The sequence below is a fragment of the Cyanistes caeruleus genome, chromosome 5 (assembly GCF_971803275.1).
Source record: "Cyanistes caeruleus chromosome 5, bCyaCae1.hap1.1, whole genome shotgun sequence".
NCBI lineage: Eukaryota > Metazoa > Chordata > Aves > Passeriformes > Paridae > Cyanistes > Cyanistes caeruleus.
In genome coordinates, this window is record NC_141705.1 from 23,389,636 (window position 1) to 23,637,990 (window position 248,355).

The 248,355-nt window shown below is 40.0% G+C and overlaps 3 protein-coding genes and 1 long non-coding RNA gene across 54 annotated transcripts; 3 read left to right on the forward strand and 1 right to left on the reverse strand.

Annotated features, from left to right (window-relative positions):
* Positions 1-22,021: 22,021 nt before the first annotated feature.
* NSUN7 (NOP2/Sun RNA methyltransferase family member 7) lies at positions 22,022-41,664 on the forward strand. 2 transcript variants are annotated; one of them, XM_086891303.1, is made up of 12 exons: positions 22,022-22,231; positions 25,352-25,711; positions 26,260-26,318; positions 27,624-27,754; positions 28,905-29,057; positions 30,455-30,638; positions 33,646-33,856; positions 34,442-34,585; positions 35,136-35,237; positions 35,750-35,864; positions 36,971-37,088; positions 39,173-41,664. In XM_086891303.1, exons 2-12 carry the CDS (start codon positions 25,399-25,401, stop codon positions 39,749-39,751), a joined length of 2,109 nt encoding a protein of 702 aa, XP_086747429.1. In that variant the 5' UTR covers positions 22,022-22,231; positions 25,352-25,398; the 3' UTR covers positions 39,752-41,664. The 2 variants fall into 2 exon arrangements, with proteins under 2 accessions (XP_086747429.1, XP_086747430.1); XM_086891304.1 differs by having other exon boundaries at positions 30,587-30,638.
* Positions 41,665-42,096: 432 nt separating this feature from the next.
* On the reverse strand, positions 42,097-200,604 carry APBB2 (amyloid beta precursor protein binding family B member 2). Of its 50 annotated transcripts, none has more exons than XM_086891272.1 (17): positions 200,525-200,586; positions 150,640-150,732; positions 143,175-143,284; positions 133,350-133,418; positions 128,544-129,344; positions 104,588-104,793; positions 99,606-99,668; positions 99,075-99,160; positions 98,887-98,947; positions 86,004-86,150; positions 81,646-81,773; positions 52,059-52,173; positions 49,589-49,676; positions 48,642-48,725; positions 48,033-48,148; positions 47,036-47,215; positions 42,097-46,426 (listed from the first exon to the last, which is right to left on the reverse strand). In XM_086891272.1, exons 4-17 carry the CDS (start codon positions 133,366-133,368, stop codon positions 46,259-46,261), a joined length of 2,262 nt encoding a protein of 753 aa, XP_086747398.1. In that variant the 5' UTR covers positions 133,369-133,418; positions 143,175-143,284; positions 150,640-150,732; positions 200,525-200,586; the 3' UTR covers positions 42,097-46,258. The 50 variants fall into 50 exon arrangements, with proteins under 50 accessions (XP_086747398.1, XP_086747393.1, XP_086747404.1 ...); XM_086891267.1 differs by having other exon boundaries at positions 104,588-104,796; XM_086891278.1 differs by having other exon boundaries at positions 48,642-48,722; positions 200,425-200,564.
* On the forward strand, positions 62,337-69,950 carry LOC147652979 (uncharacterized). Its single transcript, XR_015287496.1, has 2 exons — positions 62,337-62,523; positions 68,146-69,950. It is a non-coding gene; the product is annotated as an uncharacterized LOC147652979 (long non-coding RNA).
* Positions 200,605-215,154: 14,550 nt separating the features above from the next.
* UCHL1 (ubiquitin C-terminal hydrolase L1) lies at positions 215,155-219,936 on the forward strand. Its single transcript, XM_086889171.1, has 9 exons — positions 215,155-215,278; positions 215,375-215,386; positions 215,874-216,002; positions 216,866-217,016; positions 218,250-218,335; positions 218,414-218,461; positions 218,775-218,844; positions 219,148-219,206; positions 219,510-219,936. Exons 1-9 carry the CDS (start codon positions 215,246-215,248, stop codon positions 219,594-219,596), a joined length of 675 nt encoding a protein of 224 aa, XP_086745297.1. The 5' UTR covers positions 215,155-215,245; the 3' UTR covers positions 219,597-219,936.
* Positions 219,937-248,355: the final 28,419 nt, after the last annotated feature.

Below are 248,355 nucleotides of genomic sequence, written 5' to 3' on the forward strand. Positions count from 1 at the left end.
ACAATGTATTGCTGAGGCCGGAGAACACCCTTCAAATCTGAGCCCTTTGAATTCAACAGAAAACTGTTCAAAATCCCTCTTTGCTATTTAAGGCAAGTCTATCAAGCTGGAATTAATAGTGCTGTGCAGAAACAATACAACTTACAGCCATCAGGTTACAGGGGAATAACCTTATCTTCCTCATAATGAGTTGTATCATATAATAGTGACATAACTCACCTGGGTGACATGGCAATCGAAACCAAGAGGGCCATGCTCCTTTGCCATAACAGGGGTTGTGCTGTACATGCATATTGTGCTTATAGGGTTTGGCTTCTCTGCAAGACCGCTGTGGTTAGTTACTGCTGCTAAGTGCTAATCCCTGGGAGCAAGGGTGGGACAGAGGGAACCCCAGCCTTTGTGCCTTCCCAAGCACCACAGGAACAGCACAGCACACACTGAGCCTCAAGCCCCAAATGCAAAGGATCGCAGTCAACTTGGGCTAAATCTCAAAGGAGCTCCTTTACAAAAGGCTTTAAAATGATCACCTGTTTTTTTATCCGCAGGCATTTCGCAAACCCAGTACAACCAGCTATCGATTCCCGAAAAACATGAACAACAGAATTCAGAAATACGACTCGCATGAAAGGCTTTAGACAAATCAAACAGGTGAACAAAAGCCCAGTGAGACCCTCTTTGGCCTGATAGCTCTCTTCATAGATAGACAGACTTTTGTTTAGGTTCTTGGCATCTTGCAAGGGAATAAAAGGGATCTAATATATAGAAAATCTAGAAGATTTTTATTTTTTTTTTTTATTTTGAACACACTTTTTAAACACTCCAAAGCACTGACACAGATTACCTCACATCAGGGAATGGAAACAGAGCTATGTAAAAGAATCCTTTTCACTGCAGAGAAACATTCTCTTCCACTGTTTGTAAACACATACTGAATAATAGTCTTAAATTCATCAGCTAAAGCAAGCTAAAAGCTTGTGGGGAAATTTAAGTGGAAGAAAAACACAAGGTGTACAAGACCTAGTGCAACTTTCTTAAATTCTTTCTGACATCTGTAAAAACTATATTTACACGGTTTTTAAAAACCATTTTCTAAAAATTCTTTCTTTTTAACCAGGGTTTTGCAGCCTCTATCCACTCTCCTTAAAACTTTCAGCTGGCTTTAAGCTAACGATGTACTTATTTTTGATGAACAACAGGAGAAACTTCTAACTAGCAGCATTACATGCATTTTTTCTTTTGTGCTGCTTATTGAAAGATAGATTGTGAATGCAGACAAGCGAGCTATTCAAAGTCAGCTGTAGTATGGATTCACAGATCCAGCGCTTTTAACAAATCCTGCAACATCCTATACAAAAGCTGGGAAGATAAATAAAGCTAACAATTGTAATTTAATGGAAAAAGAAAAGAAAAATTCAAATCTACCACCATCAGGAAACACAGGTTCATAAACTCTGTGCCTTCCCTTACCATATGTGGTAAATTAGGTTATCCATAAGACGGAAGGCTTCCAAAGCCTTGAATGGCAGAAAACCATGTTCATTACCCAAAAATTGGCATATGCCTTATTGTGAAGGTGTCACAGATAGTTCTTCCTGAAATATGAAATCTGATTGCTCAGAACAGGATGCTTTTCCTGCAAATCGTTGGTTTGATTCTAGTTTGGGTAGCAGCTGTCATTCAGCTTTGGCAGTTCAGCCAGTGCTGCCTTCCAGGGGAGATGTCTTGGCAGAGAAGGGGACACCATCCGGAAGATAAATGGAGCTGAATTCTGGGGGAGCCCCCACCACAACCCAGAACCTCAGCATTGCCCCTGTTGTATATTACAGCACATCACAAAGGCTCCCTCTAAGCTACATGAGGTGCTCACAAGAAGGTGAGGCCATTTTAGAAAACAGAACATGTAGAAGACATGCCAAATGCACACAGAGACATGAGAATCCTTCCTTGCCTCAAGATAACTCTCCCGGTCACCGCAGTTAGTGGGAGCTTTGCTAAATGAGTGCTGTGTGGAACCACTTTTGGTTTCCTCATCTGGCATAACAGTACATAAAATAGCACCATAACAGCCTTTCCTTGATTACAGAGCTGATATGTGATCCAGTGTGGTGACATTTTGCCAGAGTATAAATCTGACTGAATATTTCTGAATTTTGACTTAGATTGGTTTAATTATTTTCAAGGATTGGCCAGATTCTGATGAGCTGTAAAAGTACCAAGCAATCGAGGATTTCTAGGTGCTGTTTTGGCTTCAAATTTCTGTATTTGTGCTCCTGAGATGATATAAAAGTATCATTTTAATTAAAGTATTCAGTCAAAAACTCCTACAGAAGAGGTAGCCAAACATTTGCCTTCTAAGAGAGAAACCCTCACTGTCTGTCCACCTTCCACAGAGCAAGAGGTTTGCAACAAAAAACACACCAGGGTCTCACAGCTGCCTAGGTACCATTGTAAACTTGCGGTTCCATGGGTCTTTTTTTTCAGTAGCACTGCAAACATCAGCATTTTATCCCACTTTTTAAATTTCTGGTGCTCATTTCCAGCCCTCATAGAAAATTTCAGGTTTGTAGGCAAAACTGATGGGACTGTATGGTTGTGAGAATGAGTACCTAAGCATATCTATGAAGAAAGAAGAGGTGAAATTAAAAATAGGTAAAAATCAAAATTTCTGTTGCACTACAGCTGCACAAGGTTGAGTTAGCATGTAGGAAAATGTATGGTTCAACTTTCTCTGTTTAAGTTAATTCTCCCTTGCAAGTGAATTTCAAAACTTTACTGGAAATAAAATTCTTACCCAGGCATATACGAGATTGGTGGAATAATACTAATCCCCATCTCATTCTCTGACATTATTGAACAATGGCTCTTTTGTCTGATATTAGGATATTTAAGGAAGCTCATATATTAAGAAAAATCTGTTGAAAACTGTGATGAGAGCTACACAGTGCAGGTCCTCAGCTTCACAAGCACCAGAACCTGCAGATTCCTAAGAGCAAAGTGAAGTGCAGACATTTGGTCTCTGACTTGTATAAGCTCATGGAAAAGGTTTGCCTTGTTTTTTTCAAATTAAAAGCTTCTCCTGCTTCCTAAGGAAACATCTGAATGATGCATTTGAATGGAAACCTGGAAACCTGTTCCAGCCCAGCTCTTCTACATTGTGAAATCCAGCATTTACTAGTGATATTTGGCATCATTAGCAGCCCTTTTATGTACACAAAGGCTTTGGAAATCAGTGCAGTACAAGTTTTAGTCCAAGACTTCAAAGCAAGACCATAGTGACATGTAGAGGAAGCATACCCAAACATAAACAGCCATGGGTAAACACAGGAAAACACTTCAGGTTTCTAATATTCCACTGCATGTGCAGGAGCCAGCAGATATATTTATTATATCATTTGGATGAGGTACATGGATGTTCCTGGGTTTTCTGTAGTGGTAATTTCAAATTCACCATGCATAGAGGCAGAAGAAGGTCACAAACTGCAACTTTCATTTATTTGTCATGGAATAAAGTTCTGTATAACAGAACTGCAAGATCTGGAATACTTGAAGATTACAAGGAGTGAAGAATGGATTCACTGAAGCAGGCGAAGGAAGCAAAAACATTCCACCTTCTACCAGCAATGCCTCTGCTTGCCCAAGAGGCTTTCAACTCTGAAACTGCTGAGCTTGCTCCTGCCATCCTGATTGTGTATGACCCCTAAAGAGGATATAGAGCTTCTTGGTCAGTTCTGGAGGAGATAAATAGGGATCATTCTCTTTTCCCTTTTTTTTTTCTTGCAAACCTTTTCCCACTGAGTGGCTCTGGCCACTGACACCAGTTTCCTGAATCCTCTGCTCTTCAGCAGATGGGGGTCATAATTAGTTTACAGTTTCACAAATTCTGAGTAATTTCTAACCACCTTCTCTTGAGCTGGAAAGGAAGATATTTAGGAGCTGGGCACTCTCTGCCTCTGAGGAATTTGGGGTAGGATTTACATCTGTAGAAATCTTTCCCAGTAATGCTACCACTAGTGGGAACCTCCAAAATTGATGCATGGTTAAAAACCCAGGCTACATGAATTTTGGTGAAATTAGCAGTGCTACCGGTATCATCAGTGCACAAAATTATACACACAGTATATTTTTGCCATGACAGGCACAGAGAGAAATGGGTCCTTTACTCATTGACCTGGTGCAGCTGGTCAGACTAGTAATGATTACTTTGGTAAACAGCTCTCATTCCTGTTTCTGCTCTCCTATGTTAAAAGCCACCACAAAGAACTCTCCAAAGCAGAGGCAACCAATATTGTGCCTCTTACACAACCTAGGTAGTTTAAGTATGAAAAATAAGGAGCTGCTGGCACACTGCTGTGCTATCAGAGGAGAAAATGGAGTTAAAGGTTTTTTGAAGGGCAAGGAGTTGTGCAACATGCAGCAGGTGTGACCTGCCAACTGAAGCAGTCAGCGGCACAGACATGGCACAGACACGCACTAGGCATGGGGACAAAAATGGAGAACAGGGACAATAGCAGGAAGCCAGAGCAGTCCTTGCAACAGAAAAAGGGGGGAAAAAATACGTTCATCAAGTACCTCTATAGATATGCTTTGTAAGAATGTGAAACAAAAGGAAATGCTTTGATGCTCAGCTTTCAGGATCACTAAATGCATCCTGGGAATCATTGTAATTGTTATCCCCATGTTCCACTCAAACAATTAATGCTCTGCTTTCTCTTCACATTAGAAAGGAGTGGCTAGTCTGTGGCAAAAAAAAAGAGGAGGCATGTCAATACAAACGATGGACAAAACAATGTAGCTGAAAGTCCAATAGTGATTATTACTGGTATTTTAAGGTTTTAGTTAATAACAAGCAATCACTTGCAGTGACTCCTACCAAACTGGCAAAGTCCTTACCCTCATGGATGTGTGCATATGTGCATGCACATACCTCTGTCATGATTTAAGGAATGCATAAGTGATTTTAATAGCTTTCAAGGACACAACTATACTTCTGATTATGCCAGCATTGTACTGCTCATGACATCAGAGCAAAAGAGCAAGTGCAAAAATAAGCTGAGGCCACAGAATGGAATGACCTTTCTTGGTTAGCTAGTAGGGCCTCTACCAAAACAAAATTTAAAGAAAGAAAAAGGCTACCAGGGACTTTTTGTGGTTGTTACTTTGAGAACATTAATGCGTGACTCAGCTTTAGACATCTGAAGATTAATAACTTTGCTCTTAAGAAAAAGTTGAAAAATGAGGTCAGATACAGTTCGAACTGGTTAAGATTCCCCAAGAGTAAAGTTACAAATATAAATAACCCCAAGACCAAATTTATTATTAATTACCTATCAGGGAGCTAAAGGGCACTTAGTAAATGAAGATAAAGAAAAACTGTAGTAAATATACAGCAGTAATTTAACCTTTTCATGGACGGGGGAGTGGGGAAGAAGGACTAGGGACTCTGCCCTTGTACAGACTATTATATAGAGCTACTCCCTTAAAATATACAAATATTTCTTATTCTAACAAGAAATGCCAGAATAAGACTCCACTCTGATGGTGATACCCATTTGCTACAAGAATCTGTATCAAAGAAGAATATTTTCAATATTCTTTTGCTCTATATTAAAACCAAACAATCTAATTGTTTATCTCTGCTGAGTTTGTTACAAGCTTGGGGAATTTAAAAACAGATACACATTTGATGCAACATTTCTTCAGAAATTTGACACAGTTAACTGTATCTAACATAAAAGATAGGGGGATTATTTCCTTAAAACTGTTATTCATCAATGACGATTATTTAAAATTATAGTCCATGAACTTACGTTTTACTGCCTTTAATTTGTGAAATTGAGCTAGAATCAAGCCAAACTCTGAGTTTATCTGACATTTGAGGATTAATCTATTATCTTTCAAAATAAAACACCATATTATACTTACATCCAATTGCTTTTTTTTTTTAAGTAATGAGAAAATATACTTTTTGTTTACACTCACATTTATTTTATATAATTAGAATGCTGGTGATGTAAAAATTTGTGTAAGCCCTAGACACACTTAGAGAGAAAATTAAGCATCCTTATTTTTTGGTAAAAATCTAATAAGTAATTATTTTACAGAGGTGAAAGATTACTGATCCTGGACTTTTTATATCTACATATTTTAAATGACCACTGGGACAGGATCACTGCTCTTAACAGACTCAAAGGTATCGTGTCTGTGAAGTTTTAAGTGGAAGCCTGGGGCTATACTCAAATGAAGACACAACTTCAACAAGACGCAAATGAAGATGCCACCATTCAGGCTGGAGGTGAGGTGATAGTTGAAAAAATACAAGCGATGAAAGGGGAACAAAAACCACTTTCTTTGTAGTCTGAACCGGGTGGCAGGAAAATTTTGTTTCAGGAGACAGTGAACAAAGGAAGGGCCTCCAGAAAGATGAGTATGAGGAAGATAATGGTGGCATCCATCCCTGAGTCTCAACTAGACTTAGAATAGGACCAACAGAGTCCCTGAATTTCCCTAGGCACATTAACTCAGGTATAGAAACTGGAAAAAATTATAGTTGCCCTGACTTTAAAGAAAGTGCAGACATAAAGCAATCTTCAGAAGCAGTGCAATTTCTTCACAATAGTATCAAATGTAGCTCCACTTTTTTTCTCCCTTTCAAGCACCAGCATTTCAATGCCGAGATTGTATGCATGTGCATGCAGTTATCAGGATGCAACACCAGATTTACACCCTCAAGATCCACCTGTTTCCAGCTTAAGATTCTTGCATGAAAGGTATTAGAAGTCAGGAAGAGATGCCAAACACACTGGATTTTCAGTTTCCTACTTAAAGACAAACATCCACAACAGTATCACAATATTTTGATCTCATCAGGATCTTGGGCAGACAGACATGGGGAAATTCCTAGAACCACTCCAGAGTGGCATATGTGCAGCTGCAGCCTCCTTTCATTATCTCCTCCCTCAAAACAATGGTGATCCTGCCTTTTGAGGCAGAGGCAGCCCAGCCTCATATTGTCTTCATTTTTAGTTCAAGAGTTGCACAGCTCTGTGAGGACCACTCCCAGCCTGGCTACTCTGTGGTTATCCCTTGTGACCATGTCCTATTTCCACCTCATCAAGTAACTAAACAGATAAATATGTTCACAGTGACACGTACTGAAAGTTCACTCTTTTGATTAAAGGAAGGAGAGGATCTGACATTTTTGCCTAGTCTGGCATGGAAAGCTTCCAGAACTAGCTCTGGCTTTGCCTCACTCATTCTTTGGAAAGGGGATTTGTCTGTCTCAATCTGACTGAAGCAATTCTTGACTGTGACAACTCTGTGTGTGGCAGGACCAACATAAATTTATTCCCAGTGAAGCAGCTGCTAATGCATCCTTTGACTATGTGATGAAACAGGCAAAGAAGACAAATTTCACCTCAGTAGGACTCTGCTACTATTCTATCTGGATTTAGGAGCTTGTCAGGCTGATATAACCAGCAGGCAGAAGAACATATGAATATGACTGGAAAGTTAGATATTCTGCAAACCGTCATGCCAACACTCATGACCATGGCTCTGGAACTCTGGGGAAGCATTGAGAAAACCACCCAAAAAATACTGCTTCAGAGGCAGTGAAGTTCTGGATTCATATCTAAGCCCAAACTTCGGTAAAGTATAATTTGGATATTTTCTATCTGGCCTGGAGGCTGCTTCTGTCTCACAGTTTAAATGCGCACCAAATTAAGGAAGATGTAGTGTGACACCCTCTGCCAGAATGCAAAACTCTACCAGAGCTGCACATTGAGCATTTATAAAAGAGAGCATGGCAAAAAGCAGGTATACAGTATAAGTATACAGGTTGTTGGGGTGCCAAATATCTTTATATTAATTCCTTTTGCATGAATATCAAGTGCTTTTAGGACTTTGTCAGTTATTTTCCAGTTTATTACAGGGCCCAACTTGGTAAACAAAAGATAATATGTCTTGGTCTAACAAACACCTAATGAGGGAGGGAAAAAGATCACTGTAACACTGAACAGTTTGAGAAAGAGACATGAGGAGCAAAGATAATGACCAAACCAGCCAGCAAAACCTAACCAGATGGAAGTTACTGGATAAACTTGGTATGAATAAGGCCAAAATCCTACAGAGAGTTTTGCACTTTCTTAACTTAGAGCATGTAAGTGGTCTATTTGCTGCCACTGTATAATTTTGCCAAGTACAGAAGTGTTTGTTGGCACAAGTATGGGAATGAAATCAAACCCGAGCAAAGAACATGTCACAGGATCTGGTCATGACAGAGTCTTAAGGTAAGACAAATGAACAGTAAGAAAAAAACTTCCATGGAAAAGAGCAAGAATATAGATGAAGATACAGCAGCAGGATGCATGCATTTTAGTAATGAAACAGACCAATATACAAGAAAGGTACAGGAAAAATTACATATTGAGTAGATAGCCAAACTTCCTTTTATCCGTAGTTAAATATCTATTATCCATGCACAGTCAATTTATTTAGGCTGCCATTTCAGTTTCCTTTGCTTAGTTGCACTACTCTATTTGTTTAAAAATACTGCACTAAGTAATAAAAAGCTAAACCTATACTATCCTTTTCAACCATATTTATGTCTCTTCCACCTGGATTTGCACAGATGTTATGTACTCAGTTGCTAATGACTGACAGCTGAAACTTGAAAGATTTGCTATAAATGAGGACTCAACACCAGGGCTTGGAAACAGTCTTGATTACTAGATAGACCTTTTACTCCTTGCAAAACGAAGAATGAGGTTTATAATAAATCGGCTTATAATAAATGAGTCCCTCAAGAAAATATCTTGTATTTGACCTGTTGTCCAGTGGCTCAGACAAAGGGGAACTCTCCTGACAAACGCTCCCAGGTATTTTCCCTCAGTGCGAGAGGAACCGACTCCTTGTTCCTGCAGCTCCCCCTGCTGGGCAAGCAGCAGAGTTGCAGGCAAAAAAGGAGAGAGCGGCTCCTCGCTCTCTGCGCTGGGAGTAGTTGCCAAGACCAGTCATTTTCCCCAGCTGAATGAAGAGTTTCGTCGTTTAATAAAGGGAAAAGCCTGAAAATACCTGCAGACATAAAATAGTGCAGTTATATACCACTAGCCCTTATGGAAGAAAAAATGTTGCCTTCTGGCTTGCATGCGTGTCTCTGTGATGATTCTATAGCAATAAAAAATATGGCAAGATGCACTGATAATTACAGTGATACACACATTAGTCAGTACCAGTCCAGACACTTAGTTTCACAGCACTTTGGTGACTAATTGAAAAAACAGCTCAAAAGTCAGCGTCCATATTACAGCTATTGACCTTGCAGTAAATGTTATGATCTGTGAGACCCCAAGTGTTGATGCTTTTACTCAGTCAGCACTTTGAGTCTGGCTAAGTTTCAGTTCATGACCTGCATCTAGGAAAAAACAGGATCTGAGAAGTTTGCCTATCAATTAGCACCATGAAGTCTGCTCTATTTGAGAAATAGCAGACCCATAAATTTATTTTAATATTTAAATTCATTTTAATGGAAAGGTGGTGAAAGTGCTGAGCTGCCAGTCCCAACGTCTGGCATGAACTATTTGCCCAGAGGAAAAAAGAATCCAAAACCTAGCCTTAGCTTTGACACAGGATATTACAAAATTTCATCACATTAGTTTTTCATTTGGAAAACAACATATAAAGCTACTGATGCAAGAAATCTAAAACACTGCTGATAGCTCACGTTTTCCTGTCTTACGTGTTTTCCTGAGAGGTTCAAAGGTAGAAACCCTTTTCATGCCTGCTGGTCTGAAGTCCTCCCAAAAGCATTATTTCTTGATAGAGCTTGCAACACTTTTGTTCTCCAGTACCATCACGCTAGAGAACTTTACCGTCTTTACCAGAACACTGCTGGTGCATGATGAGTTTCTCTGCAGTTGGTAGTATTTCTTGTCTTGTTTTTGCCTCCTTCTTCTTCACAGGTCTACAAAATCTAATTTAAATTCTAATTAAAATGGCTCCTTGACTGCTGTATAGCTGGGCACATTCATCCCACCAGAGTCACAGAATAAAAGACATATAATGCTAACTATATAATTTTTTTCTGCTGGTTTTGTTACATTTATTAACCACTCAGCACTTTAATGTTTTTATGTATTAATGAAATTTAAATAGAAAATGCACCTGTGAAACTATAAGGGGAGGGTGCATTTTCTAAATTTGATGTTAAAATGTTTCATATACAGCAAGCTGAGAAACATTCAAATGGAATGACTCTAAAGAAGACCAAGCTCTAAGTACACTTTCTTTAAAAACTCCCAGCCAAAGGCATGATAGAAGTCATACACAAAGTATTCACTGAAAAACCAACAGAGACTGACAATGCATATGGCCCCCAACTGTATGCTCCCTTCTGAATGTGTGTCCCCCTCAGTTCTGCTGGTGGGAGAAATACGTGGGCATTTTCTATCATCTATGCAATACCCCCCAGCTTCACTAGAGCTACCTTGCACAACGGCTTAAGCTAAGCCATCAGACTTTGCACCGATACGGCCACTGAGTGTTCAGGTGCCATTACACCAGTGATAGCTGACACTGAGGTGATAAGAAATCCTAGGACAAGGGGTGTGGTGAAAACTAGGTCTAACCCATTTGTCAAATGAACAGATGTTTTAGGCTTAGGTTTACTTTCGTGATGGACAAATGCTGTACGTCTCTACCAACTACTGTTTATAGGGAAGGGTGAGATAAGTGGAGGAGCACAGGCAAGGAGAATGAGGCTGCTGCTCATTTGTTCTGGGTGCTAGTTAAGAAATACTGAACTTTGCCCAGAAGACAGCCAGCAACAAGTACAGCCAACAAAGCGGATAGGTGAAGATGTCCCTGGTGCAACAATGGATTCTCAGCCTAGCTTAGCATTTGAAAATACAGTGAGGACCTGCAGCGTCCTACGTGAATCCACAAACATCGCATACACGATAGCTCCTTTATACCGTCACACGGGGTTTACACAGGGATTCCCAGTGCCATTGTGCCCCACCTTTCCCTGCTCACCAGGCTTTCCTGGCACTGTGGGCCAGGGTGCGGCAGAGCCCGGCCAGCAGCACAGCTCGGAGCGGGAGGAACCCGGCAGAACGGCGGGCCGGAGTGCCGGGGCTGGGCCGGGAGGTGGCAATGCCGAGCCGGCCACCGGCGGCTCCCCAGGGCACGGCAGGCATCTCTTATGTATTATCTTATGTAATTCCTTATTGCAGGGCTACAGCTCCCAGTCCGCACCCAAGCTCCGGACAGCCCCAGCGTGCCCGAGCCTATGAGGGCCGATTCACTGCATGCATTTTGGGATGCGCTAGGCTGCAGGCGGTCACTTTTCCCCAGGCAGTCTGAGTGAATCAATTAACAGAGAGCACTCGACCCCACAACATCTCCTTAACGCCTGAGGAGTTTGCTGAACCAGCTAATGATGCCGTTTTATTTGATTGAAGGTGGTATTTTTTCATAGCAGTTGAAATTATGTCAATGCATCAGGAACGTAGCAGAAACTCCCAGATTGTTATGGGGGGGCTCAGAAAGGCTCTGATTAAATTAAGTTTAGCTAGAGAAAAGCTTAATGACTTTAATGATATTTAAATATTATGTTCCAAACACAGAAGAGTTGGATCTGCAGTTTTCAGTGTGGGACTGAATGAGCATTAGCTCCAGAAATCACATTAATTCAGTCACAGATGAAGTTTGAGCTCTGGACTTTGTGGGCTGGCCATAATTCTTTTAACCATGTGCTGTGACTCCAGTCATAGTTTCTTAACAGTGAGCAAGATCTTACCAAAGTGTGTGCTTTTCTGTTCTCTGAGATCAGAGATGTCATTCATTCCTTTGATCCAACAAGTTCAAAGAGTGGGGGATATTTTCTTATTTGACTCCAGGGCTTGGATTCCAATGGGGAGAGATATAATTCCAGAACAAGGAGAATTTGGATGTGTGGCATTAATGCAATCAGATAACTAAGATGTCTGATGAAACACTGCCAAATTGACAATGTTTTCTATTCAATCTATATACATGTTTTGTATGTTAAATTCGGTGTAATGTTACAGAATTTTATTGTAATGTTCAATTTAAAAAATATTCTGCAAAGTTCAGTTTGGGAATATTGCTTTTCCTCTGGAACTCTTCTCATGCAAAGAAATAGATGGTGGTATGTTTCAATTTCCTCCTATGTCAGTATCAAGATACAACTGTGGCCTGAGTTCTGCAAGATAAACTGAAAGGGTCTGAACAGTGCTAGGAAGTAGCAGAACCATAGGAAATTCATCACCAGGATCAGATCAGGCTTAAACTACTATTAACTGTTCTCTTGGCTGAAATTATAACACAAATCACTACTAGAAATCTTTCGGATGAAGAGACCAGCCCCCTACCCCACAGATATCTTTTCCATATGTTCTGTGAGCTTTCATATCATTGAGAGTTACTGAGGAGCCAAAACAGCCAAGTTCCAGAACTGGAATCTGTAAAAAGAGTATGAGAATTTTGCTGTAAGTTCTGAATGGATCATTTGACTTCATTAATTGTTTATCCATCTCACTGGTACATCTCAAGTGAACAATTGCACTAATTAAGTGGTATGAATCTGCTGGGTGAATATCCTCAGGCAAAAGTAAAATACTCTTCATTTGTTCTAGAAACCATTGTCAGTTTTTCTAACTGCCAATCACCTGAACACATAAATTAAGAAAATATGCAATTCCATGTAACAAAGATGTTTTTAATTCAAACTGGGTGAGCTAATGTAGTATTTTGACTTCCAAGGGCTTCCTATGGCCAATAATACACTGCTAAATCCAAGTGGAGTTGATTTGGATGAAGAAGGCAGGGATTTAATAAATTAAATAACTGAGAAAAGAAAGTTTAAATAATTGAGGACTCTTTCTGTAACTTAAATATAAACCTACTGGACCTCTTGTTTCAGAAAGGAAGAAAATGGCTTAGACTTGCATCCCTGTATTTTTCTCTCAGTGATACTTCTGTAGATCAAGGCAAGTTCAGAAGCCCTGTCAGGAAGAATAAAATCTTCAAATTGCCAATAAATACACTGATATCAAACAATCTGTGTTTCACTCACCTGTATAAAAAGATAAAAACTCAAGGCCCTGCAGTGCTTCTCTGATGATTAGCAACGTCACTGAAGGTTTTAACAAGTGAAAGAACAGAGGAGCAGCAACCTTTCATGTAATTTTGCAAGTTAATGTCATGATATCCTTTTCTAGCATATTTGAATGAGTGCTTCACAAAAAATTAAATACATGTAAATATTTGGAAGAAAGATGTTATGATAAATGGGGATATATTCTCAATATTTTATATTCTCATCTCTTTTTAAAGTATTTTCCTGTTAGTTTCCTTGCAGTTTTTTGAATAGACCTGGTTTTTCTCCTATGAAAAGCAATAGATCTAATTCCAACAGTCTCTACGGAAACTCATAATGTTCGAGAACAATTACTAACTTGTGCAATGCTAATGTACACAGTGTTCTTTGCCTTGAACCAGACTAGAATACAGATGCAGAATCAGTGAATTTTTAAATGGAAGCCTGATGGCTGTTTTGATCTAGGACAGATCAGCACACTGCTATTTCTGTTCAGGGAAGTTTTGCTTGGAAAGCTAATATGATCACAGCAGTGCACAACAGCTTTTAGTATCATTAGCTATTAATATTAACAAATTTGACCACTCAGAAAGTGCAACCTTATTGCCAACATCCACTGAGTAATGCAAAAAAGCAAACAAGCCATAAAAGCATATGCAAGACAGACTCAGGCCAGTCCTCAATAAGAACAGTAAGTGCTGCATAAATCCTTTCATGGCAAAACCATGGGGAAGAAAACTGTCTTCTTATCTCCATGTTGGCCATTCCAATATTGAATTGATGTCTTTGTCCTATGGAAAGAACAGAAACCTATCAGCAGCCTGTAAAACTGTTTTTCTTAGCTTGTAGCTTGTATGTCTCTGTCTGCTTTGACTCTGTGATCGCTTGCAGGAGGCACATGCACAGTTCCTTGCCTGAGAGGCTATTATTAGATGCATGAAATCAGTTGGGAGGCTGTGTTTTCTAAAGCCTGCCCCATTTCTTAGAGTACTTAAACACTGCAGGATACAGGCTAGGGAAGTGCCAGACTTCACAACAGGTCACATCTGTTCTTCACTCCCTGAAAGAAACCAGGCTTAAAGTGAGGAACACAAAGAGAGGAAAGGATGGGCACTGTGAGGACAGGCTCCAAGCCATAGCAGCGTTCTATTACACAACACAAAGACAGCTTTAAACATCATTGGGGTATGCAGGTTGCCTGTTTTACAGACAAAAGGTCTAAAAAAAGTTACTAATCTAAGATGTATCAGAAGGCAAACAGTGACAACCTGCTTCTAGCTTCAGATTATGTCCTGAGAAACACTGAACTTCAGCATAATACCACTACAGAAATGTGATTCAAAACCACTGTTTCTCTTCTTTATCCTCATGGCTTTGATGAATACTCTTATGTTGCCTCTGCTTGCTCAGTGAATTTAATTATTTTAATCTTTGTTTAGAAGGATTGTCTCATTTCTGTTTGTTCAAGAACATAAAAATGCAGCTGTGACTTGGCAGGACTAAGAATGTTCCTTTTCATTATCAGTTCTGCTAGGTATTGGTGAGAACACAATGGTCATATTAAAAAACTTGTCAATTCATGTTATTAACAAACTATTTTGTCATTATTGCTGGAAGATTGAGACAAAGTACTCAAAAGGAAAAAATGGACAACTTTCATGCAAACAAACTTATCAAATGAGTTGCAAATGGTAAAAAGCAATAAATAGGATCACAATGTGTTTCTTATGGCTGTGGCTGCATAAGGGATCAAACAACCTCATTCCCAGGCAATGATCTGATGATGCATATGCACTGCCACTATAGCTGCACTGAAATTGCACCGCTTAAGAATGCTTTTCACAAATCTGCTTCATATAAAATACATTTGAGAGAGAATTGATTGATCTTGTGAATAGGGTTGAGTTAATTTTGAGACTTGGCAAAATGGTTGGCAGCATTCCAAGGAGAGTTAGACTCACAGATTTCTCTGCAATATTCTTATCCGTGGAGCAGTGCTGAAGATTTCTGAAAAAGAAATCAGCTTCATTAGCAGAGAAAATTGCATACAAGCACTGTGATGAATGCTCTTAATCAGAAAGGTGTCTGTAAGCCACACACGTGTGTATCTTAAGTCAACTTGCAAAGTCAGCATGTTGACATTCAATTGAGATTTAGCTCTTGGTTACTATGTTACTTCATTTCCAGCACGGAGAGAAAGTAGGAAAACCCTCACAAAGATGGGAGTTTTCTGCCTGATCCTGTAAAACCTACTGGACTGCAATAATAACAGTAAACAACAACAATAATAATTGTTTAACAACATGTGCCTAGAGTATTGATCTCTGTATTTTTAAGCTTTGCAGTTTTATTTGTAACACTGCCTAACACATATTACAAACTTTTAAGAGACTCACAAAAAAAGTCTGGGCTGAAAAGTGTGCTATCAGATGATAGTGAGTCATGGGGAAGACTACTGGAATGCAAGGCTCTTCTGCTAAATCACCCCTGTTCTTACAAGGTACCCAGTACAAACAGACAGAGCTGTAAGAGCTGTTTGATCTGGCAGAGAGATACTCTCAGTTCTGTAAGAAAGGGGCTGGAAACTCATTTGCAGATGGAAGGAATTTGAAAACTGGAATTCCCCTTCAGAAAAAGGAGAAAAAATAACCCAAGCTCAAGAAGACTCTTGGGTATATCACTGATTATGCTAACAACACAATTAAACATAGTGAAGTGGGTGCTTGTGGGCATTAGCAGCATGTGTCTTCACTTGGTTTAGACCACAGAAACTTTAATACTTTGTTTAGAGTTTGACATGTGATTTACAAAGCAGAGACAAGATCAGGGGAGAGACATGGGCAGCAGTGAAATTGGATTTAGAGAGAATTAGCAGGCACAGATTTGTGGTCTCTGTAAACTGCCAGATACAAACATAGCAAGAGGGGTATCAACAACAGTGTGTAATGTCAGAGTGGGAAAGGGAACATGTACAACCCTACACCAGTCCTCACACAGAACTGGATTACTTACTATTTCCTTGTGAAGGTAATGAAATTAACTTGCTACAATGAACTAAGAATCTCAAAACTGACAGGTGGATATTACCTGGGCAGAGGCAAAACCTGATCCTGTATCACTAAACTCAGTAGGAGTCTTTAAATTTAGCTCAGTAGATGCAAGCTGTGAGAGCAAAGTCTGAATGGACTGAAGGAGCCTAAATCTGACATGGTGCCTAGTGTTGCCTGTGCAGGGGTGATGGAAAAGAGCAGAGGGTCTCATTTCTTCACATCTGCTCAAGTTGTCCTAGACATTCAGATTGTCTCTGAACCTAAGTTATAGAAGAAAAGAAGAAAACAGATAGCAGAAGTGTTGAGCACCACTTTAGACATGTACCACAAAATATGTGCTAATGAGGCAGGTTATAATTTAATTTTGCAACTGTAGGGATATGAACAAATCTTTTGAGGATTGATTCATTATGCATGTACAGCTTCAGGGCTCTCCATTCTGTATAGGTGTGCTTTCCTATTTAAAATATGAAAATTAAAGGAGCTGTTTATGTCACTAAAACCACAATGTGTTGTTCCTGAAAGGTGAAAGAACATCTTCTATCTTGCCAAACCACATAGCTGCTGCTTTTGGTGTCAAATTATCTGACTGTGCTTTACTTCTCTCTGCTGGGTCTTCTTTATATTCCTGGAAGACATCTTTGCAATTTTATTAGTATTTGCGTAAGTGAACATTGCCTTGCACAAATGGATTCTATGGAATGTATGCAGTAATTTTATTTTTCTTGGTAAAGTACAAGCATTAGCAGCTGAGGTGACTTATATGTGAAGTCCTTACATTTGAGCTGTAATTAGATTATACAGGGAAATATTTGTACTGGTAATCACTCTCCTGTTCTTAACTTCCAGGAATAATATTTAAAAAATACATCTATATCTATATCTATATCTATATCTAAACTATAAATATATATTTAATACATACATAGAGTATTAATATGGATTTATAATACATATATAGATATAAATTACAAATCTATCTATATATATAGATGTATATACACATATTTATATTAAGAGTATCTGAAGGGGGTGTTTTTTTTGTATGAATATGTGAAAGTCTAGCTTTGCTAAACAATATTATTTTGATAATTGTCCATGTATGCCAACAGGAATTTATGCCTGTCTGTCTATGAAAAGTATTTGTGAACAGAAAACCACTCTTGAATCTTAATTTTAGCAGTAATGATTACTATATTAGCTAGAGGTCATAATCATGAGAAATAAGGAATTCGGTTTTGCATGTTCTTGGTAAATGAATGATAGAAATATTTTTACATAACCTACACTGTAATGAAATAGTATATCTGAAGAGAAATGTTTTATTAATACCTTGTCTGCTGTGTTTTTACAAAATGTCAATAATAATAATATTTGAAGACTTGGAAAGGTAAGGTCATGAGTGACAAAAATGTTAATTACGGCTGCAGTGATTTTTGTACCCTTTACTTCTGTAACTGAAAACTCCACTGTTTTGCTCTGCTCCTTCTCTGATAGCCTCTGGCTAGAAATTTTGGCTGTTTCCTCTGTCTCTTACTCCTATTATCCCTGAAGCAGCTCATATTCTTCCAGTCCTTTTTCAAGCTCCTACATATAGTATTAACAGTGACTACTCCGGTGCCTGATCTTCAGATTTCTTCCTGAGGTTTCCTTGTCATCAACTTTCCCTTGTCCTCCACACCTGCAGTTGCTAAAATAATGCTTTAATTATCCTACTGTTTTCTACCAGAGTGAATGAGTTAAATTTATAACATTCCATATCAAAAGAGACTTTTTTATCCTTATTATAAAGTCTAATACAAGATTTCTTGCAAGTGTAATGAGATAAAAATATAGTATCAGTTGTTTAGCACAAAACATATCTGGGCAAGCTTTCCAGTGAAGAGTTGATGATTCAGTAGGCATTAGCAACTTTTGGACTCATTTGGCCATTACCTTTAAAAATAAAATTAAATAATCTAGAAAAACTAAATGTGAACAGTGGGTTTTGAATGAACCTCTTACATTTTTGACTCCATTTGAAAATTGACTAGAAAAGCAAAGGAAGAAGATGTCTTTATCATCTGTACGTCTTCTGTCTGTGCTATGCTCTCTTACATTAGAGTCCAGGCAGTTGTTTGTGTATACTTGAATAGTTGAAGATTTAAGGTTGAAGGTATTATAGGTATTATACTGAATTCAGATTAGTTTCTAAATCTAATGAAAGATACTCTGCTCTAGAACTTAAATCTTCCAGTTCTGAGGTAGGAAAGCTGACCACAACCAGGATACTGATGAGTATTTCAGAAATCTATGCTAAATGTAACACCTCAACTAGAAGGAAAGACATAAAAGAAAAAAGGAATTTAAGATAACATCTCAAATGTTTTTCTCCACTATAGCTCCCTAGACGTTTTAAGTTTAACACATAGTACTTGTTAAATTAAAACTGAACCAAAGACACCCTTGAGTGAAACAAAGTTTTCAACAATATAATTTCTTAACATTTCTGCAACAAAATTATTTTCAGCTTCACTGAAACCGCAGTTACTTACAGAGTGATTAAAAGGGACAAAAGGTTTTGTTCACTTATCAACCCCGAGTTACTATAAAATAGGTCTGTTTACACATTAATTTGGCAACCTGTGTTGGGTCAAATAGAAATGGCAACCTTTCTCATGGATTTAATCTATTCTGAAAGAGCTATTGAGAGAGAGCAACACAGGGTCAGGTTCCATGGCCACCAATAACAGTGGTGCTACATACAGATGTGCCTGTTACACATGGCATCCTGGTATGGAATGTTAATGACATCTTACTTGCTTTATGTAAATTATTTACTAGTCTTTAATTATGAAAACTTCACAAGCCAGTAAACTCAAGTTCCTGTGGATTCAATGAGTAATCAAAACTTCTTCAGTGTAAAAGGCTTAGATGAATTGCAACTTTTGTGATCTCCTAGGTTTTGCTATACTGTGTCAGCACTTCACTAGAAAAATAAAATATTTGATGTTTCTTGATTTTTTGGAGAAATTGAGAGTTTCAGAAATCAACATGGACGATATCAGCAGGTGGATGTTTGTGGGCATGACCAGTTTGGCAAACTTTGATCTTTCTGCCTCTGCATAATTTATTATATTTGGATTGTAATTTCAAAATAAGAAGGGTATGAAAGAAAGTCCTAGTATGGATGAATAATTGGTGTAAAGATTGTAAGAGAAGCTGTGAAAGGAAGTCATCATTGGGGTTCTCTAGTAATTTATATACTGACTTTTTTTTGTTCAGCAACAGTCTGGAAAGGAAGAGAAAAAATAAGATGTGATAATTTGCCAATACATAAAAATATTCAGAGTAGTGAGGATGAAGGAAAGCACAAGAAATCAGGTCAGAAAGACTTTATGACACAGTGAGTGGTCAGATAAAAATCAGATAAATTATGTACACAGGAAAAAAAGACCCATGGCTTCAAATATAGGTGGGTGAACTCTGAGATGAAAGTTGTGACTCAGGAGCAATATCTCGCTCCCATAGAAGTATCAGCTCAATGCACTGTGTCATCTTCAAGTCATCAAGTTCAGGTTTTACCATATCCAGTCCTTGAGTAGTCCTAGATAGAGTTTAAACCACCATCTTACATAAAACAGCCTAATGGTTTTCCATTGCTCACTTTCAATGAACCTATTTACCAAATTCAACATTATTTAGCTTAACAAACACACTCAAGTATTACAAGTTGTGCTGGAAGTGAGATTCAGTTTTTTATTCTCATTCTTAATGTTCTACTCTAACTTTGTCAGCAAATCATTCATGCACTACCCAGGGTACTGAGCCTGCAAGAAAATGAGCCACTTCAGTTTGCATCAAATTAACCCTAATGAGATTGCTCAGCTCCAGAGCATGCTAAGCTCTCGGAAGAAAGGTCCCAGATGGAAAAGAACACTGTTTCCTTTTTCCTCCATCCATGAATAAGTTAAAAGCATACAGACTTAAGAAGGCTAACTTAAAATATGAAGGAGTTTTACAGGGGCTTCCTATGAGGGGACAGGAGATCAAAATGTCATAGACAAAATGGAAATGAGATAGTGGTGCTAATATATATTTATTTCTTTCAAAAGACAAATAGCTCCAGGTACTGAAAATTCTCAGCAGAACTTTTAGCAAAATAAACTACTTTAAAGTGAAGGTGAAATATTAGTACACATAAATGAAATTGACTTTGGGCAGCAATTTCCAGTTGTGTCTTTTAAAAAGAGCTGCCATATCTATTTGGACAAAATGGAAAAACAAGCACAACAAATTTATTTCCATCTACACTGTAGCTAGCATAGTGCCCTATTGATCCACACAACCAATTAAACACGCACTTTACCCCTTTATCAGGAAGGATTCAAGATCTGTTTGAAGTGCTACATGCAAAGTTTAGCCAGCCTTTTTGGCTTGCTTTGTAACTAATTGCTGCTGTCAAAGTTGCACCAGCCACGCTGGAGCACGTAGCAGATCCAGACCAGAGGGGTGTCTTTGTACCATCAACAAATTAAACACTGTTTTTAATTCCCCAAATTTTCTAGTCCTGATGCATGTGGTCGCATAGAGTCACATCTTGGTTTGCTTAGATATCTGATAAGACTGACATCAGAAAGGGATCTGGCTAACACCCAAGTTTTTGGCAGGAATAACGTGCACTGGCTCGTGTGCTTAGATGCAGCTTGTTCCCAAAAACTCTGTAACCTCACAATCTCTAAAAACACAGCTATACTAAGGTTTGTACTGAGGTTTACTAAATGTGCAGCAAACCTATACCAAGCCTTGGTTACCTAGCTTTTGTGCAGTCCTGCTGCAGAAGAGTCTGTACTTCCATCTTCCCTGTGTAAGGGCACTTGTACCTGTGACAGACGCTTTTGTGAGGTGCCAGGCAGGATCTTCTTGGAGAAATGACACTGCAAAAGTCATCACAGGTTTTAACAGAATCACAGAGGATTTTCCTTTATTCAGGAGAAATGCTGCTGTCCTGGGGTGACATGAAAGCATTTATGTAACAGGAACAAGCTTTACTGGGAAAAAGCAGATTTCTGGGTTTCAGGAAAGGTTATTGCTGATTTATTGATTATTGGAGTGTCTACAATATTTTTTCCCCTTTCCCCTCTTTTTTTAAAAAAATAAAACTTCTGGAAACAATTTTAAAGCACGTTTCAATCATGTTTTCAAACTCTGAATAAAAGCAGAGGCTGAGACACATAAAACATTACAAGATCACGCTGCAAATTTCAAGTGCAAGTGAAAACCCAGCACCTTATCTGGGGCTATTCCTGTATTTGGGGGATTTCCAGTTGTCACTGCTGGCGTTTCGATGTGAGCGTTGGTAACACTTCGCTGTAAACACGCTCGTGGAGTTTGCGACAACTAATACTGTTTGGACTTGGGATGTTTTTAAACAAAGGGGGTTTAAAAAAAACCAAACCAAACCAAACCCAAGTTACAACAGGAGCGTGGGAGCAGCTGTCGCTCCCGCGAAGGGATTTTCTCAGAGGTCGGTTCAGGGAAACCTCTGGAATCACCTCGCCGCCGCCGCCCCGTGCGCGCAGTTGCCCGGGCGTTCTGTGCCTCCCGCGGGATGCCCCGGGGGCTCGGCCTGCCTCGGCGGCTCGGCTTGGCCCCGGGGGCTCGGCCTGGCCCCGGGGGTTCGGCCTGCCTCGGGGGCTCGGCCTGCCCCGGCGGCTCGGCTTGGCCCCGGGGGCTCGGCTTGGCCCCGGGGGCTCGGCCTGGCCCCGGGGGCTCGGCCTGGCCCCGGGAATGGAGCGCAGCTGCTAGGCCCCGCTCGGCGCGGCTGCCGAGGCCTGTGCGGGGCCTATGCGGGCGGAGCCGCCGCCCGAGCACAGCGGGTGGCGGCGCCCCGGACCCCGCAGCGGTGCCGCAGGTGCGTGTGGGCCGCGGCGGAGCCGGGCGGGTGCGGCTGTCGGGCCGTGCCGTGCCGGGGCTCCGCTGCTCTGCCCGGCATGGGGCGACCCTTGCCCGGCACGGGCCCGGGGGTGGTGCCCGCAGCCCCGCCCGCAGCGCCCCGAAGGAGCCGCAGGAGCCCGGTCAGGTACGAGCCCCGCGGCCCCTGCCCGGGCCAAGGGAAGTGGCGCCGCCCGCGACCGCACGGCTTTGGGGAGCTGGTTGTGTTTCAGGGCCTTCCACGGCAGTGTTACAATGAAAGAACGTTTGCCTGTTTTTACACTGTTTTTACAAAGAAGTAGCTGCCTTTTTTTTTTTTTTTTTTTTTCCCCACCCCTGTTTCTCATAAATAAAGCGCAGTAGGGGAATGGTCTCGTGGCTGACTTGTTTTCCTGACTCCCACCAGTCTTCGCTGCCCTCCAGCTTGGCCGGAGCTGGGGACAGCAGAGGCTTTGAAGCTCAGTGTCAGTCGCAGTGATGCTAGGAAGCAGATGCTGTCATGTGGATCCCACAGAGTTAATGTATCTATGGCTGTCAAGGATTTCCTGTTTGTTGGTGTGTGAGCAGCCACGTCCGTGCCCACATACCCACTTCTCCCGGAGTTCCTGTCCATGTGAATCAGAACTGTGTGGTCAGGCTGCCTGCTGTTCCTGATACAACACTTTTCTGTTCATCTCTTTTCCTTATTTGTTGAGGCTACTGAAAAAGGTGATAACCGAAAGAATGGGGAAAATACACTTACAGGTATAAACAAAGGAATTAGTGATTTTTATGGGGGGGGATGGGTATGAATCCCTATGCTGTGCAGTGAATAAATGTCATAATTCTGTTTGCTTGAGTTTATTAAGTCAAAGCTGGAGGTATTCTTCACGCCATTCTGTTTCAGGAGACCTTGGGACCTTGAGTGGTTTTTTTCCCTGTCAACTGAGCAATCTGCTTGACAACCACAAACAAAGACAGGATCTTTTTCTCTCTTGTCTGGGAAGCTCTTCTTCGAAGCTGAGCTTTGTATTACTCAAGCTTGGTGTCCTCTGCTTGGCACATCGTCGAGTAATTCAGACTGATTTACAGTGTTGCAAACACGCAGTGTGTCTGTGCAAGGCAGAGCACTGGCATGTCATCTTTATTAGGATGACATTTGTCTTTTGGAAAAGTGTACTCACTCATCAAATCATCCTCATAGCAGTGTGTGTTGTGGCTCAGCAAGAATGGCTTTGGCAAAGAAGTCAGAAAGAGTAATTGGGAACTCTACAAAACTTCAAAGTCCTTACACCACAGACATTGTTCACTTGCTGCATATTCTGAAATGGAATACTTGCATTCACCTGGCAAAGACATTTGAGTTTCAGGTCTCTGAAATGGTGCCCCCGTTTCTGTGAGATAGAAATTTGCTGGCCAAAATAGTGTAAACAATCATGAAAGCGTATGTGCTTTTTTTTCTTTCTAAGCACAAGCGTTTTAGTTTAGGTGATCTGTTGCTTTGTTCTAGTGAAGAATAGGGCTTTCTTTTGATTTGCTTGCTCTGTTTCAATATGACTTCATAAAATAAATTTATGTTTGCTTCATAGATCCATCACTTCTTCATCTAATAGGTATGTTGGAGCAAAACTGCTAGAAAAAACTGTTTGTCTGATGCCTGAGGCCTCTATAAAGTAACAGTAAATGTTGCTTCTACAGGGTTAGCCGCTCTCAGTTTTGGAGAGCAAATCCTGGGGAAGGAGAATGAGATGTGGCTTCCTCCAGAATTCAGGAAGCCACACTGGTCTGTTGTGTGGAGCATGCTGGGCTGGTCAGACACTGACTTGTGCTGGTCTTGGAGAGGGGAGGGATGGGCTGAGTGTCACCTGTGGTTGGGAAGGGGAGTTTGGATGGGGCAGTGCTCAGCATGGAGCATTTCATGCCTACCTGCTGGGGAAGCAACAGTTTGTGTCCCCCCTTGCCCCTCCAACTCTGTGTGCTGCCATCCTCCATTGCCACTATGGTTTTTTATGATAGGGGGCGGGAAAGGAGAGAGGAAAAAAAGGATGTTGAGCAAGTATGTCAGAACTGGGGAGAAGTAGTATGTATTTTATCCTTAGTGATGCTGAGGAGTGCAGGGAAAAAGCTTGAGAATTCTTGTAATGAACAAATTATGTAGCAGAAAAGAAGACCCCTTCCATTTGGTCAGAATACCACCTTATTTTCTTGATTTTAAACTGGCATCCCCCTCACCCTCCTCCAGCAAATTCTGCTGTTTTTTGCTATTAATCCTAAAATATCCAGAACTCTTTTGCAGCAATGGATCCATGCCTAGCTTTTTGTGCTATAGCTGCTAAATCCCTCATAGTTCTTTTGTATTGTTCTTCCCTAGGCAGGAAGACTAATTTGATATTTTTTTTTTAATCTTTATTCTGTGTTTAAATTTGTTCTGGCATAACCCACCTCTGAACATTTAATATAACTTCTGCATCTCCAGGCATTATCATAAATGCATGTTTTAACAACCAGAGCAAGTAGGGTAAATCCAATACTTTAGGTATGCTTTATGCGGAACTTTAGCACATTTTTGCATTCAACTAACTCTGGGACTTTTTCATTTTCTTAAAGTCCTATTCCACCTCTGGGGAAGGTAATTTTTGTTTTACTGTTAATATGTGTAGAAAATTTAAGAAATGTACATGGGCTTACAGAGAGTTGGATTATACCTCAAGAGACTCTCAAAATGGATTTCCTGCATTTAAAATTGTGCTGTTTAGGTAATATATTAAATACATTAACATTTAGGTGATCTCTGTTTTCCACTTTTAAGAAAAAATATGCAGTTTAGTGGACAAACATTTGGAATTTGCTGCAGCTCTTTTCAAGATGGTTCTTTGGAAGACATGATATCTGCTTTAAAATTTTTGTGTCTTTTTTATTAAAGGAAAATTCCTAGTAAGAGATACTATTCTGCCTGCAATAATAATGATTCTTATTAGACACAGAGAATCAGATCTGTGTGTACAGTCTGTAAAGGACTGTAAAGCACTGGCCTTTTTGAAACAATTAACCAGTCTACATGTTCATTTGTGAAAACAAATAATGTAAGAAAACTCTTATAAATACTTCTCTATGACGTGTAAGAGAATAGATAGATGTATAGAAATATAGATGATACACATATATAAGTATTTGCAAGATTAGAGCCTGAAAAATAAAATGAATTCTATTGAAAACACTAAAAGGAAGGGAAAAGTATATTCTAGTGAAAGAAAATTTTGTGATTCAATACAAACTTTGTTTTTTGCAGAGGCAGCAGGATTGTGACTTACACTTACACAGTCAGCAACTGGAAAAATGCCAGATTCTGAAAGTAATTTGCAGTCTTCACATGAAGATGCTGTAAATGGTACTTCAGTCTTGAATGAAATGAAAATTTCTGATGAAAAAGGATGTGCTGGAAAAAAACCAGTGACTCAGATTGAGAAGAATGGCTATCCCGACTCCATATACATAAATGCAGCTAAGATTTTTCAAGGCATTCGTACTGAAAAGAGTAAGGATAGACTCCTGGTGCGGTATGGCGAGAACTCAGAACCTCCCATGATGGATTTTAAAGATGAGCATTCCAAGCGTGTATCTTATGAACTGGCTTTCAATGCTCTAAAATGTAAGTATGAAACTTACCCAAGAATTGCCAACAGAAATGATGCAGCAGAGAAAACATGGAAAAACAAATGTCTAGTGTCTGCCTGACAGCAGAGACCTGAGGAAATTTTTGTTAAGCTTCAGGTTATTACAGAGTCACAGATTCACAGAATATTCTGTATTGGACAGCACCTACAAGGATCATCAAGAATGGCCTATACGGGGATTGATCCCACAACCTTGGTGTTACTAGCACCCTGCTCTGACCAGCTGAGCTCATCTCAGTGGTTCTTTTCAGATCCTAATTATGGATGAATATATAAATTTACTAGACTACTCATATCCCTCAAATGTTTAAATATAGCTAAGTGTTATTAGCATGTGTGAAATCAAAACATTTAAAGCTTATTCTTTTTCATGTAAATAGATTACATAGGATTGCTACTGTTGGTGATTGAATTTGCCCTCAATTTTCATGTTTAAAATTATAATTTAGTGATTTACAAAGTTTACATCCATAGAATTTTGTAGACAGTACCATAACTTATCAACATTTTCTCCTTTTTACAGATCAAGATCTTCTTGAAGAAATGTTGTTAAATAGTAAAACTTACCCATGCTACTCAATAGTAAGTGAACATTTTTGTGAGGCATTTTTATTTTCTGTGTTCATATAATTAGCATGTTTTCTGAGGATTCTACAACATTCTTCAAAACAACCTTTGTTGTTTCGAACTACATGATAGCCTTTGACTGAAATATTGCTGATCTATTTACATAGTTGTCTAAAGCATCCATCTCCAAACTCTGTTGTGAGATTCTGTTGCAATTAATTGCTGGGAGTCAAAACCTTCAAAGAAAGAAGTGTGAGAGTGAGCCATGAACTTTATTGCAACATAGTACTTTTTCAGTGATATTGTCCATGTCCATGTGCTTTCCTTCCCAGCTGTGTCCCCTTGTGAGCAGGGAAAAAAAAGTTTCCTACCTATCCTTGGGAGTTGGAAAACATGGAGTGAATCCCATCAGACAAAAAAGTGCATTGACCCCATGGTTCATTTCCTGGGCAAACAGTACTGTATATAAATATTGTACTGGCAAAAACTGGTCCAGTTTACTCTCTTGACATGCTTTCCTTCTTTGACATGGAAAGAAATTCTGGAGCTGGCAGAATATTCTGCTGTTCCTTCCAGCTTTGTCTTCGGTGCCTTTGAAAATCGCAAGATAAACTTGAGCTGATATTGTTTGTGGAGGTTGATGTGAGCAGGCAAATGATCTAACATATTTATCTTTGCCTTGTTTTTGGCAAGGAAGTAAGACTTCATTGTTAACATTTTGTGTTTGGTGGTATTTCCCTAATTACTTCAGTTTTCTAACTAATTCTGGCCATATTTGTAAGAAGGTGAGACTTTCAGAAGGTGTGTAATAACTGTAAGAATTTAATGTAAAGAGGTAGACAGTAGTAAGTGAAGTGCAGTAGTTATTGTCCTTAAGCAGGAGATACTTCCTGGTTTAAACATTCACACAGATAAAGGAGGTTTTCTAACTGAGCATTTTGGATGCCACACATGGAAGAATCCCACAATAGAGGAATAGATAGACAAGAAGTTTTTGTTAGCTTAGCTATTTAACAAACTACTTTATGAAGAGAATAATTTCAAAGTTTCAATTCTGATAACATTAGAAGTTAAGATACAATATTTTATCTGTGTGCATGGAGAATGTTTCTAATTTTGATAATCTAAATCACACAAGTTTTGAGTTTTAAAAAAATCTTTTTTAAAGAAGTGTTTTATAAACTCTCCACAAGTAATTACTTTCATATTCTTTCAAGCAAGCGTTTAAGGGTTTTTAATGCCTTTTACATGGGAGACTGCTGTTTGATATGGATCTTTTTGCAGAAATAAGGCATGCTTTGGGTGCCTTTTCTCTTGCAGCCAGATGAGTTAACCAGCTTGCTTGTTGTGATGCTTTATGACCTACAAGACCGAAAGTTTAAAAAACGGAAGATTTTTGCTGAAGAGGAACTTGTAGAAGAAGTTCAGGAAATAGGGGATTATTTATACAGGTATAAGTGCAAAGAGCTATTTTTTGTTGATATAGATAAGCAAAAATGAAGATTTGTATAATCAGTGCCTTTTAAAGGTAATTATTAAAATGTCTTTCACCTTAAAATTTTGTGGGATTTTTTTTTATGAGAGCCTAGTTTGAAGGCAAATGTTCATATTTGTATAGATATGAAAAATATAGGTAACAAACTATATTGTGGATTATTTTGTAGGCATCATATCTTATTTTGGCATTTTTGAAACTTTTATACAATTCTAGGAAGGAAATTAAATATTCAGTAAATATTCATAAATGCAAATGTAATAGAGTCAAGAGGTCATGGAATGGAATAACATTTGTCTATTTAGCAGTACTTCTACTATGAAACGTTGAGAAATATTTATTATTTTAAATATTTAGAACAAAAACCAGATTACAAAAACATTTTGATATTTATTATCTCTTTCATCAGTCAGTTGATTAATTCAAAAGGCATTTATTGGACAAAATTGTGTTGCTGCTGGATTTAGAATGGCCAAAAAAGTTAATGAATCTCTTAAGTGCAAGGTATTTCTATAGGGCAGTAACTAAGATATCTGAAGTAGTTCACCAGCAATTTTTATTTATTTTGAATTATCATGTATCAAGAATATGCATGAAGCCTGTGGGAAGGAAAGACTGGAAATATTTTCTCAGACATTTTAATGTAATAATAATAATAAAAGTGACTCCTGGTTGCCATCATACTTGTGTTGTTTCTGTACATGTTTAGGGGCCAGCTGCCATCAAATGCTCATTCTGCACATATATGTATTTACATTTTCAATCATGCAAATGAATCTGATGGTTGTATTCCACACATTGTACTTCCAAAACATGCTGAGATTTTCTTTGAGCTGCCTGAGAAAATGGATGTGTTTAAGAGTCACCTGTTATAATTCCAGTCCTGCCTGATTTAATTAAAATAATCTTAGCTATTGACTACCACCTTGCATCTTCTGTTGGCTAGGGTAGAAATTGTTCTGTAACTCTACTTTCCGTTGCAGCTTGCAGAAGGTGTCCCTTTTGGATTTGGTTTCTGGGCAAGATGGTATTGTAACAGAAATGTTGCATGCTAATAGCTGGTGAAAACATTTAAAAACTTATGAAGCTTGTGACTGTTTTTATAGTTATAGGACCAAACTGGCAGCTGCACTAGCACGATGTCGCATCAAATATGATGCTCTTTCAATTGAATACTTTGTACCAGAAACCATATCGAAGCAGGAAAAAAAGGCTTCTGCTTTACCTGTCTGTTTTTGGATAAACACATTGAAAATCAGGTAAGGTCTTTATCATCTGATATTAATGTTTTTGCATATGAAGTGATATAGTTTGCTACATACTCGTTTTAGAATTTCCAGGTTATATTTTTACTAGTAATTAAAAATTCTTACAGGAAGCTCTGCTTAGTCCAGTACTATTGTGTTTTATATTTTTTTAGCTTTTATATATTGCAGTAATGGTATTTCACAGTTTTGAAACAGTTCTAACTATTCTGTCTCTTGTGTGGGTCTTTCATGAAATAAATGAAGAAATAAAGTTAGAAAAAAAAGTATAGACAAGTTAACTTGATGAAAAAAAAAAAAGACAAAATGTCTTGAAAAGTAGGTGTAGTAGTGTAAACCATAATCTTGGCAAAGGGTGTTAAGACCCTGTTAATAAATAATAATTTATTTATAATAATGAACCTGCTGTTTATTCTGTAAGGATAGTGTAAGATTAAAAGACACTTTAACCTGAGATTAAGACCTGAGATTAAAATACACTTTAAAAAAATCCTTATATTCTGTAGGCTACTAGATAATGTAACACTGATGTTCCCAGTTCTGTACTTACTGATACATGTACCATACCAGATTATCCTGTTATCTGTTTTGTTAGACAGATTTTATTAGACAGTGTAATCCATTTTATAACATTTTCAAGAATTTTGTTTTACTACTGTTGTCTTTCACAAATGTTCAGTGCTTAGGTTGTAGGCTTTTCAAGATATTGTATCTTACTTCAGGTGTGACTTTAGAACCCTTAAACAGGAAATAAATAAAAGCTGCTCCATTCATTCCAGGTTTAATTAAATTTATGGCACTGTCTGAAACAGCATTTCGACAAACATCTCTTGCTATATATACCTGTAATACTTCATGATATTTGAATTGCTAACCTCAGCAGTTATGCCTTCATTTCATTTACACAAGGATTCTTTCAGTACCAGCCATTAAAATTATTGGTGAGCTGGGCTAGATTGAAAGCAATTGAAAGAACTGAAGCATTTCATCCGTAAATTTATAACAAAATATATATATATATAATTATATTAATAATTAATAATTATTATATTTATATATTATATGAAAGATAAATTAATAATATTTTTTTTAGTATTTACTACTGGGTCTTCTGAACACATTGTTGTTTTAATACTTTGAATCATCCTCAGACACATACCTGTTTTTTAATTAATTGTATCAGATTTATTAACTTAATTATTTCAAATCAGAACTTACATGTCTAAAGTAGAGTAAGTTTCCCTCCTGCATTAGACAGTATGCATTTTATACCTATATACTTATGCATACGTATACACACAAAATAACAGAAGAAAAAAATCTTATAATCAATGTAAACTATGTTGCTTAAGTAACTCATATATTTAATGGTCAGAGTTGTATGTTAACAGCCTTGAAGATGTTATCAGAGATTTGGAGATGAAGGGGCTCAAAAAGGTTGAATCTGTGTCAGACTTTGACCATTATACGTATGCTGTGGACCAACACTGCCATGATGTATTGGTTTTTCCTTCCTCCCTTAGAGAAGAACTGCTTAATTTAGATCTTTTTGCAGATTGCAAACTCTTACTGCAGGTGAGTTGATGTTCAGCCTTGAGTCAGATGATCTGCAAAATGAAATAATTGCTTTGTGTTAGAAAGACGTTGTGTATTGTGTGATTATTCTATTAAATCTGTCAGGCAGCAACAAACTCTCATAAGGTTTTGGACATGTGTAATAATTAGGTTACAAACTGATCCACTTGCTAAATTTAGCATATGTCATGGTTTTAAAGCAGCAACTAAAAAATCACTAGAAAACTTACTTATTTTCTTGCTGTGAGATATGGATTAGAACAAGAGCAAAACAGGCTTAAAACTTAAAAGGAATAAAGAAAGTTTATTAACAAACTACAAGAATAACAGAACCAGAATAAAACTTCCAGAAAACCTCTTTTTCTCTCACTACCCAACCATTTCCTTGTTTACATGACAACATAGAGACAAAAAACTTTGGAACTCTGGTGTTTAAAACAGTCCCAATTCCTGCTAGAATATTTTCATCAGTCTTTGTAGAGAAACAGAAGTCTTCTTCTGCTAATCTATGGAGTTTCTCACAAGAAAACTATTTCTGTTATAGTTTCCTATTTCTCTGATGTCAGCTGCCTGGAAATCTGCCATCAGATTTTCTCCTCCCATTTCACATCTCTCTGAGGTGTGTTATGGGCCATGAGTCTAGAGATGTCATTTTTAAGGATGAGTTATTCAAAGGCAAAAGTTCTTTTCATCTGTCTCTGTGAGCTTCCCTGGAAAAAGAAGTTTTCTCTTTGCCTCAAGCAGCCCCAAATCTTCAACTCTTACTTCTCCCCTTCTGTTCCAGCACCTCACTGTATCACAATTACTCCACCTTTTGCTCAAAATCCACACTTTGAACACTCTATTCCTCCCAATATACTCTGTCATGAATTAAAGGAGTTTTTTCAGGACACTATTGTCTATCTCCATAACTTTAACAGAAAAATATTTCAGCTTAATTAAAGCATCTCCTTATTCTCTACCTCTTCTGAAGCTTAATTCTTTTCTTTACTGTCTCTAATAGTTTATAAAGTCTCTTTACATGTTGATTACTCTCTTTTTCTTTCTCTGGAAAAAAAAGATTAATCTGCAAGTCTCATCTGGGTAATGATAAGGTTAAAATCTTGCCCAGGCTTTGTAGATGGTTCTGTGATCTCTGCTGGAGCAGCGGCTGGAGCCGTCTGCGATGGAAGATTCTTCATGGCTGCTCTGCAGAGTGTGGTCACTGTCTCAGCCTGCTGCAGGTCAAGAGCGCTTTTCTTTCTTTACTCAGCAGTCTCTGGTGAATTCAGTCACAGCAAAAACTGCAGCCGAGCCAGGGACCGGCCTGGCCCGGCCAGAGCCCGGGGCAAGCCCCGCAGGCCCCATCTCCCGGCCGGGAGCCGCTGGGCCCAGCCCAGCCCCTGCCCCACAGGGCCGCATGGCCTGGACTGGGGACAGGAACCCAGCTAAAGCTCTGTTACCTTTCACAAACAGGAAACAAAGAGACAAATTCCCAGGCTTAGGTCTTAAGGTGGTGTTCACAGGTTGATCTCACTTTTCAATGGTTAAAACTGGTGTCAATTCTTAGAAATGGCCAGATGTTGGCCGGGAGAAAAATTCCCATCAGCCTCCAGCAGTTTTAACTTCCTTAGAGAAACAAAGTTTCTCTTTGTTTTCTTAAATGCAAATCTATCACAGCATACTAATGTCAATGCTTATAATCAATAGCTACAATTAAGTTAGTAGAATGTTTTAAATTTAATCTTAGAGCTGTTGAACTAAATATAAAAAGTGATCAAAAGAGGCAGTCTCACTCCTGAAAATGTGAAGAAAGTTTCAACAGCTCCATAGGCTTTCCCCCAGTTAGTAGATAGTGGTATGCTATTGTAATATTTCTTCCTCTTCAAATGCATGTTTGTGATGGAATGATCACACTTCTTTGTATTTTGTGCAAAATACAAAGTTCCTTGATCTTCATAACTCCCACTGGTCTTTTTCCTGAATTGCCATTGTTGGACTCCCCAGTGAAGTTTGGTGGGAGGTTTCTGTTCTAGAGTAATGGTTTGCAGTAACCATGCAACAACACAACTATGAATTATCTGAATGGTCTGATGATTTTTGAGTGCCTAGCAGAAACATTTCAACCAGCATTTTCACTAGATGTGTGAAAACTTTAGCCTCAAAATTTATTGCTCAACTTAAAGTGACTCAGTATTCAATACTCTATTTAGGTCTGTTTAAATATAATACTTACAGAAAAAAACTATAGGTGACAGCCCTAGAGATAATGGAAACAAATTCTGAGTGTTTCTACTTAAAAGTATTCAAAATGAGTACATGAAACCATCAAAACCTCTATCTCTGTGGTGGGTGGGTGGTGCTTGAATGCTGTATGTACATAGACAATGATGTGAACTCAAAGGCTTAGCACTTTCCTTAATCATCAGTTTGTCAGATTTGGTGCAAGACCTGGCATCTGTGGTCATTATCTTCACTCCTTGCCTTTTTAAGTAATTTGTTAAAGTTTTCTTTTAATCACCAGTGCCAGTACTCTTGTGGAGCTGTCCCTGTGTTTTCTGCATTCCAATATGCCTCTCTGTTGTTTGAATTTCAGCAAAATCTTGATCTTTGATCTACAAGGGCAACATTTCTCCTGTAATTATCATCAAGAATAGTTTTGCATTTCTCTGTTAAGGTGTCTCAGAGGATTAATTCTGCCTGAGTTGTATCCTCTGCTTGTCTTTTCTGGAACCAGCTGTTGCTAGGAGTGCCTCCTTATGGGGATATGTACTTTATTTTCACCTATAGATATTATGCTTTTTTATGTATTTTTAGAATTAAGTTATTTAAATTTATTGAGTGACTGCTTGGTTTTGTAATTTATTTAATTCTGTATTAGCAGATATCCCTGATTAATTTTTGTCCCCCCTTCTCGCCTATTTGTTATGAGAACTATGAAATACTTTCCTAATTTGGAAAAGAAGGTTAGCATCCATAGAAACCAAAATAGTTGATCATACTTAATTTTTGTGTCATTGTTTTGTAGGATAAGTCTCGGAGCCTTGCTGTACACGCTGCACAGGCGCTGTTGAGTGGAGGTGGTGATGTTATAGTGGCTCATGTAGGTTCCCATCTCACTGTTGCCCATATGTCAGTGCTGACAAACCACAGCACGTCCAAAATTTTTGTTTGTGGTGTGAAATCTTCAGCAAAAGAAGAAGAACTGAAGAACAGTTTCAGTCATATGGGATGTGAAAGTAGGTGCTAAAGGAGTTGGTATTCAAAAAGTATTGTAATACAGATGTGTGTAATATCTGTAATTATGGACTTATTCTATCAGAACCTCCTATTTGGAGGCTTGGGCAGTAACAACTTTTTTGTCACAAGGTCAGCTGATAGCTCTTCAGCTACAGACAATTGCAGTCTAACAATATCATAAATGCAAGCTCCTGAAACATTGGTGATTTTTTCCATAGAAGTAGCTACTACGTACCAGTTGGTGTAGCTGGTAGCTGGGAACTTTCTGGTGTTTTGCCTGCTGCTTTCAGTCTGATTTCCAGATGTTTGAGTGCGTTAACCCAAAACCAATGTACTTGTTCAGTTTACCTGGAGGACACAATCAGGACAGAATGCAACAAGATTGCAACCCCATTAACTGTCTTTTCAGTGGAAAATGCAGCCCTTCAATCTGTTTGAAATCCATAGCCCATATTTTGGAGGATCTGAATCAAGCATGTTCTAGCTCTGTTGAATTCTGTGTAATACCACAGTCTCTTCACCTGTATCACCTGTAGGCAGGCCTGCTTGCAGTCTGTAAGTGTTGAGTTTTCACTATTTTTCAGATATTTGGTTGTTACAGGAAGACTTTACTGAGCTTAAACCAACAGACCCAAGATTTGAAAAGGCAAAAGTTATTTTGCTGCTACCACAATGCTCTGAACTGGGTGCTGGCAATCCAATGGAGCTTATTTTAAGTGAACATAGAGGTAACTTAATTAAAATAATATCTAGCTCACGCTTTCTGGTAGAAATAGAACCAAGTATTGTGGTCTAGACAGTGTGGGTGCTTCAGTAAATTGTATAATTCCATTAAAGAAACCTTCCTTATTTTAATTACTATAAAACATATAAAGTAACTTGCATAATTCTGTGACTGCTTCAGGTTGATAGTATGAAAGTTTGAGGGTAATTCTGGGGAGCAGAGTGTGTATAGCTTTTTTTAAGTAAAAAGACTATTGGCAGAAAATTTATTTCAAGATACCAACATGTATATAATTTTCTGTTGGATTACATTCCTTTATGGCCTATTTGTGTAAGTTGTGTCACTACAATTTTCATTAACTACAAGCAAGTAAGAGGTACCAGTAATTACAGGTAAAGAAGTAAAGCAAATAAATCAGGCATTCCTTGGTATTCTAATTTGTAAAACCTATCTTCCCACTGCGCCAGTAACAACCAGGTCTGCTTCTGCAAACAACTGAATTTTCAGACACTAATACAAATTGCAAGACTAAATTTACTACTCTCTGCTTTTAGATGCAGGATTGCTTCAAGACCTTTTCCAGGGATTTGTGTCTGAGGATAAACTCAGAATTCTTGCTGAGACGCAGCTTAATGAGTTGGTTCATGCACTGAAATGTAAGTGTGCTAGTTTCCCAATTTCTGGGAAGACTCTGCACTATCAATTCCATTGTATTATCACCAGTTTTAATATAGTTAAAAATACACCAATTACTCTATTAATTGACAATAAGCATGTAACCAAACCCCCTGAATAATGATTTCCTCCAGTCTGAAGATGTTTCTGTGTCCTAGTGTCCTCCACACATTAATACAAGACTCTTCTATATTGTGTAGAGAACTAGATTATGGCTTAGTTATACTCTGCTTTGGAAATTATGCAAATGTAGTCTCCCTCTGTCTGCATGCTGCCACTTTCTTCCTCTCTCCTTTGGTAGCTGTGTGAAAAAACTGGAGACAGCTTTGACTTTGCTGAAATCTGCAAATATTTGAAAATACTTCAATTATTTTGAAACACTAGTGATCAGGAGGTGAAAGTGACATAATTTTAATGATGCTTTTAATCCTTACCAAACCACTGTCTATATGAAGAATCTGAAGAGTAAAAAAAGTTGTGCTTTGTTTTGTAGTTAACAAAGTACAAGCTATTGTTTACTGCACTTGTTCAATTTACCCAGAAGAAAATGAACTTGTAGTGAGAAAAGCACTGGAATCTGGAGTGGAGGGAGATAAAGTACGACACAGGTACAGAATTTCGCTTTGGCCTATCAAATTTGAATTAATTTCTGCATCATTTGTCAGGGTCATTGAAGGGATTCCTGGTGAACAGTGACTTATATACATCAATAAAATATTACCACTGTGTTTTTTTTTCCATTGAATAAGCAGATATAAAATCAAAAATCTGTATCATAAGACATAAGAGTTTTATTTAGTAATGCGAGGAGGATGTGAGCCTTGTAGCCTGTTTTATCAAGTTCCAAGGAACACAGAAAAAAATCCAGATCATGGTGAGAACTTGGAAACAAAGTTTTGCAGACTTTCCATTAAAAGTGAACTAACCAGCCAAATTAGGATATTACTTTCAAATATTGAATACATTTCTCTGTAACCATCTTTGAATAAAGCTCTGTTGCCAGAGGGTTAGTGGAGCATTAAGGAGTAGGACTCTTATCTTACAGTCCCCAGTGAAGAGGAGGGGGTTATAATTACAAAAGGACATTTTGATAGTATTTTTCTGTACTGAGACAGCTTAATACTAGTTTGCCAGGCTTATGAGCCATGTCCTTGAGACTGCTTTATAACAGCCAGGCATTTCTGGAATACAAGGAGAACAGGAGAAGAGGCTAGTTCTTCCCTCCCCACTGATGCACTGCAAAACTGTAAAACTGGAGAAAGATACCTCAATTAGAACAAATAGAAAATTTTCCTAACCTATGATTTTTAGCTTAGATATTTATTATGAGCACATATAACTCAAAGCCAACACCTCTACAATTTCTGCAAGCTGCTTAGTGTTTTCAGACCACTCCCCAACTTCAGGGACAACTTGATAACTCAATAATTACACACCTGATAAAGAACATAGTTTTTCTGATTATGTATTTATTAACTGGTGATTAATATACTTAATAATTGGGAAAAAAGGGGGAATTACTGAAAAATGGAAAAAACCCACTTAATTCTAAAAAGATGAATTCTCATGCCTTTCTTGAATTGCAGTTTTTTAGAATTATAATAAAGCTATGTTATTGAAAGACATAATTTGAAAATTACTTTTAATGTATCCTTGTTTATTTCCTTTTATATTCTTAAATATTATTTTCTGGTCTTCCATTTCTTTTTTACAGGCTTATTCCTTCTGTTTTTTCTACAAGTTCCAATTCAGAGTCTTCCACTGAAATGTTTTTCAAAATGGAGCCATCAGAAATTTCCAGTGGTTGCTTCCTGGCTGTTATAGAGAGAGAGGTAAGCTATGAAAATAACCATTTAAAATCACAGGAGATGAGTACTGCAATTTTCTACAGAAGAATAAACAAAATGAAACATTTTAAATAAAATTTCTGTCTGCTCTTCAGCTGTCTTAAGACCAAAAGACAGGTGAGCAGTTGAAATGTGCTACTTCTGGAGTTTTATGCTGAGCACAGTTTTAAAAGATGTGCCTGTTCTTCTGGAGCTGTTCCTGATCAGAGCAGGCCTTTGATCCAAGTCAGTGCCAGCAACATCCAGAGGAACTATTATCACACTGTATCACAGTTATCACACTTTGGAATGACATACACAGCTTGATTAGATACATGATAAATGGTGTCTAGTATTGTATTTGTATCTATTTGTATTTGTTATATGTGTCACCAAGATTTTCCAGTATCCACGCAGTTGAAATCTTAATCCCTATGGGTGACACTATTATTATTTGAATAAAATAAGTATGAACATGTTTCCTTCCCAAACTAAGGCGTATGCAAATCTGGCTTGAAAGGCAGGGGGCTTTTGCTGAGTAAACAGAAAAGTCTTGGCATGATTCCTGAGGAAAGGCCTTAAAGGGCTAGTTTGCATCTCTGAGCATCAACATGTTCCTCTTGTCTCTAAGAAAAACACACATTTTTTTTCCCACCAAAAGTAGAAGGGCTGTGAGGAAGAACTAATCAGAATTTCATTGCAGATTAAAGATAGGAGATCTTACTTGGTTATTTGTAGCATTTTGCGTCATACTGCAATTACAGTGCTTGAAAGAAGCTTGCCTCTTGGGAGAACTTAGATTCTATTAAGAGTAAGAGAATTACATATGAAAAACCTTTCAAGTTACCTATTACTGACCTCTTTCTTTACAATATTAAATATTTTTAACTTGGTCTGAGTTTTATTAATCATGGTATGTGCATCTCTCTACCATATTGTCTCTCTCCAGAGAAACAAACACTTTTGTTGTTTCTAATACAAAGAAGCAATTGCTCCAATGGCCAATTTTAAGGTGATTCAGGATATGAACATTTTCCACAATGTAGAAAACATGTACTTATAATTTAAACTGAAATTCCTCCTTTACAGAAACCTTCTTCTTAGCTAGCTATAAATTGTTTCTCTTCCATCACTACATATTTGGATGTTGACCTGGTTCTTAGTTTAAGAGCTCCTTACTTATTATCAATTACTTAGTATTATGAGCAAGAACTTTCATTACAGTGAAAATTATTAATGTTTAATATTACTGATACTTGTGTATTTTAGTAACTATTTCTGATACACACACACAGAAGGAATGGATATGTATGTTCTTACAGACACATTACAGAGCAGGTCAGTGTGGGAGTGTGTTGGTTTTGGCTCGGGGAGTTAATTTTCCTCCCAGTGACTGGAGTGGGGCTGTGTTTTGGATTGGTGCTGAACACAGGGTTGACAACATGGAGATGGTTTTGTTATTGCTGGGCAGGGCTTACACAGAGCCAAGGCCTTTTCTGTTTTTCATATGGCCAGGCTGGTGAGGGGACTGGGGGTGCCTGGGAGGAGACACAGCCAGGACAGGTCACCCAAACTGACCAGAGGGATGTTCCAGACCATGTGACATCATGCTCAGTGTATAAAGCAGGGGAAAGGAAGAGGAAGGGAGGACATTAGCAATTATGGCACTTGTCTTCCCAGGGAACCACAGTCTTTATCTTGACCCAGTTCCCTAGCTTTACTCTTCCAGTTCCTTCCCAGATCCTGCTGGTGCGGGAGTGAGCGAGTGGCTGTGTGGGGTTTGGTGACCAGCTGAGGTTAAACACAAGTCAGACACACATATTATAGAGCCCAGAATTGATTTTCCCCTCTGGTCAGTAGAGAGGAAGGCCTCTGAAGAACAAATGCTCCAGTACCTCTTTACACAAGCCAAGTTCTTAATTCTGTGAATAAATAGTTTGGTTAGCATTTATCACATGTGACTTAAGTCCTTCTGCTAGATTCTGCTGTCTTTTTCTCATGGAGTAAATACTGAGAAGCTCTGTATTGTTGCTTAGATTCATTTCTGTATTGTGGCTTAGATTCATTATTGTTTCCTGTAAAATTTTCAGAAAGATATTTCCAAAAAAGTGCCTGCTAAAGACCTTTTGGCTTCTGCTACAGCAAAAGAACTACTAGATGGCATTGTTGAAGAAAAACCAAAAGAAGAGGTGAAAAAGCAGAAAGTAAAACGTAAACGTAAGGCTGCTGCTAGTGATAATAAGCCAAAAGCTGCAAAACTCCTTCACCGCCAAACTGGAGCTAATGTTAAGGCTGAAGTTCCCGTGTCTAAAGCAGCCAGTAAGATAAAAGAAAAGCATGAACGCCCGAAAAAAGCGGCCAGTGGCGTACAAGAAAAGCATATGCACCAAAATAAAGCAGCCAGTAACACACCAGAAAAGAAAATGCACAAAAAAAAAGCATCCAGTAACACACCAGAAAAGAAAGTGCACAAAAAAAAAGCAGTCACTAACACACTGCAGAAGAATGTGCAGCAAACAAAAGCAGCCAGTAACATACCACAAAAGAAAGTGCACCAGAAAAAAGCAGTCAGTAACATACAAGAAAAGAATGCGCGCCAAACAAAAGCAGCCAGTAACGTATCCACGTCTAAAGCAGCCAGTAACACACCGCAAAAGAAGGTGCCCTGAACAGACAGCTGTGTTGGGCTGAAGAAATCTGTGAACCCTGATTCACTCACAGCCCCACTGGAAGTGCCGAAGGCCACATCTCACCTGTCATCTCTGCGCAGGGCGCATGAGACAGACACCTGCTCAAAAGGCACGTGCAGAACAGAACAGGGTTGTACTGAAGGCCCCAACAGTCACTTGGCCTCCACTGACAACACCATATGAAAGGTTGTAATGAAACAAAGCCAGGGTATTAACTTAACCTTGCTTTCATGGCCAGACTGGAGCACAGGGTCCAAGTGGTTGGATATTTCCACCACCCTGCTCAAAAACGGTCAAGCCAACTTGGCTACATGAACCTTTCAGACTCAGCCCTCCCTTTGTAAAGAAGGTAAAAATTCCTGTATATTAATCAATACTCTTACATTACAGTATATCTTTATGCAGAGATAATTTGGCCTTGGGAAAGATATATTATAGGCTATTTATGTAGAAATATCCATGTTAGATAGTAACTTTTAATCCAGTAATCACACTAAAGTGAATGGAGCTCAGCTGCCTAAGATAACTGATAGACTGTTGGGGGAAGTGAAGTGAAAAAACTATAGCCTCTTGCTATACACTTTAAAGTGACAAGTTAAATCATACATACAACCCCCCAAATGATTTAAACCTGTACTAGTAATCAGTTTCAAACTGATGTTTTTAAAGTGAGACTGAATTTTTTAAAGTGGATTTTCTTTACAAGCCCTAGATCCCATTTTTGTGAATTTCCACTTAAAACTGATGCATAGAAAATAAGCCTTGCACAGTAAGCCTGTTAGCTCATTTTTTATTTCTAAAACTAGATGTGAACTTTTGTACACGAAACTGGCTGAGTACATTAAAGGCCCTGCATAGGCTCTCTAGTACGTGTTCTCTTAGTTTCCACTTAAGTGTGAATTGAAATACTAACAGTGAAAAATAGATCAAATATTCTCATGCTAAAAACACTGAACTGTCATCATAATGTTATATCAAACTATGTCATGGTTCATAACTGCTTTTTTTATCAATTTCTTAACATAAACAGTTCTTAATTGAAAAGAGCTGCTACGGTCAAAGTAACATTTTTATAAATGTTACCACTAGTCAGCTGAATAAGGACTGGACGAAGAGTAGCTGCTTGTCTTTGGAAACAGCCATGGGCTTCTAAGCTGCTCCCTTTTGCTAGCAAAGTTAAGATAACTGTAAAATATCTACAATTGTCTTGTAATCTGAGTAGAGGATAAAGGGAGGCACAGAGATACTTTTAACAATAAATATGATTTGTATTTAGAACTTGTAAAAATGAAATAGACACAGCACAGCAATACAGAAAGGCAAAGGTAGCTGTGGCCCAGAAATTTTCCTCTAGGCAACCATTTCAGGTACTTGGCAAGAGTGTTGCCAGGAGCATCACCAATATAGTGTGGAACTTAACCATTTGCCAAATGGGTCTGGATTTAGACCCATTCAGAGAAAATGTTGTAACATCTCTATTTTGTCTTCAAAATAGTCAGTGTCACTGGGTCAGCAGTACCTTTTTAAGAAAAGATGTGAATGATATTACACCAGCAGTGTAGACAGCTGACTCTTGTTCATCTGATAAATATCCTTGCTTCACTGAATCAGTGAAAATTTCTTTTAGCATTTTAATCTGAGCCAGTTGTCCTACTCAAAGACATCCCTCACCTTCTGCATATCCCTGTGAGCAATCCATGCTCCTAAACCGTCCCAGTAACATGGTGAACTCTACTCTTATTTCTGAACAAACTTGTAAGGATATATTCTAGGAGGAGGAGAGATTCTACATGTTGGATACAAGGAAATGACACTATGGAGACTTTTTTTTTTTTTTCAATATATGGTTGTTAAATGCTTGTTAAATAAACTTAAGAGATTCTGCAGTTAAAGAATTTTTTTTTTTTTTTAAATAAAGATCTGTATCATTCCTTATTAAAGTTAAAATTACTTGTAAAACAACATGTGTCTAATAATAATAGAATTTCTGGGCTACTTACGTAATATGTGCCTTGATGTTCCACACTTGGCCTCATCTTGCTCTCAAGAATTTGCCTTTTTAACACAGTACGGAGGTTAAACCAGTTAGAATCTTGGTGTCTTACCAAGAATATCAGAGAGTGAATATTTCAACTGCAGGTCAGTAGCTTACTTTGTAAGCATGGAACATCAGATGGCGGCAATATCTGGGACTGACTTCAGATGGCTTGTAGGTAGATGTCTGTAACACTCAATGACTTTTTACAGTAAAACTGTATCTTATGTAACTATTTTTTCTGTAATCCAGTTGTCTGTAATTTTCAACTAGAAACTCTCGATTCAGCTTTCCAGATACAAAACTCTTTATTGTACTGCTATTGCCTCTAAACCACCAGTATGTTTTTCCCTTTCTTCAGCCACCATTTTGAACAAAATAATTTCGCAGTTTCATGGAGCAGTAACAGTTGAGACAATCACTTTATGCAGCTAAATTTATTCTCAGAACAGATTACATTTAAATGTGGAGAAGTGGTCAACAGCAGGGAAAATTGTCCTTTTTGTTGCCAGTTAGGTAATTTTATGTAAAACTGGGCTCTGCTAATTAACAGTGTTTCCTTCTTTCTTAATGCTGTTAAATCAAACCTACACTGGCTGATGGGACAGCACATGTTGTGGCAATGTGTTGATTAATGTGCCCAAGAAAGGAGTAATGCATTTGGGGGTAATGCTGAAATGCTGAGCCCATACTTGCTCTTGAAATGAGAATGTTCTCTTTTCCATGGGTGATGTACTAACAATTTTAGCTTCCATGGTAAGTGATCCATGAAATGCTTGATAAAATTAAGAAATGTAGAACTGTTAGTGACAGAGAACTGGTGATATTCCACAATTTTTGTTCTTCTGCCACTAAAGGGCATAATATTTCTGTTAGGTACCCGTGAGTCTGCACAGGAAGTATATCACTAAACCTCGTTTTTCTGTGAATGGATTCTCTGCCATTCCTATGCTATTTTTATTATTCCCAGTTAACCACCCTGTAGGTGGCCTCCATAGCTTTGCACCTCCCACACTTCCTTGCTCCCCTGTAAATGAAAGTAAATGGCTTAAATAAAACCTACAGCCAGCACTACAGGTTTCAAAAGAAAGGCTTTTATCTATTAGTCATTGACTGAATATAAATCTCCTTGCTTCTGCAAGGGAGCATGTTAATGACATGACTGACTGACATGTGATACCTCTAACTTACTACTTGCATTGAAAAAAATTAAGAAATTAGCTTTGCTTTACATAATTCTTCTACAGACTTCAATAAAAATGTGACTACAAATAATTACAAAGCCTGCCTTTTTTAAGGCAACCTATAGTATACAGAGTGGAGAATATTACAAGAGCACATCCAGTAAAGACAATACATCAACATAATAATGGAGGATATTTCAGTAAAAATAGAATAAATAAAATAAAAATATTTTAAGCTGTATTTACCAGGTTAAGTTAGAATATGGCATCAGACATACAAGGCATAGTGAACATGGCTGCCGGCCTGCAGAATCACTAGGTATTATAAAAAATGCATAGATAACTGAAGGGTTGCTATAACATCAACTAGAACAGTTGCAGTTGCTCAAACACACACACACACATCCCATACATACTTTTTTTGGCCGTGGTAACAAGAGTGTCTGAATATATTGTGAAACAAAAGATTTGCAATAATAGGCTCTGATTCTGCAAACACCTGGGTGTATATTAAATCTCTTGGAGAATACGGAGCTCTACTGAAGCAAAAAGGCCACATATAGTCAGATCATTAAGCACACTACTTCAATATTTGCAAAATCAACAACATTTTGTTAACAGACATAAACCTTTTAAAACACACACTGGTGAGTGATGTACAGCTTTTCAAATACCTTTCTGTCTTCTCCTCAGCCCTGGCTGCAGTTGCACACATTGCTAATGAAAGCTAACTAGATGTTTCAAGCCTTGACAACACGGATGTAGAACCTTTACACTGCTGTTTGCTAAGCGTTGCTTTAGTTAAAGAGAGTCTGGAACTCTCATGGGGAGAATCAGCACTCTGCAGATGCCATGACAAAATTTAATTATACTGTTTAAAATTAATTTATTGCTGTACAACAGTTGCCAATCCCAAATCACAACGTTGTCAGCAGGAACTTTAAAAAGACACTGTCAAAGTATTTAATTAAAAATAAAATAAAATGTGAATCACTAGCACAACGACAAACAAGAAAACTTTCATCTCTTAACTTCACAATCCTACCTAAGGGTATGGTGTTAGCCACCAAAGTTTGAGAGCAGTCATCCTTGGAAATGTTCAAGACCAGGTTGGATGGGCAACTTTGGTATAAAGTGCCCCCCTGACAGGGGTTTGGAACTAGATGACCTTTGAGGTCTCTTCCAAACCAAACTGTTCTGTGATTCTCTGATAGGAAGTGAGTTTTACACTGCTCCTAACAGAGGTGACTGGGATCAGTATTGGAAACTACAGAAGCTATATGCAAGCTGCCATCCCTATGCTTTGTGATCTGGCTCCATGGTCAGTTAAACCACAGGTACTGCTAAAGGGGGTGAGTTTGTTTGTACTCCCTCCCCTCCAGCTCTACCTGTGTCCCCAGTATAAGCAGCTTCTCCAGCTGTACAGGCAATGGAGGTGGTGCAAAAGAGGTGGCAAGAGTATGAGCCTTGAGAGGGGGAACAGTTACTTCAGTGCCTGAGGTGCAGAATTGTGGTCATGAAAAGATCTGAGATCTGTAGAGGATCAGTGCTTCAGAGGGCACTGTAGAAAGCTAAATTTAATTAAATAGTTGCATAGTCAGCCTTCACCTGACGCTTGCTCATACATCATGCCGAGTTTAGTAATGATTTTCCTGCATTTTTCAATGCAGAAATTTCTTGAATCATCACTCTTTTCCTGTTGTGCTCTTAAGTTACTTTGCCAGGTGTGGTCATTAATTTCTTCAAACAAGGAAATAAAAAAGAAAATAGTTTGTTTATAACAGTCTCTTGCATACTAAAATAAAAAAAAAGAGTTATTGTAACAAGAACCTAGCCAGTGATCCTTTATCATTGGAGTATGACAAGATTTGCAGACTTGGGAGACAGGCACAATTTGGAACCTAGCTATAAATGGAGGCAAAACATTTTTAACACTACTTAAACATACTTAATGTTCCATTTCCAAAATCTGTACCAATCTGCAGGTATAGACAGAAGATGACAAAGGGAAAGACTGAAGATGCATGACTGCATTTCAAAATTAGTCTGAGGTACAATTTTGAGGGCAATGCTGGGCTGATTTGTGAGGATCTGCAGGTGTGTAAAGCAAATCTGTAATATGAAGTCTTTGGAAGAAAAGCATTGAAACCTAACTGTAGTACCAGAAACACTATCCTGTTAAAAAAAACAACTCTTATTTTGTTTCAAGAGCATTAAAAGTAAGATAAATTCCATGAAATTTTGTAAATAACAAGAAATGTAATTGTTCTTCTGGCATGCTAAGTATTCATTAACAAACTCTGAGGGGAAGGGGAAATTATGCAACCAGACACTGAACTGAACATTTCATCAAACACTTGTATAGAAAAGGTATGGAATAGTTTAGTCTTTGTAACAGTTGTAAGACAATAAAATCACTAACTACTTCTTTCTTATTTCTGATTGGTTTGAGCCCTCCATGAAACAAACAGCATTTTTGATAAATTAATGATAGATTTAGGAGAATAAATTTAACAGCCAGCAGTTGAGTTTGTATGTTTAAAGCTGAAAAGCTTCAGTGGATCACCCTGCAACTCAATTACTGAAAACACTTCTGGATTTTTCATCATTGGTTTGATTTTAAACACAATTCTTCTGTAAAAGTATAATGTGTAACCAGAAGATGACATAATGACAGTATGATTCAGAAACATGTCAGGGAGATGTTAAAGTAGTTGCTAGACCAATGCTGCCAAACAACTTAAAAGTAACTGGTGTAGTTCTGTAAAAAAAACACCTTGGTATTTAATCTACAGTAATTCAGTTGTAGCTAATACTTGATACCTATTCCAGTGTTGAAAACAGAGCAAAGTGCTGTAGGATTTAAGATTGGTTTGTGACAAATCCAGCTCAAGAAGGTGAAACTTTTAACTCAGGCATCATTCACTCCAAGGACTTTAGCATGAGTTCACTAGGAGGGACGTGGCCATATTCTCTTTTTTATGTGAGTTTAAGTAATGTTCATGTATTTACAATCAAACAGACCTTCCATTGCCCATGATGTAACTCATTGACAGCAAAAAAATTATTCATGCTTCTTTTCATATCACACGATGGTGGCAAGAACGAGAGAACATGCTTGTCTAACATTGTTTCAATAGGGGTAAATTCTCTGAAGAGAAAGCATCAGCAACTGAAATGGAAGGTCAGACATTGTCCATTCATTTTCCTTAGTGTAGCTACTGTAATCTTCCGTCAAATGGTAGGAGAATCTTCTCTCTTATGCAGCTATGGCATCTCAGTGACGGGACGTTTCTGTTTCAAAGTGTCAATGAGAGACAAGACTCCTCTTTTTACATTAGTTGTAACTCTTCTGGTCACCGAGTCTGCAGGAGGTGGGGGCGGCCGAACTTTCTGTGAAGGAGGTCTGGCTACTAAGCACTTCTGATACCGTAACTGCAACAAAGCAAAGCCATTCTGCAATCATTACTGCATCAATAACTTCACAGACCATTTCAAATACACTTTTAGTATTTTCTCATTAAATACAGTCAAACCTCTGTTTTGGCTGCGACAAGAAGCCCAGCTGAAGTTAATGGGAAATTGGTCTGTCAATGCTTGGGCAGAAATTGTCCATTAGCACACAACGGATACTAAATCACATAAATACTCATTTGAAAACTGAGAAATAATCTTTCTGGGTTCAGCTACTCTTGGAAAAGGATTATTTTCACTATATTACTACAGGATTTCATAACACGACTCCAAGTAAAACATTTTTCCAGCATTAGGTGACTTGTGCAGTGAAAGAAAAGATTTCTAATTTACATAGATGTTGCAGAGGTTAGGAGAGAAAATAAAGGGACATTGTTCACTAAGCTGGCACTTCCAACATGAAAACATTTGGATTTTAATTGATTAAATATATAATAATATTAATTCCTATTTTTATCTTTCTTTTCTCTATCATGAAATTAATATAACTGTGAATTTGAAAAAATGATAATTTATGGAGGCAGTGAAAATCTAAAGTGCTATTAGAGGCCTTTGAAGAAGGTCACGTACCATACAAGCAGCCTGAACAGCTTCTGATACATTGCCTGCATTTGGTTCACACCAAAAAACATGGCACTCAAAATGCTGGTTTCCTGTGTCCATAATGAAGGCGAACGTGTGGATGTCTTTGCCTACTCCCATGAAGGACAGGAACCGCACACGACACTCCACCATGACCTCCTCTTCATTCTGGTCATGAATCAAAGGATTGATCATTACTACTGGATACTCTGTGGAACTTTCAGTTTTGATTAAATGAGAAAATACACTGATACAATATAGTAATTCCTTCTTATCTATCTGCATAAACCAAGCATGCTCAGGCCTGGGTTGGATCTCCCCTTCTAGGCTGTCACCAGAAAACTGAGGCTTTGGGCATTACCACAACATTTTAAAATGTTGTGCATTTTAGAAGCTGCTTGTTTTGTGAAGAAACAAAACAATATGGCTAAACATGACTACAAAACATTCTCCCCTACCACTGGTATGTTACAGAGATGCAACATACATCTCTGTATGTTTATTTACATCTCTGTATGTATATTTAGTACCTCATCAAAAGACATATATAAAATACTGCATTAGTAAGTCTCACTGTATTAAACTCCATGGAAAATGCTCTAAATTTTCTTCTGTAACACAGATTTTTATATTACTCTTGGCTTCCATACCAAGAGTAAGTCAAATGCAGTTTGGTGTTTAGGATTGCTACCACTTTGGGATTAACCTACAGAATTTTAGGCTCAAAATTCCTAGAAAGGAAAACACTGAATTTAAGTATATAATGAATACTTATAATAATTTATTTCTGAGAATTTGCTTGGAATGATAAAGAAAACTGAAGCTGATACAAGCAGTAAGAGCCTCTGCAGATTCTGGAAATAAATAAAATGTAAAATAAGCAAATGAAATTTATTTTAAACCAACCCTACTAGCATTTCTGTGTTCTGGGTTTTCAACACTCATACTATTTTAAGTGTGTTTTAAACAACACAGTCTGCCTTACTCTTTCATTGATGACTGTGACAGTAGCATCAGCAACATTCATGGTAACTGGCAACCAGTCGTCTTTGCTAGAGGAAGCCATTAGACTTTCAATGGCGCTGTTCAGAGTATCCATTCCTAGACCAGAGTAAAATGCAATAGTGAAAAATAATATATATAAAAATATAACAGATTTTTTTAATCTTCACACAATAGTATAGAAAACAGATTGTTTTGGATTCCTTATTAAAATTAATTTGATCATGGAAGAAAGTACTGTGAAGTTGTATTTCTCCATCTGGAAAGCCAAAACAGGTGCCTCTGGCTTAAAAAAAACAGGATAGTATCACGTTTAGTTTTTGTACCATTTCAGTTCATTAGGGCCCTTCTCATTAGTAGCAAAGCTCATATTCAGAGAAAGCTGTAGAAAAAACCCCACCTTCTTGGCAGCTTCCAGAACCCTGTTTGCAAAACACATGTTCATATGATGCCCTGAATATTAGATGTCTTCTTGCCTGATTCATGTGACTGAAACAGAAGAATTGCTACCCTTCAAAAATCATGCACTGGCAGTTGATGAGCCATTAGAGTTCAAGCAAGGTACTCTGGAATTCACTGAAGTGTTACATACCCACAGGTTTAGCTACAGGTAGCATGCCCAGGTACTGGACGTGAAACTTCTGTACCAGTTCTGTCTTTGGTGTTGGGAAATCTACTGCATGGGAACAAAAGTCAATTTCTATTAATCAGCATTCACAGCAGGAAAAAGCACTTTCATTTCATCAATAACGTAAAACTGTTTACCCATTAATTGTATTCTGAAGGCATTGCATCAATTTAAAGGAATTTTTATTCCTTCTAACAAGAATAAGCCTCAATAATTTCTAAAGGAATCTTTGGTCTATACTAAGAATAAAATCACATTGTATCACTAGCACATTAAAACACAGAAAATGAAGATGAATGGGTCTCTGAGATGTATAGACCTAAGTTTCACTGCAATAACTATGTAAAATCTATAATGTGTTTTTAATACTATCCTTGCTAGTACGTTAAACACAGTCACACAAAGGCAACTTCCTCCTACCATGCAGTAACATGTGTAAAAGCTGGATGACAGCCCACTTGCAGCCTTGCCTCAGAAGCTGCTAAAATAGATGCTGAAGCCTAGGAGGAATACTCCTATGGCTCTTCTGAATGAGTAACTGGAGTATATTCTGGTTTTAAGGAAGATTTGGATTTGTGCAGTCTCAAGTCAGGAAGTATTTTGATTTGAAAAAGAATATCCTGAGTAGCCACAGATAAGTTAGACTGTGTTTGCAACACTTGCATTTCAAAATAAAAGATGAAATGCACAAGTTGACATAACTGAGCAGGACTCCATTACTGTAAACATAGCCAGGAAAAATACTTAAAAGTAACACGGGAACAGATGACAGTCAGATACATTAATTAAAAAGCTGGAATACACTCCTGACTTCTTCACCCAGCATGCTCATTTTGGTCAAAATCTGCATCAGAAAAAAAACTTATCTAAAACAGGACCATCCTGAGGATACTAGCTGTAACACACAGTACCTTGCAGAGGAACATCAAGGGTGACATTTGTCCTGTCTTGCAATGAGCTGCAAGCCATAGCTTTAGCATTCTTCCGTTCAGCCATAATCTTAAGAAGACAGTGATAATACAGCATTTTAAAAAAATTAAATATGTAGTACAGCAACAACTACAAATCTACTTCTATTACAACCCTATTTTTGAAATCTGAAATAAGTCAGAAGATACACGGCTAAGCAGGTTATTCTTTTTAAATAACAACTTTAATTTTACTCCACTTTATTCACCATTCCTTGGCTAGGTAAAGAACTTAAGTGGTGTCCAAGGCTAGATGAAAGAGAGGTTGAGGATGAAAAAAATCTAGTCATGTTTATCAACAGCAAAATTATAGTGAGGAGTAACAGAGCAAGAAACATAAATATGTAACACACATAGCAGAGTGTTCCTTATGCATGTTCCTCTCTGAACTGTCTTCTGCTGGGTAAATATTTTCCTCCATTTTTATGTTTATTCTAGAATTAAAAATCCCATACAAAATATAACATGTGGCTCCTACAAAATGTGTAGTACTAGCAAAAGAGGAGTAAAGACCCACTTCTAAATAAATATTTTGGATGGTTATTCCCTACAGATATGACTGAGAAAGGATCCAGGGAAGGTAAAAGAAGTTTTCCAAAGCTCATATATGAACCACAGCTATCTGCTTCTTTATGTTACATCTGTTCATTGTAATTAAGCTAAAAAGATACTTGGTCTTAACAGCAGATGACACTTGGTCTGAAAATGCTTCTAGCAAACTTTTCTGCCCCCTCCTTATTTTTTTTTAGCTTTATATTCTGAAAGTATTTTCAGTTGCAGGGTCACATGAGAATATTCCTGCCCCTCTGATGAAAAATTATACACACTAGCTTAGGAAGAAACCCTGACTTAGTAAGGAGATACAGCATGTCAGCACAAGCCAAGTGCTTCCCTGAATCAGGATTACATCTATTGCTGAATTAACTGTGTTGCTGTTAGCTATGGTTTTAAATGCCTAGGTGTTCTCTTATCCAAAATTAATGTCAGAAGTTTCATGTCAGTTACTTATGTGACAGCTCTGCTCCCTTTCTGATATTCCTGTATAAAACCACCATGGCATTTACTCAATGTAGCAGCAGTGGTAGGGCCTGTCTAGCATATTTTCCCCTGCTACACTTGCTGGAAATACCTGTGTGAACTGGAGAGCTGGAGGAGAAGTAGGACAAACATAACAGGTCTCCAGTCAGCCACTGCTGCAGTGCTGGTGTTAAAATTCACCAAGAGAGCCTGCTGCTTCTTGGCCAACCTGAGCAGCTCCCCAAGTACTGCTGCTGGCACTCGCTCTGGAGCCCAAACCCACGCAAACCTGCCAGGCTTTGCACAGTTGCTGGGCGACCTTCTGCCTCAGGCATAACCCTGCTGCCCAGAGGGCTGCAGTAATGCACACTGTGCAAAGGCTTACGTTGCTTGCGTGAAACACCACAAACAAGTTCAATAACACTTCTTCAGTGTTGCAAAAATGAAAAATTTTTAGACTATACAACTGACTACAGAGGAGGGTTTGGCATCACTGATTCCATTCACTAACATGAAGATAAAATGTAAAAAGCAAATGACAATGATACAGCAGAATTTTAAAATCTGAAGGTTTCCTAACTAGCATTTCTAGAAGAGCTGTGACTTATGAGGACAGACAAGTGACACAGAGATAACTGATAACATTATTCACTCCCACAGCCCACTTTTTATGTGATGCAAACTAGAAAAGGGTTTCAAGTAGATTAGTTTAACTTCCTCTTCATAAAACGTTTCAGATTGCCCACTGTAAAGGAAGTGCTGCGTTGTTACCGCTGCATGAAATGACTGTACAGAGGACACTCATGAACTGATCATCCAAGAAAATCAAAATTAATAACCAGGGAATGGTGTCAAATCTGTAAGGCAGAATGACTGGAAAGAAAAGTCCTCCCCACTATTATGGACAACACTATCAGAGCAGGAACTAAGATCCTTTAGTTTACATAACTAGAGTTCACTACCTTAAACCCTTTCTCCATGACTTTTTAAAATACAGTTAGCAACTATTTTCCTCTGTGTCCTTGAGGATAATACCATTGAATAACCATTCAAACAAGGTCTGATTTATTTATGGAGTTTAACATCATTATTTATTATGAATTGAACCTCTGTATTCTTTTTCCATTTTGAACCTGCAGCTTCTTTATTATTAAGGAAAGCCTTTGGCCTCTATACCCACTTGTCAAATCAAAAGCACCTATCATCCTCCTCAGATCCAAATGCCCACTCTCCCATAATTCCCATCCATTTGCATCCTTTCCCTTACAAATTCTCTACACTGTTTCTCCTTGCCAGTTATATAAACTAAACTAACACTGCGTACAACTGCTGATTACACGTATAAGGCTGAAGGACCTTTGAACAGACAAATGCAGCTGATTTTAAATCCACTTGCCTTCGAGCAGATTTCGTGTAAACTTGTAGCAATGGCTTTTGCAGGTGTGTCACATCGAAACACATGACATTTCAGGATTCTTGTGTCTTTGTCTCTTGCCACATAAGCAAAGTCTCTGTGTAAACGAGATAGAAGGACACATTAGAAACATGCAAAACAAATTTGATGACATTAGAATCATCAGTATTTCCAAAACTGCAAATCTACTTTAGTTTAACAGGTATATGCCTGAGCTCTCAAGGCATAATATACAAGCCTTCAACAAAGCAGGTCTACAAATGTAATAAACTGCTTACCCATGAAACAGATATCTAAAGTTTGGTGCTTATTCCATATAATTCAAAAGCTCATTACAGTTTCCTAACCATGCAACTTGCTCAAGTTACAACCCTTAATTCCAAATCCAATTGTAAACAAACACCAAAATTTACTCAAATACGTTATTGAAGATGAAGTAGAGACAGAATTGCATATTAAGACAGAAAACATATGCAGCTCTTAACTGCTAAAAAAACCCAAGAAACAGCATACAACACTGTAGTCAGAGAAAAATTGTATTTCAAAGGACTGCATAAAGTGTTTAAAATATGCAGATAGTAATTAGAGATCTGGTTGCATAAGGGAGATGTGAACCTGCTGAGCTTTGCTCACACTAATTGCCCTAAATTTCTGACCTTATTTTTTCAGAAGTTAAATAAAGCTGCCCTATAAAAGAGATTTCTGCACTGCACTGGCTAGTTACCACAGCACAGTATAGCTTTCTAGCATGGATGAAGGAAGTGCCATTACTAGGTTTGTTTGTTCTCAGGCTGCTTAAGGGCTGGAGCTCTACCAAAACAGCCAGCAATACATACTGAGCCAGGAAGAAGCCTGACTTTGTCCAGCTGCCATCCTTGCTATTCCCTCTGTTCACTGGCCTTGCACCTCTGCTTTCTCATGTCCTCCATACAGCCACAGCTCATTCCTACTTTGTGACCCTCTTGATACCTTCAAATTTCTCTGGCACTTTGCTCCAGCCTCTTATGTCTGAAGTGTCTTTTCAGTGCCTTTCTGCTTTACACATAAATAATTACCAGCAAAGCTCTCAGTGGTGAAGAGATAGGAGGGATATTCCTAAGCCACAGGCCTAGTATAAACTAAATGATTTCTGCATATAAAAGTCAGTAAATATTCTGAGCAGGGTTTAATGTAGCATGGATGGCCAATTTTAAAACTCATTTTAAATGCCCATTGAATTGAAGAATTTTACACTGAAGCTATCCAGGGAGAATCAGAGACTGTGGCAAATGGATTGCTGGCCTTCCTGCTCTGTGCGAGATGCAGACACCGTCCTGCAGTTAAGTACCATACCTGTATCTAATTGAACAGCAGATTTTGCTCTTCACAAGCCCTTGCAATGTAAGGGCTGCTCAGTAAAACGTACAGGTGGTTGCTCCATTTAAGTGCTTTGTAACCTGAAGCCTGATGAATAATATTTTTAAAAACCCAAGCCACACAAAACTATCAGAGCACGAAATCTGAAAGCAATTCCACATGACAGAACCATGCAGAAACACGGTGAAGCTGGAGGCCCCTCTCCATCTCGCTGCATCCCAGCCTGCAATGGCACACAGTAGGGCACAGGAGGGACAGGAGGCAGTGGGGCAGCACGTGGAATGTGCTGCCACCTGAACCCTTCCTGCCAGGACCACCTGGCCCACGCCTCAATTCCACAAGTGCTGCCTCAATACTGCAGTGCTGCATGCAAGGCTTGTGTCCAGCCTCTCCAGCACACAGTCCTGCAGCTTCTGTAAATATTTCTGCTTGTAACGGCATGCAATCACAAACAAGGCTGTGTTACACAATTACAGAAGAAAATGACACACCAGCCAGTACATCAGTTTCAAGTACTGAGAGCTAATAAAACACTCATGGTGGTGTTGCAGACTCACACACTAGTGTTTCACTTTAAGTACCTGAACAGCTTGAACAAAGTAAATCAGCTAATTACATTCACGGATTGTGAATATACATAAAGTTTCAGATGATCAGGGCCTACATCTACAACAAAGCATGAAATATGAATTCTTCTAAACCTGTGGTACCATATCATACTCAACCCTGCCAGCACCATCTGTTTTCAAATCATCAATCAAAATTAGCACACAAACCATCCTTGCCCCTTCTGGCAGTGCACAGACAGCACCACTGCAGTTATTAATTCATGGAAGCCACCTAGATGCCTGTGTGCTTGCAGCCCAGCAGCCAAGAGCTGGAGCTGGGGAACGGGCTGGTGGCTCCTCCTCTGCCTGCAGGAGCCTTGCAGCCTCGCTTCAGGCATTTCTAGGCATTCGGAAAACAGAGCGAGAAGAAAGGTATGGCATTCTGAGGATTTCAGAGTGTCTGCTTCCTACAGCAACAGTAAAACTAAGGAAAAGTCTTGTGTTTCCCTACACAGGACCACAATGCAACAGCTGCTTTTTTGTCCAAAGCCCTGAATCCCAAGTAAGCCAGAAGACCAGTCTCTGATCCTTTTTCCACTTCAGGTCCCTTCTGGGTTGCTTCATCTATAAACCTGCATTTGACTGCAGCTCACTTGAAGCTGATTAACATTTAAGTGAGATTTATGTGCAATAGGCCCCTGGGATAATGAAGAAGTGCTGAGCAACGTGTTTGTAATAGAAATTTATGGAAAAGGGCAAATGCCTCCTCTTACCACTCCCCTATTTTTACATTCTGCTGGGAAAACAAGTGAAAAAAGACAATGAAAATCTGTTTCAAAGCCCATGGCTTGATAGAGGGCTAGCACAGGGTTAACATCACATCTCATCCAGCTGGATGAGTCTCTGCCTCCATGGGGTGTATGTGCACATGAAATTGGTGGGATCTGGATGACAGCTCCTAGTAAAATTTCATTCCATGTCAGTGGGGAGAACAGCAAGGTGTTTAGTGAGAGAATAATGCTGCAAAAAAAGCTGTATACTCTTGAAATTTTATAACACAGGTGCAACACTTCAACTGATACAGGATTATAGAGAAGAAGTACTGCACAGAAAGTAATTTTAAATTTTTTTAAAGTAATTTTTACACGTACTACACCATCCATTAATAACTTTCCAGTTACAGGAACTGGATATAAATTAGTATTCTAGACAAAGCTAGAAAAACAGAAAAATAGATAAGAATAATTTTGTGCAAGAGTGGGTAAGACTGGTTCTGCTGAACAGTTAAGAATTAAGTAGTAATTTAGTTTGAAAGAATACAGAACCAGAGAAAGCCATTTTAAAAAGTAATTTTGAGAGTTGAAAAGAAAATGTAAGGTGCTAAATAAAAGGGAATTTAATTTTTATTTGCTCTTTTACTCTCTCTAATTGGCAAATTTCTACAGTCATTGACTAAACCTTAGATTATCATACCTATTTAACACCTGGCTAAGCATCACTTAGCTGCTCAACCTTGGATGAATATAATCACATTAAAAGCAATTTATGCTAATGCTGTCCTGTTTGAGTAGCAGTTATAACCATTTGCCACTATTAGGCTAAAGTCCTAGGAGGCATCCCAATTAAGTACAGCCTAAAAGAGTAGTACATCCTTCATTACCTTCTCACATTAAACTTATTTCTTCAAAAGACTGTAGAAGAACATAGAATTGAATGAATCCTTTTTTTGCTTTTGGTTAAAAACCCCTAACATCCTAGCCTTAAAGTATGAAATAAAATTTTTTACTCTTCTCAATAAAATTAAATTGCTGCTATTTAAAATACCTACATTAAAATGATACACATGCAGGACAATGTACATTTCTTTCCAGATATATGTATTACAAATAGTAACAAGAATCCTTGAACCAAAAGGGTTTATCTTAAAATTGATCGAAATTCATCCAGAATAGCCTACAGAAGATGATTTCTCTGTCCTGGTGTATAGACTTCTGCAACTGCAGGGTCACAGAACAGATGCCAGGCTGTGGGGAAATACAAAATCTCCCGAGTTTGTAACTTTCAGGCTTCACTTTTCCTGCAAACAGCTCGCCAGAGACTTATGGAAGCAGGAAACAAAAAGGGGAGGGCAGCCACCACTACAGCAGAGCAGGGTCAGAGGCACCTGGCAGGAGGTTGCCATTCACTGTCCAGACTTGAACATCCATGGGAGCAGAGGAGGAGAAAAGCAAGAGAAGGGAGATGAGGCACATGATAAAAGCAGGCAGATATAATGTCATCAAGACCACCATCAGGTGGGGCTTTTCCATGACACACAAATATTCTAGTATCATGAATGGCAGAAAAGATGAGGGGCAAGAAACTCTGCAGTAATATGTATGTTAGAAATTACAAATCCTCTGGATTAACATTTCAGGCTTTCTATCCAGACTTCTTATTCACATAGGAGAAAGGAGAATAGCTTATAGCTGAAATAATGTTTCTGGCTGTTCAGTTCCCTTGTGTTTTTACTATGGTCACACTGAGGAACCTGCAAAGTTACAGAGAAAAATGCAAAGGTAAGAAAAAAATAAATAGATGAAACAAGCAGTATTCACAAATGCTGCAAAATCTGTTTGTAAAAGATTTACTGAGGACATTTCAACTACCAGATACCAGACAGATACTGAGTGAAACCACTGCTTCCTTTCCACCTGTTCCAAATGAAACTCATAGCCCCTTCTCCGGGTGAATATACACCCAACACTTTTGGAATCAAATCCTGGAGGAGGAAGAAAAAGAACTATTCCTAAGAGTCTTCTCCTTCTCATTTCTCTTATACAATAACCACATTTACCCTTCTCAGTGATAAGAGCTGGAAGTGATGTGGGGGAGGAAGAATTTTCCCTGTGTTTCTGTTCAGTGTTCAACTGTTTCTGACAGTTTCTGGAAATCCTAAACACACATAAAGACTTCCATTTTTCTTCACTCCAAGTGCTTCACCTCACAGAGCTCCTCCACCTCTTTAGGTGCTCTCCAGCTACAACCCAGAATGGCACACTTGGCCACCATGACATTATAGTATAACTACTATATTATAGTAGTTAAAATGCCCTCCCCAAAAAGAGATTTTTGGGAGAATTTTCTTATTTCAGTTTTTACACAATTTGAAAATGGATTTCCTTGCAGCAAAACATCAGTTACGCATTTTAATTTAATTTTCTTCTGATGATCTGGCATTGACAGAGTGTAGCTTGTTTCTCTAATTCAAGCATAAAGTTTGTAGGGCAAATTATCCCCTGCTGAAAGGCTGTTTGCTTCATTCCTTGATAATGTCACGTGCTCACTCTGAAGGAGGAGCTATGGCTACTTTGTGTGATACTCAGAGGCTTTAATCTGGCAGCCCTAAAACTCACAGCTGCTGGTTTTTCTTTGATGTCTTATCATTGCCACAGTTCTGTGTGCTTCCAAAATTTGTTAAAACCCTCTCAGAGCTGATATGTCTGATACCCAGCTCAGCCCTTCAGAGCCCAGCACTTCCAAGCCTGAAAGCATTTGTGTGACTGTCACTCCAATTTCCTTCCTGCAGCCTGATGCTTAGGCAGCTGCAAAAGCTGGTCCCCCAGAAGGGCTTTCAGTGCTGCCCACCACCTTCTCCTGCGTGGAGGGGACAGGAGTCCTGTCAGCCTCGCCAGCACCTCCTCACTAGCAAGAAAGGTGGCTCTGGGATGTCACAACTCATTTACCTCTCTGCTACCAAGGGCTTTCATTCTACTCCTGCAAAGGGCCACACATCTGCATCAAGTGGAGTTATGTCAAAGCACAGTTCTCCAGATGCATGAGCTCTGTTAGCACAGTGACACTACAGATTGTACAGCTTAGATGTATGTCCCAAGCTGGTCCTCATTCCCAGCCTCACCTCACAATCACATGGACAAAGCACCACTACCATGGCCAGGAGGTCAGTCTGTCACACGTGCCATGGTCACCACCAGGGGTGCCCTGGAGAATGTCACATCCAGCGGGTGCTCGGGGCTCAGATGGGGCTTACTGCTCTCATCAACTGCTAGACAGGCATGGCAAACTGAAAAGTCAATCAGTAGCCAGACCTCTCCTTGTTTTATAGACAGATTTAAAAAAAGACAGAACTTCTGGGACAGATCACATGAAAAATCACTGGCCACTGACTTGGTCAATACAAATTTTTCAGGGTGTTTTGTTGTTTTTTTCCTTAATTACTTCACAATACTTTTGAAATGTGCATGGGCAGGGGGCTGCCTTCCTACCCTGTGCAGCAGTTTCTGAAGAAAAGGTACACAAATTAGGTAGTTTGTCAAGGCCATTATAGTTGTTGCTTCTCCCTTGAAGCATTGTAAAGTGGTGGCTTAACTCCTTAGGATGGCCAGTGTGATGAATCCTGAATTTCCCTTAAGTAAATTGATGTGTTACTATGCCTGTGAACCTCTGAACACCCTCTTTGCAGCAGATCCTGTAAATTTGACTTTGACAAATTAGTATTTAGATATTTTTGACAATGCTTCTGTCTTCCAGATCTAATTGGAAGACATGGGCTTTTGTTTAAAATGAATATTTAAAGATTTAATAAAGAAATACATCAAGCTGAGATGCTCAAAGCACTACCATAGATTTAACTGAAGACAGCAGACTACACCAGAATAGTTAATCTCTCCAGTGTGTTTTGTTTTATAAGCAAGGCTTCCTAGTTCTCCTTTGTTCTTTATCATTCAGACAGAGAACACAGCAGTTGTGCACAGACACTACCCACGAATCTGCCCGAAGCACACTTTTGCCAGTGCTAGGCTGGAAGGATCATCGCTCTCCACAGGCATGAAACCTACATTATACTGCAAAACCATAATCAAGAAAGTTCAAATATTTCCCTAAGCCAACACTACCTGAAAAACTGATTAAAAAAAAAGTCAGGCCTGGAAACCATTCTCATTATATTCCACAAAGCAAACATGAGGAATAGTCTGCATCTCTTAACCACATTCCTTTCACCCAGTCCCACTTTGAAGTTTTTGCAATTTAGAAGAGCAAACAAACCCCAAATCTCATCTGAGGGATGCAATTCTATTGCTAAGAGCCTTTGGAGTGGCTGCAGCCCTTGTGCTGCAAAGCACCTGACTACAATGCCTTACTGTCTGTGCTCCCATGAAACAGGAAGCATTGTAGAGAATTCCAAACGATCCCTTTGTACATCCAAACAAATCAAACATACTAGGGACAACTTTTCTTCAAACTTAAAAGACATGCAAGCAACTCAGACAGACCCAGAACAAATACCAAAAATAGAAAATAAACGTTAACTTTTTAAAATATCGCTAAACTTAGCTCTGAAATCCTTTGTTCTCAGTATTATGTTTTTTCAATTTTTAAAATTAAAGCTGGGATTTTAACACTAGTGTCTTGCATTTCAGATTCCAGAGAACATCATCTGAATTGAATTTAAATCCCAAGACCAGAAGCAAATACTAAAACCCACTACATCAAATGATTTTAAGCTGTTCTATTTATTATTAGAGGGTTTTGGACTTGAGAAAAAAAAAAACAAAACAGACAACAGCCAGTATCAATTGGACAATTCTGTTAACAGAAAATTGAAAAGGTGACAGATATTAATTTATTCGCTGAAGTTGAGCTTCTGTTCACTGATACATGCAAACCAATACAACATTTTTCAGTGCATGCCGGAAGGATAAACACAAAAATGGAAAAATGAAAATAATTTACCTCTCTCTGAATCCAGGGAAGCATGAAGAAACAGAAAGAGCAAGTTAGAAAGCACTCAAGCAGACAGAGCTCCAGCATATGATAAGGCAGGGTAGCTGAAAAGTGCTGTACATTTAACACACACTGTTTGTTTGTAGCACAGCATATCTAAGTGTATGGCCACTATGTCCCCTTGACACCTTTTTTCACTGAATCTTGTTGCTCTGAAGTTTGTATTTTTGGAAACATGCAGTGAAGCCAACAGGCGTCAGCTGAATTCAGCGAGGCAATGCAGACATATCAACAGTGGGAGGTAATAAACCTTAAAATACCACACACCAGTCTGGGAAGTAGTATGCAGAAAGTATAAATAGACACAGAAAGTGCATGAATCTTCCAAAATAACACTTTCTACAGCAGACACTGACAAAAGAAACGAGAATAATTCTTCAGGTTGTGCAAATGTTACATTGTTTAAACTGAAAGAGTAGAAAGATCATCAGTTTTTTAAATGCCTTTTACAAAAGTTCATGCCCCAGTGTCACTTGGGGTCCTCTGAAAGTTGCACCCTGAAGACGTGGCAGTCTGGGGAACAACCTTCCACAAGCACTGAACTGAAGCCTGATGTATAAAATCACCACACACCTCCATTTCTAAAACACTTCAGCAACCCTGTTGCTAGAGGACACGAGGTATTGAGCGAAGGTCCTCAGATAATCACACACAGCTGCTTAGGTGAGGAGAAAAAAGCCTTTATTGCGGGGTCTTGTCAACTTTTTATAAAGCTTCTCTGACCAGGTGACCCTGATTGGTAGAAGGAACAACCCCTCTCATCCCATTGGTGGGAAAAGAGACAAAATGCTCAGAGCATCTGTGTCTTGTTTTGGGAAAGTAATTCCTTATTTACACAAATAATCCTTGAGCGAGAAAAGGTTCTCAAGACTTTCCCTTGGGAACAGTCAGCGTCTGAGAGCTTGAAAATTCTCTCAGGTTCAGAAATCATGTCTACACAACCTCTAACTCTTGGTATGACTTAACCAACACCCCTTTCCCACAGGTGAAGGCAGACAGGAGAGGCACAAGCTTCCCTGGCTGGGGGCTGCCTTTCTGCCCCTCTTCCAGACCTGCTCTGCCTGTCTCCTGCCCTGGAGGGGGCTTCCTGCAGGTCCTGGCATCTACCACAGCCTGCTGCTTTCCAGGTCATGCCAGGCACCAGGAAACCCCAGCAGGGTGAGCTGGCAGGGACATGTGTGCTTCTGGAGCTCGTCCTGTGAAGAATGCAGTTTCCTGGCATGTTCCCACAAAGGGTTAGCTGGGCTGGGGAAGCAGGTGGGTTGCTGCCTGTTTCTTTGCATCTCTCCTTAAACACTGGCCACCACTCTATGCAAGGCATAGTGTCTCTACAAGGACAATGACTATTCTCAGAGGAGAGCTACTTAGTGCTGCTCTCCCACTCCTGTCTTCTGCATGCACCTCACAACTTCCCTTTTTTAAGGAGGACTTACCTCTAGTGAGCATCTGAGCATGGCTCATGCACTGTGTGCAAGAATGCAAGACCCTACATCATTCCAGCTTGTAACTGACTCTTGGGGAAAAAAAAAGAAGTGGAGTGGAAAAATCACCACAAGGCTAGGATAAAAGACAGCACACTAAAGGGAAGGGATCCAATTCCCATTAGACATGTTATGTCAGCAAGCTTACAGTGACTGATCTGTTGCTCAGAAACGACTTAGTGAGTATATCTGGAATAAACATACATTTTCTAAGGAAGATTTTAGATAAACTGCATATGGTTCCCTAATGCATCCATCCAAAATGGATCTGTATGCATGTAACTAGAGATTTAATTTTTTATCATGTTGAGATGAATCCTGCTGCAACCTGTACCTGCTGTAATTATCTCTATGTAGCTCCCTGTGATGAACAGGAATTTACTGCAACAACCTCTCCCTGGATATATCAGAGCTCCCATCACAGGAGGTTTCACTGGACAGACTATTTCATTTAGGCTCCCTTTCCCATAAATGGCTGGATCAGATGGTCTTTTCATATTCCTTCCAATTTGGGCTGTTTTATGAGTCTATGAAAGCAACCAAGTTGGAAAAATGTTGTATATTTACAAATGTAATGGACTTTCCCAGAAATTTTACAACAGAAGCATGAAATTTAGCTTCATTGTAAAGAAGGAACACACGGTGCTCTGCTCCATTCCTGTCATACACTGAACTTGGAGTTTCCCCATTTCAATATCCAGTGGTGATCTGTGTGGATCTCCCCAGCCAAAACCCCACTCATTCCTTTACTTCAGCTACATGAGCTTTCTACTGGGCTTTGCAGAATCAGCAAGCACTTCAGATATTGCTAACATTTTATAAAATAAAGGGTTAAAATTAGATCTCAACATTGCAAATATTGGAAGAATATAAACACCATTGATACTATATGTCAGTCCCAATATGAAAATCAGAATTGAAAAAGTAGTATCACTTTCACTTGCTGAGAAAACACAGTGTTTCTTAGCATGAGAAGTAAAACATATACGATTTTCTTTGTCCACTAATCACTGGCTTTATATGAAGTGGACAAACAGAGATTTCCACCTCTCACAAAAAGCATTATATTGGAGAAACTGTCCTGTAACTTAGACACAACATACTGCGGGGAGGACAGGAAAAGAAATGTCTTAGAGACACAAAACATGACCTGCTGGAGCAAACTCTGAAAGGGAGATCTGTTAATTCCCCAATTGTTATGCAAGATACAAGTATACAGAACAATCACCACTGCAGCTGCCAGCCCAGAGAAAAGACCACTGAAAGAAATTCAGGAAGGTAAGGGAAAGACAACAGTGGAGTTGCTGGACTTCCTCAGGCAGTGAGTGGGGCTCTGGCTACCGTGGCATGCATATTAATTGGGGGAGGCTGTCTCCTGCTTCAAACCAGTTAATTACAGCTTTCCAATTAACCCAACAGCTTCTCACGGAGTAATTCTTGTAATTCATTAATTATTTTCATACAAAAGACTATTTTTCTGTATTCTCTTTACATTCTAATAGCTCAAATATGGCTGACTAATTTACCTTTAAACTTAAATAAACAATTTTTAAAAAAAATTGCTCCAAGGCTAAAAAGTAGATACGGAAAGTTTCAGTTCAAGTGGCAGATTCAAGTGGCAGATTTTGTTGATCGCTCTAAGTGCCATAAATGCTGTAAGAACAGCTGTACAAGTGCTTCGGTGTGGTGCCCTACATATCCCTTTCCAAGCTGGCTGAGTTAAAATGGGTCAAGCCAGACCCTGCCAATAACATGGGAAGACAATCCCCAGAAAACTGTGTCAGGGCTGCTACAGATGATCTGAGATTAATTTCTGAGGGGAAAAGGCCAAGACCAAGAAAAATGTTCCATGGCCTTCCAGCCTGCAGTGGTGTGAGAAAGGACCCCCCTCCTGGAGCAAACCCAAGAGGACACTGCCTTCCAGGGAAGGTGGGAACAGTCTCTTCCTCCCCATCACTTTCTGCAAGGCTCACTTATTGCAGGTTGTTTTCTGATTAGTGTCTTTAGGGACAGAGCTCTGCACTATTGGAAGGGCACCTGCCTCCCTGATCCCTGCTTTCCTCCAGAGTCCCCAAGCCCAGGGATGCAGTAGAGACAAGAGAGTTGTAGAGTGCTGTAACTGATAGGGCACTGCGTGAGTACAAGACCATTCCTTCTTTCAGTCCCAGGTTTTGTACATCAATGAGTGATGCACACTGTATCCTGGGGGCTGATCATTGATGTGCAATGGCCACCTCACAAGCAGAAGGGGGACGGAGATTTCACTGAGAGGTGAATAAACACCCTTCAACATGGTGCTCATGAGGCTGTACCTGCACTTCTGCATGCAAGTTTGGGCTCACCAATCCATGGAGAGTGACAAACTGGAGTGAGCCTAGCTGTGGGCAACTAAGGCTGTAGGAGCCATGCTTGTTTAGCCTGGAGATCAGGTGGGCTTGTTTAGACTGGGGATGAGGTAATGGAAGATGATCTTATTAATGTCTCCCACTTGCTCATGAGAGGGTTTAAAAAATAGAGCGAACACAAGTTTCTTTGCCAAGAGAGTGGGTAAACCCAGAGATATATACTGTTAGAGGCTGTGCAATCTGTTCTTGGAGCCTTCTAAGTATCAACCTGAAGTGGCTCTGAGGTAGTCCTGAGCCCTGCCCAGGTTTGGGCAGGAGGCTGGTCTAGCTGACCTGTTGCAGTCCGTTCCAGGGCAACTTTATTCCCTGAGTCTGTAACAGAAACACCTCAAAGCACAAAGGTGTGCTGCACTGATGGACATGGTTATGCTGTGTTTACACAGATGACCAGTGTATGGGACTGTCTCAAGAGGGAAGAAGGAAGCTGGCAGGGATGAAACAACATGCCCGAGAGCCTCAGCAGCTCAGGTGCCCCACACATCCATCCCTGTGGCTGGGACAGCAGGACTTGTCCCGCACTCCAAATACCCCACACTTGCTACTGTTGTGTCCTCTACTTCAACAATGGCTACTGTAAGGCTACAATGTGATGGAGAACAAAGCACACCAAGAAACCTCTCAAGTTCTGGTTTTGTCACCTTCAAAAAAGTATTTAAGCATCAAGGTGATTTTCTTATGCTTGGATGACGTTTTAGGGTGGCACTTCACTGCACATAAGCCTGGGAGAGTGTTAGGAAATTCCCTGTACCTGGCAGAGGTCTACAGCCCAACCATTTTTGTGACTGATGCGTTCAGCTAACTTTGTGAAGATATGGTTAACAATTCACACCCCTTCATTCCTTTAGCTTTCCCTGGAGTCTGGCATACTGCAACTTCCTCAGCTGTCTTTTTAAAGCAGATCAGAAAGAAAAAGAAAGGGCTGCCATGTGTTAACTACACCGTAAGGAAATACAAAGGTCTGCCCTCCAACTTCCATGGTCCTTCAATATTTTCACATGGGACTACAGCCACCAGCAGCAGCCCTGACCATCTCTCTTCTTCAGAGATAACAACCAGCTGAAATGTCTTTGCTGTCCATTTCCATAGAATTTTAATGGAGTAAAACATATTTAATTTGATTAAAAATTACAATCCATTGCATGAGCTTTTCATCTTTATTTAGTTACAACTATTTGCCTGAGTGCATCCTCTAAGGCACAGAAGAGGCCCTATTCTGGTTCTCCAGTTTATAACTACAAAATCTAGTAGCACTTAATGCCACAAAATCCCTATGTAAAATGTAGTTACACCTCAACAACACAACATGAAAAAATAAAGGGAACAGCCTTCATTTCTGTGCATTTGAAAGCCTCCTGTTGCTTAGAGAATGATTATGTCTCACTTTTGTATTCCATTAGAGAAATGGTTTCTTGTAATGAAAGGAAACTAGCTGTGGTTTATAATTTTTCTAAGGATTTGATAGCTTTTTAAATTTTTTTGTTGTTGTTGTTTGGGTGTGGGTTTTATGTGGGTTTTTTTGTTTGGTTGGTTTTTGTTTGATGTTTGTGTTTGGTTGGGTTTTTTTTGTTTTTTTTTTTTAAGTAGTCCTTAAGCCTTTTGTATCCCAACAAGTATTGAAATTGCAGACTATTCCTGCAGACTGGTCTTGCATTTCCAGGATCCTGCCACCAGCAGGATAAAGACTGAGTAGAATCACAACTAATGCTTTCTGCATGAATCCCCTGTTCATTGTGGGCCAGATTGTGCCATCAATTTTTAAGTGATTCTCCACTGGTAGCAAGGAAGAGCTCTGCTTAAAAATAGATGGCTTAATCTAGCATTCTGTTGCTAATTATATATTATGAAGACTACTATAACCTAACCAGATTCTATTTTTAAAATAAAAAGAAAATATGAGGCACACTGACAAAACCACATTTTGTAAAGACTGAATCATACTCTTAAAACCAGAAGAGTTTGTTTTAGAGAATAGACTTTCTGAATCAGTAAGCCCCACTTACTGGGGCTTTTGGTACTTTGTCAGGTATCAATGTGACATCCAGCACCCAAACTATGAAAGTTTCACAGCTTGGTATCTGACATCACATTGGAATCTGACAGCCAAGCTGGCTCCTTGTTATTCTTAAGTCCTCTCCATAAATAAGCAACCTCAGGTCATTTTGCCATTCCTTCAGGGTTTCCCTGATCTGCACACACTCAGTGACTGAAAACCTGAGATTGAAGAGTGGGTGCACTTAGAGCCCTCTGAAGCACAGGGCCACCCCAGGTGCCTCCTCTCCTGATGTAAACCAGAGTTCTCTCTCATAATACACTACAGATCATTTCCCTCTCATGAGGACATGTTGGCTTGCTAGGGAAAACAAAGATATTTCTGGAAGCACAAAAAGAATGTTGAACAGCAGGCTGCCTTTCCCTCCAAATCACTAGAGCACCATTTAAGATGGATTGGTTGGATATTCTCAGGCAACCAGCAGTAGGACAAGAGGACACAGTCTTAAGCTGTGCCAGGGGAGATTTAGGTTGGACATTTAGGAAGAAGTTCTTCACAGAAAGGGTGACTTGGCAGTGGAATGGGCTGCCCAGGAAGGTGGTGGAGTCACAGTCCCTAGAGGTATTAAAGAAAAGACTGGATGTGGCACAATGAAACACTTTTTACTGACTTGATATCCCTGATTTAGAACAGTTAAATTTCAGAGTTTGACCTATATTAACTTTATCCAGAGAATAAGGTTATCTCAGCTTGTTTTAAACTATGTTGAAATAAAGTCTGCACTCTAAAACAAATTAAATTTTTACAGTGCTGTTGAATCAATACTAGCACTCTAATATAAACTGTATCAGAACTTTGTCCACTGTAGCAGTTTTACTTCATGTCATGAAATACAGGAAACTGTGAATTGTGAATCAAACAGAAAGCCTTGCTGAATTTTTAACAGACTGCAACAATACAAGAAATACCCCAGACTGTCAATACACACCTTGATTATCTAAAATACTAATTCAAATTCTTTGCTCTCCATCTGTATTGCAACTGATCTATGTTTAAAATGTCTTCATAAATAGGGTTTATGCATACACACCCACTTGTTGTCAAAGGGAAAACTAATCTGTACTTAAAAAAAAATTAAAAAAAACTTAAAAAAATTATAACTGGTATTACACAAGAAAACCCCAATATCTTTCCCTTTCTCTCTTTTAAATCCTTATGAAAATAAATAGGCCACTTTTTACTGTGAAATGCTCCAGGGCTAAATAATGTTCTTTTCCTCACTCACAAGTTCTTATAATTACCACAAGGCAACAGCTACAAGAACGTAATTAAAGCCATAGTTTTAAAAGATGAAACAGATCCTGTACTCCCCTCATAGACTCAGCTATTATCCTTTAAGAAAGCAAAAACTACTGTACACAACAGAGAGCAATAAGGTTCCATAACATGCGAGAAACCTAATTGAAGAGTGAAGCTGCTGAGTTTAAAGAAAAAGATAAATGTGCTTGTCTCTCTTCTTTCCCCATGCACCCAGTGTAATAAGGATTCAAAGCTATATATCAATTAACAAATCAATGAAATTTCTCCAGCTGAAATTTCTTTATATATTTCTTTATATTTTTTCAGATAAGATTAAGCAAACACAGAGATCTTAAGGCAATAGATTACATTTAATCATGAAGTTTTCCCATCTGTCAGAAAAGCTGCTAGCCATTTCACTTCAACTAAATATATTTAACATACATGTATACTGACATATAGTGCAATACTTTTGCTATTAAACATGTTCAAATATTTTGAAGATTTACACAGATTGTTCAATCCTCATTGTCAATTACTGGGCTGAAAAAAAGAAGCCCAGGGTGTCTAGTTAGAAGTTAGCTGGGAATTAGACATAAATAATTATACAGGTGGTATATGTTGGGAGCAAAAACACACAGAGCTTTCTCCACTTTAGCAAATGAGGTTTTCTGCTGCTCTTAACTACAGCATCTCTTCATACATTAACATGGCATTACCAGGAAAAACAAATTACGATCAGCCTCTACAGAATCCGGCTGGTCAGTACGCAGTCAGTAACCGCAGGCAGTTTAGGAACATGTAATTCTGAGCTGAACACAGTCCCCAAAACCTATTAATCATCAAGATCCATTAGTTAGCTTACTGCTCAAATGAGCAACATCTGAAGGGATAAAGGAGAGGGAGAACAGCATCAAATACTTACCGCTCAGCACACAGTCCAGCATTTCTGCTACAGTGCTCTCCTGAAGGTTGTTAAGTGTCAGCTCTTGGAGAAAAGAAATTTGACTTGCCTTTGTCACACTAGGAGCTGTAATTTGCTTTGCAGGCATTCACACAGTAGCTTTAGACTATTAGACCACAGCTTTGAAAATACAGCTTGAGACAAAGGCTACACTAATGCAAAACTGTTTTCTGGGGGGTGGAAGGGGGAAGGGCTGAGGTTTTTTCTTGTGACTTTTTAAGTTTCTTACCTTTTTGTTGCAGCAAACAGGAATTAAATGCCAAGCACGTCATACAAAACACCCAAGTCAATGCTCTGACTGGTCCCCGTCTCCGTTAGTGTGTATCTAGGCATCAGATGATGCAAGTGCACTTGAAGCAGCCGCATACTTGTACTTCAGCGACGGGGGCCAAATACCCCTGAGAACAGCAGCTCATTCATTTTGCATCCAATTGAAGCACATCATGTCAGCTCCCACTCTCCCCACGGACTGTGCATGCTTGTGTTTGCCAGCTCCAGCTGTGAGCCAGTGGGTGCTTCTCTCTGGAAGTCCCGCTCTGTCAGGGGTGTGTCTTTCCCTCCCTTCCCATCCCTTCTGCCACTTGCCCGCTCCCTGCGCTCTGACCCGCTGGAGAGGTGTCTCTCCTCCCCCGGTAATGAATCTTTGCTGCTAGGCATTGTGTTTCTAGCCAGTAAACTTCAAAGATTAATCTTTTGTGACAGAAGTAATCTTTTGGGGAAGGCTGAAGTGCACAGGGAGTCTGCCCCTCTCAATTTTCCAAAACCTCTGCAAAGCTTTGACAACAGTAGCTCTGTACTGAATGCGACAGAGAAAGAAAGTCTCCTTAAAAAGGCAACGAAGATTTACAGCTAAATCAAAAAATTCAGACACAAGTAACAACTGCATTTACTTCAATTAAATTACATCTGCTTATGCTGGAAGTGAGATTTATCCTTGAGCTGTAAAAACAAACGCACCAAATAATTTGATTTTCCAGAACTGGCACATGCAGCAAATCCAATTTAGAGGTGTTGCTTGCACTAAAGGTTCCTGGAGCTTTTATCAAAACTCTCCATCAGATGTGTTCAATCAGCAACAAAGAGCTGCTTCTGGCAGGGACTGTACTTAAAATATATCAGGGCTTAAGCCCCATTCCAGGTTATCCAGCTTTCACAGCTACCTGCAGCATTGCACATCATTCCTCGTAAATGCAGGGGGAAGACTGAGGACAGGCAAACTCTGATCAAAGAACATCCCCAAGTTTGCAAGGACATGGGGTCACCACCCTGCAAGTCACTCTTCTCCATCCAAGGGAATTTCTCCTTCAAATGTGCCAGCAGAGCTGTCTGTGGGATCACACCTGTCATCAACAAGGAAAATGATCCAACATGAAAACACCCACCAACAAGTCTCTTTAAATTATCTGAGCCCAACCTGAGTGAAAGCAGAGCAAGGAATATTTCCACCAGCAGAGCTGAGAGGGTGAAAAGCAGTTAAGGACATTTTTCTGGCAGTCACTTCTTTCAACCACACAGATGCCTAAGAAGCAGGATGGTTTTTTCACTACCTAAATATACCCTGAGTCTAGTGGGATTCCTTCCTTCCTTCCTTTTCTCCAGCTTATCATCAACAAGGTTTGGCAGGACCAGTTATGCTCAAGCAGCAACCGGTGCCATCCCAAAAGCTTTCCACTGATTTCCAGGGAGTAACAGGAGGGAATTTAATAAACCAATCTGTTGATGCTGCCTGAGATAAAACTGCTCCAGCTCTTCCTTGGATATACTGAATGCCCAGTGCTAAGAAGAATTCAAAGCCATGTAATAATTTTTGCATTGTCTAAATAACTTCTCAAAAGTCTTGACACAAGTGTGGAATTCACATGTGGGGAAAGAAAGGGGCATTTTATGGACAAACAAAGTGCCACCTGAAACTGGTTAATGTGGCAAAATATGAACACATAACATTTATAATCTAGGTTCCAATATGCAGTCAATGTAACTTCTTTACATTTGAAAATGAGGACACAATTAATTTGATAACTATTAAATATCACAACAACCCTTTTCATTGCTGCTGTCCTCTTTTAGTCCTGGTAAGTAGAATACAAGAGGGTATGGTAGCCTTCCAGCTGGCAATAGCACTCATGAGAACAATGTCAGACTTCTACTTAAAAGGCTTCTAAGGAGAGAAGCCAGATTTAGCCATTTTAATATGCTGGAACAGTTTGTGGTAGAGAGTTGCTCTTCTCTGACCCTCCTTAAATACGAAAAGAGAAAAAGAGATTCACCAAAACTTTATAAACCTGTAAAAAAAGTATAATTAAAACCAAATCTCACTTTGCAAGATATTACTTGGCTTTTCAAAAAGTGGAGTTAAATTCTAATCCTGTGTTGGTTTTGATATTTTGTTAGATGCCATACTTACTGCCTGTGCACCTGTCAATAATGATATGACTAGATACTAATGTGTTTCATGGAATAACTTGCTCTGGTTTCAGCATTTCATCTTCCCTTGCCCCACACCTTCTGGTCTTCCAAGTTTGCTACTTCTAGTTGCTAGGTATGAAAAGGGCAACAAATTTACCTCTGCCACCAGATACAGGAAAATCTCCCAGGGCTTAACCAGCAGGCAGTTTCTGAAAATGAAAAACAATCTGAGCCAAATCTCTTACCATTTGTGCACAAGCAATTTGCTTCATTTTTAACAGCTGTGTTGCTGTGACAAAACTTTGCTTTTCCAATTCTCAATCACTCCCAAAAATGTGAATTAAAACATGAATTAAAAACTTTAGGTATAGGCTTCAGGATGATGGTGGTGGTGCCTGGTTTCTAATTTCTCCCAGTTTACTTGGCTAAGTATCTTCTGAAAATGAAAGGTGAAACTCACACAGAAGTCTTCTTTCATGAAACGTGTTGAAAAGAATAATCATCAATAAGCTTTGAGATCAGTCCTGGAAGTCACAGAACTCCCCACTGGATGCCAAGTTTGGCTGACAAGCTCTTCCTAGCAACAACTGCTACCAAAAACACAGGGAAAAAATTTCCAGGGCAAACACCATACTGAGTCCTATTTCCTGCTGCCAAACCAGACACTGAACACTTACAGCCAAATCCTTGGCAGGAAGGATCTTTGTACTGCAATTTACCTGCAGGCTGCAAAAGAAAAAAGCTTACAGCAAGTAATGGGTCAAATTGACACAAAAACATCACAAACAGCCAGCCCTGGCAAGGCAAAAACAGCCCAGGAGAGCTCTCAGCACATGAAGAGCTGACAAATTCAACTCCCGCACTGCCAGAAGTGCCAAATCAAGGTAAAAGGAGTGTTTTGGGGCATGCCTGGTGTATAAATAACACCTGTGTTGCCCTAGGCTCTCCCAGCTATCATGTGCTGCTCTCTCATGGGTCCACAGCTGGGGTCTATTTCCCAAGCTGCTGTGTTCCTCACTGGGGATGAGGTTCAGCCAAGCACACAACGAGGAAATGGGTATTTAACACTAAAGAACCTAGGCAGATCTCTGTGCTCTTGGTAGCAATGAGGTGCCCAAATCTCTAGTTAAACTGTCAGTGAACAGCAGGGCACCTGAGTAAGAGAAATGAGCTTATCCTCTAGACATGGGCAGGATCATGTTCTCCCTAAACTGATCAAATATTCCCAATGCATGGCCAGAATCTGCATCTCAGAATGAAATACCAGGTATCCCATCACACACAGCCCATGTAATACTAGCAGAGCTATGGATGGGCTGAAGAAACAAAACCACTATCAGCATCTGAGATCCTCATACTCACCCTGAGCATGTGGCAAGGACTGGATCCAAGGGTACATACACATACACAAAATTTTGAGGGGAAAAGAAAATGAGTTTATGAGTATGGTACTTGGATTCAGGTTGCAGTCTGTTTCAGTTTGAGCAAAAGAAAAATTTTACTACAGCACCATATTCATACTGTGAGGCCAAGAGTACTTCAGGTAAAAGCCAGAGCAGGTTTGCATTCCAGCTCATTCTACTGCAGCACTCAAAAACTCTATTTCTGCCCCTCAGGCAGAGAAAAAATGCTTCCCAAACTAGCCCTGCCTTTTGCTGTTCTGAAGCATTCATCCCATCCCTAACACAAAACATTCTGACACTTTCAGGAAAAAAAATACTAGTCCTTTTTGCAAACCTCAGATCACTACAATATTCTTTAGTCTTTAACAATCTAGAAGCTTAAAACCTCCCCTCATTGTGACCATCTGCTTCCATCACAAATTATTGCGCAGTAACAGCAGTGCCGATCTTCTGATTTATCTGAAATTTCCTGTTACTTTTGAAGAGAGGAGAGAAGGTGAGAGGCAAGTGAGGAAACATTTCAGAAGGTTTAAATCCTGGATTCAGGCAGGTATACGCGAATCTCCGTACACATCACAAAACGAGTTTCCAAAATCCATGGATGGATGGAGAAAATTTGACTACTTTGAATCCTAAAGACTCCAAAGTGACAAAATGAATATAGCATTTGTGAATGCCTGAGTTGGCAATACTCCAGAAGGGCTTTGTTTGTCTTTTTACATTAAGGCCCTTGAAGTCATGTATGTATTTCATAAATGAACAGAGGGCAAGAACAATTGCTCAGTTTGCTTTGTCTAATTCATCTCATTATGTTCTTGATGGTGGTTGAGTAAAAGCAGAGATGAAAAGCTGTTTCCCTAAATAAATACACACAAGTGTCCTCCAAATAGAAAAGAAAAAAAAATTGAATCTTTATCATTTATTTTCTCGTGGGTGTGGGTACTATCAGTCTTAAACACCACATATCTACATTGTTGGAGATACATATATGAAGTTTCTTTAGGTTCTTCAGACACAGCAAAAAAGGAACAGGCAGAAAATAAACTTCTTAATCGATGAAGAAAGACTGATGATGCATAACTGCAAAGCAAATACAGCTCAATACACCCTTAGCAAACTGAACTACACCTGTGATAGTTTGCCAAAGGAAGCATCCTCACTGCTCTGAGATTGTCTGTCATAAGGACCCAGGCAGGCCCTTCCCATCTGAGCTAAAAAACAATTCTGTACATAATCTACAGTACCTCTTTCTGCATCTTGTTGGCAAATACAGCATCATCACAGACACTGCTGTGTCAGTATGAGGTATCCCAGAACACAGACAAGCTGATTTTCACAGGGTCTTGTCTGAAGTGGAATAACTCCCTTCATTGATGCTTAACATAGGGTCAGGAGAATACTAAGTCAAATACTGAAGACAGCCACCTTGCAGACCTTTAACTCTTTCATACCCTTTTAAAAAACATAGTAGGCTCCTTGCTTTTCCTCCTGCTATTTTACTATTGCATATAGCAAATTCCAGAGGACATTCAGTGGTCTACAAATATGCAGACATGCCACAAATCCTCTTGATATCAGGAAGACACTCATGCAAACACCAGAAGTGTTTTTATGTAGGTAGATAAAAATATAAACACAGTAAAGGTGCATATAGAAACATCCTGCCCTCTCTCTAACCCACCAGTACAATACTAGCATAAGATGTTTGGACAGGAAGAAGAGCTACACAGGTCCCTTTCTGTCTGTACTTTTGCTTTTTAATTTGCTACATCAGAAAGTTGTGAATATCCCATATTTTATTAACTAGCATAAGAGTGAGATAATTGAATTAAATACTTTCTGCTGTGCAAAGTATTTTTTCCTCTCATTTTTTCTGAAGTTATTTGCCTAGTAACAATTTTTACAAAGTCAAAGTTTTGCTTACAATAGAAAACAATAAGCAAAGAATTACATGTCTTGCAAAAGATTGACACTTTCAAGTGAACCACTACACAACAGAAAAGTCTTGCTCATACAAACATACTACAACCAAAAGTTGCAGAGAGCTTTATGAACTTTTAGCCAGCAAGGTATCGCTAAGTATTCTTGGCACAATTTTTCGTAAAACACTGCACTTTTCTTCAATGGCCTATGCTTTCTGTGGCTTTTCTCCTCAGAAGGTTTTTTATATGTCCACCTTAATACTAACTGAACAGCTTCAATATACATTAGACTAACAAAGTGAAATCAATCATGGGCTAACTTGGTTTTCTCTCACCTGCTACAGAGACCTTAGATTAGAAAAGGTCTTGAGATAAGAACAAAAGAATATAAAAAAGTTGCTATTGAGTTCTTTTGTTTTGTTTTTAAGAAAAGTGTTCTTTAATTATTTGACAACCATTTATTCCATAGGTGGCTCCCTCTACACACAGTCCCAATGCTGATATAGCCTCTGAGCTTATATATCTTAATTGCTCTGTAATTAAGAGCAACTTTAGCACTGCTGAAGGTAAAGGGGGTGAATGAAAGGCAGACACCTTCTGCTGATTCCAGCTGGTTTGGGAAGGAAGATGCTGTATTTTGTTTGCACATGCTCCTTGGAGAGGAAGGGGTGTGCACCCAAGTAATGACCACAAAGTAAATAAGGTAAGTTTAAACCATCTTTGACTGTGAGGTAAGATCAAAGCCTCTAACTGGGTATTAAAAAGGAGGATTGTAGAGAGTCTGGGAGTAAGGTGGATGTTTTCTGTTTGACAGCTACAGTAGACAGCAGCTGCTTTTTGCATCACTTGCATCACTGTTTTGCCACTGAGCTGAAGCACCAGTTACTTATGGAAATAGAGTCTGGACAGAGCATCTGCTTGATAAACACGCAGTGAAAATAATAGTAGAAGAACTCATCAGATTTCCATCCCAGACTGGCAGTCAGTAGCTCTCCCAAGCCACAGACACTTTCACAGGCATCTCAGCTGTTCTCAAGGCACTTCTGTGATAGCCAGTTAAATTCACGGATTACTCTAGCTGTATCCTAAAGTGTTTGAGTTTAATAGCTGAAATGACAGGGAATGTGTGGAGATTTTCTAGAACAAATTTGTATAAAGGCTTTAAGCCAGGGACTCAGTCAATATGCCATCTTATTGAGACAACCTGACTATATCACAGTGGTTATTTATAGTCCATGTTTAGATTTATCGTTTGTCTTAACTGGAACTTTTACAATTGAATAATTTCAAGTGCTGTTTTAAAAGGTTCAGGCTGGACATAAGGAGGAATTTCTTCCCAGAAAGAGTGACTAGACATTGGAATGGATTGCCCAGGGGACTGCATCCCTGGAGGTGCTCAAGAAAGACTGGATGTGACACTTGGTGCCACGGTCTAGTTGACAGGGTGGTGATTGCTCTAAGTTGGACTCAATGACCTCAGAGATCTTTTCCAACCTGATTGATTCTGTGTTTCTGTGTAATAATATTTCATCTCATTAGTGAAATTACTCAAAAAGGATAGAGGGATGCTGCCCCAGTTGAAGCCACCAGCAACAGAAAAACACTGGTGCAAAACTACAGGTGTTTCAAATCATATAATATTTCAAGTTAATACCAGCCTATTTTAATGCATCTTCAGTCTACTGTGTCTTTCATGTTAAATCCTGAAGCTAAAATAAACCAGTTTAATCAAAGTATGAATGCACACACAGCCTTTTGAACCCACTTGACCATATTTGCTTTAAAGCACATTAATTCTTTAAGCTTGACTGGATTACCCCTTTTACAGCTGTATTGTTTCATCACTCCCTCCTAGAACACACTGCACCTCCAAAGAATAATGCCAGAATTTGTGGATATAAATGGGAAGTTTTGCATAAATAACTACCTAAGCTACTTCTTAGTGAGAAGGGAAAATGCTACCAAACCATACAGAAAAAGATTTTCAAATGAAGCTGGCTTAGGAATAAGAAAAAGCAAAAGATAACTGTAAAAACCCAGATAAGAAGAGAGGTCAGAAAAGTCAGTAAAATCCTTTTCCTCCAGTGTAATCCTTCACCTATGCCCTTATTTACGTGATTCCTTACAGTATGTTTTGTCCTTATTCCAAGGTTACAGGGACCGAAGGGAATAGGCAATATTGATTAATGGTGTTTCAGAGATTGAAGAGCTCAGCTGAAATTACACATTCTTTGAGAGGTGTTATCTTTTCAGAAGAGCAGGTGCAAACACTATTTCAGTCTTAATTTATTTTATTTTCTGCTTTTCTTGACCATGTCGCTAAAGCAGAAGAGAAAGTTTATTATTCATCATCTTGTACAGTTTGATAAGCTTCTCCCATAGAACTGAAGAAAGACTCACAGCACACTCAATCATCACCTCAGAGTGAAGGCAATCCAAAAAAAACTTAAATACCTCCCTGAATGATGCAGCTAGAAGCTACAAAATCTGAATTTAGACACTTGATTTTCAAAGACACTGAATGTGCAGAGATCCTACTGTAGTCAGTGGACAGCACAGGTGTTAAAAACCTCTGAAACACAGACATTTTTGTTAACCATGGAAAAAGCAAGACAGCATACTATTTTTAATTCCCCATATTCTGAGGAATTTGAGCCATAATTTTACATCATATCTTCCTCATTTTCCACATATTTATCCCATTTTTTCTTGCCCTAACAGCTCCTGAGATAACAGAGCTCAGATAATTCATATTGTTATCGGTACTCTTTCAGCCTTAGAGAATTATGTCCATCTGACCTGTCAGGAAAATACACAAGCTCTACATTGAAAACAAACCTGCTCTATGTGGTGACAAATCTAGTGGATGAATAGACACATGCTACGAGTTATGTCCAACGTACCAGGTGCCCACCCCATCCAGTTCCATATTCAGTTCCCATCAAAAATGTCTCCCGAATTCACCAGCAGCCCTCCTTGCCAGCTAACCACTGAATACTTCAGCTGGATATACTGCTGTTGTATGAAGTCAGGAGAGAAGAAAATGTGATCTTTCAGGCAATTAAAGTCTTGTCAATTTTTTAAAACTGGAGGTGGGCTATGGACTAGTGGAAGAGCAATGAAGATAAAGGAGGATTCAGGGAAATGTGCTAACACAATCTCATTTACAAAACTGATGGGCCATTGCCTTTTCTCTCTTCCTTGTTAGTGAGCCGCTCAGAAAGCAAAGGGCATGCACCAGCAGTCCAGGAGGAGAGACAAAACCCAACCCGAGGAATGATTAATGCAGTCATGCATACTGCAAGTGAAAAGAACAGCCCTTTTATAGCCTCAGTAGGCTGAGGGTGTAAACATACTTTTAACAACGAGCAGAAAAACATGGCCTTCTGTGGCTTGTTAAGAAGCAAACACACCACTGACAATTATTCACTGATATACCTGTAACACCTCCATGAGACCACGACCTTAGTGATCTTGGAATCAAACTATTTATGCAACTGCAAGGACTGTTCTTATTTACAAATAATACCAAATGAATCATCATGAGTGTTTTCAGTACAGCAGGACAGGAAGACTGTACAAAGGACAGTTGCTTTTGACATTTAAAAGTTACAAGGTATATCATCTAATAAACCAAGTCTGACAAAGGGTTGAACATATACAGGACATTTATTTTCCTTTATTGTCCATATATACATATCAAACATAGGAGCTCAGTGTACACATACATGCATACCCACCAATTTTTGGGAAACTGCTTTTGTTTGTGATTTTATGAAGGCCCTCCGGGCTTTTTAAAATCAAACATATTTTACCAACTGATCAACTGAAAACAAGGGATGAAACACAAAATCCCCACACAACCCAAGTTAACCAAATAAGGAAGCCTCTGCTTACCCCAGGATTGTTAAATAAGAAACTCCAAAGGTCAGGATAATAGTGTAACCTATGAAAAGAGTGATTACAGTCTCCTGGAAGATGCTTCTGCCTGAGGTAAGTTAGCAGCCACATACTCAGATTAAACTTTCATCAGCAGATCTCTGTATTTCATCAATCTTTCATTATGGCAGAACTTAGAAAATCATCTGCTCATGTCTCATTAGAAAATCTCTTCATCTTTCAAAGCAGAAACTACCCAAATAAATTAGTGCAAGCAAAAGAGTTAAAAGGAGGGCCTGCAGACCATTTTGGGGTTCAAATAGATCAAAATACAGGGAAATACATATTTCTACAGTATTTTAAAACTGAAATACTACCTTTCACAACAAATTCAATATGTTTTATTATACAGGTTCTTGGACTAGAAGATGTAACTAATTAATGAAATTTATGTGCAACAACTTCTGGAAGTAGTTCCCACCAGAAACTGTGATTTCACCAAGTTCATGAACACTTATAATCCACCTAAGCAGCAATGTGATCCCCTCGCTTTTTTTCTGGCGATGACAAGCCCATAATTAAGGAAAGTTGCTTCTGCAGTCAGTGAATGGCTTTGGTATTCCTCACCTCAGCAGTAACAGGTGATTTTACCAGGATGAATACAAGGACTGTGGGCTAATGTATACATGAGAAGCGCTGCAGTACAGTTTCCACCTCAACCATATGACTTTCTCAGCTTGTGTTCTCCTTTTGTTTTGTCTCCAAATGCTTTTTTCTTGTGTGTTAGTGCTTCTTTAGCAAATGCTACATCTTTTATGCTACCCCTCAAAGCATGTTTCCTACACTGAACATCTCTATGCCCAAAACATATTGTACATCTGATCACGCACTCATAAGTTTGTCCTTTCTGCTTGTTGTTTTGATCTTCTGGTATGTAACATGTCTGTTCTGGTATTTAAAACACAGTCTGAGTTTACTTACAAGTAATAGCTACACTGCTTTTCCTACAATCTCGTTTTTTAAAATGTGTCAATAAAACACTAAAATTAAATTTCAAAAAGAGTGGGCTACAGTCCTGAAAGTCATTCTGGACACAAAATTTCTGTAAAAGCATCTATCAAAATTCATACAAATGGCTATGAATAGAAAAGTCATGAAATAAAATTTCTTATGATGAAAAAACCCAAATTCCCCAAATAAAACATCCGTGTGCCAGCAAATGAAATATTAAAGCTGGTTTTGACTTTGTGTTTAATACCTAAATGCAATATATATTAAAATTTAATAAACTATTTCTTGCTGTTCCTTACAGCAGCTGGTCAAGATATGTCATGTTCTCTAGAAACGCTAAATGTTCACTTTGAACACAGAAAGGCCTAGTCCCATCACTGATAGTAGAAGCATGGGGAAAAATTATTTTATTTCCTCTGCCAGCTTATCTGTATTGTCAGCATCATGTATAAAACTTCCTTTCAGGAAAACAGTTGAGAAAATGGCTACTTTTTATGACCAGAAGGAAGAACTGGGTTTGAGGGGTTCTTGTTACATGTATTTTTAAAATTGGACCTTTACTTCTCCCACATATCCCATATCTAAACATTTTTTGTTAATAGAGATTTAAGTTTCTGCAGAAATCTTAGCAGAACTGGAATTCATCTTCAGCCCCCAGTTATGCCATGGAACAGGGCAGGAGTGATCAGAGGTCAGATCAGATCAGAGATCTCCTATGTCTTTGCATGTAGCTTTTGGTAGATATTGTGGTGTACCACAGCAGGTCAGAGCAGACAGAGTGACCACACAACCTTTCCCAACAGCTCCTGCCCTGTTGAGAGGGCTTATGTTCATCTAGCAGCATCTGCCTCCCACCCTCAGATACATTTCACCAAATACTATGTTATTGGTGCCACATGATTGCAAAAAGTACATTTCTCTTAAATGTTTCCTAAAAACATCCATGCCCAGCTCTGTCTTCAGGAAAAGCAGGTACCCCAGCCTGAAGAAATATGGTTCATTATCTTACTTCATAAAGAACATAATGGAATAATTTTATTTCACAAAGGAATGTAAGTATTTGGGAAAATAATTGTAAATGCTTTAAAAAAATTAATCAAAATCAAAGCTTTACTCTGTAAAGCTGCATGACATTTAGGTGTTCCTTAAAATGCTCTATTTATTTTCTGACTGAAACAAGGTACTACAAAAACTGTCTTGAAGGGAAATGTGTAATGCACCCATTTTCTAATGCAAACAAAGAATTCTAATGCTTTATTCATTAGGAGTTAAAACCTTTTTACTTCCCAGCATTTCAAACTGGATTTTCCCCTTTTAGATCTCTCAAAAATCTGTACCAATGGAAGTGAAAAACAGTTAACCCATGCCCAGTCAACTATCAGTCATTTATAAGAGCAAAAAAATTAGAAACCTCTAGTCACCTAAAGAATAAGTCACCTTTCCTTTTAAAGATTTAGCCACTGGTAATCAGAAACTTTGAGGCAGATAAAACAAGTTTCAGAAAATGTTTTACTAGGAAAGATTGTTCATATTTGAAATTATCAAAAGTTAGAGACAAAAAAACCCAAACCCCTACAATTGCAAATACCTTGACAATCACAGAATGGCTTGGGCTGGAAGGGACCTCAAAGATCATCTGTTTCCAACTCCCCTGCCTTAGGCAGGGACACCTTTCACTGGACCAAGTTGTTTTGAGCTCCATCCAAGCTGGCTTTGAACCCCTCCAGGGATGGGGCATCCACAGCTTCTCTGGGCAACCTGTTCCAGTGCCTCACCACTCTCACAGTAAAGAACTTCTTCCTGAGATGTAATCTAAATCTACTCTTCTCAGTTTGAAACCATTCTTCCTTAACCTGTCAACTGCATGCTCTTGTAAACTGCCTCACCCCCTCTTTCCTGTAAATTCCCTCAGGTACTGGAAGGTCACATTAGGTGAAGATTAAGTAAACTGGTCCCAGTACAGATCCCTGAGGGACACCACATGCCACTGATGTCCATTGGGACTCTAAGCCATTGATAACTACCATCTGGATGCAACTATCAAACCACTTTCACAAACATCTAACAGTCCACTCATCAAATCCATATCTCTTCAATTTAGAAAGAAGAATGTAGTAGGAGACTGTACCAAAAGCCTTTCAGGAGTCCAGATAAATGACATCAGCAACCCTTCCCTTGTCCAGAGATCTACTTATTGCATCACAGCCAGTATAGTTCATGCAGGACTTGAGATTATCAAACATGGACACAAAAAGCTTGCTAGTGTTACTCGAAACAGTGTTACTTTCTATTCTTGTGTCAGGACGGGTACTGTCCTAAGATCCTGGACTTTCTTGATGGGAATGGCAATATTTTTGCTACCTCAATATGCCCAATCAGACTGGGAGACAGCTCACTGTCCTGCTCCACATAAGTCACTTTCACAACACTGTTTCCACAGCAATGTTACATGACAAACAAGAACACCACCAAAAGATCAGTCAGGAATGAAACCCAAGGAAAGAGGGCTTCCAGGGCAGGAAGGCCTTTAGCACACATTCCTGGTTGCTCCCTACCATAAGGAACAACTTCAGCTCGCAGGCAGCACATCTCAGGGACAAACCTCAGTTTTCTGCAACACCCTTGGGGATTTTCTTACATCAAGAACTAGAAGTAACAGTAATGACTTAAATCAAATATTTTTCCCTCAATACGATTTTTTTCTCCATCACATTAAGTATCTCAAGAAAGTAGAAACACATGCCTACAGTCAGAGCAGTGGTAGTACATTTAACTTGAACCAGCAGGAAGACATGCTTTCACATAGCCAGGAGAAATACTACAAGACATATTTGAAAATATGCTTTTATACCACAAAGTACTACATCCATCTGAAACAAATCAATGTTACATGTTTGCAGTTTTATGTACCTGAGTTAATCTGAAAGGCTTGTTCAATGAAGGTTTAACAAAACAGTATATAAGTGATACACCACCAAAAGCACAGAGTTGAGAAAGTAACAGCAGCAACAAAAAGAAGAATTTACCCACCTTCTCATAGGCTCTGGGACAGAATAACGTGTACTATTTATTAGCAGACTGAAATAGCATCAAGTCAAGACAGACAAAAGTGAATACTCACCGACCATTGTCACGCCCCACGCCCCAGACTCTGATGCTCACAATGGGCTGCGAGTGCAGAACTGTGCGGTCCATGGGATCAATCAGGTTCAGCATGTCATTTTCCAGTATAAGGTACATGTCTTTGCCCTGCAGTTCCAGACAAAGTACAATTACACAGTACATCACCCTCTCAAACTGGCTGGGCTCAAGGTGTTGTGACTGTGCTGTTCAAACTAGCTTCATCTTTACTCAAAGCTTTAGGTTGTTCCAAGAGAAAATGGAAAAAACTTCACATACTTCTGGTGTGAGAAAGGTCTAAGATGTTATCTTGCTACTACATTTTTAAACAATCTCAATCACAAAAAGCTTTGATATCTTTTAAATACAACTCATTCAGACCCAAACTACTGAGTTATTCAACAAGTTATGTGTTTATCTGTTTTTAAGTAAATTCTTCCAAATATATGAGAAGACATGGTCTGTCCTCACAGTAAAAGCTTGTATCAAAACCTGTACTTTTGAGGCAGAGTTTCTCCCTTCAAAGTGTTTTGTTTCCATAAATTTTAACCAATGGATTATGGGAACAGACAGCAATTTGTACGTGTCAAATGATTTACTCTTTGAAGAAAGATGAAAGGGGAAAACCTAGCATTAAGATCTGAATGTGAATTCTGCTAGTGACTGCAGAATCTTGGAGCCAGGACTTCTCCACAATTCTTCTGGCATGTAAGAGCAAAGATAATGCTTATTTCTCTTACAGGAAACAAATTTAGAGACAATTTTCCTTTTGATGCTAATTCACAAATGCTTATCTTCCTTCTCTTGACTGCATTCGTAATAGGTCTGCTGCCTCTTCTATCACATGTAATATCCCTCTTCTTGGAGGCTGTACAGAGATTCTTCAGACCATGAGATCCTGCAGAAATTATCCTGGACCTATTGCTGAGCAGTAAGATAAGCTCCTGCTGATCAGAAGGTGGAAGCTATCAGCTAAACATATTGTTTCCTCCCTTTTCTGACAGAATCTATACATGAACAGAAAGAATGGAAAGGGTCTGAATCCCAGCTGATTAATGTTTCAAAACGGACCTTTTTCTTCACCTCAGTGACACAGAAACCCTCTTCCCACTTGATTACTGTGGCTCAAGTCTTTATGATGTCTAATTTTGTGTCTGGATAAGAAATACATTAATGTCACTCTGTGAGGGCTTTCTGCCACTGTTTGTAGGCAAGGTAGCAAGGGGCAGGCAGTGCCCATCTCCTCCCACAACCCCAGATCTCTTAACAGAGATTGCAAGGGAAGCTGTGACACAGAGTTGGCAGTACAAGTACCAAGAGGGATGTGGGAGAGATAGGTGACACCTGGTATGAGCCAACACAAGCATATTTCACCTGATGGAAATATCACATCTGAGGCTGAGGTGCAAGGCTGGACATATAGGCTGCTTCTAGAGAAGTAGAAACAGATGTAGTTGTGGTATTCATGCAGAAAAAATGGGGCAAACCAGCAGCATTGAGATGTTAGCGCAGACAGAAAAAGAAACATCACAGAGAAAAAAAGGGAGAAATTAGCTTGGAGGTCAGAAGCAGTAAACAAATTGTGCGAAGAATGCTACCAAGTGTCACAAAGATTGCTTTTTGGACCTATTTTATACTTATATATTTGTTCCAGAAGGAAATTATTACAAGAAAGAAAAATATGTTATTCATGCAAAATACACTGGGATTAGAGTAACAAAATGGAATTCAAATTAGCTGGAAAAAAATTGGAGAATGAGCAGATAAGCAACATAAGTCACAGGAAATTATCCTTGCAATGCTCAGGGGGATCACTTGTCTGCAGCCAGAAGCAATAAATTTTGCTAAATTTTGTTGCCTTATTATACAAAAGCTATTTTAGAGATGAAAGCACTGCATAGGTCAAAAAGAAATTATTTAGACAGGCTAGGAGCTTGAACACAGGCTTTAATGTCTCAGACTGCTGAAGAGCTGCAGAGATCTGATGGTCTGAGATGAGGAAGAGCCATAGAGAGAAAATGAATGAAGGAAAGAGAGGCTCAATCCCAGCAGTTTTTTCTGGAAGTGTTACGGGCTGTAGTATATAGGTCAATGGCAAGGAGGTATCTTTTTCATGTAAGTGATAATTCATGGCAAAAGAGCAACACAAACAGATAAATAGTGTTTTTCTTTTTAGATTTTACAGAACAGTAGAAGTTCAAAATTTATAGTAATTTTTTTTTTTGAGCAAAAGGCATGAAATCCCACATTAAATCCACTAACTAAGGTTCTGCAGGTCAAGATTTTACCCAGGTGTGGGAGGTTTCTGTGGTTTGTTTTGCAGATTTTTAAATCATGAAAACTTGGGACTAATCCTTACCCCAGTTTCAGTTTCATTATATTCTAGCTAAAGTAAATCTTTAGGCAACCTTGAAATTCCTGCATGCAGTAATTTAGCTTCATAATAGATTCCTGCTATAATTGCTCCATCTGATTCATCAGTGATGGAGTATAATTTTTTCAGGCTCCTCTCTAAAATGTGCCTTTTCTAATCACTCTTGAGTCCTTATACTCCAGGCAGGAAAATGTGTCTGGATGTAATGAACTCTTAAAATCAGGAAGACAATTTATTTCAGGAGCCACCTATTCAAGCACAGTGTCTCTATTGTTTTTTCAAGCAGATTTTTCTTTTTCTTTTTAATGAATAGCACTCTAAATTTAAACATCCATTCAAGAGGACCAAAACTTTTCACTGTCTTGGCTTGAAAACCTGTAAGGGTTTCCAATGAAGAATAAGGGGATTGACAGAGAGAAATATAAAAAAATGTGAACACTAACTCATAAATCATGAGAGTTCAAAGTAAACAATATATTTCAAATTGATCTAAGTGCCAAAAAATGGATGAGATTACACACATATAAAGATGGAGTTTTTTCTCTCCTAGGGCCAGCAGTAAGTCCAAAGTCCATGACTGACACATCTCTAATTGCTTGTCTAGATACATTATCTTAATAAAACTGTTCCCAGGTGTAAGGAAGAAAGGAAAACAGTATTATTTTGTTCATTTATATGTACAATATATATTTCTTACATATAAAAATCCTTCTGAAATTATTTTAAATAGATGTAACACTATAAATGTGTTCCTTTAAACATAATTTTAATTTTTAAGGGCACTTTCTTTCAATAGCTCCCCTGTAGCATCTTGGCATTGCTGTGGTCATAGTCAGGATGGTGGACTTGAGCCATAGACTGGAACAATAACTTGGGAGATTGAATGTTATTTTTCCTGAAATCTTTAATGAAACGTAGACTAGTCTTTCTTTTGATTTCTTTTTAGTTTGGCAGTGCCATTTCTCTTAGATCACACAAGGAAAAGTTACAACATTCACTCTTCTGTCACTTTTGTATTCAGATATTGTGTGGCAAATTCACAGTAGTGTAACCCTTCTGAAAATATGTCAGGAGAGAGGCAGAAAATAAGATTTGGCAGAAGTTTAAGTTGTTTCATGAACAATCAAATAACAAAGATATTTTACTGCAGCTTTGTCTCCTGTGCTTTTCCCTCCTTGTTTCACTTACTGACCCCTCAACATCTTCCACTTCTTCATCTGTCCCCAGCACACCTATTTTCCACATCACAAAACCTAAAGTTTTCCCCAAGTTCCCACAGCATTATCCTCTATTTGCTGCCAACTCAGAAGAGCAACCATGGTTCAGCTGATGAGAGCACACTGACCCTTCAACAAACCAAGAAAGAGGAAAGCTGGACTTGCTCTTTTTCCCTCACTGTGTGGGAATCTGGCATCCTTCAAAACTGGATGACACTGGTGCAGAGACACAAGAGTTATTGGAGAGGAGCCAACAGACAGACTGATGACATATCATTAATTTCCTTCTGAAACACTGATAAAATAATCATCATAAGACAAACCATCTGTCCATCGGTTCCAATTTTCTAATACATTTCAGAACCACAACCCTGCCAGTGTGGTTTTCCTTAAAGCCCTTTGTCATTGTGAAATCTTTGAAAATGTTGTTACAAAGCATCACTTTCAGACCTCTGGTCAGGAGGAAGACTTACACTGATTTCCAACAGTTTGGCCTGTGTGTCCCCAGCAATACCATTGCACAGGTGTGTACTAGCACAGATATAACATGAAAGTGAGCTCTTTGTGGCATCTGCTGCCCTGAGCAGTTTGGAACAACAAAGTCAACATTTTCCCTGAACACTTTTGTATATCTGGCAGTGCCAGGCTGAGGTAGTGAAACCCCAAACACAGAGCATGGACATAGCTGTCTACAGAACTGGTCCTTTGAGATGTGTTATGATGCAAGAGACATGTTCCAAGAGGAGGAGAAATTTGCTCTGTTCTTACCTCTCCCCAAATGCCAACAGTGTCTCTGATGTCATTTTTACAGTAAGAGAGCTGTCTGATGCAATTGTTCACAGCAACACTGCTCTTTCCTGGAGCCAGATCTTCTTCTGCCATTTCTACCCAGCCCAGAGATCGCACAGCAAAGCACTGAAAATAAAACCAAAAAACATATGTCATGCATCATCAGCTAGGCAGTTAAGGTCAAAGATCTCCATCTAGAACAGGAAAAAAAATTAAGGCCTTGTAGATGGGCTTATGCTCAAACATCAGTAAATGAAAATCTAATTTGTAAATGGCAAGGTGAAAACATTTAAAGGAACAAAAAAGAACGCATGACTTGCTATGAAAGATGCCTGTGGAGGTAACAGTAATGCCTTTCAATGAAAATTATTTTGTTAACATAAAGGAGGAAACAAGGGAGCAGTAAATATTAGGATATACACAAATACAAAAACAATAAAGGAAAAAGCACAACTATAGATAGGGTAGAATTGAAATTTTAGCTAGAATCTAGAATTCTAGTTGAAAAGAAAGAAAACACTACTGGATTATGTCTCTTGTGAGATACCCACTGTCTGGCTTTTAACCAGAAAATTACATTTTTTTGTGGATTACAGCAATCACTTCTATAGTAAGTTTACCTAAGGTAGCAAATAATAACAAATTCAAAACGAAGAAGATAAGCTATCATAAGAAGAAAGTAGGCTTTTTCTAGAAGAAATTCAAAATTACCTTTAAAATAAAACATTCTAATTATACATTTTTTAGCAGAAAGACGCTTATCCAACCAGAATACTCAGTTGGCAGAACAAACCAAGGCAATATTATTTTGCACATATGGTACTTTTTACAAACAAAACAAGAAATTGAACGGCACCACCTCTACCCTATATCTATAAAGGTAGAGAATAAAAGAAAAACACCAAAACCTGCTCATTTGCTCTCAGGCATTATGGTGGGAGAAATACAGGCCTCACACTAAGTCAGCAGGAGTTTGTGTACGAGACCAAGACTTATTCCAGAGAACGTCAGAGGTGTTTCACTCGGAACTATGAGTGCTTACTGTTGTACCTCCTGAGCACACACACCAAATGCTTTAGATGCTCCCTAGAGGTTCAGCAATAGTAGACCAGCACTCATGGTTGAGCACTGCTGCCTAGTGCCACACAGCTTTCTTTGCTGTCAGCAGCATCCCGTGGGTCCTTGGGAAAGCAGACAAGGATCCTGGGAGCTGCTGAAGGAAGGCAGTGCTGGTGACTGCTGGGAGCCCTGCTGCCACGTAGCCCAGGAGCTGCAACAGCAGGCCCATGCTGCAGCCACCAATCCTTAAGATGTAGTTAATAAACCAGCTTCAGAGCTCAAAAGCCAAAAATTCACTTGCCACCTTCTAAAACCTGCTGTGACGTCAGTGAGTTGATCAAGCTCACACACCATCACTGGTGTGCTGTTTGGGAAATACTGCCCTGTCAACTCTGGCAAAGTAAGGGAAGAATAAAATTCACCAATGGATAAAAATATGAATGAGTTTCTCCCTCCCTTTAAAACTTCTCCTTCAGCCTCCTTTGAGTTTGCACAATGCATTCATGCAAGCTCACTCCACCAAGCAGGAAAACCAGCCTGAGAGCCTGCTTCCTGTACCTCTGGTACCCACTCCAATGAGTCACTAATGATGTATCTCATCTCAGGTATCAGACAGCAAAGATACTCTGCAATTGTATAAAACCCTTTAGTGAGTGTAGGCAAAAAAAATTTAAAGCCTTTCATGCCTCCAGCTTTCCTGTGGATTTTTTTTCTTTTTTTTTTTTTTTCCTTTGCAAACAAGGGAATCAATATGCAAATTCTCCCACGGTGCTGCTTCCTGACCCAGCTGCGCTGGAAACCCACAAAAATGCTGAATTTCAGTTCTAAAGGGCAAAGAAGGAGAAGGTGAAATAGGGAACAAAGGAAGGGGTGCTCCTAACTTCAGGGCTACACAATGTACTAAAATAAATATTTTTAAACATTTTTAACAATTTAAAGCAATTATTAAGGTGATCTAATCTTAAGGTTGCAGAGTTGTTTCAGGCACATCACATGCTCATGAATCTTGCTAAAAGTGCTGCTATACCCACTGGGCTATTAAATATTTATCTTTGCAAGCTTTAAAAATACTGATTTTTACTGTACCAAAAGAAAGGTTTTTGTATTTTCTTTACAAGTATTTAAATATTAAATTAAATAGAAGAATACTAGCAGAGAGAAACATTTTCTAAATCATAAGAGAGGTGAAGAACTAAATATATACAATAATAATAATAATATGCAATACTGTTTCCTTGTTGCTCTTCACATCTCAACCACATCTACAATTTGTTAGCTGCTTTCTGAACACAAGGATAAATACGGAATCACAGAATTCTTTGGGTTGGAAGAGACCTTAAAGATTGTCTATTTCCAATTCTCCTGCTGGGCAGGGACACCTTTCACCAGATTAGGTTGCTCAGAGGCCCATCCAACCTATACAGCCCTTGCACTGAACAGAGTCTATCTTAAGAAGGCCAAAAAAAAGATGAAAGACTATCAGGTCAGCTTGACAGCAGGTAAATGTCTTATTACTAAAGATGGTGAACTGTTTTGATATTATTTTCCTGGCCTTTTTTTATTCTGTTTGAAATTCTCTGGTGGCATCATCCAATATATTTATGGAGCCCACTGCCAAAACAGTACAGTGAGTTGAATGAAAACACTCTCGTCTACCCCAAATATTGCCCTCTGTGTGAAGGACCTGGGAAGGCCCTGCTTCTAATCCCTCTTGGTGCTTCCAAGTGAGGTAGACGTGAGAAAACCCTTGGCTCCTGGCACCTGACAAGCTTTTGTGTGTTTCACAAGAAGTCCTTACCATAACCCAAACAAAATGCTTCAGAACAGCTTCAGAAAACAAACCAATTTCCCAAAAACTCACTGCAAACAAAAACCTCTCAATAAACCCCAAAAAGACTCAACATTCTACTCACAAACAAAAGAGCACAAAACCCAGCAGAAACAAACCACCTAGTGTCTCCAGTCAGATATGACCCAATTTTCAGACCATGGGTGGCTGAGTTAGGTGTGACAGCAGAATTGCTTAGTACTCTAACACATTAACACAGCATCGTGGTTCCCTGCCTCACACCAATGATACTGACAAGACAAGAGACAAATCACTTCCCTTGACTCCAAAGAGCTTTGATAATGCACTCTTATTGTCTTCTGGAACTAACACCTAGAGGCAAACCAAGCCAAGCTGAAAAACCAGAGCCTAGCTTTTCTTCGTTAAGAGTCTATGAGCTCAGTAAAATCATCATTCCTGGCAATGCCAGTTTGTTATGCATCTCTGCTCAAGGCTTAGAGATAATTAGTGGCAATTACGTGTTGGCCTGTCATAATTTCAAAGTAATCCTGATGCCAACTTTTGGTTTACTGTAGTCTAATCTATTTTCTCTCTTAGAGAAGGTTTTCTGAGCCTGGTCAGGCTGTCTGCTTGCCCTGAGACACTTTTCAAGAGCTGGCAGAGAAAAAAAGATTTGAAGAGAAACAAAGGAAGTTGATAAATACAGCAGGATGAAAGATATTTAGGAACTGTATACTGTGCAAACATTGCTGCTTGGGATTGGGAAGATCAAAGATACTACCACAAACACTGCGTGGCTGAGAAAAGTGAATGAAAAAATATCACTTAAGCCATGGTAAATCAATAATCTTGTATTTTTATCTTGACTACAGACTTCACATTTCTTGCCTGGATACACAGGACATTGTGTAATGAAATTGCACAGAGGAAAAAAAATCCACTTTATCACACACTAGCCCATGAAAAGACAGATGAGCTAAAATGAAAACACAGGTATTGCTGCTTGGTTTTACAATCCTGGGGAGCCTATGTTCAAATAGTTGCAAATCCAATTAATGTTTCAGGGTTAATGATCTGTAACCTAATAACCAAATGAATAAATACTGCCATCTGAACGCTGTATAGAGGTGTAAACCTCTCTTGAAGTGCAATTCTGATGCAAAAAATTGCCTGGGGAACTTTAGGACTGAAGAAATGAACAAACCACAGACCACACTTTTGCTCTTTGCCATTGCAAACCCTTCACCACAGGGAAAAGTTCTGCTCTGCAGCAGCTTTTCCGAGAGGAACTCTGGAAGGAGCTTTGGCAGGGCCACAGAACTGTGACAAAGTTCTAACCATAAGCAAATGTACATTCTAGGTGTTGCCTCGTGCAGTGCTAAGCATGTAGCATTACGGAAAATAAAAATAAAATAATCAAGAAAAACAGAGCAAATACAATCCCGCACTAAAGTGATCAAGTGCACATGACTGACGGCAGAGTAGTATTGGAAACTGGATGGTTCATAAAGCTGTGGATAGAAAAGATCCCACCATAGGGTAAAAATGAATTAGAACAGTTCAGTGTTATCAGTTTGAGAACAACAAACCAATGAACATTGCAAGACCACAGACAGATGACTTTTTATATTTCACAGCTGGGGGCAGCCACTGTGAACACATCTGCATTGAGTATGCTTGCCTTGATGCTTTCAATATGTGCTACTTGTTTCTTCTCTACTTCCAAGCCCACAGGACTTGGTTTTAAGCAGTTTCCCTTTGTTTCCTTTTATATTTTTCCTTTTTAAAGGTTATATCTGCCTGCAGATATGCATAAATCACTATAATATTTAATAAGGCCTTTTATCACAGACCACTGAGCAGGTTTGTGCCTGAGACACAGCATGTAGGTCACATAATTAACCATTTATTATGCAGCCAACATAACTTCCAAAATTTCACTTGCATTTTTCTTGATAGTTTGAAAATAAAAAGAGCGATCATATAATTTTATGCTTTGGAAGATCAAGTATCATAACATATTATCCTTCTATTCTGAAGAAGAAGTATGTTCCAGTGTATTTGCCTGCTACATAGCAAGAAAGATTACATTGATTTCAGATGAAAATACTAGAGAAGATCAAAGATAGAGTAATAAGAGAATAAAAAGAACTTATGCAATTAATGAACAAGCTCTTTCACTTAATTGACATGAAGAGACTTCAGTGCATCTACTTCCTGAAAGAAATACTCACAGATGTCACATAAAAGTTCTTAGCTACAAAAAATTCAAAATGCTTAATAAAAAACATACTAATAAGACTTCTCAACATTTCCAGCTTCCTGCTTTAGTTCATCTTGTCTTACTTGAATTACTGAAAATGCATATGAAATACAAAAATAAGCACAGAAATATTCAGGTCACAACAGAATTCGGAAATCACTAATAAATACTATTTCAGGCAGATAATTATAAACTAAACTCCCCTATAATATAATATGGAGACTTTACAAATACTATAGAATAACCTTTGTAATAAATTACTTTAGAGGCAGTCAGTATAAGTTTTTCTGCTTTCACAGTCATTCTCCAAGCCACTACAGTCTCATTCTTCCAGACCAGCAGGTTTCAATGTATAGGATGACAAAAGACCCTCTCTTGTTTTGAGCTTAATGCTTCTGTCTCAGTTGTTCCCCCTGGCTTACAGCCAGAGGTCAAATCTATGAAGACAAGAAAATATTGCAGGAACATTGTGCTGGTTCAAGATTTTTTAAAATCCAGTCATTTTAGCAAAAAATAGAATGGACACTACGATTCTCTACTGACACCCCCTTCTGAGGAAGAAATTAAAATCACCTTATTCTTTTCTCCAATCTTCTCAGCAAGAACAGGTTTTCACTTTAGATGCTTTACAGATAGCTTGACTTCAGATCCTAAGGGATGGGTTTATGCACTTCGATGTGAGCTAAGTGTGGTTTGGGCTTTGTTTTAATACAGTGAAATAAAACTTGTGCTTCCTCATTTAAGAAAAGCCAGTCATATTTTTCACCAGAAACTAATAAAGGATGTTCAAATTTGGGGTTATCTTGCAGAGTAACTGAACTGTCAGGATAACCTGAGCAGATTTCATTATTCTGAGACAAACAAACATGACCTCAACAAACACACACGTGTGCTTTGTCAGCAGAGACAAGCCCTGCAGGAGTTTATAGAGCATAAAGAACATGTGCATTCCTTTCTTTAAAATTAATGCTCTGTGCTCGTTAACTTTAACCTGAAATGCTGTGTTTTCCCAATGTAGGCTCTTCTTCAGGCTGACAGATATAAGTGCTTTTAATGCCATCAGCAGTACTTTATTTAGTACTGGTGCATAATTTCAAAGGGAATATGCATGACATCCAAATTTTTAAAAAAAACATCAAAACACACAAAGAAACAAACCCCTGAAGAGCCCACAACCTTTAAGTGAACTCTTGACCTTATGAATCAATGGAGAAAAACCTTCCAGCTTCGCTACAGTCAGAACTTCATGCCTCTTTAGAAGCAACATTATTATAAGTAATTTGATTTCTGCAGAAATTATGTTTACAACAGGATCCAAAGTCAATGAAGTTAAATCACTATTGATCAATTCCCACTTTTCAAAACAGACTCAAATAAGCATGAATCCAGAGTCCAGAAAACTTGATTCCTGGTGCAGCTCCCACATTTGAGGACCCATTTACTGTCACACAGTCTCCTTGAAGCACCATGGAGTCATCATCTCCAAACATACAGAATAATGCAGAACTGCGCAACATGGCAGTATGATGTATGGCATATCTCATGCTTTTACATCTCTTAAGAGATAAATATTATCCCTCTTCTCTTGGATGAAATGCAGAAAATTTTGACAAGGAAAACTTCTCATTTTTTAAAGTGAAATTTAGAAATAGAACTAAAAATAAATACACATGCTGGCTAGAGTTATCTAAATATTGCTCTGTCATTCAACTCAATGTTCCACTTTAATTGATTTCTAAATGAACTTCCTCTATAAATGTACCTTTCAGATAGCCACAATGGACAAATAACTCACCAAGTTTGTATCATGCTGGTTTCAAAATGTGTATGTCCAATATATAATATAAATAAATATACATGCATATTTATACATACACATAAATACAAACAGCATTTTTTCTATTAAAAATCTATGCCATGGAATGGTAAGCACTGAATTGCAAACGAGAAAAAAGCTATTTCCCTGAGCTGCCCTAAACTGGCAAGGTAATGTAAATAATTGATGAGAAATACAAAAATATCTGTCATTCCATTTTGTAGCAATACAATGAACAGACATTCACGCAGCAATTCACAATCAACAGGCCATTCTACAGCTGAAGCTGACAGAGGCTACATAGGTCATTTCAGAGGTGAAATGGTTGGTCTCAAATGGGGAATATGAAGGGTTGCAAGTTGTGTTACCTCTGCACTGTACTAGCAAAGATGCTGGTGAGCTGACAGGAAGGTATGCTGGCAGTATCAGCCCAGGCTGTGCTAAACTGGGAGCTGCTTGTTGACAGAATCCATTGGTCTGCAGAACGGCCACACAAAGTTTTTGCCTGTGGCACATGAGTATGATGAGCTGCTGCTTCTCCCAGTTTCTTTCCATTCCTGAGGGTTTCTTCAACAATCACACACAAAGTACTGCTGGCCCATCAAAAGTTTACTGTGTTGCACCATAAATCAGTGAATAAATTGTGATTAAAAGCTACTAAAATAAGCAACATTCAACTATTAGAAAGCGAAGATTCTTAAAGAAAAAAAAAACCTAAAAAACTTAGATCAGCAGCCTGTGGTTTTCTGTGTTCTACTGAACCACCACAGTTTGTTACATGGTTGTCCACAGCAAGATGCTGTATGCAAACTCCAGCCAAGAAAAACTGGACTGTGCACTTCCATGAGAAAAGTACTGTAGATGACACTGGCACAGCAATAGAAACTGCCACCATGGAAGAAACAACATCATTAAGGAAAAAAAAAGGTTCATTCATGTTTTGTCAAACATAGCCAGCACTTACTAGTATTCCATGCCTGAGAGGCCACAGCAGCACATTGGGTGTCCCACAGTTGCAATTCCAGAGGCAAGGCTGCCTCCAGTGTCACCTCACCTGACTGGCAACCAGGGAAGCTGCCTCCCCAGGGACAGGGGTCACAACTTGGCCACTCATGGCAAAGGTAGTAATTGTTCCAAGAGCAAAGCATGACCTGCACAGCTCCCATCTGCATCACGCATCCTCCTGTAATCCATTTGGCACCTATGTTCTTACTACCCCGACAAATTTGGCCAACACACCTGTGGCAGACACAGCTACTGTCAATACTGGAATTTTACTGGCCATGAAGATATTTTGTTTTGATTTCGAAAAAAGGTGTTCCTATGATTTCTCTTTTCCCAGTCCTGCAGAAATCTCACAGCCTAGTGCAAACCTTTTGTAGAGTGTATCTTTACAAAGCAAATCCTGATAATGCCCCCAAACTCAAGACGTGATTCTTGCATTACAAACTTAGAAACTAATGGTAAATATTCAAGCAGTTTCCATTCTTTTTCACATGAGGAATGGCTTTGTGATGTGCTTTTCTAAGGAAGAATATTAATAAAATCTCTCCTCTACATCCCTCTTGCTGTTTAGGCACTTGTGTCCTGATTGTGCATGTTTGGTTCACAGCTAATTAGATCCCAGAGATATATGGGATTCCTAGGAGTGAAAGACATGTAATATTTTGAAGGATCTCATTATAATCTTGAATGGCTTGAGAAGTTATGCTACATTATCCCAGATATTTATATTTTACAAGTAATATAACAAAAAACCACACTGTAACTGTATGCCCTTATAAAGTAAATCCATGAGATTTGGGAAAATGCTACATTTTCCTCTGACCTGAAGTTATCTTCATATTTGATTAAACAAGACTCCATTTAGGAAGAAGGTGGAAACAAATAGCCTCTAGATGGAAATCTGTATTGTGATGTACATCACATCATGATATTACCAGTTTTTACCTAATGACACAACAGATGTCAATAGTAATGACTATCTTTGACAGAGATAAATAACAAGCAAACATTCTCAGAAAGGTCTAATGCACAACATGAAGAAGACTATTTAAAAAAATAAATCATTGAGGATATGAGGTATTTTAATGCTTTAGGCAGCTATTTCGAAAACTGCTTTTGAAGCAGAACATTTTCAAGCACCTGCATCATTTACCTGCAGCATCTCTATGGACGGGAGGGTGTCTTAATGCTGCTAAGGGCAAACAGCCAATTTCAGAGACAACAAACCAGTTTAGAAACAGCCACCCCCATCACTCACCATTGCTACCCAGGAGCTGCAAAGGTGGAAGGGAGAATTACAATTGAATCAGCTGGTCAGTAAGACTAGTCAAGGTGGGAAAAAAAACCCAAAAAACCGCTTTATTCTAAACTTGAAATTAATACAAGGGTTTATATATTGTGGTTCCCTTTTAAGAATAAAGGAATGGGTACAAGATTTCTTCTAGTACTATTTCCTAGGGAATGAAAACAAAAGATTGTTTTGAAAGAAATAAATTCCTAATCCAAAATCAAACCAAAATACCACTTTAGAAGCAAAACTGTTGAAGATACCGTATTTCTCCTTTAGACTTGATCTCCTTTTGTAAAGAGATTTAAGATGGAATGAACTCCTTAAATTTAATTAATTGAAATTAATTGAACTGAAGCTTTCTGAAGCATTTTGTGAGCTTGTAAGAAGACTATAATGCAGTCTGAGGTATAGTGCTGGAAGATGCTGAATACCCCCTGCTTGCATTAAGAATTTTAGAAGCTACTCTGGCTGTAAAAAAAAGAACCCTTTCTTGGGGCATGGCAAAAGCTCCTCTCAGGTTAAGTCTTCACTTGGGTCAGAAATCAGATTCATGCCCATCCCCAAGGGTATACATGCTGCATATTTGCACATGATCCTGTGTCTAGGCAGCGTTTTTGCTTCAGGAAAGGACCAGAAAGAAGCAAATATACAATATCCAAAACACATACACCTGCTTCCATAGTAAGAAAAGCAGTGAAGATAGGGATATTCAATCTTTGTGGAGCATGTAGTATTTTGTAAAATTATTTTGATAGTGCTTAGATGGATTATTTTGATTTACAGGCCACTTTCACAACAGCCACAAGTCAGCTTGCCAAAGGCCATCTGGTTAAACGCTAAAACCCAATTAATTCATAGAAATTCATCACCAATTCACTTTCTATGTCTCCAAGAGTGTTTTCATTCACCTACAGGTGAATCACTAAATTTAAATACCTGTTAACATCTCCTGATACTCTCTCTCTTGGAAATAGTCTCATTCTCTTCCTTTGAGATACAGAACATTTATTGGTTTCTAAAGTAGAAAACAGTCTTTTGGAGTAAATGTATTGGAGTATATGTATTGAAACCTTCCACAGGTTTCAATACATTTTTCCCATTCTTAGATAATATTATATAGCTAAAACTGCTCTAAAATGGTAAGGCTGGAGAAGTGAAGCTTTGTTGAGCAGACTAATGTGGATAGGGAATTTGAAAATCCAAGCTCAAAGAGAAAAGGAGAAAATAAAGGCACATCCAAATGTCAGGCCAAACAAGCCAATCTGTAAAAGGTTTTAAAGGGAATCAGTCACATGGGCTTTCCATTTTTCATCCATTCCTAGGGACAGTGACAGGTTTCCCAGGAGGTTCTGTTTCCATATACGGACATAAGAAAAAATTTAGCACCTTCCTATGTTTTTACATAGGGATATCATATTTTATAACAATGAAAAAGAAGACAACCCAGAAGAATTTACAGTCTGGGATTGGTAAAAACATCTTTTGCCTTCCTAGAAACTCAATTAGGAAGGCACACATTGCTCTATAAATTAACCAGGAAGGTTATGATCTGTCTCCTGGGAAGCACCAATTCAAAACTCATTTCTAGCTGTGCATGTTTCACATGCAGAATTAGGATCCTCATCAAGCACAATGAGCCATCTCTTCAAGAAATTTCTGCCAAAATAAATTACTGAAATTAAGAAGCTGGATGTAGTAATTCTCTTCTTTCCCCTTCTCCTTTATGACCCTCTGCAGACAGCCTGACTGAGAGGCCATGGATATCAAACAATGAACTGCATCTTAAGCACATTATGAACAGTGAAACATTTGTTCTTTACTGACAATTATGAATGCTTAAATGTGTTGCTGCAGAAGTCACTTTTCTTACAACAATTACATGAATTATATTACATGCTTTTCCCAAAATAGGCAATTTTGCAGTGCTTCAATCTTTGCAGAAGTTGACACTCTGGGGGAAGACAACTGCTACAGTTTTCCACAAGGTGGCACGGTTCCCTTTGCTGAAATACAGCATTAAACATGCCACAGAGAAGCTGTTTTTTCCTCAAATGTACTGGCCAATGTCATGAATAGTTTTAAGGTCTCTAACATACCTCTAATAAAGTTTGTTTTAACTAATTCCTCCAGTAGATACTTTAATGAGTTTAAAAAAACTTCCTTCTCTTGTGATAAAATGACAAAGTATTTATCTGTGCTTGCTGCCACACAAAAGCAAGCTTCAATCAAAGATAGTTAAGGCACATAACTTTGCAGGGCAAAGCCTAAAGAGCTAAAAATACCTGATTTTTCCAAATCATCAACTCCAAATCCTATCAGACTTCTTTCAGTCTCTCAATATTTGGGGTAAAATGGACTAGCGAGGAATCCACCTACCCCATCCTTGTGAGACATGAAGATCCTAGAGCATTTTCCACAGGTGAAGATTTTTCCTGCTGTTTCTGGACCACTTCCCATTCCTGTGACATATGGCAATACTTGCCCTCTCCTTGGGGCACAGGCAGATCAGCTCTGCCCTCAGCCTCTGCTGCTCCAAATTAAATACGGTAAGGCTCGTCATGAAAGGAACAACTACAATTCTCAGGACTGGAACCTAATGCTCATCACTCCAACTCCTTTTACAGTGCTCAGAATTTAGTGCTTGTCATTGTAATGAGCACAGCTGAAACCCTTGCTTTTAAATACCAGTGGGCCAAGCAAAATACAATTATTTATATGTGATTCAAACATGACAAGCTAAATAATCAAGATGACAAAGAAAATTAAGTGCCCTGATCAAGTCTGTTTTCTCCCTTAAAATATATCATTAATGCTATTAAAATTATCAATACTGTTACATGTTTGTTCCTGCAAATAAGTAGCTTCTGATCCCGTCAGCTGCTGCAGCTGTATGGCACAGCCAAAATACTTATTTAAATTACTTGGATTTTCAATTATAGAGATTCATATAAACCCTTAACAATAACAAGGCAAAACTATCAACAAGACAAATCTGGAGATAGATATGCAAGCACTCAAAACTTTCTGCTGCTCCTTTCTCCTCAAAACTCTTAGATTACAACAGTAAAAACTTTGATTTAATTACGGTGCTTCATCACATAATGATCTAATTTTTCTCTGTGAAATGCATTATCAAAGTAGGTTGCATTCTCTCTTCCAAAACATGAAGTTTCTTGTTCTAGAAGGAAACTTGTTAGTAGCTGTAAGTTGAAGCAGACATATAAAAAAGGAAGACTACTTTAAAAAGGACAAACTTGAAAATAAAGAGCAAATTCTGTCACTGAATGCCCCGGAAGCTATCCAGAGATAACACAAAATAGAGCCCTCTCTCACACAGATACTCACTTAGCTGTGCAAGAGGACAGTTATTACAGTTTGACAGTAGAATCTTGGTCTCTAAAATCCAATTTCCTGGCTTATGTGATTTTAAAATAAGTCACACTTTCCTGATCCAAGTGAATGAAGCTTTAGATCTGCAAATTCCTTTGATGGAGTTAGTCTTGCATAGCCAATCTGCATTGCGTCAAGAGGAGGGGTACACCTAATTTCAAAACTAAGGAGACATTCTGCACCTTGTAAGTTTATGCTTACAACTGTTAGATTTTTAATTGTCATATCATTGTGGATCTTCATACAGACCTTGGCTTCTGGATCACTGTTGATGCTACAAGAATCATCATCATCAGATTGTGGACCATTTCTGTGACATAAAAAAAACCAACCAAAACAAAACAAAAAGACATAATCAGTCTTAAAATCATATGACAATTACAGCATAATGTAGAACAGAGTTGGTCATTGCACTGAAACTTCTGAAGTCATTATACCTGAGCTTCAAAGAGGCATAGCGTAATGTTGCTCCTTCAAACTCTTTCAAACTTGGGTCCGGGTTCACAGTGGCTGCATGCAGGTCCTAGAGATAGAGGCAGTGCTATTAGTGAAGTTTTAATACTATTATAATAGCATTAAGAACACCATTGTGTTATTTCTTATCTCAAAGGGAAATTAAATCCTCCCTGCAAAGAAGCGATAGTATTTCTGGCTGAAGTTGAAAAGAGGCATGCATATATATATAAATATATATATATATATTTCTCAAGCTGCATTTCATTCAGTGCAGGCATCTTATTTGTTACATCATGGCAGTTGCTCTGCTAGTTTAGATTGAATCCATCCCAAGTGGAAAGATCAGAAAAGGCAGCATGTTTGTGAGCTAGACATCCCTAGCAGTACCCCCATTTGCTTTGGCCTAGGTTATGAATGACATTCATGGAAAAATAAAAAGGGAAAACAGCCACTGCCATGCAAAAAACAAGGGTAATAGCAGTAAAGGTTCTAAAATCTGACAATATACTTGCCTTCCAAATGTCACTATTAATCTTTCCCCCATTCAGTACAGCAAAATCACTCCATGGCTGTTTCTAGACACATAATTATTCACACAGGAAGAAGCACATTGATAAAAAAAAAAAAAGAAAAAAGAAAAAGAAAAAAAAAACACAAGACACTGTTGTTAGCATTGATATTTACAGGATGGGTTAGGGAACAGATCACCTCAAACTTCAACTGCTTACTCCACTATACCATGACATTTGGAGGAAAGAGGAGAGAAGACATGCTTCTAACAGTTACTTACCAAAACAAATGATTGAAACAAGGAAAGTTAATATAAATTAGGAACAGACAATGAAATTACTCTTTAACTATGATCTTAAAAGCAAGCAAAATGAATCTGAATATGAATGTTGGCCACAGCTGCTACAGCCTTTGATCAACAGCAATTAAGGGGAAACATTAGGATTTCTATTTGATTGGCACTTTAGATAAAAGACCCTAGTGGCACTGGAACTAGAAATACCGAAACACAAAAAAAATATATGCAAGGATAAGATATATACAAGGTAAAAATAAAATATTTCTAGAGAGAAAGCACAAGAAAAAGGCAAGGAAGGGAATAAGGATTAGTAAGGAGTGCAGAGATTCTTTGCTGAAAAAGTATTTTTGAAAAGTCTAGAAGCTTTTTTAAAAAACAACCCCAAACCAATCACCCACCCTCTCATTTTCCATTCAAGTTTCTCAAAAATTTTCAGAGGTGTTCAGTGATACAATCAACCAAGTAGCAGTGTGTTTAGCACTAAGCAACCCGAGGTTCAGGCTTTTCTGTAAAGCTTGAGAGGAACACCTGATGCTGGAGTGCCTCTCTTTTTTGTCTCACCAGGAGAGAATTCCCACAGTCCTCAATACAAGCCAGGAGATTTGACTGCTGGGAGACCCACAGCCACCTCTTTATAGCTTCACCAAATCAAGAAATCCTGAAATGAGTTCCCCCTTTAAGATGAGCTCTGCTGGGCTGTCCAGCTCAGCCCCAAGGTGATGTGGTAACCACTGATAAGGCCCAATCTGCAAGGTGGGCTTCTCACCTCAGAAGCATTCTCAACATGTCCCCACTGGAGGAATTATTTAGTGAGAAATATCCCAGAAAGGAGTAACCCATTCCTAATGTGTCTTTGAACTAATTGAGTTGCTACTTTTTCCTCCCAAGCCTCTTCTCTTTTCATTATTAGCTGCTAGTGATTATACTACCTACAGAACTTCTAGAGGTCTTCAAGACTTGGGATGAGTTAAGCTATAAGAAGACACAACTACCATCATCAAATTCTGCTATGATCTCAAAGAAGATCATACTGAAATTTAAACACTACAGCCTTTTCTCTGCACAGAAAATGGGAAAGAGGCAGCAAAATTTCTAAAATTTGGAAAAGACAGTGATTCAAAAAGGAAGTAATACAACAACACACAAGAGAAAAATGAGATATAAAACTAAATTAAATTTAAACAGCTGTGCAAAACCAAAATACATTTTCACACTTTTGAAGGGAAGGAAGGGAAGGAATGTTACAGGTTATTCATATTTAGCATTTATTAGCATTTTTGTTAAATCAGCAGGATTTTCGCATAATGCTTAACCCATAATTGCTTTGGATTGAAATTTACTGATTATCTTGTGAAAGAAAAATTGCCTTGCACTTTGTGTAAAAGTAATACATTTTTGCATTACTTTCCTTTTTAAAACATTTTGCCATTTCTACGCACAATGACATTATTCCTCTCTACACTTTTTTTTTCTTTGATTCTCTGTTCAACAGTAATAACATTTTCTTTATGCTAAATATCCAGAGTAAGCTACAACATAAAAATGGATGACTTGATCTGTTCTTTGATGACTGCCCTCAGCTGTGAGCCACATTCTACCAAATGAAGTAAAGCTTCTGTATACTATATTATTTAAGAGACTGGGACACAACAAAATAAAATGAAGGGAAAAAAAAGGAGGAAACAAGACAAAGGGCAAAAAGGTGTTACTCGGGGCTGAGGGGGAAGGTGTCTCTAAATGTTTGTTTGACAATCTCATAACCTGAAAAAGCCCAAATAAACTCATTTCAACTCATTTCAGGACTGGCACATGATGTTTTATAGACAAATGTGATTTAGATGAAGTATTTTTATGGACTGATGGACTCATAGAAGCCAGCTTGTTCAGATATGAAATGCTACCCATGCCAGTCCTCAATCCTAGATTATACTCTTTCATCTGCTTAAAACCTATATATCTCCCAACATTCTCAGAACGAAGAAATACAAATCCAGCATGGGAGAACGAGCTAAACCAGCCCTCTCAAAACACATCATCTTGAAGCACAGGCTTCCAGCAGCAATGAAGGAACCAGCTGTACACAGCTCACACACAGGTCCAGCTTGGAGGTGGAAGCTCTCTGCCAACAAGTGATGCTGCCAGTGGTAGTGCTGGGACAGAGGCATTTGGGAGCTCGTAGTCTAGACTGAATTCACAGCCTTCTGTGAAGTGTCAGATTGACCTTGTCACAGATACCTGTATTACCCTTTCCCAGGGAGGGAAAGGAGGAGCATTTAGGTATGCAGCAGTGCAGTGAACAGGAATTGAAACAAATACCACCTTCCCGTGACTTGGAGGTGATACAGTGCTGGCATGTACTAATTGCAGAGAGACTAAAACCCAGAAATTCATGATAGATAACACTTTCAAATTATTTCAATACTCCTATCTCTTAAACACACACTATGACTTATTTCTCTCTTACTGCTCTGCACTGGGGTTCTGCTCAGAACCAGCTGAATCACAAAGGATTCTTCCTCCACTTCCTTTTAATAAATCCTGGCATCCTTCATTCAAGAAACACAAGACTTTTTTTAATTGCTCTTGCTATAAATTCCAGCTATGCCTGGAGCCTCTGTAGCTGTTTCAGTATTTGGAAGTGGGCAAAATCCTGAGCCCAATTCATGCTCTTTTTTGAACTCCAGCACTGTAAATCTGCTGGTAAGTACTGTATTAGAATGCTATCTCAATGACCACTGAGTCAAAAAGCCAGTACTGCTTCAGTAACATTAAGATGCTTATCAATGAATGCACAAACTGACAAAAAACAAATGCTTTTGCTTATATCTACAATTAAAATAAGTACATGATATCATACTAATACAAATTTTGGTGCTGTGCTTATTTTCTGTATCAACTTTTACAGCAGAGTATAAGATCTTGGTGCTTCCATAGAACTGTCTACGCATAAATCTTTGCTGGAACAAATTCCTTGCTGAATTAGAGCTGCCATATCAAAAATTAGGTGAGCCTACTATGTACTCACATACACGTGTCTTCCTTAATACATCTATAATTATTTCAAAAATCTAATTCATACATTTTCTACTCTCATGATGCTGCTGAGAATTAATGATTATTATTCATAATCACAAACTATATTTAATTTAAAGCAAACAGAATCGTGAAAGGTTAATAATACATGTGATACATTACCAGGAGGTCTGAAATTCTAATTGTAAAGACACTTTAAAAAGAAGTAGAAAAATATTTTAAATGAAAATACACCATTTTTCCTCTGCAGTTTACCAACAACACTGATTTCTGTGTTTTTGTGAAAATTTTCATTTTCAAATTAGGGTACCATTCTCTAGAGTAAGAAAAACAATAATGGTAAAGTTATATTATTCACATGTATATTACAGGAATTTATACTAGAAGCTTGTGCAGCACTTTGCATTCAGCATTTCTGATTTTTTTCCTGTTATCTACCAGAATGGTAACAGTTACAGTTCTTTCTCCATGAATCCTCTCATAAATTATTTCCAGCATGCATGGTGTACAGTATGAGAGCTTGACTGATGTAAATGGTAACTGAAGTCTTGTGGTCAAGTTTGCAGATCTTATGAGTAGCATTTATGAATGTGGGAACAACCTTTCTAAAACAATGAACAGGATTGTACATTTTCAAGCCTACACAGATAAAAGTTTCAGGGTCAAGATGGGAATACATAGTTGAATGTCCTTAACTCCTCTTAACTTTCCTGCAAGTTAGTTTGGTGCATATATGAATAAAATCAAGAACAGAAAAAAATGTTCTCTCTAAATGAATTAAAAACCAAAAAACTAAACCCCTAGGGATTGCCTGGTCCAAAACTCAGAGCCAGTACAAAGACCTTCCTTGACAGAGCTGTGGACATTTTTCTGAAAATTCAGTATAAAAATAATATAAAGCCAAACTTATTTTATGTTAGTATTTAATTCCATAGAAGTATTCCCAGCATACTAAAACAAAGTGTTTGTACGATCTGAAATACGCTCTTCATGAGAACTCATTTTATTTTTCTATTTACATGACACCAAACAAACCTTTGGATTGTACATGAAAGCATTATTTTAAAAGGCAGTACCACATACTGCTCTTTCAGCACATGTGGAGGACAGAGTATATCTCTTTCTGTTTCTAGTTAAAGCCTGACTGCAACACTGGTAGAAATTTGGTACTGGCAGGATGTACAGAAACTTACACTGGAGAACACTACATGTTTATTCAATAGGAACTACCCTGTAAAGGAACTAATGTCTCAAATCAAAACTCATATCTCTTTTGTGACATTCCTACCAAATGAGCCAAAAAGAGGATGCAAACAAAGAGTCCAGCCAAAAGTCTTTTATCATGTGCAAAAACTGTATGTATCCTGTATCCAGATAATGCAGCAATGCTTCAGTCTGTGCTACAGAACTGCGGAAGTTTCACACTCATCAGGCACTGCCTCTCCAATTTATCCAAATTTTAAGGTTTCACCAGGCACCACCATTATAAAATGAACACAGGGTATAGATACTTACGAAGTATTATCAATAAGTAGCTACTCTTTGGGACATAATAAGGCCACTTTAGCTAACAGCTAAAGGTGCAAATTCAAAAAGTTATTTCAATTTTCCTTATAGTATGTAGCCCACAAGAAGACACAGCAGGTGTGTTACCTCAGTTTCTGGAGTAGGAGATGGAGTAATGGAACCCAGTGATCCTTTTCGTGAGCCCTGCAGATCTGTTGGGATGGACACAGGACGCTGCCATTGAGTTGTTCCTGTTGGTATGTGCCAGTAGTAGATCCCAGCAATGTCATTTATCTTTTTCCAACCAGGAGGTAAGTCTGGGTCTGTCTGAAATGAATGATCACTCCATATATCTGCTGAGAACAGAAAGACAAAAAAAAAAATACATCACACAAGGACACAAAGTTCTTCCATGGGTCTGCATACCTGGTATTGCTGTTTTACAGTTCCTGTGCAAATGAACACCAGGAAAACATATCAAATTATCGAGACCCTATGTGACATGATAGATGAATAACTTCTTGTTATACTGCTGCTCTTAATCCCTTTTTGGAATTAAAATTTCCTTGTTAGTCTAGCCTTCAAGCCTTCCACTAGGTGTTTTATTATGGTTGCTTTTTTCTGAGTCTCTCTCATTTCTTCTTCCCAAATTTATGCACAGACACAAGGACACACAAAAATCATGATAACTTGAAATAACTCTTATGCTCCAAGTGTACACTGGTACAAACCAGACTAATTCTTCCCCATTGCCTCTTAAAAAGTTCTTAAATTACTGATCTGCCACTTGAGGACTAATCTAAGCAAGTTCTGCAGAAGAAATGCTACACAATATCATTACACTCAAATTTAATAAAAAACTTCACCTACAGCACAAATCTAAAATCATTATCATACATTATCATAAAAAACATTATCATAATCAGTTCCAGAAGTTCAGAAGTACTCTAAACATTTGCTTTTAAATGTCTCCTGTTGTGGCCTCTGTGGCATTCAAGTATGTAGTTCCTGACTCCAAGGTCTTACATATTTTAAGGCCTATTCATCTTCAACCTTGCCCACTTTTGTTTTCCAACTGAATAAATTGACTGCATTCTTCTCAACCACATAAAAGTCAAATAAACGCAAAACACTTTCCACAATTTGAGCCATGTCATGCAAGAAATAATGTGATCAAATATCTAAAAAACACAATGAAGTATGTGTGCAACATCTGCAAGTCCAGTTTAAGTTTAAAGTTTAGGCACAGCTTCTGTCCTTGCTATACATACATATGAATGTATACACAGCAACTCAAACATACAGCCAGGAAAGTGTTAAGCTATGGTTGCATTTGAACTGTGAATTTCAAACTAATCAACCGAAGACAATATACTGTTATTTATTGTTGCAATGACATGCAGTACCAGAAAGAGCTAAATAGGAATTACTTTGAAGTAAAAGCAGACAAAACTCAGAGCAGAAATATTTTTTTAACCCAGAGACTTAAAGAACATTTCTGCAGCAATTAGTTACAAGAGAAGAAATTACCTCATGCGTGAACAAGTAGTTGGAAGGAAATAATGTAAAATATATGGGATAAGAAAATATCACCTAGGTGAATAATATTAATTTATTTTGAAAATTTCTCCATTAGCAAAAAAATAAATACATCAAAATATGTTTGCATATGCTGAGAAATTAAACAGGAATTAGGTTTGTTCTCAATTAACATAGCTCAGGACTTTGAAAGAGCAGCATTTCCCACACCAAATGACTGATTTATGTCTGCGTGCGGGTGCTCCTCACGCAAAGGGACTGGCCTCAGACTGACTGATAAGCATGGCTGAAAAAGGCAGCACCAGAGGGCATGTGCTCATCCTCAAACACCAGGCCTCATGTTTGCTATGCAAACCTGCTTGGAAAAAAAACCCACCAAAAAACATATGTGTGTCCCAGCTCACGCTGCAGAATGCCAGACTGGTAGGATAACCTTTCCACAGGCTGTGGCTTCCTACTAGCATGAACTGGAAAGGTTCCCTAGCGCACTGACTGTTCTAACAGATAAAAGCATTCAGTGTGCAAGGCAAAGGTAATGTGGCATCACAAGAGATACCATCACAAGAAAGATAACAAAATAATCATCAACATAGAAAATCTATCAAGACAGATCTAACAAGATGCTTGAGGCATCAGACCTACTATGGGATATCAGGACATCAGTGGCTTTACTCTGTTTGAATGTGGAATAACAGGTAGCAAAATAATTTTCCTCTAAATTTGAATGACCCCATTCAATGGAATGACCCCATGCAATTGAATGGTATTTCAAAACATGTAATTTTTGTTGAACAGCAGCTAGGTGTTATCTCCACTTCCAAGACAACTTGGTGGTCATGATAAGAAAGGTATGGGGACAAAGAGTCGGTGTCTCTCTGCTTAGGTCCCTCAGCATGAGGGAACCTAGCCAAGCCAACTTCCTTCCTGAAGAAAATAGTCTAAAGTAAGGCAACATGTGTAACGTGAGAAATTTTGTATTGAACTAGGAGTTGTACTTGGAAAAACAGACCTGTATTTTGCACACGCATCTCTACTTCAGGTGAAAACAAATCCCACCAATCAGCATGGTTAGGGCACTAATTTACGGATAAAAAAAACACTCTTGAGTAAGAGGAAATGCAGCCCCAAAGGGCTTGAGCTTGGCATAATACATGACTCCAAAGAAGAGACTGTAAAAATGCTGTACAGAGTTATTAGAGTGCTGGAAGTTCTGTTCCTGGAAGGTGCAGTACAGTAACAGCTCCTATGCCACAGGACGATTTAAACTGTTATTTCACATGCTGAAACCACATTTTTTGAAAGTTGGGAGACAGCAGCAAGGTAGAGTCATGCTAAGACAAAATATATTCAGGGAAATCTGAGAGGTATCATTGCATCATTCAAAGGACACCTGCTCTGCTTTCCCAAGGATTCCTTTCAACAGAGGGATTTCATTTTGCCTCCTTGGAAGCAGTAGCAGCAGACATGAGTGCACAGCCCCTGGCTAACGCAAATGCAGCTCTGCTGGAATTAGTGCAAGCACTAGACTTTCAGTCAGTCTTTCTAGCTCAAAGAGGGCTTATTTCACTGTGTGGGAGCAGAATGCTCAAATGAGACTGCTTGTCTGCAAGGCTCAACAATACTTGCAAACACTTGATCTACACTATCTAAATAGGTTAAGTAATAAAATACCCACACTGTACAAAGATAAAGATGAGATATCTCTTTTGTTCTGTACTTCTAGCTTAGTTATCTCAATTCTTATGACGGTTTTGTAACAATTTTTCTTCTGTCAAGAGCCTCTGAGGAAAAGGGATACCATCCCAAGACCAGATTTGATCCAGACAGTGATTGCCTATCACAGTCTCAAATATATACTTCCACAGTAAAAGAATTAATTAAAAAGAAGTGTTCATTGTCCAGGCTGGAAGCATGATGGTACAAACAGGAACATTTTCAGTGTTTTCCAAAGGTAAAAAAAATAATCTGACCAATAATAAATCTATAAAGTCACTTCTGACTCTGGCCCTCCCATTGCTCACATTCCTGCAGTGGATGGACAACATAAATGAAAAATTCAAACTGAAAAGCACCTTGTCTTTAATAAGGGATCTGCATCAAAGCTTCCTATGTCAAAAATTGCAGAGAATGGGAGGGCAACAGCATCTAATATGTTGTCCTAGTGTTTGGGCACCAATGGGAAATCACTAGCTTCCTATCTGATGTCTGTTTTCCTAGTTGTGCTGAAGCATATTGAAGAGCTGTCCACCATATCACATGTGTATTACATACTATTACATGCTATCCTTCTGGGCAACAGAGGGGGAAGCACAAAAAGGAACTGGGAAGACAGGAAGCTAAAAAGGTTTAAATAAAAGTAAAAAGGTGGGGGGAAATATTGCTTTATTTTCTGAAGTTCCAAAATCTTGAAGTGAGAATATTTTACTTCTGTCTTCTGCATCTAAATAAAAGCAGAAGTAAAGGAGAAGAAGGCAACAGAAATTTAGTATTTTTGAAGAGATGCCAATGACTTCAGGAGTTCCAGGATCTAAGGGAAGCACATTCCCCCCAACCCCATATGCATGCTGAAGATCAAGTCAGGCACTGAAGGGAGAGGAAGACTGTGCGTTAACAACTGAGGGCAAGTGAAATTCAAAGAGCACTCCCCATTCAATAGCACAACAGAAAGAACGTGGGTCGTGTCTATTTTTATCCCATCTATTTCCTGCAGTGGGCTCAATGTGCAAGTTCAAATTGTTTGGTTTTAACAAAAATAATTATCCAAAGATAACTTCTCCCTTTTTATGCACTACAGCAAAATCAACAGCTTCACCTACTCGCATGAGTCACACCAATGTGGCCAGTGGGCAGCCTCGCCTAAGCATCACTGCAAGAGGCATGAATGCTATCCCAAAACAAATGCAGCAAAAACACAAGTCAACAGGTCAAATAATCATAAATCAGACACATCTGTCTAATTTGGAGAACGCTACTCAACGAGAAGTGATAACCAGCCAGAAGGTGGTCATTTGTCACCATCTTTGCTCACAGCATGTAACTGGTTGTCTTGACAACCCTGTCATCCTCCTTGCCGAATTGCTGAACCAGTCACCACTCACATGCACTCAAGGAGAGGAAGATCCTCTAACTCTTTCCAGGAAAACATGCTGAAACGTGGGATTTACAGGCATTCACATAACCAGAGTCTATCTGTGCCAAAATGATTTGCTGTTTCGATCAACTGTCCAATCAGCCATAATCACGAAAGACTGACTTCATAAAAAATCTAAGGAAGTTTGGGATGAATCATCTGTATTATTTTTCTTTTTCATGAGATGAGATCTTTGTCTGGTTGTATAAATGAGTTACTACAAGCATAAGAAGCATTCAAGCAGAGATGATTAATCTAATGGAAAGGAGAGGAAAGCAGATTTGTCAACATTCAGGAAAAAAATCCAAACCCCACAACTAAACCCAGTTGTTTTGCTGCCTTGGTTTATTTTCCCTTTCAATGACCAAAACCCAAGTGCTGACACAATGACCACAATACTAGCACAATTACCAAAGAAAACAAGGGCAAGTGACTTCAGCAGAGGGGCTCTGAAATACATTCGATGACAGCTGCGGATGAGGGTGATGGATGACATTAGCCATCCTGCTTAAAAGGGAGAATTTTTGAGCTCTCCAAGTTCTCTTCTGAGGGGCAATACAGTCTGAAGTGCAGAGGTGAATCTGTGAGAAACCAGCACCACAGCTTGCATTTACAGGAGTTGATACTAACAGCAGCAGCAAGAAAAAGTACTGCAGAGTAAGACTGTGAGGAAAGGTCTGAATGTTCCTTCCTGGAAAATGGGCAAAAAACAGGCAAACACAAGAGGACTAGCCTGCTCACCAACCAAAAACATCTATCCACAAAACAAGCAGAGTCTGGTAAAGTAAGGAAGGAAGACTTGAAGGTGACCTGAATTGCTGTTTCAAGGGAGCTGTCGTGGCAACAAATGGACCAGGAAGAAGCCAGCCTCTGTTCCATTTGGACAAGGGTGGCTGTTTAGCTCTTTAGACCAAGCAAAACCCTGGTGAAGCAGTGGTGGCAACATGAAATTATACACATGTAGGAAGGATCATGTCAGCTTGAGCAAAAGCTGTTCAATTGCTACCTGAAGAATGATGTACTGGAGACACATCCTATGGGTCTTCCACAAACTTTACTGCGACAAGATCTCAATCTCTTGACTGGGGTGTTGGACATTAGGAAAGCTGGACAACTAAGATGATGTGCTGGGCTAATTTTTTTTCTTAGCAGCCTGTAAAGTACTGCACATTACATTTGTGACCAAAACACATGCTGGAAACATACCAGTGGTTTGGTAATTGCTGAGCAGTACCTGCATAGGCCCCAGATTGTCTCTATTCTCAGCCTCAAGCAGACAGGCTAGGCATTGGCCTGCTAGTGCTAGTGTTTACATCGCTTTTTATGTATGATTATTTCTTTCTTCACTTACTAAGCTTTCTTTATCATGAGTCATGACTTCTCACTTTTGCTCTTCCAGTTCTCTTCCCCAACCCACTGGTGGGAGGAAACAAGGCACCACAGAATTCAAAGCATATTGGCCAAGGAAGATTCAGGAAAAAAATTAGCAGGTGGAATGAAAAGGAGTCCCAAACAAGTGAGGGCAAAATATAAATGAATGCCCTTTCTATCAACTTGGTGCTTAAATGAGATAGTATCTGAACAAAGTGCACCAATACCTTAGAAGATTTCTACCATTCTACCAATTTTCAAAGCAGTCAGAATAATTTACTACTGTTCTACCAAGTGATCTACTACTTATAAATATATTTTGCATATCACAGAATTACAGAATGGTTGGGGTTGGAAGGGACTTCTGGAGATCATCTCATCCAATCCCCCAGGTACACCTAGAGAAGGTTACACAGGATTATATCCAGGTGGGTTTTGAATACCTCCAGAGAAGCAGACTCCACAACCTCTCTGGGCAGCCTGTTCCAGTGCTCTCACCCTCACAGTAAAGAACACAACCAGTATTAGTGGGTTTCTAGCTTATTTGAAATGCTAGTTCCCTTTTCCTTCCACTAGATGGCAAAAGCTTTTACTTAAAGAGTAATCTAAAACACAGCAGACTGTGTACCTCTAACTTGGTCTAAATCCACTGTGATCATGCATTGTGTGATTGTGAGCCAAAGCACCTCCTTACCTTAAAGGATTCTGAGCAGCAAGTAGTTTATCAAGAGCTATTCAAGAGCATTTTCATTATTACCATTAGCAAATTACTAAAAATGGTATTGCAAGTTAGCTTTAAGGGCTGAATCAGTCCAGCAGCAATCTGCATCTGCTTTTCTGATTTTATTTTTTGCATAGTATCTCTTCTTCCCATGACTTTGCCCACAGAGAGCAGGACTGCACCATACAGTCTCATGTCCTGGCTTCATAACATATTGAACTACTTTATTGTGTTTTAGAAGCAGGGTTTTGCTTGGTCTAAGGAGCAAATGACCACCCCACCCAAGGGACTGCTAGACTCACAGAGCGAAGCCAGAGCACGCACTGTCACACCAGCAGGCACACTGCACAGCACACCAAAGGAAAGCATGGAGTCCAGCCCTCCTTCCTTTCACAAAATTTATCTGTCACAACAACAGTAGCTAAGCATTTAGTAGAAAAACCAGGAAAATTATGTTGGTAGCAGCTCTGGATTTATATATTTCTCTCTTAAAATAAAGAGTCTGATTCTTCTGTCTCCTCAAAGTGAATCAGTATGCTAGTGTCAAACCATCTGTAGAACAAACCATTAATTTTGGGCAATGAACAAATATAGTCTGGAATTTTCACACAAAACAGAAAGGTTCTATCTGTAATACTGACACTAATTCAAGTTAAACACATGCAGGATGCCTGCAGAGCAGGAGGGGATGTTGTGCCAATATCTGGCATATGGCAAGGGGGTCACCTGAACAACTTCAACTCTCCACATGGGAATTCCTGCACCATAGTGCTTTACTTACAACTAGCACTCATGTTTTGCAAGATTCAAATAGAGTTCAATATCTCCCAACCTGAAACTCTCCATTTTACTGGGATTGGCTGTAGACACAAGTGGTTCCCATCTCCCTTACACTTTCTGCTAGTAGCTAGTGCTTCTTACCTTGATACAAGCCATGGAAGACAGAGGAACAGATCTTAATCCTGCCAATACACTTGCCATCAACCCCTGGAACTAAAAAATGGCAACAAGGTTGGACTCCACACTTTAAATCCCATTTGTTTGAAATGAGGAACAGCTTTCTATCCTCTTTATTCTATCTCTCTTGTATCCTCAGTAGTTTAAGTTGAGGTTTGGTGATGTCAGAGAGTGCTTCTTCAATCTGAATAACACAAGTAGTAAAGCAGAGTATGGAAGAATCTGACCAGCAGTCACCCTGTTTTCCCTCCATTCTAGAAAAGGAACTGCATAAAAAATATTTGCATTAAAAGTCAGATACTGGGCTTCACCTAAAATATAATAAGACCTAACTCTTGACTTCAGGAGTCAATGAAGAGAAAGGACTGCACTTCTCTGGAGAATACCGTGCATAAATATATTGATACACTCTGAAATTTGAGGCAAGTCCTCATTAGTGTTTTTGTGCATATGACTTACTAATTAAAAGTAAGTGATGCTGCCCAATGGCACAGACATACAATTCTGCTAGTGGCTTATCTAAATTTGCTTTCCTTTGACAGCTTCATTTAGAGCACTGTGCAAATATATTTGAAAAACCTTTTTCTGAATTTAATGATTCAGTGAAAACAGAACATAAAATTGAATTACAATGGAGCTACAGTCTGAAATTAAATGTTTTACTTTGTAAAAAAAAAGCAAAGTTTGCGAGAGCAGTCATTTCCCCTCTCATACGCAAACTCTGCTCATCCTTCAGTTCACACACTGCAGCAGAGGCTCTAGAATGCCATGAAAATAACTGATTTATTTTCACACCACCTTTGTGAGGCAGGAGAGTGCAAGCCCTGTTTTAAACAAAGTCAGTGAGGTATAGGAGGAGAGGTGTGAGATGCATTAAATAACCCTCCTGGAGTCATGCCCAGGCTCCAGGCCCATGCAGGTTCCCTGCACCCAAGCACCAGACAAACACACACAGTACGCAGTGATCAGCCACTGTGCTCCAGCATTGTTGCTCTGAAAATTAAACCTTCTGATAATGTTTTCATAGTTTTAGTTACTTTTCCATGTAAACATAAGTTGTTTATCACATTCCTTCTAAGAAACGTCTTTCGATGGACATTTCTCATGACCAGTGTGCTTGGGAAGGTGGTAACTTAATTATCCCATCCCTGGTCATTGTCAAGAATCTATAAATACTGGAGTCAGAGAATAAAGATTTTTGTTCTGACACTGAGAGTGGCTGTGTGAATCATTTCGGGTCCTTTAGTGACACAGCATGACTACACATCAGAGTCCTCTTCCATCCTACAGCATGGACTGCTCTTTCTAGTATGGCAAAACTTTCAATTTAGTACCATCAATAAAAGCCAGAATGTGACTGTTAACAATCTATATAATGGATTAGCTTGCCACTTTAAATCTGTAGTGAAATGTACATTAGAGAGCAAGGCTCCTGTTTTTTTCCAACACGGAAGCCAAAAACCTAATATTTCCCCATCTGCAAATTAATTTCATGTTGCTATAGTACTGAAGGGATGGGAGAATTTACTATGGTGAAAATCCACTTCGGGATGCATAAGCATGAAGTTTTGCACAAGTCAAGGAAGCAGCACATTGGCCCCATGGCCTGTCTGCAGTGAGAGACACTAAGAGGGAAGCTTGGGCACCTCAGGCACTCCAGCTCATGCTGAGGGCTTGTAAGATGGTGAACTCAAGCTTCACCTCCCAGCATTCAAACTTTGAGACTTCTTATAAGGAAAAAAACCCAAACCAACGACTAAACAACTTTAACCTTTTCAAAAGTAATTTTGTTTCAGCTGAACTAAGTATTTTCCTGCACAATGCATAGAGCCATACATGAAGTGCAATGTACACCGTCTACAAGAGGAAGGCTTTATGAACGGGGGCTTCTGACAGCAGATGGAAGCTCCAGAGGAACTGGCTGTGTTTCCACATGCACTGGGAGAAGGAAACATGCTGATAGCACACAAGGTTTCTCTTAGCCCTTCAGTTAATTCAAGTATTTCACATGACTACATTGGTTTATCAATTTTCTATTAAATCTTTAGTCATAATGTCCAAATTCCTTCTGGTATTAAGAAAACTCAAAGATGTTAATCATCTTTGAAAGCATCCATCTAGCACTAGAAATATGAGCATTTTCATTCTCTTATCTACTTCATGACACTCCAGCAGTAAAATTCTGTACTTTTCACAGAGTGGATTCATATATGTAATTGAAGCTAGGTTTAAAAATTTGCATTTAAGGAGATACAAATGGTATCTCTGATATACGCACTAGCAAGAATTAGAAGAAAATTCAGACAAAATAACTGGGGCCTAAGTAACCCTGGGAAGTCTAAGTTAGCAAACAGTAGCCAGGAACAAACCCAACACACAACAACAAGAGTCCTATGCCAGACAGCATTTGAAAGAGAAAAATAAAGGGGTTAATTTTAAAATCCCACAGAACCACAACACAATTGCACTTGCAATTAGTACCACCTTCAATTCAAAGGCCATTAGCAAAATGGATGCTTTGAAAGCAAGGATAAACTTCACTTAAAGATGCATCTGCCCAGAGCAGTTTTGAAAAGTTTTCTTTACTATGAACCCTGAGATAGAATACCCCTAAACACAAACACCTGCTTGGTAAGAATAAAAATATGCCAAAATACGGGAAAACAATAGACAAAATCTCCAGTGTATGATAAACCACAAGCACTGAGCTCTATAAACACTGTGGAAAAGACCTTCTGGTGTTAAGAAATCCTGAAGATGTTTGTCATCACAAACAGCTGACTGTCATCACATGTTGTCACAAACAGTAAAATGAAATGCACAAGCAACAGAATGGTCTTCTCCCCCAGCTGAAAACAGTAGATAATCTTTGGTGGAAACCTTACAATTTGTAGACATGCCAGAGGACTGCAGGTGGTTTTGGAAAGCTGGAAAACCAGTTATATAGGATGTGAAGAGTGCCTTTTCTTGATTTCTATTCACCTTTGTTGCTGAGCAAAGACAATAGACTACAGATAGATCCTACAGGATTAGGATACACACAGTTTCAAGAGCTGTTTTTCAATGCACAACACCTTTCCATTTTCTTCAACAAAGATACCCATCTCCTCTTTTTTATCAACTTCTTGCAAGTTCCTTTACTGTTACTCTTCTGTCACTTCAAATCCTCATACACAATGGCAGGCAATTAATTACCTTTTGCCACTCTGTAAGGATCAAGGTTACAAAGTTTTTTGAAGGTAGCATTTTAGTATTCACTGGCAGTTGAAAAAGTTACTTTAGGAGCCAAGATCAAGATAAATTATGCCTACAGTTTTAATGTAAGATTGAACTATCACAGGACTAGTGCATGCACTTCACGTGCCCTACTATAAAAATGGATGTAGCAGAATTAGAAAAGACAGATAAAAATCCATCTGCAGGAAGAGACATTGAGTAAAACATGGCTCTCCAGCCTGGAGAATGAATGACAGGGAGGAGGGGATGATGTCAGAGAAATCTGTAAAATCATGAATGGTGGGAAGAAGGCAAGGATGGAAAGGAAATCATCATTCACTGTTATTTAATGCTTCCTAAAACAGAAAAGCAAGAGGCATCTAATGAAATTATTTGAGAGAAATTTTATAAAATAAGGAAACACTTTTTCATATAATACATAATTTGATTATGGAGCTCATGGTCACAGGATGTTGTGGATGCCAGAAATACAAATGAGAAAAAATTGATTTAATAAATTAACATTAGAAAAGTCTATTAAGGGCAATTAAAGAAGGTAACATGAATGATATACCAAGTATGAAAGTTCTATAACTATAAACTACTGAAAGTGAAAAAGATGTAATAGGGGGTGGACCACTTCATGCTAGTCCTGGTTCTGTTTTTAGTCAAGCCGAAAGTTTCAGCTACTGGTGCCTGTGGGAGAAGCAACCCATAAAGAACAACATGAGCCTAAGGTCTGCTGTAAAGGGCCATTTGGTTATGTACAACATGGAACTGTAACCTCTGCAACTCTTCTAAAGCTCTGCTTTCCATTTACTGAATTAGTTTACATAGGAAATAGCGGAACTAAGATCATTACTGAAGACTTTGATAAAAGTTACCACAGCAGTTATACTGGATCAGATTAAAAAGCCTCATTGATGTGAGAACTCTCAAACCAATATATCCAAGCTTCCTCTAAGTGATTTATATATAAATATAGATATATATTCCAAGAATGAAAATAATAAATTTATTCTCATAAATACTAAGGTATTCTTTCCCTTGTAAACTTTGTAACCTAATTATTTCCTTTGTAAGTTTCCTACCCTGAGATACAGAATAATCTCATATGACAATAGAAACACAGGAGTTATGGGACTGAATATTATCTTTTCACACTTATCCCCTCCAAAGTTATATTAACATGTATCCAAAATGAAGACTTTACTATGTTTATACCAAATTATGCATCACCATTTAACAAATATAAATTTATTTATAAGCAAATAGAACAGATCTATATATGCATGAATAAGGAAATGGGGACATAGCTGAACTACTGAGGAGTGGTTAACTAACATCAGATCTGTCTGGTGATTAGTGCAGAGACAACTGCTGTGGAAAGGTAATTAGCACTGCTTACACTACATGCTTTTACACAAGACAATTACTACAGGTCAGGAAAGCTCTTATGTCAGTAAGTGTTTATACAGTCTTGCTGCCCTGATATTATTTGCATTCCAGAAAATTTCAGAAATAGAAAGAAGAGATGACAGCAACATACTGTAAGCAAGATGCTAGCCAGAAATTCAGTTTATGCACTGATAACAAATTCTCAGTGAATCCTGCCACCTGAAAATAGCCCAGATAAAACAGTGGCCAGGAAAACACACAATCCTGACACAGCATCTGTAGAACAATAAACCAGAAGTCAAAATAACGCAATCTGCTGGCCTTTACACTGACCCCTTTGCAGTAATGTTACCAGAAGGAGAAAAGAGTTTTCTCTCTCTCAAACTTTGACCACCACCTTACCCCTCAGCAAGTCATAAAAGCACATCCCACCAAAAGCCCTTTAGCATTTTACCAAATGAGGTAGTTTATTTGTTCATTACTACAGAATTGAAGCTGCAAGGTTCATTCCTTTCAAAAGGTTTACTTTATCAACACTGAAAAAAGGAAATACTGCTCTTGTGAATTCACACTTGTTTTCAGCATTTTTGACAGAAATTTTTACAACTTTGTGTCTTGTGATACCTGGAACTTTTTAGCTCCCTAACTCCTGATGGAATCAATGGGGAAATTGTAGCTTGTCCACTTAAAAAAACCCCACAACACCAAATCAACAAATATTCAAAAACCTCTCATTACAACCCACAGAATCTACCATGTTTCCCTCTCAAAATAAGATAAAAGCTGAAAAAATAAAATTAAAATGAAAGCTTAACCCAGAGAAGATAAACAACAACCTGAAATTTATTCTTGCTTTTGAATATATATTGTTTTCAAACTCCCACTTGGGGACAAGGTGTATTGGTTCCAAGAAGAATTTATGTTTGTTTTCCTTTTGTTTTTAATTGGTTTACTGGAATATATTGAAGAAGTTATTCATCTCTCCTTCAGCCTTTATAAATGATCCTATCTATAAGTATTCCTGTGCAATGAAAACGAAGATGTAAAATTAAGTGTATTATTACTAAAGGAGCAACATGTGAAAACTCCCTCCCCTCCCTTTACTTCCAGTGCTTGATCTGTCCATTTGCCCTGTCTGCAGGGGTGGTTTGCAGAGGAAAACAAATGAGGTCTACTATGTGAATACTAGATGTATTCCTCCACCCACAGTATTCTGCTGTACACTTGAATACTTAAAATACAACCAGTAATTACTATTACAGTATTTTTCAAGTGTGGTCTGCAGCAAATGCAACTTTTAAATCAGTACATTTTGCCTGTGTTTTTTTATTTTTATTTTTAATACTCTCCTACAGTTATTACACTGACATTAACAAAATCTGGAAGTAGTGAACCTCAAACATTGATAGAGCACATAGATAACATCTCCACTTACCTCTGGCAGAGAGAAAATCCACCCTTCTCTATCATTCCTGGAAAACCACAACTAAGCAGAGTCACTAGTCAATTGGTTTTATTTCAGAACAGTTGAAGCTTAAGTCCCAGATTAACAAGTCTCCCTCAAGTCAGAGACACTTATCCACCAAAAAAACAGGTGATTTCCTCTGGAAGTGTTGAGTACACTGGACCATGTCCCACTATTTTCTGGAAAAACTTATTGAAATTTAAAGTGGATGTGGTCAGAAGCTACTGGGAGGAACAGAGAATGGGCAAACTTCCATTGTCACTCTATTCCTAAGGCAGCCTCTCTTAAAATGCCGCATTTTCCCTGTGAAGTCATTGTAGGATTAGAAAATCTTAGGTAATAGGAGCTTGCTATATTCAAAGTGCTGAAATCTGGAGTATAGTTCTGAAAGAGAGAATTCACCTGTGACATGAAATCAAAAGAACTACAGAAAATAAATCTTCTGCCAATAATCATACATTAATTTTGATGTTGCATAGAAGTTTTATTTCCTATACCTACCCTGAATACACATAGGCAATATAATTTTACAAAGCCTAACACACCAATTTTAGAGGGAAAAAACCCAATCCTATAAGAAAAATTAAATAAATTTCCTCTTTCATGCCAGTGGAAGCTTAGCCCTGAAATCTCTATTATTGTGACATCATCTTCCTACCTTTCAGATATCTTTGTTAAAAAAAGCATTGGTTATGTTCCAGCACAATTAACCAAAGGAAATTAACGTAGCCAGGAGATTTGAAAGTTCCTTAGTTGATCTGCTGACAGCCTCCAAGGGCAAAAAATGGAGACTCATTATTTTGTTTTAGTTAAGCACAAAAGAAAAGGAAGGTAATTTGAGTTTAACAACAAATGTTATCTTGAAATTCTGCTACAGCTGGAGTATGACAAACAATGCTAGCTTACCCACAAAAGAAAAACATGAACCAAATTTCAAATAATTTTACAAAAGCCAAACTAAACTGTTTCTTACTATTACTTTGTTTCTGTAAGGAGAAAATACAGTTGTGCTATTTAATTGCTGTAATGAAGAGAAAAAGTTGTGTAAAGGTTTTGTGTGAATCAGCTTTCCAGCCAGACATCCTTTTTCTACCTCAACAAATTGATTTATTTAGAGCTGGCAAGATGGACAAAAAAAATATCTAAGATATTAGTCAACATTCTTTGACAGCTCCCAGTTCAATTCTGATTATAAACTGCCTCATCCTTCTAATCCCCAAACCCACATTCAGTATTGCAAAATACTTTCAGTACAAAAAAGGTTACTTTTCCTTGAACTTTAGGGAATGACTAGGGGTACCACTATTGCACTGCTTAGAGATAATTTTTTTCTTCCCTTTGACTACAAGAAAATTACAGGGGAAGAATTTGTCACATGTAAAGGAGAAATCAGAAGTCTGGTTTTTAATGTATTTTAGATCTATCAAATTTCAGATTTCAAGCTCTATGAATCACAAGTATAAAACATTACTTGTCAATTCACTATTGAAATAATGAGCATTCAGGAAGATACTGTTGCAACCTAACCTGTCAGATACCAGCTGATCTTCCACTGAACAGAATATTTATTAACAGATAAAATAATTGCATTCAGTATCAGGCCTAAGTGACATTGTCAGCCAATGCTATGAAAAAGTGGAACAGAAGTGTTACTTACAGTTACTAGATGCTCCTGTATAGTTCAGCACGTACTGATCTGTTACCAGCATCCTTTAAGTTTGGTATATATATATTCCAACAGCTTCATATTCTCCTTCTGTGTAGCATCTCCAACTCAAATATGAGAAAATACACTGCTGTGTTTAAATACTTACTTAATCAGTTGAATGAGGAGCTGTACTTCGGATGGGAGGGAAGAGAAGCCATCCCCATTCAACTGCCAGTAAATGTAACAGAGGAAACACCCTATGTTGACCAAATAAATGACTGCATTTTCTAATAAGCCAAGAAAAAATAAGAGAGATGGCTATACATGGATTTCAGCAGTGTGTGCATATACTGCATTCTCCACTGAATTCATTCCAGTTTGCAAGACATTGATGCATTTTCTGACTGACTCTGCTTAGGAGACAAGCTTTTGAAACAGTACCTTCAGCCCAAAAGCTTTTAGATGACAATCAAATCAAGATTTAATCAGTTCAACTTTGAACCAGAACAGCCCCTCATCCTGCAGGTCACCCCCTGGAAATATATTTATGTCGATTTATTTCTCTTCAGTTGCCTGTATAAACATGAAAAGTTTAAAAAATATAAAGCAAAGATCCACTCTTCGAAGACAAAATTCTTCTTAAGGCTGTAAACCTCCGACTCCCTGAAGGTGCATAGCAGAAATGGTAGAAATTGATTTAGAGGAAGGCTTCTATTAGTGAGAGCACTGTTCTCATTGCAAAGTCCCTCCCCTTGCTATAATCAATAATTTAAGCAAAGCCAAGAATCATGTCAGCCAAAATGGCCAGGATAACTTGACTGTTTCTTTCTTACAGAGTACAAGTAAAATTAAATTAAGGTCTGAATGGGAATGTATTCTAATTTAAAAATTAATTTGGCCAATCTGAGTTGTGCTTTTTGGCTTCCTTGTTGAGTAGGAGAGGAAGGATGGGCCCTTTGCTCCTACTAAAAACTTTAAGAGAAGTTCCAAAATCCACTTCCAAGAAGTAAAAGCCATAATCTTTGATTTAGAGTATTTTATCAGTTACATGCAAACAAAAAGTGTGCTCTACAAAGTTAAAGCTCTGACTTGCGGACTATGACAGTGCTACTTCTTCCTCAGTGCCCTGCAATGATGTCTGAGTTAATAACTGATACAGTGTTAAAAATTTATATTGACCTCTGTAGAATCTCAATCCAAAAGTAATTAAAAACCAGGAAAAATGCACTAAGTTAAATTGTGTTATTGTTTAGGATGAAATAGTTTTATTAAGAAACAGTTTAATGAAGAGTTCTGAGAATGATTTTCAAGCAAAAGCCTTGAACTAGTCTCACTATGTAATAAATCAGTGTATCAAATTATGTACATATAAAATAATCAAAATAACAAAAAGAAGTTAAAAAATAATCCCTGTAACACAACACCATATAAAAATGGATTGAAATGCCCCAGAGACACTATAAGCAGGACGCAAAAATATATGCTTTATATTTGGAGTTGTTCTCTCCCCAATGACTTCTCATCACTAAAGTATCAAGGACAAACCTACTGTGCAAGCTGAAGGAAACATACTGCTGGGCTTTACAAAACCAGATCCAGACACTACAAGGATCCTATTTGATGTCATTATCTTGAGCTCTGTGGCATCCAGACATTGGACATTTACAGCCTCATCCTGAGTACCCAGGGGCTCTCAGAATGAAGCAATCAAGTCCTAACGGCAAATATATGTGCTTTTATGGGATTGCTCTGAAAAGGCTTCGTGTCCCTTAAGGCAGGGACCAGACATCCACTCTCAAGCAGGACTGAGTTCAGAGCAAGGTCTCTGCATGCCAAGTCATATCACACAGCACCTCCTCTGGCCCGTGGAGATGCTCAGTACTGCTCTGATCTACCCCCATTCTCCTGATGCAACAGCAACAAACCCAAGGCTGTCTGCAGCACCACCGATTCCATGTCTTGGTGCTACATGCTGTAGGTTTCTGTATATCCAGAAAGTTCTGTATGTGCAATACCATAACTTGGAACAGCACCATTGTGACTCAAGGGACCCACAACCCACTTCAGCCAATCCCATGTTGTTAATTAAAGCCAAATTAGACTTCAATCACCTAATGCTTGACCTATGTGAGAATTCAGCACATAAGGAACCAATGCACCGAGAGACTGGGGTCTAAAGGAGCCACTAACTAGAGGAGATTAAAAGAAATACCTCCAGGTGCAAACATAATAGGGCAGGAACTTGAGGAGGATTTAAGTCTCTCTACAGTCACTGTACAGACATCTCCTCTCACAGGGGCCTGAACTTTGTCTTAGCAGTACTTCAGTATTAAATAACTCAGAGCTCCCTATTTTTGTGTTAAGTTTTCAGGACTTCTGTCCTGACATAACATCCCAGAACAAACAAAATCCCCAATACTCACTTCTGCTGTCAAACTTAGTCCATCTGATTTACTGTCATTGCCTTTGCGCTGGTCTTTCTTGCCTAACCTACTATCTAAAAACATCCCTGCTTGCTTCCACCTCTCCCAGTTGGTGCCAAGTCCTTATTTATCTCCACAGTTGCATATTATTTACTCTCCTTTTGCTTCCCCCTCCAGTGAGTCCCTCCTCCAGGTCATGTTCCATCTAACAGCCCATCTCCCCCACTTCACAACCCACTTGTTCCCCCATCAGCCTTCTCCTCTGAGAGCAGTGGGGTGACCAGTTCACCACTGTTGGGCTCGACACTGGCATCACAGCAGGTGCTCACAGGAGCAGCCCAGGCTTTACATTTCCACTCTGCAGAGTGCAAAGAGGCAGGAATATCTTATGAGCAGTAAACTTCCCAAGCTGTGCTGGCCATGCCCAGCTTGTACACCTGGTGAATCACTGCTACCCCAGCAAGTGCAAGGCCCTCCAAGAGCTCAAGGGCCACTGCAAAGACTAGAGGCTCATTCTGCTCAGTGGCAATACCATTCCTCTCCCACACCTCCTGCAGCTGATACACAGGAGCCTAGAAGATAACAAACAAGCACCCAAACAGGCTCCAAGGAGCTTCAGAGCACACAGACCCCATCTGGAAGAATATAGCCTTGTTCTCAGCTTGCCTTAACAGAGGTCTGCACATAAAGCATCCTCCCAAAGGTAATACTGTTCCTTCTCTTCCCCAGAGATATCTATACCCATTTCAAAGCATCAATCAGGTGGATTGAAGTTTGGCCTGACTTCTATGCAGCATTCAGAAGTGCTGAGGAAGAGGTTTACTGGATCGATTTCAGCCATAATTTTTTATTACTTGAACAGCTTTATGAACTGGAAAGTTTCTTTCTTTTTTTTTTTTTTTAAGGAGAGGTGGTTCGTCTGGTATGAGCTTATTGTGGCTTTTCCTCTGTGCAACTTCCTGCATTATCAACTGTCTGAAATCAGGATCCTGACTTTTCCCCATTGCCTTCTCTGTTTTCTCTTTCTTGTGGTTTGTTTTCCCTTCCTCTTTGCTTGGTCCTGTGTCTGACAATCCTAGGCAGAGGAGACCTCAGAGAGTACACACAGCATCCAGAATTGCACACTTCTATCCCTAAACTACACAAGCTTGGAAAGTTTCCAAAAATAGTTTGTCAAGTTAAGTACCTGACATGATAAAGTTATTTACCACATCTGAAACTTGAGTCTGCCCTATAGATGCTTAGGAGAGTTTTCCACTTTGCTTGAGCGCACAAAAAGCAAGTCCTAATGTCTCTTAACATTACACATTCACATAGAGTGCATTGTGGAGTTAAAGGAAACGTAGAGTGCTCTGGGCATCTTGTGAATTACTCAGGCAGTAGCATGACACTGGCATGTACTTCCCTGTGTTGTCTCAGCACCACCTCTGCTCCCCATTGCCACCTTCTACTTTCCCATACAGCTATACGTGCAGGCATTTGTTTATCCCACAACTACTCATTTTACTGAATAGAAAAATATTCATTTTTAACATGCTCAAAATAAGTATTGCACTTATACAAAGCAGCACTATGATATTTTCTGTATTAGGAATTACGTGCTTTACTAAGGTAGCAGTTGGGAAGTGTCCTGAAAAGACAACCACCAAACAAGAAATGAAATATTAAGGGAAAAACAACCCAATTTGTTAGACTCCCATCAAGTGGCAAAAGTTCAGCTGGAGTAAGGTCAAATCAATGAAGCTGTGCCAGGACCGGGCCACATTTGACACTATTTGTAGCCAAAGGACTGAGCTAGCCACATCAGTGCATTAGTAGTCAAAGCACAGCCAGCACAGGGCAAGTGTCTTCAAACTCAATCTCCCCCAGTCCCAGGGCACCCAGGGAGAGATGTCAGGCTAGGAGAGAGCTGTATGACAAACCATCCTCAACCCTTTGGGAACAATATAGCAGAGATTAAACACGGAGCTATTTTTAAAACAAAGACAGACATAGTAAAACAAAGAAATTTCATTTCTGCATTATAAGGCAGGTGTTTCAGATTCTATTCAGCTGGTTAATTCAGCTGTGTTACCTAATGTGCATCCTGCTCAGCCTGTGATTGTTTCTCCGAATTCAAGTCCTAGCTCTTGCCTCTTCTCTGCTGCCTGTTTTGGATACCACCAGACATCTCATGGGACACCAGGTGGGCAGCTGAACCAAGCTCACTCTAGGGAGGAAGTTGAATGGCTCTGATGAACTAAAAAATCATTATCTTTTTGATACCAGTTAAGTATGAAACTGTAACTAAGACCACACAATACCTTCTGGAAAACCTCTTCTATAGTCCCAAATTTTGGTAACTGCAAACAGAATTTGGAAGAGGATGTTAATCATTGCTATATAGAGCATCTATTCTCCCATTTTTCAATTTAAGCAAGCTAATTCACTTTTACATACCCATTTCTGTTATCTATTTCAATTCAAAAGGGTGCTGATTATTACTCTTAATTGTGGAATCTGGGTGCTGATTTTCACTCTTAATTGTGGAATCTTTAGATTTCAAGTCAGAGCACTAAAGCATCCAAGATAGGGATTTAGGTAGCTCCACTGAGAATCACAGAATAAAACCAACCTGACTGCCTAAACACAGCAAGCAGCCTCCCTGTGCAACTGAAAGTGGTAATGTGTGCTTGAGAGGATCATCTTTCAAGTTCAATATACTATCAAGTCCAATTTATTTTATAGTCTTCTACCAGTAAACCCTCATATCATGAACATTGTGTAACCATGGCTGCCCTTGTAGTTTTATTTCTAAAACTAATAAACTGACCCTAAAATCTTTTTATAAGGATATAGCTAAATAAGAGACAAATGTGCAGTTAGTAATTTCACATGCAGAATGTTACCTACACACACACTGGGGATACAGAGCAATAGTCACTTTTCTTATTTCATAAGCAGTCAACAAACGGTCAAGCCTGACACTATAAGACAGACACTATCCTTGAGACATGATTATCAGGAACATGCAGGATTAAAAAAATATATATATGTAACAGCCAATATTAAAAGTTTTCAGCCTTTAGGATGCACAGCAGGTGTGAACCAGACTCTTATTCCTAAAAATCTGAAAATTGGGTGTTTACTTAGAGCCCTACAACTGTATAGGTGGTTCTCTCTCTAGTTTTATAGGACTTGTGTTAATCCACAATGTAATTGAATCTATTTTTAGTACATAAATCTTCTTCCCCACTCAGGAACACAGAAAACATGTTCTGAGCAAGTAACAGACTTATTGTCTGTATCAGATAGGTACTGCAAAGGAAGAATTGTGCTTTTAAGAGGACATCCATTTTAATTTGGCCAAAGATGCTGGTTAAAATCAGAGGCAGAACTGACCGCTGCAATAAGTCTTTCTGACTAGTTCATGATTTACTGTAATTTTTATTGTATCCCCAGACGTGCTGTTATTTCAGACCACTCCTGATCCCCAAGGGCCAGTCTCACAGCTGCCATTTCTGCAGCTGTGGATTGAACTCATTTATTTGTAGCCAGCTATTAAACTGCCCTCTTGTATCTGCTTGGAGACCAGCAGCAGAGATGCATTTGGTATAATGCAATTGCACACAGCAGCACTCCTGAAAAAGAGGACACTCGTGGTTTTAATACCTCTTTGATATCAACTAGGGAGAAACAAGGCATGTGACCCAAAGGCTGAGAGACAGGAGAGCTTGAGGAGGCTGCTGCCCCTGCACATCCTCCCACAACCCCAAAGAGAGCAAGAAGGGCAGCTGGCACAGAGCAAGAAACATCTGCAGCTCTCTAGCATCATGTGGCCCATATCTCAGGGACTTTCCTAATTATGGGGTTATTCCTGGTTCCAGAAGGAGGGGGTTTTACTTAAATTAAAACAGAAAGCAAAAGCACATTCCAGTTTTCTTGTTGGTTTGGAGGCAAAGAGAATTCTTTTTATTTTCTGAAGAATTCTCATTTCTAATTCATTAGAGATTATAACACATAGCACTGCACTTTACTGTGGCAGAATCACTTTCCAGTGAAATTGTTTTTCAGGTGATACAAAGATTAAGAAATGTGTCCACCTACTAGGGAGCTTCTTAACAAAAAACAAAACAAAACAAAAACAACCAAACAAAAAAAGCAAGCCACAAACAGAACACATCACCCTCATTCTCTCCTAGGTTTGAGCTCTGGGGCATGTGCTTTGCTGCTGCTTGCACCACATAGATTCCTACAATGAATAAATACAAACTCAACCAGGTGAAACTGATGAATACAGAGAGGGAGAGAAGGTATAGGTAGACAGTGTAATAACACACTATGTGTTTCCTTTGAAAGCTAAACTAAGGAAAGTTTCTTGAGAGAAAAGGAGGAAGCATTCCCCATGATGTGAACCCAGTTCTGGTCCATTTGCAGTTTTACAACCACCTGGAGCTGGTGTCTGGTTATCCATAAGACGCTCCAAACGACAGAGGATTCAGCTGGATAGATACAGTAAGTCCCAGGAGAGATGCAGTGCCTGAGGCCAACAGAGGCAGGTTTCCTTGTTTGGGGGACTGCCTGCAGTGCTGGCTGTCAGTCAGCTCTGGTGGCAAGGCACTGCCTGTCTCTAGGAAGGCTGCCTGGAAACCCATTAGGGCTTGGCATGTGCTAAGATCTCGATGACATCCCATTGCTTTGCTGACTATAGGTTTTTTCTGCTTCTAAAATCATCACAGACTTTTTTTTTTAAGTACTGAAATTAAAAAAGAAGGTTAGATAGCTGAAAGTGCTAAAAAAAATATCTGAAAGCTGAGGTCAATGTAGTTCTTATCAAGATGCACATAGAGCTAATTTCTGTGGAGAAGAAAGGAGAGTTTCCTCAAAACACATTTCTTATACCATAACTGCGCTTGTGGTGGTCAATGCTCATTGTTAACGGATTCTATCATATCTGTTTATTACCATTTGTTTAAATAAGTCAGTTGTTTTGTATCTTTAAATTGAGTTGTATTTATTTTTGACCTCCTCAGAGAGAAAGCCAAGGCTCTTGAAAACACCTTTTTATTAGACCACACGTAGAAGCATCCTGCCCTAAGGAGGCTTCAGGAAGATTTTATCTAAACAATGATGCATTCCCAGTGCAATCAATTAAGAATAAATTTTTCAGGGTTTTTGAATTACACAACTCCAAAAGAAAACACATGAAAACAAAATAACAAAAATACCTCACGAAACAACATTCAGATTTCCAGGATTTGAATAATGTAATATTATTAAGAGTGGGAAGAGGAAGACAAAACAATTCAGAAGCCCTGAAAGAAGCATATTGTTATTTTCAACAGTGTCTTCCCAGGAAAACCATATTTCTATCATATTTCTGCATAAACTGGTGTGCTAAATACAATCTCAGGACTAAGTATTATTAATTACCCAGGCACCTGCTGGACTACATTCTTTTATGTATTAACTGTTCTCAATACTGGGCAATTTTTTTCACTTCCCACAAGTCATATGATTAAAACTTTCGTACATATTTTTTTCCCCTAGATAAATCTTTCTTTCTTTGGGCCCTAACATCTATTATTGGAACATAAATGCAAGGGTTGGAGAGCACTGAGCTGTGAAGACCCCACACAATGCTCTCCTCCTGCCCTAGATCCAGTGAAGAGCCCTGTCCATGCCCCAAACCACAGACCACCAGGACAGACATCGCCAGGGCTCCCTGCACAACTCTTCAGCTGGGAAGGTTTCTCTTTACCCATGTAGGCACACAGGGAGGGACAATTATCAAATGACTGGGATGTAGTGGGCATACTTACAAAGCTGTGCATAACAAAAGTAAAAATCTTCACTGAACCGAAAAATCATTGCTCGGAAAAGCTTTTTCATTGTGTGTAGTTAGCTATCAGTAGTTCAGTATCACCCAACAATCACGTTCCTCTCACAACATGCACCCACTGATTATTGAAGAACAATTATTTATAAACTAGCAAGAGGTGCAGTTAACATATTTCTAGGACCCTGTATGGGCCATCTGCTGGTGCTTTTCTTAAAGCTGCTACAATTGACCAGAAAGCTTCCAAGCATTCCCTAGCAGACCAGCAGCTGTGTACAAGGCCAGTGCTTGTATTTTCATACAATCCACTTCCCCACTGAAACTGCTAAACCACCTCTCTCCTTCCTGGCATCAGCTGAGAAAAGCTAAGCAATCCCTTTCTAAAACAGTGGCTGTGAGGAGCCTTTGCTTGTGTACCTGTTTCATCAGGCGAGCTCGGCGAGGCGCTGTCCTGGGACAGGGTAGTCCAGCTGGAGTCCTCATCACTTGGGGCCAGGTTTTGAATCCTGTGGAGGGCACAGTCTGTTTTAGCCCCAGTTTTTGGGTGATCTTTCTTTGTCTCAGGACTGGATGACACTGTGGCAACCTGGCCATCCTCTGGGCTCGGCATGTTGTTTTGTTTCCGGGGCAGGATTTCCCCATTGACAATAACGGTAGAAGCCTGGCTGTTGCTTTGTGCAGACTTATCTTCCATCGCAACAAAACCCTGCTCCAGATCTCGAGCTGATGTCTCTAGATCCGCATAGTAATTCAGGAAGCTCTTGGTCCTCCTTGGCTGCGAGGGTAATATTTCACAGCCAGAGGAATCCTGTGGGATCGGCTCATTGCTTTCAAACTTCTCAGAAGTTACATTTACGCCTGCAGTAGTACCGAGGTTTTTGTTGGGATCCTGCTGTCCCTGCTCGGCAGCTTTCCTGAGCTGGTTTTCTCCATTCTTCACCAGCTTTATATTGGCAGAGCCGTTCCCCAGAAGGGGCTGAGCTGCTGGATCAGAAAGCCCCATGGCTGTCTGAATGTTAGTCAGAGCATACTTTTTCCTGCATTTCGGAGGAGTGCTGTTCTTGGTCTCTGTGTGCCTGATTTCTGCATTCAGGAGCTCGTTGTGAGAGGAGCGCAGGTTCAGGGTGTTGGGCGGGGTGGCGGGGCTGTTGCGGTTCACAACGTCCGTCGTGCTGCCGCTTGCCATAAACACTGCCAACGCGTCCACGCCGGAATCGACTGAAAAGCAACAGAAACAGTCGTGAAACACATTTACATACACTCTTTTGCTAGGGCTTCTGGTAAAGGCGTGTAGCACTTTAGGTAATTGTTTTACAGGAGGAAAATTACAACAACCTAAGTGGGCAAGAGAAGAGAAAAAAAGCTTATCTTATTAAATAAGGAAGAACTGAGGCAGAAAAACGCACAGAGATCATCAGGACCATGAAGATGAGAAAAAGCAGAAAGCTTGACCCTATACAAGACAATTTTAGGGAAAATTTTTCATTGCTGATTCGGTTGAAGGCTGACTCTGGAGCAGCAGGGGTGTCCTTTGCAATATGCCTGGGACTCTCACTATCTTACCATAACTGTTTCAGTATTTCACCTCTGTCTCAGATGAGGAGGGAAATAAGTCCTCAAGCGCTCATCACTAGGAAGCAGAAATTTGAAATATTTCTAAGCAGACTGCAGACAGATGCTGCTTCTTTTTCATCTTTGGGTAGTGCTGTTATTGCTAAGCCTGACTGGCTGATCAGTTGTTTACTCCTAACACCTGCATTTTCTCTGCTATTTGTCCTTCTTTCTTTTCCCTCCCTCCCCTTCCTTTTAAATTTTTTTAGAAAAGGGAATTTTTTAGAGGGTCAGGGAAGACAAGTAGAAGATTATTTCACAAAGGTGTATTTGTATCCCTGTATCCTAGGGGCAGTGAAAAAAAAATCCCTTGACAAAATACCCTGCTGGAATTCAATCAACTTCAAAAAGAGGGCTGGTTCCAAAGATGGCTTACTATTTCTATAGCTCACAAAGTTCAAGCTTAAGGATAAAACATACATCCTAGGGCAGAGTACACATACGATGCTGCTAAATAATATCGTTCTTTTGTCTGCTTGTAAACAAGCTTCTGATTTTCCTTAGCCAGGGGCATAGCTCATGTTTTGAAAAACTATTTAGTTTATGGAGGGAACAGATTTTTAAACTACTAAAAATTGTCAAAATACTGACCTTTAAAAAAATTCATTAAAAAAACCTGTAATTTCTTCCTGTACCATCTATTTATGGCTTCCACTAACCTGGACAAGTACTCCATGAACACCTCAATTTATTGTAGTAGTCACAGTTGTTTGATACCTGGCAACTAAATTAGAAAGCAATAAATCACTCCCATCTGCCACAACATGAAACACCCTTCCTGTTGTTCCTAATTCTCAATTATCATTGACTGCTTATATTGCACATAAAAAGGTATCTGGGGCTTATCCATGAATGAAAAGCTGTAATTTGAGCTAGCTGATGACAGATCATTTCAGCTGAGCTGCGCTGCAATGGCAGAACTGACTGCTGTACAGGTTAACAAGAAATGAAATATATGGGTTCTAAAAGAACACATAATACATACAGAGAATGAAAAGGAGCACTTCACATTGTTACCTAAATGCAGGCACAGTTTCTAGTGTTCCCTTCTCTTTGATGTGCTGTCAAAGCTGCTCACTTGCAAACATCACTCTGGTTCATTTGAAACCAAGCAGATCAAGTAATAATACCCTTTGTTCCCTGAATTACCCACCCAGCTGTTGAAGAACAATTTCTAAAACTTGTTAAAAACAGAATTTATACTAAATTTTACAATTTTTCACGTTTGCCAATTTCTCAAGCCCTGGTCAATCAGCTTAAACCAACTGCAAATTCTTTAGAAGACAGATGACCATCTTTTACACATGCACATTTTGCACATGCTGTGCAAAAGCCATCATCTTAGGTAACAGCTAATCCAAAATAAACCTTAGCCACACAAGAGGCTTTAAAACACAACTATTACAAAATTTAAAGGAATATTATAAATTACTTCTCAGATAAACATGTCATATACACACACAGAGCTTTCTGGATCTTGTTCAAAACAAGCCAGGTCTAATGTAAGCAAGGTCACATCCGATCAGATGTTACCAAAATGTTTTACATGAAGCAGCTTCTACATATCAAGTGGCTGCTTTGTATTCTTTTCTGAATCACTCAAAATCTGACAACATGAAAGTCACATAAAGAGGTAAAGTAATAGGGCAGGATATTTCCCACCCCCTCCTCTGCCTGACCTTTAGAATTTGTGCAGTTGCATGGTATCCAGGGATTTCACTAGATTACATTTTACTTCAAGCTTCAGCAAATTAAAACAAGCATTTATGTTTTTCACCCATAAGTACAATTACCACAATATGGAACAAGAATGATATTTATTCTTCTCCTTTGTTACAAATGAGCCACTTCATGCAATGTTTGCCACTGTTTTTGTCACTGAACACATTCCTTAAAAAAATAATCTTTCTAGATAAAGCTTAAGTATTTGCTTGCCAGCTTATCTTTAGCTTGTTCCCTGCTGTTATTGTTTCATTGCTCAGAAATATTGTTAAGTATAAGCTCTTGGAAACATTGCAACAAAATGTATTACATTTTACTAATCTGCTTGATAAAGGTTCTCCATTGATTTGATGCACACTGGCACATTGTTCAATGACTGAGCCAAGGAGTCTTTGTGACCCACATAGTGTTTGTGACTTGGGTGTTAAGTTGGGCTGGTGTATGACCCTGAACAGAAAAATGTCAAAACAAACCTTTCACTAGACACCATCTCCCCTCCTGACCCCATCTCAGGGGATCTTTTGATCAAACCATCATGATCCAAAGATCAATGAACAGGCAAACAGCAGCACAAGGAGTGCACAGAGTGAAGCAGGCTGCTCTCTCAGGAGTCACGAGCCTGCTCGCAGGATGTCACCCTGTGCTCCAGCCACACCCTGGGATGCACATGGCCAGCTTCCCTCTGCTCTTGGAAGCAGACACAGATGTGAGAAAAAGGGAGAAAAGAGAAAAGAAGGCAAAAAGAGAAGAAGTACAGATGGCCAGATCTTCCATCTCAGGGGTAGAAGTTGCTACGAGACTAGAACTAAAGTGCCAGAAAAATTGTAATGCAAGGAAAAGCCTAAGAGCACTGAAGAAAGATTGCACAGCAGAACAGTGTATGGAAGAAGAGAAATAGCCTGTCCCTCCTCCTATGTACAGGACACAATGATGCTTGAAACACGTAATTTTTCCCAGAGGAAGCACATCCCAACTTTCTAATTAAAAACTTCAATAAAATGCAGGAACCCTAGATTCCTGCATCCAGGACTGACCCGGGCAGGCTCCATCCCGCTCTCAGACAGCTCCTTGTGCTGCCTGGCCACCAGCAGAGACCATGCTACTGGCACAGGACCCCATATTTTCAATTTCTCTACCTTCTGCTGAAGAACAAACACAAATGGACAACCAGACCAGGAGTCACTGAGTTGATACATATATCTCAATTTAAGTGGGGGAACACTGCTAAGTTGCAACCGAGTAAAAGCAGGTACAACACTAAAAAATACTCTCCTCTGGTGAAAAGCTAACATTAGTTAGAACATTATCATTACTGGGAATAATAACATGGTTAAATTGTTGGTTCTTCAAGACAGCACTTAACTCAGTAGATCTGTCACAGCAATTCATTAAGGGTTTCAACTTGCTTATTTTTTAAAAGAGTTCCCAGGTTCAACTGTAGGCTTTTAACAGTCTTACAGATACTGATTAAAATACTTTTACCAGTATAATGTGTTTAACACAGAGTAGTGCAAATTCTCTAAGGATCCTAATAATACAAATAATGATATTACTTGAATGGCTTTTATTGATGTTTTTCAATCTTGTCATAAAACTTGCAGAGCTAGAAGAAGAAAAAGAGAGAAAAAGCCATTGCATGACCAATTTGTCTTTGCCATCTAGTGACTTTTTTGCAATGTATTGTCCCCAGGAAGATTTTTAAAAAGTTTTGAAAGTTTTTAAAAAGCTGAATAGAGAATTTCTTCAAAAAGGCACTGTTAAAAAACCTAGTAAGTACTTTCTCTTTTTCATATGCAAAATGAAAGTGAGATACGTGCGTGGAAAGAAGAAGAAAAATAAGAGAAGAATTTCACATATTTGCACAGCAGAATCTTTTAAAGGGCATCTGACCTGGAAGTACTTCTGACATGGCTCGCGGGACATCAGCAATGCCTCAGGAAATAGTTTATAATTTGAAATCTGAAAAGAGGGACCATTTAAGAATTAAAACAAAGGGAAAACACAAAAGAAAAATACCACATTTTAGAAGCTCCTGAGAGATGTTAAGCATTTCAAATAAAGCTCACAGCATAACAGTGAGGATCTTTTGAGTTTTTAATGATATTTGAAAGTCATTAAAGTATGGGATAGGCTAGTCTGCAGCAACATGAACATGTGATTAAAAATAACTATTATATTTTTGTTAATGTACAACTTTTCTAGGAACATAAATTCAAAAATATTCTCCATATTTAGTCAACATACTGTAGCAAAGACTTAAATACATTGGAAAATATGAGGTTTTTCCCCATTACAGCTTACTTAGGAAACCACAGCAGCACTGGTAAAAGAAAACATAGCAGTAAGGCAGGTTCACAAGAAAATTTGCAGAATGAGATCTAGCATATGAAACTAAGAAGCACAAGGTTGATCTCACAGGAGGGAATCATAAAAAGAAAGTCAGGCAGTAAATTCCAATATGGGACCTTTTCCTGGCCGTCTTCTCATAAATAAACCATTTTGCCAAAAAGTCTGGTTTAGATATGAATGACACACACAGTGAAAGAGACAAGGCACTCATAACAATTTTTGTCACTGCATCTAGGAAACATAGGAAAAAAATAATACAAATCTTTCTAAAAATCAGATTTCTCTTCTGCAAGGGTATCTCTTGTGTATAAAACATTTAATGATAACTTCATGCCATAGGACTTGAGGCACAGGTCTTATATATTTGGGCTTTGGTTAAAGTCTAAACAGCTATAGAGAACACCTTCATTATACAATGATTGCGTCTCAACACCAGCTTACTCCCTTCACTTCAAAAGGGTGAATTCCAATGTTAAAACATTCATTCTAAAACTAGGACCAGCTAAATGGTAATAGTTAAACAGATGTCAGCAAAAAGCATCCTAATAAACTCCAAATTTATATTATTAGCTGAAATCTGAATCTAGATACTAAAACCTTTCTTAGTACCAAATGTCATTTGATTCTTCTTATCTAGATATCTACACAAATTCCAGTCAACACCTAACACTTTCAGAATGGAAAAGGAAAGAAAATATTCAAATGAAGTGCTGTAGTAGACCAGAGACTACAGCCAATTATTTCTTTCCTGCTCCTCCCTCTGGCAATGACCTCTTAGCTGGACTGAGCTTGGAAGCTGGAAGGAGAAAGCTCAGCAAAGCCAAGAAAGTGAATTATGATAGTGGGCAGAGCAGTTTGGGGAGTGCAAGAACGGTAAAGGAGCAAGGCTGCAAGTACCTTAGAGACGGTGCTCTCAAATATATCTGCAGATGACTCCACACAAATCTCTGAGTTGCTGAGGGTGGGAAGGATCTCTCCAGATCATAAAACACAACACTTCTGCCCAAGCAGGTAATCACTGCTGCCCTCTCTACTCTACCCTGGATCTGTCCTCACATCAGAATAAAATCACCACTTCAACCTGATTGCTAAATGCAGCTTCTCCCATTTCCAGTTATTTCCTGCTTCACCTAGTCCTACTGAAACTACCATCTGGTAACCAGCTTTCTGTCCTGGCTCCTCCATCCCCAAGAGGCACCCTGCCAGTCCCTGCTGCCACAATAATGACATTTCTCCTTTTAGAGCTAATCATGCTGCCAACCAACTGCAACAGCCTAGCAGCAACGCTGTTTCTGTTCTAGTGGTGCTCTAATTAAAGGGAATCCATAAAGCTCATCTGTCTTTATGTGGTATAATTGAGGGAAAAAAAGCTTCAGATCCTCAATGAGTTGTAGCACTCAAGTTGAATATGCCTTCCCATTTACCATTTTTTCCTTCCCCCTTCCCACAAAGCCAGTCAAACTCCTCATCCAGAAAAAATTCTGAGATAAGATGCTTCTCAGAATCAGATTCTAACAGATACAAAGAAAAAAAGGAAAATAATAAAAATATTAATGACAAAAAGAAACCATCTAAATCCACTGTTCCTGTACTTTTTTTTTTTTATATTAAGATAGGTACATCTAAATAATCAGTGTATATTTGACTACCTGACTGAAACTTTATATTGCAGAGAACATGGGTCATCTTGTGCTACTACAGTACTCCCAAATCAAGTAACCACTTTAAGAAATAAAAAGCAATTCTTCCATTTATATAAGGTATAGCCATGGCATGCCATAACGACTGAGGGAAAATTAACGATTTAGTGAGTGGAAAAAAACCAAGATGGCATGCTAAGTCTTTTCCAAATTCAATTTTCTCCTTTTAATTAGATTTTCCCCCATGTGTAGAATGGAACAGTCTGGTAGGCCAAACCAGTGTTGCCACAGCAAGAAGATAGAGCGTGTTTTATCTGCTGGCTACTTGTGAGCACAGATAACAAGACCTTCTGTCATTGGATCTATATATGTTCACAGTGACATTTGCTAAGTGAACGACTGTAATTTTCTCTAATCCCACTTTTTAAAATAAACTGCTGAGCCCTAACATTCCACTTTTTAAACTGTCACATAAATTACTCAATCTCTACAATAAAGATCGTGCCTCGGACTTATTTGCTAATTTACAAATATCCCCACTTTTAACATAAGTGCTAGCACAGGGCACAAGCAAAAACATAATTTTCCCTTAAACAGAAGCAGAAACTCAGAAACTGTAACCTGAATTTCTGCAACTGAGATGATCAATAAAGCAAGAAGAACTTCTATACTCTGCAGCCTCAATCTCAAGTGCCATCCAAAAATAACTCTAACCAAGTCTGAAGGTAAACAATGTGTAATCAAAGCTGATCAGAAATACCAAAACCAAAATGTCATATAAAACAGAAAATTAGGATAAGCTGCCTCAATGAAAAAATGTTACCAAAATGTTTTGTAGGACAGGCAGCCTACCCATATGCTTGATGGAGCGTTAGAAAGGAATCAAGGGCCACAGATTTGGCACATAAAATGACTTTGATTCAGACTGATTTAACACCAGGGATTTTTCAGCCCCACATAAATTTAACTTGGATTTGTCATTTGTTGTATGTTGCTAAATCAGGAAACAGCCACTCAAAAGATGAAGGATTCCTTAACAGGCTTAAGGAAACCCATAAGGTCCAGGACCAGCTTTCCAGCTGTCTGAAACAGCACTGGCCCAATCCCAAGCTCTTTGATCAGGTGACACAGGCACCAAAAGCAGGAAAGACATAAAGCACAGGTCACAGCACTAGTAAGAGAAGTAGGTAGAATGTTAACTGAGACCCTGTCAGGTGGAATGGTCAAGGTTCCAGCACAGATGCTGTGCTGGAAAGATAAAAATAAAAAATTTAAACAGATTATTATCAGTAACTACCTCCCACACACCTTGTGTGTGGCTCTGCAATTTGCAGCTCGCAAACACTCTCTGTTCCTGCAAAGCCTAGAAACAAGGCTGCATACTCCTGAGCACAATCTGCTTCTCCAAGAACAACTAGCTGCATGCACATAATTAAAGATATTTCAGTTTCCCTTTTTAAACTAATTTATTTTAAACTTCTGATGGCCTGGCTTTCACCTGCTACAGCTTCATCTGCACTCTGGAGCACATATTACAAATTTATGGCTAGTTATACATTAAACTTTTATCAAACAAGGTTATCCAGAAATGTTTTTATCCTCAGATTACCCAGACTGGTAGCAATAGTTTTGAGCCAACTATTTTTACTGCCTCATAGCTGAGATCTTAAGAAGAATTTGCAAGAGCATTCTACAGCAAAAATTCTTTTCTCTTTACTGTAAAATTTTACTTAGTACCAAAGAAGGCTCCAGGGATGAAACTTGAAAACTAAAAATGGAAAATAATCCTTCGGTCGACTCTCTGCAACTCTACATGGAAACAAAGAATAAAAGTATGTGTCTATCAAAAGTATCAATATAAAGAAAACATCTAATTTCATTAATTCCTAAGTGTTTGCAAATAATTTCAAATTCCTGAAAGTAAGTTGAGACCAGTGAGTAAAAATAAAAAATTCAAGTCTCAGACAAACAAAAAAAGAGCAGTAGAGTGCCAGCTTTTGCACAATGAGACTATCAGGGCTCTCCAGAAAAGCAAATTAAAATATGGCATGCTGAAAAGATTGTTTGTGTTCCACGTACTTCGAAAACATTTTGTGTCTATATTAATCTAGGTAATTCGTATTATTGATAATAATTCTGTATTGTCCTAGGTAAGGTTAGTATATATATGCAATTTTAACTACATCTGCTAAACTGTTTGAAAATTGGACTCACATGTCCTATGCACATATTCCTTGCCTCCAGTAAAGGAACAGAGATCAGGGTACATCAAACCAAAAAAGTCTCTACATTTCCAGTCTGTTTTTTCATCAAAGGCTGAACTAAAATAAGGCTCATTACACGAAGACATACACCTAGCAAAGCTGAAAGTCTCCCGCAAATCCACGTGTTCTTTTCAATCAAATTTCAATGGGACAAATCAGAAATATTTCAAAACATACAACAGTTTATAAACCAAGTGTTGCAGTACTGCTTGAGCTGACAGAATGCCAAGGGATTAAAAAGAGCCATACCCCACAGTAACCCTCCCAGTGTCATTATGGTACTAGAATACAGCAATGACTTGAATCCCAGCCTGATGCAGGCAGTAGAGCTCCCTCAGAAGGCTCTGTCCATAATGCTCATATAGAAAACAAACCACGTGCTCATAAATGAAATCAAACTATCATATTTGCTTTATGGTCCCCATAAACTAAACAGATCAATCCATAATAAAGTGGAAGGAGAATGTAACAGAAAAGCAACTGCACTTACTGGCATTTATATTAATTACACTGAAGTGTGTCTGAAAGCAGATTCAGTTTCAACAAACTTGGCTGTAGAAATCATTGAACAAGTGGAAAAGAACAAACTACCAGTATTACTGGCCTGAACTCCAACACAGAATCTTGAGTTCTTGATCTGCTAGTCAAAATTCTCTGCTCTTCTTTCTTATCTACAAACTCCACAAGGTATCAAATACCAAAGGAATTAGAGTTTCTGTGAAAGGGGACAAGCGCATGATGCAAATCTGCTAACATGGTGCTTCTCCATGACCATGAGCAACCCCAAGTGGAATGACAAGAAATCTTCGCCTTCTATCTCTGACTCCCCCATGAAGAAGAAATTGACATGTCTGAGTCCTGAGGTAGGGCTACTACTTAATTATGCTAAGAAATAAATGCATAAGTGACAATAGGCATTCAGAGTACTACACAGTCCCTAAAGAAAGTTTTTCATCTGCAGGTTCTGAGTCAGCTCCTATCTGCCAACAGGAGCACGTGCTTTAGAGCTTCACCAGGATCACTCAAGAGGAAGATAAAGTTCTTATGCCAGTCTCCACACAGCTTCCTAGGGAAGGCAGAAACCAGAGAGACTTTAATGAAGAGAGGTGTCATTTAATGAACATGTGTCATTGGGTATTTCTGCAATTTCCACTCCATCAGTCATCTGTGTTCCTGCCTTTTCCTCAGCTATTATGTGGAGCTCTTAAAGAAACCTGACAGAGAAGTGTCACCTGCCCAAGCATCACTGAGCAGTGCTAAGCTAGAATCTCATTTACACTAAGATGTCTTTGTTTGGAAAGAAAAGGTCAGGAGATACAGGGCAGGATTTTGCAGATGTAGAATTTTACTGGCACTTCTACCAAGAGTTGTACAATGCATACACTCCTCCTCCTTGGGGTGAGGTGACTCTTTGGATCAGTAACCTGGTATTCTAGGAGCAGCTCCAAGTCCACAGAGCCACACCATGACATATTTTTATACCAAATCATCTTGTGCTAATGATAGCAATGTAATTATCAGCACCGGCTGCAAGACCAGAAGTTTGGGGTTCATTCAGGGGGGTTTGCTATTATTTGTAGTGTCACCATTCTCATATTTGTTTCTTTATCTCACTGCAGTGAAACTAAGATTTTTCAGCATTTTCATGAAACAACTGCTCCCTTACAAGCTCAGTGCAAAGAAAGGCACGGTTGGGCATTCCTTGGGAAACTGAATAGACAGAGGCAGAGCAGAAATTTGAGCATTCCTCAAGGGAAATCAAACCTCAGGTTTATAAAATCAACCCTGCTCTCTCTCCCCTCAAACACTTTGAATTCTTTATAAGAGCAGCTTTATCATGAAGCAGATGATCGTGAAGAACCAAGACTCAAACCTCTCCCATCTGCAGTCCAGGGGAGTGCCATCTCATGAGGAATATTTCCTCTCATTATCATCTTTGATTTATGAATGCTTCAGGAAAACGGCATTTCCCAAAAAAAGTTTGCTTGGGACAAAATGTCACTCTCCAGCAGAACTTCCTGAAATAAAACCTGAGTCAGCTCTACAAATTATACTGCAGAATCACATCAAAAAAATCATTCCATATGGGCCTTACTCTGAGTCACTAATAGGTCAAAAATCCAGAAATCCACCTCTATCTGCCACAAATAAAAAGAATGACTTAAGAGTGGGACATGTGGCACCACTGTCCATGGGCAGCAAGGGCTGGTCATGCAGTTCCAGGTGCAAGCAAGTCCCTTCCTCCCAGTGAAAGCTGATGTGCCGCTGCAGGACCAAGCTTCCACCCCTGCATGCTTCAAAGGTCAGCAAGTGCAGAAAACTACCACCCACATATTTCTGTACTTTCTCATTTCCAATGTCCTCTGAAAAAGTGGGCTTTTTTTATTTAAAGCCGTCTCACAAAACTGTGCCTTTTTTATTCTTTATTATTATTACTGTTATTAGTGTTGCTGCTGCTGCTGCTGTTTAAGCCCTTTGTGAGCACTGAATGCCAGCAGGAAGGCACTGGAATCAAACCCATTTTCTTCAAAATACTTGGTCAGATTTCAATGTCATACAAAAGACTACAACTAACTAATATGTGTTTTTATACTCTGGGATATGCATGGACAAGCCCTTTACAAAGTTTTTTTCCAGATATACAAAACCCTTTGAGCATAGAAAAAAAATCTTGGTATTACATAAAAATTTGAGGCTACCTGAACATCACAAACACAACCATGTTTTCACAAGAGCTGCTGCAGCCAATGCAGAAAAGTGGAGTTTGTAAGTAAGTATTACAAAAATATAAATAAAAAAACTCAGGAGAAATTAATGAAAGAAGTCTGTTAAAAAAAAACCCTAGCTTTTCAGTAGGTGGAGACTGCACATCCATCCTTAGTCTGTATGTTTTCACAAGGAAAATAGAGAAAAGAAATAAAATCAAATAAAATAGTACACAAGGGAGTGTTCAATCAGGACAAGCAGCGTTAGACAGTGCCAGGGATATGCTTTAGATTGTTTTGCTTGCTGACTATAATCAAGGGAGATCATTGCTCTCTTAATTACTCTTTTTAAAAGTCTAAACCAGCAGGCACCTGTTAAATTTTCACCTCTCCATTTTACAATTTAAACACCTTGCTGTTTTTTATATCTTCAGCATCTGTATAGGAAATATATTTCCTAGCATTGGGCTTCAAATAAGTAATTTTCTATTTAAACTGTTACATGTTTCCATGACTATAAAACCTTTTGTTATTCTCATAAGACCACACACTATTCTATCTAATAAATTTATGAAATCATTCAAAAAAACAGTCAATGCCATAAATGGATGAAAGGTTACCTTACCAGCTAAGAGTCAATACAGATGCTATATTCCACACAGACTAAATCCTTCCCTTCATAGATTTATTTAGGTATAGGTTTATGTATATGTATAAGATTAAGTCAGGGACTAAATTAAGGCTGTACCAAGTCCTTTATGTACACCATTAAGATTGCAACAACTGTAAATATGAAATACAGTAACTGAGATGGTGTAATACTCATTATTTATGCAAAGAACACAAAAGCAAAATCATGTGTTTTATCAGCACTTTCATCAAGATCTAATCTGTTATCAGAGGTTTCATTATGCTCCACATTTCCCAAATACTGGGAAATTTCAATACCATTATTGCTGGATGTCCAAAACATGTTATGTTAAGCACCAGGAAGTTGCACAAATCATACAGTAAAAAAAACCAAAAACAAAGAAAGTTTCCTGGCTTAGAAACCCTGACAGGTTAAGGAAGGGGAAAACTTAGCTTAACAAAAGTACAAAGCAGTCATGAAGTAGGTGTTTTGATATCTCTGCCTCAAACTGAGGGAGCTCTGGTGCCAATTGATTCTGACCCAAGTTTTGGCCCTGGCAGATGATGGGAGCCCTAGCTTTATCCCAAGTAAACAATTTAACTTCTTCATGCATAAAATGGTTCAACTAGACAACAGGAAAAACATTTCAGGCTCTTCTGGTAAGAATCTAATGCCTATTCCTTGTTCTTTCTAAGCAGGAATGAATTTGATTAGATACTTCTACACTAGAACATCTTAATTGTCTGAATTTCAAGCCGAGACAAATATCATGTCCAGCAGTACATCAAGAGGCCACATTTGAAAGCTAGTGCCTAGAATTAATGGCAAGTGATTCAAACAGATCAGTCCAACTCAGTACTCCAGCACCTGACCACCAAAGATCTGTCAAAACTGTAACAACCGTTTATTTCCTCCACTGTGGTATAGACAATATCTCTCAAACAAATCTTTGGACACAGTACCTAAGCTGGCTCTAATGCACCATTTTAACCCATATCTTTATGATATCTATTATTACTCTGTAGCAGAAAGTAACCATGCTTTACTACTTCCTAGGGTTTAGACCTGTGGTTAGGCAAAACCCCAAAAGTCAGGTTCTAAATGCAGGATGTCACCATGCAGTTCCTCATGTCCATGGCAGAGCCACCACAGAGGTTCCTGTCCTGCCACAGCTGTCAGTCCCACTGCAGTTCACCACTCAAATCAGCTAATGCAAGTATGTGTGGAGCCAGATGCCTGAAGTGGTCATGGGTTTTAAAGAAGTCTTTCAAGGTACAGAAAGAATGTTACAGAAGTGAGAGCTTATCAAGCTGGCTTTGATGGCAATAAAAGCCTTGTGGGATCATGTTCTGTTGCTACAGCAGAAGGAAAAGTGAATACAAAAGTTAACCTGCCACAACTTCACCCCAGTAGCCTGAGGGATCAACAGAAAATGCACAAGGACCAGCAGCAGACTTTTGGAGGTGAGGTGCTACCCCCCAGCTCTCCAGGGAAATCACATCAGCTCTCTTCCCATGTTCTGCACTGTGGAACCACTGCAGTGTGATGGCTGATAAAAGGAGTGATAAATTCTAGGAGCCCTCTTTTTGCACTTCTACAGAAGACAAACTTCAGTAAGAGATGTTGTAATACAATCCAGTAGGATACAATTCAGAGGAAAGAAACAACATGAATAATATTGAAGTCAAGAATATAAATAATCTGGAGATGTTAGCTGCAGTTGTAAGCAATTGAAACTGTAGTACACAGTGACATTTTTGGCTAAGCTCAAGTAGCTTGTTAATTTGAAGGTATATGGTATTAAAAGCTTGAGATGGATGAGAAGAGGAATAGCAGCTAACCTTAAAACTCTATAATAAATGAAACTGGAGACCTTGAACACAAACCACAGCACACTACAGTAGATCTGGTCAAGTCACACAGCAAGCCACTTTTTAAAGTTCTGGAAAGCACTTTTGCAGTTTAAACATAAATCAATACACTTACCATTTGGGTACACACACAGAAGGGCTGGCATCGATTAGAAAATGTCAGCATTCTTTATAAATACTATTTCAAAAATTATAGGCTTAGCAGCCTTCAAAAGTAATAAAGCAACAAATAAATTAGACTGATTGCATACATACATGAGCTGCTTGGCCGATAGTGAGCCCCTGGGTACCGCCTGCCCATAGTGCCAGTCAGCACATTACCACACGCTGTCAGCTGCTTCCAAAGTACAGATCGAAATTCTCAACTGAGGGAGAAGAAAAAAAAAAAAAAAAAAAGTGAAGATTTAGTACAACAGCTGTATCTTTTTCATTAAAATGCTAATAACCCCTACAAATTCCAGGATAACTACATCTATAAATTATTCAGTCATGAAGTCAGAGGAGATGAACTGTTGTGCTATACATGCAGCACAAATTTATTATTGGTGGTTGGCCTCCATTAATAAGCTCACATAAATTTTGAGACACAAAGAAATCTCAGGTCATACAGTAGCTTCTTCTGGCCCATGGCAGAGAAAAACAAACACTGCAAGAAAGAGCTTGCTATTGGCTTTTAATAGAGAAAGTCAGTAGGTGAGATTTAAAAACAATGTTTGTCTTAAATTTTGTGAAGCAATCATTAAGCAATCATTTATGTACCCTTTACTGTAGAAGCAAAACTTATCTGTGCCACAGAACACTCACTGCTTTGTTGTGTTTTATCCAGCAGTCTTTACAGGAATGCAGGCTATGTATCAATCTATGTATCATGTATCAATTCTCTTGCACTATCAAAACCCTAAGCAAACAAAAAATTGCATGGCACATCTTACAGTCAGTTTGGAATAACAAATCCAAAGTCTTAGTTGAAATACTGTTAAATTACTTGTATAAAATGTTTTAGTCTAAAATTAAGTCCCATTGTTTTTTTCCTGTGGTGTAGGGTTTTGTACCAAAATATGACTTGCAGTTGCTTTTCAGCTTTGTCTTTTTCTTAGTTTACCTGAATAGCCTTTATCTTCCCATATTATGATATATTTATATCAATATATCAATATATTGATTGTTAACTACATCATTGGTTAAGATACATTCCCTCTTATTTCATTTACTCCCTTGCTGGAAACACAAGGAATAGCAGCAAATTCTGAGGTGTGTTTTTCCTTATTCATTAAGGATTTTTAATATCTCAGACTGCAGCTACAAGCACAAGCTTGTTCTTTCCAGGAAATAAAGAGAAATATCAGGACATAGACAAAATAGCACTGCACTGAAACTGGGAGATCTCCCCAAATCTTCAAGCATGTCAGTTCCCTTACTGAACACAACATTAGCATATTCCTGAATTGGATAAGCCTTTTATATATACTGGCATCCATGCAATTATCTGGTGAGCTGGTCTGGGAACCAGCACGGCTAAAAACTCCATATACAGATGCATTTTCAGTCAGATTAGGCTCCTAAAATGGCTCATGGTGGTTGCCCAAGTATTGGTAGCTAGTGACAGGAAGTGGAAAGAATGGGACCATGGCAGCCTGAGCTTAAAATGACTTTAAATACAACTGCATAGCATTGCCACACAGCCTTTGTAGATTTCTTCTGAAATAGACACGTGTGAGGCTGCATACCTGACAGTCCAAACAACAGGTAAAGATCTCCGTTGTTTTCCTAATCAGTGCTGACAACTGTTCAACTCCCCTCAATGGGGAAGGTTCAGTGAATCAATGAGACAGACAGTACTCTTGCCACTAAAAGAATTCTGGCTGTTAAGAAGAAAAGTGAGTGGTATGCAGTAAAATTAACATTCATTCAAAAATCCCTGCATTTCTTTTGCAGGACAATATGGCATAACTCCATGCCATGGGTCAAATAGACCTTTACAAGTGTTTTTTGTGGCCTGCTAGCTCAACACATTGTAAAGTTGTGCAAGTAGAAAACCTGCAGATGGCTGCTTCTCCTCTCCTGTTCTATAGGAATAAAACTAATAATACATATTTATTAGTTGAAAAAAAATTAAGTCTCTCCTCACCCCAAATGGACCAAATTTTTAATTCATAATAAATATAATAGAACAGTCTTTACAACAGAACATAACTTTTACCCTGTGCAAGGATTAGAAAAAAAAAAATTAGTCTGAGGGGAAAACAGACTGTAACCAGAAGACAGTATTTACAATTCTTTTCCATGGTTTGTGTCAGACTTTGATCAGTATGAATGAAACTGCAAGAATATTCATTTTTCATAAATGCATTGTTGTCTTTCTAAAAGGAATACACTGTGCCAAAGCAACCTCACTAAATTATATCAAATGTCTACGGCTGAGACTTCTCTACCTAGCACCACAGTATTAATCAGGGCCTTCTGCACCACACTGTAAGAAAAAATCCTAACAAATAAAAATTAAACTCCCAAACCTTACAATCATGCTTTCAAATAGCTGAGCTAAAGTGCAGTACGGTTCTCCTAAGGTAGTGTGCCCACTTTGGGAGCAAACCACTCTTTGTGGTGGTCAGGACCCAAAGGTATGATCATTTTTAAATATCACGTTTTAAAACTCCATAAATCTCAGTGGAAAAGACAACATAGATTCTCATTATAGCAAAGGTTTCATCAGTTACTGCATAAAAAGTGAACTTCCAAGATTTACAAGATGGACTAAAGCCAACTATCAAAAGTTAATTAAGAAGTGTCACACAGTAAGTGAAGTTGAACTGCTCCATAAAATAATAGTGATATTGTGTTGTATGTACCAGTGAGGACATATCCAGATCAAGACAAATGAAGATGCTGCTTGGGTTTGGTTTTGGGGTTTTTCTGTGTTGTTGTTTGTTGGTTTTTGTTTACTTTTGTTTTTCCTTAAGAACCATCTTTCAAATGTGACCAGACTAGCCAGAGAAACCTCCCGTTTCTTTCAACACATCCACTCACAGAGGTGAACCTCAGAGGGATTTCTGCTCCTCAGCAAGCCCAGGGAACTCTTACAGAAATGTGACCAACCTTGCTGCTATCCAAATCCCATAGCTAAAGCATCTGAAAACCTTATTTTCCACATACATCCATGAGACTGATAAACAAAATGGAAGGAGTTCTCAAACATTCCTTTTGAAAAATCCACGTATCATACATGTACAGTTTGGAATTGGCTTTATTTTTAACTGTACACAACTTAGATATCCACAACTCCACACAAATCTGAGTTAAACCTCAATGTACCTGATAAGTCGGATCAAGTCTTCATATTAGTTTTTAATCTGTTGGCTCACATTTGTTTTGTAACAAATTTGTTCCTTAACAGCTTTCTGTGTTTTTTTTTGCATACTATTATACTGGAAAATTGCTTTAAAAATACTTTATAGTGGTATTTCCATCTTTACAGTTAAATTTAAAACTGCATATACACAAATGGACATACAGCCTTATAGCTTCTCTTCAAGAAATCATTTGATATAGCTCTGCCTGAAGATTTTTTGTCCCTTCCTGATAATCTTCCCTGATTCCTTTCAGGTGGCCATCCCCACGCTGCAGCAGTTACAGAGAGCTATGGAAACAAAACCTGAGCACCACCACTGCATATCTGCTACCCAGGGAGCACCTGGAAGCACTTCACCTCAGGCCAAGTGCTTTTAGGAGCTGTAGTGACAGCTACCAGCTACTCATCACCACACATAATGAGGACATATGTCATCACGGAAAGATGCCGTGACTTTCAACTGAGGCTGTCATCTTCCTAAACCACTTTCTTTACTGAGCTTTTCTTGCAACTCTTCCACATTTCTCAGGTTTTATGACTGCTTTAATTTTGCTTGTATTCATGTTTTGATATTATGAAAAAAACCCAAAAGACAAAGTAAATTCTGGTCTTTGTGACTTGGTTTTTTTTTTTTCAATGAGTGAGTCAACCCAGGAGTTATGTCTATGCAGCTGGCACACAGAATCCAGTTTGCTTGAAGTAATTCCCTTCTGTTTCAGAACAAACAATTCACCATCCGACCTCCATACTATTAATGGCCATTAAAGATATGTTGTGTTTCACCCAAATTTATTTTTTCAAGCATGTTGCTGCTTAGAGAGATCAGCTGACTCCTTGACCTTCCCTGGTTCACCACAAGCAACATTTGCTATGAATACATTTGTGTTCAAATATAAATATAGGTACATTCATATTGGCTGCTATAATATCATAAAACAGACTGTACAACCTACCTTCACATACCCAAGAAAAAGGATATGAAAAAAGGAGATGACTGCAAATTAGCTACAGAAGTCATCCAAGTGTGACTGACTACATCACTCAACACTTTCAAGGAACAGCTGCACACAGTGTGGGGAAAGAAAAGGTTATTGCACGATGTATCTCAGGGGACAGCTACTCAAGAAATCACACTACAGCACTCTCTGTGTGATATTCTGACAAACAACACAACCCTACCTTCCAAGTCCTGCTTTGAATACCAGGAAACAGGTCTGCTAAGGAATGCGTAAGAGGAATGCTGTGCATTGTTTTAAAAGCACATACAGGCCACAGGTTCTATACAGAACAGATCCATTACAGCAAAGGGTTCAGACACTGAAAGAAGCTAATCTAGGCGGGGAAAAAAATTAAAAATCAGTCTGTAAGGCTGATGGATGGCATATTTTAGGAAATCACAATTGAATATGCACACAAATTCTGTGTACATATTTACATATATAATGCAAATTTATCGTTTTTCACTTTGCCAGCATTCAAAGTAGTGACTGGCAGCATCACCTATTGGACAACAGTAGCAAGACACAATTCAAACAAGCAAGCAAAGTGCCAGCCAGGCCATTAGGAAGTTGTGCTGCTGATTTCTGAAAATACCTACAGAGACTGCACTTTCATTTTCTGTACTAGGAACAGCTATTGGACATCGATCTCTCAAGTCAGTCTTTCTGCCTCTTGGAGAAAGCACAATATCATCTACTAGCCACATCTCTTATATCATTGCATGTTTGACCTTTTTGAAGGTCATCAACAGTTCCTAACCATTAATTTCATCGAATAACTACCAACAGTTTTTAAGAATAGGTATTTTCATTTCAGGAAGGTTTTTTCCTGAGCCTTAGTAGCTAAGGGACCTTATCCATCCTTTCAGTTTTGTCTGGCTGTGCTCACATCAAGGAGCTGTCTCCTCCACCTGCCTTTGCTGAGAGGCAGAGAGCCACCCTGCTTTCCAAACAACTCACTCGCCCATCATCTCCGCTTTCTGGAGCAGGATTAAAGTTTTCTTGGAACCAGAAAGACAAGAACAATCCCACAGAGACAAGAGGATGTCCTGCCTGCACGCCAGCCATGCTGCATTTTCTGTGGTTTTACCACACTTGGACCTGATATGCTCAGATATCTGGAAAGTCCTGTCCTGCTCAAAAAATCTGGCAACTCCATCATTTCTCCCTCCAACAAATTCTCAGGACTCAAATTCTTGTTGCATGCAGACATTCTTGCTTGCATTTCTCAGCCCTGTATGCTTTCTGGCTGCCTTTGTGCTTCTAATTTCTCCCCTAACAAGTTTTGATTTGGATCTCTCCATAATTGAGAAGTCTTCCATGAGGTCTTTTCTTTTTCTTGGTCATCCTTTCCAGGTACTGTGCCACCCACCTGCTTAGTTGAGGTTCCCATACACCACTGGAGGATGGATGCTATTATTTCCCACTCTGTTCTGGAGCATATCACCACTGTTAATCACTTGAACAAAATTCCTACTGTTCAAGGGTTTATTATGCAGACCCTAACTCATCAAAAGCATGTTTTTCCTGAAATTTAGCATTTCAGCACTTTTGCAGCCCGATCACATAGAGCAAGCTGAATTCAAAACATTCATGGTCCCCTGCACAGATGATACATACTTTCTCAGTAAAGCACATATGCTTTTTATATTTATTCTGCATTATCTTAATGCAGACTTTGTTCACCAAGAAGTAACAGAAAACACCTGTGCATAACTGTGCATAAGCCCCATATATATTTTAACACAAAGGAAATCACTGTCTATAGCACTTGAAAGTTTGTTAACTGATACCAGCTCAGATAGTTGCACTGAGTGAATGAACTGTATTTTTAACAATCTCAATTTTACTTGCTCATTGGTAAGGATTTGTTAAGTTAGAAGTAATGTTGTGCATTAAAAAAGAAGAACTGCGGTGCTCTGAGCCTCTGGGGCTGCAGCAGGTTGGGCTGTGTGCCAGAAGGAAGCCTGGCAAGCTAAGGAGCTGTGGGAGTGCAAAGGCATTACGAGATCAAAGCAATCGTCACTGGGAAACACAGATCTGCCTGTAAAGCCTGAACCAAGAGGGCAGTATTTCAGACATATATTCTGAGCCTCATTTGCACCAAGATCCATGAAAAGTATTTTTCAGAGCTGACTGTCTGGTAAAAACAGTATTTCTAAATGAGAAAGTACTTATTTCTTCTGAAGTTAGAGATGCCACTGTGCTTTTGCTTTTTGTGGGAAGGTTTGCAAGCACAGCTGGGTTTTCTGTTGTAGCATTTCACTACTACTCTCCTTTCTACTTTCTACTTTCATCTTCCTTGTATCTTGTAGGAATGAACACAGCACTGCTGCAGCCTGTCCAAGAACGGATGCAAAAATTGGAAGCTGAGACAAAGCAGAACCAGATTCTCCAGAAAAATGTTGTAATATCAGCATTTGCCAGCTCTCAATTAGTGTGAAGAGCTACAACTTCTCTTTCCAAACTGATGTATATGCTAAACCCCAAAAGTTTGTCAACTGTCCAGACAGAAAAACAAAACCCAAACCTACCACCTTCTAGATCTTGCTGGTATCCTTCATTAAATACTGAAAAGTAAGAGAATGACTTTGTATTATTATTCAAGACAAAAATTCCCAGTTTATCCATTCTGTCTGTTTGCATCTTAATGATGTAATCTAAACTCCCTGTGTTCTACCCTTCCAAGAAAGCAGTGAGCACAGCAGAACCCACCTACTGCTTGAAGACTGGGATTTCAAGCCAAAGCTGTTTCTAACTGCCATGGAGACTAGAAAGCCCTCCAAAGACAAGAGACAAACAAACCATATTATGCAGGATTTGTAGCTTTACTTAAGTGAAAAAGTATTTGAAACCCATCTGTAGCATACTGAGATATGGACAGCCTTTCTGGATGTTAAATGACAGAGACACAACCACCCTGCATCTGAATCCAGCTGTGGGCCTCCCCCCACTCCAAGACCCACAGAGAACCATCTGGATACATCACAGGAGACTGCACTTCTGCACTGCACAGAACACTGATATCCAGCAAAGGTGTCTGCATTAACTGCATTACTGACACCACAGAGGAACAGCACTACTGTGAAACACCTCTGCTGAGTACCTCTTTATCCTGCATCAGGTGGCAGAGCAAGTTGCAGTACAGCTAATCTGAAAAAATGGATAAACCAAGAACTCTTGTTGGAGTATTAGAAGAACTGGACCACCCCTGTTCATGAACATTGTGATAAACACAAAGCAAATACTGCATAGAAATACAGGTACCTCCAGTCTCTGTGCTGAAACTTCAGTTTATGATGTGGGACAAGAAAGGTTCATAAAGACTGCCCCCACCCTAGAGGATCACCAGCTGTAAAGCAGATTTACTTACTCTTCCCAGCTTGTTGGTGGAAAGAGCACTGTACAAGAGCACCAAGCTCTGAAGCACCAGCACCCCCTCAGGTCTCTGCAGAAATCAGGCAAGCTGCAAAACAAAACCAAATAATGTATTTTAATTTATGAACAGTCAAGAGGGATTAATACCAGATTAATCCAGGTGCTGGATACCAGAAGAAAATGTCCTGGCCATTCTCTGTGCCAGTGAGAGCCACAAGGCAGCAGGACCCTGGCAATTAGAGGAGCACTGCCAGTGACTGACTAACCCAAGCAGCCCCCTTCAGTTTACATCCTTAAAGCCATCCGTGTTCAGCAACGTGCACACAGGAGAACTAAAAGCAGAACGGAGGATCCAGGTACCACACTGCAGGGATCTTCCCAAACCAAGCAGGTGTCACGATCTGCTGCCAGACTCTGGCAGCTCAGGTACATAAGAGACGCATTGCAAAGCACGCTTTTAAATTCTCTCTCTCTCCACACTGCAACACAGACCTGCAGCTTTCCCCATGCACAAACACTGACTATCATGAAGAAAATTAATCCAGATGATAGACATGAGCCCAGGTTATGAAAAAGCAGCAAAAAGTGCTCAGTAAACAATAAGTTCATAAAAAAAACAAGTTTTCAATTATGCTTGTGTTCAGTAGACATGAAGTATATAATTTGATTTTGCAATGTCTGTACACTGGATCCCAGTCATTTCACTCCTGGCAAGTGGTTAAATCAATGCTGTTGCATTTGGTGCTGAAAAAAATGTATGTTATTTTCCAGTATCAAATGCAACAAATACACCAAAATACATATAAAACCTTCCACAATGAGGTTATCCTCCCATCAAAAGATGCTCCAGCAGCAGCAACATATTTGTCAGTCAAACTATGTTCTAGGATTCAGGGTGGTATTCAACTTTCTATTTGTTCCCTCATGTGGAGAAAATAAATATGCAAGACCAAAGATACAAATCTCATCTGTTGTAGAGCTTATATAATATATATTTTTTTCTTTATTAAAGCAAAAGCCAGGCTAAATCAAGCCAAATTATATTCAATTTTAAAGAGAGGTGTATATTTTTCTCTGTTCTAACAAAAATCCAAGAAGCATAAATCCTAGAAACCATTGTGACAAAACAGATCATTTAAGAGTGCTAAATTTTTTACTTTTTACTCCTGAAAGGAGACATTTTTTTGACAAAAAGTAAGAAAAGGTCAGCTGCCAGTTCTGAGATCAGAGGAAAGCCTGAAATACAAAATACAGCAAAATAGAAAATTGCAAAACAAAGTTTCATCAACAGACATCTGATCTCTGACCAAAAAGGATCTTAACACTGATGGCATAAATTCCTGAAACTGTGCTGCCACACACCCAACATTTTCTATTTCCCAGATGAGAATCCACCACCCTGTTTTTCCCTTCCTCTGAATCCTGCTGAAAACGTCCACTTCTCCACCCACATTTTTACATTGCCTGCCTTGAAAATTGGCAGACTTGAAAATGAAGAGAGGAATCTTTTTCATCCTGTTTATAAACTTCCATATTTCAAGAAAGGCTCAGATGGCCAAGAGTGGAGCCAGCTCAGCCTCCCAGACCTATGCAAGCAGGAATAACTCATTTAGGACTTTATTAAGAGAAGAAATTTAAAAATTGAAAGGCAGATAACATGCAGGCACTGATACCCTTAGTAGAGAAGTAATTAGCAAATGTTTAATGCCCACAGATGACAAAATAGTAACATATCATTATCATTCATAAACAACTGGCTGGTTGAGATAATAACAGGTGCAAGTTAAAAAATTAAATTGTCCTTATTTTTTTCTTTTGCAAAAGTGGGGCAACAGCTACATATATTTGAAGTGGGATTTCTGGGTACTTGGATTTCTATAGGACACAGACCTGCAATCCTGTCCTTACCCAGCCTAAGAAAGAAGTGGTATCATGGGAGCCAGCATGAACCCTGATCTTGGGAACATCACAGAATTTCAGCTAGAAATAATAAAACCAAAAAGAAACCACCAGTCAGCACAGAAAAAAACTGTGAGTTATTACTCTTCTTGAGAAGCTAGAGCAAAACTTACTTTTGTACATGTCTCAAAACAGAGACAGACATCTATCAGCTAGACTCCCCATGGATTTGTAACATTCAAACTCAGGCCAGATTACTTTCTTGAGGTTTAGCAGGAATTTACCAACCTAGGAATCCCTGCAGCCTTTTCCTTCTTCCCCACTGCATCCTGTGCTTGTGCCTGGTGGCTTCCTCGTAACAGCTAAGAAGGTTAACTGGTTTTACAGCTCTCCTTTCCAATTACTTGTTATTGGCAAGGAACTTGAAAGTTCAGCTTAATACAAAAGAGGCAGGTTTCGAACCATCAAATTTCAGCTGGAGTCATTCAGTATCAAAATCAGTTCTATACTTTAGTAACTCTTTCTCTGAAGCACACACACTAGATAAATGGTGGGTTGCTCAGCAATGGCATGGTATTTTTCTTTTTGTCTTTAAAGAATAAAATAAAATGCACCAGCAAGATTTTCAGATGTTTCTGTTGATGTTAAATGAAGAACTCTGATTTAAATCCATTTACATCTAAAAACTGACACAAAAAATCAAAAATATTCATCAACTCTTCTCCCCTGCCCAATGGGCAACTGCTTCTCAGATGTGCTTCAGAAAGGAGCAGCCAGACTGGCCCTGGGGGTGGCATATCTGTCCAGGGAGAGGAGCAGATAGTCTTCCACTTCTTCACACTGAAAGCTCATTCTATATGAAAATAAATCCATCTATTTGAATCAGGGAATACAAATTCTAAGAATTCTGTCACTCTGGTGCACTCTTGCATCCATTACAGTAAAGGCTATATATTGCTATCAGACTGCAAACCTCTTTGTTGGACAGGCTGAAAGGGTGTAAAAGCAGTAACATCCAAGTCAGCAGGAATCCAATTGTTCTGGGAAAAATAACTTCACAATTCCTGCACTTTTAGACTGGCAGCACCGTTATGAACTCATGTTTGAGATTGAGGATATTACATATGTATGGTATTCATCACAGAGCTGAGTGAACTGATATCAGAACAAATCTGGTGACAGTTTTCATATTGCAGCTTCCTCTGGGCATACAGACATGCCACATTCACATTATCAGACTGGGAGCTCTGCCTTAAATTGTCTTTTAAACAGGAATCCCAGGATCCTATATATCCCTCCATTAATATTCACCTCTTTCAATTTCTTAATAGAAGAAAGAAGTCATCCAATGTAACATCAATAATTAGTAAGTACATCATGGCCATGTATTTTAGGGATATATTTTTCTCTTTCCTTCTAGAAACCTTAACGGTGTCTAACTTCAGTCCATCAGACAGCCTCCCAATAAGCCCTATGCAACCACCCCAGGATCCCAGTCTGCTGGGGTTTCCTTCCAAAAGGAGAGCTTCATTTTTAAGGCTTCTAGGGGTCTTAGTCTGGAAATAGCTTAAAAACAAACCAACCTCAACAAAACAGCCTGACAACCATGGGGAACTCACATAACATAATGATGGCTAAAAAACTCACTGAAGATGGGGTGAAGGAGAAGGCTGCTGAAGGAGATGCTCCAAGAATTCCTGACACTTTTAGCATCAACTTTTATCTGCATCCAACTTCCTTTGGCAGTAGTTTTTGCTGAATCCACAGAAAGACGCATCAAACACATTAATTCACTTATTGCCCTAGAGGGCCAAAAGGAAAATTGCATCACTTAGATGGTTTTACCTTCCCAAATTTTTGAAGGTCAGGAAGAAGCATTCCTTTTACAACTAGTGGATAAAACACTGAAATGCACATGGCCCTGTTTTATTTATGAACAGTGACAAGTCCAACAAAACCAAAGAGATTTGGTGTTCCACTGTTGGCAGGAGGGGCCTGTCTCTTCCCCTTCCAGGTTACAAAGCATATTCTGGACACCATCCTGGAAAGCCTCAGGCCCTCCTGGGACATGGGCACATGTCTTTTTCTCCCTGCTCCCCACTCTCCACAATGAAGACTCACCAGGGATCACTGCAGAGGAGACTGTGAGCAGGGAAAGTCCCAGAATTTATGAAGGATACTAAGATATCCTCCCTTCATTTTGTGATTCTTTTATTTAAAAACACACAAAGCAGAAAATGAAATGTGAGTTTTGTTCTTCCTTGTAAAGTTTTGATCAGAAGGTGGCACACGTGGGTGGGACTAAAACATTTATGCCACTCTGGCCCAAAACTATATTTTCATTTTAGCAAATCCTCCTCACTGTTGCCCTCAAAACATTTATGCAGAACTTCATATCGCCAGTGACTGCTCAAACATCAGGGTATTACTTCAATCCTCTGGCTGCATAACTTGCTGCTTTTCTCAAGTCTTACTGTTTGCTGAAGTGTGCTGCACAGACACCAAAATCAGAAGAAAGCAAAGCACTGGGTGACACTGAAGCAGAATTAATCTTCAGCCTTGGAGTAGTTGACATCTCCCAGTGCACAGCACTGGCTTCAGCTCACATGGTCCTGTCATATTGTACACTCCAAAAGCCCACTTTGAATTGTCTTCTGCCACTACAGTTACACATAAATCATACCACCTTACCATGAAAAGCTTTCATGGAAATACCCTACACTTACAGCCTGAGAAAATTGGTATTTTCATTGGTGAGTAATTCAGCTTCCTATGGGTGAACCAGAGCCAGGGCAAGGAGCTGTTCCAGAGAGACATGTGCTGCTCTGGTGTGAGGTCTCAGCACACATACATCCAATGTGCAAAAGCCACTGGAATAGAGGCAACTTAGAAACATCCAGAACACAGATCCCACCCTTCAGGGCCCTGCCTGAAGCAGGTTTGCAATGTGCTGAGCATCGTCCCAGCAGCATAACAAAGCCTTGTATCCCCCTTTCTGTCCCCAAGTCCACTCCTCTCCAGCTTTCAATATCACTGCAATCATGACTCACAACAAGAACCAGACAATTCCTGTTAGTACAAAAATGTCTGAGCAAACATCTGGGCTGAGGCTGACAGTCTCTGGGATATTATGCCAAAAGCACAGCACGATCAACACGGGTACGTTATCGCTCAATAGCAACTCTTCAATCAAGTACCACTGCAGCATATTTTCCCCCCAGCGGATGGCAATCAAACCATATTTTCTGTTTCCTCATCTGTCCTGACCCAAATTTTAGAGCTTGCAAAAGCCCAGCACACAATTTGATGATAGCACTTCAGCAGCAAAACAAGTATGTGTTGAAAACACTTAAGCAGCTGAGTTAAAAAGAATTTTAAAAACCTTAAAAGTGGAAATAAAAACTTGAATCAATATTTGAAAACAAAGCAGTCTGTAATTCCACTCAAAAAAAATCTTATTCTTAGCACAAGGGGGTGCAGCACGGCTAGCTGAACAATTTTCCAGTATCTTTTAAGAATAACTTTCACACATGCATCATATTTGAAAGAAGGAATTGAAAGCTAATATATGTGACAGAGACCAACCGCGAGGCTTAGAAGCAACTGAAGATGCTCTTCCATAAGCTGCCTAGGGAGAAAGACATCTCCAAATCATCTGACTTCTTAGCAGACACACCATACTTGAGAACAGGTTTTATCTGTCACTTACAGACCTGTGGGTGATGAGTATTCAGGTCACACACACACACCTCTTCTGCAGCAACCCACAGCACAACTATTCATGTGATAAACACCCACGTCACAGTAGAAGCCAGAGGCAATGAATAATGCAGGAGATCCAGTCACTCTACCACATAGCATACCCATGGGATATGGAGGCAGCATTTGAGCTTAAGTCATCCTTCCCCCTCCAGGGCACAAGCATGCTCTTTAGTAATTCTCACTCCACCTCAGCTTCTGCATATACAATAACAAGTCAAACCCAGCAAACCAGGACAAGTAGTTACAGAAGAAACAGAGAGACAGAAATGCAATATACCCTGTCACGAGATCACATGAAAGTATTATCTGCTCAGCTCAAGAGCTCCACAAACCAGGAAGTTTCCCCAAAAAGGTAGTCCTTCGTTGACACTTCTCAATAGATGTACTTTCTCACCATTAAGACAATAATTTCTCAAAGCATTAGATAAACCAGGATAAATTAAAATGGAGCCACACTCAGCCTTCACTGATAACTGTGCCTGAAAGAAGATAGGTTATTAAATGTGCACTGCAAAGCCGAAAGGAAATCAGAATTTGCAAGTCACCTCTTTTATAAAAAGGCATTATCATCTATGCTTTAGACACAAATTCTCCCAGTAACTCACTTAAGTTTTAATTCATATTCTGAATACTATTATCACTGTATAATTCTCCACAACCCTTCTTGATATTCTTCAGTACTTTCCACAGCTTATGCTGCACATGACAAAGTGCTGCATTTTAGAGCATCCTTAAGATCCACCACACCAGGGCAAGGCGCAGAGAGAATGGGTATCATGACACAAGGCACTTGGCAGTGCCAGCTTGGCTCCTCTGGCACACTCTGCCTTCCAGCTTCCTGCTTAGTCAGCCACTCTGCCAGCATGCCTGGCTTTCACACAGCTTTTGCCTTAGCCTGGGCATCCACTCACACTGCAGATTTACTGTGCCATTGGAAGGGTGCATCTCTGTCTCACATCTGCATTGTTGCATGCTATTTCTTTTACATTATTTTCATATACCCAAGAAAATCTGTACAGCAAAGCTGATCTAGTAAGAGACCACAATGCATTCATTAATGCCCAGGCAGACTCTCAGACTGCATGCCTAAAATGACTGCACTAAAAAACAAATAAAAAGTAATAAAGACTCATGTCTGTCTCTAATTTCAGTCATAATCAATTTTAATGATGTTGTTACAAGGCCTCATAATTTCGGCTTCAAAGCTATCTAAAATAATTTCTAACTTCAAGAACATGTACTAACAGAAATCACACTGATTCTGCACACCAGGGCAACACATTCAAAACTTTTTTGCCTGTATGCTCAGTTGTAAAAAGAGATCATCTAATCTACTTTACAAGCCTCTCTTCAAGTCACTCTGGTTTGCCGTGGGACGAAATTTAAAAAAATGTTATAGCACTTTTTTGCCCCACACTAGAAGACCTTATAGAAGCCTATGAAAAGTTTGGAATAGACCACTGCAGACAGGCTTAATAGAATTAAGGCAGAACCAGTATTAGAAGTAGCTATCAAACCTGTTCTTTCTCCATCATCTCAAATATAACAACTGTTGGGGTTTGGGGGCTTTTGAGTTAGATTTTTGTTATGTTTGTTTGGTTTTTTAACAAAACAGGGTCAGATAATACTTGGAATTATTTCTTGCTCAGAAGAATTGGTGGTTAACAGAAAAAATCTTTGGCTAGCTTTTTCCTTTATTAATCATCATTGCTAGTGACCTGATTCACTGTCTAGGGTTGATCTCTTAAGGAAGTAAAAATATTTTATCAGTTGTTTTTTTTACTTAACACTACTGTTCCAATGCTATGGAGTATTTTCTCAATTCACTACCTCTGATAGGGAGCTCTATTAATGGTGCAATCACCTGATTAAAAGAATGAGATTAATTTTCCAATCATCTTCAAAAAACATGCTCACATTTTCCCTAGAGACATAAAATCTGCTATGAGACTAAAATCTCTAATCTAATACATTACTTCTACTGTTTTTATTGTCTTTTTTTTTTTTTTTTCCCCAGTTTGTGGTCTCTGACAGAAGAGATCCAACAGTTTCTCCTGAGAAAATTATTATTAACTATTATAGAAACAACAGGAAACACACTTTTCAGTGTGTGTTTCAGAAACACATTTTTCAGGAAGAGAAATTGGGAAGATAGAAGATACAAACTTATCAGCTACAGAAAGGTCCAGAGAACATTACCTAAAGAAAAAACTCAAAGAATGGCTGTAGCCATGACAAGAAACTTGGTACTTACATGCCAGAGAAGTAGGTCCTGTATCACACATTTGCTTCCTGCATGGACTATTGAGTTCCCATTCTTAGTATGACTCAACTGCAGAACAGTGTTAAAACTATGACTTTACCCAAAGTTATACAAAGTTTTCCTTCACCATCCTATTGGCTTCAAAAGTTTATTCCTCTAAGCTTAGCCATATTCTACTCTGCAACATGCAAGCATACTCTTAATTTGAAAATTTCTGCAATCACCAATTCCACTTAAAAAAGAAAAAAAAAAAAGAAGAAAAAAAAGGCATTACTCAGTAACAACTTCTGCTCATGTATGATGACACCTCCAAGAGATACAATGCATGCTCACAAGTCTGACATGGCATTTACTTAAAAAATAAAAAAAAATAAGAATCCAATATTGATTAGGAAGCTTTTCCAAAAGCTTCCCCATTTAAAAACAACATACTTTATAAGTGGTTTATTTAACAATCACTTTAGAAATATTTTATTTAACAGAAGAGCAACAGTAATACTGCAAAACAATTATTAGCTATATTTCTTTTCCCAAAATACATTCATTTCTGCTCTTTCCAAGGTCTCCACTCTTAAGATTTTAAGACCTAGATTAACAAGTGTTGTGTTTATTTTTTTAAATAAGCTCATTTACAAAACACATGAGAAGTATCTATGTCTGTGTTACATCAAAAAAGTTTAAAATTAATTTCCTCTTGAATTGAAAGAAAATTTTCCTACAGGACATCATACACTTAATTAAGCAGCCAAATGATTATGCTTCATGTCAATACTAAAAAGTCACAGAAATTAAGATTTTACTGCAATATTGGGGAGTCTTCTGTAAAATAGCCTGTACATTACTGAGCCACTTCCACTGAAAGACAGGAATACCATCTCAGAGCAGACCTGATTTACCCAGGTGTTAGCAGATGTTCCAAAAGGAAGCATTAAAATTCCCTAATAATTCCTAACTAGTAATATTTGCTTGCTTTAGCTCACTTAGATCCCTATCATTTCTGGCTATGAATTAAAACCTCCTGTCACCCCTTTATTTTATTCAAGGCCTTAATTCCAGAGAATTACATTGATTTTTTTCCAATTTATGCAGAACCATCACTTGGTCAGTAAGAAACCATGGGGCATCATATACAACTATAGTGAGAGGAATCTCATCTCTCAACACTGTGTGCCCAAATAGATTTTAAGACAGAATAAGAAGCAGGGATTTTTCCCCCCAAAGATTGCCCTGCAGGTGCACTGCAGTGCTTTGCCCTAGCACCCCAATTTCAAGAATGCCAGCTATGTTTAGCATTTTGCTTGGAGGTACTGCAGGAATGTAGGGTCAGCAGTAACCACAGGTGGCCAAATTTACTCAAAACAGCCAAGTTAATCAGTACAGCAAAAAAAATGTAACCTCTTGAAGAGAGACAGCAGAACTGGATAGCTTCCAAAATGAGTACTGACAAAGACTAGAAGCTGGCTTGGACAGGAGAGTTCTGGGGCAGTCCATGTATTGATCCTCTCTGGCTAAACTGTGACAAAAGATGTGAAGTATTATGAAATCAAAAAGAAGGTGCTCTACAACAACAAGCAAAACATATGGTAGAACAAATTGAACTGAAATGCTGATAAATGTCTTGAGGAGGCCTCCAGGAAATCACTGGAAATTTAACAACTGAACCTAGACTGAGGTCTGTGCCGCAACTGAAATATAAAATTCAAAACTCTTTGTAGTTTAAAAGTAATTTTCCTCACAGGTCACCTCCAAGTGGAACTTGTTAGTGTTCAAGTGCAGAATTACAGCTCTAGGAAACAAAATCACTGACCAGTCACACATCATGGTTGAACACAGACAGCTGAAATGGGACCACCTGAAAGTCAAAAGCATTAAAATTCTCCATCAGACCCTTCAAAACCTAAATGGTGCCAGAAGTGGCTAGAAAGCAGCATGTGAAGTAATCATCTACAATCTCTGCTCAAGTCACAAATGGCAAGAACAATAACCCCCATTGTTTTCAGTTTACCCACCTGGGAAGCTGGTTATTCTCAAAGCTAAGGGAGAACTAGCAGCTTCAAGACTTCCTGTCAGAGATATGAGTGTGTATGTGTATAAAATTATGTAAAAGAACGCATGAGAATGGACACAGGCACACACTTTACATGCATGCAAAACCAGCTAACTCAATTTAAAATAATCCCATAGTAAAAAGCAACAGTGAAATTTAGTATTTTAATTAAGTTCAGTATGAATTTCAAATATACAAAAACAAGAGCTGGAACAGTCTTTAATTTCATGCAGGCAGAACTTAAATAAGAATACAGTCCTGAACTAAACAAGTTCAAGCCCATGTATGAACAGGCAGTGCTCACAAGGAATCATTTCATGTACATTTAGCTGCAGAATGTAAAAGTCAGAGTTACTTTTCCACAGCCAGCAGAGTGATGGTAACTGTACAGTTTTACATCTACTCTGATTTAAGCTGACTGTCCTTTTCAGCAGCACTTGGCCTTTAGACTGGCTCCACCTCCTCATCACAGAGACGTGGTCACAAAGATGCATCTTCTTTGAGGGATTAGTTTTCAGCTGGGTCCTCAAATTAATCAGATTGGACAGGGGGCCAGAAGAATGCCAGGGATGGCATGTGGTAATAGCTTGAAGAAGATGGACTGGCACCCTTGAACAGTTGCTGTTAACAGCTTTTAAAACATTAATTTTGGAGCAGTCCAAAGTGATGTGAAATCATGCCCATAATCTTTCACCATGCCTTTAAACTTCGTTGAAAGATGTCACATCTGGCACATATGACAGGCCAGGAGCACTGCCAGCATTAATGGTTTGGGTGACACATGTAACCAGTGTGCTCAACACTTCCCTGCCCACTCTGTTTTTTCAGTGTTGTTTAAAAATAGAACAGTGAAAAAAAAAATAAAATAATAGAAATTTAATTGGGATAACATCAGAAGCTTTCAGAAATGCACACATCCTGATCTAATTTCAGCAAAGCCAAATAGATCATCCTCATTCTCTGAAGGAGGACAAACAGCTGGCAAAAGGACAGAACTGCTCCTTGCGACCTGGGAAAGAAAGGGAAGGGTGATGCCAGCATCGGTCACGCAGAAGCCCCATCCAAGGATCTAGAAGTTTCTGACACTTGCTGCCCACAGTAGCAAGCATTTTATAACAGATACCTTATGTCAGAAACATCAGCCAGGCTGGGCAATACCCAGAAGTCCTGGGAGCTTCAGCAGATGCAGGAGACAGAGTACAACAAGCAGCCACCAGGTTTCACTTGGAGAAACATCACACAAGTCCCCACACACCGAATTCCTGGTCCAAGAAGCATTTACCTGACAGAGATGACAGTGCTCCTGCAAATTGAACAGTTAATTAGAGAAGAAATAAGGAAATCTTGAGAAAGCACCAATATTATAGTTCAAAGGCAGCTGAAGTTAAGAAAATGTAACAGAAACCAGGGAAGTGTTCTGCCACAAAGGTACTTTCAGTTAAAATAATTTAGGTATAACCTTAATTCAATGAAGAATGCTTTGGTGTAACTGAGGGGAGAACCTTGTTCATAGCAGTAATTAGCAAACAAAACCTGTTCTAAATGCAATCAGTGGAGCTAAGGTTCTGTACCCTTATTCATAACTAAGACCAGTGGGTTCTTTGCATTCCTTTACAATTACATATCCATTTAGTCAGGTATTCATGAAATCCTTAGATAAATCAATGTACAAATAAATAATTTCTTAGAAAAATTTTACATATAATATGCCAGGACAGGTATCTGTTTAAAAACCTTACTGGAGAGTGTGCCTTAAAATTCTCAGTGTGTCCATGCCAGTCGTCACCTGCCATCTGATCTCCTGGCATATTTATTACCAATCAGCTTTACAATTTAGCCTGTTTCTGTCCATACTTTCAACAAGCTTTATGAACTCTCTTAAAGATAGTTTGCTAAAAGAAATAAAAAGTCAAATCTATTTCTACTTACCAAAAAAACAACAAAAAAAATCCATAATTACTATTGCACAGGCATGCTGCTGTATGTTTAAGCCTCAACAAAGAGGATTTTTTAAAAAATAGTTGTTATTCAGAAAGTATTGCTACAACACAGGTTTTTGCTGCTTATCTTTTTGCAAGATCACTATTAAAGCACCAGAGAATACTTTTAAAAGCTCACCATACCCAGTGAAATACTACTCCAGAAGATAAAGTCCTAATTAGGGATACCAGTATGCAAAACTCAGACTGCAGAGGTTGTTGACTGGCTGCAGACCATTAGATTACTACATCCCTCTTTGTTGGTCATCTTACAGGCACATGAGGAGTTAGGCTTAAATCTAACACAATTCTGTTGTGTCTGCTACGGGCAGCAAAAACACAGCCTCCAAACTGAAGAGAATGGAGTAGCTAACTTATGGCAGACCAGGATATCTGACTACAGTGCTCTATTAACTGAGCCAATTCTGCAAATCCTGACAACCAGGAAAGAGACTGTGCTTTGTATAAGCATGTATAACGATTTGTATAAAGATTTCTATTTTGATAGCTTAAATAAAACAGACCCCAAGAGAGGAAATAAATGTTAGCCAAGTTATCTGGCATGTTTACTGTTCACAGGTGCAACGGACAGTGACCCTCCCAGACCGGAGACAGCATTTCCTTCCCAGTGTCATATCCACTTCTCCCCTTAGTAAAGAACATTTTAAAATAATTTGAACTCTGTCACTGGCCTAGTTTCAGCGTATGTCTTATTTGTAATTACTTATGCTTCTCAAAAATGGAGAGGCTATCAGGTAATAAAACATTACCCCAAACCACCTCCTCTCTTCACTAATTTTGAGACAGATCAATGCTGACATTAAAATGAACAGGAAGACTCCTAAAAGGATAACTTGTGAAGAAAATGACAATCCTCTTTTCCCTCAAATTAGCATATTTTGTTTCAAAGCCAGGTCTCTATGAGGGGGACTGACATTGGTTGGACCCCAGGTGCACACCAAATCTAGTCTATCACTGACCTCCTCAACAGGACAGGAGAGAGAAAGCTCCTGGATCAAGACATGGACATGGAGAGACCCCTCACCATCATGGGCAAAACAACCTCCCCTGGAGAAATTAATGTAATTTATAGACAATCAAATAAGAATAGGGAAAAAAATCAAATTGAGATAATAAAATCAAATCATCAAACACCTTCCCCCAGTTCCTCCCTTCTTCCCAGGCTTGACTTTACTCTCATTTTCCCTACCCCTTCCCACAGTGGTGTCAAGGGACTGGGAATGTGGGCTGCAGTCAGTTCCCCACATGTCGCCTCTGTCGCTCCTTCTTTCTCAGAGAAGGACTCCACACACTCTTGCCCTGCCCCACCCACAGGAGACAGCGCCCCACAAACCTCTCCAGCCTGAGTCCTTCCCAGGGCTGCAGTTCCTCATGAGCTGCATGGGCCCCTGTCCACAGGGCACAGCCCTTCAGGCACAGGCTGCTCCCGCATGGGTCCTCCATGAAGTGACAGTCCTGTCAGCAAACCTGCTCCAGGGTGGGCTCCTCTCTCCACAGGACGACAGGTCCTGCCAGGAGCTTGCTCCAACATGGGTCTCCCATGAGGTCACAGCCTCTTTCAGGCATCTACATGCTCCAGCATGGGCTCTTCCATGGCTGCAGGTGGATCTCTGCTGATCATAGACCTCCATCGCTGCAAGGACACAGCTTCCTCACAGGAATCTCTGCTCCAGCACCCAGAGCACCTCCTCCCCCTGCTTCTGCACAGACCTTGGTGTCTGCAGAGCTGTTTCTCCCATATCTTCACTCCTGTCTTCTACCTGCTACTGGTGTTGCACAGAGTTTTTTACACTCATATCTGCTATCCCAAAAGTACTACCACCACCACTGATGGACACAGCCTTGGCCTATGGTGGGTCCCTCTTGGAGCTGGCTGGCATTGGCTCTGTCAGACACGGTGGAAGCTCCTGGCAGCCTCCACAGACGCCACCCCTGTAGGCCTCCACTACCAAAATCTTGCCATGTGTACCCAATAAAGCACACAGAGGTGCTGCCAGGCCTCCCCAGCAGCCCAGGCTGTGGCCAGTAACCACATCTGTCTTCTCCTGCACCTTCTGAACTCTAGCACCATCCAACAAGTGAGAAGCCAAACTGTACTTACACTGCAGATAGTCTAGACAACTATTTTAAAACTTCATTCTTAAACAAAGGGCATCTGCCTGTAAATACAAATACACAGCACAGCAGTCAGCTCTTTCCAAACATATGCTACATTTTCTCCAGCTGAGAGGAAAGGGTTGGTTTTAAATAGTGACTAAAAATTTTGCTTATCATTTTTAATTCTAAAAGCACAACTGTTGCTCTGCAACTAACATCAATTTTCTGATGCACAAAACAAATTAAATTTGCGTAATTCCACCTAGCAAGATAGATCTCTTCCCTACTGCAAGAAACTCATGATGCTTCTGAAAAAATACAACTCAATGCACTCAAAAATCCAACATAATTGTGCCCTGTAAAACAACAGAACTACACAAGTTTTGCTCCTCTGCAACAAACTCCTTTGCTCCTCTGCTTCTCTCCTTTCATTAGAAATGCTTTAGTTTACATTTCCAGACTGTTTCGGTTGGGCAGGGTTCCCACTCACCTGGTGGACTCAGCCCACCCTGAGCCTCCCAGACCATGGGAATCTCAGGGGAACTTTTTCTCTCACACCTCCTGGTCTGGTGCCCTTTCAAGGAGCCTCCATAGGGAGTAGGATGAATCCAGGCACTGCATTTAACTCACGCTTAGTGATACATAAAATCAAGCCACAGCACTGGCTGAAACAAGAGGGCAGGGCCGTATCACACAACATGTGAGGGAAAAATGTCCCACAAAACAAACTAAAAGAATAAGGATTGCCTCTTCCAGCAGTAACTCACTGGCTCAGCTGTAATATTAAATTTCATTTTACTCAAATCAATTTGGATGAAAGGATGCTCTTTGGTTTGTAAGAACTCTTCTCCCAGTGTACCCAAACAGCTGAAGTTCTTTTTCAGCAGAGCTCCAAACTGAATGGATTACATACAGCTGCAAGGCTGAAAAACTGGGTGACTTCACTTTACACTCCAAGCTGTGACAATTAAAAAATAAACAAATACAGAAAGAAGCAGTTCTGTTTCCCTGAAAGCAGCATAACTCTGCCTCCCCATTCAACACCATGCTAAGGCATGTCCTGTGTACTTGGACATGCCTTGTGAGCACTGCCAAGCATCACAGTGACCTTCCCTACCCTCAATGAAGCCAGGAGCTGGGGACTTCTAAAATTTCACCTTACTTTTCAAGCTTCAGTCTAGCAATTCTGTGCTGTTCTGTGCATCTCTGTTCCTTTGAAAAGGGGAACACTGCAGAGGTAATAGCTACAAAGTTTTCAAATACCATATATAAACTAGAAATCAAAAAAGCATACTGTTAGTTTGCACTGAAATTGTTTCAAATGCAATTAAGTGTATTTCAAGCTACATATTATATTTGTGCAATAAATCATAATTAACTGGGTAACTTAGGTACAACACGACTCTAGTGCTGTATGTAGATTCAACTTTTCTTTATCATATTATGCCTTAGTGAGAACTCCAATTTTGATTAGTTACTACAGAAAAAAAAAATGGAATGTCATATTAGCACAAATCTAAGGAAAGAATTTCTTAGCTAAAATTCCACCATCTACTCTTTGCAAGCATCTAAAAACACAGCCAACAATCACTAGAATTGCTGAATACGGTTTTTAGAAAGTGGGACACACACACACACAAAGAGCAAAATTGCAGATCCATCCAAAAAATCACTTTGAGTTCAGGTCAGCTTCTTATCACAAAGGTTTTGTAAAATTGCTACTGAAATAACTATTTCTTTTTTGGCAGAACATCAAGAAAAAAGACTTGAAACATCAAAAAATGCCTATTAAATAATAAATATGTCCCCCAGATACTTTTGACCTCAAAAGGAAATGGTCTCAGCCATGGTGAATGATGCCTGTATTACTCTTCCTCACTTTCAGAGGTACATTCAGGCACCAGTCCTCCATAGGAAGTGATGTGATTTCACTACGGAGGCACCTTAAGCTAGGCACATCACTCCGATTAGGGTGGCACAAAGGTGAAGAACCTTCCATGGTTATTTCTGCAGCATGCAGAGCACAGAGCTGAAGGACAGCAACAGGACAAGCACCAATGGCACTGAATAACGACAGTCACTGAGGAAGAAGAGCAGAGCTCCAAACCCTGCTCTCATGGAGCCTCATCCCATTCATTAAACGCTAAACACATTAAAACGTGTTCCAGACAAATCCCACAAAACCAGGTTCTGCAAAAGCCTCAGCACACACCCAGACAGAACTGCCAACCACCTCATCCAGCCACAGCTGCCGGGGCCAGGTGAGAAGCAGGAGTGGTGAGAAAGGGGGGAAAAAAGAAAAATTTGAGAAAGCGACACTAACTCCCCCATCCAGAATTGCTGCCTGGTTTTCTCCAAACCCGCGCCAGGATTTTAAGTAGCTATTGGAATGCCAACACCCAAAGAAGTAGTGCACAGAATGATCTGGTCCAGAATGCCATGCAGGCGTGGGAACTGTATTTGAGTTAATTACAGAGGACTAGTAGGTCTGACTTAGAAACTTCCAAGAGCACAGCATCTCAGCCATGCTGCTGTATTGCTGAGAAAGCTGTTGGGAAGCCCTTCCAGCTCTGATTTGCCCACATATCCCTCAGTTCACACATGCATCACATAGTGCAGATTTTGGTTTCACTGAGCTGCATATTGATATAAGGCCAGAACTCAGTGACCTTGCTCTGGAAATCTGTAAATTTCCATTTTGCTTTTTCAAGTCTATTTTTACTTATCAGAAGAAAAAAACAAACAAAAAAATCCTCTACTTTGTAAAAATGCATAGCATTTTTATTCCTGTTCCAAGCCAAAACCAACATCAGATGGAAACTCATTTAAAATTTTTACATCTTTCTGCAAGGAGGCTACTAATACCAGCAGCCCCAGGAAAAACAAAGTAAATTAAAAAAGAAAAATCAATGGACTATGAAAGTGGTTTACGGTATATAAGATGAGTGAACACAGACGAAAACTGACCAAGCAGAGTGACTTCTTAAAAGATAATAATATCTTATTATTTACTTTGAAAACAATGACAAGTCCTGGAAATACCATCAGGTCCCACCACATAAGAAATGCATAATACATGTTCCTAAGGACAACGGAGGAAACCTGAAGTAGTTTTACTCTGCAACAAATCTCAGCTCCTGAAAAGATATAAGGCCACACACTGACTTGCTGTGAGTCAGACCATGACAGTTGCAGAGGGCAAAGACACCCAAAAGACCATCTCACCTCCAGTCCCCACCCTCAGGCTATGCAACAAGTTGAGTGAGAAAGCCAGACCAGGAAAGAGAATGAGACATCCTGTTGCTTCCCGAGTTGCTATCTGTAGCTTTAAGGTGGCTGCTCTGCATGTCACTGGGTTGCATTTCTTGCTGGAATAATAGGAACAGCCCCATAGGTGACTCATTCATAATTCGTAAAATCTTAAGATTTTGCAGCTCCCACTATGAATACAGAGCAGCATTTTCTAGTCTCATTTACCAGAACAGCAAACTGGCATCAAAAATCAGCAATAGAAAAGTTTTCTGATACTGAGAATACTTTGCAAATAGTATAAATACAGCGCTTATACAGCAATCTTATTCAGAATCTGTGCAGTGGCCCTTACTGATCAGTCACTACAGTGATCTAAACAATGACATGTCTTTTTAAGAAAGTAAGAGATGTCAAAGTGTTATATTTATACTATTTGCAGAGCATTCTTTATTTAGATTTCTATGGTAACCAGTAAGAGGACTGCAGTTCGTATTTTGAATTTTTTCATTCCCCATAGTCCAAGCAGAACTTCTACAACCTTTTTTTTCAAGAAGGAAAAAGCAATGAGCAAACATCTTATGGACTCAAATAGAGCTGAGTCTTTAATAATTGAGATGGAGTTCTTCTTTAATGCAGCAACAATCATTCATTTAAGCTATCCTTTTTAAAGTAACTTAGTAACAAAACCAGTCTGGTATACATTACCCACCAGGCAAAACTTGTCACAACTGTATTTCTGCTATTACATCACTATATCTATCAAAATGCAACCATTGAAGAGTAAACGGGCAAGTTTGTTATCCCTCTGTCACATAAGGAGTCAGGGACCACGTACATTGTGAGAACCACTACCTGCTGCAGGGGTGCTGTTAACACGGCAGGAAGGATTTCAATTTGAAAAGCAGGTCAGACAATGTACTGCAGCCCAGTCACCCTACACCTCCAGAACAGACTATAGCCAGGCTGGTCCAACAGCAAAATTGTGCTTGCTGTAAATGCTACATGAGTACCACCAGCTCCCTCACCCACACTGCCTGGTTATGGGTTTTCCCACCAAGTCTTCCTACTTAAATTTTGGGATAATAAAACATCAGGAAGAAGAACGGAATTGCTCTGTTTTGTAAATAATCAGAACTCAAAATGAGTGTTATTTATTTCTTTTGAGGGGGAACTGCAAAGCAGGAAAAAAAAATTAAAAAATCTCTCTCCCAAAATACAAGGTATGTCCATTTTCACATCAGAATTGTATGTATTCTCAGGTATTCATTCACTTCCTTCCTTTTGTTAGTCTTAATTTCTGAAGAGGATGCCAGCCCCAGACACTAGTGAGTTAGCCTTTAGCTCCAAATATCCAAGACTAAATTCCAAAACCCTTGGAGAAATTAATTCACTGGCAATGACAAATTATTTTTATGGAATATTCCTCTCCCACATTCCACATGTGGCCACTCTCTTCGAAGCATTTTGCTTGTCAGAGATGGTACCACACTCCTACCTTCTGGAAGCTCATGGGCAAGCGCTCCCCAGCAAGCCCATTTTTGCCCAGTGCATTGAGTTAAGTTTTTGGGAATTGTTACTCCTCCCTAGACAAAGGCTATTTTTAGCAAGGAAAGAGGAAATCCTGTCCCCATCAGCTGTGACTTTTATCATACATGCACAATTCCCAAGTGAAACTGCACAGGACTTTGAGAACTACAGCATTCTGGCAAGAACACTGAGGGTTTAGTCATGAGACAGCCCAAAACTGCCTAGAGGAAAGCAATCACTGAATGCAGCCCAGCAGGAGCCCTCCACTACCACATTCCCTTCCCACTGCCCAGAAGCCAGACAGATGACCAGGCAGCAGCAGATGACAGCCAAGGCAATCATGCTGCACCTACCTGGAGCACCAATGCGGATCATCCAGTCTCAAAAGCCAAACCCGTTTAGCACAAGACAAAAGACACCTACCATCAGCACAGGGTCATTCTGCATTCAGCAATGCTTGCAATGGACACTGTCAGCAGGGCCACACCACAGGACCTCCATGCCCTCCTTGCTGCCTGGAAAGCGCGGAAAAAATGGCAGAAGCACTCCAACTACCCAAAATATCCTAAAGCACTGAGAGCCAGGCACTCTTTGCAGCTTGGGCAACTTGCAGAGCCAAAATAAAACAGGAGGGAAGCACTGGGGAAGGTACACTTTACTGCTGGAGCCCCATGAATGAGCACCATTTTGCCTGGCTCCCCCAGGGGCCTGTAAGCAGCAGCCACTTGATCCCTCTCGCCAGCTTCTCCCGCCCCCCAAAACGGTGGTGCCTGGGCACAAACAAAGGCATCCTGTTTAAACATACCACTTTATGGCAAGAGCATGGAACAGCAACAGTAGGCCACAGTCAAAAAACCTAAAGTGAACAGAAGTTCTGTGGAACAGAAACTACTTTCATAGCACCGAAGTTTCACTGGCATGCAGAAGCCAGTGAATGAGCACTCAGTTTTGCTAAAATTACTCCAGACTAGTAAAGCATAACATTGCACAGGGTAATAAATTTGAAAAACAAGAGCTTGTTAGATACAGTAGAACAGGAATACATTTTCTACCTGTGGCTTATATCCCTCCCTTGATGTAAGAAATCAAATTAATTTCAACATCAATGAAGGAATACAAAGTACTTCATCTTCCTCATGGTCCTATTTAATCCAACTAACCATTTTAAAAAGAGAGAAGTCACAAGTGCCTACCAAAAGATGTGTCAGCCAGAGGCAGGCTCCTTGCCAACAAAAACTGCAGCATGTTCATCTCGGCACCTCCACACCAAGCCTCCTAAAAAACACTCTTCACAGCAAATCTCTCCTTAGAAACTTCTTAGCAAGAGCTTTGCTGAAGTATTTCCTACTGTGTTCTGCAAAGCACACTGCAAATGTCTCAAATATTTCCTCACTCAGTGCTTGCACATATCAGTCATATAATCATAGAATATCCTGAGTTGGAAGAGACCCATAAGGATCATCAAAGTCCAACTCCTAGCCCTGCACAGGACAACCCCAATTATCACATCATGTGTCTGAGAACATTGTCCAAACATTTCTTGAAATCTATCAGGCTTGGTGCTGTGACCACTTCTCTGGAGAACCTGTTCCAGTGCCCAACCACCCTCCGGGTGAAGAACCTTCTCCTGATAGACCATCTAAACATCCCCTGGTGCAGCTTGATGCCATTCCCTCAGGCCCTATTGCTTGTCACCAGAGAAAAGGCTTCAGCACCTGCTTCTCTGCTCCCCCATGTGAGGAAGCTGTAGACCTCAGTCTCTTCCAAGAACAACCCAAGTGACCTCAGCTGGTCGTCACATGTCTTCTCCTTTAGACACTTCACTATCTTCATGGCCCTTCTTTGGACTCTCTCTAATTGCTTTATATTTTTACGCTGTGACAAACGACCCAGCACTCAAGGTGGGACTGCACCAGTGCAGAAAAGAGTGGGACAATCATCTCCTTTGCCTGGCTGGTGATGCTGTGCCTGATGCATCCCAGGACACACCAGGGCACACTGGAAACTCAGTGTCATGTTTTAAAAAAAACAAATTAACCATTTAGGTAGCATACTTTAGCAAATTCTCTCCAGAAAAGCCACTCTGAAGCATCCCCCTGCACTCAACTACTCCTTTGCTTGGTTACCCTAGCTTAGAAACACACCTCCTGTGTCACCACCATGCTGCATGATGACTAAGATCTAGGGAGGGATAGTCACTGCAGCCAGCTGATTCCTTTTTGTACTTACAGAGTGATTCCCAACCTGACTCCCTGACCTTTGCTACTGCATCCTCACAAAAAACAGCATGACAGGACCATCTGTATTTATCCCATGTTTGATGACCCAGACTGTCCCTGCTGGAGCTCAGAAACAGCAGGAGTAGCAGGTAGATCAAGTACGGAAAGAGGCACCCAGAAGTTTTTTTGTTTTTTTAAAGGAAGATATATATAGATATAATCCTCATATGATTATTTATACCTTAATCCAAAACACGTAAGCCACCAGCAGCCATCACACAGTGAAGGAAACAGTTGCTTCTAGATGCTGATACCCTACTTCAGCAAGAACAGTCCCAAGGACATGAATCAAGAATAGTTTAGACTGCACAGTGGGACCTCACACCTTTGTTTTGTTATAAACACCAATGCTTTGTTGATGAGACAATTCATCATTTGAATGTGTATTCAAAATACACAGACCAATTTCCATCACAGGAATGACAGGAATCCTCCAAAGCATTAGCATCCTTCCCACTAACAGATAAGGCGAATCACCCTCTGTGTGACCCTACCCAAAACAGCACGCCCTAACCCTAACCTATTGCTAGGAGAGGGCTAGCTGAGAAATATAGCAATGGCAGGGAAGCACACACAGCTGAGGAGATGCTCAGCACACTGCACAAGCCTGAGGTGCCCGGCCACCCGAAGGCAGAAAGGGAGAGACTTCCTTCCTTTTTTCTCAGCACAAACCCAAACAGTCTAATATTATTTTCTATTATCAAATAAGAGATGACTTTAGGAAAGTTAAGTCAGACAGACAGTCAAGAAAATTCCCCCAAGAGAACAGACTGCTTACTTTCCACAGAAATTATGAACACATCCAGTTGCTTCTAATAAAAAAGTTTGATTACACAGCAACTCATGCCACTAACTGCAATCTAACACTTAAGTTTCACTACAAAGGCATTATTGCCAAAACTACCAGTTTATGCTGTCATACAGCACCTTAAGAGCATATTGCAGTAGTATTTTCCTTATATTAAATATGCAGAGCTTAGAAATAAGCCAAAGGTGCACTTGAAAAGGTAGTCAAGTACTTTTCTTCTAAACACAGATTTGAAACAGATCATTGACAAACAAGAAGACCTAGGAACACCATAGGGGTGTGTTCTCCAAATATTTTGTTCAGAGGCTTACCACAAAAAATGCAAAAAGGCCTTCAAAAACCTCTACTTGAATCTAGCCAGAAATGCATACCACACAAGCACAGTCCTTCAACTAAGAAAGCAGCCTATGGGGGTGTTTTGTTTATGCACTGATTAGGCAGTTAAAAGCATTTGGAGGTACCCCACCTTCCAGAGTGCATTCCTGAGGGTGTGTAAAAACACAAAGGTCCTCTTTTTCACTGAAGATCTCAAAGTGTAACAGAGAACAGATTGTTTCCTAACATCTTTCATACAACCATGTTTGTGTTCCTGCAATTCAAACACATTATTCCCATCATTTAGCTTCTTCGTCATCTTAATCCCTTAAATTTGATGAATACATAAGCATTATTTTCCCTGCAGAAACCCAAAGCAAATTTATAAAACAGTAAGGCTTAAAAGACCTTCAGATATAGTGTTATAAAAAAATTATAGTACAGTCCAAGTGTTAACTTTATGCACATTACGAAGTAAAGATGCAAAGGACAAAATGCCTGGATGGGTGACTGCTGTTGCAAGTGATGACTATTTTTCTTTAATCTATAAAGCCTTTTTTTAAAAATACAATCTTGTAGATGTAAAACCAAGAGTAATGTGAGTGTACAGGAGTACACTAGGAATATCAGCAATGCTGACTCTAAAGCACAAAGATCCATCCCTGAGATGGCACCAGCCCAAACTGCCAAGGCTGCACCCTGCTGCCCAAGCTCAGGCACATTGCTTCTGGTCCTGTGCCAGATGGCATGAAACCAGCTCAGATCTCCTCCATAGCCACAGCACATTTATGTGCAATGCAGATAATCCTTCTACAACAACCAAGTGCAGAAGCTGGGGGGGCATGATACTATTCACTACAAAAAAAAAAAATTCCAACAACGCTTGGCTGAACAAGACAGCAAGTTTGCCTGCATTATTGCATTTGTATCTTATCACAAACACCACCATCTAAAGTCAGCTTGCTTCCAAGCTTTAAACTCAACAAATAAAACCTACTTGAGGAATTATTTTCATTTGCATATCAAATACTAGCAACCATTTCACTGTTTTAACCCTTTTCTTACTCCTTCACTGATTTTAAAACTTGGGTTTCATTTTCTTACCTTCCCTGGCTTTTGCTGCATGTTGGCAACAATTTGGTAGAAACTTCCTACCATAAGATTAAAAGCCGTGTGCTCAGAGAGATGCTGGAAGTGGATGTTGTCTGCCTGCATTTTAGTAAAGCTTTTAATACCATCTTCCACAGCATTCTTCTAGAGAAACTGGCTGATCATTGCTTGGATGGGTGCACTGTTCTTCAGGTAGAAAACTGGCTGGATGGCCAGCCCCAGAGAGTGGTGATGAGTTACATCCAGCTGACAGCCAGTCACAAGTGGTGGCACCCAGAGCTCAGGACCAACTCTGTTTAATATCCTTGTCGATGATCTGGACAAATAGATGAAGTGCATTTGCAGACAGTCTGCATACGACACAAGTTGGGTGGGTGTATTGATCTACTGGAGGACACAAAGGCTTTCATAGAAGGATCTGGACAGGCTGGATCAATGGCCCAAGGCCAGCTGGATGAAGTTCAACAAGGCCAAATGCTGGGTCCAACACCTGGATCACAACAACCCCCTGCAGCACAACAGTCTGGGGGCAGAGTGGCTGGAACGTGGCCCAGGGGAAGAGGCCCTGGGAGTGCCGGTCAACAGCCAGCTGATCATGAGCCAGTGTGTGCCCAGGTGGCCAAGAAGGCTAGTGGTATCCTGATACAGTGGCTTGTATCAGAAACACACCAGAAACAACAGGGTTGTTGGTTGAGGTTGAGGACTCCTGTCCTCAGCACTGGTGAGGCCGCAGTTCCTGAACTGTGTTCAGTTTTGGGCCCTTCATTACAGGAGAAGCTGTATGAGATGCTGGAGCATGGCCAGACAAGAGCAGAAAAGCTAGCAAAGAGTCTAGAGCACATGTCTTAGATGGACCGGTTGAGGGAGCTGTGGTTGTTTAATCTGGAGAAAAGGAGGTTCACGGGGGTTTTTTCACTCTCTACAAGACAACCAAGGTTGAAAGGAGGTTGCAGGCAGGTAAGGGCTAGGCTCTTCTCCCAGATAACAAGTCATTTGACAGGAGGCAGCCGCCTCACGTTGTGCCGGGCAGATTTATATTGGATACTGGAAAAAATTTCTTCACTAAAAGGGTTGTCAAACATTACAGGCTGCCCAGGGAACTGATGGAACCACTGTCCCTGGAGGTATTTAAAAGACTTATAGATGTGGCTCTTAGAAATAGGGCTTGGTGGTGGACTTGGCAGTGCTAAGTTAACAGCTGGACTACATGATAGGTCTTCTTCCAACCTAAATGATTTTATGATAATGGCTACCATCAGCACACTATATACAGAAGCCAATTAAGAACTGGAAAATATTTGACCTATGTGTACAGAATTATTGACTAATGCTCAAACACAATTTGAAAACATAATTTGATCTCAGCAGTTACGCTTGCATGAGGAACATCAAGACAGCATTCACACTATCCCTAACTAATACACACTCTATTATCTGGTCCAATCTTCCAATTGTTCCTCAAGTTATGTAATTTTTACCAAAAATTTGTCTTTATTTAACTTTTTTTTCCCTACACTCATGTTTTCCTCTCTCTATCTATATATGTATGCACCAAGATCTTAATATTTGAAGTATAAGCTGGCATGAAGGCACCTTCTTTTGTACCAGAAACCTGAAGCTCTGACTTTTCATTAGAAATCTTAATTAGCATGATGATATTTTTAAATGTTAATTTGTTACTGTTACAATGTTTCCTTGCTTTCACATTCTGGCTAAAATCGGCTGTGGAAATGACAGAAGAAAGGGTGTTTATTTTAACACCATAAATTTTAAGCCAGAACAGAAGCCGGAAGTTCTGGAAGTTTCACAGGAAAGGTGGTCAGTTTAGTTTTATTGCTGGAAGCTACCTCAATATTTCTTTTAACATATGAACAGAGAACAGATACGAATCTCTGAAAATTAAGTTTCATGTGCAGCCAAATCAAAGCAACACATGAATGGGTGCTGTTATCAAATTGAACTCTAAGCACCATCAAGCTCACCAAACACAAGGACTCTGTTGTGATGTTTTATTTAATAAAGTGATACAGCCTTAGTTCCTCAGGACAGGGACTATGCCTTTTGAGTTAAAATAAGACATTGTGGGCCATTAAAAATTAATACTGAACTATCCCTTCAATAATCCTGAAAAGTTTTGACTACTACACAGAAATACGTGGAAAGCTGTATTTCAAATTTTATGCTTTTCTGGTCAAGTACTTAGAAATAGTTAAGACACAACAATCAGTTTTGGATGGGAGGTAATGGAAGTCAGCTGGAAACCTGGGCTGAGCCCCCTCCTCACACAGTTCAGAGCAACCAAGAGCATCTGCCAGCTGTCCATTTATCTCACTACATGTGGGACCCCCTCCCCACAAATCTGAACTACTCTAAGTTTTTACACCATGGATTCAAGCACAGTTTCATCATTACTACTTAGCTTTAATTCCAAACAGTTGCTATTTAAAAGTTAACAGGATGTACATGTGTACATAAAATGTAGACTAAAAAAAAATAAAAGAAAATAGAGTTCTCATGCTTGAGTCATTAGAGAGGATATGTTTCTTGGCATAAAGCTAAATAAGGAGGGGGAAAGAACAAGAACAGCTGGACAAGACCCAAGTTTTTAATGCCTCTAAAGCAAATGACATTTACTGGTGAAAGAAGAAAACACTTCAAATAATTTCAGCCAAAATAATTTTTTCTTCCTAATTCTTAAATAGCTGTAGTTATCCAGGCAAGACTACTCTATCCACCTGAACTGCCCTTCATTCTTTGGACTAGTGCACTATGCATAGTAGTATCAATGTGGATGTGTTTTACAAAATTAATTTAGTACAAAAAGAACTCAGACTGCTCTGTAGATACCACTAGTAGCTGCCACACAAACCTGAACTTCTCCAAAGTAACATGGGCAACCACAACAGGCACACTAGTGTCTGAGAGCAAGTTTGTCAGTCAGTAATTCCTGATGCATTTTGAATGAAGTGTGTTTTTTATTGCCCGCACAGCCAAGGAGGAAGGAAGGACTGCCACATGCACCTCCCCAGGCAGCATGGGTTTGCCAAGATAACCAGATCATGGGCAGGTGGTGAGATGCACACATACCAAACCCCAGCTGGGAGAACAATTGCAAGGGTCAGTACAAGGGTTCAGTGTGCACAAAAGCAAAGAGTAGCATCCTATCTCCCACATCCTCGTCTTTTTGAAGTATCTCACAATGCAATGAACTGAAAGGAAGGCTGCAGCAGAGAGAGATAAAAGGTAGGAGCCTCAGAAAATGACAGTTTCTGATGTAAAGCAGTATCTGACAGGACCATGAGAAGTCTGCAGAGAGAAATAAGTGACATGAATGGACAAGAAATAAAACACCAATGGATCTGAGTATTAACAAACGTGCACTAAATGCAAGCTTTTAAGCTAGCTATAAAACCTCACGGGATTTTTAACTAAACCATTAATTATAACATCTAGAACGGGACTTGAAACAGCTGAGCAAAAGGTTCAAGATGCATTCATGGTTTAAAAGGCAGAACCTCAAATTCCACAGCTTTACGTAAATGGAACTGAGATGAAGAGTAATGTTAGCCTAATTAATGTCTTCTAGAGGACGCTAGTGCAGATTCCTTTACTATAACACGCTGTGCTAATCACTTCAAAAGGTGCTGCTAAACCAGACAAGGTTACCTTTTTCATAAAGAGGTAATAAGTCTGGCTCTGGGAATGGAAAAACCCTCAAAATATACTGTCTTCCTGAACAATCCAAATCTGCTGAAATAAATCCAAGTATGATAAGACAGAAAACCATTTGGAAAAGGAAGCCTGGCAGTTTCTGCTTGCATGTGCAAAAGAGTGTGTGAGTATATAAATATAAAAACTAATTCTGGCAGGAAGTCATGGAAGTCAAGTATGGAACATTTTATGTGGGTATCAGGATAGGGAGAATTGTTCCATCTATGCCAGGGTTATTACTAAGACTCATTTATCAACAACCTTAAAGGCACAAGTCTACCTCTAACTGTTACAGACAGTTAATAAAACAACAGTGGGAGAGACACCATAAAACCCAGAGATGCATCTACTTTTTCCTCCAGAAACATACAGCAGTGACACCTCATGGACAAGGTATTGAAAATAGGTCTGATCCACTCTGACAACATCCAGACTCAAACAGCACCACTCTATTTGTCTGCCACAGATAGAGCTCATTCCACAGTGGGTCTGGCTCTGGTACCAGACAAAAAGAGCCCTACACAGGAGCAGCATTTCTGCTGAAACTGGAACAGATTTTGAAGTGAGAAAGAGTAGATTTAGACTGGATATAAGCAAAATATTTTTATGATGAGGGTGATGAAGCACTGGAACATATTTCCCAGAGAAGTTGTGGATACCCCATCCCTGCAAATAAACGTTCAAGGTCTGGCTGGATGAGGTTTTGAGCAACCTGGTCTAGCAAAAAATAACATGTCCCTTCCCATGGCAGTGGGGTTTTTGGATCAGATCATCTTTAAAGATCCCTTCCAATCCAATCCAAAACATCCAATGACTCCATGATTCTACCTGCCCTATAATGTCCTCTCCACCCTTTCTGGCTGCCACCCCTACAAAGCCATCCTGTTTGGGAAAACAAAGGAGCAATAACCAAACAGAGCCAAGAGACAAAAAAATACAAGATGCACAACTATATAGAAAACCATAAGACCCTGCACACTGATCCTCATGCAAGTGGGAAGGACAGCTCCACATGAACAGTACACAAGGGTAACTCAGAGAAATGCTTAACTTCTGCAGAGCTGGCAGAACTGTCTACTTCTCAAGGAAAAATAGCTCTCCTTTGAATGCTTTCTGCTCTTAGACCTATCTGTCCCATAGTTCTAGAATATTGACTAAAATGACACTTTGGTGCATTTTCCATCTGGAGATTTGTCAGACATCCATCCACAGAGCTCCCTTACTCCTCTTGCTGCTCCACATATAATACACATGCTAGAACCCCCTCCATAAATTGTGCAGTTAAAAGTTTAAATTGTTTCAGAAATTGCATGCTCAGCATCTGGGAACATACACATTCTTAATGATCTCAGTACTGCCTGTGCTGCTGTGCTGAAGACTTTCCAACCCATTCACCTCAGGAAGCATATATTTAGCATGAACAAAGATCTGTTTTCTCGGAGAAAAAATGTCCTAGCTTGAAGCTTAGATAAATTAATATTAGTAGGATTAAATTATCTCACTGCCTTCAAAATAAGCTCAGATGAATTTCTTTCCAGCTGGAAAAAAAAAAAAAAAAGGGTTTATGCCTTTTTCTGCCATTCTATAAGCCAAAAAACTATGACTACATTTTTTGGTGTTCAAAATTAATTAAGTGGTCCTTGGAGACCATGAAGATTTGTTACAACATCTTCCTTTCTATTCTAGGAAAGTAACCTGTAGTCCAAGCCATTGTTTTCCAGGATGTTAGCTCCTCCAGTGGGTAACCTCTTCTACCTCATCCAAATACTATCTTCTCAGGGTCTTCTTTTAAAAGTCCCTTTGTCCCAAGATATGGTCCCAGGAAAAGTAAGTCATTCTAGTTGGCACAAGACCATTCACTTTCTCTCCCTATTGAAGGCCAAGACATCATCTCTACCCAAACATAAGATGAGGGGCAGATTCTCTCACTCTCCTGATATCAATATCATGAGATTAAGTCCTCATACATGAGGAAAAACTCTCCATACTTGGAGAAAACCTCAACAGTTATGGCCCAAGTCCCCACCAAACTGTGCTTTGATAAATCCCAGTGAGGGATGGAATATTCAGTAACAGAGCTACAGAAGTGCCATGCCAATGATGGAACTGTATGCACACATAATCACTGTAAAATACTAACAGACATGTAGCTTGTAATTTCCTTCCTTTTTTCTTACCTGCTCCCACAGCTGAGTGAAATACCAACACTTAACAAGTGTGTCAGGTTGGGAGATATGACTGCCATCACCAAAGGAGATGCAACTGAAATCCTCCACCGTTCCCTCTTCAAACTCATCAACTCCAGTCATAAAAAGCACATTTCACTGCCTGCTGCTCTGCTCTACATTCACCTTTGGTGAATCTGGTAGATTTTACTCTCTGGAAGACCAATCACTTCAGGTAACAGCTTGTAGAAAAAGACCTATGAGCTTCACCTTCGCATTGACGGTGACCACTTAGGATCAAAGCAAAATAAAGACTTGAATATATCAAGAGCTGTTCTCAACAGCTATCTGTCCTCAAACATACAATGGAATTGCTCATCACATAAGCCTATGACTAATGATGTCCTGATGAAAATAGGAATTCAATTTCAATTCTTCTAGAATAGCCAGAGGCCTTTTGGTATTTTCAGGATGTCATTTTGGTGTCTGGACCTTTATGCAGTCTGAAACAAAGAACAAGCACTTGCAAAAGAAAGATAAGGAAGTGTCATGTACAGCCTGAGCACAAAATCTATGCTTCAGCTCTAATGAAAGGCTGTTTATGCAAAAAGCAAAGTGATGCAAACACAGGCAGGACACCAATGGGAAAATACAGGAGACTTCTATGGCAAAGTGTACATCACTGCATACCACATTTCACTGCATACCACATTTCACTGTGGGCAGCACTCTAGAAGGAGGGAGGGCAAAAGAAAACCAACCAAAAAGGTGGGGAAAAAAGCACTTAAAATAAGAACATTTTGACTTTCCTGAAATTCCACCCACTGCAAAAACTCAAGGTGCTCAAGGACCCCAAACCAAATATACTCCACTGAGGAGTTAGTCGTCTCCAGAAACAGTGTAGAAATGTGCTCTCTCCACTACACTGGAGTGAAAGACCCCCTTCCACAGCAACTCTGCAGGTAAAGTGGAGGGAACTGGAATCACTAACACCCTTGCATGAAGATGTCAGAGCCCAGCATCTCAGACCCATGAGGCAGCTGTCTTCTGCAGATGCTAAGAGCCAATGCTTCCATTCAGACTGAAGCCATATGCTAACCCAGTAAGTTAACACCAGATTATTTTCCCCAACTTTTCCTTCCAGTACACTTTTCAATGGAAAGAAAGTTAAAACCTAGAGAAGTTGTTATACTCATTAATTTCTGCAGACTCACTGCAATCATAATTGGGCAGTCTAACTGCTCAGAAGATTATGCCAGTGATTCAATTGCACTGCAATACAAATAAGGATATCTGCATAAAGTGGGCTGCAAAGTACTAAATATAAAGACCTAATGAAGATATATATTTGTGCATCATTGCCCTTTCTAATAGAGTTTGGAAAATTGAAGGCAACATACTATTATACATCATGTGCTATTATTCACATAAGTGCCTAAATTACAGAGTTTTGGAAGATACTAGTTATATGCTTATTAAAAAGTCATTTATTTCATCATATAAAACAGACCTCTTTCAAGACTGAAATAGGAAACATAAAAGCGACATCTGAATAGCAAGTCTCAATTAAAAATTATTTCTGCTGCCATAAAAACAGCTTTTGCCTCCAGATTTTGGGTTCCCCTCTCACACTGAGCCCAGCAGGGGGAGAATTTCTGAACTCTAATTCATGCTCTTCACATTTATCTTCTTTCAAAGGAAAAAGTGTGCTGAGTACAAACCGTGACAGAAGTTCACAACTTCTCAGAGCACTGTATAAAATCATACCACTTAAGTACAAAGTCAGAGGACTTGAATAAATCAGGTTTAGACTAGAGGCTCTTGGGGGCAAGGGGGAGGTAAACATCCACACCAGATTGAGCAAGATACAGAAACCATTATTTTAGAAGCAGAGGACACCCTCAAATGTGCAAAGGATGTTTAGATGTAGGGATACAACCAAGCTAGCCTTTGCAGCACGTGTGATGGAGGCCTTGGCTCACCTTGCAGGGATGAAGATGCTGAGTAGCTGTCAATTGTATGGCCCTTAATGAAGCCCTGGTGGTATTTCATACCCAGCTATCACTTTTTGGTTTTCCTTCCTTGTTCTTTTCACCTTGTGCCTAATTGACTGCAAGCTTGTTTACCACTGGAATCTGTTCAGCTTCACAGTACACGGGCCAGGGAACTCCACAGAGGGGCTGCAGCAGTGCCAGTGGCTGTAGGGAGCAGTCAGCCCCCAGCACCCCAGCAGTCTCTCCTCCAGGACGGGAACGGGGACAAGGAGCGATGCCTGGGCACAAAGGGTATCCAGGTCAGCTGACCTGTGACACTCCAGAATCAGCTGCTCCTCAAAGTTTTTCCTACCCTGTGAACACGAACTCCCAAACCCCAAGTTCAGGGTTTGATGAGCCTAACTTCTCAGAAGCCATTTAATATCAGAAATGGCTTTCTAAGTACTCCCTTCTCCCTCAAAGGATTTCACACAGCTTCAGAGAGACAGACAAAAGCTTCCTCTCAGAATTTAAATATAAATTTATATTCAAAACAGGCTTAATTCCTAAACTGCAATTCGTTTTATGTGAAGGGATTTGTCTTTATCATAGAAACCACAGCTGTTCAAACAGCGTCTGATAGTACTTTTTTGTCCTATCATCACTATTCCTTCATTAACCACAGTGTATAGCTTTTATCTTAACTGTCAGAAGGAAGCTCTGAAGTTCTAAGTTACACAACTTCTACTTGAGTTGAGCAGCCTATTACCATCCTCACACCAGAGACACATTAACCACTACCCCAACACTGCACAACACTGAAGTGACATAAGGAACATCTTTCCCAAATTGCTCTTTTAATCATTCAACATGCATGTCCTCAGCTAGAAACACCAAGCAGAATGCAACCCTCCTCCACAACCAGCTTTTACAACCAAGGATGCCAGACATTGTTTTTGTAATTGTAAAGGATAGCACCAAGAGTGCAGCTGGCTGAAGTGAGGTGCCTGTTATTCTTCCTTTGACTTCTTCATATATTCTTTTCATCTGTGCTTGGTGATATGGGCTTGAAGCTCCGGAAAAAGAGCATGAATCTAAAATCACACACTACATTTAATCTGAATGGGTCTGAAGGTTTTCAAGAGATTTCTTTTGGATTCAACAGCAAGCTTTTGAAAGAGCTAACAGTGGTACCCTTCTTGTATCCCTGCAGATGGGGTAGCTCTACATCTTACACCTAATCCCCAAACCTTCACAAGCTCCCCCAACTTCTCTGCCTCTCTGCCTAAACTCTTCAGAAGTGCAGGGAGTCTGGAAATATATGGAATATAGAAAAATAAAACAAATTAAGTTTTTAGCCTTTTGTTTCAACCTCTCTTAAACGAATTCTTAAGTTCATTTAAAATGAAAAGTGCAGTTTTCAAGGCACAAAAAAAATTAAAAAACTAAACAAACTTTTACAATGAGAAAGGAGTTGGAACAGAATACCTCAATTTTAATTGTTTTAAAGAACCAAACAGGAAGTTCATGAAACGTATCCCTAGCCATGAACACTTTGTGGTTTTCATTGAAATGTACTGATGTATCTCAACTTTGGCCGAACTTACAACTGCACATATTTCAGGGCATTAGGAAACTTCAGAAAAGAAGTCCTCTTTTTACTCAAGAACACACAAAAACTTAAAAATTTAAGAAAGTCTCCCTGTTGTAACTTAAAACCACCACTCAGCAACAGGGAAAACTTCATTACAATGCTGCCCCTCGTGTTGCCATTGAGCTGGTAGGCTTTCCCTACCTTGGTGGCCAAAAATAATCCACGCTGGGAGAAGAGGATGATGAAACACATAAGTAACATCAGTCAGGGACCAGACAGTGACTTTCTATGCAAGCCTTTCTTGTTTCCATGCTGTGGTAAGGCCAGATTGATAAAAGGTGTTGAATTGCAGTTAAAGGAACTCTGGAAAAGCAAAACACCACAGCAACAGGAGTCGAGCCAAATGCAACTGGATGTGTTTGCAAACCCTGCCAGGAGCATAATGACCATTGTAAAATGTAGCTGTCCTGACAAGGCAAAGGAAAAATGCTCCCGAGCACATGCTACTCAAAGCCTGTAACAGCTTAGGCGGCCAGGCTGCTAATTCCTGTTGTTCATAAGTTTTTAAACAATTTATTGACTAGTCTTTCAAGAATAAATAGCCTGGCACTCACTCAAAGTCTTTTCTTCACTTAACCATCCATAATAAAAGAGTTGACCTGCAAGTAAACCAACAACCAGCCAGAGGAATTTCCCTCCTGCCAATTCCTGGATGTCACACCACCCCTGTAGATGTATCTACCATGCTAGCTATCTTTTACATGACCAAACACTAGACTGCAGCTGGCACTTTGAACACCAGTGCTAAGAATCCAGGTGGAGAAATTTCCCCAGGGACTATGGAAAATGAGGCCTTAAGGGCACCTACACCTCAAATGTGACTCAGTAAGAAAAGATAGATGTGTAATTATTTTACTACCAACAGAACAACACCCCTCAAGCTACCTCCCTGCACATTTTCCCCCGAAACACATAAGCACAGTTACCAAGTATTTGAAATATGTAGGAATCCTTACTTAAACTAGACATTAGAGCATGTGTTAAATTCCCTAGCACTGCCAATGTGCCAGTGTAGACAGATCCTTTCATGATTAAGCACAGGGTAGTTATGCAGGAGCTGAAGGCAGGCACCCTCATGGCAGATACACAACACTCTTAACTCCTTTGTTCTCATGTGTTGCAACACAAATAATTTTATTGGTTGCTAAATACTATGTTTCCATATAATTCTAAAATTGTTCCACAAGAAAGTGTTTTTCTCAATATAATGCTTTCCTTTACCAGCACTAAAAACACTACTTGACTTAGGCAGTTTAATATGACCAGGGAGGCTTAACAGAGAATGAGGTGAATTTAACAGCAACCTTTAATTATTTGCTTGGGGAAGGGGAGGAATTAGAACTAATCAGCCTCACTGAATCTTCCTATCCATTTAAACCTGGGGGAAAGTTTTACAGCAGGAAAGTGTTTGTTATCTTTGTATTTCTGGTCACACAGGGACATAAGCAATGTTACTACAGGTTACCCATCGGGGAGGGATGTGTTCCACCCTAATTGCAGTTAAAAGGTATGTCTGTACACAGAAACCTCAAATAACACTGCAAGTTTACATCTGCCTTGGCAGGGAGCAAAACACAAAAAGGGAAACAGGGAGAGATGGTTATGGTCCAACCCAGCACAACAGACTGAAATATCAAACAGCACATATACTTACAGCTCCTCTGCTCTGTGCCACAGCTTCCCTACCCTACTCCCATTGCACCATGTACAAAACCCATTAGTAATCGCCTGTTGCTGTGCTCCTGCCTTCCACACAAAGCCATGCTTTTTTTGAACACTGCTCTGTATCAAACCCACTGCAGTCACTTAAGCATTGCCAAACACTTTTGAGTCCAAACACAGCTACCTTACTTCACAACATACTGCAGATTGTTTTAGAAGGGAAGGAAAGAAAAAAAGCAAAACCAATAAATCTTTAGCTTAGGGCAATTTTACCTTGTGTTTTGCAGCTTCTCTATAGCAAAAATTATGCTTTATAGCAAGAGAATATTTTCAATTAAAGTATATCTTGATCTCAAAATTTCACCAACCTGATTCAAACTCCAGTCCCCCCACATCAGGTAAGTAGTTTCTCATGGGTTTTTGATATATATCAATATTTTAAAATTGATAAAATTTTTGAAAGCATCAGCTGAACCACTAGGACTAAAAGCATGTCTCTGAAAAACCATCCTGAAACTACAAAGATCTCACTGCCAGGAAAGAACATCGAAAACACGCTCCAACTTGGCTGATGCTTGGACACTGTCAGCCTAAAGCCAAAGCGTTCAGAGTCAGATACTTCAAGGAAGAGCAAAGCTGTCTCTGTGCTCTTCACTGTGCAAATGACCCAATGTCAACACCCAATGTCCAGCCTGGGGAGGGAGAGGCATCATTTTGTATGAACAAAGTGGCATGTCTTTCAAACATGGTTCAGGGACCACTTCCACTTAGAGGGAAGTACTTCAGCACACCAATTCTACTAGCACCAGTAGGCCAAAGTCAAAGTCTTGAAGACATTAAAGTACTGCCTAAAATACAAAAGCAAAGCCAAAGGAACCACATATTGTGAAGAGAAATTAAAAAATATTATCCTGGCAGGTAAAAGCATTTTCGCAGAACATCAAAATCCCTGTTGTAACTTAATAGCAGCATCCCAAGCTATTCAGATCCGAAGTTTTTTTTAAGAATCCTGGAAACAACGAATTTTACAGAATTAAGAATACACAGTGCCATATTTAACTCCTGACCATGAGTGACTCAAAGTCAACACTTCTCCATCTTATCTTACTCATGCCAATTCCATTGGGTTACTTAGAATTAGCATACCACCCATCAGTAACAAGGCTGGCAAATGCTTTCCTTTAGACAGGAAAAACTTATTTTCTACACTGTTCTTTGAGTCTAACACAGGAAAGATTTTACCACATGTATTAAAGGTTCGCCACTGACTGTCTACATAAAATCTTGAATTGCTGCCCAAAAGATTTTAAATACAGTAGAGTATTTAGAGAAGCCAACCCTCATTCTTGCTCTAACATCTTCTCTGTTGATCTTACAGAGCCACCTTGATTTGCCATGCAGATCTGCAAGGAACAAGAAGAGACACTACTTGGATCATCACTCCCTGTCTTCATGGGCTGGAGATGGCAGCCCATAACTTACATACCATGAACTGTGGAAAGCTGACAGCAGGGAAATCCTAGCACTGCTCCTGGGACTGCCCATCCTCCCTCAGCACTATGTTCAAAGATACTAATTACTTACACACTGTAATGCTACACGGACATCTAAAAACATCAGGGAGAGGGGATATCTTTTGGTATTCTTAAGATAGGCAACTCTAATATACAAAGTAAGCTCAAACCTGGGGGGTTTCAGGTCACACACAACATGACTATGAACTTTATAAATTCAGATAATGATAGTATTTAATAAATACTAATTATTATACAACCTTCTATATTTAATACACTGGTATTAGAATTATGTATGCAGTGAAGTCCTTGCCAAAGCTTTTGCAGCAAGAAACACCAAAACTCTGCTGAAGCTTTTGGAATTCACCTCTGAACAGCCAAATAGGAAACTGCAACCACAGTTTGGGAAACCATAAAGCCACAAGCAGTTCAAAGTCCAGGAACTGTAGAGCACTTCTCCCTTTTCCCAGGCTGAGCAAGCCAGTCCAGTCATTCTTTGTGCCACTTCCAGAGACAATTAGCAAAATTTTGTTTCAATTAGCTTTTCCAGAGCTATAAGCACAAAGAGTGCTGTACAACTTCAGAAAGTTGTAGAAAGAAGAGGTGAGATCAAAAACATGCAAACTGAGGCAGAGCTGGAAAGGAGGCAGGGAAAGACCAGATAAAACAAGGGACAAGAAATCCCAAAGCGTGTGCCCCCCAAAATGCTGGGTACTATGTGGGGTAAAACCAATACTTGCACCACCAAGTTGGATTTCAAATTATCTTTCTGACTTCTCATTATCAAAATGTTTAATTCCTTCCTAGACAAGAACTCTACAGTATAATGGCTCTAATTCTTCTGTATAAGGGCTAGATACATCTACATCATCTCATTTAATACCAACAAGATTAATGCACCTTTTGAGCACTCCTAACTTCTGGATGACAAATTTTTTTTGGCAACATCCACCCCTAGTCTTCTCCAATCTAAGCATTTCCTTTGCTCTTCTATTGTTTCCCCTTTAGTACAATCCTTAACTGCTTTGTAGCTCTAACAACTGCCATAACAAATGTTTTATTAAAGACCCGCTGAAATAAAAATATTTATTCTGACTCACATCTTAAGGTAGGAAAAAGAAAATAAAGGGTCATTTATTCTGACACAGTCCACCAACAGATTAACTTATTCTGCATTTTGTCCCATTTTCCATACATGACTTTCACTAGTCTTTCCTTTAATATCTGTTTTAAAACTTAACAGTCTGACTGTTTCATTTGTAAGCACATACGATGCTTCAAACGCAGCAGGGCTGCTACGATTTTGGAAAATAAGTAACTTTTACACATGTTTATATTCTATTAGAACCAAATCAAGAAATATGCAAAGAATGAAAACACAATACTTCATTGCTCAGAATAGAGTTTTTAAAAAAACCCAAAAAAACATGAAGTTCTCTTTCAGAGAGTCTACAAGAAAGAGAAATAGGATACAAGAAAAGGAGAAAGAGGATATAGAGGAAAAGGGGAAAAGGCTTCAAACCAAAAGGGAGTAAGTTTAGAGTAGATATTAGGAAGAAATTCTCTACTATGAGGGTGGTGAGGAACTGGAACAGATTGCCCAGAGAAGCTGTGAATTCCCCATCCCTGAGGAGGTGTTCAAGGCCAGGCTGGATGGTGCTTTGAGCAACCTGCTTTAGTGAAAGGTGTCCCTGTCCATGGCACAGGAGGTGGAATAAGAGTTTTAAGGTCCCTTCCAACCCAAGCTATTCTATGATTCTATACAGAGAATAAAAAATATGGTTAGTCATCCAAGAAAATAACAGCTTTTCCTACCGCTTCTGTTTCACTAACTCCAAGAAGCAGCAGTCTGCTGAGAATGAGAAATTCAAAGTTTGTATTTTCCCTCTCAATATGAAAAGTCACCTCAAGGAAATCCACATTTTCCACAACAAAATATACCTGTTAATTTCTGTTCTTTACAAAATACCTAGTATAGAGCAACAACATTGCTGTCCCTGTAACCACCAATAACCACCAGCACTGGAAATTAGTCAAGCAACTAATTGCAGACAAGCACAATTGTGTCACAGGCCTTGAGAGGTGTTAAGTCACTCCATGCTGGGGAAGAGACACGTGAGACCTTTCAGCTCAGCTGGCGGCTTGCAGTGCTCATCCTCAGAAATCCCACACTGCTGTACCGAGATAACAAATATATGTTTGCACAAAGGGATCACTGACATGAAATTTAGCCAATTTTAACCAGTGTTGATACCTGAGAGCATGAGAATTAATTCATTGGAGCAAAGCTCTACTGCTTACATATTCTAAGTTTAGTTGGAGCAGCAATTTATGCTGTATATGCTGTAAGGTTACATACACATGACAGTCTTGATGACAGTCACTCAAAAATTCACAGAAAAAAACCCAGTACTATTCTCACTATGCCTGCCTGGATGTACAGGCAGTGTGTAACCTCTCTTTAATAGCACTAAAAAGTGTGGCACACATGTAATTAAAGCATCAGAGTTCTTTAATAATAATATGATCCCACATCTGATGGTTGGCTGCAGCTAAATGAAACAGAAGAGCAATTAATGATTTACACAAAATCAGGATGGAGGGTAAAAAGTAAGATGTGCTTCCTCTAGACAAAGACAGTAGGACCTAAGTGATAATGATTACCTGTGACGATCCAGGAAAACAGACCATCTGTGATAAAGGCAATCTGAAGGTGTCTACTATACTATCATCACTTCTACGTCCCATTTTTATCCTTAGGAAAAAAAAAATAAAAGAATTGACTGGTTTCTTTTGTATTACCAATGGCCCCACTCAGAAAATTATTATGGCAATTACTCCTTTTAAAAAAAAACTTTTTTTTTTTTTTAATACCTTCTTCTGCCCTTATAATATGGGCCAGCAGTCAATTACCCTATCACAGGAGTAAAGTCCAAAACATGCCACTTGTCTGAATGGTGGCATCAACAGACCTCCTTTGGCAACACAATCACTGCTGACCTGCTGACATGCAACTTGCATACAAAGTTTTCAGTTCAAAGAACACATGACTTTAAGAAACTCATCCATTACAATCAGTATTTGGGGGAAAACACCTATCAGTGTGGTAGGACCTCAACACAGCACCTATGATGCCTTGGTATCATCTACCTAACAATTTCATTTAGAATGCTGGGAAAAAAATCACAAGACTTGCTGTTCTCCCTCCTCCCCTTCCACTGTGATTCATTTCTGAAGACAAAACTTCTCCTTTCTAATGTACATTAAATGTTTACGCTTGCCTGACTCAAAGTGGAAAGGAAAGCATAAAAAGAATAACTGGGTCAAGGGTGTAATTATCAAAAGTTGTATCGATGTGGCGAAATCCATGTGACAACAGGAAAACCAGCAGATCTAAAAATTCCTGTCAGCGCGCCATTTCTTAACTTTGTACTCAGATCATCTAATTAAAAGCTGCCAACGCCATACTAGCATTATAAATACTTTGCTTTTATCTTTGAAGATAAATGTTTTAAGAAAAAGGTTGTTTTAAACACAGATATTGCTATAACATGAAAAAGCATAGAGCAAATGAAGGAAATGAGCACGCAAAAGCCTCCTAATACTACTTCTCTTCAGAAGCAATAAGCAAATTTTCTGATCTTAATTCTGACAATAAACTGCTATTCTAAAGTAAGCTCAGTTTCTGAAGCCATTCCTGATGACCCTTAAAACAACAGCACTAGTTAGACTTCCCAGTGGAGCTGCCTTTTTTTTTTAAATACTTGCTCACCATCAGAGGGTATCCAGCCTACACTGTCATTTCACTATGGTGCTTTGCCTCTGTCAATCTTCAGCAGACCCTCTGTAAAACCAATCTACTTCAGCTGCATAACTTCACCTTGTAAAATTGTGATGTGCTCTTCAATTCAAAGCCTTTTGCTTCAAATTGAACCATTTTATCAAGTTTAAGACATTGTGTAGCTTTCTAGTTATGGTTAAAAATCTCCACAACACCCATTTCAGAAGTACTAATAATTTTACTACCATTTCCTGTATGCTGTGCAGATACCATCTGAGGTAAGAAAGTAGGAGCATCCACAAGTGTCAAGCATTCATGTGTGCACTGCTCTGTTTCAAAGAAAAAGTTCTTTCACCCACAGCTCCTGAATGAAGTAGAAACATGGCTAATCAATGAGCCTGCCACACTCAAAACCTTTGGAAAACGCTCATTTTTAATCATCCACTTTTACCAACCAGCTGTGGCCACTTGACAAGCTTTGCACAGGGTGTCTCATGGCCTATTAAAACTCCCTGTTGTGCTGTGAAAGCTTTTGAGATAGCTTATGCCTCTGAATTAGAGGTAATGACAGCTACAGCTACTATTACATTAGGAATAGCCAAGAAAATGCAAAGGAACATAGCTTGTGTCTCAAACTTCCATGTGGAAACTTCAGTTTCTGCAAAACAAAACACAATTATTTTAAAATTTGGGTACTTAGAATCTTGCAGGATAAACCTTGGCCTGCCCTTAAAACAGACAAGGAGAGGAAAGAAAGAAACCTAGAAAACATTTTAAAATGGATTTATTTATATCTAGCACACACTATGCCTCCCCACTGCTCCATAGAAGAGTTTTATATCCAGGTTAGTGTCTAACTCTGTGCAAGTTACTTAGGGTTATTTTATTGTTGCATTTTGCATCAAATCTCATCATCTAGCTCCTCTGTGTAACTAAAGTTCCTTCTCATCTATTTGTGTACTAGGTCCTGCCTCCAGCAGAGTCCTCTTGCAGGTGCCTTTCCTGAGCCAGCCTTTGGGAGCACCAGTATCTTCATTTTGGAGTTGCAGGGTATGTGTGTCACTCTCCTTAGAGCATCTCCTCTGTCAGTCTTTAAAATCTATTCAAATTCAGTTGCATCCTCTAACATCATGAATCTAGAATTTCAACACCTCCTCTGAAGCTTGTGCAAGGAGGATTCACATCCTGCCATAACAGCACATTGCATCTACCCGTGCTTAAAATATTTGCTTGCAACCTCAGCTCCAAGAACAACCCCAGAATGAGGAAAGCCCAGCTCCCTGCTAGAACATTGGCTGCCTGAGGAAGTTATCAAGTATTTGCACTCAGCGGCAGGGAAAACTCAGGACATGCTCACACTGTGTGCCAAGCAAGAGCTCTCTAGGCTCTGTCAGCCTAGAGTGACAACACTGCACAGAAAGTATCCACCCCATTACTCTGGGAAGACTAATGACACCAGTACAAATATCAGCAACCTGTGAATTTTCCATCCCTGTACCACAGCAAAGGCAGTATAGGCAGCAGAAGCTAAAGCTCAACGCTAGTTAGGTTTGAAGTTGGATCAGCATGTCCTGAATCAGCCCCACACTGTCCAGTCTTGGTTTTACAGCCATGTTGTGTGGGCTGACAGTCTTATTTTAAACCTTTGCATATGTGTTATTTAACCCAGATTTAAAACAACCTTGGGACTTACAGATGTGAACCTTAACAGCTTTCGAGGAGTAATAGGATTTATCAGGCCAAAAATTAAGGGGTTACAAACTCAAGTTTCTGATTTATAGCAGAAGCTCATATTTCCTAATTTAATTTCAGTCTAGTGCAAGCTGGGATACCAGATCAAGTGCTATTTTCTCCAGCTCTATATTTACACTTCAAGGACTATGTAGAAGCACAGAGCAAAAGCAAAAAAGTCAGCTAAATGGCTCGATTGTGAGCCATTTTGGGGAGGTTCAGAGAAGTTTGGTTTACGTGTCTTCAAACAGGTTTTCAAAGTAGTATAGATCTAGACATCAATCACAACTCAAGGAAGGAGGACCCAAACTCTAAATTTAGGAAAATAATAGCTTTACCTTGCATATGCACAGAAACTTAGAAAAGCATTGTGATGAAAAGGAAGGTTTCTCTTCTGCCCTAGTAGGAGGTGCAGCTGAAGAATTTCAGCCTCACCCATGCAAAATTAGATATTTATTTTGGATAAATCCCACAAAACGCTTTCCGCCCAGCCAGCACTCCTACCTGCTGGTTTGGCAGCAGCAGAGCCAGGCTGTGCTGCAGGATGGCAGGCAGCCAGCCACCAGCTCCTGGCCTCTCCAGAGACTGCCAGGGTAGACTGCTCAGTGAAGCCTCAGCGTTACTGCAAGGCAAGGACAGTGACAGCTCTCAGCTGCCGCATCTCTGAGGCTAAGAGGGTCACCAGAGCCTCTGATACCAGGGAAACAGCAAATTTAGGGATGTACCTTGCCATATCCTGCCTGTTCCCTTCCCTGTAACACATGCACACACCCTGGAAAGGAAGGAGGACGAACATCACCTCCTGACTTGCTGGTTGAACCAGGGAAGCACCAAGAGATCCCCTTTTTTCTGCCTGGAATCAAGCAAGTAAAACCATATCACGTCATTGCATGTGTTCCTACACAGCGGCTGGCCATGAGCATGGAGACTGTATTTCAGAACCAACATGCAACATATGCTGGCTGAGTTCTAGCCAAAGCAATATAAAACAACAGAAAGGTGACTCCTGCCTGAGAAACAAACTTTAACAATGCTCTGAGGTTCCCATGACTTCAGGACATCCTTGGCATCAAGCCTCATTGGCACCCCTCAGAACGCCCCAATTGCACCTCTTGATGCCCCTCCCCACACAGACCACTCACTGAGAATTCCTGAATCTTCTGTGATCTGCCATCAAGAGTTACACTTTAGTGCAAGGGCATCACAATACTGACATGCTGCTAGGCTGCAAAGACAAACTTCCCAGGAAGCGACACTTAAGCTATTTCCCTGACAAACAGCACCATCTTTATCACATTAGGACATATCTATATTGGTTTTCAGGAAAGAATTACTGGTCCCTAAATGCTCATATGCCTCTACCATAAAGCTTCCTATATTTTGGGAGATACAGAATCATCATTTTTACCCTTGTTTAAATCCATACTTGCAAAAGAAAATATACAGGACATTTTAAAAAATGTTTACACGTGTCAGTGCTGACATAACAGCATGTCACATAACATGACATAATGTAAAGATATAAAAATAAGGTTAAAACATACATACATAATTAAGCATTGTTTGCTAGAAGTTCTTGTACATGTTTTAAATAATAACACATGCTTAAAGCCAACATTGTTTTGTGTTACTTCAATATCCTGTGTTAGTCGTCTTACCAACCTACAAAGTTTTCTAACAATAAGTCCGATCTCAAATGTTTTTGAGAAGCAAACATCAAATAATTAAAAAAATGTGTTTTTTCTAACGTTTCTTTTTCAAATACACAAGTATCATCAAATATTTTTCCTAAATTTGAGAACTTTTTAAGGGAATTAATGTCAAACTTCTCAAAAAAAATAAATTTAAAAATTCTGTTTCTCTGAGTACATGCATCTTTTCATATACAGCTGTGTTAAACCACTCCCTTTACTGATGGTTTGCATGTTGTTTCACTTATTTTCTTGAATTATGGTGGGAAAAAGAGAGAGGAAAGGAAAGAAGAAGAAAAAAATAAGTAAAAGGCAAGCAGGCTCCCACAGGAATCAATAAATATGAGTTTCTTCCCAACCTGCCACTCCACCAGGGTGCCTGACCTGGTGAGATCTCACATTCCCCAAAGGTTTTACACCCAGATGGGTATCGGGGAAAAAAGACAAAACAACACACCAACAAAAAAACCATGGAGATCATGCCTCTCCTGCTCACATAGGAGGTGCTAACTAGACAAGATCACCACATAGTGCTGAAGGTTTTCTTAATGCCATGTGCATCCCAAACACCCAGGCTGCCTACTGTATTTAGTTCCAGACAAATCTTCCTGTAAGCTCATAGATTGTGGCCTACTCATTTGTATCTCCAACTCATTTAACCAATTTAATTAATCTTTCCTTCTATTATGCCACATTTAAATCCCAATTTGGTCTGTCAAATGCCAAGTTCTCCAGGACAGAGCATTCCTCCTCCTTATTTCTCTTCCTTGCAGTTCCTTTCAGCTAAGAAATATCTCCTCCTAACAATAAAGCTCTTTGCAAATAGAATTGACAAGGTAAGTGTAAACACAAGAGCAATGAATTAGTTGCCATATTTACCCAAACTTCTCCTTCCACTGCCTTATGAAGTGGAAGCAGTAGTTTGGGTAAATACGGCAGTAGTCTGGGTAAATGAAATACTATATTAAATACATAGGATGGCTTAATGTCAAGCTCCTCATTTGCTGAATTCTGCAGCTGGCCTGTAAGAGCCCTGCAGCATATCCCTTCAACTCATCTGAGAAATTATACTTACAAGGTTTCCAATAAAGTCTTACCTAATTTGTGCCAATATTAGGCACACTAATGGTTTCCATTTAATAACTGTTTGGAGGGCTTCCTATCCTGAGAACACTGCAAAGAAAAGATATGTTTCTACAACAGATAGCAACAACAAAATATATAAAGCTTATGGTAGTTTCTTCTGTTAAAACAAGTTAATTTATAAAGGTAAGAAACATTAATGCCTGTCAATTTCCTTCTCTTTGGAATCTGTCCTTCACACACAGTAATTATATCAGGAAACCTCTCTCTATAACCAGCTAACAGACATAAGGAAAAAATCAGTTGTGACTAAGAGAGTACTGCATGAAACATATATTAACACAAACATTAAATCCAAATGGTATTTTTAAACACATCATCTATACTTGAAATCTGCAGAAGTACTTCAGAAATGTTCCTTTTGGTGGCTTTGAACATTAAACTACACATTGCGCTTAAGGCAAACAAAAATTAACCTCCAACAAAACAACTAAACACACTGCAAAATTGCTTTAAAGTGTATCATTGTGAAGCATGACTATTTCTTCCAGGAGGGTTTTCCCAAAGGCAGACAGAGCTGATACTTTGTCTGACAGGGTTAGACAATTATTATCTGGGGTGCAATGTAATCCACCAAAGAAGACAAAGGAAAAAAGGCTTCCCCTTAAGTCTTCTACAGAAAATAAGAACAGCCAAACAGTAATAAATCCCTGAGTTATAACTCTATTTTGGCATAGCTACAGGAGGACACACTGAGATTTTAGTGGAGGTTTTTAAATTGTGAAGTCAGACAGATTAAACTGTCAAATATAAGTCTGCCAGGAGTTTGCTTAAAGTACTTTTCAGCCATAGCACTATTCATAAGGTAAAACAAACCAGGATTACATACACTGGATATCTGGGACTGAGGTCAGAAGAAAAATTTGCATGTTTTATTTTCTAGAAAACCTCCCTCTGACACATATTACTTTTAATGCACTACTACTTAAGTTAGTAATTTACATTTGTAAATTACTAGACTGAACTGCATCTGACTTCACCTGAGATCGGTGTTCAGTATCAAATGCAGCAAAAACTACTGATAAACGCACATATTTCCATCCAGTTAATCATCCTAATTGGTATGCAGACCACTTTAAAAATGCACTAATCAGTGTTAGACTCAGATGCAGGGTTTGTTCAGCAGTAAAAGTCATGATCTGAATACTTATCCAAACAAATATCACATTTTCAGGGAAGACTCAAGCTCAGCACATTTCAGTTAAAGAAAGAAAGAAAACGTTTTTAACATTGGAGAAACAAAGACAGAACTTTGAGGCTGACCTTAGATCTCCAGCTAAATCAAGTTTCATCTTTTTAAGGCATAAAGAAACCCACTTTCTTTAACAAGGTTAACTCACTATCATGAGAGTGATGGAGGCCAAGGGTCTGCTGTCTTTATCAGGGCAGACTCCTACATTCATTTCCCCTTGCCTTGCTGCAGGATCTGCTCTTACACCCTTGACAACAGACTTCAGCAACCAGGAGCTCCCGGATGAGGCAGAGATAAACCAGTGTTCATTAGCAATCCCAGAACACTCTCCAAAACACAAGACTTCCCTCAAATTTTTCTGCCAGAGCTCTACAGCCTCCCACCTCTAACACACCTTGCAGGTGAATGGAAAGTGGTAAAAGAGACAATAATCTCAGCAGGGATCCAGAGGAAGCCAAGCAGAAAGAAGGAATTCTTTTCTCAGCCAGGAGCAGACGTACAGACAAGCAGCACTCCTGGCTAAAGGCCATAGAGGCTGCAACAAGGTCCCAGGAGGCTGCAGACAGACCAGACAGGCATTTGGAACCAAAAGCCACCAAATGTTTTGAAGGGAAAGCTTGCACCCAACCCTGCACCAAGCTGAGAACAGCCAGAGGTTCAGCAAGTACCTATAGAGGTTTTGAGTAAGAGTGTCTTGTTAAAAAAAAAAGGTCACAGAAGACAACAGATTACAAAGAAATCAGGCTGAAGGGTAAAAAGAATTAGGCAACTAAAGCAGGACACCACACAGAGCATTCCAAGAACACCTTCTGCTTCTTAAATCTCTGGGGACAGCACAGATTAGTCCTCTGTCCAAAGCATAATGAGACAAGGAAACAGGCACAGAGGTAGTGGTCACCGTGTGAAGCAGTCAGGCACTGCTGACAGTCACAGTATCCATTATATGGCATCTGCAGCTGTTTGTATTCCATGTTGCACACACAATATCTTTCAAACCAACTACAGACTTCATAGAAGTTCAACTACTGCAACCAGCATGTCAGATAACTCAGCTACTCTGCAGGACAGCAAATGAGACAAACACCATGCACAACTAGCTCAACTAGACTTGTTTTCAAATTTAACTTCATTTAATTCTGGTCTTTCAGTCACAGCATACCTTGGAGAACTGGTCTCAGTTCACACTACCTGGGTCTATTGTACAGCCCCCTGCAAACTCCTTTTTCAGAGGATTTATGAATTTCTCATATACTAGGGGGAGGAGGAATGGCTGCAGTTCATTTTTAACGTGAAAGTTGATATTTTCAAACAGCTCACACATACAAACACATAGCTTCCTTTTGCACAGCTTGGACTTTAGGGAAAAAGATTTTCCACACAATTAGATGCAGTTGTTAGACAACATATTATTCACTATTATTATTAACACATATAGAGGGAAAAAAATGAATACGCAAAACATTTCAGAAAGTGGCCACTAAGCACATTGCAACCATGTAGCAATAAAGCTGTAAAGCAGGAATTTTTATAGCAGTTTTGTAATGTCAGATTTTAAAAATAAGAAACAATAACACATAAAATCTATTATTAACTCAGATATACAGGAAAGCTTTTCCTGAGTCACCAAGCCTTCTCTCCTACTGTCACAGCCAAGCATACAATACTTCCTCAACATATCTTCAAGAGCCAGTTAAGGGGCTTGCTCCCATTTATCCCTTTTTAAGGCTGTTCTAGAACCTGAACCCATTTAGGGAAGAAACTGTGCAAATTTCAGTTTAAGTTTATTCATGCCAGTTTATATCCATTTGTTCTCATGCCAACATTGTTCTTTAGCTTAAATAGCTCCCCTCTCCCTTTCTAGTGTTTATATCCTAGCTGTACTTGCAGACTTCAATCATACTCCACCTCAGCCTCATTTGCTAGGCTAAACAAGCCAGGCTTTCCTTGTCTTCTCTGGAATAATTGACATTGCTGTCCTCCAGCGTCAGTCTGCACTGTCCCACCTGCAGCACAGGTGAGAGAACCCGTGGCTGGCACTCCCCAGGAGACACCACCCTTCCTGCCTGTGTGCTGGTCTAACACACTCCCACCTCCACCTTTACTTTCTCCATAGGAGCAGCAACTTGGCCAGAGATCAGCCAGTGCCCCCAGCACATCCCTGGCTCTACTGCTCTCAGCAATGGAGCTCCTTGTTTGCAGTAGGGTACAAAGGCACAAAGGTAAGACTAGAAAAGGATACACAGTATAGTTTGTCTTCAGTGTGGATGATCTGTTCAAGTATGACTACACATCCTGTGTCAAAGCTTGCTATCTGATGGAGATGTAATCAGTCAATTGCTCACCATTACCTTTCAACTACGAGGATTCACTTTAGTTTTTCACATCATCTGCTAAAAAATCCTTACAGCAGGCAATCTCAAGTACTCAAATTACCCCTTAACAAGCTCCTGAAGTCACCACTCTCTTCAGCTCAAACCCTGCAGCAGCCCTTTCTAGGCTTCTCAGGCATTTCCTAAGGAAGTCACCATCTCCCCTGACCAATGGCACAGGGGGGTCTACTCAACACCACACCAAAAATGACCAGTTTTGTCACTGGTTTCCAACTTAGCTGCAGAACTGAAAACCGAAAAGAATAAGCCAGGTTTCCGAGTCATGCATTTCCTCTCCTAGCAAATGATTCCCACAGTTGTAATCTACTATTTAGATGACTCTTGCTGGGAAAGGCACTCACACACTGCTTCAGAGCCAAGAATCTTCCTCCTTGTTACAACAGTTCTGTTTTCTTCATAACACAGGCTAAAATTACTCTTCATCCCAAAGAGTCTTCTCCAGGCCTTGATTTCCCTTAGATGACAAAAAAACCCAAAAAAACCAAGCCAGAAAGTATTCCATCACACATTCATTGCTGCAAAGGAAGAACAAAAATATCCACACTCCGCATGACTGTTCCAGGCAAGGAAATTAATCAGCCAAGATTTTGTCCCAAGGTCACCATAAGAAGATGTCTCTTCCTTTAAGTGCTAGGACATCTGCACCATTATTTTAACTAAATGCAATTATGCCAGCAGAAAATAGTTTTAAACACAAGACTGACAACCCATTCAGAAAATACCAGAGCACGAGATGGCAGGATGATGACATACAGGATCTAGAACAAACTGGTGGAGCACACCTCCGAGCCAGAGGACACAGCAAAGCTGCAGCAGCTCAGCAGCAACTGTACCTCAGCTTCTGGGGCAACACAGCAGATCTTCGTGAAGCACTGAAACTTGCAGCAGATATGGTAACCCTGAAAACTGACTGCAGATACCATATACGTTGTACCAGTAGCATCCACAACACACAAAGCCTATACCAGCGCATCACCACTGCAGAGTTGAGGTTTTTTCTTGGTTTTGTTATTTTGTATTTAAAACCCAGAAGTACACTTACCCTCCCTAGCAAGCAGGAGCCCAGCCAAGAATTATAAAACATTGCAAACAAGCGGGAGAAGCAAGGAAGCACAAATACAAACCGTTACACTTTCTATTTTATCTGTCTCTCTAGCCGCAACGAAAAGTAGCTCCGTTGCTGCCTTGGGGCCCAAGCAAATTCCTGACAACTTCCAAGACGAATTCATGAGCTCCACGTTTTGTTCCGAGAACTGTATTTTTTGCACGCTCCCATCTGCAGCCCCGCGCGCAACCCTCACTCGAGGGTTAATTTAATTTAATCAAAGAGCTCAACTCGCTCACTCTACTAATTAAAAAAGAAAGAAAAAAACAACAGTGAAAAAAAATTGCTACTTGTACAGGCACTTTTACCATTTTCCAGGCTTTTTTTACCGCACCGCCACCAGCAGAACAAGACCGGCTGCCGCTGCTATTCGCCGCCCGCGGGAGCAGAGCCCACGCTCGCCGCAGGCTCGGCCAGCGCTCTGCAGTAGCAGCGGCAGCGCTCCTGCACACCGGGGGAAGGCAGCGGACAGCAGGCCGGCCTCGGCCCCCACCCCCGGCACCGGGATGCGCCGGAATCGCCCCGGGCAAGGACGGCGGGACCCTCCCCCGGCCTCCCGCCCGGTGGCAGCGGCAGCGGTCCGGGCGGAGCGGCGGCACCGCGGGCGGCCACGCACCGGGGTTCTGCCGCGGCACGGGACACGCTGCGCTGCCCTGCGCTGCTCTGCCCTCTCTGCCCTCCCCTCCCCGCCGCCCGCCACGGAGCGCACCTGCCCGCCGCGCCGCTCCGCCGCCCGCCCCGGAGGCGCCCGAAGCCGCTGCGGGATGCGGCCAGCCTTCCGGAAACGCTTCCCAGCCCGCTGCGCTTACCCAGGAAACGATTCCGGCCGCCGGCCGCCGCCGCCCCTCCTCTCCCTCCGCCCCGGCCGCCGCCCAAAGCCGCGGCCCGCAGGGTGCCGGCCGGGCCGGGCGGGGCGAGGCGGGGCGAGGGGGCGATGGGCGCCATGTCGTGTGGGCCCCCGGCGGGCCTGCTCCCGCCCCGCCTGGGCCGGGCCGCTCCCATCAGAGCAGATGCACCTCTCAGAAGGAGAAGAGGTTGTGTGTGTGTGAGGCAGGTCTACGCCCTGGGAAAAAAATATAAAATCTTCTTTTTCTCCTTAGGGGAAAAAAGAAGGGTCTGGCTCGTGCTTGGCAAGTGTAGTAATGCCCGTATCAAGGTGAGGCAGTGCCTCCTAAAATGCCACTTGCTGTATCCCCGTGCTCCTCTGGCAACAGTGAGGGGCAAAAAAGTAGCCTGGTAGGTAGCCAAGTAGGCTGGGAAGCCCTAGAAGAAGATTTTATCACTCTCTACAGTTACGTGAAAGGAGGTCAGGGTTGGTCACTTCTCCCAGGTGAAAAGAAGAAGAAGAAAGAATAGAACAAGAAGAAAGCCTCAAGTTGCACCATGGGAGGTTTATGCTGGATATTAAGGAAAATTTATTCTCTGAATGAATGGTTGTTAAGCATTGGAACAGGCTGCCCAGGGAAATGGTGGAATCACCATCCCTGGTGATACTTCAAAGGATGAGTAGTTTTAGTATTTGGTGATGTGGTTAAGTGTCAGACTTGGCAGTGCCAGTTTAATGATTTCCAACTCTAACACTTGTATGTTTCTATGATCCGAAGAATGGGTTGTTTTTCACAGTGGATATGGGCACCAAGTAGTAACATGGCAGGGGGTTAAAGACCCACATGGCTGGAGAACGTTAGCAAACTCCCCTGGTCATGGATTAATGGAGTGTGCTTGGCATTGGCATAGTGCTCCAGGCAGCTGTGTTCTCGTGGGTCTCAAAACTCAAGTCGCCAGTTAGAATGGAAAAGAAGGAGGTGTTCTCATATGTGGAAAACAAACAAGTAAAGGAATAGGCCTGGCAACTTCACTGCTCTAACCTACATGCACTGCAATAGGATTATGGTTCAGATAATAATCTCTAGACACATCTTGAGATGGATGAGTAGAGAATCACAGCAACATCCCAGACAGTTAGAAATGAGGTTTAATAGAGCACACCCGCAGGAAGAGATTTCTGTTTAATGCCTTCCAAATATGTGGAATATTGTCTGTTCTGTCAAGCTAGACATTTGAGATTGCAGGGGAAGAAATTGGTCATTGCTAAAGCAAACGTTCAACATAAGATGGTAGTTCAGTGGAAAGTATGTAATAGAACTTTTACTTCTACACCTTCTAACACTTTTAGGAGGTCCCTGAAACAGCGGATGCAAAACAATCAACAGTGAAATAGTGGCATATTGAAGTGACCTAAGATGTATAACGAGGTCAAAGGAGTCTATTACAATAATGAAATTGGCATCTCATACATTTTCTTACATGTTCTTGCAAATGTAAACACATTTAGTAGTCCTAGTGATGTGCCCAAGCCTACTTTAAAATTTATCCTACCTTTTATAACAGCAAATCTATTTATCTGCGAGAGATGATTTTTCCTATGCATTCCATAGCCTTCTATACTTTGTTCCCTGTCTTTACAATTATGTTACTGGTAATAACAGAACACTCAAGAACTGAGAACAATTTAAAGGATCATTAAGATTAATAGCAATATTATTTTTTTAAGTAGAAATGCTTATTGACATCCACCAGCCTAAAGAACAGAAAAAAATATTTGTAATTATAAGTACTACACTGATGAACAAGAAGAAACAACAGTTAGGTGAAGACCTATGACAGGCAAAGTAATTCAGAGCAAAGCACCTAGAAATTGTACTTTAATATTTAATAACTTACTCTTAAATGTATTTAATTACTCTTAAATGTGTGGTGTTATCCCCTTTTTCCATTTGTCTTAAAATTGGACATGATTTAATCTCCTAACACTTTTATAGGCTAGAACTCACATTTTAATTGATATTTTTAGATTCAAGGCTATGATGATCACCCAAAAAAGCCCCCAAATAGTTATAATGGTCTGTAATAAAATTGTGTTATCGTGATCAGTTTCAGAAGGACCAATGACCTCCTGAAACATCCAAAGGTGATTCATCAAATTCCAGCATTTGCAAATCAAGTTTCTTCCCTCTTTAACATAGCACATCAAGCAGCAGGAGGGAAAGCTTTTATGCTTTGACAGCATACTGGAGAAGAACTCTCCCTGGAATATGTATTATATCTACTGAAGAGATGCAAGACAACTAGCAGGTTACCAAGATTATTAGTGAATAGCCTATTAATAAATTTCCCTGACAGAAATGCTCAGGCAAGATACTTAGAAATTCATGTTCCTTTAATAAAGTGTGATGACACTGCACTGTGGTTTTCACTATGTGGTTAGAGTTACGATTAGTATTTAGTTACATAGTCTATATAATGCACTTTGGATTGCAGTATAATAAAAAGTAAGCGGTGCCATAAAAAGGAAGTGTTGGGGGAACAAAATAAGGCATTTCATATACATCCTAAATGGACAGTTGCCCAATACAGTCGCTTCTTGGAAACATTTCTGTATGGATACAGTGTTTGCCTAGGCTTAGCAAATCTCATCAAATATTTCATATAATTTTTGGAAGGGACCCACAAGGATAATCAAAGTCCAAAGTTGGACACCTACTCTTTTACTTAAGAGACAAACATCTTGTGGAATACTGTTTATAAACAACAGTGGGGGAAAAAAGAGAGGCCTTTCTATATTATCAGCTCATACAAAAAGAATTTCATTGTCATCTTACTGTTCCTGTGTGTGAACTATTGACTGCAACTTTATTTTGGTCAAAATCTCTCCAACTTTGCAACAAGGAATGACAGTCCGTAGGAATCTCCATCGGCAAGAAAACCTCTGCAACTGACCTTCCCCACTGCCACATGGGTTTGCAGGCCTTGCATCAGGCCTGACTGTGCCCCAGGTGTGCTCTGAGGAGGAGCTCACAGTTTCTCCCCTGCTTTATTCCATGTAGCAGCTTTTTACTTGTTAGTCTCCGCGTAGAGGGAAAATGACAGTCTGCGATGATCCCATCTCGAGAAGCTCGTCTCTCCTACTGCAGTGGACACTAGGGAAGTGGTGACTATGAAATAAGCAAGGCTACCATCTAGTGGTGCCACTGCGCTTCCATGGCACAGGGAAACGTACACCATCTTTGGCTGAATATATTGATCCTAAACACAGAAATTTAACTAAGAAAATTCAGTTACAGCAGAATGGTTGGAACACTTTCTCTAGTATTTTCACACAGCTACATTGTCTCCATTTTAAATACAAAATCAAACCATTTTCCAGAAAAAGCAAAACCCACCACACACAGTGCACCTGCAGCTGGGAGATTTAAGAATTAGACTCTTAGCATGTAATTTTTAATTACAGGCTTGAATATGATTGGAAGATTCAGTCCCCTAGATACATTGCTTCTCAGGACATGTGTGAAAGCATGTATCACTCCCATTATTTTGAATTCCTATCTCTTTAGTGGTCCCTGGGCTAGCATATAGTGAAAGGTTAATTCTGCCATGAACAAAGTTCCCTGAGTTATTCTATGGAGAAGCAAAGGCCAGAAGACATCAGTCCCAGATAAGATTATTCCAGTAGCTAAATCAAACCAGAAACTAAATCAAGGCCTCCTGCTATATTCATGGAGCCCTCTCCCATTTTCTGTATTAACTGTCTCAGGCACATGGCCACTACCTTAATGAAGGCTGTATGGGAACAAGTGCAAATGGAGCAATTTGTAGGCTAGCAGTTCTCTGATATCTTGGCATGCCAAGCAAGGCAGAATGATAATTTTGAAGTTTCTCTCTAGCTCTTCAGGAATGCAAAGCCTTGCTTCCAGGAGTGGTTGTAAAGTAATTATAAATGATCTCTAGGACATCTATCTAAATGTGATTCTCTGATCTCTCCTTTCTGTGCCTGTTACACAGCGGTATATTGGGATTTCCTAGAGAGAGGGTGAAGGAAAGGTGGCCTGATCTGACTGGACCCCAGGAATATAAACTCCTTGGCTATGTGGTGAATTTACCCAGCCCACCCACTCATCCAAACAGGGACAGCTCCATTTTTTTATTATTTCCAGCAGGTTCTGAGCAGTGTGAGCAGGGTGACTGTGTTCGCTCACAATCACCATATTTGAATACCAACTGACCACTGCAGGTAAACAGTCCATGTGGGACTTCCTTCTAGCTGGAAGGGCCAGATGGGGGAAAGATGCTGTTTGTAAGAAAAAAGCTGCTATTAATGCAGAGTTTCTAGATGTTACAGAAGCTGCTTAGGCACTGCTAGAAGCCAATAGCTGCTTTCAGAGCTGAGTTTTCTGCAAACTCCGCTTACTCTTTTATGTGGCTCTGGTGGACAAAAATACTCGAAAGCTGCCACAGAGCAAGGCCTGTAATTATAGGTAGTCAGATAAAGAGAATAGCTCACACTTTCAAAGCTGACATCTAGCTAGATTTTCTTGCCTTGGCTGCTTAGAATGGGACCTATAGCCCTGATGGGTGCTGAAACATATGATCACTAGTATTTTCCTACAACTGAGAAATAGGAATACAACAGAGATTTTTGTAATGTAGGTTTCATTTTAGACTATAAATATTTTGTTGTTCAAACAGCATATAATGAAGCACAATTTCTAAGTTTTAGGAAAATACCTCTCCATTGCCAGCAGCTGCTGGGCTTCAGGCCTTCTGCTCTGGCATGTTGGAGCTTTCCCTGGAAGAACTTCGCTGCAGGGTCTGCCCCACAGGCAGCCAAGGATGATGTATCAGTACAGCTCCCTGTGAGGCAGTCAGGAAAGCCATGTTTCAGGCCAGAATGGCCGACCCATTCATGACACATATGGTTTGAGAAACCTGCCACATATCGTTGAAGGTGTTGCTACCCATGGCAGGAGGTTTGAGACTTCTCTCAAAGATTTTTTGAATAGTCTTGGGAATTGGAGAGGTCACAGTTGACTGGAAACTGGCAAATGTTGTTCCAACTTTCAAGAAGGGCAAGAAGGATGACCTTAGGTACTACAGACCTGTCATTCTAACTTCTGTGCCTGGTAAAATTGTGGAGAAAATTATTCTGGGAGTTCTTAAAAAACACATGAAGGACAACATGGTCATTTGTCACAGCCAGCATGTCTTCATGAGGGGACAGTCCTGTTTCACTAACTTAATTTGCTTTTATGACAAGTTAACTCACCTAGGTAATCAAGGGAAGCCAGTTGATGCAATCTTTTTGGATTTCAGTAAAGCTTTCCATAGTGTCTCTCAAGTATCCTTCTGGACTAAATGTCCTGCACACAGCTGAATAAACACATCATGGGTTGGGTGTCACGAGTCAGGCGCAAAGGGTTGCAGTGAATGGGGTGACATCAGACTGGGGACCTGTCACTAGTGGGGTTCCACATGGCTCTAATTTAGAGCCAGTGCTCTTCAATGTACTTATAATTGACTTGGACACAGGACCTGAAAGTAAGTTTACCAACAGTTCTAAATTGTGAGAGCTGTTGACTCCCTGGAAGGTAGAGCAGTCCTGCATAGAGACCTCGGCAAATTAGAGTGCTGGACAATCACCAAGTGTATGAAGTTTCACAGGGTAAGTGATGGATTCTGCACCTGCACATACAAACTGGAGGATGAGATGCTGGCAAGTAACACCTTGGAAAGAGACCTCTGTGTTCTGGTCAGTGGAAAGGTGAACATGAGTTCAGTTCAGCAGTGCCCTGGCAGCCAGGAGGGCCAAGCTTGTCCTGGGGGGCATCAGGCACAGCATCACCAGCCAAGCAAGAATTGTTCCACTCTGTTCTGCACTGGTGCAGCCTCATCTTAAATACTGTGTGCAGTTTTGGTCACCACAATTCAAGAAGGATATAAAGCTATTAGAGTGTCCAAAGGAGGACTATGGAGATTGGTGAAGGGTCTTGAGGGAGAGCCATACGAGAGCACCTGAGGGCACTTGGTCTGTTCAGCCTGGAGAAGAGGACACTGAGGGGAGACCTCATCACAATCTACAGCTTCCTCATGAGGGGAAGAGGAGGGGCAGACACTGATCTCTTCTCTGTGGTGACCAGTGACAGAACTTGAGGAAACAGCATGAAGCTGGGTCAGGGGAGATTTAAGCTGGATATTAGAAAAAGGTTCTTCACCCAGCAGATGATTTGGCACTGGAACAGGCTCTCCAGAGAAGTGGTCACAGCACCAAGCCTGATAGATTTCAAGAAATGTTTGGAAAATGTTCTCAGACACATGGTGTGATTATTGGGGTTGTCCTGTGCAGGGCTAGGAGTTGGACTTCGATGATTCTTATGGGTTTCTTCCAACTCAGGATATTCTACAATTCTATCATCCTTATTGGATGATCTTTAAGGCTTCTTCCAACCCAAACCATTCTAGAATTGTATGGTTCTATTAATTCTATGGTTCTATGTTATGCATATATATACATTCACACCCACTAATACACATTAAGAGGTACAGAAAGCTAAGATAAAGTTGGAAATGCTAGGTTTGCTAACAGCAGAAGGTCAGTGCTTTGTCTCTGAAACAAGAGAGACAAAAGTCCAGTGCCTAATGTCCTAAATACAACTAGAAAAGCCCAGGCTGCAAATGCACTCAATGGGAATTTTGCCCTACGTGTATAAACATACACAGGAAAGAGCAGCGTGTTTTGCGTTTATATTTGCAACTGTAGAATGTGATAGAGTCCCATTGTTTTTCTGATCCATAGTGTAGTTTCCCTCGCAATCTAAATATTTTTCTCCACTGAGACAGGGATTTGTTTCAGCATGCATATACTCCTCCACTAAAACAGTATGGCTCAAGGTCCAAATGATGGTGTTCTTCATACTAACATGTGCTTTGGGTAATAAATTCAGAACAGCACTTGTTAAACTGATCAGAAAAGAAGTTTCTCTATCAGTGACAAACACTGTCTAAACACTTCTCTAACATTTGGAAATATTCTCCTCCTTGTGTAGTGTGAAAAAATTCTTGAAGCAGAGGGGGAAAAAAAAATCCTCCCTTTCTCAGCACAGCTGGTGCTCTGAGAGCAGTGTCTGAAGATGCACAGGAGGCATTATAGTGTTAGGTTCTAGGAGTGGCTGGGTCAAAGGCAGCTTGGAAGGGCTGATGTTTCCCGACTGGATTTGTTTCACCGTGTTTTTAAAGTTAATTGCTTGCAGTTCAGCCAAGACTAATAACCTTCCACCATCCACATCCCCAGCAGTGTCAGAGCAGCTAGGCCCCTGCGCTGCTGCATCGCCCAGCTGGTAAGAGCAGCACGTACAGGACAACTGTTTTGCATTAGCAAGACTCTGGGTGGTCAACATGTGTAAAACACTTGGTGTCAGCATTATAATTTAACCAAAAGGTTATGTTCTGCCAGATGTCCTTCTGGAAAGTGGCTATTAATGTAAGGTTAAGTCTCTCATTCTTACACATTTTGAAATCAAAGACTTGACTTGTAAGTACAAGGGAATAACTACCATTATTTGTAATTAAAATAGGAATTTGTACAGCAAAGACTTTGGAGATCTTGTTGCCTAAAAACCACAATCTGCTAGCATGACTAAGGGATGCATTTCATGCTTCTATATGCTGTTACAGGGTGGAGAAGCAAGAGCAACTCAGATCTAGGTCTGTAAATCTTTTTATCTACCATGGCCACAGTGGGAAGGAGTCAAAGCTATGCTGCTCTGAGTCACTTCTGAGTCACTGCCCTGCCAAGCTGGCACACCAAGTATGTCTAGAGTCTAGGAACTCTAAGGTATGCCTTAGGAATGATTAAGAAGCTGAAGTTTGACACTTTCTCAGATGCAGAAAATTTCCTTCCCATGCAGCCCACTTCAGGATGGGACTAGCTAGGCAGGCTCAGGGCAGACTCAGGACAATCCAGGGACCCCAAACTCTTGGTTTCACTCACTGAATTGGCAGCAGCTCTGTGCCAACATCTCTCCCCAGGTGAACTGTCTCCAACAGAAGAACCATGCTTGAACATCTCATAGATTGTCTGCAGCTAAAGCTTTAGATCAGAGCACTTTAATTAAAAATAAAATCCCCATGCTTCTCAAGAATGTGCACATGTAGATTAGGAATCAAATCCTTTGGCACAAATTAGTGTAAATATTGTGCTACATCTGTCCTTGTTGATGTATTGGAGTTCAGGGTCATTTTTGTTATGCAAGTGAAGATTTTAGAGAACATATTAAGCTGAGCACAACTTATTTCAGAATTTCTGTAAGTGGGGGTGAACATATATATAAAGATCAGGTGGAGACAGTTGACCAGAAGACTACTCACAAGATATAAAAAGAATACAGGACCATGTCAGTTATGTGGAAAAAGCAATCATCTTTCAGGATTCTGTGACTAAGTTAGCTGAAAAAAAACCCAACGGGGAGTTAGGGATTTTTTAAAATCTTATCTATTTATTTATTTATTTATTTATTTATTTTCATGAAGTTGTTCACTGATTTCAAGTGTCAACTACTTTAAATTCTTCTTAGGGCCTCCATTTGCATAAAAAAGACAAGATGAAGGAATGCCTTTTACATCTGCCCATCACTATCTTGGCAGACTAAAGTCTGCTTTTCCTTCTCCCCAGAAGATAGCTGATATCTAGGACATAGCCTAAGATGGTTTGTTGTGCTGACCTGGAGTAATTACAAGATCTCACAGTAAACCCCCAGCACACAGCAGTCCTTGTCTACACGTGCCTCTGTTGTCAAGCAAGCTAGACAAGCCCCTTTTTCTTTTTTCTTCAACAAACACAAAACCCCTTGCTATTCCCTTCTGGTACAGCCATATTTCTCCCTTCTTCATTCAACAACAGGCTAGCCAATTTCTTCATTCTCTCCTCACATTTCCCCCAGAAACATCAAAGCTACACTAGTGTGTACAGAGAAAGCAGGTGACAATAGACTTGATCCAGAAGTTCAATCCTCAGCAGCTCCTTAAGGCATGTATTCTGCTCTTTCCCTGAAAATGTTTAAATTTAGAGGTTGGAGACTGCTGACATAAAGAGGTATTTGGGAGGTGGCTGTGCCTTTCCCTCAGCACCCCATAAGCCTGAGGAAGTGGTCCTCTACTACTGTAAAAGTACTACTGAGTCAATGTCTTGATATCTTTTCAAATGACTGACAACACTTCTTATCTCTTCTTGTCTTCTGCTACTCTCCTCCCGCTTAAAAGTGGCTAGTGCTCCAGAGCTGATTTGAAGCAGCCTTTTATTTTGTTTCACAAGAAACTCATCCTGTCTAAGGTGAGCTCTTCCAGCAGCCCCAGAGTTCAGGGAGAGTTTAATGCTTTTTAGGTGCTGTTGTATGGCTACTGAGCATTCAGGAACAAATCTAAGGATAGGCTTTGCTAAGTTGTTACAGAAGAAACTGAAGACTGCAGGGGAGAAGCAGACTGGGGTCACCCCAGGATGGACTGGCACAATACAGTGCTTGGAAAGAGGCACAGTGTTGTACTAGAGGGTGTATTACAAGAGTCAAGTGCTGCTATTTATGTCTCTCACAACTAGTAGTTTAAAATACATGGCTCTTCCTTTTTATTTTGTGCCTATTAATCTGAGGAGAACATTCTTTGGATGAAAATGTAAGTAGGTATGCAAGTCCTAAGTACAGATCATCCAAGTATTACATCAAAATTAAAATTCATTATTATTAGCTATTAAATATATTATGCTAAATCACTGCACAGAACCAGGTCCTCTTGAAATGTATATTTTGTATATATATCTCTAGATAAAAGCACTAATCCTAAGAATGTTTAAGTCAACAAAACAAAGAACAAGGAAGCAGGGATTGTTCTCTTCTACAGGGCTAGAAGGATAGATTATTCCTGCCTGTAGAGGAAAAAGGATAGATTGCTAACATCACCAAAAAAAGCATTTCAGGGAAAGGAGACAGATGCTGATTGCCCAGGTGCCAGTATACTGTCTTTCTTATCCTTTGAGACAAGCCTTGCAAGCTTTCATATCTTTCATAACCAGATGGTGTATCATTTAATTTGAAACCAAGAGACCCTTGCCAACAGTGATGTCTTTCCTAACTTTCTTTGTGAAAAGAGGAAAAAGTCACTCTCTGTTTGTCCTATTTCTACTGTGAAACAAAGCATGCTAATGCTGTGCTTCTGATAGACACCATCACTGTTTGGTAGACATGATTTTGTATAGGAATGATGAATTGTCAGCATCCTGCCAGACAGATCTGAAATCAAGGAAACCATGGCTGCACTCTTTAGAACTGAGACTCTCAAGGCAAATGTTCAAAGCTACATTTCAGCAGTTTAACACTTCCACCTACAGACTTCCAGAACAGCTCTTGCATTCTGTAGAACACATTCTTTACCTGCTGGTGGACTTGGCTGTAGTTCAGAGCAATTGCAGAGTCACTGCTAGCAGTCAATACACACAAAGGCAGTCCTTGGCAGCCCCTTTCATCAGCCTGACACTTTTATCTGCACTGCTTCTGTTACCCCTCTCCAGCTGGTCTTCATCTCAGGTCAGACCCAGAGTTCACATCCTTCAGTATGTCTCCACGTCATAAGCCATTAATTATTCCACCTCCTAGCCAAAACATATGCTTCTTGTGGACAAGGGAATACAAAAACATACATTTCCAACCTTTACATTAAGTAAAGAAAGATTTGGGCTTTTTTTTCCACATTCAGCATTCAGCCCTGAGCTGCTTTGAATTTCTTTCATTTGCAAGTCTCCTGCTTGACAGTTGAGATGTTTCAGCCCAGAGGTCCTGGCCCATGGACCTGGAGAGCAGCAGCTGACAGCCAGATGCTGAGTAGTGACTGGACTTAAACTTCCCTGCATGCTGGGTTGCATGACTTGCAGTCACCAAGACTCCTCACATAAGTATTTAAATTAACCTGGATGCAATTCAGAAACAAACAGATGTCTCTCTTTCTGTTCCAATCTTCCATGGACCCAGGCTCTCTATAAAAGCACTAAATTGCTAGGCCTATTGATCCCTCTGATCTTCTAATTAAAGGCTGGGGCAGTCTCATGCAGGAATTGCTGCTGTGCTCCAATTTACCAGAAGAGAAGGGGTGATATTATAGTCTTCTCTATGAAGATATATACACATATATATATATAGACTGTATATATCTGACTGCAGTCAGATCCCCAACACCCACTGTCCCTGCAGTGGCCCCAGATATGTTTTATATTTGATACCTTGTGACACAGGTTGTGGCTGGGATGAAATTAGTTTTCTTCATAGCACCTGTCATAATGCTGTATTTTAGATCTGCATTAGGGTTAGGATTAGGATTTAGAGCAGCATAATCCTACCATTCCAGGTACACATTTGTTCCCTCCACACCTTTCTCTCTAGGCCACAGCTTCAGCCCAGAGCTGTCACTAGAGCAAGGGTTGAGACTCACCAAGTTTCCAGTTTTAGGGATGCTGTCACAGCAGGAGCTCCTTGCCAAAGGGAGCATGGCACTGCATCAACGTTGCTCAATCCACATGCAAGGATAGTGCATATGTGTGTAAATCAATCTCTCTCAAGCACACTGCTATGGTAAAACTGAGCTAACTGCAGGATTTACCTCAGGCAGGATTTAGTCTCAGGCAGGATTTATTCCAAAGCCAGCAGAGGTGCTTACAGTAACAGCACAGTTATCTCAAACACCTTCTACTCCCTGTAGGGTAAATGCAAATGTGCAGTTACCAGGAGAATGGTGACATGTAGTAAATCCTGTGGCTCCTGCCTCTGCACAACCATGTACCTGCATCCTGCTGCCCTGGGCAGCCAGCTATGGACAATAATTGTTTGTTTTGAAGGTAGGGAGTAGGGGATTAAGGAGGTTTCCAGGAATGGGTTTAGTAACCTTCTTTTGGGAAGTGAGTCATTATAAGAAAATGAAGAAAAGCACATGTCTGAGGTGGTTGCTAGGCAGGTGAGGATACTGCAGAAGATGTGGACTTGGACTGCCTCAGGGCTTGGATTTTGGCAGGACAATAGGAAAATTATTTTCTAAAGAATAGTATAAGGCCTCAGTTTCCATTTTGGGAGCTCTGCATTGTCTGAGGCCAGCTTTGCCTCCTTCACTACCTTACTTGTTATAGGTACTTTTGTTTGGAGATCCTCTGAACTCAGGAACAGGCCTTAATTATAGGTCTAGTTCTTACGTAAACCTTCAACAGGAATACGGTGAATACTGACACCAAGGCCAATATCTAAGATAAAGCAACCTGTCAAAAGATCATATATGTAGCAAAGATTCCTCTGTCCACACTTTCTAGATTAGACATCTGAGCAAAACCTTAACAGTGTTGAATACCGCAAGTCCTATGATTGCAAAGTACCAGTCACTTTTCCAGGTGAGTATTTATTTTACTGCAGTAATGGAAATTAATTGGGTTAAATGTGTTAGGCACATCTATCTTCTGCTCTGAAGAAAAATGGTCCAAAGACTTCCTTCATATTTGCAATGAGATGGATGGGGATTGCCTATGACACAGCTTTTACTTATGTGAATTTCTGGAGACAGGCATCTTTATGCAACAGTAGCAGCTTTAGAAGTTTGATGTTGTTACACTTACTCTTTATTTTAAAATTAGTGTTTTGATAGATTTGACAGATTCTTCCATAGAAACAGTTCTGCTATCACTTCCTGCATTCTGTACATGGTATGCAGAGCCCGAAATTACACTTGAACAACTGTTTGCAGTCTCTCTCAACAGCCTAGACACAGGAGCCATCCCAGGGATGACTAACCTAGGGATCTAAGCACTGCCATGGCTGAGGCAGGCTGAAGTTCTAATGATCATTTGCTGCTGCACAATTCAGAAATAGGATTTTCTTGCCTTTTGTAGCCTTCTCTTTTGTAGGCTGCAAGATGAGTGTTTTGCTGTCCTCTCAGAGAAGCTGCATGCAGACTCTCCTACGTATCTGTCAGGGACCATTAGCATTAGACTTTATTCATTCAAGCTCCTTTGATATCCTCGCATCTTACAGTGCATTTGGAGTTCATCATAAAAAGAAAGATAGTCAAAGATGCCATATATAGAATTAATATTTTGGGCCAATTTTAGTTTTCTTATAGGCATCAAAGACTGTTTTCAGCTACAGTAAATGGGGGGAAAAGACCCCAGAAATAAATGAGTCTGTCATTTACTTTCCCCTGTCCTCCCCAGAAATCTTTGGTTTTGAACAGTATGTTCTGCTCTTCCCTTTACTGTGATAGACTAAATCACAGGATCATGGGATACTTCAGGAAGGGGTCTCAGGATTTCTCTAGACCAGTCTCCTGGTCAAGGCATGATCAGCTATAAGATCAGAGAAAGTTGCTCAAGGATTTATCCTGTCTGGAAACATCCCAGCTTAGGCCACAAAATACAAAGACTGCCTTACTATTCTGTTTCATCTTCACTAAGTCTTGTTATAGGAAGAACTAGTATGAGACTGCATCTTGAACCGTTTATGGCCATATTTCAAAGATTAACTCTAGGTTTTTTTCCCAAGGAGTTCATGGTAAACTGAATAATGTTGATGAATTCAAAGGTCTCAGTTCAAAAATGCATGTGTGCAACCACCTGATGTGAATGATTCCCCACTAAATTACAGTGCAATAAACCTAAGGTTAATTTAAATCTGCTTGAAATCAGGCAGGCACTTAGAAATTTTGCTGCGTTGGGGCCCAAATTGTTCTGAAACATGGTGAAAAACCAAAGGAAGAAAGTCATCAAAACCAAACAGACTGCAGACATTCAGCTGACTCTTTTGTTCAGTATTTGCATTGTTTGAAAGACAACTGTGAAGCATCTCGCTTGTCCACAAGGCTCCCATCAGGCTGTTTACCAGTAAAATCTGAAAAGCTGTTGGGAGCCCACGTGATTAGTGCTGGTATTTTGAGCAGGTTGGTTTTGTTTCCTTGTTCTAGACATGTTCTAGTCCAAAGACATTGTGCACAGAAACTGTCAGGTCATGAATAAAAGATAAAAAGCCCGCTATTTTTTAACCAGCTTCACTAGACTGGTTCAAGGGTTGGTCCGAATGCAGAGATACAATCAGCACACAGGACACTTTCATGTCAGATTTATCATACTGGAAATTTAAAAAAAAGCGTTTAATGATTTTGTTGAATATCAAAACCATTGTATACTTTACGCAACACACACAGAACGGGGCCTGATGCTTAGGAGCTGCCAGGCACATAAATGTAGACATGGGTTTTCGGGATGCACGGAGCCCAAGGGCTGGGCTGATGGTGAAGAAACCTGTTGCCCTGGGTGATGCCAGCCGCTTGCCCACGCTGCCGGCCCGCTTCCAGCACTTTCTCCACGCCAAAGTCAGAGGGCCGGGGTCCCCCGGCCGCGCCCCGCTCCCGCGGAGGGACCGGGCCCCGCATCCCCGGCCGGGCTCCCCCGGCCCCGGCCCCGCGGCCCTTCTGCCCCGCGCCCCCCCGCGCTTTCGCCCTGCCTGCTCCTCCCTCTCCCCCCGCCGCCGCGCCGAGTGGGCCAGCCCGCCCCTATATAAGAGCCGGGTGGGCGGCTCCGCGCCCCAGCGTCGCCAGCGGCTCGGCAGCGGAACTGCCGCGGGGGACATCGTCGTGCGTGGGGCACAGCCTGCCTTCTTCCCGGCTCCCGCCGCCCTGCAGCCATGGCCTGGCAGCCGATGGAGATCAACCCCGAGGTGCGCGAGGGGCGGCGGGGACAGGGCTGGGGCGGGTGGTGGGATGCCGGCTCTCACCGGCACTCACGCTTTTCCCCCCCACGCATTGTCTTCCAGATGCTGAACAAAGTGAGTTGCCGCCGCCGGAGGACCGCCGCGGGCGGGAGGGCGCCGCCCCTTCCCCCTCCATCCCTCGGCATCGCGCCCTGCCGGGGAGCGCCAGCCGCGGCGGCGGTAGCGGGGCGCGGCCGCACCTGCGGAGCGGCGCCTGCCTCCGTCCCTCGGCATCCCGCCCTCCGGGGCGCGGAGCTGCGCCTGCCTCCGTCCCTCGGCATCCCGCCCTCCGGGACGCGGAGCTGCGCCTGCCTCCGTCCCTCGGCATCCCGCCCGCCGGGGCGCGGAGCTGCTCCTGCCTCCGTCCCTCGGCATCCCGGCCGCCGGGGCGCGGGGCGCGGCCGCACCTGCGGAGCGGCGCTGAGCGCGGGCGCGGCCGGCAGGTGGCGCGGCGGGGCCGCGCGTTGTGCTGTGTCACCGGGCGCGGCGGGGCTGGGGCGGCCGCACCCCGAGGGGACGGGCGTGGCGCGGCCGGGCCACCCGCTCTCTGTGCCCCGTGCAGGTGCTGTCCCGCCTCGGGGTGGGTCCTGGCTGGCGCTTCGTGGACGTGCTGGGCTTCGAGGATGAAGCGCTGCGCGCCGTGCCGACCCCGGCCTGCGCGCTGCTGCTGCTGTTCCCGCTCACTGAGCAGGTGGGTGTCCCCTCCCGCGCAGGGCAGCGCTGGCCGCTGTCTGGAGAGCCGCTGTCATCCACCCAAACATCAGGAGGTTAGGCGTGGATGGGGCTTGGCACTGGCACGGTGTTTGCTTGGACCCAGCCTCCAAAGAGCCTCAGCTGAGCTGAGCCTTTAAACAAGGGCTCTCGTTCCATCCCAGTGTTCCTGTGAGATTTTGCTTTGTATAACAGACTGAGGGGGAAAAAAACCATGAGCGATCTTGAGTGTGAGGAATAGCACTTCCATTACCATGCTGAATCATTGGATCTGGAGGGGCCTACATTACTTCTTCAATATATAATATACTCAGTCCACCTGATGCTAAGGAAGTGACTGATGAGATGGGTTTTGAAATCTAATTTAATTAGCAAGTTCTTAAAAGGAAGGATTATAACCTTCCAATAGCAATTTTACAGTTGTTTATACATTGTTGTGATGGGGAGGGGCTTGTGAAGGCAAATAATTCTAAAGGTTCAAAGACCTATTGTGGAGACATGCTGAGTAACCTTGTTCAATGCACCAAAGCAACTGGGAGAGGAAATAAAAAAGCCTATCCATTAGATTATTTCCCACCCCAAGCTATTTCCAGTGTATGGCTCAGATGGAGAACCTAAGAACAGCCTTTGGATACGACTGAATCATGCAGGTAGTCCATTAAGTGTTGGCCTGAATCCAGTTCAGACATATGGCGCTTTACTTGCCACAAAGATTACTTTGTGAGTAAATCTTTGTCCAGTCCTAATACTGATTCTCCTGTACAACAACTTACATGTCCAGTGGTTTGCATAATACAGAGATAGGACTGTGATGAAATGCCTAAAATAATTACATGTTTACAGCATGAGAACTTCAGGAAGCAACAGACTGAGAAGATAAAGGACCAGGAGATCAGTTCCAAAGTGTATTTCCTGAAGCAGACAGTCAGTAACTCCTGTGGGACAATTGGTCTGATACATGCAGTTGCTAATAACAAAGACAAATTGAAACTTGGTGAGTATGAATGTTCTGAAGTGCTTGAATTTCCATTTTTGTGACAGCAGATTGAATGGGTATGGGCTATTGGGAGACAGGGGCTTTCATGCGAGCCAAGTTAAGGCATGCTATACTGCTTCAGTTGGTAAGTGGGTCTTCCAGCTCTTGGAGTGGGGCATGTGGACTGCCTGAAACACAGAAGGGAATGTGCTTTGAATCGCTGCAGAGGTATTGTCCTAGTAAGCAAGAGGAAAAGGGCACTTAGCAGGACTGACCAAAGTCTGTCTGTAATTAGAAAGCACTGCATTCAGAAGAAGTTATTGACATTAAGCTTATTGTCAATATATGAGATGGAGTTCTTCATGCTACTTATGTCCAATGGAAATCAATGTGCTCAGAGCAGCCTGTAAATTAGTCTAAAATATGTTTTCTTTTTTCTGGAGAAGTTGTAGAGATAAGGGTTTGTAAGGAGATGTTCCATACCAAGATAATAGTTTTGATGGTTTCTTTACTATAGAAAAAGATTTTGTTGTTCAGAGACTAGATCTTCAAAATACAGCTACCATTATTCCAGGAGAACTCGGACCCTTTCTGTGGTGTGGGATTCTTTTTTATACAAAGGAAAATGTGTGGAAGTCATAGTGAGCATTTAAGAGTTTTGCTTTGTTCTTCTTAAAAAGGATTCACTGAAATAACGCACTCCTGATGACTGAAGCAATAATGCAGCACATCTTTTATGTGCTAGTAGTGCAGTACTAAGATGCTTTTCAGTGCGTCTTAGTACTGCTCTACTAATTTATGTTCTGGTAAACCAAAGCAAGTCATGAGCAAGTGCTGCCTTCATTTGAAGGCAGTGAGACAATTTCATCTACTCACATTCTGTTAGTTGTGTCCTTACAGCTGGTACTGTTATTGAATTTCTTCAAAATAGGATTGAACATTTCTGCCAAATGTGCAGTGGGGAAATCAGAAAAGCTAAATCCCATTTGAAAATTATTTTCAAAACAAGCATCCACAGTATACTGAAGCACTCTTCCCTGAAACAACTCTGGTTGTTAGGGTAGATTGTTACTAGTATATTCTGGAAAAAGAAATACTTTAAGTTGTAGTTATAATGTGCTTATGGTGCAGATAGTAACAGGCTGAATGCAATGACTTGTATTTAGAGCTAAAAGCATTGATCACTGTGGGCTGAATCTAAACTGTGATGTTTTACCTATACTGAATAAAATGTTTGATCATCTTGTGCAGAGGAGGGGTCTGCCCTGAAGAAATTTCTTGATGAAACAGCTGATTTGTCTCCTGAAGAAAGAGCTAAGCATTTGGCAAATAATAAGGTATATGAACTACAAAACCTGCTGACAGTTATCAGCACTCAAAGATGTAGTAGTAACCTCTACCTGCTTTCTCTTAAGGCTATACAAGAAGTCCACAATTCTGTTGCGCAAGAAGGACAATGTCGGGTAAGATGTGAATGTGTAAAATCTTGGAAAAAGTGTTTAAAGAAGGTGGTAGAGCAACACCTCTTTTTTTGTCTGTCAGATAGCTCTTACAGTTGGTGGGGAAGGAGAAATGCGTGACTCATGGGTGAATGCTTGTTCACCATTAGGATTTCTGGTGCTTGACCTTGTAGAAGTCTTGCCACAGACCTCTTCTGCTAAACTTAAATTTTCAGTTGTTTGCTTTCTTGTTGAAGTTTCCTCTGTTCTGTAATCACAAACTGGGTTTGCAGTACTAGCTTCAGTCTAATAAATATATCTGATGGTGTCTCCTAAGGTTGAGGACAACAGTGTGAACTTCCATTTCATCCTTTTTGTCAACGTGGATGGACACCTGTACGAATTGGGTAAGGCCCTGTGAACTCTGCAGTTGGACTATAGTGTTGGGGGCTCAAGCAAGATACTTTGTGCTAATTAAACTGTTTGCTGAGGCTCTCAGAGCCAAAACACAATTGGTATCTTCATCTGAGGATTTTAACTGATGATGGGTTACACTGAAGGCCTAAAGCGTGTTGTCACTGGTGTAGCTGAGAACACTTTCCATCTCACTCAGAACTGTCAATAGTCTGACTTCCCAAGTATCATCATATGTGTACTTGTTTGGGTCCACTATGCTCAGTTCTGCTAATTTAGAAGTATTTCTTTCACAGATGGCCGTATGCCATTTCCTGTAAACCATGGCACAAGCTCAGATGACTTGCTGTTGAAGGTAAGTTTTCTCCCTTGGTGCTCATTCCCCTGAAAACAAAGCATATAAAAAGCCTTATATAAAGGTGAGAAGTCTGCCTGTGGTGTATTGTAGCTGTACCTACTTGCTGTACGAGTCTGTGCTTAAATCTGCTAAGTTTATGACTACTAAAGGTATTGTCCCTAAGAGCTCAGTGTATTTATTAGCTGCTGCTATAAGATTATGTAACTTAGTTGGTGGGACTCAGAGGGGAACTGCAAAGACTTATTCTCTATAGGAAGTGTATTTGGTTAGTCTAAGCAGCTGTATTTTTTCATCCCCAAGGATTCTGCTAAGATCTGCAGACAATTTACAGAACGTGAAAAAGGAGAAGTTCGTTTTTCTGCTGTGGCTTTCTGCAAGTCTGCCTAAGATTCTGAAGAGATGCAAGGAAAGCAGTTTAATAGCACACCAGTAAATGCAGTTTAAACTCCAGTGCTTCAGTACTTGTTAAACACAGCTGTTCTGGTAACTTAAATTATTTCCACCTTTTGCTATACACAGAAGCAACATCAGCTGAGCTTATGCTAAAGAATGAGCTCAAGTTTTAATGTGAACGGTTTGGACACATCAGATATCTTTAGACTCTTTTTTCACATGTTAAGTAGAAAATGCTTAACAGGGCTTGTTTGATCTGTGTTATGTTAATTGAGTTGTTGGTTGATATTTCCTTGTCCTTAATGAGAATAAAATGTTCTGCTGGAAGACTGAATGGACTAAAGTGATGACTAATTTTCTCCAAAAGGAGTTGTACGGCATCCAATCTAAGTCTTCTTTTCAGAAGACCCTCAAAACTCTCCTCTGAGCAAAAATTTAAGTTAACCTCAGGGTAGCAGGGAAACTGCTCTTTCTAGTGTCCTGGAGGCTTCCAAGGATGGAGAAGCATCAGTCTGTGTAACATGTAGCAGTGCTGCCCTACCCTTCTAGTAAGGCTTTCCCTAATGTCCAGTCTGAAACTCATAAGCTGCAATCTACCACCCTGGAATACATTTATTTTGGAGGGGTAAGGTGTGATAAATTAAGACTCAAATGTCACCTTAATGTGGTCTGTATTAGTGCTACCAGCCACAGAATACCCACTGAGTTGGTTGGTGTTGTGTTTCCTTATAGGAGACAGTATTAGAACAGGTGTTTTCCCTACCTGTAGCTAAACCAAACCTGCTGGCTGAGGCAGAACACAATCCTGGGCTAGGCCATATGTACTTACTGACTTGTGATTCTGTTATGAAGACCTTTAGAGAGGCTGTATTTATCTGTCCCATCCAAAACAACCTAAAAAGCAAAAACCCACACTACATGAACTTCCAATAGCAGGATGAAATATTTGATTTCAGGGAAAGAGATTTTATCTATAATACATGTTCTTTGGCATGAACCATGATCTGTGGAAACTATTTTTACCTGTCTAGTTGCTGTTTGCTGCTCTTGCAGCTCCTTGCTAATACTTCAGGTAGCTGTAGGCAGGGATAAAACACGCTTTAACTTGGATCTTTATTCTAATGCAGTCCCAGTCTGTCCTTGGCAACCGTTTTATACAGTGCTGGGTTACACAGTCTTAGATGGTCACTGCTGCTCTGGGTATGCTGCAAGCTGTTCTGACTGCAGGGTTGTTTTGAAGGGCAATTCAAGCTTTTGTTAAAGGTTTGTGTGGGTTAAAGTTGTTTTGTATTGGACCTTGTTACCACTCATGAGGCTGATAGCTGAAGCTGGCAAAGGGTTGCAACAGATTTTAATTTGAAGTCTTAAGGGTTTGCTAAACCTCAGGACACTCAAAATCTAAACATCAGTGTCCAGTTTCTATTAACAGGGAGGTGAAACTTGGCTAAGAAAGGGTCTGTTATGCATCATTGTCCTCTACAACAGCATCATCTTCTGCCTATTAGTGGAAGCTGTCGTAGGGTGGGGGAAGAGGCCTCCTGGGGCATCTTCAGCGCAGCCTCGGAGCCATGCCTGTGGCTCAGGCTGCTTAGCAACACAACCCTCAGGAGGGGAAACACAAGGGGCACGAGCACAAGAGAGTGGAAGGCGCAGCAAAAACCAGCTACAGGAAGAGCTGTCTGCCTTACCTGGGGCAGTGAGCTTTTGTGCTGCAGAGAACCCTCTCCTTGCCCTTAGGGCAATATCTGAGGGTACATGCTGTGCCTGTGTAGGGTCAGTGCTGAAAGAACCTGAAAATGCCATTGAGATACTACTGTGTATTTTATAGTGATTGCAGCAGTCCAATTTTTTGTTTTAATTAGCAGTGCAAATGGTGCTACTGAAGTTATTTCAGTGTTTCATAAACTTTTTTTTTTTTTTAATTCTGCTCAAGCTTCTGCATTAAGAACCTACCGAAAGGCAACATTTTAGTAATTCAAGCCTCATGAAGAAACAGGGAAAGTGTTATTTGTGCCAGACTTTTCTTGTTTTCTCACATTCTATGTGAATTCTGTATGCCTATTCCCAGGCATAGTTTCAAAGGATGGAAATAAAGAGAAAAATTAAAGAATGAATGTTATCTATCTACCTATAACATCACTAGCAAGGCTATTGTCCCCTGCAGAAATGATGACAAGAGCTTAGCAAACAGCTGGGCTTTACTTTAAAATACGTTGGTTTCAGAAAGAGGAAGATAATTTTTTTGGGATGGCAAAGATCTAGGGAGCTGGGATAGAGATCTCAAACTGTGGGTGTTGATCTGTAAGCTGAATGTTGCAATATTTAAGTTGCACCCGTTCCAAATGTGTTACTGCATTCAGAAAAAAAGGTCACGATGCATAGAAGTGTGTGTGTTTTACAACTTCAAATTCTATTGAATAAGCCATAAACAGAAAACCAGGAAGATATTTTAAAGTCATATCAGGCATATATAATCTCAAAATAAATACTTTTTCTTTTTTGCATTTTCTAGCTTATTTTACCTACTTGCCAGTTTTTTAATTTTAATCTTTGTCTGTTATTTCACATGTTGGCAGAAATGTTTAGGATAAGAGTTGTTTTTTTAGAGTGCTATGTATCAATACACTTTTCATGAGAAGATGTTCTTATAATTTAGTATTTTTTCTTTGGCGTATCTATCTGAAGGGAGGCTCATTTCTTGTCCCTCCTTGTTTTCTCCTCTTTGTTCTTATATCTGTAGTTCCATTCAGAACTGTCACTTTTCCTTAATTTCCTGTGTGTGCCTCTTAAGTAAATTATCTCTTGACCCTCTTCTCATCTAAAGCCCTTCATGTTTTTCCTGAATTTACTTCTGAATTTTCCCTGTGAAAAATTTTGAGAAGGGCAGGAACTTGCAAAGCCTGCTGTGTTTTATGCCCACTCTGAAGAACCCAGTGACTGCTGCTCTTTTAGACATTGTAGTCTATTGAGCAAATTAATTTGAATTAACAGGTTCCTGCCATTTTTGTGTTGTTTTCCAGAGGTGGACATTCAACTGTTAATACATAGAACTATCCTTGGAAATACTTGAGAAATATTGAAGTTAGGATTTTAGGCTTATCTGTTTAGATGTGCACATTGCTAATTTAGAGCTCTACTGGGGTTGACTGTGTGCAATCTATCATTTTTGTTACTGTCTTCTTGCTTGCCTGTTCAAAACTGTAGTCAACTTACTCTGTAGATGGCAGCATTGGGAAACTTAGAGCAACAAGTCTGATTTAAGACCAATGACAGAATGGATCTAGATGCTATCTTAATTTTTAAGTCCACCGCTAGTCCTGTCATTTTCAGTGGGATCATTCATATGCTTAAGCACATCTCTGATTGCAGAGCCAAATAGCCAGTCCCTATATAACCCAAAGTTAGGCATAATGCAACATGCAAGGTCTCTTACACATATGAAAAGTCTTTGGCTTAGATCCCCAGTTTACTTGCAGCTGATGCACAACTTTTGTCCAATATATACTGCCGTGCAATATATGCACTACTATTTCCATGTTAAATAGAATTCCTTTTTTTGGGGAAGTAAGGAAAGTGTGGGACTAACTCCAACAGCACCCAACTTTTGACACACAGTCCAGTTTATCAATCTCAAATATTTAAGATGGAGAAGCAGCTGAAAAAAGAGCTAGACACACCCATTTCCTCTGCCATTAATGCACAGACAGCAGGGCCCATGGTGGGCATTGAGAGCAAACAAGTCTGACAATAAACCCTGTAGTCACAGGATGCCTCTCCTGGTGCTGCCAGCAGCCAAGAAGAGGCTGATGACAGGACTTCAGCTCAGTGAAACTGGACTAAATGAGAACAAACCCAAATTGAGAAAAATGCAACCAGAAGCAGAGTTAACAGCATTGAATTTCCTTTGTGACCAAAGGACATAAAGTATCACTCACATTTTGTTATTTTTTTACATACTGTACAGGATGATATTGAGTTACAGGGACTGGTTGACTTTCCAAATGCTTTGAAGCCAAGGGACCCCAAGGGATGAGAGGATGGGTTAGAAGAAACCTCACAGAGCTCAACATGGTGGGATGCAGAGCTTGGCCCCTGGCTGGAGCCATCCTATGGCTGGGAGGTGATGGGCTGAATTTCAGCCCTTCTGCAAACTGGGTGTTATGGCAGGTGCCACACTGAATATAAGACCATATGTTGAGTGCTCTTCCTGTTAGGCAAATCACATCCTGAGTTTGGAATTATATTGGGAAGAGCAAGACCAGGAGGTGGAGGGAAGTTATTACCCTTTATTCCTTGGCAGTAGTGAGGTTGCACCTGGAATAGTGGTTCAGTTCTGGATCCCCCCCAACCCAGTCCTAAAAGGATGTGGAGGAATCTGGAGAGGGTCCAGCAGCAGGCTGCAAAGGCAGGGAGCATGTGGCCTATGAGGAGAGACAGGTGGAGCTGGGTGTATATATATATATAGTCTGGCCTGGAGGAGGCTAAGGCAAGGTCTAATAACAGCTTACAATTATATCAAGGACAATGGTAAAGATGACAAAACCATATTTTTTCCTGGTAGTAGGAGATGGTCAAAGGGCAGTAACCCCGAATTGCAGCTTGGAAGGTTCAATTCAGGACATTTGAAAACTAGAAGAATATTTCTTCATGGGAAAGTAATATACTGGAACAAGTTTCAGAGAAATGGAAGCATCTCCATCCTGGCAAGTATGTAAGGGACCAGAATTTAACAACCAGCTTCTGTCAAGCTGCCTGAGGTTTCCTATTACAGTATGAAAAGTTAGAGCAGTGATCATGTTGCTCCAGCCTAAGGAACTGAGGAACTTTCATTCCTTTCCTGAAAGGGAATGAAATCTTGAAATCAGACAACAAAGTCTAACAAATGCTCTGGAAAGGAGATATGATCAAATAAAATGCACTTGAAAAAAACCAGAAAATTTGGAAATGGAGTGACCACAACCAAATGTACTGAGATGGAATGAGGGGCAGTGAAAACAACCAAAACTTGCCAAAATTACTGCAGTTAAATTCATAAAATGAGGGAAGAAAGGTGAACAAAGAGAGAGCAGAAGAAACTAAAGAAATAAATTGTTAAAAAAAAAAAGAAGAAGAAAGGAAAAATTAAGAAACCAAGTGAAAACAATTTAAATGAATGGGATGACAAGAACTGCAGGGAAATGGACTGAGGCTTGCCCAATTAATCCTCATTACAAGTGTTTTGTGAAGGGAAGTTGCTCCCTGCAGGAGGAGCTGGAGGCTGATGCTGCTGACTGCTGGCTGTCTTCTGTGTCTGGGGTGCAAGGACAAAAATGGCTGCAGGAACAGCAGCCAATGCATCTAGGGGTAGGTGCAGGTTTTGTTACTGATGGGAGGGTTGTCACTTCACAGAGAGCTGGTGAAGGCAGAGGCCAAAGAAAAACCTGAGGGAGCACTTGCACAGTCAATGGATCAGAAACTGAAGTTTGAGGAGTCCTCCCTAAAGATGTGTGCAACATCCATTGGGATATGCTAGGGGGAAAAAGAGCAGTGAGTGATGGGAAAAATGAGAGAATTCCTGGACATCTTTCAATTATCATCTTTCTAGCAGTACCATAAGACTGTTCAATGAAGTTTCCTAATCCCTTAAATAATTGTGCATCCAAAATGTAGTGCTAGATGAAGCTCAGTGAACAAATAATGAGCTATTTAGAACTGATTTCAACCTTCTGTACTTTTTGCTTAGATGAGTTTCAGACATGGTTGGATGATATTGTACAGCCTGCAGCAAAATACAAAGTGAGATCTCTGTGATGTTGGAGGAACCAGGCTAGGCAAAGGTATTTCAGCTAGTTTAGCATTTCCAGTAGGGTACCATAAAAAATGTAACAGTCAATTCCATTGCTTAGGAACACTAAATACCATACTAAGAGGTATTATTACTTACATCACTGTAACCAGACTGAGTTGCATTTTCTTTTCAAGGCTCCATACGTATGCATGTTAAAATCTTAGCAGAAGAGCTTCTACTCTTAGTGTGTTGAATGGGAGAAGTGCAGCTTAAATATCCCCATTTTGCAAGTAAGGAATGGAGACACAGGACATAGATTCCCTGATTTTTTTTAAAAAAAAAATATTTATTTTTTATCTTTTTCTGCAGAGAGAGTTCTTATATTTACTCTACTTTGGCTTTGGGCCTGAGTTAATACACCCTCCCTCTTAGCTGGAGTTATTAACTCAAGCTTAGTCTTAGACTAATCTCGGCTTTACTGACTTGAAGAACAATCAGGTGAACTCATGTCTGTCTGCAAAAGAGGCCTGTATTGCTACACAGTCCCCAGAGTTCCCTTGTAATGCCTGAAGATATTTTTCCAGTAGACTTATATTGCAACTCAACATTCAAGAAATACTACTTTCTCCTTCTTTTTCTCCTTCCCATTCTAGAAAATGTTAGACAGCGAGTCAAGGACTATGCATAAATCTAAATTGCACATGATGATATGAATAGTGGTTGCAGTATTCAGGCTTTCTGACATAGAGAAGAGTCAGGTGGCAAAGCTGTGGCCATATTCCTGAGGTTTTTGAAGAAGCATTGTTGAAGGAAAAAGATGGTTCAGAAAAGAATATAATTATTTAGCTAGCTTGATACTTTATCTGACTTTACCAACCATTCTTTATCCTTTCACTGAACAATGTCCCTGAAGATCGAGTCATGTCAATAAACAACACATTTCTCAGGATCAATTCTTACTGAACAGTGTGAGAAAAGGGACTGAGTGGCTAATTTTTTTCAACTTCAGAAAGGAAATGTTACAGGTTTTTGATGCAGCCCAGTGCTGATATGAATGTGATCTTCCCTAAATACACAGTTTGGGACTTGGTTTTCAATTTTCGTGACCCTCTGAGAAGAAGTCATAAAGTAATCCCCACTGTGTTTTAGAAATGATCAGTACCAGCAGCAGTGACAACAAACTTTCCTGGAAAATGTCATTCAAAGATTTTACCAGAGATGCCAAAATCCTGTTTGGTTTGAATCAGCCTAATGTATGTTCGTGACCCTTGATCAGCCTGTGAGGGTTTAGGAAAATTGTTCCTCTTTGTGAAACTGCAACGTTTCAGTGTTTCAATGAGAAACTGCTGGTTAAGCAGCCAGGGGTCTTGTACAATGTGTTTTACAAAAGTGATTTCAGTCTGTCTACACAGTCTGTCTGCCACAGCTGCTGCAGGGCTCTGTGTCAGTCAGGGGACAGACTTTAATCCTTTGCTCAGTTTCAATGTGGATGTGTGGAGCTCATGTCACTCCTGAGGTTTGTAGCAGGGGATGGTCCTGGGAGAGCCTGGAACTGCTGCCTGTCTTTCCTGCAAGGAATATGCTTGCTGCCTGAGAACCACACACTCATTGATAGACTAAAAAAATACAGTAGGAAGAAACTAGCTTAAAATGTCTTTGATTTTCAAAGCTTGAGATATTTCTCTTGTCAGCCTCAATCAATTTGTGGGTTTTTTTACCCTATAGCTTAGCTGGTGTTTTTGAAAGCAAAATCCACAACTGCACTTGAGTCCCTTTGAGTGCAATCAAAGGAAAATAAATACTGATGCTCAAAAATTTGAAACATTAGCTCCACAGCAACACTGGTTTTGTTCCTTACTCATTTAATACATGCATGTCAGGAAATGTAATTAGATTTTATGGGGCATGGAAAAGATCCCTGCTCAAATTCATTCCCTAAATTCAGCTCCTAGGCTGCAACAGGTAAATTTATTTTTAAGTACTGTGTAGCACTTGGGGTCTGATTTTACAGAGCACCTCAGCTCACGGCCAGTCCATGATCTGAGCTGAAATCAAGCCTTCAGTTAGGCTCTAGCACATGGCTGAATTTATGTGTAGGCTGAAGTGATTTCCTTAGGCTGACACTTGATGATTTTCCCACATCTGTTTAGATTCAGAGCCTGAACTCATCACATGAGGAGGGCAAAAGTCCATTTGCTTTAAACGAAAGCCCCTCACTTTGTATTTTTCACTCTGGACTGGACAGGGAATTAACAAACTGCCCATCCTTCTTACAAAATTATACCAATTCTACTACATCAAGTGGGACAACTTTCCTTGGAATGATTAAATTTTTCCAAGATTTTATATCCTCACTCATCTGACTCCATTTAGCACAGGAAATTGCAGTTAAGCTGTAGGAAGACTTACCCTGACTAAACCCAATGTTTATAAATTATAACAAGGCAGAAAATGTGAATCTCAACAATGTAACTGTAGTCTGGAATGTAAGCATTCACAAGTTCAACTTCTTTCCCAAATACTTTTAACACAGCAGTAACTTGAGTTTGTATAAATAATGTATGCATTTTTAGCATATTTGCACACTGTAATATTATAGATAATATTTGTGTATATTAGAAGAATGCAGACCTGTGTGGGCTATCTCTGCCTTCATTCTCAGACAGAAGATTTCTGGACTTTTCACCAGCAGTGACCACCAACAGAGCAGCTTCCTTTTCACTGGGTTTTTTTTTCCCCAAAAAGAATGCTGCTGAAATAATAATACGTTGGATATGCTTTATCCAGTCCCACAGTATTTTTCATGTCTATGGCAAGATCTCAATATTTGTCCTTTCAGTATTTCAGCAGTCAGGCCAAGGTATAGTTATTATATCTGTGCAATAACCTCACATACAATATGGACCAAGTGAAGATAAGTCTCTCTCTTCAGAGAAAAGAGCAGACCTAGCAGCAATGAGGGCTGGAACCAGTCACACAGTTTAGATTTTCTTGTGCTGCCCTAAACAAACCACTGACTGGACACAGATTCCTTATTTTCTCTTGCACACATAACAGATTTAATGCACATTGTGTAAAATACGCATCATCCAACATGGATCATCATAGTATATATAAAAATACATATATTATGGATCATAATAATACAGAGAATTATTTTTAAAACTTTGAGGCTAAATAAGAAATCATAAAACCTAAATGCAGCTAATACATCCTGTATGGTAATGCTTTAAAATGCTTGAGACAGAGCTGCTGCTCACAAGCATATTCACATGTAAGAGGAAGAGGATTAGGAACAAAAATAAGAACAATTACTGCATTGAATTTAGGGGAAGTTTATCATACACCAACTTCTGGATTACACTAGGTTTTAAATTCTAGGGTTTTCATTTCTAGGATTGAAATTAGGCTCTTGCTACATGAAATTTGTGTAAATAGTCTGGCTTTAGCTGTTTTTTGTTGAACTACTTTTCTTTATGGGTGATTGCAAACCCTTCAGGGATCACTGTACACTGTCAAGATCAACAGTGGTGAAAGTGTGGGGTGGGGAGCATAAATTAGGGAACTTCAATGCCTGGTTAGTGCCTAGCCATGGCAGAATAAGTGGCCAGCCCCTCAGGGGAAGGACTTCACCCCTTGACTCTACATGGAATCAAAACCAGTTAAACTAGGCAGGCCACTCAGCATTCCCATTTAGGACCAGCTTTAAAAAGGAAAATAGCTGCACTGTGCACCAACAAATTCAGCTTAATGGAAAGTGTTAGCACCCAGGAGAATTCTGGCCCATGACCTAGATAATACAGGAGCAAACCATTGTGTGACTGCATCTCTTTAGCAAATGTAGTACTGCAGTCAGCAGTCTGCAAAAATACTCACTTTCAAAGCAAGCTTTCAGTAAAGCTTTCAGAATAACTTTTGTTTCAGAAGAGAATCACAGATGCAAGCACTAGAAAGGCTTTTCAACACCTGTTTATTTATTCATATTTATTCTTATCTGGGGAAAATAAATCCTTGTGTATTTTGTTTGCAAATAAGGCACAGACAGTGAAATCTATAACAAAACAAAAACGTACATGGTGGTACCCTTAAAGCTCTGTCCAGCATTTATAAGATAACTAGCTGGAAGAAACTTCTGCAAATAATAACATGCATATACTTTGTAAGCTGGAAAAAAAAAAAAAAGTGTGGGAAAAATTGTCTGAAACTCATGCTGTTTCTTGTAGGGAATTTTAGTTGACCTTTCTGCATTAAAAAAAGAAAGGACAGAGAAAATACTGTAATGGAATACTGGAAAAAGTCTTCCCAAACTAGAGCCTGTGCATGCTCATGGTATTCAGACGTAAAACTTCAGCCCACATACAGGGCCAGGCCTCTCATTTTATAGTTAATTTAGGACTGTTGCTAATCTGAAAAAAAATGTTTTGGGTCTGGAGTGGTCCTTTCATGTAGCAATGTACTGCGCTAAAACATACATATTTTGAACTTGAATTGGTAATGAGTTTCACTTACATCTTGTGTCCCAGATGTGTTTGTTTTAGTACATCTCTAAGTGTGCTAGTCTGGAAGCCTTCAGGGTGAGACACAGCAGATAGACAGAAGCAGCCCAGGTCTGCAATTCTTTCAAGCAGCCAGAAAATATTCACTATACTGGAGTTTTAACTGGCACACACTGGTGAGGGGATGTTTCCCAGAAAGGTCTCTGTCCTAAAATATCCTCTCTATTCCCACCATATCTCAAAGAGTGACAGCTTCTCTCGATTGTGCAAAAAATACCTCTGCTCAAGAGATTATATGGAACTCTCATCTCAATGGCATTGTCCTGCCCTTCTTCTTGTTGAGTATCAACTACAGGCTATAGCCTGGTGGACATTTTGAAAAAGAAAGTATTCACTGAGATGATAGGGAAAGGAAAAATGTCAGAGTTGAAAGAAATACAGGTCTGTGTTTCTGGAATGGCAGCACATAGACTCTCATCACAGCTGGTCAGATTTTGGGTATAACAGTGATTTTTTTACCTCCTTGGGTCAAAGATCATAAACATGAATCCTGCTGGAGGACAAATTTTTGATTGTCCCTGCCCATTCAAAATATTTTCCCCAAACCTATGTCTACAGCTTTTGAAAAGATAACACAGCCTTTTCCCTGAATACCAAATAAAGGTAAAGAGTACTTTTCAGTTGTGAAAGATTTAAAACTCTTTCTTTTGAAAACATCTGTTGATTTTTGGTTTGTGGTTTTTTGTTTTCATTTTCTCAGACTTGTTTTGCAAGCAGGTTTTTGCCAGTGTTGCAAATGGAATCACACTGATGTAAATAGGCACAAGAAATTAACTTGCTCAGGGAAGCTGTTTTTTCCAGTTTAATGTCCTACAGAATAAGGGTTTGAATGAGGCAAGTTCAGGCAAGAAGACGGTAAAAAGTAACTGGAGTTAAACATTCCTTTCATTTATCTTAAGAACAGTTCATCCAGTTCCTTCAGGGTCATAAACCCTGAAGGTCCTAAACCAGCTGAAATTGGTGGCAAAGCACCCTGGGATGACACATTGTACTGCTTAGATCCTGAGTCTTCTTTTACTCACCTAACAAAAATTTACAGACTTAGAAGAGGCAAGAAAGCCATTACTGTCTGAAGCAATGAGGATGCTCACTGACAAGCCACAGTACTGTAGACAAGTGGTAGAAAAAGCAGGAGGGCTGGGTGGTCAGACCAGAGTCTTACATTCAACACCCTGCTCTGCCACCACTGCTCCTGAGCAAACTGCACAAAGCAAAGCCCTGCTCCCACATGTTTTGTCACTCAAGGAAATCTCAGCCTCCAGTTAGGCAGCATGATGCTCTACAAAACCAGTGGGGGGAACAAGGGGCTTATGGCTGGGGTGCACAGAGCTGTAAACCTACAGAGGAGGGCATGGCTTAAACCAGGTGATGGGAATACTGAGTCTAGACACAGTTTATCCCCAAAAGGACTTAAACACATTGTGATGGCAAGAAGGGGATATTTATCCCTCCTTAATACTTTTACACTGAATAGTCTCCTACTTTTAGGTGCCCTTTTGAATGAGAGAAAGAGAAACAATAGGCTGTCCTGGGTTATGTCACTTCTCTGGCTAGGTGTTTTCTTCTGCTCTGCTGCCAAAAAAATACACTGGATCACTCTATGTTCAACTAAGTTTAACTAAGCTATCTGGCACTTTCTGGTGAATGGTTCTCTCTTCGTGCAGTGGTCCCCCTTTTGAAAGCAGTCAATAGTCACTGGAATAGGGATTTGACTCTGACCCTTTCACACCAGTTTCTAACTAATTACCATGAAGGCAACATCTCAACATCTCTCCTTGCCTTAATGTATATCCAGTTTCTTTATGCAAGATGTATTTCAGAGATCTGTAAAATTTATTGTAAAAGTTAAGTCTGCTGGTGGTATACAGCTCCTAAAACACAGAAGCATCAGCAGAAAAAACAAGAAGATGGAGGCAGACCCCTGACCTCCCATTACAGCCTTTCCTTCTAGGTGATAACAGATGTTCACTGAGAATTACAATACTTTAGTCAATTCTGTTCTTTGCAAAGTGTCACCTAAGTACTTTACTAGCCTACTCGCTTGGCAAGAAGAAGGTTGAGCTTAAGAGTGCTCTGACCCTTAACTCAAGCAATCCAAACCCAAGAAATTCTGTGCTACCAGGAGATGAACACCCTCTAGAAAAAAAAAAAAATGCAAAATTGTGACAGCACTGGTAGAAAAATGTGGCCTAAGGGCAGGAAAGCTGAACTAGGCAGGGAAGCTGAACAAATCTTCGGAGGATTTTAGTAGTGCCCAAAGACTGAGTGCAGTGCTCAGAGTTTGCTGTTGGATTTGATGTTTAGTTCCCAGCTGATGGCTGCAACCGTGGCCTGGTTGCTGAAGGTTGGAGCTGAGGTTTTTGAGGGCAGCGAGACCCGGTTGGCAGGCTGACGCTGTGCTCTCTCTACAGATGGCGCTGTAACCTACCGAATGCTTTGTTTCCCTGCCCACATTGCTTCTGATGCTGCCAGCATTACGCCAGCTCAAAAAGCATACTGAGGGCGAAAAAAATCCCTCGAAACCATCAGTAACACTGAGATGCACCTCAGATCACGGGTGTGATTTCTAGTCTCAAGATAATTAGAGCATTTCACAGGATCTGATCAAGAAGCATCCTCGTTCAGGATCTGTGAATGGTCAGGAACATGAGCCTGGGGTAGAATGTAAAAGGAGATTAAACATATAGTGGTATTTGATAGATTTTTCATCAGAGAATTTCTTCAATCGCTTTTGGACCCACATAAACTTTAAACATCCATAGCTAATCAGATGGTTCTGGCTGAAACATGATTTCTGAATTTTTCCAGAGAGAACATAAATTCAAATGCCCTGTAAAACATTTGAAGCAATTACTGTGCAAATGATTATCATTATGAGAAGGAGCTAACTAAAAACAACTGCTCACACACAACAAGTCATATGTGATTCCCTCCATTATCTTTCTCTTTGCACATAACTTCTTCTGTCTCAACACTGCCTCGAATAAATGGCACTGTCAGCATCCTTAGTGCTCATTGGTAGTTTAACAAATATCATTGTCACTAAAACCAGTCAAATACATCAATAAACTCTGTTTTTAACCACAGAACATTTCTGAAAATATCATTGAATGAAAGCAACTTCTATAGAAAGATTTGATTTTCATCAAATTTACAGGGCTATCAACAAATATCAGCCTTGATTCTGAGTCAAAACACTTCATGAAATCCACAGGGACAGCCCAGAAGCTTGGCTTTTCCTCAGGACATGGAGCTCACCTTACAGCAAAGTGGCTTTTTAAAGTGTTATATAGCTTTAGAGCTACTGTGGCACCAACAAATGCTACACCTCTGAAAGCAAAGTAACAAGTAGTTACACATTCACACCATTCACTTTTAAACTCTTATGAATGAAATATTTCTGCATAACTCTTCCAATCATGGTCCCCAAAAATTTATGCTACTTTTTCAATAACCTCAATATATATACATATATATATATATATATATATATAATATAAATGTTATAAAAGCAATATCAAATTGCATTTTCAATCTCAGATGCAACTTTAGTTGCATATCCAATTTTAGAGTGGATTGTCATTATGTAACTTCCTTTCTGACAGTTCCCCTGCTTTTATTACCCAGACCAAATAACTTGTAAGTATCTATGAAAAAAAAGAACATCTTTATCTTTTGGAAATTTACAGTTGTATTCTTTAAAATTAAATAAATAGATAGTAGAATGTATACAGCAACTGACCCAGATTTATGGTTACAATCATGAAGAAATAGGCCAAGGTTTATACCTGATAAGCACAGTGTATTTATTTGGTGGAGAGAGGTTTATTGTGTGTTTAAGCATTCATTTCCTTATTTTTGTGCATGTTTTCTGTAAAGGATGTGTTAACTGAGTTACACTCACTGAAACAGGTTTGGAATGTCAGTCCTAAGTTTCATAATCATTCACTGTTATAAACTGAGGATATCTGCTGATATAAACATCTCCCTCCATACTCTGTGTTTCTGCACAGTGTTTCTGTAAGAAGGGATGAGTCAGGGGATGGGTTTTTTTGTATTATCACAAGCCTTAAATGCGGAGTATTTCAATTAATTTCAATTCAGGCATGGAAGACCAGAAGTTTTAGAGGGAGGTAAGAAATTGATCCCAGAAGTTAGAATGCGATCCTCCCTCTGTCCAGCCTCCTCTCTGGAATGGGGTGCAGAACCCTCATTTCTCTCTCTTCTGTGGGTTTCACAGTGGCAAGCAATGATAAACACAAATGTGTTCAGAAAGCCTATGTGCTCTTGCCAAGTTCACAAGGGGAGTGCAGCAGAATTAGTAAAAAACTACAGAGTTCCATATCTACCTACAGAAACACAGATTCTCTCCCTCCCTCCCAGCTCCTCACCTGCCCCAGGGCTGGAGTTTCTTTACAGTGTATTCCTTTCCCCTGCATTGCTCCTGGAGGCCATAGCACTTTCAAGTCCTCAGAAAATAAGGGTCATCACAGTCTTTGCAACGAAGCAGCCCTAAGTGGCAGGTTTAATGGAGCATACATACAGCTCTCCAGCATGTGATTAGGCACACTATGATGGTTTCCAGCTGGCTTCTCCTATTAGGCCAATTTCAGTGTTCTGTACTCAAAATTTTTCAAAGCATTTCAGAAGCTGGAGAAATTAACTGCTGTAGAAAGAGGAAGGGAAGACTACAGCCACCTGATGGTGCTGGGACACACCACAGATTGACATATTACATGCCTTGAAGAACCACTGTTCCTCTAAGATGTCTTACATTCCACACATGAGACTCCATTTTCCTTGCAGACATCTCTCCCTCCTCTAGGCTTAGATCATGAAAACTTGAGTGCAATGCTGACACCAGCCGCCTCAAAGTAGAATTAATTTCATGTTTCAAGAGCTCCCACAGCTGATAGCCCAGTCCCTCTGTACAGCTGGAAAACCTTCCATTATGTGGAACCTTTTGCATGACTTCCCTTACACATGGGGATGAAGATCCCACAGGTCTTGACTGTCAACAAGGTTTGAATCTTTATTCCTGACAGACTCATGATTTCCCAGTTTCACTGAGGCATGTAAGATGCTGACTGGTCTCACAAGGTTCTCCAGAGGCTGATCATCTCTTCCTGCACAACAATCTTTGTTACACTGTGGTTGCAAAGTGGTCTATAAAGAGAAACATTTGCAATGAAGCTTGATTGAAAAGTCTGGAAGTAATTTGCAGACACAAATTTGGCATATTCTAATTCAGCAAAGAAACCTGATTAAAGTACTAATTCTCAGAGAAACATCACTCTGCATACTGTCTAAAGTTAACTGAAGGCCCCTTGTCCCTTAGAAAACCTTGATTCTGAAGTCTACCAAATGATTAATTACCCTAGTGCTCCCTGTGCTGACCTGAACTTTCTGCCATGACTTCTAAAATGCTTCCTTAATGATAATACTCCAGTCACTTAGAGATACACCCTCATTTTGACCTTCTGCTCACCTACTGCATGCTATGCAAACATGGGGTCACCAGTGTCTTAGGACAGAAATTCTTTAACTGGTTGGTACTTAGGAGCTTGACCCCATTAATTTTTGAGATCTGAGTTTCCTGGACATGGCTCATCGACACAGTTACAGATCACAGAATATCCTGAGTTGAAAGGGACCCACAAGGAGCATCAAGTCCAATCCTGAAGTCAGTGGACCAATGAGGATACATGCAATGAGTACTGTATTTCAAGAAGAAGAAATGCTTAGCAAATACGGCCCTTTTAAAAAGCAAGGATTAATGAAAAAATAAAGTTTGGATCAGCCACAACTATGACAGTTCTGCAACCTGTGGATTGTCTGTCCTTTCTTCTGGCTAGATCAGGAGCTCCTGTGATAGACAGTCCCACCAGAAGCTAAAAAGTGCCTGAGAATAAGAGTCAACAGGTATCAACAGCCATTTCAGTAATATGGATTATCAGAAAGTATTTTCTGCTCCCTTGAGTGATTATCTGAGATTTTCCTGACCTTTGGGTTTCTTGTGGAGGCACATAGAAGAGCACTGGGGCTTCAAAACTGGGAAAAAACTTCAGGCCCTTTTCTTGGCTGGACAAAAAGACATAATTACAGAAGTAACAGTAAAAGAAAGTTATGAAAGTTACTTTAAAGAAATTCCTCCCACCCTGCCCCAATTTTGCTATTTTAGGGGCCATGCTCATAAATCCTTTCTGGCTGTACACTCAACAGTAGTGATTTCTTGGCAATCTTGTTAGCTCTGCTTCCATATGGGTGGGCAGCCCTTAGATAATAAATCAGTTAGCAGCTCAGACAGTGATTCAACAGTGTAATACCTTTTTCTTCCCTGACAATTTGTCAGCATGGACTATGGCCCAACAGGCAGACCTACATCATCCATTTTGCTGGAAAAGAGCAAACTCTGCTCCAAAATGTGCTTCATGGTACTTGAGCTTGAGTACATAAGCCCAGTTTGTTAAGCCAGGGTCAGTGGTACTGACTGGAGCTGCTGAATGGTGCTAATGGTTTGGAGGTGGCTCACATCTGGCCAGCTGGGAGAAGAATCATCTTATGGCTGGGTCCAAAAGAGCAAAGTGGAAAACTTAGATGAACCCTTCCAGCACTGAGAGGTGTGGAAGGCTGTGATGGATCCACACTCTTGCAGGATAGGGTCTTTACATGCAGAAAAGTTTCTGTGGGTTTCATTGAAGTCCAGTATGATCCCCAAGAGGTCCAGAAGACAGCAGAGGAAGTTATTCCCTTAGAGCACTGAAAGGTATTAGGGAGGTTCAACAGATATTAGCAGTACTTTTTGCTTCTTTAATAGTAAGTGTTGGACATTGTTATCAAGAAGCATTCTGTGTCTGCAGTCAGACTTAGATCTACATTTTTCACCATCAGTATCTCTGGTGAATGAGTTTTTAGCTGGTATGTGTGTTTAAGTGGTGTAATTATCTCACAGCTCACAGCAGTAATTTAGGCAGGGTTACAAATTATACTCCATCCTTTGAAATGATGGGTAGAACAAAAGAAAGAAAACATAATAAAGAAAACATAGTAGAGTTTAGACTGATAGCTGATTTTGATGTCCTGACTCTTATGAAAATGTGACCATTCATGTCTGTGATGGCACAGCAGATGACATCTGTCCCAGAAATAGTACCTGTGGTATAAAAGCACTTTCACAGGCTTTGATGAATGTCTTGTTCTGCAAGGATTGTCATGACAAAGAGAGCCTGCTTACAGAGAAAAAAGCCTCACCTATATCCTACACTGCACTGCTTTTTCTTGTTCCTGGTTGAACACGATCCTCTGCTAAATTCTGTCCTTTAAATGTTCAATCAAAGGAGAAAAAACCCACCCCCAATATTCTTGTCTCATGGAACTAAATCATACTGTTCCTAAACAAGATATATTGTTGTCCTACTGCATGGGGGCAAGTCTTCTATTCCTTTTCTTGTTCTCTGACCCTGCTTCTCTCTTTCCTTTCCATTTTCCACTTTTGTTTGCCTATTTCTTTACCTTGAGTAAATGGGTATTCCAATTAGCTGTGAACCAGCTAAACTCCAAGCAAATTTGGATAAAGCCCAGTACTAATTTCAGGTACAAGTTCTCCCTTTTGATCTTCTCCACAGGAATATTTACTAAGAAAAGGAGAGGGAAGATATTATTCACCAGTTCTTTCTGGATGATGCAAGTCACTGCTAAAATTAAAGGGTAAATGTGATCACAGAATCACAGAATGACCAGGTTGGAAGAGACCTTCAAGATCATCGAGTCCAAGCCAACCCTTACACCTTAACTAAACCATGGCAGTGAGTGCCACTTCTAGTCTTTTTTTAAACACATCCAGGGATGTGACTCCACCACCTCCCCACACAGACCATTCCTTTTATCACCCATTCTGTAAAAAACCTTTTCCTAATATCCAACCTATATTTCCCTTGGCACAACTTGAGACTGTGTCCTCTCATTCTGTCAGTTGCTTCCTGGTGAAGGAGACCAAGCCCCACCTGCCTACATCCACCTTTCAGGGCGTTGTAGAGAGTGATAAGGTCACCTCTGAGTCTCCTCCAGGCTAAACAACTCCAGCTCCCTCAGCCATTCCTCACAGGGCTTGTGTTCCCAGCCCCTCACCAGCCTAGTTGCCTCCTCTGGACCCACTCAAGTGTCCCAACGTCCTTCCTGAACTGGACACAGCACTCAGGTGTGGCCTCACCAATGCCCAGTACAGGGGGAGAATGAACTCCCTGCTCCTGCTGGCCACACTATTCCTGATCCAGGCCAAGGGCCACTGGCCTTCTTGTCCACCAGGGCACACTGCTGGCTCATGTTCAGTTGGCTGTCACCAGTGGCCCTAGGTCCCTTTCTGCCTGGACACTGTCCAGCCACACTGTCCCCAGCCTATAATGTTGCCAAACATTATAGTTTTTGTGGCCAAAATGCAGGACCCAGCACTTGGACCTACTAAACATCTTCTTACTGGACTCTGCCCATCCATCCAAGCATTCCAGGTATCTCTGCAGAGTCCTCCTACCCTCCAGCAGATCAACACACGCTCCCAGCTTGGTGTCATCTGCAAATTTACTAATGAAGGACTCAATGCCCTCATCCATGTCATCAAAAAAAATACTGAACAGAACTGGCCCCAGCACAGACCCCTGGGGGACACCACTGGTGCCTGGCCCCCAGCTGGATGCAGCACCACTCACCACCACTCTCTGGGCCCAGCATCCAGCCAGTTCCTAACCCAGCACAGAGTGCTCCTGTCCAAACTGAGGGCTGCCAGCTGTTCCAGGAGTGTGCTGTGGGAGACAGTGTCAAAGGCCTTGCTGAAGTCCAAATGGACACATCCACAGCCTTTCCTGCATCCACCAGGTGAGTCACCTGGTCATAAAAGGAGATCAGGTTGGTCAAACACAACCTACCCCTCCTAAACCCATGCTGGCTGGGCTTGATACCCTGGCCATCCTCTAAGTGCTGCATGATGACACTCAATATAAACTGTTCTATTACCTTACTGGGTACTGAGGGCAGGCTAACAATAAAAGTCAGGCCTATAATTTCCAGGATCCTACTTCCCACCCTTTTTGTGAATGGGTGTCACATTGGCCAACTTCCAGTCATCTGGAACCTCACCAGTGAGCCAGGACTGTTGGTAAATGATGGAAAGCAGCTTCACAAGCTCATCTGCCAGCTCCTCATCACCCTGGGATGGATCCCATCTGGGCCCAGAGATTTATGGACATCCAAGTGTCTCAGCAGTTCTCTGACTACCTCCTCCTGGGTAACAGGGGGACCATTCTGCTCCCTGACACCATCTGCCAACCCAGAAGGACAGCTGTCCTGATGGCAAGCCCTCTTCCCACTAAAGACTGAGGCAAAGAAGGCATTAAGCACCTCCACCTTCTTATCTGCAGTTAGTTCCCTCCCACATCCAATAGAGAACAAAGGTTGGTATTACCTTTCCTTTTGCCATTATTATATTTGTAAAAACATTTTTTATTATCCTTTACAGAAGTTGCCAAATTAAGTTCAAACTGAGTTTTGGCCATCCTAATTTTTTCCTGCATGCCTTAGCAATCCCCTTAAATAATTTCTGAGAGACCTGACCCACCCTCCTTCCAAAGATGATAGATCCTCTTTTTATTCCTGAGTTCCTTTGAAACCTCATTGTCCACCAGGCTGGACATTTGCCTTGTTGACTCATCTTTCAGCACACAGGGATACTCTGTTCCTGTGCCCTCAAGACCCTGTTTTGAAACATGCCCACCTTTCCTGGACACCTTTGTTTTTAAAGGCTTCTTCCCAAGGAACTCTCTGAATAAGTCTCCTAAATAGGCCAAAGTCTGCCCTCTGGAAGTCTAATGTAAGAGTCTTATTCATGTTCCTCCTGATTTCACCAAATATCAAGAACTCTATAATTTCATGATCACTGTGCCCCAAGCAGCCTCCAACCACTACATCTCCCACCAACCCATCTCTATTTGCAAACAACAGGTCTAACATAGTCCCTCCCTTGGTAGGCTCACTCACCATCTGCAACAAAAAGTTGTCCTCAACACAGTCTAAGAACTTCCTAGGCTGCCTTTTTTCTGCTGTATTAAGTTCCCAGCAGATGTCTGGTAAGTTGAAGTCACCTACTACTAAGAGCAAGGGCTGGTGATCCTGAAACATTCTCCAGCTGCTTATAGAATAAGTTGTCCACCTCCTCTTCCTGGTTGGGTGGACGACAACAGACTCCCAGCAGAATGTCAGCCTTGTTGGCCTTCCCCTTAATTCTTACCCATAGGTGTTCAACTTCATCATCATTAGTTTCAACATCCATGGCATCAAAAGCCCCCCTAATATAAAAGGCCACCTCTCCACCTCTTCCCCTTTCCTGTCTCTTCTGAAGAGCTTGCAGCCATCCAGTGCAGTGCTCCAGCTGTGTGAGTTGTCCTACCAGGTTTCCATGATGGCAATTATATCATAGTTTTGGTGTTGTACCATGGCCTCCAGTTCGCTACCCATGCTGTGTGCATTGGTATACATGCACCTCAGCTGGGCTACTGATTTCACCATTAACTCAGGTTTATCATCCTTTGGCCTGCTTCCAGAGAGCCCAGCTGCATCCCCTTCCCCCTTCAAACCTAATTTAAAGCCCTCTCAATTAATTCTGCTTGTTCATGAGCTAAAATCCTTCTTCCCTTAAGAGAGAGATGGAGCCCATCCAGTTCCAGCAGGCCAGGTGCCAAAAAAAGTTGCCCCATGATCAAAGAACCCAAAATTCTGCTGATGACACCAACCCTTGAGTCACTTGTTAATAACACGGACCCTCCTATTCCTTTCATCGTTTTTCTCAGCCACCAAAGGGACTGAGCAGAGCACTACCTGTGCTCCTGCCCTATCAACCATTTAACCCAGTGCCCTAAAGTTCCTTTTAATTGTCCTGACACTCCTCTTTTCAATCTCATCACTGCCAGCCTGGGGTATCAGCAGTGGGTAATAATCAGAGGGCTGAATCAGCCCAGGGAGTCTCTCGGTGATATCCCATACCCAGGCCCCAGGGAGGCAGCAGCCCTCTCTGTGGGATGGGTCCTGTTGACATATGGGACCTTCTGCTCCCCCCAGAAGAGAGTCACCCACTACAACTGCCCTTCTTTTCTTTTTAATGTCAGAGGTGGTGATCCATCCTACAGATGAAGCGTAATTGGCAGGCTCACTGGGCTGAGCATTTTCTTCCATGTCCCTGGCTGACCTTCTGGATCCAGGGCCTCACACCTGTTCTGAAGTGGCACCTGGTAGGTGATGGGGGTTGGGAGGAGCTCTTATTACCTCCTGAAGTAAGGATCCATTTCCACTTCCCTTCATCCACCACGTGTCCTCCTATTGCCTGACAGTGGGAGGCATGGGAGTCCTTTGGCTCCTGGTGGGCCTCCCTCAAGGGTAGAAGGGCAGAACTCCACCAAGCCATTTCCCTTTCACTTTCCCTAATACTCCTTAGTCTTTCAACTTCCTCCCTAAGCTTGGCCACCAGCAAAAGGAGATCATTCACCTGTCCATACCGTGGGCAGGCTGCTTCTGCAGCACCCCCTGGTTCCACTGATGGGCTCAAACACTCCGCACAGGACTGGGTCTGGACAGACACATCCTTTTGGGAGGGTTCTACTTGGCTACGTACACTTCTACTAACTGCAGGTTTTGATCCTGCAAAAACCATTACTAACAAAAAAATCCCAAACCAACCAACCAACAGAAACAACAAACAAAAGACCTCACTAGCAGTAGTGAAACCTGCAACCTTGCCTGCTTGCCCTGCCTGCACAAACTGCTGCACGAGCTGCTCTGCCATGCTCCTTTGCCTGCTCAGGGTTGCTGTGCTCCTTAGAGTGCAATTTTAATCACCCTGCTGCTCGCTGGAGGAAAATGCTGCCTTGTGCCTGCACAGCTAACGAGAACAAATTGGATTTTCCCACATTTCTCAAATTTTCACAAGTAGCTACCTAGCAAATATGTGTTCTAACATCAGTGAGAGGAGGTTTTGCTATTCTTTTTGCACATTGGATAAAAATAATGTGATTTGGTGAACTGCATGGTTATGCCACCACTACATAAAATTTATTATACACCAAAAAAATTAATATAAAAGCCCAGGAATTTACTTTGGAAACTAGGACTCGGTTTTCAAGTCACTTTTTTTCCCCCAGTTTTTGGTTTTCATCCTGTTTTGCAGCACTTTGGCAAAAATTTCTGACTGCATTCTTTGCATTCTGTCTCATACATGACACCCCTTCCCTTCCCTTAAATACCACAACTCCATAGCACTTGTTTGAAGCCACGGCTTGCTGCAGAGGTTTGTAGACCCCTGAACCACCTGCTCCGGCTCCTTGTCTTTCCTTGTCTGATTAAGCCTAGTCAGACTCAGCTGCACTTATGGAACTTGAAGTTCATGTGCTCTCTGAGCATGTTAGCTGACTTAAAAGACCCTCTTCCTTGGTGGTGGCACTATGAAAGATGTGTTGAGGAACATCTCTCTGAGGGTACTAAAATCCCTCTAAGCATGTTCCTCACTGAGAAAATTTTGAGTAGCTCCATGTACTTGCCAATTTACTCTGGACTGTAAAAGGGAGTAGGTAATATGAATATCTTGTATATGGTGTGTAGCAGCAGGGGAAGATGCTGCATGCAAATGAGTAGAGTGCAAAATCAGATAGAAGGTTATTGCAGATACATCCTGGAAGTGAAGAGTCCTGCTCTGGACCAAACTGTGTTTAGAAGAACACCCCACTTCCACTTCCAGTCTTGAATGAACTACATTTTAAGAAAGTAGCTGAAAAGCAGTCAAAATTGAAAGAATGCTGGAGGAGAAATACTGTTTTGAGCTTCTGTACCACTTCCAGTTCAGAAGAGAAGGCTGTTGTCTTTACATTAAAGAAACAGGATGTCACATTGGCAGGTACACAAACGTATGAGCATCCGCTCCTCATCAGTGCACTTTTGTTTTAATGGCCTAAAAAGATCCTTGATAACAGCAGGTGAAAGACCCATTGTCCTGCCACATCCTTTTCCAGGCTTGATCTGTCAGGAGGATAGAGATATGCAGATCTGGGAGCAGAGAGCAGGGTGGAAGAGCCACACATTCCTTCAGAGTACCCTTTCAGTTGCTAGTCTGGGCATGTGGATATTTTCCTCTTGTAATCTGGCATATATTTTATGAGAGGGTCTGGAAAGAACATATATGGAGCTGGACCTTGCAATGCTTGGTAGCTATGAATGCAAAATGAAAGGATGCTCTGACAATTTCACTGGTTCACCGGAAGATTTATTCTTCCCTTTACCTTGGTACCTATTTATTTTGGATTGCTTCACTTCCCTTTCATCACTCCTCCACTTCTTTTTACATATTGCTGCTCACTTGTCAACCCAGTTTATGACTTTTTAATCTTGTGTAAATTGTTATCACTTATTTGTCATCTTTATCCTTTCCCTCTGCTTTTATTTCCCAGTGGTTTTCATGTTTTTTATGTGTTGGGTTTTCCATCCACATACTACATATGAACAAGAGGAAGTGAGGAGTACCTGAAATAGGTACTGGAGGAAAAAGACACAAGATTATGGCAAGCTGGGACAAAAGAAAGCAGAGAGAAGCACGGAGAAAAAAAAAAGATGCTTGTTAAAGAGGGGGCTGGATATAGGAATTTCCTATTCCAGAGGAAAGGCAGGTCTTGATGAGAACAATAAAAAGAAGGAAGGAAATGGTTGTTTGGGTGAGTAGAATTGACCATGGCTGTGGATGAAAGGACAAGCTAAACCAGGCTCTGTGCCATTAGCAGAGCTATCAGCCTGGGATCTGAAGGCCTCCAGGAGAGGCAGAAGCAAGCCTCAAAGCCAGAAAGGAAGAACAGGCAGGAAAACCTCACAACTAAAGGCACAGCAGCCTTTAAAACAAAATGATATTCATCGGGGATTTCTTAGGCAGGGAGCAGAGAGGATGGTGAACCCCCTCAAAATTATGGCTTTTAAATGACATTGAATATTTACATGCATTTATGCATTTGAGCTCTCATTTTGAATCACCTACACTCTGATTCATTAGGCTTATAGTTCATTAAGGTGACAGTTGGCTGTACTAGCTTTCAAAAATCAGTACAAAAGTCCAAAATAGAGAAAAACTGCTTCTCAGAAGGGCTTCACCTTCTTCCAGGACAGTGTGAGAAGGGATAATCCTACTTTTCTCCCAGGAAAGAGCAAATTCAGACTATCCATCTACTCCTGTAATTCCCAGAATGACACAGAACATCAATGCCAAGACTGACAATATGTTGCTGAATGAGTGGTACCAGAGAGAAAGTGACTGTGATAGAAGACAGCATGGCCGGGATAAACAAACAGATGCTGTCAGCCAAATGCTGAACACTGCAAATATACCACAGCAGATGCCCTGATTAAATAAAATGTGAAGTCACAACATTTGTCTGAGTGGCTGGAAAAAATCAACATGCTCTCATGGTCACAGATTCATTGATTTTTCATGGGAATTAAAAATAAGTAAAGCTCATTTTAAGAGTCACTTTTCAAAAGTAGGGAACTTCTATGTCTTGCTTCCAAGTGGATATTATTACCAGCCTTCTCTCCAAGATAGCTTGCATGTCACTGACAGTAGAACTGTCTCTGAATCTAGTTCTTACAAAGAAGAGAATTTTGAACTCCTGGTCACCATCTTCACCACCCACCTCTGCCTTGATAGATGCTGCTTTAAGGGCTCTTCTCATCTGCTCACTCAGCTCACCTCTCAACTCACCCTTCCACATATGACAGGCTGTGAAAATGCACAACCTGCTTTTGTCAGTAAGGGCAGTCAAGTCAAATCAGTAAAGTCAGTAAAAAAAATCTCCAAATCCTCTCTGGCAGGGTTAATACCTGTTGAGAAGCATTAATACCAACATGCTTTATGCCAGAGCTGTCCAGCTCCTGCAGCTCCACCAGGCACCCATGCTGCTCTTTGCAACAATGTGAGGCCGATGTCAGTTCTGGTCTGGAGGTTAAATAGGGCTGTGCTGGGTGTGCCTACCCCTGGCTTATGCTTTAGAAAACGAAGGAATTCCAAGCAGAATTTTTACAATAAATACCATACAACCTCAAGTTCTCTGCATGACATTCGGGGATTTCTTAAAGGCACAAAAAAGAGACAAGCAAACCAAAGAAATGTATAGAAGTCCTTGAGCAAACAATAGGGAAGATACTTAGCCATAACAATATGCTTATGGTACTGCTTAGATTTCTCTGAGATCTGGCCCAGGACTGTGCAACATCCCAAAGTATCACCATTATGGTCTGGAGAAAAAAGAAGTACTGCTCAGAGAATTTAAGCCCAGAGTGGCAGCTTGTGAAGGAGAGAAAGAGGTAGAAAACCTGATGCCAACAGGATAACTTCCTTAAACAGCCCAAGGGCCTTGCTGGTTTAAGGCACATTGGTAAAACCACACAAAGATTAATGAGCAAGGTGAAATAGAAACATATGATCCTTGGGTGTTTCACCCATTTGTTCTCCGTGCCATGCTTTTTGGCAAAAGAAATTAATTTCAAATGGAGGTTGTGTGCGTTGCTGGAAGCATTTCTGACAGATCGGCTTTGAAGAAAAAGGTTTGTTGTCAGGTTAATACAACCAGAAAGTGTAGCAAGAGCACAAAGAAGCCATCTAGGAGTAGTTTTGCTGAGAACTTGAACACCAGACCTGTTCATTCAGGGAAACAGATCTTAGTGGCAGAAGCTATTCAGGACTCAGCTTCCTTGAAGCAAGCTGTTCATTGCTGCCATGGGATAAGATCAGGCCTGCCAAACAGCAGTCAGGCCTTATTAAACCTCTACTCCTGCTACTCAAGAGGCTTAGCAATTTTAGATGTTAGCTGAAGACAAAAAGGAGCAGGAGAGTTCCTCTTCCCACAAGGAAAACTAAACAAGACAGAAGACCAAATCAATTAATAAAAGCTCAATACCTAAAATGGTGTCTTCCTCAAAGCCTCTATTTTCCCATTTTTGCACAGACACAGAAAGATCCCTGCAAACCAGAGTAGACCCTCTTTCTCTGTTTTTGCTTTTACCACTATATTATGCATTTTTCTACAGTTGCTTTACTTATGCATAGGCATAGTCTGCTTTTGGGAAGGGCAACTGAACCTGGGCAAAGATATGCAGTTTGACACTGATACCTGCCACCCCATAGGTTGCAGCTCCTGTTTAATAAATACAGATAAGAGCATGTTGGTAAAGATTGTTGAAGTGCCAGCTTGAGTTATTTTCTGGAAAGAAAAGAGAAGAAGTCAAACTGAAGCACTTGCTTGTAAATGAGAGAATTTTGAAAAGAACTTCAAGAAAAAAATCTATTTTTTTGCTGCTACAAATGCCACCACTGAGTTTCTAGCAATGTTTCTGTTTAGGAGCAACTGAACGACCTTGTAAAAACCTTGCTGGAGTTTATAACATTCTATTTTTCATATATTGTCTTCTGCAGTTGCCAGGGTGGTTGTAATAAGGAAAGGGGAATCATTGAAAAACCTGTGACTGGTATTCAAGGGGCTTAGAGCAAGCCCTGCAAGTCCCCAGGCAGATGGTGATTTGAAAAAAAAGCAAGCTGGGCTGATGCTAGAAGTGTGTTTCCATGGGAACAGGGAGGTAGGGATGCTGCCTCGTACTTGACCGAATGAGAAGCTGGTTCAGGATTAGGATTAGAAAAGAAGTGGCCAGATTCCTACTGCCAGTCAGAGTGTCTTTTGCACTCCTAAATGCATAACAGGGCTCTTTAAATATGGCACTAACTCTATATCCATGTGCTGCTGTGGGGATTCAATAAATTTAAAAAGTTGTGTGTGCTTGACTGTAAGCATATTAATAGAAGTGTATATCTCAGCACATTTTCTTTAATGATCCATGAAAACTGACTGTATAAATGGGAAATGAATGTCCATCCCTCACTTCTAGACCCAGTCTAGGGTGATGGTCTATGTCTTGAATGCTGCTCTGTGTGGTATGATGCTCACCTCAGCCCAATCCAGCTCTTCTAGTTCTCCAAGAGGTGATGTTGAGATCACCAGACAGGAAAATCATGCATTTGAAATTCCACAGTACCAAAAAAAAAAAAAAAAAAAAAAAAAAGAAGGTAGGATAATTATTTTAAATTGTTAGTTTCTCACTGCCCCAGGAGAATGAATCTAATTGTTGTCTGATAAACATCAATGGTATTTAAATATTACAAGAATCAGAAAATAGATTGTTAGCATAAGTATTTCAAAATACACTTATTATTTATCTTTAAATATTTGAGATTAGATTACCCATTAATCTAGATTTTGTCTAATTGCAGTTCTCAGAAAAATCCCTATAAACCTTATATCCTGTTTTAGGCCCTTTGTTACTCCAGCATATTTGAAGCAATAAACAAAGACCAAAAAAAAAGGTAGTGAACAATAAGGACACATTCCTGGAATGGAAACAGAGTCAAATATATGCACTTTTGTGGTATATTTATATTTTAAGAGTTGGTAATTTTTGTTGATTATCAAAATAAACAAGATTGAAAATCCCAGCCGTTGAACTGAGGGGAAATAAGGCCCAAACTAAGGGCATGTTGAAAAGTAGATCCTAGAATTTGCTTGTTGTCAAAACTTGCTGACACCTGTCACAAGCTGAAGAAGTAGCCACTTATGACCCCTTTCAAAAAAACTTTAGTAGCAGGGGTTAAGGTTCACACATCTGCATTTCCAGCACACAGGTGCCTTTCTGTGCTTGCAGAAATATGAGCGAGTAACTTTGGCTCATCTTTGGAACACTCGTGAGAGGAGATTTTTAGGATTTGTCTTTTAAAAGGCCTAGTGAAGAAAAAAATTCCTTCTGTTTCTAGAAACTTCTGTGCTTAATCTTAGGCTTAAAAGCATCTGTTTGAGCTAGGACTACTCGCACCCTGTAGGTTAGGCATGCAAGTCTCTGCAGGACAGAGTTGGATTTCTTCCTCTACATGAAGAGGAAAACGGGAAGTATTCTCCCATGGTGTATATTTTTAAGCACACCTTGATGCCTGCTCCCCTTTTTTCGAGGAAGGCTAACGCACTCCGGCCCTGTGCTGACCCTCACGCGTTTTTGCAAGGCCAGTGTCGCCCCTGAGCAGCCCGAGGTGTTCCGCAGTGCCGCCAGAGGCAGCTGCCGTGCTCCGCTCCTGGTGCAGAAGCCCCGGTGCCCAGGCAGGTGTGTGAGGGACTGGCGAGGAGCAGCGCCCTTTCCCGCCGCGGGGATGGAGATGCTGGGGCGCTCCGCTTAGCAGCAGCGGTTAATGAGGTGTTTAAGGCAGCAGCCGCAAACAGGAATTCACCGTGCGCGGCTCGGTGCCCTCCGAGAGCCGAGGGTGGGGGACCGGCTGCCCCCCAAAGCAGGGGGTGCACTGCCTCGCCATAGAGCCTCCCCTCCC

What these genes read in the sequence shown, in the direction of transcription:
- NSUN7 (XM_086891303.1), top strand. Translation starts at nt 25,399, where the DNA reads ATGCCAGATTCTGAAAGTAATTTGCAGTCTTCACATGAAGATGCTGTA. An exon ending in CTTACCCATGCTACTCAATA is followed by an intron (nt 26,319 to 27,623) that starts GTAAGTGAACAT and finishes TTTCTCTTGCAG; the next exon opens with CCAGATGAGTTAACCAGCTT. An exon ending in GTTGGTTCATGCACTGAAAT is followed by an intron (nt 35,238 to 35,749) that starts GTAAGTGTGCTA and finishes TTTGTTTTGTAG; the next exon opens with TTAACAAAGTACAAGCTATT.
- APBB2 (XM_086891254.1), bottom strand. Translation starts at nt 143,220, where the DNA reads ATGGGCAGGCGGTACCCAGGGGCTCACTATCGGCCAAGCAGCTCAT. An exon ending in CTCCTACTCCAGAAACTGAG is followed by an intron (nt 99,669 to 104,587) that starts GTAACACACCTG and finishes TTATGTGTCTAG; the next exon opens with AAACAGCCATGGAGTGATTT. An exon ending in CTGTTGGCATTTGGGGAGAG is followed by an intron (nt 81,774 to 86,003) that starts GTAAGAACAGAG and finishes CTGGAACTGCAG; the next exon opens with GGCAAAGACATGTACCTTAT.
- UCHL1 (XM_086889171.1), top strand. Translation starts at nt 215,246, where the DNA reads ATGGCCTGGCAGCCGATGGAGATCAACCCCGAG. An exon ending in TGTTCCCGCTCACTGAGCAG is followed by an intron (nt 216,003 to 216,865) that starts GTGGGTGTCCCC and finishes ACATGTTTACAG; the next exon opens with CATGAGAACTTCAGGAAGCA. An exon ending in AGCATTTGGCAAATAATAAG is followed by an intron (nt 218,336 to 218,413) that starts GTATATGAACTA and finishes CTTTCTCTTAAG; the next exon opens with GCTATACAAGAAGTCCACAA.